General features: G+C 35.4%; 8 protein-coding genes across 10 annotated transcripts in view; 6 read left to right on the top strand and 2 right to left on the bottom strand.

The window, feature by feature from the left end:
• Window positions 1–14,040, top strand: part of LOC137403586 (arylsulfatase B-like) — a 14,603-nt gene extending 563 nt beyond the window's left edge. Inside the window, exons 2-11 of one of the 2 annotated variants that reach the window (XM_068089558.1) lie at window positions 76–298; window positions 886–1,014; window positions 2,504–2,612; window positions 3,522–3,705; window positions 5,495–5,570; window positions 6,403–6,564; window positions 8,162–8,346; window positions 11,420–11,586; window positions 11,698–11,819; window positions 13,237–14,040. In XM_068089558.1, coding sequence (XP_067945659.1) covers window positions 76–298; window positions 886–1,014; window positions 2,504–2,612; window positions 3,522–3,705; window positions 5,495–5,570; window positions 6,403–6,564; window positions 8,162–8,346; window positions 11,420–11,586; window positions 11,698–11,819; window positions 13,237–13,478 — 1,599 coding nt within the window. In that variant the 3' untranslated portion in view covers window positions 13,479–14,040. Of the gene's footprint in view, window positions 1–75; window positions 299–885; window positions 1,015–2,503; window positions 2,613–3,521; window positions 3,706–5,494; window positions 5,571–6,402; window positions 6,565–8,161; window positions 8,347–11,419; window positions 11,820–13,236 lie in introns of both variants that reach the window. The other variant, XM_068089551.1, reaches the window with a different exon arrangement.
• Window positions 14,041–24,244: 10,204 nt separating this feature from the next.
• Window positions 24,245–31,508, top strand: LOC137405300 (GATA-binding factor 3-like). The gene is made up of 6 exons (XM_068091529.1): window positions 24,245–24,379; window positions 25,145–25,344; window positions 25,635–26,000; window positions 27,260–27,405; window positions 28,058–28,183; window positions 30,504–31,508. The coding sequence occupies exons 2-6, from the start codon at window positions 25,149–25,151 to the stop codon at window positions 30,807–30,809; spliced, it is 1,140 nt and encodes a 379-aa protein (XP_067947630.1). The 5' UTR covers window positions 24,245–24,379; window positions 25,145–25,148; the 3' UTR covers window positions 30,810–31,508.
• Window positions 31,509–32,028: 520 nt separating this feature from the next.
• Window positions 32,029–65,675, bottom strand: LOC137387892 (synaptotagmin-1-like). The gene is made up of 9 exons (XM_068074407.1): window positions 65,529–65,675; window positions 58,651–58,848; window positions 53,415–53,678; window positions 51,051–51,224; window positions 48,974–49,050; window positions 42,240–42,366; window positions 41,438–41,566; window positions 33,840–33,923; window positions 32,029–32,485 (listed from the first exon to the last, which is right to left on the bottom strand). Exons 1-8 carry the CDS (start codon window positions 65,673–65,675, stop codon window positions 33,852–33,854), a joined length of 1,188 nt encoding a protein of 395 aa, XP_067930508.1. The 3' UTR covers window positions 32,029–32,485; window positions 33,840–33,851.
• Window positions 65,676–67,575: 1,900 nt separating this feature from the next.
• LOC137408151 (uncharacterized) lies at window positions 67,576–83,003 on the top strand. Of its 2 annotated transcripts, none has more exons than XM_068094556.1 (7): window positions 67,576–67,764; window positions 68,150–68,264; window positions 76,107–76,296; window positions 76,801–76,853; window positions 80,360–80,444; window positions 81,346–81,466; window positions 82,408–83,003. In XM_068094556.1, the coding sequence occupies exons 2-7, from the start codon at window positions 68,198–68,200 to the stop codon at window positions 82,465–82,467; spliced, it is 576 nt and encodes a 191-aa protein (XP_067950657.1). In that variant the 5' UTR covers window positions 67,576–67,764; window positions 68,150–68,197; the 3' UTR covers window positions 82,468–83,003. The 2 variants fall into 2 exon arrangements, with proteins under 2 accessions (XP_067950657.1, XP_067950648.1); XM_068094547.1 differs by having other exon boundaries at window positions 67,576–67,776.
• Window positions 83,004–83,037: 34 nt separating this feature from the next.
• Window positions 83,038–92,814, bottom strand: LOC137409312 (leucine-rich repeat-containing protein 72-like). The gene is made up of 7 exons (XM_068095554.1): window positions 92,736–92,814; window positions 90,928–91,001; window positions 90,718–90,787; window positions 88,767–88,962; window positions 85,099–85,188; window positions 84,765–84,945; window positions 83,038–83,498 (listed from the first exon to the last, which is right to left on the bottom strand). The coding sequence occupies exons 1-7, from the start codon at window positions 92,772–92,774 to the stop codon at window positions 83,333–83,335; spliced, it is 816 nt and encodes a 271-aa protein (XP_067951655.1). The 5' UTR covers window positions 92,775–92,814; the 3' UTR covers window positions 83,038–83,332.
• A 223-nt stretch (window positions 92,815–93,037) lies between these two features.
• LOC137386104 (B-cell CLL/lymphoma 9 protein-like) lies at window positions 93,038–135,291 on the top strand. The gene is made up of 14 exons (XM_068072789.1): window positions 93,038–93,112; window positions 93,882–93,977; window positions 94,692–94,786; window positions 95,224–95,329; window positions 98,243–98,344; window positions 102,962–103,016; window positions 115,013–115,203; window positions 119,461–119,647; window positions 120,924–120,947; window positions 125,055–125,230; window positions 126,081–127,094; window positions 127,628–128,516; window positions 129,943–130,083; window positions 134,096–135,291. Exons 1-14 carry the CDS (start codon window positions 93,041–93,043, stop codon window positions 134,404–134,406), a joined length of 3,459 nt encoding a protein of 1,152 aa, XP_067928890.1. The 5' UTR covers window positions 93,038–93,040; the 3' UTR covers window positions 134,407–135,291.
• Window positions 135,292–135,570: 279 nt separating this feature from the next.
• On the top strand, window positions 135,571–181,262 carry LOC137388568 (vinculin-like). The gene is made up of 22 exons (XM_068075072.1): window positions 135,571–135,695; window positions 136,303–136,410; window positions 137,698–137,869; window positions 139,192–139,337; window positions 154,912–155,003; window positions 161,769–162,000; window positions 163,610–163,682; window positions 164,019–164,167; window positions 164,518–164,710; window positions 165,420–165,568; window positions 165,958–166,050; window positions 166,222–166,291; window positions 166,382–166,533; window positions 167,218–167,395; window positions 167,862–168,059; window positions 168,659–168,750; window positions 171,044–171,170; window positions 172,268–172,413; window positions 172,698–172,813; window positions 175,675–175,798; window positions 175,909–175,999; window positions 180,223–181,262. Exons 1-22 carry the CDS (start codon window positions 135,639–135,641, stop codon window positions 180,387–180,389), a joined length of 2,925 nt encoding a protein of 974 aa, XP_067931173.1. The 5' UTR covers window positions 135,571–135,638; the 3' UTR covers window positions 180,390–181,262.
• A 10,306-nt stretch (window positions 181,263–191,568) lies between these two features.
• On the top strand, window positions 191,569–226,465 carry LOC137387886 (uncharacterized). The gene is made up of 13 exons (XM_068074400.1): window positions 191,569–191,659; window positions 192,801–192,921; window positions 193,614–193,686; window positions 194,008–194,160; window positions 197,316–197,480; window positions 198,818–198,898; window positions 199,494–199,661; window positions 203,991–204,142; window positions 209,153–209,264; window positions 221,741–221,917; window positions 223,633–223,711; window positions 225,691–225,852; window positions 226,138–226,465. Exons 1-13 carry the CDS (start codon window positions 191,569–191,571, stop codon window positions 226,314–226,316), a joined length of 1,713 nt encoding a protein of 570 aa, XP_067930501.1. The 3' UTR covers window positions 226,317–226,465.
• Window positions 226,466–238,128: the final 11,663 nt, after the last annotated feature.

Below are 238,128 nucleotides of genomic sequence, written 5' to 3'. Positions count from 1 at the left end.
TATTTTTTTTGCAATTGTCTTACTTGATGAAAAAATTCGATTTAACTCATTTCAATTATGAATTATGTATTACAGTTTTTAGCAGCTGCCAGTGCCCTCTCCTTATCAACATCATGGGCAGAAACTAGGCCACATATTATTATGATGATGGCAGATGACTTGGGTTGGAATGATGTCGGCTTTAATGGAGGTAAAATCAAGACACCCAACATGGATGCTCTAGCGCGTAACGGCATTATTTTGAATAACTATTATACTGCGCCAAACTGTGGACCATCAAGAGCTCAGTTTCTCACAGGTAAACTATAAATATTTGCCTGCTAAACACCGAACCAGACTTGAACCTCCAGTTAGTATAGATTTTTATAATAATAAGCTGATGATGATAACAATGATGCCATAATTTCTAGAATGCTTGAGAGAACGAACCGAGGTGGTTAGATTAGAGAGAGAAGAGAAAGTGGTGCATGCTTCCAAAAATATACATATGTACTTAGGAACCATTTGCCTTAGCCCTAAAACCTTTTCACAGGTGATTAGTAGTTCCTGCTGACAATACTTTCATCTCTCGAATTAGGAAGTGTGGGTGATAGCATCAAGTTATTATAATACTTTCTATCATTTGAACGCTTGGCTCTCTTGACTGACCCTTCATAATGCTACGCCCAACGTTAACCTTGACTTCTTGTGAACGTAGCGCGGTCAGCCTTGACACCTTGAATCAGTTAACTAATTGTGTTCAAATACCAGTGAATAGGTCTGAGAATCAAGCCCTTTGAAGATTACTATTTGAGCTATTTCTGTTTTGAGAAGATAGCAGCGCAGCCGTGTGAGTGTTTTTACTACGGATGACAGTAGGCCTACTACTGTAGCTCTGTGTTGTAGGAAAATATCTTACACACTTGGGTCTTCAGCATAAGAACCTTCAGCCATGTAGACCTAGTGGCATACCCCTCTCTGTCCCTACCATTGCCGATGAACTTAGGCTTATGGGTTATGGAAATCACCTCATCGGTAAGTTATTGTAGCATAGACAATCATCCCTTGTCTTCTTACACTATATCGCTAGACGGGCGCATATAATTCATTTTGCTTCTACATGGCCCACATTTATGAAAACAATCATGACAGAGCGATTCTCGTGAATAACGGATGGAGAGTCCATAAATAGAGTCGCTGGTGTTGCAATGAATTAACTTAGGGGTAAGCCACCATGTGATGTCTGTAGGATCACCCTTTAAGGCAAAAAGCTTAAAAAAGGACATTACGAAATCAATCAGGGAATAAGCATCAGCCTTGCTAAGCCAAATTATGATAAAAAAGGCAGAAAAGTGTTTTAAACTGAACACCCATGCCTACCAATTCCTATAACCATGCTTCAAATATAAACAATAATCTGTCCTACGTGGTTTTTTGATATATTTAATTTGTACGCAATTTTTGTTTTCATCTGTTTTACAGTATTTTAGAACAATTCAATCATTATTATAAATGTAGGTACTTTCTCTTTATGAGCTATAGATTTAATTTCATGGCATACCTGATGGCAACTAATAGCAAAGTTGCCCCCATAAGCATGAAGTGCTGCCATTGTTTTACTAAACATGTTTTAGCCTTCGCGCTCTTGGCTTAGCCTACAAATTCAAGCAAATTTGTTTAGTCTCTTTGACAGTTAGGTCACACAGATAGATAATTGGGAATTTCTAAACTCATATAGAGGTCTTTGGATGACATGCTCTGCACCGATTAACTTATAAAGGGCTAATAATATTGTTAACAGAGGCAAACATGTTCTGCAGTACTCTGAAGATTTGAAAAGAATGATATTTTACTGAAATATTGTCACAAAAGAGTTTTTTATGTTTCTTTTTTAATTTTTGCTACAATCTTAATTTTTAATTGCGGAGCTGATGTTTTAAGAAATTTTAAACATAATATGTTGTTTTAAGGGGAGAGCACAATATTTGATACAGTTTTACAACGCATTCTGACAATTTTTTAAATTAGGTGATCGTAACGTGAGACTTTCCTGAAAGTAAATAGTTTTTTTGCAAAAAGCTGCAATTTAACTGCAATGGGTATATTTACAAATAAGGGTTCTGCCAGAGTAATGCAAGCAAATAAACTTCAAATAGTTAAAAACCGAAAAAAAGTATTTTGAGGTTGTTTAAAATCTTAAGGCACAAATAATATGTTTATGCTTTACTTTTATAATATTCAAAGGAATAAACAAGACTGTATCATTAAAGGACAACACATAATATTACTTACACACATATAACATGATAAGACAAAACTGATTTAATCTATTTAGTAATATCACAGTCGTATAATAGTTAGCGTCTAAATAAGTAATATACATCTTTTTAAGTTAACTCCTAGCCCGCAGAACTTTTTAAAAATTCTTTTCATATTTGAAATTATTGCTTTGGCACTGGCTTTGGAGCACAGGCTAACTAGTTTTATTCTAGATTTAATTATTATCTTGTAACTTCCTTTACAGGTAAATGGCATGGTGGGTTTCATACTTCAGAATACCTGCCTACGAACCGAGGGTTTCACTCTTTCAGAGGCATGCTCAACGGTGTAGGCGATCATTTCCGGCATACAAAGTAAGTTAATAAAGGAGTCTAACTGCAACTGTGACATAGACCGTGACATAGACCGAGACATAGACCGAGACATAGACCGAGACATAGACCGTGACATAGACCGAGACATAGACCGTGACATAGACTGAGACATAGACTGTGACATAGACCGAGACATAGACCGTGACATAGACCGTGACATAGACCGTGACATAGACCGTGACATAGACCGAGACATAGACCGAGACATAGACCGAGACATAGACCGTGACATAGACTGTGACATAGACCGAGCAAACACATAGCTCTAGCATTATTTCCTTAGCAGCTAGCACCAAATAAAACGAGTCAAGCCAGTTGTTATTCTAAAGCCTATCCATGGTTCCATCTTAATATACATTTTACATATTTTTAAAACCTTAATGGCTTTTTTGGTATTTTCAACCATTTGAAAAAATATTATGCTCTTGGAAACAAATGATACTATCTTTGCATAATGCAGTTACTGTTTTGTCATGGTAACAAAATGAATGCTTCAAAATGAATGCTTCGTCCTGTTAACAAAGTGGCTGCATCATTATAATAACAAAATGATTACATAAAGTGGCCAGCCAACAAACATGCTACTACAACTGATGCATATCTTTTCTGGAGCCACAGAGTTACAACTTGTCATCACACACCCGCAGTCATGTGTCACAATCGTAACTGTCATTGTATAGAGCCACGGAGTTACAACTTGTCATCACACACCCGCAGTCATGTGTCACAATCGTAACTGTCATTGTATAGAGCCACGGAGTTACAACTTGTCATCACACACCCGCAGTCATGTGTCACAATAGTAACTGTTATTGTATGGAGCCATGAAGTTACAACTTGTCATCACACACCCGCAGTCATGTGTCACAATAGTAACTGTCTTTATAGGAAATTTCAAGGTGTGGAGTACCTTGACTTCTACAATGATACGATTCCCTATACAGGAGCTTATGGTGTCTACTCAACAGACTACTTCAAGCGAAGAGCTCTAGAGGTCATTGATGAGCATGACAGGTCTGGTCAGCCCATGTTTATGTTTCTTTCCTTCCAAGCTCCTCACACCCCAAATCAGGTAACCAGATGATGACATAACTTTAGTTGTTGTAATATAGAATAATTGATATTATCGGTTTAGTCTGTGAAGGCCACATAACATGTTTGTAATACATAAGGCGAATGTTATTATTGAATAATAATGTATATAGTAGGAACAACTACGAGCAGAAATTGTCAGCAAAATGATATGACAAGTTAAGAATACATATAAAATAGCAAAAATGGAACATATAAGTAATGTATCCAAAATTAATATGTATGAATAATATATAATTAAAACATGGTAGTTAATATATACAGTATGTCATATGCGCAATATAATAAGGATGCACATATAATAATATCTGCATATAATAATGATTTATATAAAATTGTTTCTTCATCCTGGTTAACCCAGGTGAGTGGTAATGTCTACATTGAGATATCGTCTCAAGATCTTAGCCGTTCCCAATAGCGCATTACTGTGCAACTGACTTGTGTTGATTACTGCCGGTAGTTATGCCAGCCGTATTTAATGTGCAGCTGTTATTACATTCTAGGCTCCGACGACCGCCATAATAACAGTTGTTCTTACATGCCGGCACTCTTCAATCTCCGAGTGGGAGATCTTTTTTCACTTTTTCCATTTCTTTGGTAGCTGTGTTACATTCATTGGGTGCTGCTATTTCTGTATATATAGAATATATAATGGGTTCACTGCTGAGAACTTATCTCCAATTTTTCATTTAGAGTAAAATATTAATAATGTCTAGCATATTATCTGCTAATCTCAGAGTTTGTGCAATCATATACCGCACCTTACAATATTGTTGTAAAATATGTTCTATGGTTGTATCCTGCTAAGGTGGTGGATCAACTGTTTCTTCTGACTAAGCTTCCAAATCGTAAATAGTTATTAATAAATTGTTTTCATAAAGAGCCTTATTTACTTTTAACAACAGTAATAATAATAACAATAAACTTCTTAAGTGAAAATTTGAGGAGATGTTATCAGACTTATTAGATGGCTATTCAAAGCAAGCTGGAGCAAAAAATTTCTTTGGTAAATAAAGATATTCAACTTGGCTGACTGCTTCACTGAGTTGGACTGCAATGGAGAATACAGCCCTATATCCGAAGGAGCAATAGTTGCTCACATAGATGCTTATTCTGACCAGGTCAAATAAGGCAGCGCTCTAAGAGGAAGCCAAGCAATTCTTTTCTGAGTTGGCAATCGCACTCGTCTATGCAATGGTACAAAGCGTACTGCTTGACTAACACAAATATGAGTGCATGGAATTTAAGAATTATGGTTTCTGCACCATTTGGAATATTATAACATAGCTAATTGTCAGAGCTAGCTAGAGACAACTACTAGCAGTCATTTAACCACATCTGTTTTGGAATTCTCCGAAAGATTAACTGAAGTATAGTGAGAGGAAGTCTACCTGTCACATTTACTAGACCACTCATTCCAATCAACTTATTAGCAACCGATATACTCTAGACTCTAGACAAAAATACAAATTTGAGGCGGACATGATCTTACCGCTATTTTAAGGTCACACCTGACACATCACCTATCAGAGAGGTCTTATTTTTATATCTACTGATTGCCTAGGATAAGTCTGTTAATTATTTTGACACGAGTCCGAGTCCGTAGGATTAATTGACATGTGTCAACAAGTTACTGTGACAGTTCCTGATGACTACTGAGTCATATATGTTAAGTAATGCATCTTTTATGTAACAGAGTAGCGCACCTTCATTTTCTTTTACTTTTTTACCTTTTTTCTGTAGATTTTAATGAATTTATGTTTTTACAGGCTCCTCAGGAGTTGCTCGATGAATATCCAGACATTCATGATGAAAGCAGAAAAAAATATGCTGCCATGGTTACTGGTGAGTCTGAGCTGGTTGCCTACGACCTTTGATAAATTTATAAATAGAAAGAGTCATGACCTTGGCCATTAAGAACATATTGGTGTATTACGATATAATATATTGTATTATACCATACTATACTATGCTGTATTATAATTTGTTCCATTATATTACCTTACATTGTCTAGACAACATTTTTCCTTGTTTTACCATAAAACTAGATACTAATAAAACTTCCTCCCTCTTTAAGTAAGTTTGCAGATTAAATCTTTGAAAGATTTCAAACTTATATCTAATGGTCAACAGCTAGTTTCTGATGTTGCATTTCTACGTAATATAGCCTAACCAATAAAAACAGTTGATGCGCCTTAATTTGTGGATGGTATAAAAGCGAAACGCCTCTACTATGTCAAAGCAAAAAACATCAGTATTGGCTATCTAGTTTATGGTACTTCTATAATTTATTGTCTACAAACCTTAAATGTACTACAGTAAATTGTGGTCAATAAACTGTCTTTATTTTTTTTAACTGAGCTTAAAAAATGGTAGACTGATTGGTTCATATTGCTAAAGCTATTTTTACACAGATAACTTGACAGGATGCACAGTCTAACTTGACAGGATGCACAGTCTAACTTGACAGGATGCACAGCCAAACAAATACTTTATTAGTTTGATGAAATTAAATCTAATAATAATCTAATTGGTAATCTTTAAAAGTTACTTCATTTTAGTAAGCAAACATATTTTACTTACAGTATGAACAAAAATGCCCAAAAACGTGAGAAAGCAATAATCCTAAATATTTGTCTCATAAAAATCACTAGACAGACTTCATTATTCTTGTCAGGAATGGATCAAGCCATAGGAGTTATTGTGGCTGACCTCATGCGCAGAAACATGTATAATAACACTGTTATCGTTCTCTCTACGGACAACGGAGGGCAAAGTTTAAGTGGTGGAGCCAGCAACTACCCACTCAGGGGTAACAAGGGAACCTACTATGAAGCTGGTAAGAAGAAGATACATTTATCTCTAGTTCTGCTCAGCATGCCACAAGCTCTCACTATTCTCAAAGATTTTAAATAATGAATAACTTGGCTCCAAAGAGTAAAGTACTAGAGATGGCAAAAAGGCTTTCCGATTTCTAGAAAAATATTTGATAAATTATAGCTTATCTGTGTAAGAGTTTTAAGCATTCTAAATTAGTTTTAAAAATAGATGTACTCATTCAAGAATGAAGCAATATATCAAACGTAACAACGGTTGGTGTAGGAGAGGTCTACAGCATTTGTATCAGATGAGTGAGCTTATTCATCCAACACCCAACTTGACTTTGTGTGCCAAAGGCTAAATATAACCGCACAAAGCTATTTTTGACAATGAATGGTTGCCAGTTATACAAGTTTTCTTTTCAAGTCATCTGATCAGAATGTCAAAAATTTAGGACATCAATTATTGATTTCTGAAGTAGGTCGGCATATGATAAGAAGCGGAATAGCCAACATATGCCTCGCCAGTGAACATGTTCATCTCTATGAATGAACAGTTGAGTATTGCTCTATCTATGGTCTACATCTGATATCAATTCAAACTCTCAGAACAAGCGAAAGTGCGATTATGACTTGTAGAATTGCACTTTGGCAGAGAGGTTGACAGAAAAGAGACACGTAATGCTGCTACTTGAGCGCAATAGCCGATATCAGTAATGAGCGGGACAGACAGCCGCAAAACTAATGACATCATTTGACAAATTTTTTTTCTGAGCGTTTTAACCGCGGTCAAGCTTTGTCAATTTTAATCTTGAAACACCCTGGCCGTCAGGTCACCTCAAGCATTGAAAACAATCGCAGATGATAGAAAAATATTGATACTTTCTAATAAAATCTACTAGGATTTAATAATGTAAGTCCATCTCTGATACTCACTAGTTATACTTGTTGTTAATTAACACTGCAAAGGAGATGCTTATATAACAGGCAGCAGTATCTTACAGCCTGTCTCTACCTAGTCAACATTAGTTGTCTGAATAAATTATATTTTTTATGGAAATTACTAGCAAAACATGATCAACAATAGATTTATGATTGTATACTTGTTACTAACTCAGTAAGAATAGTCTCGGCTATTTCTAGCCAACACAGCATTTGGTTTAAATACAGGCCTAAGGCTAGTTTAGAGTAGTTCAAAATTCCAAATCGTTTGTTTTTATTTAATAAAGCACTGACTTGCATAGTATGTAGTTTGAGGTCAACAACACTATATCAGTTTCGTATAGTGTGAAAGGTAATTAAGTTGATTATCTGATGGAGCTCAGGCAAAGTTTGCTGACACGCTGTTTAACGCACACATGAATTATATTCTAGCCTACGAGGCTGATATACTTTTAGTCCTCATAAAATTCAGAAGATGTCTCACTTGCCAAAAAGGAACTATTGTTTCTAAATTCTGTTCATTCCTTATATTTTAAGATCAATATTTAGTAAATTTTTAAAATAATACTACTTACATGTGATATTAACAGCCAACATTACAGCAGTCTTTACATTTACACATGAAAATCAACCAGAACTTCAACAGTGTATTTTATTTAAGTGTTTACTTTGCAGGTATAAAGGGGGTGGCTGTGGTTTCGAGCCCGCTAGCCAGCTTTGTAGGCAGATCTGAAGCTCTTGTGCATATCACAGACTGGGTGCCAACGTTTATACACCTTGCTGGAGGGAGACCAATAGGACACGATGGAATTAATCAGTGGGAGACGCTGTCAACTGGCAACACAACTGGTGGCAGAACGGTAAGTTGATAGGGTTCACATTTTCAACCAGTTTCACTGATTCAGTGTCAGCTTCCACAAGGGCTTTTGAAGTGTTACCATTAAAAATAAGAAAGTGGAGTCAAGAGAAACAACACAATGTGCTGTCCTGTTGTGATAAAGATACATGCCATATGTAACTTGCGTAGTAGATCAACCTGTTGTTCGCAGGCTCATAGGTTTGTCTCCAAAAAGCCTCCACTATTTGCCTTGTGCTAACGTATTAGGAGTTAAACATAGGTCTGTGTAAAAGTTGTAACCTAGTATGCAAAAAGCCTGCCTTCCCTTTTACTCCCACGCTGAGTAGAAATGTGTAAATTGTATCAGCTACTGTCGTGTAACTGATCATGGGCTCTTTGCGTGTGAAGAGAGTTAAAAGGAAAGCGCTTGAAAATGAGCTACAGTCAATATTACCATTGGTACAAGGCATGATTAAGGCGCTACCAGCTAGCAGACTGTTGGCAGAACTACTAATTAGGAAACTGATAGAAATTATTATTACTATTTTAAGTGAATGACATTTATGAAATAGATCTACTTGTATAGTATAGGTTAATGACTGCAGGTTAGTTTTTTTATCATAATAGTGTGGCATCAATATTTTTACGATGTTTTCAGGCTGCGGAAAATTCAATTTTTGGATTATGACTACAAATAAACATGGCCTTTGGCCATTGGCAACACTTTTTTATAAGCTAAAAACCAATGATGTAGCCCAATTTTTATTTATATCAGGCGTGAGCCAGATGGCGGTTCACTCTAGACAAATCTTTTTCTCATGGAGCCAACGCTTATCTTTATCCTCCAAGTGGGTCGTGTAACAATGATGTTAGTGTCTACTGATAGGAACTGAGCTTATACCATACACACATTTACTAAGTTGCATAAGACCTCATTTGACAAATGGCCATTCAATTTTTAGAATATTCCATCAAATTGGTCTTGACCGCAAGAACTCACTTAATCTAAAAAAATCTGTCGCATTTTCATTCCAAGGACAGTTAAGCATGGCTGGCTCAAATAGACATTAGCTCTAATATATCACATCAATTTCTCGGGTTTTACGATCTAGCTAATCATTTTAATATTCAAAATCTTTTTGAAGTTATTGGTAACACGAGTCGGTGATGTGGTCTGTAGCCAGACTTTCGGTTAATTGAATAAACAGACTTGAGGAAACCCTGTCAGCTGGTATTTGTTTGAAATATTATCTATGATGAATGTCCGTAGTTCCTCATGTTGACAGTTATTGTTGCGGTGAATAACTTTGAACAGGGCCCGGGGATAAAATGTCTCCATGCAATGAAACCAACTTATACACCAGACTTATTAAACTAAAACATTTGGATGTAGCACTGTGTTAGTCTTAAAACATCAAGAAGTCAAGTTGAAAAATTAATATTAATAAAAATACTCGGCGAATTTGTTACACGATTTTTGTCGTAAAATTCATTTGTTCGCTATATTTTTTTTACATAAACCTTTAAAACTAGCTGAATATTTATCCTGTTTATTATTTACACTAACAAATAAGCTATTCAAATATGTCATTTATCTACACAATGCTTCATGGTTGCACAAAATGACACGCTTGAAAAGAAGTGTAATACGTATGAATAAAATAACATTCCCATCTCTGGTATGCATTAATTGTTGCATTTATATCTATTGAGAACTTTGCATTATAGCTCTCAATATATGGCCATAAAATAGTATTTTTGTTACCGTGGTTATTTGTTTTGAATAAGATAAGTATAAGACAAAATACTTAAAACAGTTTGATAAAAACAGCTCTTCACGTGAGCTACCTACATTGTACTTGTAATATAGGAGTTGTAGGAGCTAACAACTCCCCAAATTGTACCTATTGCAGAATTAGCCATCCTTTTACTTTCACATGCATTGTCATGGGAGTTTGAAGAGTAAACAACTCCCATGACAATGCCATTTTAGTAAAAACCATTTTAGTAAAAATCAGTTGTTATTTTTGGATATCTTTGCACTAATCGTCGGCCCTCGGCGTAATGTCGATCTGAGTCAGTCTCGAAAGCCTGTCGAAAGTCTGACTCTAGATCTGAGGTATTTTGTTACGCCTCATCTAGACGTCAAATTGAACAAGATTTACAATTTAATCATTAAATTGGCCTAGCAGTGTTTTGTTAACGACAAAAAATGAATGCACTTATTAAATAATGTTGTTAGTAATTTTTATTATTTTTTTATAAATGAGAAAAACTTCATTAAAAATCTATTTTCATAAAAACTTAAGGATTTCAAATCGCTTAACAATTACCTCAAATCTGAGCGTATTACATTCTGCCTAGATTTGAGGTCTTCCTGTGCAAGATGGACAGTTTTATTTAGATTACGCAGTTGTTTGAGTTATCTCCTCAAACATATGAGTTACCTATTAGTAATATAAGATATATAGGAGCTAACAAATCTCCAAGTTGTACCTATTGCAGGAGTAACCATCCTTTCACATTCATATGCAACATTTATATTGTCATAGGAGTTATCTGCTCTTCAACCAGTTGGTAAAATCTGTTTTTATTTAGGTTACACAGCTATAAGAGTTATCTCCTCAAAGATCTTGCCAATCTATAATATAGAACAGCATTATTTAAAAAGAGCTTTTTTTTCCAACATGCATAATTTTACCATCTTCATTTTTTGCTTCATGGTCTAACTGGCTTTGAACAGTTTTGAACAGTTTTGAACGGTGATAATAGAACTCATATCTATCTAACTCTGTACACTTATATGATATACCAAAAAATAATAATAATGTTGTTAATAATAAAAGTAATAATATTATTACATGTACTTGTATAGTGGAAACAGTGAATTCAGCAGATATACCATGAGAACTACTTTTGGCAAGTTTTAGTGGCTCTAAATTACTGTGCTGTTGTTGTGAGAGTTATCTACTCACAACAGCCATACTGCTGATATAAAAGAAAAGGCCTCCCACAACAACAGTGCCCAAGGTGTTCTAGTCATCTTCACTAATAATTTATGCTGTGATTTTCACACAACATATACACCATTGCAGGAGATAATCTACAACATTGACCCATTGACAGTGGCAAGCCGGTCATCAAGAAGGGCAGCAAGAAGGGAAATGAGAGCGATGCGAAAGTCTCACAGATCTCAAGCTAGAGCGAGACAAAACAACTCTCCAACTTTCAACCGACAGCTGTTCGAGGACTCCGTCGATAGGTTTGCTACATTTTCTCCACCTCCATTTACCTCATCGCTTCCCCCATTAACCACTTCCTTCGCGCCCCCAGGAAGACTGCATTTTCAACGATCAACAACATTTTCACCCAGGGAAGAGACAGAATTTAACACAGACCAGTTGGCAGTCATCCGTTCGGGTGATTGGAAGCTAATGACTGGACCGATAGGATTCAACGGCATCGTTCCAAATCCAGACACTGACCTTGTAGCATGTAAGTAGACTCATTACTTTCTTAAGCCTGGTGATTGGTCATCTATATATACATATAGATAACTAACAAGACCTAGCCAGAGTGTTGATTGAGTTCTTATCAACCAATTTGGTCGACAAGACTGATTTGACTGTTACTAGCACAGTCTCCCTCTTATTGGTAACCTTGCTAATTTAAGCTTATATCACTGATCACACTGTTTTTTTATCATCATCTCATCTTTTAATTCCATTTTACATTTTGAGATCACCTAACCATATTTCAACCATGCACTTGTATATATTTTTAGATCACCTAACCATATTTCAACCATGCACTTGTATATATTTTTTATACTCATATCAGCCCCAACTTTCATCGCTAGCATTTGTTTCAAGACTTTACATCAATCTCTATCTTTTTTAATTGTGTGTTATTATTTACTTGTCACACAATTAAGCAGTTATTCTTCTACCTTTATATTGTATAAAAACTAACACACTCACGGATGGTGCGTCTGTCAGTAGTGTAGTAGTGATCGTCTTTCTTTGATGTACCGTTGATTCACTTTGGCTGCCATTACTGCAAAGCCTTCACCAATACAGCGATTTTCAGTAAGAAAATTTTAACTAATTTTCTAAGCGCTCCATAAATGCTTCTTTGAGAACAAATAGCGAACATATTTTAAATGATTGCGAGTAAACAAAGCTAACTAAATATAGAGTTATCTTCTCTTTTGATCAATACAAACAAAAGAGTGGTCAACTCTTTGTATAACAAAGTTCGCTTCTATAGTAATGAAAACTTGTTAGAAACTTGGAAACTATAGTAAAAAACTTGTTTGAATTAATATTCTAAAGAATATTTAGTCTGAAAATTTGGTGAACGGATCAGGAATTCATTAATGACAAATTAAGATGTGGACTAACAATATTTGATAGCCAAACTTTTTGTCTTCCTTTCCATGGAATAGCTTGTCATGACTTGATCAAGCGAACTGCGGTATCAATGTCTCTCTGTCTACAGAGAATTGTGAGGCTGTGGAAAATGGAAGTTAGCGATTGCTAAGCTGAAGCTTAGCAATCGCTAACTTCCATTTTCCTTTTTTGCATCACTCATTTTATAACTTTACATTACTTAGGCTTACTCACCAATTTGCTCTCAGACCTTTTTGGTGGTCACCAGTACATATAGGAGTTGTTTGCTCTCTATTCTACCTTTTTAAGCCCCAAATGTACCGCTATTGTAAAGTTTTTCTAACCCTGCAAAACATTAAATTTCTTTACTAAACCTAATTCTTGCTTATTATCATTTAAAAGAGCTTACAGTAATTAAATATTTATATTCGGATCTCACCACCTTTTATATATGAAAATAGTTTGCATCTATTCAAATGATGAAATTAAAATAATCTTATACTATTCAAATATGCTTTTAGACATGACTGCAAGAAGCTTTAAAAACTCAAATTCAGCAGTCCGTCTCTTCAACATCAGGAATGACCCAACAGAGGCAAACAACCTGAGGGCAGAAAGGCCAGACATAGTCAGAGAGCTAATAGAAAAATTAGCTAGGCATGAGAGAACTGCCCTTCCAGCCTTTTATCCATCGACTAGCGATGAGTGCCGTCCTCAGCCTTATGGCAACATAAGAGTTTGGGGTCCTTACAGTAGAATATAGCTTCCTTTTCAAAATACTTTTAATCTTTATCTCAGTGGGGTCATAGGTATGGGTTTTTTAGGTTTTAAAAAAAACAATACAAGTTTTTTTACAGAATTATCCTCTAACAAATATTTGCCATTTTTCAATATTATTGGTCTCAGTGCTGCTGTGTAGACACTATTTTGTATGTGCGCTATCTGGCAATGATTAAATGATTATATTTTAGAATTGTCTTCTTTCATCTCAAAATTTTCATTATTTTTATCTGGGAGTTGTCTTTTCTTTCATCTTGGATTAGTCTTTTCCTAAAGATGAGAAAACAAATCAACATCCGCGTTGTGAAGACTGACTGTGTTTTGAGCTTGTTTTTAATGATTTTTATTTGAGTGAAGACAATATTTTAGCTCGACTCTGCTCCCTCCTATATCTTTAACAAAACAAACATTTTTTTAAAAATACACTTTTGTTTTTGTTGTGCTTGTTACCATTGAACAAATTTTAGTTGTTTTAAATAATTAAACTGTTGCATTTTTTTTGTTTTGTTATATTTAAATTAGAAATATACAGCCTTATTTTGCTATTTACTGTGCCTCTCAGTTCATTCTTATTAAAATCTGCAAATTAATACTATACTTTAAACTAGAAATCAAAATCCAAATAAAGAAAACAATCTTATACAAAACAGCTATACTATTATATAGAATTATATACTACTGTATAGAATTATGTACTAGTATTTATGAAGACTTACTATATATCTGTAAATATGAGGCTAACTTTTCGATAGTAAACTAGTTGCAGATTAGCTTTTGAAAGAAGGGAGATTATTCACAGCCTTCAAGCTCGTAAACATCATTCAATATTGTCTGTTTTTAGTTTGTACAAAATATCATTATTATCATTATTATCATTATTATCATTATTATCATTATTATCATTATTATCATTATTATCATTATTATCATTATTATCATTATTATCATTATTATCATTATTATCATTATTATCATTATTATCATTATTATCATTATTATTATTATTATCATTATTATCATTATTATCATTATTATCATTATTATCATCATTATTATCATTTTTATCATTATTATCATTTTTATCATTATTATCATTTTTATCATTATTATCATTTTTATCATTATTATCATTTTTATCATTATTATCATTATTATTCATTATTATCATTATTATCATTATTATCATTATTATCATTATTATCATTATTATCATTATTATCATTATTATCATTATTATTATTATTATCATTATTATCATTATTATCATTATTATCATCATTATTATCATTTTTATCATTATTATCATTTTTATCATTATTATCATTTTTATCATTATTATCATTTTTATCATTATTATCATTTTTATCATTATTATCATTATTATTCATTATTATCATTATTATCATTATTATCATTATTATCATTATTATCATTATTATCATTATTATCATTATTATCATTATTATCATTATCATTATTATCATTATTATCATTATTATCATTATTATCATTATTATCATTATTATCATTATTATCATTATTATCATTATTATCATTATTATCATTATTATCATCATTATTATCATTTTTATCATTATTATCATTTTTATCATTATTATCATTTTTATCATTATTATCATTTTTATCATTATTATCATTTTTATTATTATTATCATTATTATTCATTATTATCATTATTATCATTATTATCATTATTATCATTATTATCATTATTATCATTATTATCATTATTATCATTATTATCATTATTATCATTATTATCATTATTATTATTATTATTATCATTATTATCATTATTATCATTATTATCATTATTATCATCATTATTATCATTTTTATCATTATTATCATTTTTATCATTATTATCATTTTTATCATTATTATCATTTTATCATTATTATCATTTTTATCATTATTATCATTATTATTCATTATTATCATTATTATCATTATTATCATTATTATCATTTTTATCATTTTTATCATTATTATCATTATTATCATTATTATCATTATTATCATTATTATCATTATTATCATTGTTATCATTTTTATCATTATTATCATTTTTATCATTATTATCATTATTATTCATTATTATTCATTATTATCATTATTATCATTATTATCATTTTTATCATTATTATCATTATTATCATTATTATCATTATTATCATTATTATCATTATTATCATTATCATCATTTTTATTATCATTATCATTATTATCATTATTATCATTGTTATCATTGTTATCATTTTTCTTCTCATTCACTTTAAACAGCTCGTCTTTCCGCACTGCCTCTTCCAATTCTTATTTTACCTAAAAATATTTTCTATTGCAACCAAACTACCATTAGCAACTGAAACACCAACCAATAAAATAATCTGAAGTCATTAGTGAAAACTAATCACCGCCTTTACTGGTTTTCACAAAGAAAAGCTAAACAGCTGAATTATTAGACTTGAGCCGTTGCTGTTTAATTTTTGCCAACAAAGACTTAAAGCTCTCACAACAGTTACAGTTCAATTTTCACTACAATAAAAGCCCTGTCTGTTCATTTGTTTGTCCAGGTAAAGGTTGTAATAAACTTTTAACATTTGGCGTAGCAGCTCTAACAACTGAGCTAATTGCTCACCTAGCAGTATATCAGAATAGCTGTGCATATATGTACATGTACCTACTTTCTCTACCTTCTCTGCACGCCTGTAGATCTCTCACAGCACACTGGACTGCTAGGATACTAGCGTATGTAAAAATACAACTGTGAAAGTTAGTAGATGTTACATTAACATGAAAGCTCAAGGAGAAAAGAAGTGAAATAACCTTCTTTGGCAGCCAAAAAGTAATGTTAGCTTATGCTGCCATTGGCTATAAAAAAGGAACTGCATATATACTGGAAGTAGGGACTTTGCCTTATATAGCTAGTAGGCTAATAAGTAACACATGTATATCATCCTAATTGTGCTTCAAACCTTTTTTTGAAATACCGTACATGTAGTTCTTGTTTATCAACGATTTTGATTAAAGATTTGGAGTTGTCTTACTTTGCTGCCAAAACTAAACAACTCCTGCGTAACAATTAGGACCAGTTTATGATAACTAAATCCACATTATTGATAGTATAGTTTACATAGTATAATATCTAGTATACACGTACTTACTAATTTACTAGTAAACAAACTTTCTTTAACAATATTTTGCCGTTTTGATCTATAAAAGCGAACATAACATATTTTCCTGTTTGAACTTTATGGGCATTGGGATATTTAATCAATCATGGAGTTTGACAACTTGTGCAAGTTCAAGTACTGTACATGATTTAGAAAAGAATATTTGAAAATGACGCTACTAATTGCAATGCAACTGGTAAAGCTTGATGAAATTTGTTGGCACCATCTGTATTATTTTAGCTAACGCAAAGTAAACCCATGTAAATGTAATTACACTAATAGTAATGGTTCTCGGGCTCATTAGCTTTCTGGAATGATCTAACTACGCCAAAGACTCTTCACAAAAATATCTTTAAATGTGTGATGATACGACCATGATGGTCGGAGGAATGAGTGCAATCAGTAGATAAAAGGTGTTTGAAGGATCAAATATGCGTTACCCATCATGAACTGTAGAGAGAAGTGTATGAAGATCCTATATTAAGATTTACAAAGTTGTTTGCATAGTTTACACATTCATGTAACAGCGCACAACTCCAAGACTTCAATCCATATTTCTTGCTTAACTTCACAATTGATTTCAACTCACTATACTTGTAACCTGCCAACAATAACTTTGAGTAACACCATATGTGTAACCATATGATTTCGTTTGGTTAGCCTTACCACAATATTTTACCAACCTTCTGGAAACTTTTCGGGAGGCTACACAGATTTTTACAAATCTTTACAGTTTGGTATATTTTAAGTTGACCTTATTTAATTCCGATTCTATTTGATTTGTGTTTTCTTTATTCAACTCTTACTGACATCACCCCATTCTAGCTCGACTTACTCTATTTGACTTAACCCGACTTAACCCTAGTTTATTTTGCTTGACTTAAACTTATTTAGTTCTTACTGATTTCACTTAATTCTAAGTATATTGTCTACTCTCTAACCAGTCTTGATACAATTTCATATGACTTAAATGGGCGTCATGTAGTTTCAATCAATTTTTTAAAACTTAAACCAATTTTATACTACTCCATGCTACTTGGTTTGACTCAAGGGTTCTTGACTCTAGTTTACTCGAAGCAACTCTGCTGATGTACTGCACATATAAATCATACGTCACAACTGATTCAGATTCTGCAAAATGTCTCGCATGGAGTTTTCTAAAAAAGTTTTAAAGAAATCACTATAAACAAAAGCTTAATTAACCAATCACAAACAATCAGACCACATGGTGTTCTATTTTACTAGAGCACACTCTAAATTCATTGAAGATGAGATGAATTGTTTGCACTTCTGAAAAAAATCATCATACTCGTGTTGTGATCAATGCACTCTAATCTTGCCTAGACCAATTCCTAAAAAAAGAGTTTTTAAACTACTTTGTTTGGTTTTATCAAAAAATAGTTCTACTTTGTATATAAAACTAGCATATTAGATTTTTTATAAATGGGAATTTAATTTCCTTCGTTTTTTTAAAAATGCTTTGCAGTAACTTACATTTTTTTAATTTCTTGTTGCCACTTATTTTGAAAACATTTATAAAGTGTTCTTTTAAAAATTACTTAAAAGCTAGTGATAGGTTTAAAATTTGCTTCCACTTTTTACGCTATAAGGTCTGGGAGTGGCCTTTTTCAATGTCCAAATGATTCACTTATTAATTACCTAAAACGGCAATTAGTGATTTATTTATTTTTCGGCAACTGCCAAAAGGATGTTTTGGCAACAATTTGAAGTTTACTATGGAAAAATTTCTGAATAATATATTAGAAACATGGTATGATCTAGCACTATTACAGGTTTGCTTGGAGCTGAGTGATACAGTAACAGCTCTTGCAACATTCAGGAAATGCCTAACATTTGCTTCTAGTTGTTATTAATCAATGATTAATCAAATATGAAAGGGTCCACTTTCGTAAACACAAGCACTTGCACTATCCTCGATCAACAAACAATTTTTTTTGCCAATTATTATTGCGAAACCAATATTGGTTTCAAGTTTTAACCTACACTATAATGCTGAGTTAGCTCAAATTCAACCTACCTTATTTTTTTCATTATTAAGAAAAGTGTGCACAACTCCCCCTATAAGCCACTTCATTATCTAAGAACTTGACTTTATTCAGCGAAAGAGGCAACCTCCCACAGATTCACGCATGTAGATTCAGAACTTACAGTGGTAACATTTTTTTATGTTGCCATTCATTAATAAATTGGAAGTTTTGCCAGCATTTACAAAAATTTTGTTAGATTATACGACCCACCATGTTTTATAGTAGAAAAGGACGTTACTGAAGAATCGAACCAAAAAACTGCTGATCCACTAAAATACCAGAGGTCTTGCAAAGCAAAATCTTACAGATTGCTACATCACTCTGGTGATAACAACCTACATATACATATTCACTCCTTCAAATGGAAAGATTTACTAAGTTCATTTGGACTCTGTTTAAAAAGGTTGACAAGATGATAACATGTTTACAATTGTGAAAGTCTGTAATCCGAGGACTGTAATCATATACAGCGTGATATAATCGTAGGCGCGTATATGTTTATAGCAGTCTATTGAAGGCATCAAATGAAGTTTGTTAAAAACACCTGACACTAGAGTTTTTGGACCTCTGGCTGCAACATCAACATTTTTACAATTTATAGAGTTAACTACCGTAATTCTTTACTGTTCTAACAAAACCACGCAGAAACATGCCGTACATAGACAACTCTTTTACGTTACACCAAATAATATTAAAGATAGTTGGTGAAATTTATTATAGTTGGCCAATTATTTCACAAAAACACCACACTCCAAGAGGAGGGGTGATGTTCGCTATCAAGTGTGTTTGTCTCATTGATATATCTGTATTAGAACTTTACAGTTTTTTTAAATAAAGCAACACTTTGGATGGTCATCACACACGTGGGGATAAGAAGATGAAGTAAAAAATGAATGCAATAATGGATAATAGTGGTTATTTGTCATGGCAGCATTCTTTGAATTATGACTATGATGACTATGGCAATGATATTAATAATAATAATAATAATAGGCACGGTACCTAGTGAAACAGAAAAGAAAATATTCTGAATATGGATAAAGACTACTAGAGGATAGTAGAACTATAAAATGGAACGAGCTATGGCACATTACTGGATGAGCAATCTCTCGAAGATCGACTATGATGTCTGATTAACTTACTGCAAGCAGAGACTGTGTGTGTTTTTAAGAACATTCTAGTACAAGCAATAGTTCTGTGATATTCGCCGGACATGTGTGCGTCTAATGGCAAGGGAACCTCAACGACTGGAGACACGCATGGTGGCCGAGAGCAGTTCAAGGTTGGATGTCGTTCCACATTCAGTCAGTCGCCTTTTTGGGAATTGAATGCAAACTTGTTGTTTGGAGGTCAGGCTATCTAGACCGCTGGGCAACAGATGCTCGCTACATGTTACAACAGCAAACTAGGAACTGAAGCTGTTGCCAGTAAACATTGGTGACAAAGCTTGAATCATCCAACCTTGAGTATAGGTTATACCAAATGGTAACAATAAGGGACACACTAGCCTTGACATTGCCTTACCACATGTGCAAACTACAAAGAACCTATCTCAGTATGACGACTTAGAGGTAGTGATACAGTACATGCAGAGAATGCCTACACAAACCATCTCTATTATAACGATTGCGCTAGGAAATGTTCCGAAAACGTTCTGTCACCATGCAGCGCTTCTACTGATAGACCTAAAAACGGCAAAAGTTAACTCTACCTGCGGTCCACAAGCTGGGAAGAGTCTTTCTAACACTTTAAGATCATCGATGAACATTTCAGGAGCTCAGAACGTGGATGAGCAAAATAATAACACTGACATTATGAAGAATAATATGAATACTTAAATTATAAAAAATAATAATCATTGTTAATGCAGAGTTTTGTTATGTAAATCGTATTGTAAGATATCATAGTTGTTGTCAGACTTACAGCAAATATAAATCAATTTTATCACCTATTATTTTAACAGATTTTAATTATTTAGATAGAACAGATATGTAACTTAAAAACTTGTACAAGAAGTACAAGATGTTCAACATGGGAAGCGTGTATACCAATGTTGGCCCTGCTGTCAAATAAAAAAATGGAGGAAGGCTCTTCAGTTAGTCCAATCACATCAATGCTCTTTTCTACCTGGAATATGATGCCCCCCCAACCATTCTAAACGAACACAGGGTCTTTATGAATGAAAAGCGCGGGCGCGTGGCACAATTGTAGCTTTCCCTACAGATGAAAGGTTATGTTATCACTAAATCTTTCCAAAATATTGACAGAATTTTTCTACTGTTGAATTTCGCTATAGAGTAGTCATATTAATTCTTCAGTTAAAGATTTGCATCTCGTGTGAGGCTCGTGCCAGTAATTACAAGGCAGATGTTTTTTGAAGAATAGAAAAGCAGACGAGCCAAACTTAATCTCTGCGAACAATAGAAGGCAGCGATTTATATGCGGGCATCTGGTTTAGGGAGTATACAGGTGGACCGATGGCCGAGCATTGTTGTGTTGAGGAGAATTAGCTTCGTTGTTGTATTGTACTCTCTTGCGAGGCCTCCTATTGGACAGAGTAATCAAATGTGTCAGTGAATAGAAGGTTCAACTCCCCGCAGGCTTTTAGTTTACAATTTAGAGTTATTCTTGGCAATTAATGACTTATTCAAGCTCGTCCCCATGAGACCTGATGTCAAATTTTTGTAATACCTTGACTATTTCTAAATAACCTGAAGTTGAAAAATAGATATTTAATTATAATTCACTCGTTACTAAAGATGTTTGCGCCTGATTTGCCTCCTACTGGTGCAAACCTTCCTTTTAAGCTTAAGACTAACTATGTAGCTATAACATTTAGATTTTTAAAAAATTGCGCTAGAGTGTAACAGAGTCCAATAAAATAACACATAATTACTTTTGCCGAGTTGTTCCATTTTGGAACTGATGGGCTAACATACAGGTATTTTTGATAAATATGTTTGAACATTTGTAATGTATTTTACTCAAAAAATTGAATTGTGTTTATAGTTACTTAAAATGCAATTGTTTCATGTAAAACGCGGCAAAATCTGCTTAAATAAGATCGAGATATTAATGCTAACATACAGAATAGCGTCTCTGTAGAGTCGATGAGCTAATACCACAATACACTGTATCCAGGACCTGTTTAGTTCTAACAAAGCGTTTAATCATCTTTTTGTTCACCTCAAGGAGGTGTTCTTTTTCACTGCACAAAACCCTACACAATTTTAAGCCGTGAATATTCATTTTTTTGTCATCTATTTAATCTATTGTTGATAAAATTGCATTCAGCCCAGTCGACTCATCGTCCCGGCTCGTAATGGAGATATCAGAGAATTGTGCCTGACCCTCTTGCCGAACTCTTAAAATAGATATCTCCTAGAACACATGATAAGGCCATTATACGCAGTAGAGTAAGCATAGCTAGCATTATACAATTGAAGCCGGTACAATTTTTGACCTAGGAAAAGACACGAGAAAAATGTGCGAATATATCCACTTATATAACAAGATACAATACATAAAACTTTGAATGGAATTATGAGATGTCCAATGTGACAGCGTTATGTCTCACGAGGAAGCAATAAACTATCATAATATGAGTATTTTATTTAAGTTAATCATTTAAATTAAAATTCTTAGAGAACTTTGTGTACAATATTGATGACATCTTCTCTGTGTTTCAAGCCTGTTTAGATTGCACGAGTATGATATGCAGGAAATATTAGAAGCCCAAAATATTCTCAATAGCTGTAAAGCATTCTTACACCAGCAAAAGAGCTGATTATAGTATTACGTAGTTTGCATCAGACTTTAGACTGAGTTCCCTGTATTATTGTTGCCTGCCTTTAGGGCTGAGAAATACGAGCTCTTGCTAGTATTTCTAAGTCCTACAGGCAGGCAAGACTGTAGGCTGACTGGTTGGCTGACACTAACAGAGGGATGCTAAATCGAGATAGTTTATGCCTACATTGTTTACCATATTTAGTTTTCTCAAGAGAAATTTCATTTTTTAAACAAGATGTTATACTCCAAGCTAGATAATAATTTTTTGAGCAAAGCGTATTAGTTTTACATAAACCATAGAATGAGTACATAAACTGTAATCTGCCTATGAGTATGATTGGATAACGGTTATAGCTAGACAACTTTCATTGGCTGATCTGTAATTTGTCACATATGATAATCAGTGCAGTAAGTTTACGATTTTGTCCTGATTACAGGCAAAGATTGTAAGATACGAGTAATCTCTCGCCTTCCATAGTTTATACTCAACCATTCAAATAGAATAGTTGTAAATATTGGTATGTACAAAATGTTTTTCGTGAGAGTAGATTAACCGTTTTGGGTTGAAAAGTAGATGGTTAAAAGTTCTATGATGAATAGAGCTAGTCAGAACGGTGACAATACAATTTTAGCAGTATCTTTCAAATTAGCTGACTAGCTGCCCTATCAAAGGTCGCATCCTTGACATTAAATATCAACCCCCCACACTCTCGCTGCTCGGTAAAGCACTTATATCCTTGTTTGATCACCTGAGTTTTTGCTGCTACAAATTCGTATGGGGCAGTATTAGTGAATAGATTGCAAAAATTTCAAAAGATGGGAAGGGCTAAAAATAACTCAGCAAACAATATATATATATATATATATATATATATATATATATATATATATATATATATATATATATATATATATATCTAATATATTAGTATTTATGTATGATAATTAGAAATAGAGGGTTACTCTTTAACTCCCAGCTTCAAAATGCCTTAGCAACTGATAACCAACTACTCTGAAAGTTACTTTTCTGTTAAAAATACCATAAAAGCAACATTGCACTTTTTCACTTTATTATAGAAAGATTATCATTCTACGATGAATTTATAAATAAAAACACCTTTGTTACTAATTGCAAGTATTTGTGTACATTTCTCCTAGCTAACTCCACAGATGTAAGAAAAAGGACTTACTAGCAATATTTGGAATAAACATGTCATGAAATTGAATCATCCATCAATCGAAATTCAATCAAAGCACCTGCAACAACTGGCAAAGGTCATGGAGGTTCATTTGCCTATTGTGGCCAATGTTTATTGTCACACTACGGCGATGAGTTCACATCAGAACGTATTGTTTTCTCCCTGTCACTCTGATATGCTCTGCCTGCATGACGACTACACAATGTACACAAATTTCCCAAGACAATCTAATTTGATTATCTCTACTCAAAAGATTCCCCCAAACTGTCTCATACTCGTCTCTCCTCTTCAATCCTCACAATGAAAAGCGTTTCCTATATTTTAATCTTGGAGTCAAAGTCGTATAAAGCGTAATCAGATGGCCAGGCGTAGGCTCCACCCATGCTCAATTTTTATTGGCTAGCGGGAGATGGAGGTTTCTGGTAGAAATAACATTGGTAATTACTCAAAGGTAGGCTTATAGAATAGTCTGCCTTTATTTATATGCTTTGGACCCTCTGATCTTCTCATTTGTCAAAGGAAACGTCTTGCTGGCTGTTTTATATCTGCCCGGCGTTTTATTTTAGCCTAGCATAACTTTTTAAACACCAAGTGTTTTATACGATTTGCATTTCAAATTGGATACAATATCTCTGACAAGAAGATCGTGAACATGTAAGTCATAAATATTTTTTGTTATAATTTCGTATTATTTCTCAGTGTTGCATTGTTTGTGTTGTAGCGCAGTGTGACTTTTCTTAAACGAGGCTAATACATGAGATGCTATCAGTGATAAGTTTAGTGATTAAAACGCAAGCCTTTGATGTCTCTCGGCTTATGGGTTTATAATGACTAGAGATATTCAATAGGTCTATTCAACACACAGGACATCGAGTAAGATCTTAACACTGATAAATAAAGTTTTTTTCTTCAAAGCTGGTTAATTTGAATCATGTGACTGAGAGAGCTTCAATGAAGAAATGAACACTTGAAATGGCCAAATCATTTCATTATCGTTATCGTATTTGGTTATCTCAAAGATGGGAATGGCTGCCGAGAAGCATCCAGCTATCTTACACTCATCCTGCAAACAACTGTTTCTTTGACTAGTGCACTTTAGGTTGGTTCAGAGTATCGAATCATGTCTTCTCTCGGTGACAAAGGCTTTGAGGACAGAAACTAAAGTTTTTGTCATAATGGCCTCATCAAAAATTCATTTCATGCTCAGTCAAATAGCAATTGCTAAATCTTCCTATGCGTTAGTATAGATTTCCTCAAAATGTACAAGACAGTTTTCCCTATTTATTGTATAAATAATGTTTGAAACTCTTATGATATCTCATGTTAGTATTCAAAACTAATGTTTGCCACAAGAAATTTAAACAGTAAACTATAAAAAGCTATGTTATGAGTTGTTTGACACAAAGTTATTGTCAGCAGAGAAATGGATGTAATACCAGAGCAGCAGAACAGCATGATGCCATGCTGGTACCCGACATCCATACCCCATCCTGTCACAGACACACGCTATCCTGTCAACCATACACTGATGACACACCATAGAAATCTAGACACTCAGAGTTCACCAATAAATGGCTCAGTAGAAGGAGACTTTACCTGTGGCGCCGCACAGAATTATGGTTGGTAGTAGAACCTCAACCGACTTTTACAAAAAATGAATTTGCTCCACAGAATTCCTACACCTGCTCTATTATAACAAGTAACAATAATGGTTACTGTTATTATTATTGCTTTATTATTCCTAACTTATTATTATATTCCCTCTGATTAGTAGTAGCCCATTTAAATGCAACTAAAATATTTAATACAATAGTAGCTACATAAAATATACAAACTAATATGCATAAAATATTCTTTTGCACTTTAATTAAATTTTAGCTATTTGTAGTGATGAAAATATTTTTTTCAGCATCTCCAGCAATGTACAAACCACAATGGCACCCGACTATGATGTCAAGCCAAAGTCCACTATACCACCAAGTATCGAAGCCACTTTTTGTGCAACCACCGACAGCACCTCCAGCCCTTACTTATCCATCACACCAGACACAACAACTCTCTCCGCAATCTTCTCATCCGTCGACACCCCCTAAAGAAGAGACCCGATCAGGAGAGACAGACGGAGTAAACTTCCCTATTACAAGCAACCCCAATTTTCTATACTCGGACTACCACACAACCGACACCTTCAAAGGCAGCAGCGCTGGTAGTCAAACGAGTGGCAGCACTTCTATAGTCAAATCGAATAAACCTAGCAAGCCAAAAAATGGACAAGGTAACTAAATAAATTTAATGATATTTAAAATGATATATTGAACTCGTTGCAGGCCAGAGTATCGCTACTGTGAATAGAGTGAGGGTGGGCCAGAGTATCGCTACTGTGAATAGAGTGAGGGTGGTTGGGGAATCGGAGTGAGCTTTGGAATGCCACCTTTATTCCCCTCCGCCGAGTTGCACTGCATTTCTGTACTGTGTCCTTTGACTATATTGCAATATGACTATGTAAAAAGGCATGGCTTAGTTAAACAAAACATGGGCTCTAATTAAAACATACAATTCGTTAGAATCTTTTATGGGGGTTATTAATATTTGTAACGCGAGCCACGACGTGAATGCCCACATAGTTGAAGTGAGTCTTGTATTGTACCCCATGTACAATCATCCTTTCTCACCCCTCAGGAATTCTTATATATTTTAAAGCAAAGGTTTGATGCAAAATAACCATAGCTCTAGAAATCGGGCACTTATTCTAGCTGTTCTATTGCATAATATAATATGTGTCAAGTGGCAGCCCGTAATGTGATTATCTTATTGGCGAGGCTCTACCCTCAACTCCGTAAACCTAACTACATAACACTGATCCCTTTCTTGTCTTTCACCCGTACCTCCCATCGTTTGTTCAGAGTCTTGCTGTGAGCTCAGCTATAATAGCCCTGTGTCAAAATTACATATTAATGATGATTTACATAAAATTTTAATTGCTGTTGCAGGCTTGTTCGCATGGGTGTGTGGTGGTCAGGCAGGGTATGCCAGTTGCACTATTAATAGGTAACAAGCTAATAACAAGCCTCTGCAACTTTATCTAATATCTTTGTGAACAAAAGACTTTCAGCGGTGGAATGCTGTATTATTGGAAGAATGATCATTTCTCTCTTCTCTACCAACCGAATTCGCTAGTTTATGCCCCAACGCTACGTAATACTTGCATTAAATAACACGCGTGGCATGCCGTCTCAGTTTCCTATACTTACACAGTATCATTCTATACCTTAAATTTGCTTGACACGAGATGAAATGGATCCGTCTGGATTCCACGAGCCTCGATTACAACATAGTTTCATATCTCCCATTTACTGTCTGCTAAATAATTCATACCGTTGACCAATTTCCATCGCAAACAGAATATGAATTATATAAAAACACTTATTATTATGTCAAAACTGGCTGGGAAAAACCGTTTATCAGTGAACTCACGCTGTTATAATGAGCCCCTTTGGTTTCATTCATCAGCTTAAGATGCCTGTCTGGTTATAGAAGGACGAGAATGTGTAAATTGTGGTGCTACCCAAACACCGCTGTGGAGGAGGGACGGCACAGGGCATTACCTCTGCAATGCGTGTGGACTATACCACAAGATGAATGGGGCAAGCAGACCTCTTGTCAAGCCGAAGCGGCGGCTGGTAAGCTGTCTTTTTATAAGATATAAAAATTCTTTGAGGATTCTTTAATGTACCAAGGAACTCGAGGCAGAATGTAAACAATGTGGCCCGGCTGTCAGATTCATTTGGGATCAACATTTTGGATCAAAACATTCTATTATTACTTCTTAAACTTGCAAGAAGATCAACAAGAATGACAATAAAATTTACTCATTAGTTTGTATTTTCTACTTGAAACGAAATAATGGCGAAACTTGAGCTCCTGGTCTTGCGTAAGCCGGAGTCGTGCTATTTCTGTAGACACCTTGAGTGCTTAGCAGGAGTCAGAATAGTTCTGTAAGCTAATGTTTTCGTTTGCAATTTGGTTGCCTTTCCTCCCACCTTTTTGGTAACTCACCAACTCTCTCTCTGGTCCAATTCTTGGTGCAATTGTTGCATGAATAAGCAGACAATTTTTAATTCATCATTTGTTCGAGCGTGAATGATAAATGGGGCACCAGAGGCTCCTTAATGACAAGACTTGTTCTGTTCTGATTCATTTACTCTTATTTTAATATATTACGCACAATCAGAAATATAATATCTATTAAACATTACATATTGAACATATTTGGTAGAAAACTAAAGAAATTTGTTATGCTGTATATTATTACATTATTATGTCATTTTGCAGTCAGCAACTCGGAGAGCTGGTACCAGCTGCGCTAACTGCCGAACATCGATCACGACGCTGTGGAGGAGAAATGGAAGCGGTGACCCGGTGTGTAACGCCTGTGGTCTTTACTATAAGCTACATAACGTAAGTAGATTTAGAACCTCGGGCTATCATTCTTAAACCTCTCTGGCTATTTTTTTTAAACTTCTGGCTGTTTTTCTTAAACCTCTCTGGCTATTAGATGATAGTTTAAAACAATTCTAAAGAGTCGTCTTCTGCCTTAATCTCTTTCTTAAATAGTAACAGCAAATGATTCGGTGACAATAGCTAAAAGATTGGCAAAGTATACAATTATTTACGATCCTGCCCCGTCTTTGATGTAACGCCTAAGAGAGTCCTCGTTTAATGAGATCAAAAGCAGTAAAACATCATCAGATGTCATCGCCAGTCGATGGAGCAGAAAGCATAGGCTCGTTATGTCGATTATTCTGAGACAGTATGGCGGAGATTAGCTTGGACCCAAAGTCTTTTGCTCAGAAGGGGATTAAGCGAGTTTAAAATCATAGAGCTAGTTATGAGCTGGTCTATGAATAAGAAACAGTCGTTATAGGCATGCAGTGAAAGGGCCTCATAATGGAATTAGTTGAGCGGATTAATAAACCAAATGACGTATTGTTACAAATGTTTAGATATCCAAAAAGCGTGCCTTAAAGAAACATATATTCTCCACACCTAAATTATATGAGTTATAAGAGCACGACAGAGAAAACAAACTATGGAGATTTTTGCCAGCATTGTTTTACCATTTTCATTCATGCTCACTGAACCCTCAAAGCGATGTAAAACAACGCCATAGAAAAGTAACGCAAGCTATTTTCTTAGTCATTGCAGAGCGGAAAGAAACTATTGAGGAAAATTTTGATATTGAGAATAGCCAGTTGAAGGAGGAAATTTTTAAAATTACTAAGATTTCACGAAAGTGCCTGTCATTCTGATACGATGACACGCAGACATACCCGTCACTATCATACGTAAAGAAAGATTGAAAACAAAACATTTCTTATTTCAATTTTATTATTTTGCTGGCAGTGTATTGAGCAAAGGCATGACTAGAGACACTGAGGAGACACTGCCAGCCAATTTTATGAATACTCGATTAAACTTGAATAGGAGGTAAAGAAATTGCAGTTTCACTGCACACTGAACAACACAAAGAGTGAGAGCTCAGCCTCCATATTCAGCCTCACAATAGAGTTCTCAGCGAGCATCTTTGCACAACTCTGATTTGATACTCATATTTCAAACGTCTCTTTCATGGGAGCAGGAGTCATCGTATTCACCTGAAAGATAGGTGGTACATGTGAGCCATCAAAGATATATGGTACATGTGAACCTTCAATGATAGGTAGTACATATGAATCTTCAAAAACAGGTGATACATGTGAACCTTCAATGATAGGTAGTATGTAAGAATCTTCAAAAACAGGTGATACATGTGAACCTTCAATGATAAGTGGTGCATGTGAACTGCTTTGCCACTTTTATAACTTCCTTTCAGCATATCGCTCTCGGTTCTTTTCGCTCTCTCTATATTTTGCTCTCTGTTTTTCTCTCTCTCCGCATTTTGCTCTCTGTCCTTCTCATACTCTCTCTGCATTAAGCCACCTGTTCTTTTTACCCTCTCTCTTTCTACATTGTGTTCTCTTTTTTTCCCTGTCATTCTTACAGCGGACTGCTCTTGTTCTTTCTGCACTCTCGTTATTTTGCTCTCTGCTTTTTTCACTCCCCTTTTTACCCTCTCTGCAGATTGCGCCCTGTTCCTCTTGCATTTTTTCCGTAATGTCCTTTTTCTTTTTGCTCTCTGTTCGTATTGTTCTCTACGCATTTCACCCTCTATTCATATCACTGCTTTTTTACACTCTTGGCTGATCACTCTCTGTTCCTCTCAATCTTTGGCATGTCGCCGTTTATTCCCTTTGCCTTCTTTCTACATCTCTTTACGTTTCTCTGACTCGTTTTGAATTTTGCTTTTTCCTCATCTCGCTCTCCGCTCATCTCGCTCGTCTCGTTCTCAGCTTGTCTTGCGCTCCATTCGTTCTTCTTGTCGTACTCTCCTATTCTCCGCTATCTTTCCAAATTGTATTCTCTCATTCTGCTTCATCTTTATTTTTTCATACTTCTATCAACTAGTTTTCAAGGCAGCCCTTACAGAAAAGAGAAAAACTCTAGCAAGCTGGCCAACTATTAACGATAAAATTGGCTAACGCTCTGACACCAAAATTTAGTCTCTTGAGACATTTCTCTATCTAGTCCTTCTGTCAAACGCAGCGCCTTGTAAACAGCCATTTTTAAGTGAACCCATTAATTAACTCTTGTTTACAACAAGTCGGTAATCTGTAAGGATTACCATCTGATGTACTCATAGAGCTGCAAATAATCCTCATACATTCCATTTCTCTTGCAGGTACATCGGCCATTAACTATGAAAAAAGATAACATACAGACGAGAAATCGTAAGATGACAACAAAGTCGAAAAAAGGACGAAAATTTTCGCACGAAGCAGACTTTAATAAACCTATTATGGGCATGGATATGAAATATGGAAACTTTGGCTCTCAGCACATGGCTGGTGTCGCACCTCTAATGGCTTCAAACCATGCTTACCAAGGCTACCCTAGCAGCACATTTCACGCGAACTTCTCTCAAAGTCATAATCTAGGCCCTTACTCATCCTGGCCTACAGCCCAACACGCCTTTCCCTTAGCCTAGCTCACATCCAGGCAGCCGAGTCTCATGATAAAGTAGACTGTGATCAGCGAGTCCATAGACTTATTCACACTAATTGAAGTCTATGAGTGAAACAAGCCAACTCAGCAATGATCTCAAACAAAGTCCACCAATCGTTGTCTTCGCTACACAAGAAAACTAGTAATATTTTTATCTTGATATTATTTTTATGATTTGGTTTGTGATATTGTACAAAGTTGTTTTATAAATTTTTATGCAATTAGAACATATTTTCAATGCTTAGTTATATTTATCGATGTTCAAAATCAGTTCAGAAGAGCAGCAGAGTTGAAAAAATAGCTCAGTAAACGCAACTCGCTGTCGACACGGCTTTCATTAATCGTTATACCCCATGACTGTCTCTCTACCATAAACACATAGACCTATATTCTCTTATTGATGTGTTATTTATTTTCTAATTATTGTACTTGTATTGGAACTCAGCTGACTGCTGGTGCAATGACATAGCGTAAATTGCGGTCAGCATTTATGGCATTTTTCTCTCTCAGCTATAAGATTTTAGATAACTAAAGCGTGTCTCATTAAAGCTCTTTGTGACAATCATGTATGCCCTAGGGGAAATGCACAGCCTTACAAAAGTTTTTTTTATATAAATGTATAAAAGAGATAAAAATGGCTGAAATACACTGTTTTATAATTCTATTAAGAAACTGTGACTGGAGTGATTTCCTTCTATGTAATATTCCATACAATAACAACTCATCAGGCGGATTAGCCTGCTGGCTTTGTGATTTCTGACTATAATGAACCTCTGGCATGCACGCCACTTGCGTTCACCATTCATCACCGATGTCAAACGACCACAATTTCTTTTGTGTTTCTAAGATGCATATCCAGCAGTTGTCAACAATACCGGTGATAAGATAACTGTCCGATGTGAGATTGGAAAGACGTGCATAGGTATAGATTAAATGTATAGCAGCACCTGATCACAGTGATTTAGCCATCCTAATTTGACAGTAATTTACCATTGAAGCTAGCACAAAAGTATTGTATCTTTTGCAAACAAATTATTGATATGTTTGTTTGTTTTGCGCAAACTAGAGACATGGTTTTAAAAATACTGAGTGCTTTTTTACCAATGATTTGAATTCAAAATGTTCATTCATCGAGCTTATTTTATTCCTTCAAAACTCTAGTAAATAAATAATATTATATTATCAACTCGTTTATTCTAAATTAGACAATAATTATTTTAGAAAATAAAATATAAAACAAACTTTGGTGTAAATTAATTACACTGACAACAAAAAATAGATATTATGACAACGATTATAAAATAAATACGTTTTCTATTTTTATCTCGCATAAAGGAGGAAGTACCATGTTAAAGATGGTTGAAGAGTTGAGCCCTGGAGTTAGAGAAACAGTAAAAATGTGATGATGCAAGAGATAATACAAAAGATATTGGAAGCAAATAATAATAACAAACCACTAGAGATAACATGAGTCAACATCCTAAATATAGAGAAAAAGGTGTACAGAAATTATATATCTTTAATTAATAATAAAAAGCCACCAAATCTCACTAAACGAATATTTAAAATCCAAGAAACAAAAAACACACTTGTTTAATTTTATTTTCTGTCAAATTTTGCTATTGATTCTTGCACAGTCAGCAACCACTCCTACACCGCCTACAACAGATCATTTGAAATGCAGAGCATCCCTGTTAACGAACATAATTGTTACAAAAATAAAGCTAGCACTTTTGTCTAGAAGGGAGGAAGTCACGCTAGTTAGATTGTGACTCGCTCACCTAATGATTTCTCTGAATGTCAGTTATCTTTTTTAAATTTATGTGGCCAACGCATCATTACATTTACAATGGGTGAGAAATGCAAAGCAACATAAAGCTAAATCAGTTTGCCTGAAACCTGGAAGAACGACGCCAACTCCAGACGGCGTGACAAGTGGGTTTCACTCGGTGAGACCATTTGCTGCACGATCTAAACCGACCTCTAAATATTTTTACGCGGTCGCTCCTTGAGAAGGTTGTAATATTTTCACATAGCTTTAGCTTCCGGAGATTTTTTTACTGACGTGGGAAAAAGTAAACAGTCCGATCGCACGCGTTAATCTAAAAACAAAAGACTTTAGAATAGGGGTAGTCTAGCTGCCTGGCAGTCTATCATATTTGATTCCTAGAGGGAGCGAAGAGGCTTAGCCATAGACAAAACTCAGATGAATAACAATACAATCCCAGCTGCCTTTAGCTCGAACATAATGAAGGAGACGAGCGATCATCCATCAATTAAAATAGAGAAATCTTTTGAAAAAGCTTATGAGATTAAAATCATGAGCGCGTGCGGCGGCTCTCTTTTGTTTTAAAATTAACTGTTGAAAGACTCGCAGTACAGCGGAGAATCCAATCTTTACTCGAAACAAGTTTTGTTAAAACGAACAGCCTGGATGTTTTGGCCTAAAGATAGTGATGATGAAATCGGAGTGTGAGTCGTGTCGGATGTCAGTGAGAAATGGCAGTGATAGCATCTTAACCGGCTATCAAATTGAAGTTGATGATCGGGTTACAACTTTACGAAGCCATAGAATGTACCAATTTCAGTCAAAATCTATTCAAACAAGAATGTAAACGTATAATTCCAGTTTTGACAAGCAGAGCCAAGATTCTTAACTGATATGAATTCACACCGAATGCATAACTGAAATCTTTCACATTTTAATCAAACGCGAATTGTTTAGAATTTAAACAAAAAAAGTAAAGTTTAAGTCAAAAAGCTGCCTATCATCTGAAGATATTGTAAAAAAAAGAACTAACCAACAAGGTGCCATAAAACATATGTGTGAGGCTTGCAATGCATGGACTTTGCAAAGAGCAATTACCCTGGAGAAAGATTTAATCATTCTGTTGATGTAACTTTCGCAGATGACACGATAATGCGCAGGTCAGAAGCTGAGTTGAACTATTACATAACACAATAAAAATATTTCATTTTTATTGCAAATAAAAAACTAATTATAAATATTTACCTGCAAAACATATCAGACTGGAATCCCATTATTCATCCTCAGTTTAGCTTTTGCTCCTCCAGCCGGACAAGATAAACGGATTACCTAAAAGAGCATATGACATTTTTCTAACGAAACTGTTTTATTCATGATAGAAATGCACAGATTGGCAATGTAAATCAAAGTAATTTATTAATTTTATTTCCTATAAAGCTGATGAAGAGAATAGAAGGTTGTTACTTCCTTTCCCTCCGTTACATATGATGATGGCAGCCGAGAAGACATCATGTATATTAGCCTGAGATCTCTTGTATTATCACTCAGTGGAATATAAACGCGGAGGGCACCGGAGGGCACGTTGTTAATGTTATCTACACTCTTTATAAACTATGGAACAGGCAGACCATAAAAACCACTGAAAGTTGTCAGCAAATGAGAAAATTTGAAAACAAGTGTGTTATTTTATCGGCACACAGTAATAAAATGTTATTACACCTAATTGAACAGCTGGGGGATTATGGGACATGCATCATTACTAGCTATTTTAGATATCACAGAGGTTCCTTTATCATTTATCTGAACAATACCGAAGTTTATTATCTTCTACACCCAAGCACATCTTTTCTTTCTGGCCCTGTTTAAACCATAGTTGATTAGTGGGCCCCGGACAACGGTATGAAATGCATTAGTCAGAGGATGGTGATTTCAATAGTTTTAGAAATTTCAATCTCCTGTAATTAATTAAGACAAAAATGTATGTTTCATGAAATGTTTAAATGATGAACGAAGGACGGAAGAAGGCAGGCGCTACGTCTGCATAATGTGACGCCTCGGTTAAATAATCAGAGGTGCTTCATTTCTGTGAATGTTTTCATTCGCCTTGATCACTATAGCGTGAATTTCAAATGCGATTATACGCTTGTGACTATGGCGTGAGGAGAGCATTGCCACACGTTGTCAACTGGTTGTTAGCGTACATAATTGTTTTAGAGTAGACAGACTGCATTAACAAAGGTTACGACTCTTTATCAAATCTGATAGAAGCAGTCAAGTGATCTGATAGGAGGCAGTCAAGTGATCGGTGTGAAAATCATTCCCAGGTAAAAAAAGGATATAATTTTAAGCACCAAAGAAATTTAAAATTTTTAAACTAATCTAATTTAGCTCAGAAAAAAATAAAATGACACACGAAACATAATCATATAGGCCTATATATATATATACATATATATATATATATATAACATATATATACTCATGCTACAGTCAGTACTGTTTTGGCTATTAAAGCCCCATCAGTGCAGATCAGATCCGATAAGGTTCTGATACACATATATGACAAGACATTATATATATTTATATAAATTAAATATCATATTTAATATATATAAACATATATAGAGGCCTTGTCATATGTATATCAGAACCATACAAGCTCTGAGCTGCACAAGGATATATATATTTTTTTGTTGTTCATACAAAATATGAACAATAAAGATTGTGTTTTTGATAACCAGTCAAAACCTTCCAAACCCTTCATGGGATATTCCTACAAGGCAGCATCCTGTTTTTACTGACAGAAGGCAGTGAACCAGACAGCATCTGCTGCCGGCTTTATTGTATTCAGAAAATATTGATACTAATGATGATATGAAACGGTGGTAAGAAGGTCGGTGGGTATTACGCCGTGGAGCTCGTGCTAACAATACAAGACAGCGGCAGCAGAAACACTGATCTGATGAAGATTAGATTGCCCTGCACTAATGAGTTCGTATTTTATCTGGCAGCGGATGTTCAGCGCATTGCTGCCAAGTTCTTACCAGATTGCACCAGAATAGACAGCGAGCGAGCAGAGCAGCATGACATTCACAGTAAACATTTTATGTACTGTTAATGAGACATTATCACTTGATGTGTTAATATTTAGTCACAAAGCCGGAACAGGTAACTTCCAGCAGATTTAAAATTGTACCAACATGTGTAGGGAGCCAACCAATCTTATCGCAAGGATTTTGGGAAACCATCAGACATGTTTCTATTATGTATAGTAATATAATATATGAAGGTAGTGTCTTACATAGCTCGGCCAAATATGTAGCGATGAGTATTGGGGAACAAACACAAAGAATGAATATGGGATGATCTATAAACCTCACAAATACTTACAAGGTTGTTCACATTTTATAGCAATATCAAGATATCGATGCTCAGGTCTAAAGAGTATACTGCTTAGCATGAACTCAAAGACAAGCGAAGTTGAGAGGTTGAATGGGGTATTCCACATGAGACCTGCATCTGACCTATATGTGTGATATGCATTGGCATGATATTTAAATAACAATCATAATAGATTTTGGAAATGGTTTATGTATGGCAGCACATGACTTGTGTATAGGCTATAGGAACCATCTGAGATTTATGTAAAACTCGTATATGACACATATTGATCTCATATAAAACTCATATATGACAAATATTGGTCTTATATAGAGCTCATATATGACACATAGTTATCTCACATAGAACTCATATATAACACATATTTGTCTCACATAAAACTCGTATATGACACATAATGGTCTCATATTAAACTCGTATATGACACATAATGGTCTCACATAGAACTCATATATGACACATAGTGGTCTCATATAAAACTTGTATATGACACATATTGGTCTCATATAGAACTCATATATGACACATATTGGTCTTATATATAAATGCATTGATCATAAATTGGCGAACAAACCCTTTCCAAAGCTAGCCAACGTGGACGAGCCATGTTTTAAAAAGGTACATTAGATAGAACAGAGACCATATATTATCCGAGACATAACCAGCCAAGAAACTAATTTTCATTTTGTCACTATCACTTTTATGAACACCTAAAATGAAATATGTTTGTTCCTATCATGTCAGTTTCTATGCTTTATTGCCCTTCATCTGAGCCGCAATATTAGCTGTTTCACCGCTTTATGATTTCTATCTCATTTAAATCTATTGAGGGGAGCATTAGAGCAGTGAGGGTATGACTACATTAGTTGTGAGCCCTTGAGATAAAACGGATGCATTTAGCGCAAGACAGCCTTTATAACAGTACCAACATTCTGGTTCATTCAGTAAAAGTATTGGTTAAATACACTTTAACAGTACCTGTTTTCACTTTCTCAAAATATATTTGGTATGTACATTTAAATGTAAATTTATGCTTGCCATCTTGATATACATGTCTTAAGCATATACACCATATAATATATATCATATATGAGTAATATGAGCATACACATGCCTACATAATATGAGCACATACACTGTATAATATATATCATATATGAGTAATATGAGCATACACATGCCTACATAATATGAGCACATACACTGTATAATATATATCATATATGAGTAATATGAGCATACACATGCCTACATAATATGAGCACATACACCATATAATATATATCATATATGAGTAATATGAGCATACATATGCCTACATAATATGAGCACATACACCATATAATATATATCATATATGAGTAATATGAGCATACATATGCCTACATAATATGAGCACATACAATGTATAATATTTATCATATATGAGTAATATGAGCATACACATGCCTACATAATATGAGCACATACACCATATAATATATATCATATATGAGTAATATGAGCATACACATGCCTACATAATATGAGCACATACACCATATAATATATATCATATATGAGTAATATGAGCATACATATGCCTACATAATATGAGCACATACAATGTATAATATTTATCATATATGAGTAATATGAGCATACACATGCCTACATAATATGAGCACATACACCATATAATATATATCATATATGAGTAATATGAGCATACATATGCCTACATAATATGAGCACATACAATGTATAATATTTATCATATATGAGTAATATGAGCATACACATGCCTAAATAATATGAGCATAAAACGGAATGATTGAGATTGTCTTGACTGAATAACTGTGAACCAAGTCATTGTTACTCAGCGTTACGATAGGGCCCTGCTTTTCAAAGTATTTTATAGAGTTATAGGCTAGATGTGACTTGGCCTCCTGGGCCATCGCTATAGACTTTACGTAGAGCTCCCTATTTTGCAATTAGCTAAACTATTGCATAATAATATGTAATAACTTATTAATTGACATTCTGTCAACAAAAATGAATGTAATATCTTGGCTCATCTCCACCTCTCTAGTAGCTAAAACGCATCAGGGAACCAGCATGCTATGAACACAACATTCCCCCATAAAAGACTAAAATAAAGGCTGTGCATGTACAAACCAGAAAAACTCTATTAAAACGTTTGGGAAGCCAACAAATTTGCCAAAAGTTACACAACTTAAGAAAAAAATTCGCATTTTTTATTTCCTGAAAGAATTTGACCAATTCTGACTCATGCCTTATTCGATATGTGAAATGGAGCGACATGAGACAGCGGGTGAGTCAAGTAGGTGATGTCATAATAGTGGGAAGCACCTGAGAAAGCCTAATGAAAGGTGAAGCATCCAAAAACAACAGAACGACCACCCCATGGATGTAGACATTTCCTGTCCTAATTAATTCCCCATCAAACCCTCAGCTCTGGCCTCCAGACTCATTTTGGTAAGGACAATAGCCTTCCTACTGCTGCTGGTGGACGAGTGTTGGAGGATGTCGTCTAATGTTTCTCTATTTTCAAATATATAATCTTAAACTAAATTTACAGAAAGCCAATTAACTACCTTGGCCCAAAATTCAAAAATGAAAGCGCAACACATATGTTAACATGAACAGTCAGAAATGAATGGTGTTGAGTAGAGTTGATGCATTAGTCACAGATGCTGTACACTGTAATTCCACATGTAGAAATCGATGTGAATGACAAGAGGGTTAATACGAATTATGTTATGGACGTCTATGTAAAGCATTATGTATTAAACTTGAGTGTTCTACTACACTGTAGATGTCTATGTTGCACATACACAAAGACTTGGGTTCTTTATCCACTATAATAGATGTCTATGTTACAAAGGCACTAAGAGTTGGGTGCTTTATTCCCTATAAATGTCTACATATATGCTACACATACAATATTAGACTCGGCGGCACACTATTACATTATAATAGATGTCTATGTTACACATACAATATTAGACTCGGTCACACTATTACATTATAGACGTCTATGTTACGCATACAATATTAGACTCGGTCACACTATTACACTATAGATATCTATGTTAAGCATACAGTACAAGACCTCAGGATTCTATTCAACGTAAGATGTCTATGTTACACCAACAGTCCAACACTACACCTAAGCTCACTATAATAGTGCAGATGTCTATATATGTAATATGGATCCTCATGTCTTTTCTTAGGGTCTTTTAGAATAACTAAATAAACAGGGAACAGCTAAAGTTCTGCTGGTAGCATGACAACCGCCGTAGCACCTGGACAATCATTAATAATGAATTATCATGACTCAACCACTTCAAGGTCAGCCTAAGGCCAGTGTAGCACCAATGTACATTATCAATAGATATATTTGTTATAAACCTTATGAATACAAGTTCAGGAACTGAAGTGAGATTCCAAAGTTGAGAAAAGAATATTCTAGAATGAATGTTTTCTGATTCCCATGCAAAACTGTTTCGTGAAACACACCTACCAATTCCAAGTATTAATGCTGATACAGTTTTCAAATACTCTATATAACATAAATTTTGTGTGACACAATACAAAAAAGTATTAAACTATTCATTTATTCGGGCAGCACTGCCAACATCCTCTGTCAGCGCAGATTGAAAACACCTTGAAGGGTTAAACTCGGTTGAAGGGTCACTATCGTCAAATTAAAAATTTTTTTATCAGAAAGTATGGATATTTTTCTATAATTTGAGATTACGTTTGTTGTTTTAGGTTATTTGACTGCCAGGAAGTTGCAAGATCAAAATCGACAAAGTTTAAACACTGTTAAAACTCTTGGAATACAAATACATGCTTGACTTTTCCACAAATGATGTCAGTAATTATGTACATTGTATATAAATGATAAATATACGATCTCATCAGCATCAGCCACTATGTTTACACAGCATTTAGAGAAAAGCACTCATACAATTTCTCACCTACCTATCTTCAAATCATAATATGAAACATCTATAGCAGTATATCTGAAACTATGTTTGCAGTTTTATTATAGCCATGAGCAAATACTAAATAGAATATGTTTGTTTGTTTATTTTTATCTATAATATAACTACAAACAATAATATGAAGAGTGTTTCTTACAGTATAAAAGAACAAGAAAAATAGAAAAAAAAGTCACTCCAGGGAAGGTGATGATGAGGTCCCTGTGCGCAATAGCAAGGCCAATCAAGGCGCGGAACCTGAAAGTAGAGTCAGCAGAAGTCTGTCTAGTTAGTTTAATCTAGTCTGGTTGTCTGAGGTAGCGCTTATGTATCAATAGAGTGCTTGAGAGAAGTAGTAGGAGATCTCTTTTACCAGTTCCAACTGGTCTCTGAGGGTGGAATCGAGATTCTTCTTGTTGAACTCGTTACGAAGAGCTAAGCTTGAGTGATTCCATCAAGCGAGATCAAATTTATATTACGGATATCATTGTTTTACTACAACTTTCCCCCTTTTCCATGTAACACTGTTAGCTAAGTAATCACATGGTTAATAACACATTCAAAACCTCTCAAAAATAAATTAGCAAACTGCATTCTACAAACCAAAGAAAATTGACCAGTAGAGTGAAAACGGGATTCCATACGAGCCCCGGAGGTTTCAGGTCTATTTTTATCCAGTTCATCAAACAAAATAGCAACTTTTATACTACCCGCTGCTCTCTCACTTTCTCAACCAGTTTCGCTCAATATCATCCAATAAGCATATTTTGAATTTTGATAATGAAAATTAAAACACCACAAAAAAATGTTTTACTTTTCCAGATGTAACTAGCAACCAGAGAAATATAATATAACCATCGCAAACATAGTGGCATCAACCAAATCTTGTAAAGAAAATGGACACCGAAGCTAGCGGTGACAGAAAAGTCTACTAAAAATCTTAATTCTACACAGTTTAAGTTTAACAGCTTTTACAATTCAGACAACTGGGCAAGAGCGCCTGAAGAGGCAACTCCCAATCAATATGGCCGCTCTTTGCAAAGGACTCGGGTAAGTGAAGACTCAAAAGGTGCTAATTATAGTTTGTTATTTCTAATAATGGACAGAGGGTACCTTCCCATGCTTAGCCACTGCACCTCCTACCAATTATAACTCCTCGGGCTGACAAGTGTCCAAAACACAAACAATGATCCAATACAATTATTGATGGAAGATAAACATGACAAGTTGACAGTTTTCAACTTATAACGTGTTACATGTAATGCATTTGTACACTCAGACCAGACCAGCAATATTACCTATTTGAATAATATGATCATTATTTTGATAAGCTGCGGTAGAGATCGTAGTGATCGCGTGTTCATTAGCAACAGATTGATAGTACAGCCAGTTACACAGAGCACTGAGGACAATTTCATACATACGAACTTTGGTGATATTAGTGAGTTCTACCTTTTTTCCAGTGTGCTGTTGAAAGAGGAAACTGGGGTACTGGAAGTAAGAATGTGCCCATAATGCTTCGCGAAATTCCTGCACCTGGGTTGTCTCAAACCATTTGCTTCGCAGACGATCGCTGGAGCTCTAGCCAATAAAAAACAAATTTTTAGACCTATTGATTCCGAGGGCAACTGATGGCGGATTAAAATAAAATGTAGTAAAGAGTTAGACCAGATAGGCCTGGGAACAGATGGGTTGAACACAAAAAAATTGTGTTATAAAATGGCATGAAAAAAGTAACCATTTTATAGCAACTGTTCTTTAAAATACACAACTTAGAAAGTGAAGGTGATACAAAATGAAAACATTAATCATATTCTATTTATTTGTCTTTAGTCAGCAGGGGATACATTTGTTGGGTGCAATCAACATACACAGGCGCACACTGTTGATTAACTTCGCAGTTGAAGTGTGAAAATCTGGTACATTTACAAAGTCCTAAACTAAAACCATGGTACAAAGGCTAAATTAGCGAATGCAGTCAACATTTTGGCCAGTCATCAAGGAGGAGCTGCACTTAAAAACTTTTGTTCATCATTACGTCTCTAAATGACACATTCTGGCAGTCAAGCGCAGAATAAAATAATTGAAAAGTAACATTCATTCGAGACAACAAGTCAAAAACAAAGTTTTTTCCTTTGAAATACTGCCAACTGCATATTCTAGGGTACACGCTACATCGCTTTTGACAATATTTGCTATTTTTACACAGAGAATTTATGTTGATTTGAGAGCGCTGAACCAGCGTATCATCTACCATGTCAGAGAGTGAAAAAGGTCCATGGTATCCGTGCTCCGTGTCAAGGTTGTCTAGGTCTATGACGACGTGCCCAAGGAGCGAACCTGTCTCTGTGCTTTGATCCAAAACAGTAAATACAACATACCTGTAGATAGACAAAGGTTTATACTGTTTATACACAAGTAGTGGTAGACAACTACTGAAAGAACCAACATTTATTGTTCTTTTTTTAATGTAATGAAAACCAAATAATAAAAAACACTCACTGATTAATAGAACAAATATTTAAATAAAAAATTTCATCTCGATGATTAAGCAGACAACTCCTTGAGGTACCATTAATTGGGTCAAACAGTGTTCGGATAAGCTAGGCCAGCCATAAACAAATGATTTCATCACAGCAGGCTAATACTGACACGCTGGAACAAAAAATACAATTAAAATGAAAATAAAGTAGAAAATAACAAAGAATAAAATGATTTGAATATTTATACCATTTTTAGAAGTTTAGTTAAGTTTACAGTTTAAGAATACAGTACAGATGCTATTCTCCGTTACCATACTTCTCTGTACCATACTTCTCTGTACCATACAGCCCTAGTTGTACACGTACTGTCAGCCAGAGTGTCAAACCTGGTGTTAAATGCTGTCGATTTATGTTTTTATTAATCATTGGTCGGCGTGAACTTCAACAGATATTAATAGCTGATAGCTTATCTTAACGAATATAAGATAAAGGCGTGATAGCAACCACACATGATCAGAGTTCTGATACCAGAAAGAGTTGGCCATTAAAGTTATTGAATGGCGCAGCGCAGAGTTGATGTAGGCTTCCTGTCTAACTGACAGAATATTTCATCAAATTACGGTGCGTTGACAGAAAGATCCATGCAATAGTTCACACAAGTCTACATGAAGTCTAATTGTGACTTACTAAATAGAGTATTTTTGTAATCCTAATTCGGTTGCCTCTAATAAATTTACAATCAAATCAAACTATTGTGATAATATATAATTTAACGAAAAGACATATTGAAAGGTAAAATGCAAATGGCTTACAGGAGCAAAACAAACTTTTGTGATGAATTCAAATGAATTGAATTCAAATTTACCTTTAGACAGTCTACATCAACTTTGACCCCACACTAACCAATGAAATAGCAAACAAATTCTACAAAATATGAAATTTAATGAAACGTATCCAGTTGCCCCAGCTTTAGGAATAATTGAAGAGAGATTCACTGTATTGTTGAAAACACATAAAAGCAGTAATTGACTGACTTTTGTTTATATGTACAAAAACAAGCAGTCGAGTAATGACATACATCACAGTGTTGTTACTCTGTGCCAATGCAGGATACAGTCTTCCAAGCTGATGAGATCCTATTATTTGTTGGCATACAAACGCAACTTTCGATAAATTGCTAAGTTTGCACACTTTTTTTATAAATCAAAACTTCAGTTTTAGACTTGGTTACATGAAGATGTTATTCTTATCATTAATTCTCATGAGCTTTCCTACTATGATATGAACGAATCCGATAAGCTTTGGGCATCCGGCCAAATTTCAGAATATGAATTTTTACTTTTATGTTTTGCCTATTAAAAGAACAATAATATTTAGTAACCGTTTCAAGGCTAGAGAAGTTTGTGTTAAGACGTAGCAATGATATGAAAGCGAAATTTAGTTAATAGCCAAAACGAATGAACTAAAATCAAAATCAGATGACAGCTGGTCTACAAACAAGAATCAACAAATCCTATGATGATTTTTTCAGATCTACAGTGGCAACTTATTTTATGTATTTTCAAAATAGATCGGCGAACGCTAGCTTCAATATTACCAAAACTTTTAAGAAGTACGAAAATTCTATTGTTTTGCTATGTTGTTACTATTATCTCTGGTACTAATCTTATCATAGTTACTATAATCTCTGGTACTAATCTTATCATAGTTACTATTATCTCTGGTACTAATCTTATCATAGTTACTGTTATCTCTGGTACTAATCTTATCATAGTTACTATTATCTCTGGTACTACTCTTATCATAGTTACTATTATCTCTGGTACTAATCTTATCATAGTTACTATTATCTCCGGTACTACTCTTATCATAGTTACTATTATCTCTGGTACTGCTCTTATCATAGTTACTGTTATCTCTGGTACTACTCTTATCATAGTTACTGTTATCTCTGGTACTACTCTTATCATAGTTACTATTATCTCTGGTACTAATCTTATCATAGTTACTGTTATCTCTGGTACTACTCTTATCATAGTTACTGTTATCTCTGGTACTACTCTTATCATAGTTACTGTTATCTCTGGTACTACTCTTATCATAGTTACTATTATCTCTGGTACTAATCTTATCATAGTTACTGTTATCTCTGGTACTACTCTTATCATAGTTACTGTTATCTCTGGTACTACTCTTATCATAGTTACTGTTATCTCTGGTACTACTCTTATCATAGTTACTATTATCTCTGGTACTAATCTTATCATAGTTACTGTTATCTCTGGTACTACTCTTATCATAGTTACTGTTATCTCTGGTACTACTCTTATCATAGTTACTGTTATCTCTGGTACTACTCTTATCATAGTTACTATTATCTCTGGTACTACTCTTATCATAGTTACTATTATCTCTGGTACTACTCTTATCATAGTTACTATTATCTCCGGTACTACTCTTATCATAGTTACTATTATCTCTGGTACTACTCTTATCATAGTTACCATTATCTCTGGCACTACTCTTATCATAGTTACTATTATCTCTGGTACTACTTTTATCATAGTTACTATTATCTCTGGCACTACTCTTATCTTGCTGTTATTGCTTTAGTTGTTATTATTGTCACTGTTATTGGAACAGATAGAGAATACAAATGAAATGATAGAAAACATACGAAAGTTAACGCCTATCACCAGATTTCCTATTCATTTGGGTGATGACAGATTTTCATGATAGATCGCAGTTTGATCGACATAATAATCCGTTCCTAATTACTATCTCAAAAGATTCAAGAGCCACTCTTTCATGTTGACCATGAACTTAATATACTTTTATTGCTGGTCATATAATTTGCTCATTGAAGGTAATGATCTAAAATCTAGCTTATTGCTATCATAAATCTCCTATCTAACCAAGAGGCCTGAATCCGCTACATTTATATTCCTCACCGATCATTTAAGAATGTTAGAGCATTTGAAATACACTCTACTCGTATATAATAGTCGGTATAATAGTACAGATTGTGTGTTATTGAGTATTGCAATGATTGATGATGGAGTCAAATAATTCGCAGGTAGATGCCTCTTATTGGCTCGCATATGGCTCCAGAAGTCTGTCGCTATAGCTAGACCAGTCATGGGAACTCATCTAATAACAGGCTGCCTTCTTGTTATTAAATGCTACCTTTTCTCTAGCCTCCTTAACATCAGCCCAAGTTTCCCCTAGCCGTACGCTTGTTCAACAATTCCTCTTTGAACAGCTATGGACAATGGTGTAATAAATTTAGGCTACAAACTTTCAAAATGATACGCGAGAAAGACGTGTGATAAATATGGGTGTAAGCTATAATCTGAGCCGCCAGGTGGAAAGGAGTCAACACGAAAGAGCTTTACACTGGCTAACCAAAACCATTACCAACTTTCTAGAGTCTAATTGACCGGATGAGCCTCCAAGTCGTATAGCGGGACCCTTAACTTTTACAATATTTTTAACCCATACTAATCAATTTAATTACTTTAAAAATCGACCATTCCAAAGTAGGTAAGCAACAGTAATCGGTCGTCAATGATTTTAATAATTATAACTTTATTTTTTCATAAAATAAGAGTTTTAAGAGAGAGACAAGAGTCTACAAGAGATTCAGATGCGTGCTAATCTTTGACAAACGTTGAGCTGAGTTTAATTAGCAGACGTGTGGAAATGAGAATGAACTCGTGTGTATAAAAGACGTATGAGTGCATCTTATAGTCATTGTCGGTCTCACTTTATTCTCACAATAGAGGTGAATTGCTGACCGCATGCGCTGTGAAACATGAGCAGACGCACCAATGAATGACATGATACCCTCCGTGCGCACGCTATATTACGTTATTTGATCCTTAATTTAATGCAGCCCAAAACTCTGCCTCAGGCTGCAAATTACCTTTCTCCTCCGTCTCAGGTAGCGGAATGACCAGAGATGAGCGAATAGCGAGAGATTCTCTACCCTCGCCAAATAAGAACGAGTTAGAATGTTAGTCGGTCAGAAAGCCAGCATTAAGTTTGCCTTAGGTGTGTCAACCGTCGCTGTCGTGCCATGTTAGCGGTGTCCGATGCTTGAACACTGTTAGTTATAATGTATCTTCAGAAAATATTATATACTAGCAGTCAGCCTGCCATTGCTCGAGATTTATTTAATCTTCAATGCAAGTTGCTACACCGTTTTCACAACAACAATCTATGACTGCACATATCGAGGGCTCTTGTCCTTAAAGCACGCGACATTTTGGAGTTTCTTATCAGTGAAGCATTTATATAGAAAACAAAAGTTCTACGATTGCCAGTTGAGCCCGGCATCGCTTGGAGTGGGCCCCTTTTCACATTAAATAACTCGTAGATGTGGCTGACATAGAACTTTAGAGGTGTTTGCTGCTTGAACACTGTTAGTTATAATATATTTTCAAAAAATATTATATATTGAATGAATTATATATTGATTACTGATAACATTGTTTATGCTGACCTCACCGAAGGTATACATAAAATTTATGCCAGTTCACTAACTAATGGCAGTTGCTGCCACACAAAGCACTCAGGCATCCTATACTGGTGTGAACATTTTTGGCAAAAATTCAATTTGTATGTATTAACAAACCAATTCACAGTTTTAAAATTATGTTGACAAAATTGAGTTTTTGACAAAAATGTTGATACATACAACATTTTCATAATTATATATTTGTTAATACATACAACTATTTGTCCTCAAAGGCGTCAAAGATAACTATGAATGTCAAATTTCAAATACTTATAAATGAAACCAACACTGTATGAACCTTGTAATGGAATAAACAGAAAAGGGCATCGAGCAACAAACAAGCAACAAATGTACATTTGAACTCCTGAACCCAGAAAGGATGTTAATACTTTGTGGTGCTTGACATGTTTAAGATGTTCAATGTTAAATTTGAAACAGTGATTGATTTCATATTTAATAAATATACTGATGAGAAGTTCAAAAAAACTAATTTTGATATGAATCCCCGAGCCACCAATTTTTAAATTTTTGATGCAAGCAGGAAATGAACAAGTGTTCCTAAAGAATGATAAACAAATTTGATTTACTTTAAACAAAACTTTCTTGGCTTATTAGAGAGAAGGCAAGAAGGTATTTCATAGGCCTGACAATATGAATCTATTGAACAGCCTCCAAATCATCAAGCAATGGTAGTATAACGAATAGATAAATAATTACATAATTGCATAACTACGAGTCATACTAAATGATATAATTAAAGCAAATTGTTAGAGCTGCCAGCAAATAGGAGTCCATCTGATAAGTGACACGCAGAGTTTACATCTAACAACAACTACTGCCACCCTTCACGCTGCCGTTGCATCAGCCTACCTCAAACGCGATAAAAATCTGCCAGCTTCCTCCCTAACGCAAGTGCTTTCGGTCTGCAGCAGACGGCAAAGAATTTTATACAGAGAAACTGGGAGATGTTTAGATTCTTTATTTCTGGCTTGGAAAAAGTTGAAGTTCGATGAAATAGAACAAAATTATGATGTAGATTTGAAGATATGTTAAAAAGGTGATGAATAAAGCTTGAGTACAAAGCTCTAGAGAGGAGATCAAAGAGTCTAGCATGCTCATCTGTGAGTGACAATATTTATGACAAAACAAAGCCGTGCTCACACGAAACTAAACATAATTACAAAAACTTAAATGAAAAGCAGTAAAATGTGAGAGCGGTTTCAATGCCATTTCGAGTAGCCAAGCAGGCTATTCCGGCAGAAATGCGTCGCCAAGCGGTAGCAGGCGTATCGTGTTCATTCGTGCATAGAGCTTTATGTCTTCCGAGTTGAAAAGTTATGTGAACGTAAAAATTAGAATGAAACTTTTGAAACTATTTAAAGTTCTGATAAGAACAGATGATAATCGTAATTAGTCTCTGCTAAAACAAAGGAACTGGGATGTGAGTGATTGCTGCCTACATCCTAAAAAGGAACCACATGCTGCCATAATCTCAGTGACCCACACTATTTATTCCCACCATTTCAATTGTGCTACTGCTTCAAATACTGCACCATCAAATAGCTTTCATGAATTTTAGATTATTTCATCGCTAAGATATATTTATCACTTGAAGAACAAACTTACGGCATTTTTAAAATGCACCGTTTCACTTTTTACCGCTTTTATTTACACTAAAATATTAAACTCACCAATCTTTTTACAAACACTCTTGCCATTAATTAAATAGTTTTAATGTTCGACATCATACTAATTTTTTAATGAAATGAGCATAAAATATAAGCTCTCTGGTACAAAAGTCCTCATATGATGGATGCACACAGATAAAATATAAATAAATGGTAGTTTTACTACTCGCTTGAAATAATATGTTTAACAGGTATTCTTTAAAGAGCTTTTTGATAATGAGGAACCAAAGTCAAGGGCAGAGTTTTTTCATATTTTATATATTACAGAGGACTAACAAGCTGATAGCAACAGGCTTACCTTATAGCCAGTTCCTCTTTGGAAATATCAAATGTAAACGTCTCATCCCAATGTGGGTTTATTTCATTAGGTACGACCTACAGAGTATAAATAGGGATGGTCCTGTATATTGCACTCATATCAAGACAGCTTAAAATGGCTGATACTATTAGCACAAAAGAATGACTCTTAAATAAAATTCACAACAAATCATTTTGTCATTTCAAAAAAGCAGAAAAAATTATGAAAATAGCCCGAGCAGATTACAACACTTTATAGGAGAGTGAGGTCGGTGTTGAAATTCGTTGTAAGAACAAGCATTATTTTAAAGAATTAAGCTAAATCTTCATTTTCAATAACATCGTTACAACTCTATTTCTTAATGTTTATAAAAGTTTGCCAGTTCCAGCTTTGGATTAGATGATCACAGAACCATCACATTTACTGACATCTTATCTCTACGATAGGCAACTCCTCCCTAATCTCTATTGTCCATGGATCAGGCAGCCAAGAATAGCTGAAGATCCGTGTCTCTAGAAAAAAATTAAACTGGGAGGACGAAGGATAGGCAATGATGCGAGAATCGAATGACCATTGGATGAGAAGAGTGAGAGAAATAGAGAGGCAATTAAAGGGAAAGCGTGAATAAAGGCTGGAAGGCCTGTATTTAAAAAGACAAAATATCTCGTTCAAGAGACTAGGTGTCTCGAGATAATTAACCATAACATAGTATTAACATCAATAAAAAGCGATCAAGCATTCAAGTCGAGCGATGGAAAAATATTTCTATCCATAGTTGTCGTTGTGTTACCATGGCGACGGCATTTGATTTTCTCAAACACATAATAATCGTTGAAGATTATATTCGGTGCGCTTTAAAACAATCACCTATTGATCTTTCATGCATAGAATTATTAGAGAAGAGGGAATGTGTGACAGGAGAAAATAGTGACAAAGCACTCTTGGCGAATCTATTTTATATTTGTATAAAAGTGAGATGCGTGTGATAAAGCTATTTTATAGATGCTGTGTGGTTGAAACAGAATATGGATGTAGTTTGTTGAGTATTCTAAACTGTAAAAATAATCACCTGCGATTGAAGAAGGAAAATCAAATTTTTTAAAAATTGTGATTCATTCATCAAACAATGACTAATCTAATCTACGTGAGAAAGGTCCATACCAACCATGTCATGGCAGTTAATAACAAAAAACTTAGAATATTTATTCGAAGTACTTAATCCTACGTGGATAACACAATTTTAAATAGGCAAAATGCAATATACACAAAAACTAAGTGACAAACTTGTTCTGTAACCAACAGAGTGGTGAAATCAATGAAACGATAAAACCAGTAACCATTTTGTTTGTCAAACAATCATAAAATATTGCTTTAAGACTTGTCTTACCTATGTAAAGAAGCAACAACGAGAAGACAACTTACAAATGATCTAATTGTGCACCATCTAACAATTTAAGTGATTTATTACGTGTACATTTCACTAGGAAAGTGAAAAAACCATTAAACATGATGTTTTTCATAACATACCATAAACAATTAATGCTCAACAATGCCAGAAGCTTACCTTATTTAGCAGTTGATGAAATGTTGCACCAAAACATGTTTACGTCGCTACAGCATGTGCCTTATATAAATAACTCACTGCGGAATGAGAAAAAATAAATTTTGCGTTTGAAGTAGTTTTGATCAGACATTGATTCTTAAAGCGGTAACCCTGGTAAGGTCAGTGTCGGCAAGGTGCTGTATAAAAAAGAGTTATGAACGAGATAAATGACATTCAGCATGGGAAGATAGTAAGTGGACAGGAAAAGAGAAAGAGGTAAGAAGAGCTTCCATTGACTCACAAGTAGCAACTTTTAGCTTGTATTAGACACATCACTTTACTAGTAGATGTTATCACAATCCCTTTCAGAATTTAACAATTTATTATATAATTGTTAAGCATAATAAAATATATCTAGACAATTATTTCTCCTAACAAGTTTATTTTGAACAAATGCATTAGCTTTGATCTTTTTAAGCTACAATAGTTGTTAGCAGCATAGGCTGAGCTTAACTACCAGTTTACTTTATTTACCTGCGTGGCTTCACTTTGCTCTATGCCAGGAATTCCGACTTTGACGAGGGCGCTGGGAGGTTTTCTCTCCCTTGTAAGTTTAAGCCTAGACGCCTGATGGACAGTGATAGAAAGTGTCTGTGGAAGAGTGTAGTTGAGTGAGATCTCCAACTCCCCACTAATGGTGATATCCGTCTAAAAATGTTAGGAATTAATAAATTAAAAATAAAAACTTTGTATACTTCTTGTGATTGAATCAGACCAAACCTATAAAGCAAAAACCTCATATACAATAGAACCTTTACTTATGAATGACTCTAAATACGACATGTTTAAGTTATGAGACATCTTTTGGTAGAAATTTTGCATCGACTTAAAGGTTGACTTGCAACAAAATTCACATTACCGTTATTTGATATGAAAAAATTCACCATGTCTTACTCTGTTGTGCTGTAGGTGCAAAATATGTGGAAAGGTGATTACAAGCTCTTAAATGCTCAAAAACGAACAGAAAATCGCAGCCACATGAGACCGCCGTAGTTTGGATTCCCTTTCCAAAACGGCTCAAATGTGATGTAGTTGTGAGAGATGGTTTCTGTTTACACTTTCTTGCAATCTTATTCGCCAAAATATTTTCACAAATATACTTCACGCATTCAATAAAACTATGTCTATTGTTCTTACGCGTCTGTTTTATCGTCATCGTATTGCTGTCACTTTTAGCACTGATATCTTATAACTTACTGTAAAAAATCGTTAAACTTTTTAACTTTAGCTCGAAGGAATACATATCATTGTCTGATAATCATGATGAGCCTGTTGGTCACTTGTGATAATCGAAAAGTGCTGCAGAAATTATTTGCGAAGTATTGGGTCACATGATCAGATTACGACTTGACGATTGAATAATGCCGAAACAAAACTGTAAAGTAGCGAGCATCTATATTTGATACGGGATCTTCGGTAAAACCCGAAGTGTTTGTCATAAACTAGTACTACGATAAGTTTTATATTGAGCTTTTTATTGGCCTTTCAATTCACGTGAGAACATACGTGACAAGACGATAACCAAATTTCGAGAAATCGAAATAAAGAGATTCCAATCTACGGAGGCTTTTCGTTTTTGAGCTTTTAAGAGCTTGTAATCTCATTTCCACGTATTTGGCACTTACAACACAACAGAGTAAGACATGGTGAATCTTTTGATACCAAATAACTGTAATGTGAATTTTGTTGCAAGACAACCTTTAAGAAAAATGTTTCTAGATACAAAAGGCCATTTATATTTGGGCCTGTTTGTCTGGTTCGTATTTTGGCTCTTGTGCTTCCATGGGTATGACTGACATACAAGGCCTTCCATTCAGTTTCATTTGCTAATAAAAATCAATTGACAACAAGAACGGTATGTTTTCAAATGTTGTACAATTTGGAGTTATCAAATATCACATAAAGAGTAAGACAACTTTAGTCTCTAGCAAGTCCTGTTCTTTGTTTTTGTATGATGGCATACAGTTTTTCAGTTTGTGCTGATATAAATAGATCTACTTACAATCTTAAAAAAATTATTCTGAGCAAAACAACAAGACAATAATACAACTCCCACCTCCTCTGACAGCCGTCCTTCTACTTCCCTTGTGTTCACTAGCCTCGTCTAAATTGCACACCAAAAAGGTAAACATATCACTTCTACTTTTTATCACTATTCTTCTTCTTTCTATGTGTACTTTTTCTAATTATTATGTAGCAATATAACTCTAACATGTCTTTTTACAGGTTTTAATCATTATATGTATTTATAATTTAAATAAATGTTATGTCAGGGGTTTGTTGCGGTTTGGAACAAATTAGGGTATTCATATTATGAAATGCGTTTTTACTTACAAAATTTTCTACTTGTGAAACGGCTGTTAATTTTTTAAGTAGAGGTTACACTGCACTTCTGAATTAAAAGAAGATACTTCAGCACATATCAACGATGATCTGAGGAATGTTAGACATGATGGCTTATGTAGAGTGCCGCACCATGTAAAGTGCATACCATAGGCTTAAGATGCTTTCAGATGGACTGGCCAGTCAACCCTTCCATTCAGGTTGTTCATGTGAATCAGTTCAAGTTTATATGCGTGATAGATTTTGAAGACCGCGTATGATGTCAGCTTAGCTTAAAATTATGAGCTTGGCAGATCCATGATGCAATAAGATATCTTGCAATATAAGGTTGTTAGATAGAAAACGGTGATTATTAGAAACACATTAAAATATTTCATACTGCATGAAGAGACAACTCCGAACATAAAATAACTATTTGAAGGTTATTATTTGATTTTAATGTAAGCTATGGCGTCCATTTTGATGTAAGTAACCAAGCCTCGGAAGCATTCTTACCTCTGGTCTAAGAGTATACCAGGCAGTGTGAACAGGCGTCTCCATAAAGTTTACATCTGTCATCGAAATGATGACCTCTCCAAGGAACTCCATGTCATCATTCACCTCATCATGGTCCATCACTTTGAGTACAAGCCGAGAATCAGCTAGTGAAACCTCTTCCAACGTGAAGGAAAACTTTTCATTGAAAGCCGGATGTTGGGAATTGGCTGACATCGATGTAGACTTAGTACCAATGTCTTCCGGATCAGGAAATAGGAAGAGCTAAAGAAACATCTAATGAATCAGCAATAGCTCTTTCCAGTCTAGAGCAAATGTAAGGTCATTTACAACTTATGTCATCTTGACACTCCTTCTGTGAGGCTATGAGTAAAAAACACATATAAACGGTAGATTATTCATCTGCTTTAGTTCTACCTTAAAGCTAACAAGTTAAGCAGACTCGGTGTATGTTAGAGTTATCTTATCATTATCAATTACATTTATAAGGAAAATGAGGTGACAACTAACAATTATTGTAGATATTCAATCGTGAGGTCAAACAGATTTTTTATTTGTACAACTATTCCCACGACCAAACACGAGCGAAGCGATTGTTTGGGAGCTTTATGATAAATGCATATGCGCACACAACTCCTGAAAAATTATCCGTCAACGGCCGTTACCAAACCCTTGTACCGAAATCCCATCAAAAAATGTAACCATTTTTGTGTAGAGTCGTTTAAGTACCGGTATAATAATGATGCAAAACACATATAAACCAAATCTTTGAAAAAATGACACAACATTCTAAAACTAACTCATCTGATTGGATTATACATAAATAGACAGATTAATTTGACCTAAAATCGCCATTAAAACTTGACAAGCCTTTTTTAATCAAAATTAGGACCGGCCAACGAAACGTCAATAAGGCCGTGTGACAGAGAGTAGAACCATTAAGTCGTGCGCATTTCACGAGAAAAATGTGCACATTTCACCAGTCTATGGCATTGTCCAATTGCCGAAGGTTACTGTAATTAATGTAGAAGTACTGAAATGTAATGGTTTCTTTTTTGCCGATTCTGCGGTACTCTGACATTTTGGACATTTATAATGAGTACTTTGGTATTCTAACTGATGTCCAAAACAGTGAAAGTAAAGGAAATGACGATGATATTTTTCTAGCGATTCTTATAAGATTATTGCAATATTTAATTGTAATAATTATTTTATTTTATAAGATTATTATAAGATTTAATTATAAAAATAATCATTCGAATTTACAAGATCAAAGTATATAGTGACCGATGGTGTGCAATATGTTACTGTTATTATTTTCTAAAGATTTTGTTGATGGTACTACGGCTGTACCCAATATCGCGGTACTGCCAAGCCGTTTTTAATATCTGCAATATTAAGTAATGGCCTGCGTTTTCTTATAGATATACATCTATTTCTATGACAACCAGCTAAAATCTGTTTAGATTTTTAAATTCAGCATAATTTTTTAGATATAAATACAGAAATCTAGATAAATATCACAACTTCTTGATATTGGTTGCTATGACCAATGATATACAGCCCCCCAGCCTGTGTATATTACACAGCAGCTTGCCATTTTACTTCTAATATTGCATTTCTCCTATTGCAGGGAGAGATATAAACATATAATATTTTCCTTTCATTATTGCTGTTTGTTGTACATAACAACACCCACACCCAGTACATTGCAGCTACCATTGCAGTTCTCCTATTGCACTGCAGTGCCATTTGACTGCTAATATTGCATTTCTCAACCAGCAGTACCCTTTCTTTTTCCATTATCACTTTGGTCATGGGCTGTATGACAGGGGAATTTCTAGTAATAAATTAACATCTTAAAACCACCTTATCGGTCAGTACAAATTACATTAAAATAGTACGGAAAATAAGGCAAGGCGTAGAAAATATTTGATGCCATAGCTACCCTTATTAAATGCAAACAATACAATGCAAATTCATTATTGAGCAATCAGTGGAACCTCTGTGACACTGTTAGATCTTATGTTAAAGTATTTCTAAGGATGGGTGTTGTTACGTTGCATCAAATCAGCATATATAAACAAGCTTCGATTAATTCAAACGTGTTGCTAAACATTATCTTGCCTTAGGAATAACAGAAACATGCAAACGCTATGTGCTCATAGGGAAGCTTTGCTCTCATCTTTACTATAAATCACAGTTGCAGACTGTGAAAAAAGATTGCATGATTTAAGATTTGAACTCATGACATTCGGGTTACCAGCCAGGCCCACTACTATCTGTGCTCATTGTTCGCATTCCACTATCTTTGAATAGTTGTGCGCATACTTATTCTCTGCGCTTTATTGGTAAACTTGAGGATTTCTTGAGCACACCATATTTACTATAGTAAAATCCGTGTCCATCGCCGAGCTGAGAGCTTTAGAAAAAATATTACACCGCCCAGGAATTGAACCCGGATATTCCAATTCTCAGCCAAGTATTGCATATTACAACCTGCATCACTCGACCACCTTTCCACATACAAGAATAATTGTGTGCATTGTTATTACACATGACTATCTCTCACAGGCACTAGACTGCCAATGTACTAGCAAATACAATAAGAATGGCTGTTCAGTACTCTATCTTACAATTAAATCTTTGAGCCCTAAGTGATATAATGGATGCTTTCTATAGGCTATGAAGGAGAACATATAATGCTTCATATCATTAAATTTTTCAGGTCATGACCTTTCTTGCAAACAAAGACAAGTCCCTGATTTCTTAAAGCAAACTTGAACTTGAGTAGCTTTGTTCAAAGGAATCTATACATACAAATCTGTTTTTGGTCTGTCATTCATGTGTCCAGTTAGAGCGATAAAGAACGAAAAATATACTACGCACTGGAATTGAACTCAGAACCTCCAGTTCTGCAGACAGGTGAGCTAATTACTAAGGCACATGGCCTACTTGCAATACAGTGAATTAATTGTGTACATACTTGTTACACCTGCCAACCTTTAAAGGCGATTGGTTAACCAGCACACTTCAAGCTTTAGCTAGCGCCTTAAACTAATTTACTAAAAGAAAAAGTTTACTAGAAGAAAATACGTGCTCCGACTTTCCAAAAATACCATAAATATATGTACCTACATTGTATATACAGTATACTCCGGGTTACGATGTCCCTGCTATACGGTTTTTTCATCTGACGATGCGGAAAACAATGTTTTTTCATCCCCGCCATACCACATCTTTTTCACCATACAATATCAAAAAAATGTCTCTCGAAATTCAAATTTGGCAATCGGTGTGCTGAATACGTCGAAACAACGAAGATGCCAATATGCTATTCGCTGAAATCCCTCCCACAACTAATGAAAGATATACGATGCTTGATGATGATCTAGTATCTGTGAGATTTGTCGTTCTTTTTTACAAATACAATTGTGAGAATGTAGATTATTACATGTATGCAACCGTGGCAACAGAAATAAGTGGGCTTTAGTTTCCATAACTAATTTTTACAAATGTTGAACCAGCCAGATGGCACACTTTCTCACACTCCTTTAAATTTCTGACATACATTGTACATAGATAGTGCCTTATTGTACAGAAGTACTGTAGTCACATCTATGTCTATGGCATACATAGTGCCCTAGTGGATAATAGTAGTATAGTGAAATCTATGTCTATGGCATACATCGTGCCCTAGTGGATAATAGTAGTATAGTGAAATCTATGTCTATGGCATACATAGCGCCCTAGTGGATAATAGTAGTATAGTCAAATCTATGTCTATGGCATACATAGTGCCCTAGTGGATAATAGTAGTATAGTCAAATCTATGTCTATTGAGTATGCTTGTTTTTAAACTTTAATGCTTATTTCTAGACCAACCTTATGATGGGCACCAGAAAATTGCACAAATGAAAACTCCTGTCTGACTACATTTTCTCTTGTCAATGATTGCTGAGGACAGATTATATAATTATTAAATATTATTAATGATAACATAGCCATAACATTCCATCAAGTTTTGCAGACAACTCCTAGGTATGGATGAACAAATAACGAGTTCAAAGGCATACAGATTTTGCATGGCAGTAAAAAAGTGGTTCCTTGTCATATTGAATCCAACTTGGTATAATTGATCATTCTCATATCAAAAGGTACGACTACAGAGAAAGAGAGAGACATGGTAGCAGCACTACCTGTGTTCCCATATTTCACTTGTTTGCATCATGCAGCAACTGCAAACCAATTGCAAACAATTTGCAGCAACTACATGTATATAGTCAATGCGAACAATTACAAACTATGTTGATTTTTGGCAAAATCTTCAGGTTTGCAGTCATCTAAACTGAGCAAACGGCACCCGAAGGTAGTGCGTGACGAGTAGGTAGAGTACCATTTGAAGTAATCATACAAGCAATGTAGAAGAGATGACAATAAAAAATATTGCAGACTTTGAGAAAGCATTGTCTGGTATTTGACAGTTCAGTTAGAAAATAAATGCCTTATAAAACATTTCATTATGATACACGTCTACCCGTGAGAGATGTAATAACCAACCACACAATTATTCCTAAATATGCAGAGGTTGTCGGTTGGCATGCAGAGGTGGCCAATTGGTGCTGCACGGAGATGAAGGTTGCGAGTTCAAATCCTGTTGAATGCAATATCTTGTTCCTAGCATCTGAGCGCAGCTTTGGAGAACAGACAGATCTTATAGTAAAGAAGGCAATAAGAAAAAGCTGGGACAAAGCTCAGAGCAAACATTACGGTATTAGTAATACTGTAATTACTATTAATTAAAGTAATTAGTATTTATTTATTACAAAATAAAGTAATAGTTGTATATAATATACTTTAATAATATATATAATAATACTTTATTTTGCTAAGCTGTGCTCAGCTATGTGAAACAGTCATGTAAAATATAGCCATAACCTATGAGTATATAAAGTAGGTTTTTAGGTCAACAGTTGATGTCAGTTGAGAGTAAATAAACTACATCTATTATACTTACTGTATATTGCTCATACAAAAACATAATACAGTATTTTCATTTTTTAAATAATTAGCAATTCAGTGTAAATATAGGAGCCGTTTTTCCTGTGTTTAATAAAACAATGTTGCTTGGGCTATTTACAAGGAAAAACTCATAATTGTCAGAGAAATTATAAATGCCAGAGGAATATAGAGTTAAGAGTAAGTCATAACGCTAAATAAACTGCATGTTACTTACCGAAACAAATGGCTCCGCAGTCTTTCCAGCAATACTGTTGACAGCAAGATCTCTACACTTGATAACATTAACGAGTAGCTTGGAGTTTTCAAAGTCGTACTTTAGAGATATTTGTATTTCACCCTGGATGTCCGTCTTCACCTCTGACACTGATGGATCCAGCCTTTTGAACAGTTTTTTTAAAAGTTGTTGGTTCTCCTACAGAACAAAATATGGCGAAACATAAAGGCATCGTCAGCCCAACGGTCAACTGGCGGTCCTTTGGAATGACACGCTTAAGAAAACCTTTGTGTATGACAAAGTATGTATGTTAAGTAATTGGCCAATAGTAACACTTGTTGTTATCTTGTTAACAAGTTAACAGGGTTAACACTCGCTGTATTAAAACTGCAACAGAGCCGTATAGTTTCACAGAGTCCCGCGACAAAAACCGGAAACAAAAACGCTTGATTTCTTATAATGGAGAGGCCGCAACATTAATAAACAAAAACTACTCCCATTAGCAGTCACTTTAAAATTGATTGTTGCATCATACACCATTTGAAAGAAGACAAAATTTCCTACAAAAAGCTACTAATAATGTTTTTGTAAAAACGGAAAGTAAATGCAAAAAGTGAGATGTTGAGAGCGAGGTATGAATATTCCATAAGAGATCAGTATGTCAATCGGGTTTGTTTAGAATCAAGAGCTTTTGTTTCCGTGTTTTGTCGCGGGACTCTGTGCAACTATACGACACTGAACTGCAGCACTTGTTGCAGGGTCATGGGTCAATAGCAAGACGTTTTGCCGGGTATGGGCCAATAGCAAGACTTGTTGCAGGGTCATGTGTCAATAGCAAGACTTGTTGCAGGGTCATGGGCCAATAGCAGAACTGGTTGCACGGTTACCATGAGTGCAAGAGATGAATAATAGGTCAAGGATGGTAAAATGTCACTAAAAATTGCTCTTTAGCAAGTAGCTGGTAAGGTAGCAATCAGCCCCTTACAACTAAATGTTGTTACTGTTGCACGTTCAGAGTAACCGCCATCTCAGATCAGTTGACATAGATCCTATAATTCCTGCATTTACACGCAGCTATTCTACGTTATTTGGTTACTATGACAACTTAGAGGAGGAACTTCTATTGCACAACTAGCAGTAACCTAACTTGTCAGGGAAAAACAGCATCTCGAATGTTTCTAAATATTTGGCAGGTCTTATTTCCTCATAAGTTGTTTCTGAGAAAAAGAAAAAACAAGTTCCTGATGCCATGTAACCGTACAAGTGGGAGTGGAGATGACATAGCAAGCAGTGTGTCATGCAGGAAGAAATGTGTATTGAAAGCAATCGATATATAGGCATGCCTTGGAGAACAGGTAAAGAAAAGATATGAAATGATGCTCATGCTATGAAGAGAGAAATGATGCTAATAATTTCCATAGTTAATATCGGCTATTGCGTTCAAGTTGCAGCATTGTGTCTCTAATCTGTCGGTCTCTTTACAATTATAGATGACATAATCGCACTTTCGCTTGGTCTGAGCGTTTTAATGACAATCAAGTTTTGTCGATTTTAATTTTGAAACATCATGGCAGTCGGATCACCTCAAACATCAAAAACAAATGATAGAAAAATACTGATACTTTCTGTTAAAATCTACTACAATTTTGTGCAAGTTTATCTTTATATGTTCTAATTAAAAAGATCATGGAAAAAACTTGAAGCAAACATGTCACAACGCTGTAATCAAACTGCATAATGAAGTCAGCATGTCGGAACATTTCGGCAGTTATCTAGTTATTGACCTAAAGTGACGAACTACTACAATTCAGGGATTAAAGCTTCGTAATGTATAATTAACTATTCACAGCTACCATGGTATGAGCTATATCTCACATCCTGAAGACTCAACGAAACTTAAAACATGAACTTCATTGCTATAAAACTCGTCACTAACGTGAAACAAGGTCCTTTTACGTCAGGCACATCAGATTTTGGGAGAATTCTACTAGATGTTACATAACATTTTTAACCTACTCAAGTTTTATTTTTATCCTCTCCATACTGTTAAAATGAACTTTATCTACCTAACCTGAAGTCCTAAAAAAAATATTTTTATAAATTTAGAATTTTAGAAAATTTACTTTTAGCCAACATATACAAAATTTACCATTCTAACTTTTAAATGAAGGTGTTTGTTTATTTCTGTGAACTGTGTTTATTTCTGTGTATTTTATACAGTACCAGCTGCAGTGCCTACTACAGATCTATACTGATTTCAAGTCTTGTTGGCTATATGAGTTTACACATTTTTCTTTCGGCCAACAAAACCATGTGCCCTTGTGTAAATGGTAAATGACTTACTGCGAATGAGAAAATTCTATGTCATAGTTTGAAGTAGTTTTGATTAGACATTGACTCTTGAAGTAATAACCCTAAAAAGGTCTGTGTTTGCAAGGTATTGTAATGGAGAGCCATGGATGAGATAATTACATACAGCATGAGAAGATAGTAATTTGTTAGGAGAAAGAGAAAGAAGGAGAAAGAGGTAAGAAGGAAGAGGGTGTCAAAATAAATGACAACAAAAACAGAAGTTGAGCTCTCGAGTGGGAAAGACCGAAATCTCAAAGCAATTTTGGATGGCTTCCTCTCCTCATCACCGATATTTGTCACGATTAGCTCCATGCTACTGAAAGTGCTATAACAGGCGTTGCAGCGAGACTGAATAACCAGTGAAAATATAAATCGTAGAAAAATAACATTAATGACTGAGCAAAAAATGTTTAAGAATGGAATAAAACAGCATACAGGTATTTACATGAAAAATAAAAACCTAGTACACATGCGAGATGTGGTCTGATCTCTAAGGTATTAGCTTAGACAACATTGATATTAATAAATTCCACTTTCAACAACTGGCAAACAACAACAATAAACGTATTAAACTTTTGCGACAATTTTAAAATTCAAACAGGAGAACACAACTCTTACCACTTTAATATTATCATTAATTATACCACATTAAAAATAATATACCAATTTATACATTTATTAATTATATCATTGGGTACACAAAATTATATTTCAATTTACATGAATTATAACTAAAAATATCTACAACGCTTTTTAAGCAACTATTATCATTTTTATATTTAATTTTTTGAAATATCAAAACAGTTGATTATAGTTTATCCACGAAGTTCTAACGCCTTGTGACTTTCAAAGTATTTTAGCACGTCATGGGTCGCTAATTTACAACTTGGAAATTCCCATTATAAATCATATCACATGGACAATGACTGCAAACATCTCGTGATTTCGTTACAATCTGCCGTCATGCCCTGCAGTTTTCACGATTGACATATGTCAAAGCAATTGCATTTGACTAAACAAGGAACAGAAGTTAATCACAAAGCCGGCTAACTTCCTCAATAAATTTCTAAAGTCTTACAGAGTAGCAGCAATAGATGATCTGTAAACAATGAAGTGAGTCAGCACGATTATAATCTACATTTCCTACTTTCCAATCATGGCAGCTGCTTCATTTTAGTCAAATGAATTTATTCAAGCACCTTCGACACACATGACAGAATAGCTGCCATGACTGAAAAGACAATATTTTATTTGCAATCACCAGGGTTTGAACCAGCAGTCTCCAGTATGAGACCTGCACATTTTATCTAGTAGTACACATAGAACTACCTCAAACTGTTCTCATTTTGTATCAGTAAAAGCTGTATCTTCCTCCCACCAGCATCAACCTTAACATTTTTAATAAGTTACGATATTACTAGATAGCAAACATTTTGTTTTATAATGTTAGAAACAAGCTCATTTCCGATGAATGATGATATAACTAATACCATAAAATATTTACTCAAAGAATGTCTTGATCTCACTGCTTTAATATTTTACGAAAGCTCTAAATATGCCGCCTTGACAGAATTAACAACATAACAAGTTGCATAATAACGCAAATGAATGGGATGAGATGTATATTTTTTCATTACATCAATACTAGCTAAGGCTTGACGAATACCTTAATTTGAGATCTAATGCTAACATATTGTCTCTTTTAAGGATGTAATAGGTAGGGAAAATATCCCCACATTGTAGAAGATTAAAGTTAGATATTTTTAATATGAGATATTAATAATTATCTCGTGTTGTTACAAGTTTAAGTAAGTGCTGAAACATGTGCGAATACATGTGAACCCACAGTGGGCCCATGAGAGCCAACAGTAGGGCCATGAGAGCCCACAGTAGGCCCATGTGAGCCCAAAGTAGGCCCATGTGAGCCCACAGTAGGCCCATGTGAGCCCACAGTAGGCCCATGTGAGCCCACAGTAGGCCCATGTGAGCCCACAGTAGGCCAATGTGAGCCAACAGTAGACCCATGTGAGCCCACAGTAGGCCCATGTGAGCCCACAGTAGGCCCACAATAGGCCCATGTGAGCCCACAGTAGGCCCATGTGAGCCAACAGTAGGCCCATGTGAGCCCACAGTAGGCCCATGTGAGCCAACAGTAGGCCCATGAGAGCCCACAGTAGGCCCATGTGAGCCAACAGTAGATTCATGAAAGCCCACAGTAGGCCCATGTGATCCCACAGTAGGTCCATGTAAGCCCAAAGTAGGCCCATGTGAGCCAGCAGTAGACCCATGTGAGCCCACAGTAGACCCATGTGAGCCCACAGTAGGCCAATGTGAGCCCGCAGTTAGCCCATGTGAGCCCACAGTAGGCCTATGTGAGCCCACAGTAGACCCATGTGAGCCCACAGTAGACCCATGTGAGCCCACAGTAGGCCCATGTGAGCTCACAGTAGGCCCATGAGAGCCCACAGTAGGCCCATGTGAGTCAACAGTAGATTCATGAAAGCCCACAGTAGGCCTATGTGATCCCACAGTAGGTCCATGTAAGCCTAAAGTAGGCCCATGAGAGCCCACAGTAGGCCCATGTGAGCCCACAGTAGGCCCATGTGAGCCCACGGTAGGCCCATGTGAGCCCACAGTAGACCCATGTGAGCCCACAGTAGACCCATGTGAGCCCACAGTAGGCCCATGAGAGCCCACAGTAGGCCCATGTGAGCCCACAATAGGCCCATGTGAGCCCACAGTAGGCCCATGTGAGCCCACAGTAGGCCCATGTGAGCCCACAGTAGGCCCACAATAGGCCCATGTGAGCCCACCATAGGCCCATGTGAGCCCACAGTAGGCCCACAATAGGCCCATGTGAGCCCACAATAGGCCCATGTGAGCCCACAGTAGGCCCATGAGAGCAAACATGTCGGTCAGTTTTCTATGAAGATACAAAAAAGACCTACTTAAAACATATTGCAAGCAGAGGCGGTCCATATTTCTTTAAGAAGAGCTTCCACAAAATTTTAGTAGACTTCATCAGAAAGTATCGGTAGTTTCCTATCATTTGCGATTGTTTTTGATGTTTGAGTTTATCTGATGGCCAGGATGTTACAATATTAAAGTCAATAAAACTTGATCACGATTAAAACGCTCAAATCAAGTGACAGTTACGAAGTTTATTAAGTTACAAAATCCCAACAGCATAGAGACGTGTAACGCCGCAACTTAAATCCAATAGACAATATCAACTATAGCAAAGATAGTAACTAGTGACGTCATTTCCTATGTTTTTTCTTCTGAGCATTTTAACCGCAATCAAGTTTTGTTGATTTTAATATTGAAACATCCTCGCAATCAGATCACCTCAAACATCAAAAACAATTGCAAATGATAGAAAAATATCGACACTCTAGAATAGAATCTACTAAAATTTTGTGTAATTTCATCTTTAAAAGCATTAGGGCCCAAAAATGGCTCTGTGATCTTATTTGGACATGTCCAAGTCCAATGGCAAAAGAACAACGATTGGAGACATGGCTAGTTGCAGAAAGCAATTCAAGGTTGGATGTCATTCCTGTCACCACGAGTGACCTTATTGGGAACTGAACTCCAACCTGTTGTTTGCAAGTCAGGAGTTCTAGACCACTTGGCCACAGTTTCTCTCTCTAGTCATATACAACCTCTGGAAAGGTCAGAAAGCCATCAATAAGTTGAAACTAGGAATGGACTAGTTCAGGGGCCAGCAAGCTTTTCCACTCAAAGAGCCATTTGAGCACATTTTTTGCAGAAAAAACGCAGTGGGAGCCACTACCCCCTTTGATATTTTCAAGCTAAAAAAAATAAATATTACATGTAACATTTTTGTTTAGCTTTTAATGCTTTTATACCATGTTTACACCATGAAATGTAAAGATGGGGCATGTATAACGATTTAACTGCTGAGAAAACAAAATTACGCTTTTGCAAAGAACAATAAAATAATTTTGGCGGTTTTATTGGCACATAAATTGTTATGAGGTGTACTAACTGTATTATTGTTGTTGTTGGTTAGTGGTGTTGTTGACGATATTGCGGACATAAGTCATATGATGATCATGTGATAAGGTACTAATAATAATATAATGTAAATAATGACGCATAATGAGCGACAATGTTTGATTTATCACCATAATTACAATTTTTTAAATTATATTACAAAATTTAGTGATAAAACTTCTATTTTTATGAATTACTTGGCATAGAGTAAAAGAAAAATTCCAAAGTCAGAGGGAGCTGCAGTGAGGGGATGAAAGAGCCGCATGCGGCGCCAGAGCCATGGCTTGCCGACCTCTGGACTAGTTTAAACCATAAAAATATCGTCGCCCCAGTTTAACTGTCAGTTACAGCTAAAATATAACCTCCACATACTGCATTATCAAGGAACAGAATAGTCAAAAGCTGTCATAAGCATTAACTTATTCTAAACTGTATAAAGTGTTAGCTCTACGAAATCATCATGGCTGCTTATGATAACAAAATAATCCAATCAAGCCATAGCCTACCTTGTTATTATCGTGAACGTTAGCAGCTATGGCTTCCTTTCGAGCATCTTCTGCTCGTTTCACTTTGGCAAGGTGCTTCAACTCTTCCTTTGAAGATACAGCTGCTTCATCACTAGTAGGCTGTGATGTAGAGAGGTAATTGCCCATTTTTTCACACCGTCATGTATGAAAAATGGAAACAGCTTGCACAATCTCTGTCAATGATGAAAAGGATATGTGAACTTACCGACAGACCTCCAATAAACATTTAGACTGGCGGTGACACAATGCCTAGCTCTTCATAAATAACAATAGATGTTAATTAAAAATAGTTAACCTTTAAACAACCTTGTGGCTAACTAGATATTCATTGTTACATTTTTTACATTTAAACCTTGTTTTCAAAAATTCATCTCCAGCAAAATTTGCATTGAATACCATATGTTAGAGCACATATTTATATAAGAATACGTTGTATTTCACTTAACTTGTTTTGAAGCCCCAAAACCTAATGATACCTATTTCAGATGAATACATACAGCATTACAACAAATGAGTTATTTAAAACAATTTAAAAGATCAAATTTACAAAAGTGTCTTATATGTACAAACTAAGTAAAGCAATAATTTGTAAAATGTTGCTTTTATTGTCACATTGCCTTTACATTAAAAACAGACCAATTGAAAAGCAGGCTTGGTGATACAGATAATAGACAGAGAGTAAGAAGTGGTTATAAAAAATTGTTTAGCTAGCACCCCGCTGGCACTCAAACACCAATACATGTATTATTTATACATGCATATTGAAGCAATAAAATAGAAATGATAACTCATGCCAATAATTCAGGGTGGTTTAGACAAAACAGCATTGCTTAAATATACTCACTATCATTGGTAATTTCACAAGAGCTTAGAAATTAAAAAACTACATATCATTAAAGATTTTCCATAAAAACACTGTTCATGGTTTTTAATCAGACTGAAAATAATACCATGAAGACCATAAAAAGCAAATAAGCTAATTATACAACAGAAACAGGGCATATTCTGACAGACAAGCCGTACGAACTTTTAAACTAAAAAAGCAAACAGCCGTACAGGTGCTTGTTTCTGTAAGACGTGGACACTTCCAACAGAGCTGTCATCAGCCACCTAAAAGTTCATTCTTTAATGCAATATTTTTAAAAGTTTGGAACCTCACTCTGAAAAATATAGCAAAGAGCATAAAGTGTTCTGCTATTTTACTGTTGTTTTTAAATTTTAAACCTACTGATTCAGTACAGCGGAATACCGAGATAACTGACACAAGTGCCAATTTTTAGTAGGGTCAAGAATCAGGAAACTGAGAGCTAAAGATAAGAGAAATTTTAATATACACGAGCTTTAACTTTTTTGTAAACTTATGACTGATTCTAATTAGAATCAATCTCATTACACCTGCGAAAAATAAAATATTTTTACACTCGCTTTTGTTTCGCAGTCACGTTCAAGCATCCCATCATGTGTGCGGTCTCACGCTAATTCTTATCGAACTTTTTGTCAACTATGATATCTGTATTCAATTTTTTCCTGCAAACTGTAATGATGGGGTTATAGACTTTCAAAATGATAAACGATGTTTCACCAATAATCAGCTTGCATAAGCAACAGTTAACTATAGATACTAGTTTGTGTAATCTTGCCAATCTAACGTGTGTGTTTTCACAAGGAAGATTTGAGAACAAAAGTATAAGCATTACAAACTGTAAAAAGCACGATTGCAGTTTTATTCTATCTTTGATCACTTTACAATTTTCCAATCGTCATGCTGTTGTGAAAAAGCGTGCAGCCATTATGAGCATCAACACGATTCAGACGAAAAAGGTGTTTATCCGTCGCTACGATGATGCATGGACTAGGCGCAAACTCGTAAAGAGAATTACCAACACGGATGCGTTTGGTCCACAGTCAACGTGATCTAACTAAGACTCAAAGGCTAACATGATATCTACGCTCAAACGCCTACTTTTACAGCTTTACTGTTCGGGTAATTTATGTAAAATTACAAAAGCGATCATTAAGACTAGCACATCCCATTCATAAAGGGTGGAGTTTCTCTTTATATAAGAGTCATCAGCGTTGATATAGAACCATTTCTTTGCGGGAAAATTGGTTGTAGAATTGAATAAACGCTAGATTGACATCTTATCTATCAAATCAACAATTGCAAGACTATCACCAAGCTGGATTAGGATTGACCGATTTCTACTCACATAAGGTTTATAGATAGGTAACAAGTTACAACATATCAGCTGATATATTCACGAGTAGACACAAATAGTAAACACACGTTACACTTAGCATTGTCGATTACAACATTGTCATTGTGGATGTACACTTAACATTGCTGTTACGCGTACATTGCTGATTGCTGTTGCAGATTTTACTTCATAACATACGGTATGTCGCATTTACTACAATGCTTACGTTTAGGGTTATTTCGATTACAAACAAGAAGTAACAAGTGATCAAATCTAGCCTTATTTATAGTGACGTTGTTTAATGTTTGTTTGTGGTAGGGCTTTCACTAACATATTGTCATTTAATTCTGCACTCACTAACAAGCCCAGACATTTTTAAAGATTTTTGCATCTGTTTTTTAGGGGAAGTGGCATATTCTATTGCTAATGTGACTCTCTAAACCAGAGCGGATGGCCAGGCTCTTATTATTGTGCACAGTCATTTACTTGTCTGTCAATTTTTTTGAATACCATACAGGTAAGCTAGAGTTAAACTATTTTACTTGCATAAAAGTTAGAAGAAATAATGTGACATAACAAAACAGTTGCATACATAGATGTTTTTTATCAGTTGGTATAGCTCTGTTTGTCTCGTGCCATTGTAATGTTCGTTAACTAGTTGTGATGGTAGGGTAAATGAATTGTTGTATTAAGATGTAAGCCAGCAGTTTAGAACTTATGCAAAAGGGATTAGAAATATATAGCAGACGACTTCACAGTCTTCCCGCCTTCATATAATCTAATGAACATTAGGCATTCCGGTAGGTTCTATAACATGTACGGGAATGTCTAAAAGTTGTGTGAACGTTCGACAAGATCGCACGTTTTTATAACTGCCTGGACTACTTGTAAATATGTGATTTCAGCTTTACAAGCTGTGTGTACTAGCCTTATTTCTAGGTTGGCAAGTCTGCTTTTATCAGCAGTAGGAGCCGATAATTCCAACTAATAACTAAAGCCTGGTTCATATTGGTCATCATTCGTGTTTAAAGGCAGTGTGGTATAAATAAATACATGTATGTTTAATTTGATCAGGCATTGCTGTACATGTCATATGCATTGCTGTGCATGTCATTCTGCATTGCTGTACATGTCATACGCATTGCTGTACATGTCATACACATTGCTGTACATGTCATACGCATTGCTGTACATGTCATACACATTGTTCTATATGTCATACGCATTGCTGTACATGTCATACGGTTGTTACTCGAGAATGATGATAAATGTAAACCAGGCTTGAGGTTTACTCTGAATAACTAACACCCATTATGAAAAAGATAGTCAGCCTCCTATTTGGGATTGGGGGAGGAGAGAGGAATTTTGCATGCCACAGTAGTCTGCTGCAGAGCTGGCCTACAAGAGTTTGTAGGAGTTTAAGAAGCTTGATTACCTTAGCTGACTCTGCCAATCAAGATAGATCGAGAGATAGATAGATCGAGAGATAGATAGATAGATGAGGTGAGGAGAAGATAGAGAAGTGAGGAGGTCTAGTGAAAGTGAAAGTTTGTGTGAGTTAAGATATAGTTGTTCTCTGCGTCGCCCTTGAAATCTTATCAATACAAAGTGCGCGCTTCATCCATATTTCCTGGACATAAATTTCTAGCATTCGCAAGGTAGTAGCAGATGTGCCTGGTGCACATCTTTGCTCAGTCAGTAACAAAAGATGTCCTCACTATCTCCTCTCGTTTGTTTAATCTCAACACGGTAAAACTACTTAAAAGTAGCTTGTAATATATCTCTACTATAATTTTTTGCAAAACTATATCCAGGCCGAATGTAATAGTTTTGTCTTTGCGTTTTTGACTGCTTTATGCCTGGCTAGTTTTGACTGGTTGAAAGTTACTTTTTATATTGCGAGTTTGGGTTTATGTCACAACAAGATTTTGCTCTCAATGTATGCGAGGCTATCACGGATGTCATAGTCAATTACCATAGTTTCATAGTCCATAGCCATAGTTCTGAAGTCATTACAAACCTAAAGCATCTCCCCCTGTAGCTATTAAGGCTTCAGTCTGCATTCATAGAATCTATAGAAGGAAATACATGGAATAAACCATCCTTGTTCAAGCCATGAATATTGTTTACAAATGAGAAGCAAGTGGATAGCCCTCATTGCATTCAACAAGGAAGTTTTGCTGATACAATGTAATGACAATCTTTTGCATACGATTGAAATAAACAGAATGGAAATGAGCTAAACTTGAGATTTGGCTAGACTCACTCCATACCCTGAAGTAAGAAAATCATGTTCGGCAAACTTTCACCTTTTCCTAAAATTCTATTTACTAATCTTGTTCAGGGACACAAACATGCTGAAGTTGAGTTGCTCTAGCGTACTTTAATGCTATTCTACAGCTAGTCTATGGGAATAGCTGATCATCATAGCTGGCCCCCATACTGGCTGGTCATCATAGCTGGCCCCCATACTGGCTGATCATCATAGCTGGCCCCCATACTGGCTGGTCATCATAGCTGGCCCCATACTGGCTGGTCATCATAGCTGGCCCCCATACTGGCTGATCATCATAGCTGGCCCCCATACTGGCTGGTCATCATAGCTGGCCCCCATACTGGCTGATCATCATAGCTGGCCCCCATACTGGCTGGTAATCATAGCTGACCCCCATACTGGCTGGTCATCATAGCTGGCCCCCATACTGGCTGATCATCATAGCTGGCCCCCATACTGGCTGGTAATCATAGCTGGCCCAATACTGGTTGGTCATCATAGCTGGCCCCCATACTGGCTGGTCATCATAGCTGGCCCCCATACTGGCTGATCATCATAGCTGGCCCCCATACTGGCTGATCATCATAGCTGGCCCCCATACTGGCTGATCATCATAGCTGGCCCCCCCCTCCCCCGTACTGGCTGATCATCATAGCTGGCCCCCATACTGACTGGTCATCGTAGAAGGCCTGACATGTGACAGTTTGGAGCAATCAGGTTAAACACTTACATTCACTGCATTTTCATGATTCCAAGAATGGTCTTTCATCCTCCATGCGTGGAAATGCGTAGAACTGAAGGTTTGACGTGTCGATGAAAATTTGTATTATAACGTGAGTTTTCTGAAGAATGGGTATTATGAAACATCTTTTGATTGATAGTAAAAGGGACCAACGTATATAAATGCTGTATTTAAAATCCCTATAGTAGTCATTCATATCAATTTACTGTAATTTATTTCACTGTAATAAATTAAAACCTCAATTAAGGTTGTAATTTAAAACAGAAGCCATAGAAATCTGATTACTGCCCTTATGAATGTTTAGAATCTCAAAAATAGACTTTAATGTTGTAAATCAGTAAATTAACACTGTATAAAATGTACTCGGTTAGTTAGCTCGTGATCCTACTTCGGTTTAGAAGCAGCAATAAACTAGAGTTTATGGAATTTAGTTACATATGATTTACGGAAACCTGCTTGCAATTTGTATTAATCATGACTTTCCATAGGTTAACAAAAGCCTAGATGTATCCAATAAATGTATTGACTTGGGTGCCATATACAATTTGTTAACGCATAGATTTGGCATCACTCATTTTGTACCACATAGTCTAACAAGCAATTTTGTATTTTATAAACTTTGTATATTTTTTTGCTTTTCTGTTCTTTATTTTTGTTTCATCGTCTAATTTGCTTTGACAGGTGATAATAAAGTTCATATATATTTATTCTAAAGTTATTTGTACCAGCTGAGGCGATGAAACACGTTCAGGTCCTCTTACTAAGCTATTTTACCAAACCAGTAGCCACCAGAGAGTAAACAATAGAGGGATGTAGTCTATCATTAAGTATTAATTAAATTAAGTTTTCACTGTTTACGACAGTCTAAGCAGTTGTTTCCAGTTATCTTATATAAACAATCCTTGGTCTGTTTATCTATTGCTCCAAAATGGCCCCTGTTAGCATACAAGATTGAGTGCGTTGCACAATTCGGACCTGCCAGGCCTGTCAAATGACTATTACCTATGTTGCCTCTCCCTCTGGCCACTGCAGCTAGCAGACCTCTCGGTGTACCGCTAATTAGGATAGATTGTATTTTGGTACATGCCAAATACCATTTAGCATGTACCAAATAATGCTGGAACTATTGTTAATGAGCTGTGTGATTGACATAGAGGTCTTCTTATAGCAAATGTTAAGGATTGCGGGTGGATAACCTTTAACTTGCTTTTTGTCGTTCTAATGTGGCCCTGTTATTGTATTCAGTTGTTCTGTCACTGTAACTTTGGTTATTGATCTTGATTGATTTATACTGACAAGGGTATACAGTCATTGATAAACTGTTTTATAAACATAAGAGCAAGAAGGCGAACCTTTTTTTCTCCATAGAGTGCATCAGGTGCTAGTCAACCACCTCACTTCAGGAGCATTCCAGATAATTCTTTTCATGCCAGTCAGGCTCCCCTTTGTGTGGGCAAGCGGCAATATATATTTTATATTCATGGTAGCAGAAGATATCTGCCTGCACATGGTGCAGCGGCAATGGCCAGGTGATAGATAGCTGTCTGATTCGAGCTTTGACTGTACCATCAGACCAGGGCTTCAACTGTACTGCTATACCTCCTGATAAATATTTTTGGTTCGAGCTTTGACTGCACCTTCAGACTAGGGCTTTTACTGTACTGCCATACCTCCTGATCGATATTTTTGTTTCGAGCTTTTACTGTACCTTTAGACCAGAGCATTCACCATACTGCCATGCATCTTGATCGATATATGTTTGATTTGAGCATTGACTGCACCATCAGAGTAGGGCTTTGACTGTTTTGCCATACCTTCTGATAGATAATTGTTTGACTTGAGCTTTTATTGTACCATCGGATCTGGCCTTTGACTGTATCGCCATACATATCTCAGTTTTAACTGGACTAATGCCATGGAATCCTGATTCCTTTTGTGAGAACATCTCTCAGCCGTAGCGTTCTTTCTTTACTGACCAACTTAGGCTAATATCACAAGTATGCAAATACAATAGTGATTTCGTTATGTATATTGTGGATTTGTTTAAGGATAAAAAATGGTGAAGACATATTTAGATAACTCGCTGATATATTTCTATGAAGGCTGTTGATTTGAGCTACGAGTGGAGTAACATAACAGTTTATTTAAGTTAATACAGGAAGTAGACCTACTTTGCCACCGTCCATGACCACAACTTGACCCATCCAAAAGATCGAGTAGGGTCAATCTTTTTAAACTGTGAAGTTTGGGTATTTGTCAGTTGTCAAGATCAATCTTATCTAATCCATGATGTTTCATTCTGTGTTTTACTGAACGTCGAAGCAATTATCTTAGTTTATCTCGATAACAACATATGTGACTCATCCTCATGTGTCTGCGAATTGTTAGCCATATTGATTTGCAATGTTACAGCTACTTTGGTATACAAGTGTACTGTACAGCTTGTACAGTACACTTGTACACATTTACTGTACAGGTTTACAAGTGTATTGATTGTTCAGGGCTAACTTTATTCCATTAGCAGTATTTTTGATAGGTTTGATCTTTCATGAGATACCGATCTAATTTCTGTCGATCGATTCAGCATATGGCTGTGTTTTCTCGATCTTCCAAAGTATTGACCATTTTTTGACCAAAATGGTGCCGATGACAATGGTTGACTGTCACTTAGACAATTTACATGTGTTATCCTGAACTGGCTCGTTTATGAATTTGTGTTACTGGTTTCAAAATCCTGTGTAAATTGTGCCCAAATTATTTGTATTTATTCCCCCACATATGATGAACATTGTTTTCTATTTCGTGGTACCATACAGTACATGTGTTACATGCACCTGTCATGTTTCAGTTTATATATTTTCTGTTACTAATGTACAACCCACAATTCACTATCCACAATGCTATTAGATTACCAACTTTTAAAACACTTTTGTTCAACTCACTCGATAGTTGCCGGTTTTCTGTCTTCTCATTTTTGTTTTGACATGTAATAAAAACATCATTTTGTTGATGACTATGAATGCCCATAAAAAGTTATACATACGATTATATATGTGCACCTAGTCAAGTGAGAATGTAATTTTGCTCATAATGCAAATCAGAAAACAAACAGTCCTCTTTTTGGGCTAATTATCCCAATGTATTAAAGTTATGCCTGTTTGACGATCAGGGCATTGCTAGAAAGTCTAACACAATTTTTCCATTGCGCGTATTATTTGGAGTTGTGCGCACATTGAGTTATCGTAAGACAAGTGTTTGGATGGACATTCAGATGTTGGGATTAATGTGAAGACATTGTTAAAAAAGATAATGATTTCCACATCAGATATCATAGCGACAGATTCGTAACTGCTAAAATCGAAATAGGAACGGCTGAAGTGTGGAAAATGTTCAAAATGTAATACCTTGGCTTTTTCTTGCTTATCATTCACAAGTGCTCTCTCCAACTTTCGCAACAATCAAACATTCAGTAAAAATTTGTGAGTAACAAAAATTGCTTTACTCTGTGATTTCCATCTTGTGGGTGATGCAAACTTTGTTTTCATGACAGGGTTAATCTACAGTGTATATCATGACAGGGTTAATCTACAGTGTATATCATGTGAAACTTACAAACCTTTCAGATTATGTTTGACTTGGTTGTCAATACATCAATCCGCTAGCAGCCACTAGACTTGAGACTGCTATTACAACTAGCCCACTGCGGTCACCCCGAATTGGGCTCATTTGTTGGAACAAATAAACAAAGCTAGCGATATACAGATACTAGCTATGACACGGCAGCCGTTTAAGGAAACATGAAATGTCTACACGGGACCATCTAGCTAGTACTAGTACTACTAGTGATATAATGTTCATTCATTCCCAGTTATACAGCTAGTTAGAGTAAGATAAGAGACATGCTGTGAGGGATTCTTCAAGATATGGATAGACTGACTGGCCAAGTATCCATCTAAGACGTCCGCGCTTGCACTTTCTTTCACGCCCCTCATTTCTATCTGGTGGCAACTGGATATGTGAATGACGAATAATGCTTCGATAGATGCCAGTTTCACCACTCATTCAATAATGTCCATTAGCAAACAGGAACTAATCCAAGCAACTGCCAATACATTTCCAGCATCGATTGTTTATATTGCATTTTATATTAATATACATGCAAAGGTGTGCTGAAGGAATTGAATGCGCTCTTCTCACAAACGACTCACTATTCATGCTTGTCTTACATGAGACAATCACGAGTGTTGTAAGCAATGATCCACTTATGAGAGCTCAAGAGCTATGTCCGTCCATTATTGTCATAGCATAATGCATAATGTCACACTTGCAGTCCTATCCCCTTCTATGCCACAACCTGTTCAATGAATGGGCAAACCGAATGATTATTATAATATCAGTTCAAACAATTGGTCCACAAGTTAAAAAATTTTTGGTAGAAGTGTGGCATGAGTTATGAAGCATGAAATTAGGAGTTATGCTCTTATATTTTGATAATTGAAAATTTGTCATGGTTTACTTAATTCCCTAAAGGCTGGTTCACACTCTATCTCTGCATCTCGGCGTTGTTTCCACAATACTTTGGTGATCGTCGATGATAACAATGTTCACACCATCACAAACCCCTCCGCGTTTGCTTCAACAAATACTCTGTGACAAGGTGTTCTCAGTTTTCTTTTTAAGTTTTCACGAAGAAACATCTTTGTTTTTGCCTGCTTGAATCAAATACTAGTCTTGCAGTAACTATTGTAAACAGAAATAAATAAATCACACTATCTGCGATCGCGAATTACTATCGCCAAAATCCCTCCCATTGAAAAGGCGGTCATCGATGCTCGGCGAAATATTGGGAAAGTTTGACAGCTGCAAAATTCCCGACGTATTCGCATTGCTTCGTCGATGCCATAGGTTTACGGTTCACATAATAGGGTATATAATAAATATGGAAATAAATAGATCACAGTATCAGCGAATTGCGATCTCTGAAATGGTTCACATTGTATACAGGCGGTCATTGATGCTCGGTGAAATATCGGGGAAGTTTGACATCTGCAAACTTTCCCAACGTATCTGCGTTGCTTCGTCGATGCTATTGCCATCCGTGTACGATTCACATAATCGACGATAAATGCCGAAAGGAAAACGCTGACATACGACGATATATAGTGTGAACCAGCCTTAAAATTAGGCATGAAACTATACAGTACGAATTCTAATAATCATTTGTTCTCAGTGTTTGTTGGGTTTTATCTTTCCATAAGACCATTTTCATTAACAATTAAACTCAGTACAATGTTTTCACTTGTGCTATGGTTCATCTATCATGTATGCTAATGGTATTCTAGCGGCTTGTATGAAAAAAGAAGCTCCGCAACCACAGACGACTACCGCTACTCTAGAAACGACAACCCTTAGAGTGGATGTATATGCATCAAACTGCTCATCAAATGATACATTCTATAGACGATGTCTAAATGGTGGCTACTGTGTAGTGGATATAAATGTTGTGGAGGGTTGGCGAATCTCCCGTTGCCAGTGAGTTTTACTACATTTATCTGTAGTAGCATTAGTTTTGATATTGTAGCATCACAGCTTGGTTAACAAAATAGACGTAAGTACTATAGATGCAACTACTTCAGACACAACTACTACAGATCCGACTGTTGCGGACACGACTCGAAGACACGTCTGCTACTGACACGTCTGCTGTACGACCCTACCACTTTCAAAATCTACTTTAACTTGTGTTTATGATTGGCTCCTGTATGAAATGCTAGATGTCTGACCTTCCAATTTTATTGTAAGTTTTAGCAAGCATCAACCACATAGCATTTTTGTAATTGTCATTGTCAAACTGTGGCCAGATTTTGATTCTGCGACAATAATTTTATTTTCTAAATATTCTTCCATAAAACTTCATACAATGACTATAGTATTGATATGGTGCTAGTATTTACTATAATTAAAAGTATTTACATAACATTTTAAATTGCCTTGGATTATCATATATCTATTTATTTATGCTATTATTTCTCCTAGGTGTGATAGTACGCACGAAGGAAGCCGGTGTCAAAATGTCATCCGAGTTGGCAGTAAGTACTAACATAAACTTTAAGAAACGTTACCATGCAGACTTTTGACTAATGTCTCAACTCTGTTTTGCTGATACAGTCAAACCTTTACATACAGTAAAACCTCTAAAAACAGTCAAACCTCTACATACAGTCAAACCTCTACATACAGTCAAACCTCTACATACAGTCAAACCTCTACATACAGTCAAACCTCTACATACAGTCAAACCTCTACATACAGTCAAACCTCTACATACAGTCAAACCTCTACATACAGTCAAACCTCTACATACAGTCAAACCTCTACATACAATCAAACCTCTACATACAGTCAAACCTCTACATACAGTCAAATTTCTAGTCAAATTAATTCATTTTTAAACTTACTTTGTGTTGTTAAAATTTTGGTGTGTTGAAGGAAATATTCCTTTAAAAGTACATTGTAAACTGTCCGGTTGTTGCACAGCCCAAAAGCCTATGGTAACTCGTTAATAGATAGCCTACTTCAGGCACGTGTAAACACTTCCAGGCAGTTTATTCATTAATTATATAATTATAAATTATATTAAACTATGTAAAAAAACTAAACATGAAAACTAAGTTAATAATCAGCAAAAAGGTTTTTATTGTTACTTTGCCTCAGAGCCACCCGAGCAAAAGTGTAGCCTCACAAATACATAGGTTTGGAAGTAGGGGTGGTAGTTGAGAAACGAAGCTTAGCTTTTAATTTGACTAGGTCAAGTTTAAATTAATTTAGCTCATGTATTTTTCACTGTTTTTATGTTTTCACATTTTATGGTCAATTTTCAACACCTCTTCACTTTCTCTTACAAAGCTGAAATGTTTCAAAAAGCTCCGAACATTGTATCTTGGAAGTTACTTCAAGTGTAGAATTGAATATTTGCTCAATTTTCACATCGCTTGTTGGAAAATTAATGTGTGTATAGGTGATGGTGAGTAAAGGTATGATTGCATATGCTGACTTGCTGACCAGCACTGAGACTGAGGTATTTAGCTGAAGTTTAATAATAACAATAGTAACTATATTAAGGTTAGAATTTATAAGCTTTATGTAAAACTTCAAGTTGGTATGACAGCGCCTTCAACATTTCACCTAACTCGATTTTTTTCGTCATAGCATAACTAACTTTTGCATTTTCCTTGGTTTTACCAAAAAGATAAAAAACATCCAAACCATAGTTCATATGGCCTAAATTTCCTAAAGTTGGTATATTGAAGTAACAATAAGACCTCTTATTGTTGTTATTCCATTATTATTAGTTCACTTTGTTTACATAAAATTAGGTTTTTACATTATTATATCTTTCAGCAATGTAAAATATGGTTGCATAATGCGCAAGCTGCAACAGTAAACACTTGCAAGTTTAGGCCATTTGAAACTATGGTTGGGGTGTTTTCATCTTTTTGGTAAAACCGATGAAAATGCAAAAGTTTGTGAGTTTTCCCATGACAAAAAATTCAGTTAGGTGAAATGTTGAAGGCGCTGTCATACCAACTTGAAGTTTTACATAAATTCTAACCTTAATATAGTTACTATTGTTATTATTAAACTTCAGCTAAATACCTCAGTCTCAGTACTGGTCAGCAAGTCAGCGTATGCAATCATACCTTTACTCGCCATCACCTATACACACATTAATTTTCCAACCAGCGATTTGAAAATTGAGCAAATACTTAATTGAATTGAAATGATTTGAACTTCAATTAAAGTAATTTCCCATATACAATGTTCAGAATTTCCCGAAACATTCCAGATGCGTAAGAGAAAGTGAAGATCATCATTGGTATTTATTTTCTTACTCTTCTTCTTTAATGAATATTTGTTGTCATTTTTATGGCATATTTTGGTGCATTTGATAAATTGATTGGTTGATTGATTGATAAATTTGTTGGTTTAAACAATTTCTATCTACGACACAACGCTATCTATGCCATTAAACATAGAAGCAAGTTTTAAATTCTTTGATCCTGGTCAGTAAAACATAAAATAAAGTTGCCATTTTTCTTATTAAATATTAATAATATTGTTAGATCTTAAAACTTCCCATTATTTGTCTATTGTGGTTACAGGTGCCAAAGGTGTGCATAGTTGCACTAGCTCTAGTGTAAATACTGTCAGTAGACGCAGTTTTGAAAGCATGACAGTTGTCAGTAGGAATGGAGTACGTAGTTGTCACATCAGCTCTCATCTACATGAGTAGTATTACTTGTGTATGTAAAATTACTGGTGATTACAATAGTAGTTGTAAGGTATAGCACCTCTATTGTTTCTGATTGTGATTGTAGCCAGGGGCAGAGGTTTGTCTTTACTTTTCATAGTATTAGTATTTGGTATGCTACTAACATTCAGTAGGAGTTCCAATTATTCACTATGCATGTAGTACAGGTATTAGTATTTGGTATGCTACTAACATTCAGTAGTAGTTCCAATTATTCATTATACATGTAGTACAGGTATTAGTATTGGGTGTGCTACTAACATTCAGTAGGAGTTTCAATTATTCATTATACATGTAGTACAGGTATTAGTATTTGGTATGCTACTAACATTCAGTAGTAGTTCCAATTATCCATTATACATGTAGTACAGGTATTAGTATTTGGTATGCTACTAACATTCAGTAGTGGTTCCAATTATTCACTATAAATGTAGTACAGGTATTAGTATTTGGTATGCTACTAACATTCAGTAGTAGTTCCAATTACTCACTATACATGTAGTACTGGTATTAGTATTTGGTATAGTACAAGTACTGGATATACAACTAGCATTTGATATAGAATTAGTATTTGGTATAGTATTAGTACTAGATATAGTGCAAATATTTAATATACCATTAGTATTTGATATAGTGCTGGTATCTGGTATACAAGTGTTTGGTATAGTACTATTATGCAATACAACGCCACTGAGCATGGCATGCGTTCTGATTTACCTGTTGTTGAGAGTGTGTTGCAGTGTTTTTACACATTTTCCCTTCCTTTCTGACCACCGAGGTTATTTCTTAGTTTTTTCTCTTGTTGTGCATTATCCACGAAGTTTGTCGTAGTATTATCTTTTTGTCTATAAAGATTGCATTCTAAGAATGTCAAATATTGACTTGCAGTTGCATTAATCTGCACAATTTGTTGCCACCGTAGGCCTTTAGAGTGCATTAAAATTATAGACGTAAGCATTGACTAATATAAATGTCATCTGTTAGGTGTTCAATCAATCGGTTACCATACTAAACTTTTAAAGCTTTATCTTTCGCTGCCTCTCCCTCTGAAGCCAACGTTTAGGCTCGGCAGCATGATAGGACAATTTTTAGTTGAGGGTTATTTATGAATTCGCTAATTATTTTTATTACAGTGCTTCTCAGTGAACGTGAGTCAGAGTTTGCCGCAGTTTTCGGGGCTGTTTTGGCAGCTCTAGCGGTCATTGGTGGCCTTGCCGCCATCTTCAAGTATGTAAAGCCGCTTGATTTTATTCGCTTAATTTAATGCTTGATCTTTATTTACAGCTAGAACAGGATCTGTGTACGCAGTAGTCGGAGTGGCCATGCTAGTCTTTATAGTCATTGTAGTTGCTATAGCAATCATTGTTCAGTAAGTATTAGCAGCTGTCTGCTTTCTCTCTCTTTTCATACGCTTACTTCTACCTTTTTTCACCCGACGCAATGCTTTCTGCCGTTTTAATCAAAAAGGTTGGCATAGAGCTAGCAGACTAATGTACTGTTTGATATACAGTGCACCAACAGGATACAATTTTGATCCATTCCAGGGTTGACATCGTATGATAAAAAATTCGTATGTAGGGGTATAGAAATCATAGTAATTATATAATGCAAACATTCCCTGGTAAAAATCGTCAAAGTTTTATATAAGCGCTGTACATGTTAAAAGCTAGTAACAAAATAGTATGTTAACCTTAGTAACTATAGTTACCTACAGTAACTTGTATTGTATTTAGTGTATTTAGTGGTTATGACATGCAATAAAATTTAATACTATAATGTACTGTAGGGAGTTCTTGCTTTCAAGACCGGCGTGCGTTTAACATAAACCTTGAATTCACCTCAATCAAGTTTAACCTACTGAACACGCACTTAAGGCTAAGCTTTAGTATGTATTTTCAACTATTTTACTGAATTAGTGTATTAAAACTAGCTAAAATTGTCAGGAGTCATATTCCCACAAGCTTGAAAAAAACTTGGAAAGAAAATTACTGGTTTGTTGAGATATTACTTAACATGCATCCGGTAAGCCATTGGGAGCAATTTTATGACAATCTGGCATGATTTTAGCCATCACCCAGCGTCACCCAATTTTTCACGCATCACGCGTTTTACTAAACCCAACTTAGCAAAGATTTCAAGCCTGCTCCCAACACCTGTGATGGAGAAATGCTAGCGATGCATTACAGTGGATGTGCCTAATAACTTCTTAATTTTGTAACATAAAATGATACAGTTTCATCTGCATAACCTTATTGGTTTTATTGTCTTAGCATAAGACACAAAAGATCTACAGAACGTCGCCAAGATAGCACAAGCTCTTCTGGGTCACGGAATGGTGTGTCACACGCTCAGCCAGCTGCTCAGCTACTATTGAATAGCGCTACGCCTCAGGTACTCTCATTGTATATCGTGTTGTTGAAGTCTCTTTAATATATACTAAATGGAATTGTAAGAAAAGATGAAATTACTAGCATTGCATAATGGAAAAAGTGCTGCGTAGGTAATCACCACATGCGAGTTCCGCATCTTGTAGGATATGAAGCATCTCATAGTCATGTTAAGGCAAACTTAATGTTACAGTATTGAGGTGGGCAAGAGTTCAAGTGAGTTTATGTACCAAGTAAAAGTGCAACATATTTTTTAAAGGCGATTTGAATTCCTACATAACTTCTGCTTTGGAACTAAGTCATGCTTTTCTCCGATCAGCAAGTAGCCAAGTAACTGGATCCGTCAATATTTTCCTAAATAATTCTGCAGCTTCCGATTTTTCCTACTTATCCACCATTTCTTGTAGTATCAAAGCAAATATACTTAGTTTATATCATTTAGATATAAATAATTAATTCCGATATTAAATTAACGGTATTTGTATTCACATGTGAGAAATGTAACTGATAAATCCAGTCAAGAGCTGCATATGTGTCATATATCCCATTTAGAGGGATGGTAATGGCTGCAGTTGATTACGGGCTAACATTTCTATTAACTAACATTAAGAAATTTAATTAAGTTATTCAAATAAATTACTTTAATACAAACAAGTACATACCTATATATTATATATATTTTCTGTAATATGATAAACACTCAACTATTCAATACAAAATATCTGGGAGGTTAATTTTAGTCGATCAGTGTGTAAGTAAGTGTGTAGGTAAGTGCAATTGAATTGGGGCATCTCTACGAGTTATGTACAGGGTCAATTCACGATCCATTCACAAGCTATATATATATATTTGCATACTGAGCATTCTCTGAACCAAAGCATGTTATGTTACACTTTTACGTTTTCTTTGAGTTTAAAACCTTTATGTTGTATCTACATTTTACAGACGACAGAAACTGAGCCGCCTGGAAAGGAATTTGTCATGGAGGTGGAAGGCTCTGTTTAAACCCATGAAATTATTGTCACATTCTAGGCACTATCTTTGGGAAAAATTTACACAGAATATCTCTTACATGGTTTGATAGCCAATGGAATACAGTACCTTTTCCATTATATGTAATTATGAGCATCAAGTAGTGGCCAGGGGCCATTTAGCAAAACAGATGTGTCAATATCAGGTGTATTTTCTGGTTGTGTCTACCATCTCAGTATAAATTCATTTTGCCTTTCTGTATATTTTTGATTTGCTATCTAAATGTTTCTATTGTTGATATTTGGTATAAAAGGTGTATCACAATATAATCAGTTTTTAATATTGTGCTTCCATATTTCTGGTCATTCTATATTATATTTTCTACCAGTTATTTTTATTTGTGTGCTGTAGACTTTTTTTCTATTTTAGTTTTATTCGCAGAGAAGATTGCTGCTTTTTAGATTTTACATGAGTTCTAGTTTATGGCTAAGAAAATAGATACTACATATAATTGTAATTATTTAATCTTTGTAAATTTTAATCAACTAAAGTCAATGAATAAATTTATATTTAATATCATAAACAAGATTTATTGATAGGTTTACAAATACTGATTGTGCAGTTAACAAAGTATTATTTTATGAACTAAAATAGATATAATATAAAAAATGGTTAACATCTGTTAGCGTATGAACACTATAAAACTAAATAAACAAAAATATTCTTATAGCACGAAGATCTTTGAAGCACTTGAAAAAACAAACTCAGAGGAACATTAAAAAGAATATAAGAGAAAATAATCATCTTACAATAGTTAATACATTTATGTTAATTGAACTACTACTGTGTTAGACTATGTCCAAGGAACATCATCACATCAGACTAGGCCCTGTTAGCTTCACTTGAATCCAGCTGATAGTATTTCTGGTTCAATAGTCACATTTCTATTGGTCCTTCGCTCATGAGGAGATGGTATTTTTTGCCAATTGAAGTAATTGTATGTCCACATGGCTTTTGTCTTGACTCGATTTTCGAATGCTTCATCTAGTTCTGCCGTAGATGGCCTTGTTAAAAAAAATAAAAGCATAACCATCCTTGGTAACAACCCCTGAGAATTATGTTAATGTCGACAAAACAACCTCTGAGGTTATAGTAACAGAACAGTCATAGGTAAGAATGGTGGTATCATCTAGATACCTAGCAATAAGTAGGAGGAAATAAAAAGGTCACGGATGGACTCTCTATACTTGTGTATTTTACTAGTGGTAACTGCTTTAGTTCAACTTAGAGGGAACTGGCAATCTTGCTAAGCAACAAGTTATAATTACATGAACATAATGGAGAATTGCCAAAATTGTCAACAAAATTTTCTTGGCAAATCTAGGGCTATTGTTTGTGTAATTCGTAGTTTCTAACTTCCTGCGAGCTCTTTTTTTCTATATCAGTTTTTCATTAAGGAAATTTGTTCTTTGTTCACTAAATAATGTCTCTTAGCTCGACGAACAACAATGAAATACTATTGAGTGATACAAAAAGTTGTCTGCGCTTTATGCTATGACAAAGACAAAAGAAAGGACAACTCTTGATTTTGCACATCTTTGCCAATAATGTGCACTAAACTGCTGCTTAAATTGCCAAAAAATGTAGAATTGTTTGTAATATATACATGAGCTGTACATTGAACTGCTGTACTATAATACATGAGCTGTACATTGAACTGCTGTACTATAATACATGAGCTGTACATAGAACTGCTGCACTATAATACATGAGCTGTACATTGAACTGCTGTACTATAATACATGAGCTGTACATTGAACTGCTGTACTATAATACATGAGCTGTACATAGAACTGCTGCACTATAATACATGAGCTGTACATTGAACTGCTGCACTATAATACATGAGCTGTACATAGAACTGCTGCACTATAATACATGAGCTGTACATTGAACTGCTGTACTATAATACATGAGCTGTACATTGAACCGCTGTACAAATTGGCTAAGAACCAGTTCTTCAAGCGTTCAATGAAGAGGTTGCAGATTTTTATGCTGATGCAGACAAGAATAGATTCAAATCAAATTCAAAATGATTATCGAAAATATCAACACCAAATTTACAAAAATAAAAACCCTACACATGGCTACATGGACATGGAGTAGTAACACCCTAAACATAGCTACCTGCACATGGAATAGTAACACCCTACACATGGTTACCTGCACATGGAGTAGTAACACTCTAGACATGGCTACCTGCACATGGAATAGTAAACCTTAGACATGGCTACCTGCACATGAAATAGTAACACCCTACACATGGTTACCTGCACATGGAGTAATGTTCTCTCAGAGCAATGGGTGTGGTCAGCCTCATTTGTGGATTCTGTTTATAATAGAGGTCAGGAGGTCCTTGGGAACGTCGCAAAAAGGCTATTGTCTCCCTCACCATCTCATTCCTTTGGTCATAACCCTTCCTTGCCATCTCTCTTTCTTTGCTTTGTACCTCTGCAATGACCAAGCATTGTTCCCATATGACTGCGTCGGGTATCACCATAAAAACTTTGCATAAATATCTTCAATTTTTGGGAAAAAAATCAATTCGCAAGCAAACATGTGATAAAGATATAACAAGTTAGCATACTGAAGCTTAGCCTTTACCTTTTCGATCAAGAATAGTGACACTAGGTAGGCAGAATATGGTGTAATGTCGATAGTCTGTTTCCTGAGCAAGAGGATTGTCAAACATGTCTGCAAACACACAATTGCTATGCTAGTTTTTAGTTAAAGGTCTTACCGACTAGTTCAGTTAGATAGTCTAACATGTCTTCTCCACCTTTGCAGAAGAGACTCTAGGAAATCGAAACAATTTTCAACTAAATATTTTACTGCTCAAAGTTTCAAGTATTCGTGCTCCCTTTTCTTGTGAACACGATTCGGTCAATGTATACAGATAAACCAGATCTGCATTGTATCTACACAAAATACATAACTAACGATCTTTATTATGACAATGCTAAGTGCACTTGACCTTGAACTCTGGAAAACAGATTATGGGGTGATCATTAATAAATACAAATTGTCAGCAAACTACTAATTGTATATACATGTATGTCTGTTAAAATGCAATCTGTTATTTGAATTCAACAGATTACCTAGTGTGTGCCACTAACCGACAGGTTGCTTGGTATTTGACAATAAAGAACAGGTTACCTAGTGCTTGACCTTTTACCCATCAGTGATTGTACCAAACATAGATATATAAACCTAGATTGGCCAATAGGGAAAAGGCCTGCTAGACTTAAATAGCACGACGTAACGTCATTGTATTGTACCTCATGCTTGACTGCACTGTTGTTAACAATGGAGCTAATGGGGAGAAGGTGACAAAATCACATTTATTTTCACATAAAAACCTTCTTGTATACATAATCCAGTAAACTAAAGCAATTCTGTGATAATATCTGATAACCACCATAGATTAAAAGTATAAACCTATGAAATGTTGCACACAAATCATGAGCCATCAGGGCTTTATTTGCCACCCTCTCCTATCCCCCATTCTCTCTTTTCCCCTTCTCCAAAAAAGAAGTGAGAAAGGGAAAAGAGAGAAGGGGGAAAGGACAGGGGGGGGGCAAATAGCCCACCCACCCAAAGAGCCAGACCCTGGCTAGGTAAAAGACTAATATCATGTTGAACTAAACATGACTAAATATGATGAGCCTGTGAAGTTTTGATCTGATCAGGGAAATTGAATCAATGGCTTTCTTAGCTAGAGCTGGAACGAGACCAAGGAATGAAGAGTCGGACCAGACTCAGGGTCAGCAATGAGGGCCAAGATCGGGTCGGACCGGGTCAGCACGCGCGATTTTTTTATTCATTTAAGGTTAAGAGATAGTTCTATTACAGCCTAATGTTGTGACCTCAATAAACCAAGATAAAAGAAACCATTATCACACCAATCATTATATTTTATGGCTTAGTTTATAGATGCAATCTACAATTTATGGCTAGACATTGGTGGATCAATGCTATTCAATGGGTGATAGATTAATAGCCTGATTTGGCTAGTGTTTTTATTAGTAGATTTTATATTCAACTGCTATTAAAATCAACGAGAGATTAGTTAAGAAATACTTTACAAATATAGAAATAGATAACCTAGCATAAGTGGAAAGCAAAAATCCATCACTTCCCTAAAACTTCTGGTAGTGAAAGAAACTAAAAATAAAATAAATTTGCTGAATTGATGGTTCTTAGACGCGCTTCTAAGTTTCTCAGGATGCCCTCAGTGTAAATGCCTCAATAGTATTGAGGTGGACCCTTCTTTGTAGCTTAAAGGTTGACTTGCAACAAAATTCACATTACAGTTATTTGGTATCAAAATATTCACCATGTCTTACCCTGTTGTGTTGTAGGTGCCAAATACGTGGAAATGTGATTACAAACTCTTAAAAGCTCAAAAATGAAAAGCCGCAGTAGATTGGAATCTGTTTATTTCTCTGACGTAGTCATTACAGTTTTGTTATCGTCTTGTCACGTGATGTTCTCACGTGAATTGAAAAGCCAATAAAAGGCTCAATATAAAATTTATCGTAGCACTAGTTTATGACAAACACTTCGGGTTTTACCGAATACCCCGTATCAAATATAGATGCTCGCTACTTTACAGTTTTGTTTCGGCATTATTCAATCGTCAAGTCGTAATCTGATCACGTGACCTAATACTTCGAAAATAATTTTTGCAGCACTTTTCGATTATCACAGGGGACCAACAGGCTCGTCATGATTATCAGACAATGATATGTATTCCTTCGAGCTAAAGTTAAAAAGTTTAACGATTTTTTACAGTAAGTTATAAGATATCAGTGCTAAAAGTGACAGCATTACAATGACGATAACACAGACGCGTAAGAACAATAGACATGGTTTTATTGAATGCGTGAAGTATATTTGTGAAAATATTTCGACGAATGAGGTTGCATGAAAGTGTAAACAGAAACCATCCTGTAACAACTACGTCCCATTTGAGACGTTTTGGAAAGCGAATCCACACTACGGCGGTCTCGTGTGGCTGCGTTTAACGGTTCGTTTTTGAGCTTTTAAGAGCTTGTATGCGCATTTCCACATATTTGGCACCTACAAAACAACAGAGTAAGACACTTTGAATCTTTTGATACCAAATAACTGTAATGTGAATTTTGTTGCTAGTCAACCTTTAAAGTTTAAACAATAGCATAATGTTGAACCTCAGCAACTTCTCCATGGTGGCAATTAGTGCTCGCCTGGGAAAGTTTTTCACCAATCCAGCACTACTAAGCAACACTCTCATCGCTTCCTTACTGTGGTTGCAAGCCTCGATCACCACAGGCGAAGACAAAGTCAAGCCACCACGAATATTAACTGTGATTCGGGAATTCGTTGCTTGGTTTACACCATAGTTGGTAACATCCATGATGATAGTGGTACAATCATTACACTTCAGCTTTGGTGACCTAGCCAGCTACATAGCCAGCTGTAAAATAATCATTCTGTCTCATTTTTGACTTGAGACATACTTGCATACTCAACATATTTAGTCGTGTTTAGTTCAGCATGATATTAGTCTATTTACCTAGCCAGGGTCTGGCTCTTTGAGTGAGTGGGCTATTTGCCCCCCCCCCCCCCTTCTCCTTTCCCCCTTCTCTCTTTTCCCTTTCTCACTTCTTCTTTGGAGAAGGGAAAAAGAGAGAATGGGGATAGGAGAGGGTGGCAAATAAAGCCCTGATGGCTCATGATTTGTGTGCAACAATTCATAGATTTTATAGTTTTAATCTATGTTGGTTATCAGATATTATCACAGAATTGCTTTAGTTAACCGGATTATGTATCCAAGAAGGTTTTTATGTGAAAATAAATGTGATTTTGTCACCTTCTCCCCATTAGCTCCATTGTAAACAACAGTGCAGTCAAGCATGAGGTACAATGCAATGACGTTACGTCATGCTATTTAAGTCTGACAAGGCAACCAATGGGAATAGCTATTATTGGCCAATCTAGGTTTATATATCTATGGTACCAAATCACTGGACTGAAAGAAGTGATTTTAATTTTTGATGCATTAAAGGAGTTGTTTATCCATGGCGTACTACGATAGATGCCTGAGCAGAAAACTCTTTTTGATGGATAACATTTTAACTACGATGAATAGCTTTTTTGCAATATTAATCAAATAGAACTCTGCTATCAAATAGCGAACATATAATAGGTGAATTAGCAAAGGACACTAAGAAACTAGGCAATTTGGTCACCACAGGAGGCACAGAGCAAGCCTCAACTATATAACCTACTGAGGATCTCCAAACTTTGCATCTTTCGGAATTCTTTGATGACCTTCTCTAAGTCAGCAAGTTGATTGCCTTGCAGCATGAGCACTCGTAGCTGAGTAAGGTGAGAGAGTGACCCACTTATGTCCTTTAGAAGGTTATACTGTAGATGCAGCTCTGTTACCCTATAGTTGTGTGTGAGACACTGTATCCTCCGTAGCTACAACCGACAGCATACTCTTGAAACATCAATATTACTAGTGACATCAGTATGACTAGCGACATCAGTATGACTAGCGACGTCACTATGACTAGCGACATCATTATGACTAGTGACATCGATTTGGCTAGTGACATCGCTATGGCTAGTGACATCGCTATGGCTAGTGACATCGTTATGACTAGCGACATCAGTATGACTAGCGACATCACTATGACTAGCGACATCACTATGACTAGCGACGTCACTATGACTAGCGACATCATTATGACTAGTGACATCGATTTGGCTAGTGACATCGCTATGGCTAGTGACATCGCTATGGCTAGTGACATCAGTATGACTAGCGACATCACTATGACTAGCGACATCACTATGACTAGGGACATCACTATGACTAGCGACATCACTATGACTGGCGACATCGTTATGACTAGTGACATCGCTATGGCTAGTGACAGTGCTATGGTTAGTGACATCGCTATGGCTAGTGACATCGCTATGGCTAGTGACATCGCTATAGCTAGTGACATCGCTATGGCTAGTGACATCGCTATGGCTAGTGACATCGCTATGACTAGTGACATCGCTATGGCTAGTGACATCGCTATGGCTAGTGACATCGCTATGGCTAGTGACATCGCTATGGCTAGTGACATCGCTATGGCTAGTGACATCGCTATGGCTAGTGACATCGCTATGGCTAGTGACATCGCTATGGCTAGTGACATCGCTATGGCTAGTGACATCGCTATGGCTAGTAACATCACTATGGCTAGTGAAATCACTATGACTAGTGACATCGCTTTAACACACTTCTAATAAATCCTTGCAATCAACACATTTAAACAATAAAATGGATTATTCTATAATGAATGCTAGAAAGTTAGAGAAAGAATGAAAATTTATATAAAATATGTATGATATTTTAATAAACAGAGACAATATGACTCATGAATATTTATTTATCATGACTCATATTCATTACTGAATCCTTCTTGAGTGGAACTAAACTGAAAAACATTCACACTCTGCTTATTCTGATTTTTTTTTGCAAATGAATTTCTCGCTCAAAGTTTCCAAAATAATATCTTAGCAAAATATAGTAGCACTAAACAGTTAGCAATAGAAAAAAGCATTACTATACCAGCATAAATGAATTCACTACTCGTAAGAACGTATCTATTAACAAAGGGCAAACAGAACAAATTGTGTAATGGCAAATATGTACTATCAATAACTTAAATTATTCATTACAAGGACTTCAATATCATATTATTACTATTAGATTAACGGTTAAAGATCCATGTTTGGTTTGACATATTTATTCTCTAGCGGTTAGAAAATACTATTCGCCATTCTTACCAATAAAAACAGAATTATAAAAGACAGCTGTAGAGAAAGGGAATAAAGCTACAGCTAACCCAGAAAGCTGGCAGAGCCTACACCGATAGCCTGCCTGGTAACATCAGCTAGGGAAACTAACCGACATCAAGAAAGGTAAACCAATGCACAATCAACAAAATGTATGACACTTTCACTCATTGTCTATTTATATTATTTTTATACATAAAGGGACGTGTTAGCAATCATGGCTTGATGAATGTATGTATAACCAGGGACCTGCATTTTATACTGAAAACTGATATTAATTGACATTGTAAAAGGAGATAAGGTCTCAATGCTATTTCACTCTTCTAAACTTAGCTTACGAGCGTGTACCAGCGAAGAATGAATCTATACAGCTTTACTCACTCGGTTGTTTGAGAGCCATAAAAACTGCAAATTGAGATAATTCTTTAAATCACAGACTCCTTCCAACTTCCTGCAACCAATAAAACAATATCTACCTTTCTTGTCACTTTGTTGGTATCCAAATCTATTCTGCGCGTGTCTTCAAATATGTAAATACAGATGAAACAGATTGAATGACAATAGCTTTTGAAAGAAGATTAATTTCATTACCTTTCGTGTAAGCATATCTCTGTGACATCATGGTCTCTTTTAATACCCCTACTCTTTTTCTGTTGTTTAATAGCCTGCAACAGATGTCAAACAGATAGTTGGGTGGTTGACAAGTTCTTTTTACAAATCTTCTATGCATTGGGTTAAATCTATCATTTTCAAATTGGCACAATGAAGTAGCCTCTGTTCCCCTGAATAAATATTATTGTAAATAATGTACATATTAGCATGTAACGTGGAAAGTAAATTATGCATCTTCATAATCTTCAGCGGGCTATCAGAATTGCTGTGGAGTGTTGATTCTCTTGGTAGGTGAATATGGTATTTAAATTATTTAGTTGCAATAAGCATTAACGCATAAATTATAATCCTAATAAGCGTAATAAGGAAATCATGCACACACCATATTGCGTAAAAATTGAAAATTGTCGTATAGTAGGGAAGCCTCAAAATCCGAATTAAAAATCTTTTTAGAATATATTACTAGCGATTACCATAAGCATTTTTTCCACAATACGTATATTAACTACAAAAGCTTACTAAAAACTTGTCTCAACATTCTTCTTAATTACGTTGTTAACATTAATATTTTCCTAACTTATGCTCAATAGATTTTCATAGAACGACAAAAAAATTGTAGGTTAGATCAAGCTCACTAAATAGATAATTGATCATTGATTATAAAGTTATGAAGTTACTAGTGCATTTCACAATGTGTGCAATAAAATTTCTGTATGGCAATAACTTTTGAAACACTGCTTTATCTCAACGTTAATAAAAATATCAGTCTAAAACTTACAAAGAAAAATGTTAAAGGCATTGGCTTAATCTGCTTAGTAACTATAGTTAGTTAATAAAATTAAGGCTATAAAACAATGAAGTTTCAAATAAACTATGTGAGAAGAAATTTGCAACAAGACCTAGCAATCCAATGAAAAAGAAAATATTAACAGGGTAAAATTGGAGTAGGGCAGTCACAGATTGGTGAAATTATAAAAACTTGAAGCAAGCTACAGAATGTGAAAAATGAAATCACATAAAGCTTTGTTAAAAAACCAATGGAATATACTGACCAGCAATCAAGGAGCAGTACATCTATGCATCTAGGTGAATGAACCTCCATTCTATCACAAAAGCAGGCACAGAAAAGAGATATTAGTATAAAACTTATATTAGTAGAAGAACCTCGGACAGTTAATGTCTAAAAGAGCATTAGAGTACTCTAAGTCAAGCATAATTGGAAAAGATTGTAAGGTACGTTCTCAATTTGAAATAACACTTCACGTGTGAGTACCCTTTTACATTGTTGCAGCCACTTTTGAGATTTAATGTTTTAGTTGTAAAACATCTACACGTCCAAAAAGAAGTAATGACGTAAAATCATTGCTTCAATTCTTATTCACTATTTATTCACTTCCCTTTTCATATATATGCTTTATGCATCGTTAACAGAATCTTTTACACGAAGCGTGATAACAGCGTGCTATAATTCTTAGTAAAGTATATTTTAAATTTTTTCTATACTCGCAAGCAAAATTATTGGATCAAACAGTACCTTCCTAACTATTTTTTAGCTTTTACAAATATCCAAAACGCATCTCTGTTACGGAGCGTATCATTTATGAATTTTCTCATTGATAGAGTCAAGATGATTTTTTTGTAAATTTTCTTTGTCAGCAGAGAAAATTTTTAATTGGATGTATAGCCAATAATTATTATAAAATAGTAAACTTAATATTAACTCCAGAATATACAACGTACAATTTATTAAAACAAAGGTTCCTAGCAGACAAATAATGAATTATTACCTTCTCGCAGATCCTAGACCAATCACATATGTCCGCCATGACAGGTGGTTACTATAGTAAAATATATGAAAATGGTAATCGGCATGAGTTTGTTGTCGACTACTCACTGAAATTTTATTTGACAAACAGCAGGTACAAAATTTAATTAAAACAACTAAAAAAAATTTGATGCACTGTTTTGTTTTGCATAAATTTTGTGAAAACTGCATCTGCAGCATTTTAGTTCTTCAAATGAAAACCCAAAATAAACCAATAGCTCTGTGAGCAACAGACCACGTGACATAGTGAAGGCCGCTAACCTGAGGATGTCTACTGACAAGGAGACGTCTAATGATGGAGGCGAGTTACCTAGTTCACCGCTGACGTGCGCTGCCAAAGTCAGTATTATTCATTGCACATAGTGAAACAAACCGTATTTTCCGCTACTGTAATAATAACAATACACTAGATATGTTATGCGTAATTAGGCACCAACTAAATTACATCTTTAATAGAAGAATCTCTGATTACCATAGATTGGTAATTAGCTGTATCGCAGCTGTAATATACTCATAAAATTAAGTCATTCATACATATTTTATATTATCATTATATTTAGGACTCTTACCATTGTTTCTCAAAATACAATTAATGCGTTACTAACAACTATTAAAATCTTTGGAGGCTCACAGAAAATTCATAAATGATACGCTCTGTAACAGAGATGCGAATCCAGAAATGGCAAAGCTATTTCCCTAAAATCCTGTTAATCTGTGCCATTATTGGTAAATAGGGAGCCAAATTTTATTTGCAAAATTTTATCCATCGGGACAAGAAGAAAAGGTTTTCTGCCATTATGTTGGCGGTGATTATTTTTACAAAGCTTCTGAATATTCCGATTTTGACATTAGCTGATGTTTAGCGATGTTGTTAAGTCTATTCACTCAATATCAATAAATAATCAGCATGTTATCTTTTATTTTGTTGTAAGTTGATTTCACTGGTCGGATCGAGCGGTGCGTATATAAAGTTCTCTGGTGTTGTAAATATGGTATTGCTGCATAAGTTTATGTCAAAGTAAACAATAAACTGACTGAACATTATTGGCGAAACCAATCATCTGTAAGACACTGCTTGTTTATTGTTAAATAGGTTAGTTGGTTTTAGATGGAAGAGTTGCGCAGCAGGTATGAGCTTCCTTATGTCTCACATTTTATAAACACCAAGAAGGAAAAGTTCAAGTTTAACAGCATAAATATCAGGGTATGTTGAGATCTAGTTCTTTTATGTCCCCTTTATGTAGTAAATGGCTTTGCTCATGAGTATCTTAGTAAATTGAAGGTGGCTGCTCAACATGAATAACAAATCTTAGTGCATTGGCTGAGGATGACAGCTGGCTGCATAATGTGATCTTATAGTTTACAAATGATGTAGGTCGAATTTATGTGCAGCAACAATAAGTAGTTTGTATTATTTAAAAAAAACCGATTTAAAAAACATTTACCGGGTATTGCAACAGTGTTCGTTTTGATATTAGCATGCTTATATCTCCATATAAGTAGGCAGAACAACTCCAATATTCAAATTATGGTACTACACGTATATGCGTGTAACGCGGATTAGAATATTGGAGAAGTATTTTGTACTCCTACCGTCAACTTTCACTAGATGTGCTCATTTTTACTCGCTAGCAAAAACCAGACGATCACAAAAAATTTCATCTCTTCTTTTACTAAGAATATTTTAATCATACCTTTCAATTTTTTCGTTTAGAAATCTTTCAAAGTGTTTTTTGAACTAACCCTGCCATCGGCGTGTGTTTTTATGAGATTTGTTTAGTTGTTCTATGCAGTAGTCATTTACTCATGTTATTTCAGCCTGCTGTCAGTCTTTTAAATATTAAACCATTCAAGTTCTGCAATACTTATTTTGTGTAAACAAAATGTGCCATTATCAAGCACTCTTTTTTTGTTTTAGACATTGGAAGCGAGCATCTTGGATTGTGAGTCAAAAGTATTTGATGATATAGTCTGTCATATATTACGACAGCTGTCTAAAAGTCAAAGCATAAGGTAAGTTTTGATAATTAGTATTCTCAAGTTACACCAATGTGATGTGTGTGGGAGTTGTCTTCTAAAAGGGGAAATGACTCATGAATATGCAAACAATTAGATCTGACTGTTCAGGCATGATGATTTTATGCCAGCATATAGGAGCATAGTTGTGCCTAGTCTTTGTCATGTGCATATGCTATATGCTGTCATATAGCATATAGCTCCAAACTGTTTCTGCCTAGCATGAGGTAAAATATTAAAGTTTTAACTGCATTCTTGTTCCTTGCAACGTGCTAGCTTTACTAACCATCTCGATTTGAGATTGTATAGTTCTAGACAGTTTGGAGTGTAATTGGAGTGTAACAGTAGACTGATAAAGCACTTTGGTTTCTGAATATGTTGGTCTTATAATTTTGTTGTTTATAATATACTGTATCGCATTGTTATCGCTGTAGAATTGCTTCGTGTGAAGAGCACCTTAAGGCATTCGCAGACGAACACAAATCTGAATTTGGTGATCTGGTCCAGGATGAGATCAAATCCATTTCTCCAGTTGACAAGGTTTGAGCAAGACAAGTCGGTTTAATTTGGTAGAAGTATTAGCTGTGCTACCCGGCGTTGCCCGAGTAATAAAAAAGTCTGGACAGAAAATGGATTTGTATTTAACATGTAACAACATTTGCCATTCTAACTTTGAAACTACAAATCATGAGAGAAGTGTTTTTGTAGTTGAAATAAATTGAAATAAAAAATAAAAACAACTGTAAAGGTTTTCAAACTCTGTTAAACAACTAACTTTCAAACATATCATGAGGAAAATGTTTTGTGCAGGGCAACTAAATTAAAAATAAATAAAACAGCTGTAAAGGTTTTCAAACCACTGTAAATTTAAAATTTCATAACTTTCAGCGACTATATCTTTTAATAACTTACAGTAAAACCTCAGTTCTTGAACATAATCCATTCCAAATGGTTGTTCGAAAACCGAGTTGTTCGAGATGTGAAACAATTTTTCCCATTAGAATAAATGAATGTACATTTTAATCCATTCCAAGGCGAGAAAACAACTTCAGTAAAGTATTTTACACCATAAACTGTAATGTATACTGCATACTATAAATAAAAACGAGTAGATATAGATCGTGTTTAATTTTAATAAAAAATTTTCTATTTATGATGATGGAAAAAGAAAACAAACGTAAACATTTCGTATGTTTTGCTCTTAAAACATCAAAAACATTAAAAGTTAAGATACAATGACAAAACTTTCAGAAATGGATAATGAAACAGCAAAAAAATGCAACAGATTAGTTACATCAAAAATCGTAGGAAAAAATATAAACAGCAATGGCATGTTTACTTCACTTTGAAGGAAGAGTCCTCCTCCAAAACAATTTATGGTAACTCGACTGGAGGTGTTATCTTCCTAGCAAATCTCGTCAGTAAAGGAGACGTCATCCCAGATGGTTCCTCCGTTTTAGTAAATAATTTAAGAAGCGTAGGTTGTTTCTCTGTTTGTTAACGGACGTTTCCATGCTGTTTATGGAGCTGTTCCAATTCCAATGCGCATGCTCCGGTTTTGTCAAGAACCGAATTTATGTTCGAGATCCGAGACGAACAAATCTCGAAATCTTTGGTCGAAAACCGAGTTGGTCGAGAAGACGAGAACTGAAGTGTCCAAGAACCGAGGCTCCACTGTGTATAATCAGTACACAAATCACCAAATTTCAAGTTTGAGATAAACTATTGTCAATATCGTGGGGCAGAATAAATTAGCCCTAACAAAAAAAACGAAGAGGCATCGTATTGCATAAACTTAGGTACGAAAATAGTTATTAACAGAGGCGTTGTAACTAGGGATGGCATTTGTCGTTTGAAAAATTGTTATTGACTATCGTTGGAGTTGTCCCAGCGATAGTATCGAATTATCAATGAGCAGACAGAGTTCATCGATAATTATCGAGTGGCTAGGCAGCTGGTAAAACTATCGAATTATTGTGCCTGAAAAGATCGAGGATTGTGGGAAGGAATAGGAAAAGGTGTTCGAGTTACCAGAGCGTTCAAGTTATCAGAGCACTGTCACAAGTCCTTGTATTTATTAGTAGATAAATGTACATATACAAACTATATATAGATCAAACGCATAGATGGCTTGTTGCAAATTAAAAGGCTTCTAGTGTAAAGTTAAAAAAAATTTCATCAGAAAGTATATCTAGAGACTTTTCTATCACTTGAGATTGGTTTGTTGTTTGAAGTGACTTGATTGCCAGGACGTTTTCAGATTAAAATTAGCCAAACTTGATCGCTGTTGAAATGCTCAGAAGAAAAGACATCTTTTTTTTAGCGTTTCAACCAATGATATACAGCCCCCAGGAATGATATTCAGGGGGCTGTATATCATTGTTTTAACCAAGATCAAGTTTGCCGATTTTTCTTTAAGTTTATTCCAAGGTTAGCTCACTTTTCTCAGCTTTCGGAGGGTCATCGCTAAGTGGATGATTGGCAAAATTTGATTTTTGCAAACCTTTTGAAAAGTCATTGACGAAAATATTTTGCCGAATAATAACGACGTCTATGAACTACTAAAAGTTCAGGTTGGTCTCTATGGCTTGGAATTAAGTGATATTCTAAAGTGATAACAACCGTCGTAGTAGCCGTTGGGCAAAAAACTGTTCGAGTTAACCAAGTTGAGGTCGAGTTATCTAAAGCAATTTATTATTGCGTGGGAACGGACCAAACAAATCCGTTCGAGTTAACCATGTGTTCGAGCTATCCGAGGGCGATAACTATCGAGTTATATTATTTTTTATTATTCGATAACAATATATTTGTTTCGGATCTTTCTATAGGCTAAAAATAAGCAACATATTCATATCGAGAAAGACAACTGTCGAGTTATCATGCAACTATCGTGCAAGCTATCCCTAGTTGTAACACGTGCTTGCAATGCTAAAATAATTAGCATGCGCATGGGGTATGCGGTATATAATGACATAGCTGATCAATATGCCATTCTAGCTCAGTGGTAGAGCGTCCGGATAAAAACTTGTTGATGCACTCATCGTGAGTTCAAATCCATCAGCACCCGAAATTTTAATATCAAGATTTTATTAGCTATAGCCATAATGACATAGGACATGCTTTGAGAAATATATATATAATAATAATAGATATAAATACGTTGTGGGAATAAACGATACTTGTATGTAAAAAATTAGCATAGTTGCGAAGATTAGAAGTGAGATGCATGGTTAAGGTTCAATGCGATATTAGTGTTTATTGCGCACATTTGTTTGTTTGTAGGAGTTATCTTTGACTCGTAGTATTCACTGAACATTTTAATAGCATAACTTTGTTTGTCTGTATTCTTTGTAATAACACGCTATACAAGTATGGTTAAAATATGTGTGCAATTGTCAACTGCAACTTATTAGCTCTATTTATTGCATAGAGAGTAGTGTTACAATGTTATAGCTACGCATACTCAAGTTGCTCATGGAAAAGACGAAGGGGAAGAAGGACAAGCTGGATGAGATGCTCAATGAGGAGTTTATAGCAGACGGACAGCAGGACCCAGTGAGTATCAGTCTGTATAGATGGTATAGTTAAATTTAGGTTTATGTCAGTGGTTTCAGTGAATTTCTCCTGTAGGCGGGTAACATACCAATAATCAAGAGAGTTGAAGTTCTTGCAAATTTCGAAAAGTTTTTCACTTTGTTTGAAATGTTGATACGTTACAGTTACAGAGGGAAATATTTTTTATTAAAGTTCATAATAAGAAGCTATCCGAGAAGCATTATTGCTTCTTTATTCTTCATTATTGCTTGCATTAGTGCTTATTTTAGTAGTTGTCCTTTTGTTGAATGAATTTCCTGCGTAAACTTGGAATCGTTACCTCATCATGGAAAAGCAAAACTTTCCTGTTTCTATTGAATGAATTAAAGATGAAGTATATGCTTTGTAGCATTGTACAAATGACTCTGACTCTTCATTATATTGGATTCTTCCCACTTGCAAATTTGTATCACTTCATCACGAACCGCAGTACATTGATCCTAGTCGCATTCAATCATTCATTCTGTAGATGATTGTCACCATGTCTTTTAGCATTTACAAACGCGTCAAAGCCCTGTACAAATTTGTTTCATGTCAATTTGGGTTATGTCAAATCAGAATGCGTCAGACATTGCCGTATTCCCAGTAGCCGCCATCTTGTTTCTGTAAGCACTATTAGTCAGATGTCTGATGAATAGACTCGTACAGATTTTTAATACTATGAAACTTTTAGTTACAGTCAACATACAAATCTTCCAACACGCCGGGTTTTACTGTCTCAAACTGGTTAAATTGTGGTGGTTTTTGTTGTCTTTATTTGTTATCATTATTATTATAGGTACGCATTCATTGTCAATAGATCTGGTTATGTGACATATGATGCTAATGTATTATTATAGGTAGTACGCATTCATTGTCAATAGATCTGGTTATGTGACATATGATGCTAATGTATTATTTTAGGTAGTACGCATTCATTGTCAATAGATCTGGTTATGTGACATATGATGCTAATGTATTATTTTAGGTAGTACGCATTCATTGTCAATAGATCTGGTTATGTGACATATGATGCTAATGTATTATTTTAGGTAGTACGCATTCATTGTCAATAGATCTGGTTATGTGACATATGATGCTAATGTATTATTATAGGTAGTACGCATTCATTGTCAATAGATCTGGTTATGTGACATATGATGCTAATGTATTATTATAGGTAGTACGCATTCATTGTCAATAGATCTGGTTATGTGACATATGATGCTAATGTATTATTATAGGTAGTACGCATTCATTGTCAATAGATCTGGTTATGTGACATATGATGCTAATGTATTATTTTAGGTAGTACGCATTCATTGTCAATAGATCTGGTTATGTGACATATGATGCTAATGTATTATTTTAGGTAGTACGCATTCATTGTCAATAGATCTGGTTATGTGACATATGATGCTAATGTATTATTTTAGGTAGTACGCATTCATTGTCAATAGATCTGGTTATGTGACATATGATGCTAATGTATTATTTTAGGTAGTACGCATTCATTGTCAATAGATCTGGTTATGTGACATATGATGCTAATGTATTATTTTAGGTAGTACGCATTCATTGTCAATAGATCTGGTTATGTGACATATGATGCTAATGTATTATTATAGGTAGTACGCATTCATTGTCAATAGATCTGGTTATGTGACATATGATGCTAATGTATTATTATAGGTAGTACGCATTCATTGTCAATAGATCTGGTTATGTGACATATGATGCTAATGTATTATTATAGGTAGTACGCATTCATTGTCAATAGATCTGGTTATGTGACATATGATGCTAATGTATTATTTTAGGTAGTACGCATTCATTGTCAATAGATCTGGTTATGTGACATATGATGCTAATGTATTATTATAGGTAGTACGCATTCATTGTCAATAGATCTGGTTATGTGACATATGATGCTAATGTATTATTTTAGGTAGTACGCATTCATTGTCAATAGATCTGGTTATGTGACATATGATGCTAATGTATTATTATAGGTAGTACGCATTCATTGTCAATAGATCTGGTTATGTGACATATGATGCTAATGTATTATTTTAGGTAGTACGCATTCATTGTCAATAGATCTGGTTATGTGACATATGATGCTAATGTATTATTTTAGGTAGTACGCATTCATTGTCAATAGATCTGGTTATGTGACATATGATGCTAATGTATTATTTTACCCAAACTTTATTAACTGCATTCGTGTGTGAAATATTACTCGCATTAAAAATACAGTGTGTATAGTATAATATTAGATTTTCTGACAGCGATGAAGACTACATCTAGGTGGTACGCTTCATTTCTCACAACAGCACTTGTTACGTTATGGAATGCTGTCGGGGGTTCTTTGTTTCATTTTCTGAAATTTTGCTGCGTTCTAGTGTATGCTTCTCTTGTGCTATATAAAACCATATTTTCATACATTTGTTCTGTACCAATTCTAACCCTTTCACTGCTGTATGTGCATTTATGCGAAATCTATGGGTCGACTGCCGTATACGCATTTTTGCAAATTTTTCAGCGATTGCATAATAACTTAATTTTATTATTCGCTGACAACATAACCAACAATCTTTAGTACTTTTATGGTATTGACAGAGTTGTCCAAAGATTTATCTATAAAATAAGCCAAAATTCGTGAAACAGTTTTAAATCTTTATTTGGGAATTTTCAACTCAAAAACGCACATATTTTCTTTCTGGCGTTCGAACTATTTAGTGTTATTATGGCTTCCGCAAGCACCTCTTGTGTTAGAAACCGAAGAGCTTTTCTTGATGAAATTATAGCCTATTCAGATTTAATTAAATACTCAGACAATAAAAGTGACAGCGCTGACTCTGATGGTGGTGAAGGTAAATTTTGTAAGAGTAAGGAATATAGTAGAGGATCATTATACCTTCATAGTGATCGTATCTTCACATAGCTTTAGCAATGCACATAGTATAGGTACATTGAATTGTTTGCATAGCTTTGTTTGTTAACGTTTGCAACATAAAATATATCGCGAACATGTTTTAGATAGGGTTTGAAATTGAATAACATTGTATACATATCATGCAGCCAAATCAACAATTTTTAGTAAAATGGCCGGCAGCAGATCAAAAGCTAAATTTGTACATGGATGGCAGTGAAAGGGTTAAAATCAATTTTGTTTTTGTTGCGTTATGTTAACTATGGAGTTGTCAGCTCATTGTTTTTGCATGAATAACCTTAGCCATCGTGAGAGGTTAACTAACAGCATCTTAAGATTACACTTATATATAACAATATAATCATGCTATCTCATTTTCCAACATTTTTTATGTTAGCAGATCAAAAATCCAGTTTTTAAGACAAAACACTTGTGAGACAAGCTTTGGGTTGTGGTTAAAGGGGAACTTTTTTTTGGCAAATATTTATGTATTACTAATATCAATGCTGCAGACTAGCCAAGGCTTGAGCGTGACACAAATGAGTGTATTTTGGCCTATATTTTACCATTATTATAATGCATTGCAAGGTTTTATTTGTAAGTCTATATATTGACTAAGTAAACGAAAATTAATTGTGAACCCATAAGTTTAGCACTAGCAATATTACCAATCACAATTATAAGCTATTAGGGTGTAGTTGAAAGGCCGGTGGGTAGCTTGTAACATCAATCTTGCACTTGCGGGATGAGGTTGGAACAGATTGCGCTAGGACCGAGAGAATGTCATGGTCGTATTTATACGTGTAGGTCTCAACATTGGTTTACGAGTGGTGCCTGAGAACTAAACCTATTACTCTGTGTGTCTTCTCACGTAGATATCGCTCATAATAACTTCCTCCTCTATGCCATCTTAATTATTCTCGAAAAACATCTTTTAAAAGCCAATCGATGCGAGCTCTGTTTTTTATGAACAACAATTTTATATGAATAATTTTCAGATAATTTAGTTTAAAACAGCGATTTTAATATTATCATATACTACCACTGCTGTTTCCTGTCTGCATTTAGCAAATATCGCAAATTTTGCTGTTAATTTTCGCAATTTGAAAGTGTTGATAGAACCTAGTATTCAGTCAAAATTATAGTATTTTCATCCAAGCATTCAGCAGTTATCCACGTATAGTCCGTAGTTACTGAAGCCTTAGTTTGCGTGTGACTCTTTTCAATATAATCATTCTTAACCATGTCAGCCAACTGAGCTTGGTTTGATGATTGGTTTTTGTGGTGATGTCAAGAGAATTTCTCTAATACAATGGCTTAGCAGGATGTTTTCAGAGTGTTGTACTTTAGTTAATTGCGGTACATTTAATGCACTAGCAGTTTATCTTCAATAGCCTAATGCTGTAACCTTTGACCTGTAGACATTTTGTGGTACTCTGCATGCATTCGCTATTAAATCTTCAAAACTTCTCTAGGCTGTGTGAGCTAATCTACTGATGAACATGTGAACCTTTGAACTGTTGTAACCCGCAGATGGGCTGTTTGTATATGACCTCACTTACCTCACAAAACATTTAATAGCCATTAAGGTCTCTAGCTAAATATTCAGTTCACCTTCGCTAGCGTCAGTGTCTGCTCTTGTGTAGTCGTGTCCTCTCTTGTAGACCATAATCAACGTGGGCCAAGACTCGGAGAACAGAACTTATTGGTACTTTGATGGTGAGTAAGCTGGAAGGGTTCTCTTTGTCAGCTCTAAACATGTAAAAGACAATCATGGATTTGCTATAAACATGCTGGAGTTGAGAAACAATGCAGTAAAATATGAATTGTTGCTCTAATCTCTTCCTTGATATATAGAAATCTGGATACAAAAGTTAGCTAAAGTGATGGATTTTTCCCGATGCTAAACTGTACAAATTAAACATGAGTTGATCCATGGAAATAGGGAATAGCTACTCATTAATGTGGCACTCGCTTTAAGATCCTGTGTCGCCGCATTCGTTGATTTCAGCAGATAATTGTGTTTGCAATGCAAAGTTTTTGGCAAACATATCCAATAACAAATGCTAAACGTTTGATAAAACGCCTACCAAATTTATGGTTACTCAAGAACTTTTTTATTTAGCTTTTATACCCTGGTTAAGGATTAAATTCATTGGTTGGCCCGCCATAGTATACCGCTCTCGTTATGTAGTCATGCAGGCTATTTATTATTTTAACAACTTTTTTATTTTCTGTGGGTTGCCATGGTTACACAGCTTGTGATTCATTGAACATGGTTTGCTATGAACAAATTATGTTTACTCGTGAAGTCATTGTAAATGCTTATCCTTTCCCTATTCGAATGTGTTGCCAACACAGAAATGCTCTTTTAGTTTGGTGCTTGATAAACTGCTGCTGGCTTTAACATGGTCTATGTAGTAGCGTATCTAGGTTTGAGAAATCTGGTGTCCATAAACGGTTCAGGGAGTTCATTTGATAAGAGAACTAACTAGTTTTCTTAGTTTTGTGGGTTTTTATTAGATATACATTAGATATACATATATATGTATTAAAGTTAATTATGTAACAAGCTGATTAGTTGAGACTAGAAGTGAATTCAACTTTAACAATCAGCAATACTCCATGAGTACTGCCTAGCATGAGTAGTATTAGTCGTAAATACATTAGGAGCTGTAAAATATATCTTTGAGATATTTCAATCAGCTTGTATTTTATTCTCATGATGACTCATCATGATACTCAGAGACTTGAGATCATAAATAGATTTATTTTATTTCAATCAGTGGTGTGCGATTTAAAGATGGTCATTGTGCTTGGTCTATAGCTTATTTTGAGTTATAGACATGTCTGTGGAATCTAACCGACCGCTTGATTCCGGCTTACGGGTTTATTTTTTTCTATTTCAACATTCTTAAAGATTTCACCAATTTGGAAAATGAAAATTCTATGAAGTCAGCAGTCTGGATTGTAGATAAACAGACCGAGTTTACAACCTCGGCTACTGAACTGGTCGGCTGTTGCTGTTTACTATTCAATGTGCCAAAACATAGCCTAGCCATCAACTGACTGGTTTCACATCCTGTTTTAGTATTTAGTTGGTGATGATTGATTAGACTCATATACAAATAGGTCATTCCATAAATAAAGTATATTTTAAATAGATATTAATTTTACTTACACCGGTCAAGGTCGTTTAGAGCAACTTAGACCATGGGACAGGAATAGAAAGCAGTGAAATAAATTATGTGTATTGGAAGAAAAGATGTTTTTGTTTAACGTTGTTCTATGTTGCACAATATAATCTCGCAATTTTAATAATGTTTTACTTGATTTTTTAAAGTGAATTATTTTTATTAATATGCCTGTGATACTGCTGGAAAGTCTCTAGTAACAGTAATAGGATATCATCAGTTGAGTGTTTAAGTGCTGTTCAGTTACCTGATTGGTCGAACTGCTGAAAGAGTAGAGCCGCTTGAATTTGAGTTCTTGTCTACTTCCTGACACAGCTCAAATTCAGTTTTTTCTCCGTGAACCATTGTCTTACATTATCTGGTAGATGTGGTTAGTACATGACGATATTAGCATAGTCAATGCCAGCAGCTGGCAATGTACATATCCAGTTCAGCTTGCTAGTTCTGGCCATTAATTAATCATCCTCCCCAGGACAAACACTTAGCTCTCTAGGGCTGCATTCCAGAACGTGACTATTCTCTATAACTTGTACACTTGTTGTTTGACGCACCTGCATAGATAGAGCAGTTTGTTTTGGGAAGAGGGACAACTGTTTCAAGCCGATGGAGTGTGTAGGTGTTTACGCTTGAAGATTTTGGGATCAATTTTGATAGTTCATAACCTCTGAGCAAAAGAGCTTACATAAACAGTAAATTGGCACCTACTGCATCTGCCATAATTGTTATCAGTTTTTATGCCTTGGGCTGGGACGGTTCGTTGTAGGCAATCGGCCAGTAACAGATTTTGATGGTTTTTTAGTAATTATATGATCATGCCACTTTTTTGAGGGTATTTTGTTCATAGGAACTGAGTATGCCAAACAAGTATCATTATAGACTGCTCTGTAAAGATTTTTATTAACCAAAAGTAATTGTTCCAGATCACATGTTGCTCATATGAATTGATGTAAATCTGCATGCTCTAATTTATACTAAACCCGAATTTAGATCCGCCATTCCTGAACTACTCACTCAATGGTTGTCAACAACACATTTTTCCTTTTCCCTGCCTAAAACTTCAGTTTGATATTAAAGCACGCATGATCATATTGTTAGGAAGATTTGTATTCTTTACTAGTATGAGGTTCCTTTTAAACAAGGTTCTAGAGAAAGTTTTGACATCAAAAAGTAACTCAGTAATACAATGGACATTCGCCATACGATTTTAATTGGTGTTTTTAACCAGTGTTGGCGCGTAAGGCGAAAATTTCATATAGAGGGGTATAGAAATCCATAGTAAATATCTAATGCAAACACCTCTGGTAAAAATCATCAGAATTTTATTTATGCACTGTACATATGGAAAATTAGTAACAAAATAATGTTAACCTTGGTAACTATTGTTACTTGCAGTAAGTTTAATGTATTTAGTGGTTATGATCTACAATAAAATGTAAGGTTACAATGTACTATGTGCAGTACATACTGTAGGGAGTTTGAGGCAGACCTTAGTATCTTACATTAGAGGCATACGTATAAAAAATCGTTGAACTTGACCTAAATGAATTTAGCCTACTAAACATTTACCTAAAGCTAAGTTGTAGGTAAGAATTTTAGTTTGTAGTTTTTTTCTAAATTTTAGTTATGTATTTTTAACTATTTTACTGAGCTTCAACTCTTTCATCGCTAAAATTTTATCACCTATTTGTTTTCGTTTTCACAATAACGAATAATGCCAAACTGAGCGAAATCGAGCATCGTATCTCTTTTATTCATTGTTAGAGGGAACTCAGCGAATAACATACCGACATATTTCTTATTCCGATGTAATCAGCACACCGACTGCTAAGTTTGAATTTCGAGAGAAATTCTTGTTGATTGCGTATGGCGAAAAATAGTTCTTATGGAGAGGGCTAAAAAGCAGCGTATTCTACGTCGCAAGGCGAAAAAATCTTGGAACAGGGTCGTCGTAACCTGAGGGTGCACTGGTCTAGATTGCCGGGTACAGAAAATTCTAAGCGTGCCTCGTTCATAACAGACTATGTAACAATAATGTGCATTTGTCTTTCACCTGTGCTACTGCTCGTGCACAAAACATGCGAAACGATTCATCTTGTTTTACATACAAGCCATGTTGGATTAAAATGTTGTCAGTGCTGTAACCATTTCTGCGGAGTGTGTTGATTACTCTTGCGTCACACATGTTTGCAATGCAGAATGATTGGACACACGCTTCATTAGGTGAGTAAATATTTATATTGTATGAAGACAAGAGACTGACTATGTGGAATGATAGAATTATCACCTGCCCTTCCCCTTCATCTTTATTTGCCAATAAAAGCATGGTTAAATCAGTAGCCTACACACAGGATGTTACAAGTACGATACTTCAATACTTCTTATGATACTTGTTCTTCCTCGGCATGTCTTGACTTCAAATTTAATCCTGGCAGTTTGTGTTGCAGATGTTTTCTTACTAGCATTTTAGCTTTCGACTGATTTTTTTCAAGTGGCGACCGCTTTAGCCGAAGTTCTATGCCATGAAAACACTCAGTTTCGGCGCAACTGTTGACTAGAGATCTGATCCGCTACACCATTCCAACATTCTCCTTATCAGTATATTGTGTGACCTGCAAGCTCGTGAAGTTTATAAATCTTGCTAACTAATCTGGAGCTTGTTGTATGCTTGCCATCTTTGATGTTCTTATGAGAGGATTGGCAGCCTCACTTTCTTTTTTCTTAAGAATGTCTGCCTCAACTAGACTATTACTACCAGTCAACTACTTAAAAACCTTGGTCTGTCATCATTGTACACTAACCACATAATCACCTTGTGTGGGATGTCAATTTAGCTTGACATTTGGTTGACATTGTTGTAATATGTGCAGCCATCAATGTACAATGCTTCACCTGAGCTGTTATACAAGTTGTCCTCGCTTAATGACAGGGTTACGTTCTGAACCCGTCGTCAAACGATTCCATCGTTAAATTAACCCCCAATATGAGCCTCCACTGTTTATGTATAGGCTATTTACACCTTATTGCGTTTCTTCACTTTATTGTTTGTAAATTTTCTATTGATTTTCTAATAGGTGTAAAAAATAGTTCAACGAGTAAGTTAAACTACCTTTTTTTATTTAGCTATTGTGCATGCATGAGCATGTAAACAAACATTCGGCTACCGTAAAGTACATTGCGTTTGTATGTACCATAGTTCTTTTTTTATCGTGCTTCAACTACACAGATATTAGCTTAACACCCATGCACATAAAAACCCGATACCACATGCGCATAAAAACGATGTCATGGCTAGCCAACATGTATAATATCTATACATTCACGGTTTAATAGTTTGAAGAAATTTTTCTTTGTTTTTTTATTGACATTTGGATTCTTTTAACATATTTTTAACACGCTGTTATAACTCTGAGTCGTTGTTAAGTGATGACCACTTGTATAATTTTTACAGTAGGCTAATGTGGGTATTTGATTGTTCTTACATTTTGATGTTTGCATCAGTGTTTTTCTATTTTGTGTCAAGGTCAGGAATGTTGAATGCACCTGCTTCATAGTGCTTGTTTTGAATTTTTGTTCATTTCATAATTCTGTAAGTCATTTTTGCATTACGTCGTTTCGTAGTACGGCATTTCAAGTCTTCCTAGCAATTTGCCTTTTCATTGTGAGACGATTGCGCATTGGTTATAAATCTCAGCACGATTAGACAAAAGTGCAACCCAACGCTTGTGTACCTAAAGTGATGATGTTGAAACCAATTGTCAGAAATATGCTATTTCATGAACGATGCTTTTCTTAGCAAGGAAATCTAATAGTCTTGTGCAAAAAGGTAGGCAAGTCACCATAAAAATTATATCTGAGAGATAGAATAGGTTGATATAAACTTATAAAGCTGATCTGTTCACCAGGATTCACATTTGTAATGGCAATATTTTGACCTGTGATCATCTATAATTTTTCCTCCAGGTAGGAAAAAGACAAGTAGTTTTTAATTAGGGTGATTATATAGAGACTGTTGTTATAGCAAGGCTGATTTTTGTTGACCTCATTTCACAAATTTATGCATTGGTGAACCACACATTTATTCTTACCTCTAGGATGGAATAATAATTTGGTCTATAGCTGATGTTAACATATATTTTAGTGTACTTCTAGAATTCCATAGGCAGAGGATGTGTGCTGTAAAACTTGTTTCTCCTGATACATGTATAAATTTTAAATGTCAAACAGTTGGTGTGGGTAATAGAATCAGTATATTTGATAAAAAGAACACCTCGTAATCCTATCATTTGTAAAAATATATTACAATATCTACTGAAAGCAATGCAGCTTAAGGCTTGAATTTTTAGCTTTAAAATCATGTGGATCTACGAAGAATAGTGGTAGTAGTAGTGATAAAAGGAAAAAGGCATTTTTATTTAGAAAAATGCTTTTTCTTTAGAATTATAAGGAACAAAAATATAAACACCTGAGCAAACAGTACTGGATCAATTATTTAAAAAATCTTTCAAGATTGAGTAGTTGGAAGGAAAAATAAAAGTAATGAGAAAAAAAGAAAGCATGACATTAGTCCAAGTGGAGTTGGCCAACATAATTTCTAATAGAATTTCAAAACTCCAAATATATATATGAGTGTATTATAAAAATATAAATTGTATATAAGTAATGTGTGTTTAAAGTTTCTACAGTAAAAGTTAAACTGTCTGTGTATCTCTATTACCACCACCTCTATTTACAGACCATTCCTTTTATTCTATTGTCAAGGCTAGGTCTTCATTCACCTGTCTTTACAGTAAAGGCAAAGTCATAATTAAAATTCCTTTTATTAATTGTTGCTTTTAGTTTCTTAAAATTATGTTTTTACACAAAAAAGTTTTGTTTTGAATCCCAAACAAAAGTTTGAAACAAAAAACTTTTTGAGGTAAACCATAGAGCCCCGACAACAGACACTTTCTCGTTATCCTTAATATTCAACCATTGCATGTACACGTGTTAGTTGTTGTTACAAAATATGACTATAGTTTGTGCTTTACACTGTGTATTAGTGTATAATGTTTTCATCAGAATGAAACACTATGCCATTTCTATACAAGAATCCTGAGGAACCAAGGTTGAGGTGTATCGTTGCTACAAATGATCAGCCTAGCTTTTCCTCTTAGTAAACTATATATGAGAAATTCCTTGTAGATTATGCTTTTTCTGCCCTTTGAGTGCCATTTTTGCATTTCGGCACAAATGCTTTTGTGGCTAGAGTGCCAGCTTTGCATTTCCGCGAATTTGTGATGGCTCAGAATCGATGAAAATTAACGGCCGGCGAATGAGCATAATATGTTGACAAAGTATCTACAAACCTGATATATTCATAGTAAAAATATATTTAGACTAGCTGTGCTTTTCGGCGTTGCCTGGGTATTAAAATCAGCTTATAAACAATGAGAAGTAATGAGAGTTGCCTGCTACTTGCTATTAGCCTGGCACATTGCCAATGGAAAATTTGAGTAAGCTTATTAATGAGTGCTATTCATCTCCGTGACATTACGGAATTGCTCTGCCTAGTACGCAAAGCCGTTGGGTATTTGCTCCCATATAGCGGCATATATCGACCGGTGAAAAAATCAATCTCTTTGACCTAATTGGTACGGCGGCGACCGGCAAGCCGGAGGGTCCGAGATCAAATCTTCTTCGGTACAAAATCTTTATTCCAAGATTTTATTAGCTATAGCTGAAGGACACACACACCGACCCTGAGAAATATATATATATATTGTCAATGAAGCAGTTTTAAACAGTTGGGATGAGTATTTAATTAACAGTGGTAAAAGAATGGCAAAAAGAACAACAACATAACACCCATATAATCGCGATGTTGCAAACACTTTAAATATTAATAGCACTTTCAAAACTCTGAGACAGCCCGCTTAACCCGAGTTCCAACACTGTATAAACCTTTATACATCTATTAAATATCAAAAGAAAACGCTATATTACTTGGTTATTGCTCTTTATAAATCGAAAAAACAATGTTTTGCAAAAGTCGATTATAAAAAAACCGTTCGTTTCTATAAAAAGACTTACGTTTTTGTATGGTGTTTTTTATCTAGCAATGTTACAATGTGTTTTAGTTTATAATTGAAACCTTTCTTTATGGGTGCACTCATTGTTTTTAATTTTGGGAAGTTTCTGCTATCGATAATCATATTTTGAAGGATACAAATTCATTTGTTAGTCGATCTGATGGTTTTTGCAGATTCAATTCCGGTTGGCAATATATTCATATCACGTTATACTGGAAATTCCCCTGTCATACAGCCCACTACCAAAGTGATATTGGAAAAAAGGAAGGGTACTGATGGTTGAGAAATGCAATATTAGCAGTCAAATGGCACTGCAGTGCAATAGGATAACTGCAATGGTAGCTGTAATGTACTGGGTGTGGGTGTTATTATATACAACAAACAGCAATAAAGAAAGGAAAAGATTAAATGTTTATATCTCTCCCCTGCAATAGGAGAAATGCAATATTGGCCAATATTAGAAGTAAAATGCACTGATATTATTAGAATAACCAATATTATTAATATAGTAATAATAGAAAACTAATGCACAATTTTGTTTACAATTCCAAACGTCATAGCTAACAATATCAAGAAGTTGTGATATTTATATAGATTTTTAGAAAATCTATTTTAAAAAGTGTTTGGTCATGACAAACAGCAATAATGAAAGGAAAAGATTATATGTTTATATCTCTCCCCCTGCAATAGGAGAAATGCAATATTAGAAGTAAAATGCACTGATAATATTAGAATAACCAATATTATTAATATAGTAATACAGTAATAATAGAAAACCAATGCACAATTTTGTTTACATTTCAAAATGTCATAGCTAACAATATCAAGAAGTTGTGATATTTATATAGATTTTTAGAAAATCTATTTAACAAAACTATTTAGAAAAAATAATAACAGTAGCATACCATCATAGATGTTGTTAGTGTGACTATAAGACTTCAATAGTCATCCAAACTTATAATTAAATATTGTAATAATCTCATAAGAATCGTTAGTAAAGAATATCATCGTCATTTCCTTTACTTTCACTGCTTTGGACATCAGTTAGAATACCAAAGTACTCAAAAGTTTCCAAAATGTCAGTTACTTTGCAATCGGCAAAAAAAAACGATTTCTTTACTTCTACGTTAATTACAGAAAGCTTCGGGAATTCGACAATGCTATAGACTGGTGAAATGTGCACGTTATTTTTTCGTGATATGCGCACGACATAATGGTTCCATTCTCTGTCGCTCGTTGTTTCGTTTGTCGGTCTTTATTTTGATAAAAGTAAGGCTTCGTCAGTTTTAATAAAGATTTTTGGCCGCATTAACCTGTCTATTCATGTACAATCCGATCAGATGGGTTAGTTTTAAGATATTGCGGTAACCTTTCAAAGACTTGGTTACATATTTAAATAGGTTTATATGCGTTTTGTATCGTTATTATACTTTAACGACTCTACTAAAAAATGGTTAAATTTGTTGATGAGATTGCGATGCAAGAGTTTGCGACGTTGTTGATGAATAATTTTCGTAAGTTGTGTGTACATGCATTTATCATAAAACTCTCAAACTTCGCTCCGCTTGTTTGGTCGTGGGATAACTCTGCATTAATTTATTTTTAATTTATCTGGACCAAACTGCTTTCACATTATCTTAACATTTCTAGCAGCAAAATAAAGGAGTTAGCATTTATGAAATATGAAATAGAGTCTAGACAGGTGTTTTTTTTATTTCAAAAAACAAGCTTTTTTGTATTCGGCATTATCTGGTTTGCTCTAAGATTACCCGAGACAAATACTATTTGTCATATTCTGTTGTAAGATTTAATGATTGAATGCAACGGTTGTAATGATGTATTGTTAATTTGGGCTAGATAGACCTAGTAATAACAGAGCACGAGCCATAACAAAGTGCCATGTTAAGTGAAAACATGTGACACCGTAGCATTCGGTACTACGAATAATGCGACACTCAAAGACTTAACAAACAGTTTATGGTATAAAATAATGTAAAAACGTTTAAAAAGTTTTCTAGTCTTGGAATGAAGAAAAATTTTTAAAATTGCTTGTTATTAGGAGTTGCTTTGGATTTTGAAAGAGATTTTAACACTTTGAGATTGTTTGAAAGTGATTTTAACAAATAACTTTCAAACAGCCATGTGGAACAGGTTGTCTCTGAAACTGAGGTCAATCGTGCTGTAAATTTCGTTTACTCTACTAGATTATATATAGTGTTTTTGCTTTAATGCTGTATTTAATTGTTTAAGATATTTATTGAGTTTTTGAACTGTGGAACGAATTAAACAAAACACCACGCATTCTTACAAGCATTTTGAAGCAAACATCCTAACAGATTAACTTGATATGCTAGCCTGGATGCATTTTACCCTAGTCATTTACAATAGGAATTGCTAATGCAAAGGAGAAAAGTAGAGGGTAACTTGGTTTTTGCCATTTTTTGTGGACAATAATAGCTGAAAAAATTTGGTTTACAGCTGTCAACAGAACTTCCCAAATAAAAATGTACTTTATTTCAATGGAAAACGAGCCTAGATATACCGACTCCCTGCCTTCAGTGCTTCCAATAAAAGTACCTCTCTCATTGTTTCGTCATAAGTGACTCACTTACGATGCGTTAGATTTCTATAATTAGTAGCTTAAGCAGAGACAGCTAACTAGCACATGCCATGGCGTTTATATGTATCAGCGGTAAATGATCTCTTTTAAACAGCTTAGCATGGTCGTACTGACTGCTGCTATTTGGCACTTGCGCGCATGGTATATAAAGACCACACAATGTGTCAAATGCCATCAAAACCTTGGGCGCTATTAATATATTGCCTGGTTCCCTTGAGTTCACTCTATTTCTGACAACAGACACCATTACTGTTCTCATCCAGACACCGTACTGACAACATAGTTCCTACAATGTACGTGAAACTTTTATCATTGTATGCAACAGTCTATATATTCTTACTAGATAATCTGAATAATAACATTTATATTTGAATAACCTGCATCTGACTAAACTCTAGTTGCCATGGCTCTTTAGCCGCAGTCCATTACAAACTGAGGCCTCTGTTCATCGTATGCTTGTTTGACCATAGTTTTTTTTATTGGCTCGTTGCTACCAATGACTGTTAGTTTTACTGAACCAGTGGTTGCCTAACGTGATTTGTAATACATAAAGTGGACATGCATCGCTATGCAAATCTGTAATGACTCTGTAATCAATGTTTTCCAAATTGGATTCTGTAGTTTTGCAAGCATATGCGGTAAAAGTGACTATTGATAAATCGATGGTCTCGTTATCTACGCAACAAACCTGTCTTCAGCGAATACCCGCCGTAATCGATGTCAGTTAGTTGTGGAAATATTATGGCAGCAGCCAAGATCTTGGCATAAAAACTAAAGCTCTAAGGTTTGTGGTAGGAAACGTTACAGTCAAGAAAAAAAGAAAAGGTCAAGAAAAGGTTAGGCAAACAATAATTAAATTCCTTATGATTTTAATTGGGAGCTCATGATCTGTTTGATGAACCGCTAATCTGAACAACTTACAATAATCTTTTGCACAAGTGTTCATGTGATAGAATACAGCTCTGTAATACGACGGAGTTGTTTGCTCTTTGCCTCTTTATGGGTTCCAACTGAAGTGAAGAAAATTTTTACTTTTATATTCTAAGAATGCTAAAAAATCTTCATCGCTGGATGTTTACAAACCATTCTGTGAGCGTCTACCGAAGTTTTCAAAACAAGCGTTGTGTAAGTTTTTTGTGAACAGGAAGTTCACTTATGATTTAAATAGTTACGAATTTGGAGTAACAATCCTTAGCTAGAGCTCCTTTTCTAGCCTAAGCTATTATAATAGTTCTTTGATAACTTGTGCCGAGAATGGTTCGCCAAACCTGATTTCCCTGGGAGCTGTGGCTTCCAGCCAGCTTGTGTAGTTGTTATGGAGGTATTAGCTGTTATTTGGAATACCTTGGGGATGGTGCTCAGTGGAATGCCATCAAATGATGATGGATGGTCCCACACTTATGACAGCTCCAACCACTCAACCACACGCCTTCTCTATTGCAGGCTTATCGGGGTTCTATCACTTGGCTCCCTTCCTCTTACAATCATAGTCGCTCATTCGGGTGGTTCATTATGCCACCCGCAATAGTTGTCTAATCAGGTAACACATGAGTGAACACCAGTTCAATCTCCCTCTCAAACAATTACTCTTTAGCTTTCAGTTAAACAGCTTGGTTGATTTGCTATCGCTCTCTACTTTCCTAAGGTAAACTGTCTCTCCTTTCTTCATAGTGTTCTTTCAGAGTTATGCCTCTCATCATTCTACTTCCTGTTCCTTGTCACTGCATGTTTTCTCTCACCTCGGCCAGTCATTTCCTAACTTTCTCTAAAGTTGCGACTGCTGTATATTCTGTGTTGCTGTATTTCTACAGATAATGCTTTTCTTTTCAATAGACTTGCGCTTGTATCGTCAGAAGAAGAGTGGACAATCGAAGACTAACAGTGACTGGCAGTGTCTCGCTACCAACTGTCAAGGTTGGGAGGAGGTCATCCGACGCCTCAGTCAATCGAGTGATGATCAGGAGCAAGACTTGCATACTTACCTCAACAAAGAGATCTACCCTGCTATCAAACCCCTTCTGCAGGTATTACATCCCATAACTACCCATCTAGTTCATTCCGCCCCAAGTGGCCGTCACCACTGGAGATGATAGCCTTGGATTAAAGTTAGAAGCAGGAGGACATATCCTGTTTATTAAATTATGATTGTCAACACCCAACTTCATCGTGATCTAGTAAAATAATTTAAAAATCTCTCTTCTCTTCTGAAAATGTTAATTGGGTAATGCCTGCTGCCTAGTCGCGCAATCAGAGGGCCTGTGCTATGAAGTTATCCTGATGTTGATAGCGACCATCTGATCTAGCTATTTGTGACAGTAACATGGCTGCTCACGAGGTTTCTATACATGCTCATGCAACTAGCAGCGTTTTAAAAAAAGAATTTAAAGATCAAAATGGGCTAGCAGTGCATTGTGTATGTGGCAGTGCATTTTGGATGTGTTAACCAACTCTTTGTGTGATGGTTACAAAATTACGCTATTCCCTATACATGGCTCTTTTTAAAACCGACTAAAAAGTTTTTGAATATTTTTGTTAAGAATGTTCAGAATCCTAATCAGTATTGTTTTAGTTTTAGGAGTTGTAGCTCTAGTCCGTATCCTCGGGTCCCTGCTTTCTACTGTAACATTGACAAAGCGTAATATCAATTTTGTATTTAGCCGGTATGCTGGCAGCTGACCGCTAACATAAACCGCTGTGCTTGTACAGCTTACATCAATGATTTTCTGGGTTCTTGTGTTGCTAGATGTTGTGGTGATATCACGCTTAACTATGAACAAAAAATCAACACTATTTACTTTTATAAAAAGTAAAAATAAAATTGAATTATTTAATGTACATGCAAGTTTTAAGAATGTTCAAACATACCTAGTCTTATTAACCCTTTGATTGAAAAAACATCTATTCAAGGGCACTTTCGTTGCAAATAATTTTAAAGGAGAAAGCTGCCATTTGTACACATGTTTATAAAGTAGCTGTCAGACCTCTCATTCGCTAGTTTTAGTTGGAATAGTTTGTTTGTTTGTTGCTTTATTTCATCATTAATATATGAATATATGCAAAAGAAATGAAAACTAGACAACAAGCATCCAGAGAAAGGTAATGACGAGGCCATGTGCGCAATAGCATACGCTAATATTTGGCCCCGATCTAGGTAGCAGATTACAGGCTAAAATTAATTAAACATAGTTTTTAAAAAAATTATCTCAATAGCCAAGCCCTTAAGCTCCTCTTAAAACCTAACATGTTTTGTATACTGCGAGTAGAAATAGACAGAGTGTTCCATAAAACAGCTTCTTGATAAATCGTTCTTTTGTCACCAGCAGCAGAAGATGATCTAGGTAGGGATAAGTTGAATTTAGAACTTCGAGTGAAATAGTGCTGTGAGAGAGGAGAATATGATGAGTAAAAAGATATATGAGCTCTAAGCAAAGTCCGAAATTTAAACAACTGACTAACATTCAAAATAGCGTCTATAGCACTTTAATTTATCGTTTTTCATAAAATAAAGCATTAAATATCTTTGCTCGTGACTTCACACTAGTGTTGGGGCGGTAAGGAGTTATCCGCTTTTACCGACACCGGTATCCGGAAAACCAATCATTTTCGGTGACAGCTAGTTATCCGCGGCCGGTTTGATATGATCGGTATTTATCCGTGAAAGCCTATCGGTAATTGGTTATCCGGAAAGATATTTGTATTGGACAGGCTACAGCATTACCAGCGACGTGTTCGCGGAAGAATCTCCTGCACAATGAGCTCATTTGAGCTCATTGTGCAGGAGATTCATTTGACTCGAGAGCTCATTTGACGTCTCGCCCACAATCGCAATGTAATGGAATGAGAAGAATGAAAGTGAAAAATCGCGCGTCAATTGATGCTCAAAGATGCAAACACGCATCATTGAGGAACACACACGCTAATCAAAAAGAGTCGCTCGGAGCACATTGGCAATCACAACTTTTTTCTCAAACATTCTGAAAACACAACACACGCGAATTATATTATAACTCTTTCTTCAACGAACATTACACTCTTACATATAGGTATCTAGTATTATATTACGTCTTACATTGATAAAATGTAAAACGTAATATACGTTTTATATTTTATCAAATATAAAACGTATATTACGTTTTATATTTGATAAAACCCCCGTTTGATATTTGATACGTTTGATATATTTATACATTTTATATTTGATTTATCCCCCACCTGCGTTATGTAAAAATGGGCAGTAGGTAAGCTGAAGTTGAACACACACTGAAAACCATTTACCGAACTACAATACCGACAATTCTGAACTTTCTTAGTTGGCAAAGGATACCGAAGATGTTAAATACCGAGGATACCAACACCGGGAAAACCGATAAAAAAGTGCACGGATATCCTATCCGGCACTAAATTATATACCGGCCCAACACTACTTCACATACACGCTGCTGGTGAAGCCAAAACTTCATTTTTCATACTTTGCTCCTGCTCGAGTCAGCCATTGCATTATTGGTCAAAATTGCATTGGTGTAGAATAATTGCCATAGGTTCAGGAAGCGATGTCACTTTATTAGTATTGCATAATACCTTTCATAATCTTATTCTTGAGCAGTTACACCCATTTAGAGCATTATTGAATCAGTTCTAACCAAAAGTGAATGCAATCACAAAAAATAGTCAAAAGTCTTCTCCTGATTCGTTAAACGTTATTGTATTAATGGTGAGCAGCCGTCTTTCTGCCAGCAGATTATATAGAGCTTTTACTAGCTAGATTGACTACAATAAAGAATAGTAGCAATAATCAAGCAATCTTGGCTTAGAATATTTCATCAACATGTTTTTTTAAAATTAGGTTGGTTGCTGCTAACAAATAGAGACATCAAGTGAGAAGGAAGAGTCTTTGACTGGAATCCTTAGAATGTGGCTTGGATTCACTTAATTGTGGCATTGCAATTGATAACATGAAAATTAATGCCGTGACAATGCCACTAGTTGTGTTCATCGTATCAGATGTACCTTTAGAAGTTTCATCCCTTATGAGGGCAGTTGCCCAGTTTCCTACATTTCTCCCAAGGGATCTGTTCTAGCACATTAGACTTGACGACCATTGCTCACGGAATGGTTGTATGTAATTAGATAATACGCCTTTGCTACTGTCACAGATGAACATTGTTGTATAGCAAGGATATTCTTGAGACCAGACTAATCATATGTCTCAGTCATCTCAGTTGCAAGCTCCTTTTTAATAGTAGACTAATCAATTTTGTTCTGTTCATTCTGTTGGTGTTGGCCTTGAATTTATTGATCAAGGACTAAGCCGCAAGGCGTTGGACGAAGAGTTTTGGTGAAAGGGAGATAATTCTGCAGGTGTAGCGAGAATGTTAGTATGACAGACCAGTCTGATAAGTTGACCAAACTGTCAGATTCATTGTTCATGTAGTATTGAATTTCAGTATAGGCCCTATTTGGCCAGACTTTAAACATGAACTTACACAAAACTTTAGCAGATTTTATCAGAATGTCTTAGTATTTTTTCTATCAGTTTTTTATCATTTGAGATTTTGATCATTTATGATTGTTTTTTATGTTTGAGGTGATCAGACTGCCAGGATGTTTCAAGATTGAAATCGACAAAATTTGCTCGCGACTAAAGCACTCAGGTGAAGCGACAGTTCAATTATGATGTATATACTTGTAAAGAAACTGACAGAGTAGAGACACCCAACGCTGCAACTTGAACGCAATAGCCGATATTAACTATCGCAATGGTAGTAGCTAGTGACATCATTTCGCACATATTTATCTTCTAAACGTTTTGAGCCGTGATCAAGTTTTGTCGATTTTAATCCTAAAACATCCTGGCAGTCAGATCACCTCATACATAAAAAACAATCGTGAATGATAAAAAATGTCGATACATTCTGATAAAACCTGCCAAAGTTTTGTGTAAGTTCGTGTTTAAAGTCTGGCCAAATAGGGCCTATACTGAAATTCAATACTACATGAACAATGAATCTGACAGTTTGGTCAACTTGTCAGCCTGGTCTGTCATACCAAATCTATTAAAAAGTTTGTCCTTAACAGAAGCAATTTGTTTGCAACTTTTAAGAAATTTTATCATGTAATACTGACATGCTATAAATTTTATCTCTTACTATTGCTTTGTCTCTAAAAATACAAACTACTAAAATGTGTTATATAATATGAAATCCAAAATGGAACTTCAGTCCTGGTGTGTTAATTGAAAGTTTGCAAGCTGGTGATAAGGAGCATTGTTACTCTTGTTGCAGACAGAAACTAGCGAACCAAAAAGCATCAGTAATGACGAGTTGCTATTAGCCGAAGGGAAGGAAATATCTTGCGTAGAAATGGTAGCTAAAGAAAAGCCAACGAGTCCTTCTAAAATAGACCAATCAGAGTTGATCCGCAATGAGAACCCTGAGCTGAGCAAGGTGCTGAGTGAGGAGCCGTCTACAGGTTAGTCGAAGTTTCTCTTGCCTAGTTTCCCTCCAACACAGCTAAGTACTATATAGTGAATACGTAAAGTATGATTTGCCATCCCTTATTCCTTGGCCTGTAGTTGCTGGCACTACTGTCCAACTCTCCAAAAGCCTGCATCTAGCCTTCCATTCAAGTTTTGTTTTATTGGTTGAGCAGGCTGTTTGGAGTTTCTTTTTAGCACCCTACAGCTGTGCTAACAACGTTAACTCACACCTGGTTGTTTCTGATGTTTATTTTACAATTACTAATTTTTCTTCATTCGCTGCGCTGGTTTGATTTAGTGCCGACATTCAGACAGTACTTTCTTTTAATTGTTCTTAAGTTTTGATTAAATATGAGTAACTAATTTAAATATATATTTGCTTTCAAAACCATACATTGTTGATGCGCAACTCTACCATAATGATTAACAAGCCTTTTGGCCAAACGATTCAAATACATTTTTGTGATATTTCAATATGCATCCTTGAAAATTAAAACTTAAAAACAACAAATTCATTTAGTTCAAGTAATGTAATTTCAAGTCAAAGTCAAGTGATTTCAAGTAATCGAAGTAAATTTCATCACAGTGATAGAAAAAACATTTATTACCAGTGATTTTGGTCCATCTTAGCCTTCATTAGTCTTTCAAACAAATGGATGAAATGCCTAAAACGTATATGTACAAATAGTAAAGTCATTTGTAGTATCGTGGAACACTTCCTTGGTTACAAGTGGATCTCTCTCTCCTGTCCCTGTCCCATCTATTGCAGTCTTCCATGAAAAGTCTAACGCTGTCCCATCTATTGCAGTCTTCCATGAAAAGTCTAACGCTATCCCATCTATTGCAGTTTTCCATGAAAAGTCTAACGCTCAGTTTCTGTAACATTTGTGGCTGAGCTAGATGGAAGATCGTTATGTTATCGTTACGTTATCACGGTTGACATTGAAATGTCTAATGATACAACAAGTTTGATGGCATATAGCTAGCTGAGTATTGGATTTTGTTGAAAACCAAAATAGACTTATTAGGTATACGTTTTATACTGCTTTCCCAACAATGGCAGTGCTTCTGATAATAAAATGGGGAAAATTTAATGATAAGCGAAAGTGACACTGCAGCACATAGTAGAAGTGTGATAATGTCTCATTTCCTGAACGAATGAGTTTGCTTTGTCAAGTATGTAACGCAAGATAACTTTGCCTTTCAATTTACAATTAATAAGATTCTTCAATTCCATGCTGTGCTAAGTTCATCATCTTTTATTTTTAGGAAAGTCTTCCAGCCAAGCAAATGGTGAGTAAAGTTATGTTAGTGTACACATAATAAATTGCCCAATAAATGGTGTATACCCATTAGGCCCTCGATTACTATTTGACCAATGAAATATAGTCAGAGTTGGCCTGGTGGCGCTACCTATTTGCAATACTAATGAGCATGTATATCTCATATAACCACCCTAAACATGTTCAGTTGTCACGCAAAGTTGCATAAATTGTCTATCCCATGTTCATATAGTTGCTGCAATACCAAGTTTGAAAGCCACTTGCGAAGATGAAAACTCATTGATTGTTAAGTGGTCAACGGGACAAGTGGCCCACGCAACTAGTAGTGGCCTACAAAACAAGTAGCCCACACAATAATGGGAAAGTCACTTTCAAATGAACTTTCCTCAAAATAATTTTCACAAGTTGAAAACTAAACTTTAATGAGTAACATAACAATAGTCATTATTAATTCAGAAAAGTATTTTTATGCTAGCTGTTATAATTTCAAGAGAGAAACACATTCACATTGCTTGAATAAAGCTGTCAGTAAAACATTTTATACTATGCAAAATATATAAATATTTTGATCAAGTCGTAAACTCTGCCACTAAACAAAGAATGTTCATTACGGCTAAGTATAGATTGTCTCACAACGATTCAACTTTTAGCACGCTGTTATTCGATACACAAGCTGTTTTATACATCATGCTCATACTGGCTGTATAATGATCATAGTAGTTTGATGTTTAAAGTTACATGATAATCCTTCTTGATTTTCACTATCTGTAAACATAATTAGCATAAGGATAGTCTCTTGCTTTTGGTAACTTTTTGAAAAGTATAAAATGCGCTTGGTGCTAGCATTATTAGCCAATGAAATATGAGTCTAGAGGAGTATTTGGCAGAAGATTTCTTATCACTCTCCCAGTTGAATCCCATGTAAAATTGAATTCATGAAGTGATCAAATTTGTATAATTCGGTTTGGATTGGTCAGACGTCGAATCTGTTGGCAGCACCTCTAATATCTTTGGTCTCATGCTTTTGATTAATTATTGTAAGCCCATTGCTGGTGCCAAGCCTATCTGCTGCTTTTTATCCATTAGCTCAAGGTCGTTATCAATGATACTTTCCCTAGCAAACATGCACTTGCCAAAATACAAAAAATGTTTGACTCGTTACTCAGTAACCGACCGACCGGCTATGCTGTATAAGTTGGAGTAAGGTCACACAATGCTCCTCGCTGCCACTAGGATTTCCTCCTGTGATCAGTGTTAGGATTGTCTAATTGTCACCTGTACTCCGGAGTTCAAGCATTCAACCTTCTGCTTGCTTACTTGTCCATTTATCCAATTTAGCTTGTGCTCTTATTTTTGAACTTGTCAATATAGGCAGAGTCATTTCAAGCAATCAAGCTGTTAACTTGTTATTGTTTTGCTTCTAGAAACTATATGACCTCATTAGATAGTTTGCAGCTTCATTGCAGTTTTTTATGAGAATCTAATGTTTTGCGGTTTCATAATCTTGCAAGGCGGTCTTATGGAAGCAAAGACCCAGTTATCTTAATCAATCATGAAGCTATGGTTCATGATTAATTTGATGGGGCTTCTAAATAATTTGTCCTGGTAAAATGTTTACTTTGTAATTTGTCAGCTTGTCGATATTTATGAATTTAATTTTGTGTATTGATCAATGCCAATGTAATAGCTATAGCGAATAAGTTGACTAGCAACAATATATGGCTGTCTCTCGTGTTCACAAAATGTCGGCCATATTTATTGCTTTTCTACGTAATTGCTTCTTTAAGGTTGACTTTTTCTATGAACAATATTTCCTTGACATGATTAGGTAGTCTTTCAAATTGTGTCGAGCTAATTTCTGTTGATCTTTTGCTGACGCCGTGTCAGTCCATTTCTATAGTTTTGTTGATCTTTCAATAGGTATATCAATTTTTTTATCGATCAAATGTGTGTTGCGTAAAGTTATGACGCTAAATTTGCTTATGGTAAAGAGAACTAACACTCATCTGAGTTGTCTCATACCATTTGCAGTCAATTCACCGCCTATGGGCTATGTAATATATTTTTGAAGCATCAATATTGGAGTATAACTTATTGTGCCACAGACTGTCTCACCTAATTACATAGATCACTGACCTGTCACACTATGCCTCAATTAACTGTTGCATTTCAAGGTTTATGCATTTAGTTTTCAATCGGGGTAATTTTTGAAGTAGTCTTCCAACTTGTCCTAACAACCTCTAGTCACCGACACTCACTGACACTTGGCCTGACCTTATTATTGCCCTTATCGTCCTGTCTTATCATCCAGTCTTATCAGTAATTATTTGCTTGCACAAAATGCCCATTTCATTCGCGTTTAGTTCTTGTTTCACACTTTGTATCAATAGTTCAATAATGAGTCTACACAGATTCTTGATCTCGTGGCAGTTTCTCAACATGAGCATGAATCTACTCAACTAAAACTGTGTTGGTGTATTACCATGTGGAAGCAACTGGTTGAAGTTACTAATTATGAGATCTGACAAAGTTTTATTTGGGGTTTGGCTACTAAATTACGTGTATCTTCTCCCTTTAAAACAGCAAACACTGTTCTTTCGCACCGAATACGCTACCTCTGTACCACACTGGTTGTCTCGATTTTTTCAATAGTACTTAATAATAACAATTCTATGAAGTGGTCTCTAGTCTTATCTTCAAGGGTGCCGTTATATCAGTTTGACCTTATGCTGGAGAGATAATTCTGTAACTGATTCTTTATCACCGTTGGCTGTATCTTCAATAACGATCCTTCATGTCTTAGAGTGATTGCTCCGTTGTAGCGCGTACCTCTGAGTCATCTGTCTTGTGCGTTTGGCGGTTGGGTGCATTGTCATTAATTTAACGCTCGTCAATTGTGTGTCGAGAGGGAGGAGTACGCGTATGTAGTGTACGAGCTGAATATCTAGGATCAAGTCAGTTTGATCGATTGTCGCACATGTCCATTAGCTAGGTTAGTCATTGTCTCGCATTGGTATAGGGATCTAACTAGGACTTGCGGCTGAACGGTCCTGTAGTAATTGGTGAACTTTTAAGCTAAACTAATTGCTTGATTTGTCAATTGATCACTGGGAATACTTACTGTTGTTATTATTGCTCCACATCAACAATCATATGGTAGCCAGTGTACCCATGTTGTTGCCATTTAAAACAAACAAACCTCTGATTGAAGGTCTAAATTGAAAAATAAAAGAGCATAAAATGCAATTTTCTACTACGCAAGACTAAACTATTAAATCAATTACCATAGACACCATAATTATGTAAGTTCATGACACTTCCTAGCGAGTGTTTAGTAGCAGATTGGTGAGTGAGTCCCGGATATATTCACGCGTGTCTGTTACTATTTACAAAATTTAGAATCCTTTTTAACTAAAGTCAGAAAAAGAGTAGATATGGTTTTACTACCAACTTAACTAATATTCTAAAAGAAACTAAAGTTTGTAAGCTTAATGAGCTATTGCTAGCGGGTCACCAACTTCCTTACTGTTACTAATGCAGCTGTGAATAGACGTGTGTAACTATCTGCTACGCGCTTACAAAGATCAAGCACTTTGTCTTGAAAAAGTCCTTCCACAAATGTGTCTATAAGAACTACTGCATTAGCGTAGACATAATGAACCATTCAACTGGATAATGTTGTGCTGCAACTTGTGATTTCAAATAGAACAAGTTGAAGCAGGCAAGTAAAGTCAGTCAAATAGTATTAGCTTAGGTCAGCTTATTTTTAGCGTGTAAACTATAGTGAGCCTTTTTGTTACTTTTGTACCGTAAAGCCAGATATAACAACACTAATTTCCTAGTTGGAATTTTTATCCAAAAGTAATTTAGGTAATCATGTATGGTGGCAATTTATTATTAGCAGCAAGAGAAGATGATCACCAACTGGGCTAGGAGTCTAGAATCGACTTTGCATGCTTACGGTTGCGTTATACCAGTCATTTTGTTCCCTTTAGTTACAAATGTCTCAGTCTTTTGGGTTTCACTCTGATGGTTTACAAATGCCATTCTTAGCTCAACCTACGCTGTTATCTGTTTACCTGCCAAGTAGAAAGTTACACCTGTGTCTATTTTACAGGAGATGTCAAAAAATCGGCCACTCACAAAGGAGCCAACTTCAATCAGCCACACAACCAGGTTTTTGTCTTTTCAACGCAGATGGCTAACAGAGCTGCTGATGGTGTCATGTCTGGTAGCACTGGCTCAATTCTTCAGTGTCACTTGGAGGACAACGATACTAAAAACTTCTTACGAGTATGTACATATTTGTCCGCTGTCATCGGCACTGCCCCAGCCGATGTCACTCTTGTTGTTAGTGTCTCATCTCCGTGTTGCTCACGTTTTAGGAGATATTCTGACATGGCTGTAGTATATATATATATATATATATATATATATATATATATATATATAACAAACCCTGTAATGCCCAGATTTGTTTCATTGTCAATCAAATAGCCTCATATGCTGGTTCTCAGGAACCAAGTTTTCAAACCGAACATTGCTAGTGATCTGGTGAAAAGCACTCAGCATATATGTGTGAAATCTGTATGAAATCGGCCAAAAGATGTCCAAAAGCATATCCTTTACGCAGACTAACAGACAGACACTCAGTGACAACTAAACTTTAATGATTACTATAGCAATAGTCATTATTAATGCAGGAAAGTATTTTATGCTAGCTATTATAATTTTAAGAGAGAAACGATTTAGTAATATAGATGCATGTACTATAATAAGTTGACTGCGATTACTTTGTCCTTTGGGGGGTTTTGTGATAGGTTGAAGTTTTAAAGGTGAGCGTTTACTAGTTCTGTTTGATCTAATTTTCTAAAAACTGGAATAATTTTATGCCAAGCAAAGATATGCAAGATTATCAAAAATAATTCAAAACGTTTTATTCAATTTCTGGACAGTTCTACCACAGTAACCAATCTCAAATCAATTTGATTTCATTATGAAAAGATTCATGTTAATATATGTTGGCCACTAACAGTTTTAGCGTTGATATTTGTGGAGAAGTTTATCGTAACCCAACTATTTAAGGATTGATGTAGATTCTACACGACTGGACATATGCGGTAATCATTTTAATTGTTTTCAGGTGAACCCGATGACGGTTGCGCTTCCCACTGCTACGTCAAGGTTACCCATGACACTGCAAAGACCTACTCATCCGTTCCGACACCCAAGGAGCTCAGCTGGATTCGGTGTCCGTACATCTGCACCATGGCCTGGCGCAGTTCCCCAAAATATTCCTCCCACAGGCTACAGTCAACCCATGATGTCACGCTCTCCTCATTTTCCTGCCACTGGCCACAGCCAAATGACCAGTGATATAAAGGGCCATGTCGGGCAGTCCATTATGACCAGCCAGGGGATTAATGACATGAAGGGCCCAATGGGACAACCTGATATAGCCAATCAGTATGTGCCAAATGAGAATCTCACTCCTGACCAGAGACAGCACAGAGAGCATAGCTTAGCCAACTTGCTTAAGATTCACCAGATGCTCCTCGCTGATGACAGCGGCAACAGTGTGACTGACTTCAAACATATAAACATGGCCCAGGATAGGCAGGGTCCTTATGCGCCCCACTGCTGTCCCTCTCCAAATAACCTAAACAGCTTTGGAATGAACCCAGCAATGGCTCCTCCTGGCCCAGGCTATGGCTCTGGTGCACCTCTCAGTCCTGTGTGCGCACCTGCTACTCCGAACGCTATGGAATCTAAACCTCCTCCACCTTATCGAATGCCAGCGAGTTCCACTACAGCCCCCGCACCAAAGAAGGCTAGTAAGAAGAGAAAGGCAAGCGCTGCTCGGTCTCCTGCTTCTCCGATTGACCCTCCTATCAAGAGTGAAAAGCAATGTATTCCGCCTTCTCCGCTTGCCGCCCCATCTCCAAGCTCTGGCCCTGTACCGCTGCACCACACACAACTCCCTAAGGCTCCTCAGCATGCGATGATGTCAGAGGATATGGTTGGGGGTATACCTAAGGGTATGATGCAGCCACTCTCACGACAACACAGCATGCCTAACCTTCTACCGGGTCATGGTGCTCCAAATCCGGCTGCACCATATCGCATAATGCAGGCTGGCCAGCCAACACCCTATCAGGTTAGCTCATTCTCTTCTAGTCATCCAATTAGAGTTCACCTATACTTGTTGACCAGTGTCGTTGTTGACTTGTTTTTTTTCAGCGGTATGTTGCAATATTTGCAAATTACGGCTTTCAAAGCTTGGAAAACCGATCTATTGTATGAAAATCACTTTCAAAGCCTGCTTTGAGATTATTTATGTTGCCTTGTTCTTGTATTAATGCCATCTGGTCTACTCACATAGTTTACTCACATAGTAGTTGAAAATTTAATTTTTGGTAAAACATTAAAAACTATGTAATGCCGAAATGAAGACTCTTTTCCAAGACTTGTCCCCTCTTCTTTAGTTTCAGCGACTACTGATACTTGACATGCAGCATTTCCATAGGAAACCAGTAGTTTTACAAGATAACTAATTGCTTCAGAGTTAAATGATGCCTAGCTTACAGTAAACAAGCCTACAGAGGACCCATTGGTTGTATCTCACTTACAAACACATCGTGTGACCATATAATGTTAGCTGGGATAGAAGCCTCAAATCTCTTTTTACAGAAGCCTCCTGGACAAGATGCGCCACCCAGTTATACCAACTCATTGCGTAGAGGGATGAGTGTGGAGAGCATGACTGCTCCACCTACTCAACAACAGCAATATCTCCAACCTGAGAACCAAGAAAGGATAATAGAAAGACAGTTGAATATGGGGCACCAGTCTAAACACCCGCTGCAACCTTGCACGGAACAGCCTTACGGCGCTCACTCTTCCGCTCCAGACACTAATCTCACCAATAACATAACATCAACATCGCTAGCCAACCTCGCAAAGGACATGGAGCAAAACATCTCAGAGCTGTCCCAGAAGATGACTCAAGGTGGACCGTATGGCGGCATGCAACCTGAAGTTGGCACTGAGGCTACGTCTGATCAGCCTTGCAACATGCCCTTACCTATGTCTACTTCTTCCTCCAATCCTCAGCAGCCTAGCGTGAATAACACATTTGTGAATGCCCACATGTCTATTGGCCAAGTCAATATTCAGAATGTGACAGCGAATCAGTCGTACCAAGGACCTGGTATGCCTGGGCATATGCAGCAAAATGTTGATGTGTCTATGAATAACTTTGCCGGGGGTGTGCCGGCTGGCCCGCAACCAGATTCAATGTTTAAGCCAGCACAGCCAGCCGCTCCAGCAGTAAGTATTCAAAACAAGGGAAGAAATACAATTCAGTATCTGCCCGTCTCGCAGCCCTCAATCGCTCCCACACATGAACCATCTCTTCCACACAAGCATGTTTTTGATATGATGACGCCTGAGAGGTTTCCTTCCCAAGCCCCCAACTTTGCATCAGCAGATGCTATGCAAATGCCCATGCCAGGCCTGCCTACAGGGCAAACACGACACTCATCTACCATGTATGGACCTGGAATGGGGGCTCCATCAGGTAAGTGTTGTGCACCATTTAGCAAACCTGTATGACTAGCTAAAATACCCAGTTAATCTTTTACCTGCAGAGTTGCTTATTCCGAGATCTGCATTATATGTTAAAACTTGCTACGTGTGTTGGAGCATGTGTTCCTATAAGAATACACAGTATTTCGCCTTATTCCTTCCACAACCCCAAAATCTCACGTTGATATATGCTTCATTATTACGCATCTTATTGAACAAATGTATTATATTATACGAGTCTATGAAAGAAGAACTAGAAAACGAATTATAATTATATAACAATAAATATAAGTTTTTATCGATATTTTACCATAAAGACATGCAAGCAGAGACGTAAGCGTGGCAATGCACAGGTTCAGCAAAGGAGATGGTAATAGACATATGCTGCGTTGCATAACTTATTCTAATTTATATTAAGTAAAGTTTAAACCAACTTGGTTTTTTCCACGATTAAAATGCTTTTAGATTTTGTTCTTAATTATTGCCGACTTCTTCTTTACCTTCCTTTTTGAAACTGCAATGTTTTGAAAAACTTTGAACCTCTTATGTTGACAATTCCTTCCGATAGACAGTCAAATATTTCTTCAAGTTTATGAATGTACTTTCGTACTACAACATGACAACTTTTGGGAAAAATCACTGAGGACGTGTTAGTAAAATTGCCAAGATACCAATTAGTAGCAAATTATAGTCTTTTATATTTTCCTAATGTATTATTTGAATGCAAATAAATTGGATGGTTAGCTAGGTAACTGCTACTATCGGTGATAGATGAATTTTGTTGGTGTTCACATGACGGCCATTTATAAAAATGTATGACATCAATTGAAACTGCTAACACATACCTGTTGAGGGCTGTATGTATATTGTATGGCCAACCTTCTTATATGACAAGCATTGGTTTTATAAATTCTTGTTCAAGAATTGTTTTTTTTTAATAAAAACAAGCCATGAAAATGCCATATATCATTAGAGCTAAACCATTTAGATGTGTTTTTTAATTTTGGGCGATTTGGTCACAAAAAACTATTTGAAAATTGTTTTAGCAAAAAAATATTAAAATGTTCTTTACATTCTGCACATCGTTTAATGGAATCACTATGTAACACTTGCGTGACCTTCATAGACCACAGGCACAAGCCTAATGAATACAAACTGCTAGCCAAAATGTAACACCACACACTGCGCTGTCCGGATATCGACGAGCAGTTCATGGAGGCTTTTATTCTAGCATATGCATACCTTTATTACACCAAACATGTCCCCAATAACTATATGCACATTTCTGGTTTGAGTTTATCTTTTTCTTGGGGAAGGTTTATTTAGATGTTTATGTCCACGGGACCTTCACATTTAAGATTGAGAAAACGAGCAGCCTTTCCTCTATTTTCAACATGTCCAATGCTTTGTAATTTTAGCTCCCGCAATGGCACCCTCCTCACCCATGCACATGTCAGAAGGCATGCGAGCTGGTCCTGCGTCACGTTACATGATGTCAGCGCAGCAGTCTAGTATGAGTATGGCCTATAACCCTCCGCCAGCAGCCCCAGGCCATGCCGGTTAGTCTCTTGATAATCTGTTAGTTTGAGCAAATGGAATTACTTAAATCACATCTTTTTATAAGTTGAAGTGTGCAAAGATTCTATTTATGTCAAGACACAAGCAATGAATAGCTTTGTCTTGAAAAAGATTTAGGTGTTAATATAAGATATTACATAGGTGTTAGGTAACACTAAACGTTGAAGATACAGTCAAACATGGATAACTCAAACTTCAAGTCATTGAGCGAAAGTGTTTGGAGTTATCAGAACGTTAAAGCTATCTGAGCACTGTCATGAGTGCCATGTATTTACTGGTAGATAAAATTATATCCACAAACTATATAAAAATTCAAAAACCAAGTGTTTGTAACAAATTAAAACCAATGCAACAAATATTGAATAATATTGATGCCGAAGAAGTACTAAAAGTAAATGTTCACATCTTGTGATCCTCTGAAATGATAATTGCACTCTCAATAGGCATTGAGCTTCTCCTCGTCGACTCAAACTCTTTTCTTTTTCCTATCTGCAAGCGTCTCTATTTGAAAATAATGGACCAAAAACTGTTGGAGTTAAAGAGTGTTAGGTTCAAGTTATTTAAAGCAATTTGGGAGGCATGTTTGACTGTATAACATAGGTGTTAGGTAATCATTGTGGATATAAACTAGGTGTTAGGTAATAGAGAATCTAATAGGTGTTAGGTAATAATCCATTATGTAACGGTGATATTATGTTACAGTGATGTGTTGTAATTAAAAAACCTGGTGTAGAGCGGTGATCATAATAATGGTAATTTCATAATAATCTTTCATTTACCCTAGGACACTTATATTTCGCTAGTATTTAGTTTCGTGAGTAGCACACAGAGTAAAATTTCGCTGCAACTTAATTTCGCAGCTCTGATGAGTGCGAAAATATAGTGATGTGAAAATAAATACAGTGGAACAAACAAATTAGATTCCTCAGGTCCGGTCCTCTAGTAAAAAAAGTTGTTATATTTGCGACCAGTTTGTATTTGTAACCCGCAGGTATAAATGTATGGCAGAAATCGATAATTCAACGTGATCGCTTGCTGCCATTTGTTTCTTGGACTATCAATGACGTCTCGGTCCTTTCCGTCGTGACCGATATGGTACCAATATTAGATCTCAAGTATTTATAGCAAGCGATGGCCATGGCACGTTTTGAGTTCACAATATTTCAAATTTAAAAAAAATCAAATACAGTACATGTCTCATAAAAAAAGAAAATAGATAACAACCAACATCACAACCAGAACTGTATAACATGGTTGGACCTGGTGAGGGTTGTTATCGTTTTTGGTTGGCAGTAAAATTCATCACTACAATAAGTATTATTTAATTGTATGACTTCACCTACCAGACTTTCATCCTCATCAGTTACAAATTCGGTGACTAAACTGATATCATCATCTTCTTCGTTTGTCTTGGCTTTTCCAAAAAAACTTGTTATCTTAATTTGCTTTGCCATGCTGCTCATTCGGTGTATTAACGAATTTACTAGAAATTTCCCAATGAGCTCAATCACACACAAAATTATCTGCATTTCTAATATCACGATTTTGTTGTGGATATCAATGAACTACAGGGCCGTATTCCCTTGGACAGCTGGCCGGCTAAGACGCCCCAACTTTTTAGGAATTTCATAGTCCAACGGCTATAGAAAGGTTTTTATCGCTGTAGAATATCACTTTATTCGAAGCCATAGATACAAACATCAACTTTTAGTAGTTCTTAGGCGTCATTATTATCTTCATCAGCGGCAAAATATTCTTGTTAACGACTTTTATAAAGGTTTGCAAAATATCAAGTTTTAGCAAACATCTGCTTGCCCATATCCTACTTAATGAACTTGAAATAAAATCGGCAAAAATGATCTTTGTTAAAACGCTTAAAAAAAGATGTCTTCTTTCTGAGCTTTTTAACTGCATACAAGTTTTGCTTGTTTTAATTTTAAAACGTTTTGTCAGCCACATCAGCTAAAACAAAGCAAATCTCAAAAAAATAGAAAAATGTTGATACTTGCCAATAAATTTTTTTAAAACTTCACGTGAGAGGCCCGGCTGAGGCCCTACATAAGAGAAACCTGTTGGGAGCTTACAGCAACCCCCCCCCCTTCTCCTCATCCCAGATGTTCATAACTAGTCGTCTAACATTGGCCCCCCAACTTGCAACCAGTGAATACAGGCCTGCGTAGAACATAGCTATTTAATTTCGAATTTTCGCTAGTTCGTTATGATAGTTTAGTTTCGCGCATGAATTTTTCGCGTGATGATGACTCCGCGAAAACGCGAAAGTTAGATGCCGCGAATACTTAAGTGTCCTAGGGTATGGCATAAACTTCTTATCCCTCTAATCTCAGACCATACATATTATACTTATTTGGGAAGCAAATTTTCTAGACATTCTGTCTACCACCAAAGGTGCACTCTGGTAATAAAATCTCTTTGATGCGCACCCATTATTTTCTATCAGGTCAGTGTAGGCTTATGATGTCATACCAAATACTAGGATGCTAGAAATACTCTAAAGGAACTTAAAAACACCACCAATTAACTTTTATAGAGCTATGTTCTAAAATTATGTCAAATTAAGTTGCGTTTTCACAAATTCAAACATAATTTGTTTTGGATTTTTGTACCGCTTTATGCCGAAAATGGCATATTGTACCAAAATCAAACTAATAAAGCAAATATCAGTTAGTTTTACATAATATTCTTATCCAGTACATTCTGAGCTTTCCATTGATGTGCATATTGTCATAATTCTCATGAGACCGACAGAACAATATATGAATTAACAACAAAAAATGTGTTTATTTTAAGTGATCCCATAAATAGGATCACCATTGTAGATGTTAGGTAATAATTAATAGAATATACACAAGTATGTGGTAGCAGTAAATTACGGTATACAACATATATGATGAGTATATTTAACCATAAACAACCATTTAAACCATAACTGTCACGAACAACTTTTATCGTATTTTTTAGGTAAATCAGACATGCTGATTCCGATTTTGTACTCAAAATAAAGATTAGTCCACTAACCTTCAAAGTCATTTAGGCTTTTTTAAAGCGTTTTAATATCCGTTTCAAAAACAACACAATCGGCATTACAAGCTCCGCCCATAAATATGTGACGAAACCTAGCTTTTTCAGAAACGGAAGTTGGGAATGTTTAGTCCGATTTAGAATAATAGAGATGGGTGTCTTAAAACCCATTATTATCTAAATCCAGCCTGTAAAATAGTTTCAGCTTTTTATGAAAGGGATATAAACTATTTAAAATTGCTCGCAGCTTGTTACATGACGTTTAAATGGGCTGGACGCCGAGAAAAATGAGCTCAAAAAGCGCGGTTTTATCACGAGCTAGCGTTGTTATTGCGCTTTTTAAATATGCAATGCTAAATAGCTTATCTACCTTTCAGAAAAGACTGATATTATTTTTAAGGCTGAATTTAGATATTAATGGATTTTAAAACACCCATCTCTATTATTCTAAATCGGTCTAAACATCCCTACGTAACTTCTGTTCCTAAAAAGCTAGGTTACGTCAAGTATTTATGGGCGGAGCTCGTTATGCCGATCGTGTTGTTTTCGAGACCGATATTAAAACGCTATAAAAAGTTCTTCATTACTCTGAAAGTTAGTGGCCTAATCTTTATTTTGATTACAAAATCGGAATCAGCATGTCTGATTTACCTAGTAAATATGATAAAAGTTGTTCGTGGCAGTTATGGTTTAACAACCATTTAACAACTGGACTATGAGTGAACATTTAAGTAAACTATAAAAGCTTTGTAATTATTATGGCAAGGTATCTTTCTCTTGTAGTTGTGCTTTTGTTTCTTGTTGGATTTTTTGGTAGCAATACCGCTTTCTTTCAATTCACAAATGAAACATGTTTCACAGGTCTTAAAACCTTTTTTTAAAATGCTGGTTTACCTGTCCTCGTGGACATATTGTTTGCCAAATACTTGACCCTGAGCTTTTGGCGTATTTTAGGTATGATGGAATCACAAGTGCATATGAGAAGTCAACACATGATCATGCCGGGCGCAGGACATCCCCCTACACATCCTTCTGGCCACTTCGCTGCTGGACATCCTGCGATGCATCCTAACCCCCATCCTGGCGCCTACGCTCCTGGAACTCCGACTGCCATGTCATATGCTCCCACTAATGAGTTTATGACTCCTGGTCCTGGGCACCACGTAGCTCCACGAAATCTCACTGCTGGACAGCAACCGCTTATGATGTCTAACCAGGCTGGCACATACATGGGCAATCCTCCTGCCGGTCACCCATACATGTAGAGTGACATGCAATGGGTATCCTAAGAGTCATCTCCACATGTAATGAGTGGATGGATGATGAGTTGCAATAGATCTTGTATCACTCACCTCTACTTAGTACTTGTAGTCATGATATGCAATGGATCCCATGTTGGTCATCCCTACTGGTTGTCATGATAGGCAGTGGATCTCATGTTGGTTATCCCTACTGGTTGGCATGATATGCAATGGCGGTCATGGTGCTACTTCTGCTGATTGCTCTCCCTAAAGAGATTTTTTGTTCAATTTTGTACCTTCATCTTAAATAATGTATATAGTACAGTTTATCTAAGTTTAGTGAGTTTTAATCAGCACTTGCACAATGTATTGCTGTGTTTACGCTCGTGCCTACGCTCGTGCCTCTCAGATCTCACTTGAGTTGCCCAAAGAAATATCTACTTAATCCTTCATAGCATTTTTTGTCTTTTTTTCTTCCACTTGCGTATTGCTGTGACAATTTGTCACCTTATATAGTGAGTTTTAGTATTATGAGATTTCTTATGAACATTTATATTTAAGCTACTTTTTATGCTGAGCTACCAGCCTGTGTTTTTATCTTCTGTAGATACATAGTTTTAAAATTTTTATAGCATGGTTTATGAAAATGTGACTTTATACTGTTGCTCCTCCAACAATTTCTGCTGATTTCAGTAATTGTTGTGTACAATTCATGTATTTAAGGCTTGTGTATATATTCTGAACTATTGATATAGTCATTATTTTATGCATCATGTTTAAGTATGTGGAGGTTATTCTAAGTCCGCTCATTGCTAATCATTGATCTTTGAATATATGCTTTTATTTATATGCAATCTTGTTTGCATTGTTTAAAAAAAAACAATATATATATATACCATGCATAGCGTCTATTATCGGCTATCGGTTTATTATCTGTAAAAAGTTTCCCTGTAAAACTCCAGCTAATTGATTGACCAATAGCTTCTAGTCTGTTGGCTATTGCTCTTTTGTAGGATTTGTCGTTTCGCTTTTCAAGGTAGCAGGTGTGGATAACTTCTGGCGCCCTGTTAAAAAGGCTAGCTAGAGAGTGGCATCGCAGATTAAACGTAGCGGTGAATGGAAACTTGATAGTTTATTCAGTGCAAAAGCAGAGCCAAAGGCTAACCCGTTTGTATTACCGCAGCTCTGCTTCTACCGAAATGTTACAGATATATTTCAGCTGTTCTACATAATTTGTATATTTTATTTAATGAAATATGCCGGTTTTTCACACAAAGACGATAGAAAGCATATTAGAGCCGGTTGCACAACAGGTAAGGTATTGTTATGTATATCAAGGAGAGAGAGAGCAATAATGAGAATATTATTAAGGCTTTTTCAACGTGTGAAGGATTTTGTATGAACGGCATCTAGCAATGCTGGATTATCACATTACCTTATTATTTTATTGGCTGCTGTTTTGTTAAGATTTCCTAATTATTGTGCAACGTTTACAATCTTTTTATTTAGTTGTTAGCGAGTCTACATAGACTTGTCTCTATCATAGCATATATTGAGACAACACGGTATGGATTGTTGTGAAAAAACTGCAATTTTACTTAGTTTTAAATATCACAAACCAAATTATACCTATAAAACTTTGATCACTACTAATGACGTGATTATCATTTGGGATTCCGTTAAAGATAGGTCTCTACTATACAAAATGTCGGTCGCTTTTTGATGACTGCGATGTTACAATAAGTTTGTGAATACTAAATTATTATGTTTAAAAATCTCGCTTTAAACCATTAGTTGGAACATTTCACAGCCTACTGTTTTAGGTCTTAATGGACCGTCTTAACTTCTAGCATATTAGTCTCTTTACATCCAAGATTATATAGGTATATCATCAAGTTATGCATGCCGTTATTATCGTAGGTGTCTCGTCTTGTAATATTGCACGAAGAGGCTGAAGATGGAAACGCAATGCCTGATTTGTTGCGGCCAGTGGAAACCGTGAAGGCAGCTGTTGATAACTTGGTACAGGTGCGGTAATATGTTCAATTTTGTCAGCTGAATGATTTCAAACTTTTTGGGAATATATGTATTCATCTGTGACACTCCTACAATAGCAGATTGAGTATTAGCTGGGTAGAGTGAAGAGGGAGGTAGGAATACATTGCACGGTTATCAATAGGTGGTAGTTGGTGGAATGCATAGCTCGTAATCTGAAGAAGAAAAGTTTGTGTACTCGCCTGTAGTAATTTTGGACATGAAGCTTCTGATTTTGGTTTCAGGAGGTGCGTTTAAAACTAGTAGAGGTGTAAAGTTTCAGCTTTCATTCAGCATCACTACTGCTGCTAGTAAGATGTTAGTTATATATTTAATATTTTAGATTCCTTTATCCAATAGAGCCAATCTTACTTCTTTATATCAAGCAAAGATATATTATCAGCTCTTTAACCATTGTCAAAACTACAACTTTAAATCTTCTCACAAAATACCGATATCGTTGGAAGTCTTTGCTAGCTAAAGGTCATTAACGTTAATGTCTGCACAGTAAAGCACTATTAAGTAGGATTTATCCACCAGATTTTCTTTCAATATGATTTTGAATTGTTTAGCAAAATGGTTGAATTTGTCATGCAAGCTACAGCGGTACTAATTTTTGCTGCATTCTTCCACTCTCTAAATTTGTAGAATTGGTAAACTACAGGTTCAGCAACACTTTTGTGAACATAAATTGGCGCTCTACTATCTCAGTTCTAGTGTTGGTCTCCATAGCAACTGCAAGCTTAAAGTAGTAATCCATTTGGTTTGCTGTTAAGTTTTATGATATGCATTGATGAATATCTCTATAGAAATGGCATACCATTGAGTGGCAATGTGAGATCGCCTATCATTGACTAGTACTGCTCAAGCATGTATACATAAACTGCTTGTGGTTATTTGATAAACTTTGCTGGCATATCTGGCGCAAATACGTGTCATAGCTCACGCCGCTTTTAATATTGGCTACAAGCTTGATATATATGATCATAAACAAGTAAAGAATGTATAGGCTTAGACAGAATAAGAGTTGATCACATTTTTGAGACAATATTTGTATGCACGACCTATTTTTTTCCAAGCATATTCAATTGTAGAATAAAGCTTTGCTAGTAAACATGTCAATTTGATTGCACTGGAGGATGTTTCTGGGAGACCAAACTAATGGGAAAAAGTTGGCCGGCTAGTACAAGGTTTTTTTCTATCTGCCTGTATGGACTACCATTACAATTTCTGTTCTAAGCCACTGTGCATGATTAGAATCACTCTGATCTGTTCTCTCAGGTGGGATATGAAACGGTGAATACAAGTGATGATGTAATCCTTAAACAGGTGATGCCTCCGGCACTCACAAGGGTTGAAGAGGCAGCCGCCGCTCTTCTCGAGGCTTCCATGTTACTCAGAGAAGATACATACTCTTCTCCTGCTCGAAAAAAGCTCATAAATGGTTCAAGAGGTGCTGTATAAAGAACCTTGTCGAATAATAGCTGTAAAAATAATGTTGTCATAAAACTGTCAGAATGTAAAAATTAGTTACGTAGCACGTACTAGCAATGAGCCAGTTCGGTTAGCTGTTGTTGGGTTGTAGAAATCATTATAGGTGGCCTTATTGCCACCAGTCCAGAGCTTCGTAAATGTTCCCATTTCAACATGGCAACAGCAGTTGGCAATGAATGTACACATGACTCCAAATTGAAGAGCATTTTTACGGAATAAACAGCAAAGGATAAAAAAATAGTAGACATCCCATTCACTAACAGTCAATAATTTAATGTGACTAAATTAACTTGCAATCCCATTCTCGAACATCAAATCGTTCAATCAAACACAGCTTCACTTGTGCCTATCTGAACCAATAGCGCGTGGTTGGAGCTGTTCAGGTTCAAGCTTGTCAGCTTTAACTGCTTTTCCCAATAAATGCTGCTGATTTGGTTCAGTTATTGGCTGGGTCAGGTCTAATGTATAGATACTTTCACGTATCTGTGCATTTGTTTTATCTCGATTACTATGTTATAATATGAAATATTATTACTATTGCCTTGCATGTGTTTATGTAATTTTGCTTGAGACATTTCATTCTGTTATCGTTATACATAATTTATGAGATTTGATCAATAGCTACTTGGTTGGCTTCTTTGCGTAGCATCACTCGACACATCTGTTTCTACCTAGCTTTTTGCCTGCTATTTTTTCTCCTTCTAATAACAGTATTTATGTATATTCCCCCACTAATCAACTGTTTTTATAACCTAACTTTCCAGAATATAATTAAAAGAAAGAGCACCCGCGTATATTTGTAATTGCCACTCAAGTTTGGATTAATGTAATCTTGCGCTGAATGTGTAAATTTAAGCATTTGGATTTAATGATAGAGCTTCCTAAAGCAGTCCAAACTGATTTGAATTTTGTAGTTTATCTCTATCATTTATCTCTTTTCCTTGGAACAACATAGTATCAGACAAAAAGATGACAAGTTGTATATACTAGTATTTTGAGTAGCTTATACATTCTAGTACTGTTTAACCTTATTCCCTATTCTACGCAGTACAGTAGCTAAGTGTATGCACTACTTTGTCTGTATACCATAAAGCTGTGTGCAATAGTGATACAAACTATCAATTTGTACATTCAGGATAAAAACAGACTATACACAGCTGCTCCATATTTTAATCATCATTGTGACGTGAAGTCTGAATCAAGACCATGTATATAAATGTTCTTTTAGTGCAACAGTTGTGATTACGGTCATAAATAGACTGTATGCTGTGACGTTGGCAGGTATACTCCAGGGAACCTCCGCCCTGCTTCTAGCTTTCGACGAATCAGAGGTACGGAAGATAATAAGACAGTGCCGAGGAGTTCTAGATTATGTGGCCATAACAGAAGTCATTGAGTCCATGGAGGATCTCATCACATTTGTTAAAGTATGCGACTTTTCAATAACTTATTTCTGTTTATCTTGTCAAAAAATACTAATCTCCACTGAATACTTTGTATCTATATCTCTGCGTTGTTAATTCAGCAAAGTTTGTTTCTCATTTAATGACCATCTAGTGAACCATTTAGTGGATAATCTTTGAAATGTAAGCTTGAAGTGCTATGCCGTTCACTTACGAATAAAAGTTTCACTTGGTGTTAAAGATGGTCATCAAATATTTAGGTATTTTTGAATTTTTATATTGAAACAAAACATAGCTGGTTCATTGGAATTAAATGCATAGATTTTTGTCTCTTTTTAAGCTAAATGTGTTATTTGTCAGTGCTATGATTCACACTCTGTGTAACCTGCGATATTTATTTACTCTCTCTAGTTGATACTTATTTACTCTCTATAGTTGATACCTATTTACTCTCTTTAGTTGATACTTATTTATTCTCTCTAGTTGATACTTATTTACTGTCTCTAGTTGATACTTATTTACTCTCTCTAGTTGATACTTATTTATTCTCTCTAGTTGATACTTATTTACTCTCTCTAGTTGATACTTATTTACTCTCTCTAGTTGATACTTATTTACTCTCTCTAGTTGATACTTATTTACTCTCTCTAGTTGATACTTATTTACTCTCTCTAGTTGATACTTATTTACTCTCTTTAGTTGATACTTATTTACTCTCTTTAGTTGATACTTATTTACACTCTCTAGTTGATACTTATTTACTCTCTCTAGTTGATACTTATTTACTCTCTATAGTTGATACCTATTTACTCTCTTTAGTTGATACTTATTTATTCTCTCTAGTTGATACTTATTTACTCTCTCTAGTTGATACCTATTTACTCTCTCTAGTTGATACTTATTTACTCTCTCTAGTTGATACTTATTTACTCTCTTTAGTTGATACTTATTTACACTCTCTAGTTGATACTTATTTACTCTCTCTAGTTGATACTTATTTACTCTCTCTAGTTGATACTTATTTACTCTCTCTAGTTGATACTTATTTACTCTCTCTAGTTGATACTTATTTACTCTCTCTAGTTGATACTTATTTACTCTCTCTAGTTGATACTTATTTACTCTCTCTAGTTGATACTTATTTACTCTCTCTAGTTGATACCTATTTACTCTCTCTAGTTGATACTTATTTACTCTCTATAGTTGATACCTATTTACTCTCTCTAGTTGATACTTATTTACTCTCTCTAGTTGATACTTATTTACTCTCTCTAGTTGATACTTATTTACTCTCTCTAGTTGATACTTATTTACTCTCTCTAGTTGATACTTATTTACTCTCTCTAGTTGATACTTATTTACTGTCTCTAGTTGATACTTATTTACTGTCTCTAGTTGATACTTATTTACTCTCTCTAGTTGATACTTATTTACTCTCTCTAGTTGATACTTATTTACTCTCTATAGTTGATACCTATTTACACTCTCTAGTTGATACTTATTTACTCTCTCTAGTTGATACTTATTTACACTCTCTAGTTGATACTTATTTACTCTCTATAGTTGATACCTATTTACTCTCTCTAGTTGATACTTATTTACTCTCTCTAGTTGATACTTATTTACTCTCTCTAGTTGATACTTATTTACTCTCTCTAGTTGATACTTATTTACTCTCTCTAGTTGATACTTATTTACTGTCTCTAGTTGATACTTATTTACTCTCTATAGTTGATACCTATTTACTCTCTCTAGTTGATACTTATTTACTCTCTCTAGTTGATACTTATTTACTCTCTTTAGTTGATACTTATTTACTCTCTTTAGTTGATACTTATTTACACTCTCTAGTTGATACTTATTTACTCTCTCTAGTTGATACTTATTTACTCTCTTTAGTTGATACTTATTTACTCTCTATAGTTGATACCTATTTACTCTCTCTAGTTGATACTTATTTACTCTCTATAGTTGATACCTATTTACTCTCTCTAGTTGATACTTATTTACTCTCTATAGTTGATACCTATTTACTCTCTCTAGTTGATACTTATTTACTCTCTCTAGTTGATACTTATTTACTCTCTTTAGTTGATACTTATTTACTCTCTTTAGTTGATACTTATTTACACTCTCTAGTTGATACTTATTTACTCTCTCTAGTTGATACTTATTTACTCTCTTTAGTTGATACTTATTTACACTCTCTAGTTGATACTTATTTACTCTCTCTAGTTGATACTTATTTACTCTCTCTAGTTGATACTTATTTACTCTCTCTAGTTGATACTTATTTACTGTCTCTAGTTGATACTTATTTACTGTCTCTAGTTGATACTTATTTACTCTCTCTAGTTGATACTTATTTACTCTCTCTAGTTGATACTTATTTACTCTCTCTAGTTGATACTTATTTACTCTCTTTAGTTGATACTTATTTACTCTCTCTAGTTGATACTTATTTACTGTCTCTAGTTGATACTTATTTACTCTCTCTAGTTGATACTTATTTACTCTCTCTAGTTGATACTTATTTACTCTCTCTAGTTGATACTTATTTACTCTCTCTAGTTGATACTTATTTACTCTCTCTAGTTGATACTTATTTACTCTCTCTAGTTGATACTTATTTACTCTCTCTAGTTGATACTTATTTACTCTCTTTAGTTGATACTTATTTACTCTCTCTAGTTGATACTTATTTACTCTCTCTAGTTGATACTTATTTACTCTCTCTAGTTGATACTTATTTACTCTCTCTAGTTGATACTTATTTACTCTCTTTAGTTGATACTTATTTACTCTCTTTAGTTGATACTTATTTACTCTCTCTAGTTGATACTTATTTACTCTCTCTAGTTGATACTTATTTACTCTCTCTAGTTGATACTTATTTACTGTCTCTAGTTGATACTTATTTACTCTCTCTAGTTGATACTTATTTACTGTCTCTAGTTGATACTTATTTACTCTCTCTAGTTGATACTTATTTACTCTCTCTAGTTGATACTTATTTACTCTCTCTAGTTGATACTTATTTACTGTCTCTAGTTGATACTTATTTACTCTCTATAGTTGATACCTATTTACTCTCTCTAGTTGATACTTATTTACTCTCTATAGTTGATACCTATTTACTCTCTCTAGTTGATACTTATTTACTCTCTTTAGTTGATACTTATTTACTCTCTCTAGTTGATACTTATTTACTCTCTCTAGTTGATACTTATTTACTCTCTCTAGTTGATACTTATTTACTGTCTCTAGTTGATACTTATTTACTCTCTCTAGTTGATACTTATTTACTGTCTCTAGTTGATACTTATTTACTCTCTCTAGTTGATACTTATTTACTCTCTCTAGTTGATACTTATTTACTCTCTCTAGTTGATACTTATTTACTGTCTCTAGTTGATACTTATTTACTCTCTATAGTTGATACCTATTTACTCTCTCTAGTTGATACTTATTTACTCTCTCTAGTTGATACTTATTTACTCTCTCTAGTTGATACTTATTTACTGTCTCTAGTTGATACTTATTTACTGTCTCTAGTTGATACTTATTTACTCTCTCTAGTTGATACTTATTTACTGTTTCTAGTTGATACTTATTTACTCTCTTTAGTTGATACTTATTTACTCTCTCTAGTTGATACTTATTTACTCTCTCTAGTTGATACTTATTTACTCTCTCTAGTTGATACTTATTTACTCTCTCTAGTTGATACTTATTTACTGTTTCTAGTTGATACTTATTTACTCTCTTTAGTTGATACTTATTTACACTCTCTAGTTGATACTTATTTACTCTCTCTAGTTGATACTTATTTACTCTCTTTAGTTGATACTTATTTACACTCTCTAGTTGATACTTATTTACTCTCTCTAGTTGATACTTATTTACTCTCTCTAGTTGATACTTATTTACTCTCTCTAGTTGATACTTATTTACTGTCTCTAGTTGATACTTATTTACTGTCTCTAGTTGATACTTATTTACTCTCTCTAGTTGATACTTATTTACTCTCTCTAGTTGATACTTATTTACTCTCTCTAGTTGATACTTATTTACTCTCTAGTTGATACTTATTTACTCTCTTTAGTTGATACTTATTTATTCTCTCTAGTTGATACTTATTTACTCTCTCTAGTTGATACTTATTTACTCTCTCTAGTTGATACTTATTTACTCTCTCTAGTTGATACTTATTTACTCTCTTTAGTTAATACTTATTTATTCTCTCTAGTTGATACTTATTTACTCTCTCTAGTTGATACTTATTTACTGTCTCTAGTTGATACCTATTTACTCTCTTTAGTTGATACTTATTTACTCTCTCTAGTTGATACTTATTTACTGTTTCTAGTTGATACTTATTTACTGTCTCTAGTTGATACCTATTTACTCTCTTTAGTTGATACTTATTTACTCTCTTTAGTTGATACTTATTTACTCTCTCTAGTTGATACTTATTTATTCTCTCTAGTTGATACTTATTTACTCTCTCTAGTTGATACTTATTTACTCTCTCTAGTTGATACTTATTTACTCTCTTTAGTTGATACTTATTTACTCTCTTTAGTTAATACTTATTTATTCTCTCTAGTTGATACTTATTTACTCTCTCTAGTTGATACTTATTTACTGTCTCTAGTTGATACCTATTTACTCTCTTTAGTTGATACTTATTTACTCTCTCTAGTTGATACTTATTTACTCTCTCTAGTTGATACTTATTTACTGTCTCTAGTTGATACTTATTTACTCTCTCTAGTTGATACTTATTTACTCTCTTTAGTTGATACTTATTTACTCTCTCTAGTTGATACTTATTTACTCTCTCTAGTTGATACTTATTTACTGTCTCTAGTTGATACTTATTTACTCTCTCTAGTTGATACTTATTTACTGTCTCTAGTTGATACTTATTTACTGTCTCTAGTTGATACTTATTTACTCTCTCTAGTTGATACTTATTTACTCTCTTTAGTTGATACTTATTTACTGTCTCTAGTTGATACTTATTTACTCTCTCTAGTTGATACTTATTTACTCTCTCTAGTTGATACTTATTTACTCTCTCTAGTTGATACTTATTTACTCTCTCTAGTTGATACTTATTTACTGTCTCTAGTTGATACTTATTTACTCTCTCTAATTGATACTTATTTACTCTCTCTAGTTGATACTTATTTACTCTCTTTAGTTAATACTTATTTACTCTCTCTAATTGATACTTATTTACTCTCTCTAGTTGATACTTATTTACTGTCTCTAGTTGATACCTATTTACTCTCTTTAATTGATACTTATTTACTCTCTCTAGTTGATACTTATTTACTCTCTCTAGTTGATACTTATTTACTGTCTCTAGTTGATACTTATTTACTCTCTCTAGTTGATACTTATTTACTCTCTTTAGTTGATACTTATTTACTCTCTCTAGTTGATACTTATTTACTCTCTCTAGTTGATACTTATTTACTGTCTCTAGTTGATACTTATTTACTCTCTCTAGTTGATACTTATTTACTGTCTCTAGTTGATACTTATTTACTGTCTCTAGTTGATACTTATTTACTCTCTCTAGTTGATACTTATTTACTCTCTTTAGTTGATACTTATTTACTGTCTCTAGTTGATACTTATTTACTCTCTCTAGTTGATACTTATTTACTCTCTAGTTGATACTTATTTACTGTTTCTAGTTGATACTTATTTACTCTCTCTAGTTGATACTTATTTACTCTCTCTAGTTGATACTTATTTACTCTCTCTAGTTGATACCTATTTACTCTCTTTAGTTGATACTTATTTACTCTCTTTAGTTGATACTTATTTATTCTCTCTAGTTGATACTTACTTACTCTCTCTAGTTGATACTTATTTACTCTCTCTAGTTGATACTTATTTACTCTCTCTAGTTGATACCTATTTACTCTCTTTAGTTGATACTTATTTACTCTCTTTAGTTGATACTTATTTATTCTCTCTAGTTGATACTTATCTACTCTCTCTAGTTGATACTTATTTACTCTCTCTAGTTGATACTTATTTACTCTCTCTAGTTGATACTTATTTACTCTCTCTAGTTGATACTTATTTACTCTCTCTAGTTGATACTTATTTACTCTCTCTAGTTGATACTTATTTACTGTTTCTAGTTGATACTTATTTACTCTCTAGTTGATACTTATTTACTCTCTCTAGTTGATACTTATTTACTGTCTCTAGTTGATACTTATTTACTCTCTAGTTGATACTTATTTACTCTCTCTAGTTGATACTTATTTACTCTCTCTAGTTGATACTTATTTACTCTCTCTAGTTGATACCTATTTACTCTCTTTAGTTGATACTTATTTACTCTCTTTAGTTGATACTTATTTATTCTCTCTAGTTGATACTTATTTACTCTCTCTAGTTGATACTTATTTACTCTCTCTAGTTGATACTTATTTACTCTCTCTAGTTGATACTTATTTACTCTCTCTAGTTGATACTTATTTACTCTCTCTAGTTGATACTTATTTACTCTCTTTAGTTGATACTTATTTACTCTCTTTAGTTGATACTTATTTACTCTCTCTAGTTGATACTTATTTACTCTCTCTAGTTGATACTTATTTACTCTCTCTAGTTGATACTTATTTACTCTCTTTAGTTGATACTTATTTACTCTCTCTAGTTGATACTTATTTACTCTCTCTAGTTGATACTTATTTACTCTCTTTAGTTGATACTTATTTATTCTCTCTAGTTGATACTTATTTACTCTCTCTAGTTGATACTTATTTACTCTCTCTAGTTGATACTTATTTACTCTCTCTAGTTGATACTTATTTACTCTCTCTAGTTGATACTTATTTACTCTCTCTAGTTGATACTTATTTACTCTCTCTAGTTGATACTTATTTACTCTCTCTAGTTGATACTTATTTACTCTCTCTAGTTGATACTTATTTACTCTCTCTAGTTGATACTTATTTACTCTCTCTAGTTGATACTTATTTACTCTCTCTAGTTGATACTTATTTACTCTCTCTAGTTGATACTTATTTACTCTCTTTAGTTGATACTTATTTACTCTCTAGTTGATACTTATTTACTCTCTCTAGTTGATACTTATTTACTCTCTAGTTGATACTTATTTACTCTCTCTAGTTGATACTTATTTACTGTTTCTAGTTGATACTTATTTACTCTCTCTAGTTGATACTTATTTACACTCTATAGTTGATACTTATCTACTCTCTCTAGTTGATACTTATTTACTCTCTCTAGTTGATACTTATTTACTCTCTCTAGTTGATACTTATTTACTCTCTTTAGTTGATACTTATTTACTCTCTCTAGTTGATACTTATTTACACTCTATAGTTGATACTTATCTACTCTCTCTAGTTGATACTTATTTACTCTCTCTAGTTGATACTTATTTACTCTCTCTAGTTGATACTTATTTACTCTCTTTAGTTGATACTTATTTACTCTCTCTAGTTGATACTTATTTACTCTCTCTAGTTGATACTTATTTACTCTCTCTAGTTGATACTTATTTACTCTCTCTAGTTGATACTTATTTACTCTCTCTAGTTGATACTTATTTACTCTCTCTAGTTGATACTTATTTACTCTCTCTAGTTGATACTTATTTACACTCTATAGTTGATACTTATTTACTCTCTCTAGTTGATACTTATTTACTCTCTCTAGTTGATACTTATTTACTCTCTTTAGTTGATACTTATTTACTCTCTCTAGTTGATATTTATTTACTCTCTCTAGTTGATACTTATTTACTCTCTTTAGTTGATACTTATTTACTCTCTCTAGTTGATACTTATTTACTCTCTAGTTGATACTTATTTACTCTCTCTAGTTGATACTTATTTACTCTCTCTAGTTGATACTTATTTACTCTCTCTAGTTGATACTTATTTACTCTCTCTAGTTGATACCTATTTACTCTCTTTAGTTGATACTTATTTACTCTCTTTAGTTGATACTTATTTATTCTCTCTAGTTGATACTTATTTACTCTCTCTAGTTGATACTTATTTACTCTCTCTAGTTGATACTTATTTACTCTCTCTAGTTGATACTTATTTACTCTCTCTAGTTGATACTTATTTACTCTCTCTAGTTGATACTTATTTACTCTCTCTAGTTGATACTTATTTACTCTCTCTAGTTGATACCTATTTACTCTCTTTAGTTGATACTTATTTACTCTCTTTAGTTGATACTTATTTATTCTCTCTAGTTGATACTTATTTACTCTCTCTAGTTGATACTTATTTACTCTCTCTAGTTGATACTTATTTACTCTCTAGTTGATACTTATTTACACTCTCTAGTTGATACCTATTTACTCTCTAGTTGATATTTATTTACTCTCTCTAGTTGATACTTATTTACTCTCTCTAGTTGATATTTATTTACTCTCTCTAGTTGATACTTATTTACTCTCTCTAGTTGATACTTATTTACTCTCTCTAGTTGATACTTATTTACTCTCTCTAGTTGATACTTATTTACTCTCTCTAGTTGATACTTATTTACTCTCTTTAGTTGATACTTATTTACTCTCTAGTTGATACTTATTTACTCTCTCTAGTTGATACTTATTTACACTCTCTAGTTGATACTTATTTACTCTCTATAGTTGATACTTATTTACTCTCTCTAGTTTATACTTATTTACTCTCTCTAGTTGATACTTATTTACTCTCTCTAGTTGATACTTATTTACACTCTCTAGTTGATACCTATTTACTCTCTAGTTGATACTTATCTACTCTCTCTAGTTGATACTTATTTACTCTCTAGTTGATACTTATTTACTCTCTAGTTGATACTTATTTACTCTCTCTAGTTGATACTTATTTACTCTCTAGTTGATACTTATTTACTCTCTCTAGTTGATACTTATTTACACTCTCTAGTTGATACTTATTTACTCTCCATAGTTGATACTTATTTACTCTCTCTAGTTGATACTTATTTACTCTCTCTAGTTGATACTTATTTACTCTCTCTAGTTGATACTTATTTACACTCTCTAGTTGATACCTATTTACTCTCTAGTTGATACTTATCTACTCTCTCTAGTTGATACTTATTTACTCTCTCTAGTTGATACTTATTTACTCTCTTTAGTTGATACTTATTTATTCTCTCTAGTTGATACTTATTTACTCTCTAGTTGATACTTATTTACTCTTTAGTTGATACTTATTCACTCTCTAGTTGATACTTATTTACTCTCTCTAGTTGATACTTATTTACTCTCTCTAGTTGATACTTATTTACTCTCTATAGTTGATACCTATTTACTCTCTTTAGTTGATACTTATTTATTCTCTCTAGTTGATACTTATTTACTCTCTTTAGTTGATACTTATTTACTCTCTCTAGTTGATACTTATTTACTCTCTCTAGTTGATACTTATTTACTCTCTTTAGTTGATACTTATTTATTCTCTCTAGTTGATACTTATTTACTCTCTCTAGTTGATACTTATTTACTCTCTCTAGTTGATACTTATTTACTCTCTCTAGTTGATACTTATTTACTCTCTAGTTGATACTTATTTACTCTCTTTAGTTGATACTTATTTATTCTCTCTAGTTGATACTTATTTACTCTCTCTAGTTGATACTTATTTACTCTCTCTAGTTGATACTTATTTACTCTCTCTAGTTGATACTTATTTACTCTCTAGTTGATACTTATTTACTCTCTTTAGTTGATACTTATTTATTCTCTCTAGTTGATACTTATTTACTGTTTCTAGTTGATACTTATTTACTCTCTCTAGTTGATACTTATTTACTCTCTTTAGTTGATACTTATTTACTCTCTCTAGTTGATACTTATTTACTCTCTTTAGTTGATACTTATTTACTCTCTAGTTGATACTTATTTACTCTCTTTAGTTGATACTTATTTATTCTCTCTAGTTGATACTTATTTACTGTTTCTAGTTGATACTTATTTACTCTCTCTAGTTGATACTTATTTACTCTCTTTAGTTGATACTTATTTACTCTCTCTAGTTGATACTTATTTACTTTCTCTTGTTGATACTTATTTACTCTCTTTAGTTGATACTTATTTACTCTCTAGTTGATACTTATTTACTCTCTTTAGTTGATACTTATTTATTCTCTCTAGTTGATACTTATTTACTGTTTCTAGTTGATACTTATTTACTCTCTCTAGTTGATACTTATTTACTCTCTAGTTGATACTTATTTACTCTCTTTAGTTGATACTTATTTACTCTCTTTAGTTGATACTTATTTACTCTCTTTAGTTGATACTTATTTACTCTCTCTAGTTGATACTTATTTACTCTCTTTAGTTGATACTTATTTACTCTCTCTAGTTGATACTTATTTACTCTCTTTAGTTGATACTTATTTACTCTCTAGTTGATACTTATTTACTCTCTTTAGTTGATACTTATTTATTCTCTCTAGTTGATACTTATTTACTGTTTCTAGTTGATACTTATTTACTCTCTCTAGTTGATACTTATTTACTCTCTTTAGTTGATACTTATTTACTCTCTCTAGTTGATACTTATTTACTTTCTCTAGTTGATACTTATTTACTCTCTTTAGTTGATACTTATTTACTTTCTCTAGTTGATACTTATTTATTCTCTCTAGTTGATACTTATTTACTGTCTCTAGTTGATACTTATTTATTCTCTCTAGTTGATACTTATTTACTCTCTAGTTGATACTTATTTACTCTCTTTAGTTGATACTTATTTACTCTCTCTAGTTGATACTTATTTACTGTTTCTAGTTGATACTTATTTACTCTCTCTAGTTGATACTTATTTACTTTCTCTAGTTGATACTTATTTACTCTTTCTAGTTGATACTTATTTACTCTCTCTAGTTGATACTTATTTACTCTCTCTAGTTGATACTTATTTACTCTCTCTAGTTGATACTTATTTACTCTCTCTAGTTGATACTTATTTACTGTCTCTAGTTGATACCTATTTACTCTCTCTAGTTGATACTTATTTACTCTCTCTAGTTGATACTTATTTACTCTCTCTAGTTGATACTTATTTACTGTCTCTAGTTGATACTTATTTACTCTCTTTAGTTGATACTTCTTTACTTTCTCTAGTTGATACTTATTTATTCTCTCTAGTTGATACTTATTTACTGTCTCTAGTTGATACTTATTTATTCTCTCTAGTTGATACTTATTTACTCTCTAGTTGATACTTATTTACTCTCTTTAGTTGATACTTATTTACTCTCTCTAGTTGATACTTATTTACTGTTTCTAGTTGATACTTATTTACTCTCTCTAGTTGATACTTATTTACTTTCTCTAGTTGATACTTATTTACTCTCTCTAGTTGATACTTATTTACTCTCTCTAGTTGATACTTATTTACTCTCTAGTTGATACTTATTTATTCTCTCTAGTTGATACTTATTTACTCTCTAGTTGATACCTATTTACTCTCTTTAGTTGATACTTATTTACTCTCTCTAGTTGATACTTATTTACTCTCTCTAGTTGATACTTATTTACTCTCTCTAGTTGATACTTATTTACTCTCTCTAGTTGATACTTATTTACTCTCTCTAGTTGATACTTATTTACTGTCTCTAGTTGATACCTATTTACTCTCTCTAGTTGATACTTATTTACTCTCTCTAGTTGATACTTATTTACTGTTTCTAGTTGATACTTATTTACTGTCTCTAGTTGATACTTATTTACTCTCTTTAGTTGATACTTATTTACACTCTCTAGTTGATACTTATTTACTCTCTCTAGTTGATACTTATTTACTCTCTTTAGTTGATACTTATTTACACTCTCTAGTTGATACTTATTTACTCTCTCTAGTTGATACTTATTTACTGTCTCTAGTTGATACTTATTTACTGTCTCTAGTTGATACTTATTTACTGTCTCTAGTTGATACTTATTTACTCTCTCTAGTTGATACTTATTTACTCTCTAGTTGATACTTATTTACTCTCTATAGTTGATACTTATTTACTCTCTTTAGTTGATACTTATTTACTCTCTCTAGTTGATACTTATTTACTCTCTCTAGTTGATACTTATTTACTCTCTCTAGTTGATACTTATTTACTCTCTCTAGTTGATACTTATTTACTCTCTCTAGTTGATACATATTTACTCTCTTTAGTTGATACTTATTTACTCTCTTTAGTTGATACTTATTTACTCTCTCTAGTTGATACTTATTTACTCTCTCTAGTTGATACTTATTTACTCTCTCTAGTTGATACTTATTTACTCTCTCTAGTTGATACTTATTTACTCTCTCTAGTTGATACTTATTTACTCTCTCTAGTTGATACTTATTTACTCTCTCTAGTTGATACTTATTTACTCTCTCTAGTTGATACTTATTTACTGTCTCTAGTTGATACTTATTTACTCTCTTTAGTTGATACTTATTTACTCTCTCTAGTTGATACTTATTTACTCTCTCTAGTTGATACTTATTTACACTCTATAGTTGATACTTATTTACTCTCTCTAGTTGATACTTATTTACTCTCTCTAGTTGATACCCATTTACTCTCTTTAGTTGATACTTATTTATTCTCTCTAGTTGATACTTATTTACTCTCTCTAGTTGATACTTATTTACTCTCTCTAGTTGATACTTATTTACTCTCTCTAGTTGATACTTATTTACTCTCTCTAGTTGATACTTATTTACTCTCTCTAGTTGATACTTATTTACTCTCTCTAGTTGATACTTATTTACTCTCTCTAGTTGATACTTATTTACTGTCTCTAGTTGATACTTATTTACTCTCTCTAGTTGATACTTATTTACTCTCTCTAGTTGATACTTATTTACTGTCTCTAGTTGATACTTATTTACTCTCTTTAGTTGATACTTATTTACTCTCTCTAGTTGATACTTATTTACTCTCTCTAGTTGATACTTATTTACACTCTATAGTTGATACTTATTTACTCTCTCTAGTTGATACTTATTTACTCTCTCTAGTTGATACCCATTTACTCTCTTTAGTTGATACTTATTTATTCTCTCTAGTTGATACTTATTTACTCTCTCTAGTTGATACTTATTTACTCTCTCTAGTTGATACCCATTTACTCTCTTTAGTTGATACTTATTTATTCTCTCTAGTTGATACTTATTTACTCTCTCTAGTTGATACTTATTTACTCTCTCTAGTTGATACTTATTTACTCTCTTTAGTTGATACTTATTTACTCTCTCTAGTTGATACTTATTTACTCTCTAGTTGATACTTATTTACTCTCTCTAGTTGATACTTATTTACACTCTATAGTTGATACTTATTTACTCTCTCTAGTTGATACTTATTTACTCTCTCTAGTTGATACTTATTTACTCTCTCTAGTTGATACTTATTTACTCTCTCTAGTTGATACTTATTTACTCTCTCTAGTTGATACTTATTTACTCTCTCTAGTTGATACTTATTTACTCTCTCTAGTTGATACTTATTTACTCTCTCTAGTTGATACTTATTTACTCTCTCTAGTTGATACCTATTTACTCTCTCTAGTTGATACTTATTTACTCTCTCTAGTTGATACTTATTTACTGTCTCTAGTTGATACTTATTTACTCTCTCTAGTTGATACTTATTTACTCTCTCTAGTTGATACTTATTTACTCTCTCTAGTTGATACTTATTTACTGTCTCTAGTTGATACTTATTTACTCTCTTTAGTTGATACTTATTTACTCTCTCTAGTTGATACTTATTTACTCTCTCTAGTTGATACTTATTTACACTCTATAGTTGATACTTATTTACTCTCTCTAGTTGATACTTATTTACTCTCTCTAGTTGATACCCATTTACTCTCTTTAGTTGATACTTATTTATTCTCTCTAGTTGATACTTATTTACTCTCTCTAGTTGATACTTATTTACTCTCTCTAGTTGATACTTATTTACTCTCTCTAGTTGATACTTATTTACTCTCTCTAGTTGATACTTATTTACTCTCTCTAGTTGATACTTATTTACTCTCTCTAGTTGATACTTATTTACTGTCTCTAGTTGATACTTATTTACTCTCTCTAGTTGATACTTATTTACTCTCTCTAGTTGATACTTATTTACTCTCTCTAGTTGATACTTATTTACTCTGTCTAGTTGATACTTATTTACTCTCTCTAGTTGATACTTATTTACTCTCTCTAGTTGATACTTATTTACTCTCTCTAGTTGATACTTATTTACTCTCTCTAGTTGATACTTATTTACTCTCTCTAGTTGATACTTATTTACTCTCTCTAGTTGATACTTATTTACTCTCTCTAGTTGATACTTATTTACTCTCTCTAGTTGATACTTATTTACTCTCTCTAGTTGATACTTATTTACTCTCTCTAGTTGATACTTATTTACTCTCTCTAGTTGATACTTATTTACTCTCTCTAGTTGATACTTATTTACTCTCTCTAGTTGATACTTATTTACTGTCTCTAGTTGATACTTATTTACTGTCTCTAGTTGATACTTATTTACTGTCTCTAGTTGATACTTATTTACTCTCTCTAGTTGATACTTATTTACTCTCTCTAGTTGATACTTATTTACTGTCTCTAGTTGATACTTATTTACTCTCTCTAGTTGATACTTATTTACTCTCTCTAGTTGATACTTATTTACTCTCTCTAGTTGATACTTATTTACTCTCTATAGTTGATACTTATTTACTCTCTCTAGTTGATAATTATTTACTCTCTCTAGTTGATACTTATTTACTCTCTAGTTGATACTTATTTACTCTCTCTAGTTGATACTTATTTACTGTCTCTAGTTGATACTTATTTACTCTCTCTAGTTGATACTTATTTACTCTCTCTAGTTGATACTTATTTACTCTCTTTAGTTGATACTTATTTACTCTCTTTAGTTGATACTTATTAATTCTAATTGGTTCACGTATGATACTGATTGGCCTGTAGTATGGGTTCACCTTATGATTGGGTAATGATTCATCTTCATACTTTCTGATTAGTCAATTAGTTATTTACTTATTCCTCAATAACCAGTCTGTGATACTAATTAAAACCTGACATTCTGGCATACCAAGGATCCATTACTTGTGTCCCGTGCGCTTTCGTTTCCTCGCTGATAATGTGTCATTTTTATCTTTTTGTTCATGCGGTTTGTGATATGAGTAAATCTATGGGCCTCCCGATGGGCTACAGAAAGCTAATACATAGAGTTATAGTGGTCTCGATTAATTGCCAAAAACTCACTGATTTGTAGCGTATCTGTTAAAATTGAGGCTATATTTTTCAAGGGAGACTTGAGAGTTTTGTCATACATAAAAGATAAATTGTCTGGTAGTTTGAGACTGCATTCAAGCATGCACACTGAGGGTATCTCTGGCTAAAACTCAATATTTTTCCTCCTTCTGAACTAAACGTTGTTTTACTTCATAGGATAAGGTGCACTCAAGGTGATTGAGTATTCAAATTCAAGGATTTCTTTGTTTATTCAATGAGTCTCTGGTCTACGCATACATTACTGTGTTATTCAGAATATCAGCCCCGGGATGACAAAAATGACAAAGCAAGTAGATGACCGAGAGAAAGAGCTGACCCATCAAGCGCACAAGGACATTCTTTCCAGGTGACTGGCCAATAACATGATATAGAACACCGCTTTTATATTGTCTGCATGTTTGACATCATTGGCAGGTTTGACACGCTTGCGTGATGACAAGCCTTGTTATGCTAATAGAAGAGACCTGAGCATACATTAGTTATGTAAATAGATAGGATGTAACGATCTCCTTCAGGATCTCCTTCACTCGTTAAGCTTATCTGTCTCGTGGTATTTCCCTATTGGCCTAGAGTGTTATCCCTAAGCTTTCTAGGCTATCAGTCGGAGTAGGTGCTTGAATTCTCTTGCCTCTCATCTGAAATATGCGCATCCACTTCGTCTATTAACTATAGATAGCCATATTCTTGACATCTTCAATGAATTCACAAGAATGTCTAAGTCAATAGATTGCTTATCATCTTTCTTGTACATTCAACTACAGTCAAGCCTTTGCAACTTTGTTCCTGCATCTAAAATGAAGTAAACAAGATTATTTTAAAATCATAAACTAAAAACGATTCAGTTTTAAATTTTAAACAAGATTTATTGCTAGATGAGAATGAAATACACAAAATTCAATATAAGCTTATAGAAATATTTGCTATAACCTACAAAGCAGTAGGTTAGAGCAAATATTCATATAAATGACAAACATTGTGCCTTAGATAATACTGCTTTAAAACTCTGGTGCAACATAAAGCTATGCATAAAATTAAATATAACGAAACAAATTATATGTGAAAACTAAATTAGTGAAGGAATTACCAATACTTAAAGGTTCATTTGATATAACATGCATTCGTGTATAACACGCATTCATGTATAACACTTATTCGTGTATAGCATGCACTCCTGTAAAACAAACGCCCATAATTCTTAAATGAAAATTTGTATAAATATCTTCTTTTAACTTGGCTCAGCCCTAGGGTAGAAATTAACAATTACTATTGAAGACATGCCCCTATGACCAAAGTTTATTGGCAACGTACAGTATATTGGTAGAGCATCGTTTTTCAGCAAGGTTGCAAAGGCACACTTGCAAAAACAAGTGCATGTGGAATGGCAGTTGCGCAAATGTCTATTCATTTATTCAAAGCAACTAATGGTATTACCCATAAATGGAGTTGTTACGGAAACTGTTTTAGTACATCCTGTTTTGAAAATGATTGCATTACGCGCTTTAGCCGCCATTAAGATTTATCGAGCAACAGTGCGCTATGCAACCTCTTGTTTTTTTTAGTTTGTAATGTGTGCACTCAATTTGTGGCTCTAAATCAGTATAAAATCTAACATATTATACTTGAATACTGTGGTACTTAGTGCATCTTCATTTTCATTACAAAACTTTGATACATTGTAGAGCTTTGAACAGCATTTGTTGAAAATTTCTTGGGGTAAGGGGTCAAATATTTGCTGGAATTTGATGTTATATCTCGAAAAATTCATGTTATGTCAATCATAAGTGGAGTATTAATATGGATCCTAGAGCTAATATGCATATTTATTTTCTGCTAGATTCCGGAGGTAACAAGTCTTTAGTTCTGGATGCTCTATATACGATGATTCGATAGGTTTAACGTCTTTGTCACCTATCAATCGAAACCTTTTCATTCTTTAAAGCTTCATAGATGTTTCGATGCTTTTAATCATATCATGGCTGAAAAATGAAGAATATAGTTGTATCTAAAAAGCATTGGTTAAGTAGATTCAATAAGTTTATCTTCAGCAAATACAGCTTTGCACATGTAGTATCCTATTGTACCTGTATCGTGCACCTTGGTAGACTTCTTCTCTGACTCGCCTTCTACTCTGAGTATGTCTCTTTCCTTGATATGCCACTCCTCACAGCCTTGCACATGTAGTATCCCATTGTACCTGTATCGTGCACCTTGGTAGACTTCTTCTCTGACTCGCCTTCTACTCTGAGTATGTCTCTTTCCTTGATATGCCACTCCTCACAGCCTTGCACATGTAGTATCCTATTGTACCTGTATCGTGCACCTTGGTAGACTTCTTCTCTGACTCGCCTTCTACTCTGAGTATGTCTCTTTCCTTGATATGCCACTCCTCACAGCCTTGCACATGTAGTATCCTATTGTACCTGTACCGTGCACCTCGGTAGACCTCTTCTCTGACTCGCCTTCTACTCTGAGTATGTCTCTTTCCTTGATATGCCACTCCTCACAGCCTTGCACATGTAGTATCCTATTGTACCTGTATCGTGCACCTTGGTAGACTTCTTCTCTGACTCGCCTTCTACTCTGAGTATGTCTCTTTCCTTGATATGCCACTCCTCACAGCCTTGCACATGTAGTATCCTATTGTACCTGTATCGTGCACCTTGGTAGACCTCTTCTCTGACTCGCCTCCTACTCTGAGTATGCCTCTTTCCTTGATATGCCACTCCTCACAGCCTTGCACATGTAGTATCCTATTGTACCTGTATCGTGCACCTTGGTAGACTTCTTCTCTGATTCGCCTTCTACTCTGAGTATGTCTCTTTCCTTGATATGCCACTCCTCACAGCCTTGCACATGTAGTATCCTATTGTACCTGTATCGTGCACCTTGGTAGACTTCTTCTCTGACTCGCCTTCTACTCTGAGTATGTCTCTTTCCTTGATATGCCACTCCTCACAGCCTTGCACATGTAGTATCCTATTGTACCTGTATCGTGCACCTTGGTAGACTTCTTCTCTGACTCGCCTTCTACTCTGAGTATGTCTCTTTCCTTGATATGCCACTCCTCACAGCCTTGCACATGTAGTATCCTATTGTACCTGTACCGTGCACTTCGGTAGACCTCTTCTCTGACTCGCCTCCTACTCTGAGTATGCCTCTTTCCTTGATATGCCATTCCTCACAGCCTTGCACATGTAGTATCCTATTGTACCTGTACCGTGCACCTCGGTAGACCTCTTCTCTGACTCGCCTTCTACTCTGAGTATGCCTCTTTCCTTGATATGCCACTCCTCACAGCCTTGCACATGTAGTATCCTATTGTACCTGTACCGTGCACTTCGGTAGACCTCTTCTCTGACTCGCCTCCTACTCTGAGTATGCCTCTTTCCTTGATATGCCACTCCTCACAGCCTTGTACATGTAGTATCCTATTGTACCTGTACCGTGCACTTCGGTAGACCTCTTCTCTGACTCGCCTCCTACTCTGAGTATGCCTCTTTCCTTGATATGCCACTCCTCACAGCCTTGTACATGTAGTATCCTATTGTACCTGTACCGTGCACTTCGGTAGACCTCTTCTCTGACTCGCCTTCTACTCTGAGTATGTCTCTTTCCTTGATATGCCACTCCTCACAGCCTTGCACATGTAGTATCCTATTGTACCTGTACCGTGCACTTCGGTAGACCTCTTCTCTGACTCGCCTCCTACTCTGAGTATGCCTCTTTCCTTGATATGCCACTCCTCACAGCCTTGCACATGTAGTATCCTATTGTACCTGTACCGTGCACCTCGGTAGACCTCTTCTCTGACTCGCCTTCTACTCTGAGTATGCCTCTTTCCTTGATATGCCACTCCTCACAGCCTTGCACATGTAGTATCCTATTGTACCTGTACCGTGCACCTCGGTAGACCTCTTCTCTGACTCGCCTTCTACTCTGAGTATGCCTCTTTCCTTGATATGCCACTCCTCACAGCCTTGCACATGTAGTATCCTATTGTACCTGTATCGTGCACCTTGGTAGACTTCTTCTCTGACTCGCCTTCTACTCTGAGTATGTCTCTTTCCTTGATATGCCACTCCTCACAGCCTTGCACATGTAGTATCCCATTGTACCTGTATCGTGCACCTTGGTAGACTTCTTCTCTGACTCGCCTTCTACTCTGAGTATGTCTCTTTCCTTGATATGCCACTCCTCACAGCCTTGCACATGTAGTATCCTATTGTACCTGTATCGTGCACCTTGGTAGACTTCTTCTCTGACTCGCCTTCTACTCTGAGTATGTCTCTTTCCTTGATATGCCACTCCTCACAGCCTTGCACATGTAGTATCCTATTGTACCTGTACCGTGCACCTCGGTAGACCTCTTCTCTGACTCGCCTTCTACTCTGAGTATGTCTCTTTCCTTGATATGCCACTCCTCACAGCCTTGCACATGTAGTATCCTATTGTACCTGTATCGTGCACCTTGGTAGACTTCTTCTCTGACTCGCCTTCTACTCTGAGTATGTCTCTTTCCTTGATATGCCACTCCTCACAGCCTTGCACATGTAGTATCCTATTGTACCTGTATCGTGCACCTTGGTAGACCTCTTCTCTGACTCGCCTCCTACTCTGAGTATGCCTCTTTCCTTGATATGCCACTCCTCACAGCCTTGCACATGTAGTATCCTATTGTACCTGTATCGTGCACCTTGGTAGACTTCTTCTCTGATTCGCCTTCTACTCTGAGTATGTCTCTTTCCTTGATATGCCACTCCTCACAGCCTTGCACATGTAGTATCCTATTGTACCTGTATCGTGCACCTTGGTAGACTTCTTCTCTGACTCGCCTTCTACTCTGAGTATGTCTCTTTCCTTGATATGCCACTCCTCACAGCCTTGCACATGTAGTATCCTATTGTACCTGTATCGTGCACCTTGGTAGACTTCTTCTCTGACTCGCCTTCTACTCTGAGTATGTCTCTTTCCTTGATATGCCACTCCTCACAGCCTTGCACATGTAGTATCCTATTGTACCTGTACCGTGCACTTCGGTAGACCTCTTCTCTGACTCGCCTCCTACTCTGAGTATGCCTCTTTCCTTGATATGCCATTCCTCACAGCCTTGCACATGTAGTATCCTATTGTACCTGTACCGTGCACCTCGGTAGACCTCTTCTCTGACTCGCCTTCTACTCTGAGTATGCCTCTTTCCTTGATATGCCACTCCTCACAGCCTTGCACATGTAGTATCCTATTGTACCTGTACCGTGCACTTCGGTAGACCTCTTCTCTGACTCGCCTCCTACTCTGAGTATGCCTCTTTCCTTGATATGCCACTCCTCACAGCCTTGTACATGTAGTATCCTATTGTACCTGTACCGTGCACTTCGGTAGACCTCTTCTCTGACTCGCCTCCTACTCTGAGTATGCCTCTTTCCTTGATATGCCACTCCTCACAGCCTTGTACATGTAGTATCCTATTGTACCTGTACCGTGCACTTCGGTAGACCTCTTCTCTGACTCGCCTTCTACTCTGAGTATGTCTCTTTCCTTGATATGCCACTCCTCACAGCCTTGCACATGTAGTATCCTATTGTACCTGTACCGTGCACTTCGGTAGACCTCTTCTCTGACTCGCCTCCTACTCTGAGTATGCCTCTTTCCTTGATATGCCACTCCTCACAGCCTTGCACATGTAGTATCCTATTGTACCTGTACCGTGCACCTCGGTAGACCTCTTCTCTGACTCGCCTTCTACTCTGAGTATGCCTCTTTCCTTGATATGCCACTCCTCACAGCCTTGCACATGTAGTATCCTATTGTACCTGTACCGTGCACTTCGGTAGACCTCTTCTCTGACTCGCCTCCTACTCTGAGTATGCCTCTTTCCTTGATATGCCACTCCTCACAGCCTTGTACATGTAGTATCCTATTGTACCTGTACCGTGCACTTCGGTAGACCTCTTCTCTGACTCGCCTCCTACTCTGAGTATGCCTCTTTCCTTGATATGCCACTCCTCACAGCCTTGTACATGTAGTATCCTATTGTACCTGTACCGTGCACTTCGGTAGACCTCTTCTCTGACTCGCCTTCTACTCTGAGTATGTCTCTTTCTTTGATATGCCACTCCTCACAGCCTTGCACATGTAGTATCCTATTGTACCTGTACCGTGCACCTCGGTAGACCTCTTCTCTGACTCGCCTTCTACTCTGAGTATGTCTCTTTCCTTGATATGCCACTCCTCACAGCCTTGCACATGTAGTATCCTATTGTACCTGTATCGTGCACCTTGGTAGACTTCTTCTCTGACTCGCCTCCTACTCTGAGTATGCCTCTTTCCTTGATATGCCTCTCCTCACAGCCTTGTACATGTAGTATCCTATTGTACCTGTATCGTGCACCTCGGTAGACCTCTTCTCTGACTCGCCTCCTACTCTGAGTATGCCTCTTTCCTTGATATGCCTCTCCTCACAGCCTTGCACATGTAGTATCCTATTGTACCTGTACCGTGCACCTCGGTAGACCTCTTCTCTGACTCGCCTTCTACTCTGAGTATGCCTCTTTCCTTGATATGCCACTCCTCAGTACACATCTCTCATCAGTATGCCACTCTCTTGACTATTTCTTTCTCCTTGGGAAACCTCTCCTAGGTAACCCTCTTATCTCTGAATGTCTCTATCTCTTTAATACGCATCTTTCCCAGTGACCCTATCTCCTGTGGAAGTGTCTTCCCTTACTACGCTTCTTTCCTTTAAAGATCCATTTTTCCTTTCTGTAACTCTTTCCTCTCCTTTTATAAACCTCTCGCAACTTAGTATTCCTTTCTACTTAGTATGCCATTCTCCAAGTCTTATCTTTTTTCTCAGTTTGCTTTTTAATGTAGGTATGCGTTTTTCTATAGTATACATTTCTTTAACTATACCTCCCTTTATTACACACGCTCTCTGATATAAAATAAGCCTGTTTCTTAAGCACATGCACCACATTTTTCTACTATTGCTCATCTAGGAGTATAAGTAGGAGTATATTTTGTATAAATCTTGTAGTCTCGCTCTTTGCATTTATAAGGTTGTAGAATATATAATGCAAATAGGTTAGATTTACAGCTGACAGGTTGGTTGCAGGTGCTTGGAGAGGATTAAGTCATTAACTCCAGTGTTTATAAGCAGCATTAAGGTTTACATAAACATGCTGCTGAAAGAAAGTCCCTCTTGCGCTGACGCGAGGAGCAGTCGCGACGACACGCGCAAAGCTCTGTGCGCTGAAATAGACGAGATCATAAGAGTTCTTCAGCTCACCAGCGCTGATGAAGAGGAGTTTGAAGGTGATGATGCCTCTGCGATTAGAAGAGCATTGGTTAGTACAATACTAGACGTACGGGTGTTACCGCACTAATGGTGATGGGGAAGAATCTGTTAACATTATGTAATGCAGCTGAGCTTTTTACTTACTAATAATCATTAAATTGCAGAACATTTGCCATTAGTTTCACATTGTTGATCTGAGGTGGTGGGAAAAATAACGGGCTAGAATTTTGTCTAACTTCTGTAAATATGTTGTCATAGTTGCTAGCCAATGCTTTGAAGTCACACCTATTATATATCTAAGTGAAGCTCAGAGACTCCTCTATTCAAATGTGTTATTAAAACACATTTGAATTTCAATTAGTTAACTGCTCAAAATTCAGACTTGTGTTGCTTGCTAGTACAAAAACTAAAAACCAGAGATCTTTCAATAAATAACATATTAAGTTTATTACGGTTTTACTATATTAAGTTTGCTATAGTTAGCTGTGAACAAAATTGGCATAAGTTTGTGGCCTTGAAAAGGGTCGCTGCACTTGGTTTAAGATCCCGTTAGACTGAACATGTCATTAGCAACTTATTTTTACATTACACTCCAAAGAACTGACATTTCTTAAGATTGTTTTTAATAACATATTTTAACATCGCTATACAAGATTAGCATGCCGTCAATTCATTGGTCAGTCGCCATAAACAATGACATTTGGAAGTACAATGAACCGTCATTTAACATGGGAGTTACATTCCAAAAATGATCCGTGATAGATGAATCTGTGAAGAAGTTGACTTTGTTTTGCTATTATTTAGTCTTGCAAAATTGATGCGAAATGCTACAATGCAAAATTGTACTATAAATTGAACCGCGAAATCAAAACCCGTTCAAGCCCCAGATTGTTTAATAAATACAATTATAGTAGTATAAATTTTTTCTTACAAACAATTATGACTTAAAAGATGTATTGTATAAGTAGAACTTTAAGACGTACAGTAGTGTTTAAAAATGACTAATATATTTATATACCTTTGTGTAAGGGTGTCGCTACTTTACACATTTTTACCTACATAGGGAGTTCTGGTCCTCATTGACTGCAATAAATGAGGGAACGCTGTTATGAATACAAGGCTGGAACATCATGGCTCACACATTTTTGCAAGCAGGAGTCAAATAATCTTTCTTGTCATCAAATCCTGATGCCTTTGCCTCCTCTTGTATGATAGAAGTATGAGAGGGCATTTTTTCTGAAATAAGCCTGCCTCTTCCATATTAAAATCTTATTCAGCTTGTATCCTCCTTCCTCAATAAATGCACTTAATTTATCATTCACGTTCTTTTCTGCTTTAGCTTTATCTGCAGAAGTAGCTTCGTGCAGTAAAACTACAAAGCATTTCATGTATTTCTAACATTGCTAGCAGCCAACTTGAGGCAGTGTGAACAACACTCTTTGATAACCCAATTCTCTTTCTCCTCACCTTTATTGTCATCAAGGTTATCACTGTTAGCAAATATTTCAAAAGGTTTTATAACTTTTACATGGATAACATTACCTTCCTGCAATTATTATTTATCCTCAAAGTTAAAGCAGACTCCATCCTTGCAATGGCCTCATTGTTGCGCTGTCACAATGATCTGTTGCGTTATCGACGCTCTTTCTCTTCTTTAGGGAGACATGGAACATAGGCACCAGCAAGCTCATGATTGGCTTAAAGATACCCAATCGCAACCCGGCGGTCTAGGTATGTAAGCTTCCTTGGCGTCTCATGATTTAATGCAAGGTTTTTGGTGGCTGTTGGTGCTCATTTTTCAGATGCTTGTGCATTTTTAGGTGCGCCGAGCCAGGTGTTTGAGGTAAGACGGCACCTCTGACTCAGCTCTGTTCACCATTGGTTATATTAGTGTGATATCATAAACTAGTTAGTTGTTATAGTCTGAGTTCTTATGCCTCTTCTATCACTTGTCTGTTAACCCGCAGCTCTTACCCGTGTTCAAGTTGGCAGGTTTTGTGGCAACTAGCAAGGCTATTTATGTTACATTTCTTGTATCCGCATTTCATATCTTAAAATCACTGACAGGGGAGCGCGCTGTGCGACAGCTGCTGGATAGTGCTCTCAGTGCTGCTGACAGATGCGCTGACCCAGAGGACGGCGACACTATTCGCAAAATAGTTGGGGATGTGAAGTCAATGGTTGATGCTTTGAATGAGCTGAAGCAGAGTGGCCAGGTGGGCACAATTTCAACCCTTATTCTGCTTAGTCGGCTTACATTACATGTCTATCATTATTGATAGCTGGATTAGACACAGTCATATGACAAACAGCTGCACCAGCTCAACTTTCTGGCATGTTCGTAGCTCTTTAGTCCGGTATAAAAATATTTCAGTCAACTAAAAATTGTAAAACTCACTTCATTGTCAATAAAGATCCATACCAAACTCGATGATTGCAATTGTATGCTTTTATGTATAACATAGACACGTGTATATGTACGTGATTTATGTATAACATAGACACAGAAAGCTTTTTTAATTATATAATTAATATACCAAACTTCATTTTGTTCATTGACTGTCAGGGTGACAGCGTTCAAGCACAGGCATTGGCTGCTGCTATAGAAGAAAAGCTAGGAGATCTCAAGTCATTGGTAGCCCGAGCTCTTACAAAGGCTGAGCGGGTTGGGAATCAATCTGCACCATCTTTGCTCACTGATTGTGTAGACCATGCTCATCACTGGCTTCGTAATCCTCAGGCCATGGACAATGGCATGGGTAATTTTAATTTTTTTCTCATGTTACAAAAAATCTTGATTTCACGAAGTTTTTCCTGTCGGTTTATTTATTTAGGCATCACACAGTTTCTGTAGTTGTATTTAACCATGTTTTTTTTTATAAATTGATAGGTTGAAATTGAGAAACTATGTGCATGTGTGTTTTTCTCTTTGAACTTGACATAAGGTCTAAATGTCGCTAGCATGACATTCATTTAAGTTGGTTGTTTTCAAGTTAAGTATGCTTATTAATAAACAGGGTCAGTTCGCAGAGAAGTTGCTCTCAAAATCTCCCAAGCTTGCGATATTGCTGCATTGTATTTTAGAGGGCAGATAGAAAGTAGTAAGTTAATGATACAATCGATTGAATTCCTTTCACTAGTAATTGTCTTGGCTCAAACATATTTGCTATGCAACTCTCAGGATTTTTATTGCGCATATCCAAATGTATTGTGTAATTAAACATGGCAGCAATTCTTAGATTAAACGTGGCAGCAATTCTTAGACTAAACATAGCAGTAATTCGTAGATTATGTTGTTTGAGGGGCCAAAAATATTTGGTTCGGTGGTCATGTATATGACTAACATTTTTTTGTAATTTTTGGCTTAATATATAACGTCAACGAAACTAATCATATGCAGAATTTGGTTCAGATGCAAGAGGTTTGAGTATTATGGATTGACCTTGAACGAATTGTTTGTTGTTGAAGGTGAGCGGGCCGTCCGTTCTGTAATAGCGGATGGGAGAGCCCTGGCCTCTTCTTTACCACCATCAGCCACAAAGGAAGAGTTGCTAAAACTGTGTGACGAGACTGATGCTTATGTCAACCAGCTTTCAGATCTCTGCCATAAGGGCATGGTAAGTACTTTCACTATCTTGAATATATGTTATAAGGGCATGGTAAGTACTTTTACTATCTTGAATATATGTCATAAGGGCATGGAAGTACTTCTAATACCTTGAATATGTGTTATATGAACATGCTAAGCACTTCTACTACCTTGAATATATGATTATACTCAGTATCCACTCAAAGCCATGTCTATACTTGTCTATTGAATATCCTTCACCCTTGGTTTTGGTGTGTCCTGAACTATTGTCATGCATGTTTCCGCTACCAGCTACGCACCCTAGACTACTTTTAGTCGAGAGTCTCTTGGGCTACTAAATGTTTTTGCCCATGTGTTAGCCTCTTGTCTACCGTCTGTCCATCACTTCTAGTGGATCAGGCCCCGATGTGTTTGCAGGGTGGCACCCCTCATGCTAAGGCTGTTGCAAGAGCTCTGGGTGATAAACTGAATGAACTTGTAAAGAGTCTGTCATCAGCCGCCGCTGAAAAGGTTTGCTTTTGCTTGTTTTATCATGTGGAAAACCTTTATAGGGTTTATGGAATTGTAGAACTGTTCTATATACTGTTTGCAATTCTTCTATGTTATTTTTATGTGTACGCTCGGTGTACGCTCTGGGTTGCTGTTTAGTTGAATTCGTACAGAACATCACGTTTTCTTTAGGTGGTGGATGACTTTCTAGATGTGGGCGGACCATTAAAAGCTCTGACAGATGCTGCTCTCGCTCCACCTGGTAAGCATGCTGATACAAGTGTTTGATGCTGACCTAAGTTATGGGTCTTTTGCTGTCTTGCTTTTGCTTATCTCTTTGTTACGTCTGAAGAGACACCTGGAAGAGAAGGCAATTTCACTTCAAGAGCCGATGCGTTTGAGAATCATTCCAACAAGCTGGCGAAGACAGCAAACCTGGCATTACAGACCTGTGGCATGCAGAGCAAGCGAGCTCAGGAAGTCATCAACTCTCTTTCAAAACAGGTTTTGTTTTTCCCCTTCATACAAAAGTCACAGCTGTCTGTGGTAGGATATTGCAGCTATAAATGTGTGCCTGCGTTCTGGCAAGTGTATACATTGTTAAGGTTTGTTTACATATGGTTTAGGCATGTGTACGCTTGTTGAAGGTATGTTTACGCATAACTAGGTAGTGTGTGTTTGCATCTGTAAGTGTTATTATGGTGTGTTTATGCAAGTTTAAGTCATGTGCCCTCGTGGTTACAGTGTGTGCACATTTGGTTTAGTCACGTGCGCACATGACCAAGGCGTGTGCACATAGCTAAAGTGCGTCTACAACTTGTCAAGTTGTGTGTAGGTGTCGCTAAAGGTTGTGTGCTCATAGTTGTGTGCTCATAGTTGGAGCATGCGACTATGAGCACACAACTTCGTAGCTGATAGCTTGGTAACTTCGTAGTAATGTTTCATATGATTCATCATATTTTCACACTTTCGCTGTCTTTGTAAGGCTTTGACCACAAATATTTGCCATTATAAGCACAGTTTATTTAGGCATAGAAAGGGTCAGCCATGCATTTTTAGTTTAAACCGTGGCAACTGCAAGAAGGTGTGCGTTTACCACTCATGTTTGACTCAAGAATGTTTTGGATAAGTTTTAGTTGAATAGAATATATACATTCTTAAGTTGATTGATCAAATCTCTGACCCCAGGTGGTGACTCTGACGCCGCAAGTGGTGAGGGCAGCACGGCTAGTTCTTGACAACTCTGGAGATGAGGCAGCTATTAGTTTCATGAATCTGGTGAAGCAGCAGTGGCTGGAGAAGACTGAGAAGATGAGGTCTCTTGTGGATGAAAGTCTAGACACGCAATCATTCATGCAGGCTTCAGGTTAGATGTCAGACGACTCCTTTCTTATTCATTTCTTCAAAGCATCGTCATGTTTGGTAGTGTGTTGGGTTGTATATCATATATTGGAGTATGTTCTGTCTTCCATCGCAAAGTGCTCTGGTTGTATTACAACAATTGTGAATGGAGCATTTCATTATACTCTGCGTTAATTCTACTATGTTTTAAATTTCTTGTCTTGTAATCATCAAACCGTCACATCGAAGAAAAGATATAGGTGATAATTAAAGTGTTTTATAAAAGGTTGTTTTATGCGGGATTCGATCTCGTCCACTATATAATTCAGTAAGGAAGGTCGCATCTGGTTTTCTGTCGTTTTAACACGCGATTTACATTACATGTACATCATTTTCTTATTCTAGGATAGAGTGTTCACATTCTGTTTTAATGCAAAAAAACTTTCTCACATCTCAGCTTTACATAAGTCAAGAATTACATCTGCTGGTAGAGACAGCTATTTTGAAAGACACAGCTGGCATCGAAGGAGCAATAGTCACGGCTGATAGACAAGCAATTGTTGACAATGCGGCAAGCATAGCCCGCAGATCCAATAGAATACTCCAAGTAGCCCAACAAGAAGTAGACAACTCTGAGGATCCAGTCTTTCAGCAGGATGTAACTAGTGCTAGCAACAGGCTGAAGTCTGGTATGTACCTGTAGAAGTTCTCTGTCTGACAACTACTTACACGATTTGTTATTAACAACAAGCAGACTGTATGGTTTCTTTAGAAATGACTTTGATGATGTAAATATCAGACAACATATTATGTTTCCCACAGATTACTGGCTAATAAGAATTACAATTGGACAGCTTAAAATATTTGCTTATCCAATTTGCTATTCCTACAGGCATTTCATGTTTCTGAAAATAGAAGTTTTATTGTATCACCAGACATGGACTGTTTTAAAGTCAAGCCTTGATTCGGTGACGAGTTTTGTTGAAATGATTTGGTTGCACTTGGAGCTCCAACCGTTCTTTTAAAAGTAAAAGCATTGTGCTTGGAGATACAATGTCCAGCTAAGCCATCATAACCAGTACAATTGCTCAGTTTCCTGGGTGTGACCTATATATGAACACCCAAAGGTTAACATCTTGCCTGGTTGACACGTCAAGAGGCCTGTATATGGCACTAGACTGCGGGTGCTTAGAGAGATGGCAGTGCAGACAAGGTGCTAGCATGGAGAGGATTAGAGTTAGACTGTGGAATCTGGACTTGAGACTGAGGAATATGATTATTGTTGTAGTTATACCGGAGATGGTGGGGAATGCTAAGACCCTTACCCTTGATCCGAGGAGCTCCAAAGCTCAGCAAGAATGGAGAGGAGCGAATGATGCTGTGAGTTGCAGAGACATATTGTTTTTAAAGAATTATTTGTGCTTAAATGCTGCACTGACTACAGAGAAGGCAATTTCTGTCTTCTCCTTTATCACAGTAATCTCTGAAAGAAGAATTGGTTAATGCTAATATTAGATGCTATTACGGCATATCATTTTTAATTACTACTGTTGAATTGAGTGCTCACATAACTGGCTAGAAGGTTAAAATTCATATGCAGTCGAATGGCATTGGAAGAACACAAGGTAATAAAGAAATTTAAGTGATCCGGTGCATGTAGAAATATTGATCGATGCCAAAGAAGGCTGGTCTGTTAAAATGAAGTGTCAACAGATCATCAGGGGCTCCTTTGCCTCACACCACAAATTGTTCTCAAGTTGACAAGGCTACTTTACAAAGTTTTTATGCGCTCAACTCATAAATATTTACTCTTCCTAAAGCTGAAATTGATGTGTTATATATGTCAAGCCCATAACTGTTAAAGTAACCGATTGGTTAATCAAACCAAATGTGTGTTTATGAGTTTCTTGGCTCATACATTTTTACTCTAAAACTTTGAACCATAGCTATAGTAAAATCAGGCTAGAACATTCATTGCAACCAGATGTTCTCTTAGTGTAGCTTCTGCTTATGCTTCCGTAATACTAGTGTAACTACTGATACACATCAATCTCTAATTAGTACTAGTTACACTTCCCTTGTTACTAGTATAACTACTGATACACATCAATCTCTAGTTAGTACTAGTTACACTTCCCTTGTTACTAGTATAACTACTGATACACATCAATCTCTAGTTAGTACTAGTTACACTTCCCTTGTTACTAGTATAACTACTGATACACATCAATCTCTAGTTAGTACTAGTTACACTTCTCTTGTTACTAGTATAACTACTGATACATATCGGTCTCTAATTATTACTAGTATACCATCTATTCTTTGAGCATGTAGGATACGATATGGATATTGTTGCAATACAGTATATCAAAGGTCCTCACTTAATATTCTCAAATGAGTTACAGATTTTTAGTTCATTGACAGTTTAAAGCAGTTATACAGTGGGTGACATCATATTTGACTATTTTCTACCTTTAGTGTCAGCTTTCTGATCAAAGATATAAAGTCCTGGGGTATGAGAGGAAATGACATCTAGCAGTAATGGTGTAATATGTTCACCATATCACAAATAATAGCACGAGTAATATTAATAGTTTACATGACAAAGTCCAACTCCTATTTGTAATGTTCCTTTGGTAAAGTTATTTCCTTCTCAGCATGTATTAATATAAAGAACAATGATACTGTTTGCCACAAGTTTCCAAAGGCTAAAGGTTGGCTTGCAACAAAAATTACATTACAGTTATTTGGAATCAAAAGATTCACCATGTCTTACACTGCTGTGTTATAGGTGCAAAATATGTAGAAATGTGATTACAAGCTCTTAAAAGCTCAAAAACGAACAAGTAATCGCAGCCACCACGCCAAACGCCGTAGGTTAGAATCTCTTTATTTTTAAGACGTACTCAACTTGCCTTGGTTATTGTTTTGACACGTGATGTTATCACGTGAAATAAATGGCTCATAAAAGGCTCAATATAAAAGGTCTCGTTGTACTAGTTTATGACAAACACTTCAGGTTCTACCAAAAAGCCCGTATCAAATATAGATGCTCGCTACTTTACAGTTTCATTTTATCTTGTCCAATCATCTAGTTGTAATCTGATCATATGACCGACACTTCCTGCCAAATGGCACGAACAATTTTTACAGCATTTTTTGACCATCACAGGTGACCAACAGGCTCCTCATGTTTATCAGTGGATGATATGCACTCCTTCAAGTAAGGTTAAAAAATTAAACGACTTTTTGCGGTAGGTTTTGAGATATCGGTGCTCAACGTGACAGCATTACAGTGATGATGAAATAAAAGCGTAATGGCAATGGACATGGTTTTATTGAATGCATGAAGTATATTTGTGAAAATATTTCACCGAATGAGGTTGCGTGAAAGTGTAAACAGAAGCCATTGTGTTCAATTAATGTACATCCCATTTGAGCCATTTGGGAAACGGATTCCGACCTACGGCCGTTTTCGTGATGGCTGCGACTATTTGTTCGTTTTTTAGCTTTCAAGAGTTTGTAATTGAATTACAATCAACGTATTTGCACAAAAATCTTCGATCTAACAACTGACGATCTTGACATGCGAAGCAAATATCATTATGAATGAACTTCATATATCAAGGTTTCACTTGGTACTATTGTAGCAATATTCTTTGCTCCATTACAGTTAATAGATTCTGTGAGAGACATTAGATCTGTAGTAGCACCGCAGCTGGAGCCATTCCCTCCACCCCTCAGCCCGTACGCTCAGGATCTCAGTTCGTACGCTCAGGGTATGGGCAGACTTAGCCTCGGTAAGCCTTACCTCTTGCCCTATTTAGTGTTTTTTATTTTCGCTTACTAAATGCATCAACTGCAGCTTTTAATTTATGTTATTTTTTGTTTTAAATTTGTTCAAGTTTAGCATAAGAGTATCTGTCCCAGAGAGTTGTGATCTAATAGCAGTGGTTCATTAGTGTCTCTTTAGGTTTTACTATCAGAACAATGGCACATGTATTGATGACTGAAAATAAGTTATCATTTTTTTTAAGTGTTCAAAATTATTTTGTGCATGTTCAATTTATTTTGTTGTTTTCAAACCTGTTACAGTTTATAGGAAATTATGAAAGGTTGATAGCATCAATAATTTATATTGCATCATCTCAGCCTTGACCATCCACCTCTCACATGTATCATCTACCTCTTACACATATCATCTACCTCTCACACATATCATCTTCCTCTCACACGTATCATTTACCTCTCACACGTATCATCTACTTCTCACACGTATCATCTACCTCTCACATGTATCATCTACCGCTCACACGTATCATCTACCTCTCACATGTATCATCTACCGCTCACACGTATCATCTACTTCTCACACGTATCATCTACCTCTCACACGTATCATCTACCTCTCGCACATATCATCTACCTCTCACATGTGTCATTTACCTCTCACACATATCATTTACCTCTCACACGTATCATCTACCTCTCACACGTATCATCTACCTTTCACACGTATCATCTACCTCTCACACGTATCATCTACCTCTCACACGTGTCATCTACCTCTCACACGTATCATCTACCTTTCACACGTATCATCTACCTCTCACACGTGTCATCTACCTCTCACACGTATCATCTACCTTTCACACGTATCATCTACCTCTCACACGTGTCATCTACCTCTCACACGTATCATCTACCTCTTACACGTATCATCTACCTCTTACACGTATCATCGGCTTCTTATTATTCACTGATTTTTCATATAACTTGACATCGCTTTATTATTCAATTCTACTTTCCAAATTTACAAATGAAAGGGGCTGTTGTAAATCATTTTTAAATTATTGTATGATCGTCGGTTAAGAGTTTATTGTCATCTGGATTACAGAAGATGAGGCGCCGCCTCGACCTCCTCTGCCTGATGAACACTCAGAGCTGTCCGCTCCTCCGAGACCCCCGCTTCCCGCAGTTGATCCTGATGCAGAGATGGAAAGAGTTTTCCAGCACCAGCCTGAAGAGAATCAACCGATTATGGTATTCCTGATTGGTCTTTGCTCATGATATTAAGCTTAGTCAAAGTTCTAAGGATGGTTTTTAAATGGCTTTATAGGTTAGATCGTTTGTACTATGATCAAAACAGAACCTTTTTGAGCATAGTAAAAATGCTCAAAAGTTCTGTTTTGAGCATTTTTATGCAAACTTCACAAAGAAAACTATTTATGAAGTTCGCATATTTTTTAATGTCAGTGTAGTTAGGGTATGCATCTGCTACATGTGCTTATCAAGAGAAAGAGATGGCCTATTGTTGGTTGTTGTAGGTGGCAGCGCATAACCTTCATGAGGAGGTCAAACACTGGGAAAGTGCTGACAATGAACTCATCACAGCTGCCAAACAGATGGCACTGCTTATGGCTAAATTGAGTGCCTTGGTTAGGTGAGGGTCGTGTTATACTTGGTTCCTTGGTCAGGTGAGGGTCGTGTTATACTTGATTCCTTGGTCAGGTGAGGACCGTGTTATACAGTGCACCCTCGAGATACGATTACCCTGATATACGATTTTTTCACCTTACGAAGTCAAACATTGTGATATCTTCACCTCGCTATACGAATTTTATTTCACTATACGAATTTGAGAAAAGTTTCGCCCGAGTTAAAATTTGGCCGTCGATGTGCTCATAACACACATCGAAATAAAAAAGACTGAAATATAGTTTTCCAAAAACATTCTTAGAACGTTTAGAAGAGACATGATGATCAACTTCTCTCATATCCGCGTGGAAAATTTCGTGTAAAATGCACAAGCGAGAGCAAATATTCATTTGTAGCGTTATTATAGCTTTTACTATAAACTTTTAAGTCAGCATACGTATATAACTACAAGTATCTACATTTAATTCGTTATCTATGGAATCTGAGACCGATACAAACGTTCCAAAACGAAGGAAAATTGATTTCTATGTCAACAAAGTTGGATGTCGTAAATAAAAAGAAGGGACCCGTATTATCAACATTGTCAAGGAATATGATCGCAACCAATCAGCATTTGCAATTATTGTTAAAACAAGAACTCCATTAAAGCAAGCACAAGAAAGAGCTTCCGACTGAAGATTTGAATGAGCTAGGTCATGCACGCAATCAGCATTCAAAAGGAGCAACCATTTAGTAAAGGCGAAGATGTAGAAGATACAGAAAACCCCACATTCGCAGAAATATTTTAAGTGTTTAATTTATTGATGTGGACTGGTACATTAAAACAATGCATGTATAATATATATTATTTATCTCTTGTGTGGCATGTTTTTCATAGTTTATTCATTTTATTTGTTTCCATTTGATTTTGTTTTATTCTCTTGTTTAACCATGTCTTTGCATATGGGCTTGATATCTTCTACGTGAATACAATTCATCGTATGTATGTATGTAACTCATATAACTAGCTACTCAGGATAGTTGACGCATCCACATTACTTTCTGGAACTTGCTAAAGCCCTGTCCCCCCGAAGGTATAAATACGTACAAAGTTTGTATGTATGGTTACATTGATTCTTGTGCACATTTCATACAAGACAAACTACTGTTCCATATTCTCTGGATCCTTTTACAAGCGCTAGCTAGCAATTTTCTGCATTGCACCATCAATTTTTTCGTAGAAAAGGTAAAAGAATTGGACAGGAATGGACAACTTCTTTTAGCCTGCTAAAAAATTCCAATTCATTACGTTTTAAATTTATTTTCAAGTGTACAGCACCATAATTAGCATTGATACGCTTTTGCCTCATCTCTGCTTTACTCGCTACATGTACCAGCTAAAGCCACGTTACTCCAAAGGTATGTACGCCCTGTATAGAAAATAAAATTTTATTTTTCTTTTCGGTAGCCATTAAATAGTCAAGTGTGCGAGGGGCCGCTTTCTATAACTGCATCGCTCGGCCTTATTGATTTAGATTAAAAAAGGTTTCCAACAGATAGGCTAAAGTTTATAGTGAAAGTGAAGATAGGAACTGCTGATGGATAAAATTTCGTGATAAAAAGTTGATACATACTAAAACTTAGTTTTAAGTGTAGGTTTAGCAAGCTAAACTTACTTGAAGTGAATTCAAAGTTTATGTTATGCGTACCTTTTGAAGGCAAGAACTCCTTACCGTACGTACTGCATTTGGCACACATTATAATTTTGCGTTTTATTGCAGATCATAACCATTAAAATACACTAAATACAATACAGTTACTGTAGGTAACTATAATTACTAAAGTTAACATACTATTTTGTTGCTAATTGTCAATATGTACACATTTTTATAAAAAAATTGACAATTTTTACCAGGGGGTGTCTGCATTGTTTAATTACAATGGTCTGTATACCCCGATATACAAACTTTTCGCCATACGATGCCAACCCTGGAACGAATTAACATCGTATCTCGAGGGTGCACTGTACTTGGTTCCTTGGTTAGGTGAGGGCTGCGTTATAACTGCTTCCTTGGTTAGGCCAGGGCTGTGTTATACAGAGCACCCCAAGTTATGATGTCCCTGTTTTGCGGTTCTTTCGCCTTGCAATGGGAACATGTTTTTTTCAACCCCGAGTTACAGAACTTTTCTCGCCATACGATATCAATAAAAATGTTTCTGGAAATTCAAGTTTGTCAGTCGGGTACTAATTACATTGGAATCACGAATATGCCGATATGCTATTCACCAACATTTCTCTCTCAACGCCTGAAAGAGGTACGATGTTTGCTCTCTCTCAGCTCAGCATTCTTCATGTTTTGTAAATGCTTGATACTGTGTGAATAAAATGAAAATTAGTGAGAGGAAACATTTATTGTACATTTTAGGGTTTGATATAATATTTACTGTAAACTTTAATTCGTTATATGCACTTAACTTTCTAACTAAGTGTATAACATTAGTTCGTTAGCCATTGGTTCTGATAATGGTTGATTATTGATATTGAGATCGATAATGGTGTTGAAGGAAGACGGTTAGAAAATGATTTTATTGCAATAAAAATTTTATTGCAGATGATAACCACTAAATACACTAATTACTGTAGGTAATGTGCTATACTTGGTTAATTGGTTAGGTGAGGGCCATGTTAAACTTTACTGGCAAAGCGTAGAGCACATGGCTGCTTTCACAGCTCAATATAATGCTGAAGAATTGACGGCTCTGGAAGTGTACTTAACAACAAGAGTGTCTTAAGGTTTTTTCGGATATTTTAGTGAGTGATGTTAGATATTGGTTCTGTTTTATCAGTCATTGTGGATGCTCTTAATACTAGCTATAATCCTGTAGAGGTGAGAGTGGCTCCAAGAAGGAGCTCATTGACACGGCTCGAGCTATAGCAGAGCACTCAGCAGTTGTGACAAAGCTAGCTAAGGGACTTGCTGCTGAATGCACAGACAAGCGCATGAGGACGGTGAGTGCCCTGCTGACAAGCAGATAGCCATTTGCTGGCTGCATGTCTGAATATTTAGTGACACCGGAGTATGTCTGTTGCACAATTAACTAGCTAATTGTCATTTGCAGAGTTTATTGCAATTCTGCGAGAGAATTCCAACTATTGGCACTCAGCTCAAAATCTTGTCTACTGTCAAGGCCACGATGCTTGGGTCACAAGGTCAGTCGATATTAATGCTCTACTGTATAGTTGAGCTAGAGCTCTGCCTGTATATTTGTGTATAACAGCCTAATTCTTTATCAAAGGTTCACAGGTCGAACTACACAGCTGCATGAACTTTGAGTTGAATTTCAGTTGGATTTGGCTAAAAAATTCAATCATCTGGAAAATTCTAGTTTTTTTTGCAAGTGATTTACTGGCAAAGACTGGAATATGTGTTCAATTTCCATCCACAGACCAGTAGTACAGACTGTAAAAAGCTCTCAGAAATAAGATACTTGATGAAAAAGGCATACAATACTAGCACTAGTCACCCTTGTGAGTGTAGCTGACTACTCCAGTATCATCAGTACTAGTATTAACTAACTAGCTAGCTATAACTAATTATAATGGAAATTTCTTCGCGTGCAAGATGTTTCAATTTTCTTGCCAATATTCACAAACCCAAGAAGAATATGTCACCTGGTTTACAACCTCATTCTGCCAGGTGAGAGGAGAAATTCTTAAACACAAAAATTATATTCTACAAATTCTTTGAGTTGTATCTTTCATATGATTATGCCTCGAAATCTCGACTGTGGATTGAATTTTTTGTAAATTTTACTAGCGCACCAAGTTTGGATACACATGGTAGAAAGACAGGCTGTTAAAGTCATCGATTAAATGCAATTAATACTTGGATATATACAGCTTAAATAATTATATGGCCGTAATCAATACTTCATGTTGTGTTCTACGGCCTGTAGATGCATAGCACAAATAATTAAGTTCAATTGATTCTTTTTTATTAATACGTTTTAAAGCAATTCTAGCAAATCCCTCACTTCAATGAAATTAAGGAAACAAGGGTGGGACATTACATTAGGCAAGGGAAAATAAGTCAATGTTTAAAGAAATTATGATAATGATCTGGGTGCAGTTAAATTAGAATCATCATCTCGTAATTTCACAAAAGATTTTTGCAGATCATCCATTGCTGAATGTATACAAGGACATTTCAAGGTCATATTGGTGTACCAGCTCAGTTTGGTAACAGTTACTAGTAGCTCGAGTTGGTTATATGAAAATGTGTAGTGTCATAGGGTTCGTCTTTACATCAAATATTATTATTTCAAATAGCTTTCAACAAACAGTGGAAACAGGTTTGACAGCTTAGCTGCAATATTGCTTGAAAGCATTTGATGCAAATAGCTATACGCTGATCTTTATATGTGACTTTCATTGGTGTGACAGTTGACTTCATCAGTATAACAATAGTTTGTAACCTGAAGTCTTGAGCTAAACTCTTTACAGCTGTGCCCCTCGTCATCAGGTCTTATTAGGTTCTGTTAGAGTTTGTTATTTCTCATATACTCTTTTCTCTATTACTTTTAGAGTCGAGTAAGTATGCTCATGTTGTGTTTTGTACCTCACTCGGTATTAGCTCTGTAAATCTCTTCACCTGACTGTCAGTGATAGTCAAGTGACAGCTGTCAGTGATAATGCAGTGACATATGTCAGTGATAGTGCAGTGTCAGCTATCAGTGATAGCTGTCAGTGATAGTGCTGTGTCAGCTGTCAGTGATGCTGCAGTGACAGCTGTCAGTGATAGTCCAGTGTCAGCTGTCAGTAATGTTGCAGTGTCAGCTGTCAGTAATACTGCAGTGTCAGCTGTCAGTGATACTGCAGTGTCAGCTGTCAGTGATGCTGCTGTGACAGACAGGGCTTAGAGCTTTTCCAGTTTGTTGAATAGCTTATGCCTAACACCCTCACTACACGTTTCTTTTCTAACCATGATGGTGGAAGAACCTTTCATTATGAATTCGTATGTTTTTTTTCGGATCACGTTCTATAACGATGAGATTGTGATGTTGAAGCTGTGAAGCATTTTCTGCAGCACATAGGCTTGAAGACAGGTGTGGTGTTTCACAAAGGTTAGGGAAACCACAGATTAACTTTGTGTGAAGCTTTCTAACAGAAGGGTTGAATATTGTGTTTGCCGTGGTGTGTAGATAAGGATAAGTTTGGAGATAAAGAACAGAGGCTAGTTCACATCTACCCTCTACTCCTTACCTCTAGCTTGTCTCAAACTTCACAACTTTATTCTCTTTTAACATGAATATCATAGCGCTTCCCTGGTCTGCCATGCCAACTCTTCCTAATAACCGTACATTGTTAAATGTCTCCTTATTAGTTCAGTCTGCTTGTATCATTTCCTTTGTCCGGCCTGCTTGCGTGTGAATGTTTTCAGTTAACTGTTATAGTTCATTCTACAGTTCAGACATTTAGCTGTACAACATGTTTTCGTTTCAATATCTTTCTGAAGGTGTTTTAAGGATGGGCAAGGTCCATACTCGAGCCATTCAACCTCAAAAAGAGGTGTGACTGCACCAGAGTGTACGCATTTAACAAATGTGTATGGTACACACAGTGTACTTGAATACGTTGTAACTTATTTGTGGAATAACTTTCAATCATTCGATACGGTTGCACCCAAACAGAATCGCAGCTCTATCATAATCACAAACCGTATTCACTGTACATGTAGCTCCACGTATGTAACCACATTTTAACCCATCAAACTAAAAAATCTACATTGTTGACGGTGCACATGGCAGAGCTGGTTGTTTATAAACATAAAAACATATATAAACATAAAAATAACATAATATTCATCACAAAGACAAAATTATACCACTAATATGTAATTATCATTGTGTGGTTAATGACTTTAGACTTTACAAGTAAGTATTGCTAAAGGATTGAAGTCAATCTCATGTCATTACCTACCATTTCGAGCCACATTACATGTGTATCTTAATCTAAACATTTCTAAAGTCACCCAAGTGTATTGCTTCGAAAATTTCAATTTTATCAAATTTCAAACGTTAAAATAACATACTCAAAGCCTCCTGGTTTTAGTTGCATCAGAAATATCAAAACCACCGAATATTTCGCTACGCCCCCCCCCCCTCCCCATATAGAGTATTGCCCAAGTATCTATTAAGGTTGGTAGTCAGTAGTGTTTGAATGTATCATTCCGGAACAGCAGACCAAGGGAGGCAAATCTAAATATAGTTTTAATATAAAACCCCACTATGAACTTCATTACTTGATGAAGTTGGGAAATTCCTGTGTCACATCTCCTTCAATAGAAGCATTCATTTTATTTGCCAGCTTCAGAATAGTATCTTATGTGTTCTAGTGTACCAACCATTAATATCTTATGTGTTCCGCTGTAGCAACCAATAATAATTTATGTGTTTCAGTGTAGCAGCCAATGGAATTTAATTGTGTTCCAGTGTAGCAACCTACACTGGACATACTGACTATATTACTATATAACACTAGTACTGACAATATTGCTATATAACACTAGTACTGACTATATTACTATATAACACTAGTACTGACTATATTACTATATAACACTAGTACTGACTATATTACTATATAACACTAGTACTGACTATATTACTATACCGTAAGTCCTTATGCTCAATCCGCGCGGCTTGTCGTTGGGCGCGGCTTCTGGTTCAAGGTCATAGGCCGCGGCTAAAGTCAAGTTTTTAAAACTTACGTGAGGCTTAGGGGGGCTTCTCGATAAATGTGGTCTCAGCTCAGTTCCGCACTATAACCATAGACCCGCAGTCATGGTACACTTTTATGTACGGGATTTTGGCGACCTACTCGTTTATTTTCAAGGTCATATTTATGTAATACTTTAGACTAAAGAAGAATTTATCGCTAATGTTTAACTCACCACAGTCATAGGTTATTAAAACCGTTTCATTATTGACCGGCATCTTTCCATCAACGTGAAGTCCTCTAACAGCGCAATAAAATTCTAGCTGAAACATGGCAAGCAAGTTTTTGATGCAAGGGTTTAGGAATATTAATTCGAACTTGGAAGTAAAAAAAAATTCTTTGCATTTACTGATGTAGCCTGTTTTCTTCTTCATGAGGACGGGGTATATCGAAACCCTTCTCAACACTTTCGCTCCTGAAGGGGTCAAGGACGACAAAACCTCAGTCATTAGCCGCGGTCTGTGGGCATACGCGGCTTGTTGGAGGATTATTTTTTCTTTCGTGAGTCATCTGGTTTTGAGCACAAGCCACGCGGCTTGAGCATGAAGACTTACGGTATATCACTAGTACTGACTATATTACTATATAACATTAGTCTGAATATATTACATGTACTATGTAACACTAGCACCATTGCTGTATAACAATTACTGCAGGCTCGCAAGAGGATGACGAGGCTACTGAAATGCTCGTTGGAAATGCCCAGAACCTCATGCAGTCAGTGAGGGAGACTGTACGCGCTGCCGAGGGCGCAACCATAAAGATGCGTGTGCAATCAGGTTACTCTATTAGATGGGTTCGACGCCGACCATGGTTTACTTAGGCCTTCCAAGCGCTATTCTCGCTTCAGGTGCTGCATGGTGTCTCTGTAAGATTGCATATTGACAGAAACATTCAACATATTCAGAGATCTACACGGTAGAAAGAATGTATATGTATATATACATTATATGCATATATGTATATGAGATCCTTGGCATGTATATATATATATCTTGATATAGAGATATATGTTCATACATATGCTTGTGTACACGCAGGTTACATACCCAAGGTTATTTTTGGACTAAGTCAACTGTATGACAATCTATAATATATTAATATTATTGTTTACAAGTTTGATATCAACATCATAAATTCATCTGTTTACTCAAAATGTACTCACTGCGTCTGTTTTACACAGATCATAGTCTGTAGGTAGACCCATTTTTTTATTCTATTCATTTTGCTTCAGTTATATTTTTATCAATTTACTTATATTTGGTCAAGTCGTATTGCTGCTTTTGTAAGACGATCCTCTTGTGAAGGTGTTGCTGTCAGCACAAGCTATAACAAACCTAGTGATGTCATTCTCTTTTTCATAGAGATATTCAAATGTTATCATTTGAAAACAAGTTTAGTAGAAAATATAGAGTCGTCTCGTTTATGTAATAGGTAGGCTCTAAACTGTTTAACCTTTCTTACAGCCATTTCACAAGTACGTTTTGGTGCTCCTGTAGTTTGTAGTCATTCTACTGTTGCTTTAGCTGTAGGCCCACCTGACTAGCTTTTCATCTATTTAGATTTAGCATTTATTATAAATGCTCATTAATATGTTAGACATTTAGGTAACACATAAATTTGCCAATTGTTAAGTATCACATGTGTATTTAAATTATTTTGATTCTGGCAACAATATATTACTAATTCTTCAGAAGTCTTGCTCTTCTTGCATGCATGTATAATAACAGTACGTGCACTTTGGGTGCTCTCTCTCTCAGCAAATGTTACAATGGTTTCTAGACAAGGCTAATTGACAAGGCTAATAATTCATTCTACATCTAAGAATGTAGGTGAAAATCTACTGATGTTTTTAACAGCAGTTCAGTAAATCTCATTCAACTTTTTGTCTTTTTTGCATTATCTTAACTTCTGAAACCAACTTGAAGTGGCCGCTGAGTTGAGATTACTTATATAGAGGTTTCACAAATTACATCAACATCGTCGCACTATACCTCATATAGGTCATAGTTAAAGCTTGCATGTATTTTAGAAGCACAAGCAATAAATAAAAATTATTTTATAGCCTTTCATCCAAGAATTGAAATAAGAAATCATCTACTCAAAATAATCTACTTATTTAGGCTAATAAAACTCTAAAGGTTTTTCAGCTTGTACTCGAGGTGTCTCTTAGGTGAGCGAAGGCCTGAAATAACTCTCATGAGAAACCTGACTAACAGGAATTTATTGCAGTCTCAAATGCTAATCATTACATCATGGCTTCCTTAATGGAGCTCTAGAATGGCGTTATTAAAGTTGTATACTTTTACTAGCTGTGTGTGCTTGCACATGTGTACGCGTACACGTGTGTATGTGTGCACATGTGTGTGCGCGCATGTGTGTGCAGGTGTGTGTGCGCATAAGTGTTCTTACTGCTAATGTTTGTCTACGTTTACACTGCTGATATGTGTCTACGAGTGTGAGACCTTGTGTGGTTAAATGTAGGTGTGAGAAGGCAATACTGTGTTTATTTATGCTCATGGATTGGTATTGTTAAAGCCACCATATATATGTCTGACATTCTGTAAACTGCCTATCATTTGTCAAAAGTATGTATTTGAATCATTTTAGTGCAAACGCGGCCTTCAAAAACAGTTGATACAGAGTGGTTGCAGCTTAGTTGTTTCCTTTTAAAGCATTTTACCTTAAAAAGTCATATTTTGCAGGTTAATTCTTAAAAATAAATTTCAGCTATGCCTAATCGGTTCCTTTATTTTGCTGTCGTAACAAGTCAGATATTTAAAATGTGGTATTTTTGTGTAACTTATTTTGCTTCTGATTTTAATACAGTGGTTCTTAATATTGTTAGACATACTGAACCCCGCCAATTTCATATACGCCTTCACCGGTTAAAAAGTAAAATATGATTTTTTTCACATTCTGGACAGGTATATGTTTTACTGGTGCACAAAATGAACTGGATTAACATCACTGTGTTCAAAACAGAAAACCAATTTGTTGCATGAACACAACAAATTACATATCTTGCACACCTTGCAAATTAGTATGATTTCTGCTGTTGCCTTTGAGAGACTTCTCATGTGTCTTGACCTCCAGCGAACCCTTGAGGCTAACTCACCGAGCCCTTAGGTTGAGCCCAAGTTCAGAACTACTGTTTCAGTAGCAATAAAATAATTGTAGTAGAAGATATGGCAAAATGTATTCATCACTTTACAGACATCTATATAGTGATGAGTAGATCTATCCATATTACGGTATCTCACGATGATTATAAGTATGCAGGAAACTTCAGGTATATTTAACAATATCCAGTTTTACCACCTGTATGTATAGAGTAAGGAAGACTGATGCATGCACTTTGACACTATCAATGTTTTTATGCTGTTTTGCTTGTCAGAATCCATTTGCATAGATGAAAACATGAAGCCGCTACCTTGAGTTAGCTGAAATAACATGGTTTTTGAAAGGCCACAAACCTCTCTAATGCTAGAAACAAATAGAACAGGGATGGCCAAATGACTTTGGCCATGATCCGTTACAGACCAGTCTGGCAAATGAAAGATCCACAACAAGCTGAAGATGTGTATTTTTCTTTTTTATCATACGTAAACATGCAAGTAGTTATGTACATGCATTTTGCTTGTATACATAATGGCTACAAATCAGTGAATATATGTGCTGCAGTAAATATGTCTGATATCAGTGAGAAAAATGAGGAGTGGGCTTTGACTTCACATTACTATCAAAACGCAGTTTTTTGCTACATACAGCGACTCTTAAATTTTACGAAGATGAATACTTTACTTTTTATGAATTAATTACTTGTTACAAAATTCATTGCTGAAAACAAGGAATTCACAAAAATTCTGATATGAGTTTACAAAAATCATTTTTAAAACAAAATAAAAATACTTCAAAAAACTTTTCCGACAGCTAACTTGAAAGATCCACAAAAAAACTGCAAAGATCTGGATCTAGATCCGTCATTTGGCCATAGCTGAGATAGAACATTTGACCTTGTGAGTGCTCAGTCAGCAGATACTTGATAGGATCTCAGTCGGTTCATAAAGTAGAGTCTATTGATTTTACGACGCTGGTGAAGTAAAATGTGGAATATTAAACGCCAACTTCAGGATTTTGGGCTTTTTGTAGTCACTTGGTTACTTTTAAAATCACTGTGAGAGTGGAGCATAGACCATTGACTTTGGTACTTATGTCCACGCACTTATCAATGAAGTCATTATGCAGAAACATAATTGAAAGAATGCACATGTGCAAGTGTTCGGCTCCAACAAACTTTTTTATACAAGTTTTATTAGAACATTTGTACTGGTGTGATCTTGGCATTGGTCACAAGTAAAACATTGCAAATGTTCCCTCTGAGAGATGTCACTAAACTGCACCAGATACAGTGAATGCAGCGAACTCTGCTAGTAATATGTTTATAGTGAGAATTCAATCCGTGGTGTAGTTAAGTTTACCACAAATCTGGTTACCAATTAATTACAACCGATGAGCTGTTAGGATGCCGGTGAGCAAGGAGATGGAGATGACGTGGAATAAAAAAGGGGATGTTCTTGGCAGTTGCTCTTGCAAACATTGCTGGTTTGGTTGTTTATAAGATTATATAGAGATGGCCAGATGATACTCGTCCAAAAATTTAATCGCTATGCCTATAGTAAGTAGCAGTGGATTTGGAAAGTTTTTGACACTTTCAACAGGTGCTCTCCGGTATCAGGAACTAGGCTTAGATTGAATCTTTACTATAATAAGAATCATGTAATTCAAAGCCATGTATAATCTGAAGCCAGGAGGTAGGCAAGAAAAGATTGCATTATACAGAATTTGAACTCACAGTTTTTGGCATGGTAGACCAACACTCCAGCAACTGCGCCAGTCAACCACCAATTACATTTCTGGAATAATTGTACACATAATTATTACACATGACAATCTCTCACAGCACACGGGACTGCCAGGGTACAAGTACATCTTTATAAATAGTGCATAAATCTATTTTTTGTTTTTCAATCGGCAGCAAATATACCCTAAATCAAAACCTCACACACTCTGTGTAGACACGAAAATTTATAGTCAGTCCACTAGGTAGTCAACAAATCAGGTATTGCAGAACCTACAAGTAGGTCTATATTGAACCGCGGCAGCATTGAGTCTCATCTTTTAAGTATCACACAACTCTAAAATAACAAGCGCTTTTCCTTGATCACCTTTTAATGCTCTCTTGCAGTTTCATCTTATTCCTACTCTATTTGAATATTTATTGATTGTAAGAGAATCCCTATTCAATGGTTTATCAGCTCTACAACTTCTGAACCAGTCAAACTCGCGTCTCACGCCGTGTATACACAAAGAGTCGGATAAATATTTCATGCCATTCACTAGATTCATACATCATGCTATTAGAAGTCTGTACGCTATAGTCTGCCAGCACGTCTTCACATTGCTGCATGGTGAGCTTACTTTGTTTGTATTATATGTTGCTAGGATGGGCTTTAAAAGGCTTTTATTAGCTAATTTCTTTTGATTCTTGTGTTTCATTATAAGGCATTGTTAGAACAACTTAAATTTGTATTTTGGGCAATTGACGAATTGAAAAATTGGCTAATTCATAAAAGTTATAATTTTAGTATTTCTGCTAAAGAGACAAACCTTAAATGCTATAAAGTGCTGAAAGTTCTCACAAGCTGATAATCAGCATTTTGAGTGTCATCAACTTATGTGTACATGTGTTATAGAGTTTCAAGGGTTGTTTCTAGACACGGAATAGGAAGAAAGTTCACAACAAAACACAATCCTAAAATTAATCCGTCATAAAGTGGTCTTTGGGCTATGCAGAAAGTAAAGAAAGATTTCACACGGTAACACTGCCAAAAATAATAGTTTGCAAAGCCTTGCACAAATATATTGACATTTCGCAATCTAAAGAGAGTGCTATGCCTACATTGACAATAGTTTATTATTTCTCTAAAGAAAAAAACACTTGTCAGGAAAAGTTTTTCTACAAAAAGAAAACTAGACTAATTTTTGGTATTTATTTATTTTTAGTGCAATTGAAGTTAAATCTTTTTGCAATGCTCTTTATAAAGTCTCAATTGCTTGACCTTTGAGCGTGATATACTAGCCAATGAAATTGTTCACTCGAGGTTATTTTTCTGATCATTTTTTATCTGCATTAAATGGTAACAAAGCAATTAGAAAAATGTCTGAACTACCTTCAGAAACTTTGCAAAATCAACATAATCAAGCTTTAAACACCGAGCACGCTTTTTGGCTTTTCAATCAGAAGTCCGTGTGCCATAGTCAGTTAGCACAAGCTGCCACTGGTGGGTTGATAACTTTACTTTCTTTGTATCATACGCTGACATATTTGGCTCTAAAAATCGTTTACGAGTCAATTCATTTTTCCATCTTATGTTCCTTTATACAACACGTTTAGCTCGATTTAACTTTAAATTTTTGGGGCAATTAATGGTGACAAGTGAGTGGTGCAAAAAATTTTTTGACAAACACCACAATATCAAAGAAGAAAAACAAACACTTAACCGAAAAGAGAAATAATAGTCTAAAATAATTTTAAAATCAAATCATTTGTTTACACTAAGTAAATTTCATAAAAATGACTTCAATGTTTAAACGGTTTTATTCGATTAACCCTGACTTTGGCTTCGAACAGACGGATGGGTGGACAAACACGTCTCTTATTATAGTAAAAGTCATAAAAAATTTAGTTCCAATATTAATATGATATAAGTACTTACCACAGTCTTCCCTAAATGGAAGAAGAAAAAGCAGGCTGATCCATACGCTGCTGTATATATATATATATAAATATATATATAAATATATATATATAAATATATATATATAAATATATATATATAAATATATATATATATATATTATGTCTTGGGGTGTCTAAATCCGTGCAGGCATCGGGCTCCTATAAGTCCTATACTCGAGGCTTGACCTTCTAACGCCGATCTGGTTTTTTTAATTCAAGTTACTAACCAACGTACGCATATATAACAGTTGCGATGTTCACAAATGTTGAATTAAAATACGGTAGCCTACCAGATCATATTATAATAGTTCTAAAGTGCCTAATCAACCAAATAATGGAGTTAAATTATGAGATTTTGTAAAGGCTTACATAACTATTTATAATACGTATTATTATTATAATCAGCAATGTTACTACTAACAAAAGGTAAAAGTCAGTGATCAACCACTTAGATTTTGAGATGGCATAAAACTATAAAAAGCATATACATGTAGATGTATATTATTCATAAACTCAATGTATCTTCACTATAAATGTTTAACAACGGCTAAATGTTGCTAGTTTTGTTTATCTGGAATTGTCCTCTCAGGAAGCTTCCAACAATTTGAAGGTGTCAGTGATTGGACAAAGGTTTCTCTTTAGTGCTTAGCATTGTTTTGATAGGTATAACTCGCTATTACAATTATGCGGTGAATTCATTCACCAATCGGAAGACTGACAGGGAATGTTGGGTTCCGGGCATTATTGATTTTAGGTTCACAAGACTTCATGGTTACTGCAAATAATCAATTTATCTGACTGTAGAAGCAGTAGAAGCTCAAAACTATTAGTGGTTTAAAACTGATATCCAACTGCTAATCCATTACGTATCATGTACAAGTAACGATAGTTTTACTGTAATTATTAATTTTCCCTCAACAACAGCAGTCAATCCATCCTATTGGCTAACATTATTTTAGGTACCGCATTTATAAATTTTTGAATGTCCATGAAGTCTATGTTGTTATAAAATCTTCTTCACTTTGTTTCTTTTTGGCACTTTATCATATTTGACTTCCACTTAGTGGATCTGTCAGCAAAACTTCTCTCGATTAAGAGAGTTTCAACACAAAGATCAGAAGCAAACCTGTTCAGTCTGTCACCTGTGTGTGCTGACTGACACTTAAGAGAACTCGCTTTCAAGGTGGACGACTGTATTCAGACAAAACTACTCACCAAAGCAGCACCAATACTCTTTGTTTGTTTCTCTTCCATCTAGGTATCACTTTTTTCTGCCTCCTATATACCCAGTGTTAGGAGGCAGTTTGTTTTGTTTTGTTTGATGAAAACAAAACAAAAATTTAAACAGTGTCAAACTTTGTTAACTTTTGAGCATTAGCAATATAATATTGCGAGTACCAATAGACATTGAGCTGCAAAAGAACTGACATTCCTTAGTAATGTGTGTCCAACAAAGCTAGATGAAATAACAATGCACCAATAATTTGATTAGTGATAAGGCCTGTTTTCTTGAAAAATATTAGACTTTCTCAAAGTTCTTCAAAAACATCATGCAACAGAAGATGACGCGGTAGTAATGCATTGTCCAGAGCTTTAGCTTGCTAAGTAGATATTTAGCTTCACCACTATGAAGACAAGACTGTGTTAGTTACTGTCCGGTGAATTTCTGTCGACTAAATTAAAGTTGTCTGTTCGGTAACAATTTTTCTTAAGTGGTTAGACATTGCTCTAGTCATACGCCCTTAATGAGTGTTTTGTGTGTTTGGCTAGTCTAGATTTAATGGTTTGTTTCACGACCAGACACGAGTGAAGCGATTGTTTGGGTGCTTTATGATAAATGCATATGCGCACACAACTCCCGAAAAATTATCCGTCAACGGCCGTTACCAAACCCTTGTACCAAAATCCCATTAAAAGAATTTAACCATTTTTGTGTAGAGTCGTTTAAGTATAATAATGTTACAAAACACATATAAACCTATTTAAATATATTGCCAAGTCTTTGAAAAGTTGATGCAATATCCTAAAACTAACCTATCTGATAGGATTATACATAAATAGACAGATTAATTTGGCCTAAAATCGCCATTAAAACTCGACAAACCTTTTTTAATCAAAATTAAGACCAGCCAACGAAACGCCGATAAGGCCGTGCGACAGAGAGTAGAACCATTAAGTCATGCGCATTTCACGAGTCTATGGCATTGTCCAATTGCCGAAAGTTTCAGTCATTAACATAGAAGTACTGAAAAGTAATCATTTCTTTTTTGCCGATTCTACCGGACTCTGATATTTTGGACACTTAAAATGAGTACTTTGATATTCCAACTGATGTCCAAAGCAGTGAAAGTAAAGGAAATGACGATGATATTTTTCTAACGATTCTTATAAGATTATTACAATATTTAATTGTAGGAATAATTATTTGATTTTATAAGATTATTATAAGATTTAGTTATAAGAATAATCATTCGAATTTACAAGATCGAAGTATATAGTGACCGATGGTGTGCAATATGTTACCGCTATTATTTTTCTAAAGATTTTGTTGATGATACTGCGGCTGTGCCCAATATCGCGGTACTGCCAAGCCGTTTTTAATATCTGCAAAATTAAATAATAGGCTTACGTTTTCCTTTATATATACATCTATTTTTATGACAATCAGTTAAAATATGTTTAGATTTTTAAATTCAGCATAATCTTTTAGATATAAATACAGAAATCTAGATAAATACCACAACTTCTTGATATTGGTTGCTATGACCAATGATATACAGCCCCCCCCCCACCCCCGGTCTGTGTATATTACACAGCAGCTTGCCATTTTACTTCTAATATTGCATTTCTCAACTGGCAGTACCCTTTCTTTTTCCATTATCACTTTGGCCATGGGCTGTATGACAGGGGAATTTCTAGTCTTAAGGAATCTATGGTAAATGGAGTTATCCGCTCAATAAGCGATAGCATCTGAACTCATTATAAAGTTAGAACCTATTCGTTAATCATAGAAAATCCCCGGCACAGCAATATAAACTTTATACAGCATCTACATGTACGAGACAAAAGGACAAGTCCCAGCCAACAAAGCTAAGTAACAATCTATCAAATCAGCTACACACAAAGATAAAAAATACAGCATGCATACAATAAACAATAATATCTTACTTCCTGTACAGTGCAAATGAGTTGAAATTTTGTATGATACAATCAGTTTTTAATCATCAGCTGGTCTGTCTGTGTGTCCACAGCTTTGGACACACAGACAGACCGCCTCGGCTCTTACTTTAGTTAAGATTATAATCAATATTGTTATCGAAGCCTATTTTTGTTTTGATATCTCCAAGCAATATCTGTATCGGTATTATATCACTTTATTTCTTCTTAAGAATGTACTAGGTCAATATATGTTTTTTTCCTAAGAAAATTTTTCGTAATTTTCTTTTGAAAAAAGCTTTTTGTGACTTTGGAGTCGATTTGTTTCCAATTAAGGTTAGAGAAGCTGGGTGCTCTACTAGTTTTCTAGACATTTACTAGACATACCTTATTATCAGATAACTAACCAGACTGAGAGTAAACCCATTCTTGTAGGCTTAGACAGTTACCTACCTTAACATAGACCAAACTCTAGGCAGTAGGGACAAAGGCTATGTAAGTGCCCAGCATGAGACAACTCCTACAACAGATATGCCATACTAGCTGAAAAGCAGAATTACATAGCATTAATAATATAGCTGCTGTATGGGAAAAAGTAAACCTTAGTTAAAATTATCAGATCGGTTCTATATCTGTCTATACACTTAAATAGAAAGGAATACTTTGATATGTGCAGACACAGTTTTTCCTATATTTACAAGGAAGTGACATTTTTATATGTAATACACTATCCGAGTCAACTAGTGTGTGAGCATATTTGTAGGCATATGATTTTTTGATTTGTTACTTAGATTGTTTTTAATTTAAAACTAAAAAGACTTAATTTAATAGTTAAATATTGAACTTCCCAAAACTTTGTTGATATTTTTAATTTAGCCAGTATGACCTCTACTACTCAATCTATCTTATAGGCTGCTAATTTTTTAATGGTTGTATGACCACTGTACAAAAATATTATATTGTAGGTGTTACAATAAAATCAATTAAACATATAATAAACCCAATTATGGGACTTGAACGAGAGGGTATTAAGCATACATTACGAGGGCGTAATGTACTGTTGGTGTAAAGGGTCAACAAACTGTCATCTTCTATTTCAAAGCATGAGGTGCTCAACGCTAGTCATTTTCCATTATGTGTTCACACTGGTCATATAGTTCTACTCTGTGTAATATAATGCTAGTGCAACATCATTGTGTATGTCTATGGGCATGCGAGCGATACGGAGATGGGCTATCGAACATTGCCCATGGTTATGAGCATAGAGTTCATTGCTCTGCCCACTGGTTGAGGCAAAATGCCAGTTTTGCTCTTTCAACTCTTTAACCTGCAGAATAACATTACAACTAGAAAGGTTGCGTTCTACCAGTTGTTTGCCTTTATTGAGCATTTAGTAGCAGGCAATTTTACTATTGTAGTTCCCTGATTGCAAAGAGGCATACAAGCTCGTGCAGGTAGGTGTCTCTTCAACGCAAGAGAAGGTTGTCGAAAGTCAATCCACTTCTGATCAAGAACTTTTCATAAACAAGCTGTGCTGTCGAATGCAGAGGAACTTGGCATGTAGCAAACTGTGATATACCAAAGTCTGTCAACTACACAGGTTGGTTCTTTTTAAAATCACTAAAATTTTAACCTCTGTAGGAATAACCCATCCTCTAACTTAACAATAGCCAGACATATCAATGTTTCTATGCTTTGTAGCCTGCGGTATACTTGCAATGAAATTGCTATGAATATCACCCAAGGGCTGTGACCATAAACTGGTAATAGATAACCGCCATTGATTATCAATCGGCATTTAGCCATATATAGTTGGTATCCTTGTCTAATAGATGCGCTCTATCTCTAACGTAAAATATTGTAATGAGAGAAGCCTTGGGAGCTGTTATCTGAGTGTCAATATAATGAAATACAAGTGTACGTACCCACGGGACGGCTTCAGGCCTTTCCCCCTCCTGTAGCAGCTACAGCAGGTGCTTGCAAGTATTCTGCTGCAATGGCTGTTTTCTTCAGAAAGATAAGTGGTCTTGAGTTGCTAGAGAAGATGCAGTATTCGTATAAAGACCTTCACCAGATGTGCCAGATGGAGGCTATAACTGGACACATAAATGGCACCATACGGCTCGCTCAGCTCGGTAGGTTTTTATAACTCAACAGATCTATGGCTAATTGCTCTTTGTGATCGCTTTTTTAAACATAGAAACTATAAACATTGACAAGCTAAATTTATCAGCAACAATTTAAACATTGAAACATGAATGCATCACCTAAGTATATATGGTACGTGTAAATAAATGTCATCACGAATTTATTACCTGGATGCGTATTTGAAAACATACGTATGTCATATAACATTCATGACTCTAAGGGACACATATGAATACCTATATGTATTAATAAGTCCTACTTTGTCATTGGTGTCTGTCTGTTTGTCCGCGTAAAGGATATGCTTTTCGACATCTTTTAGCCGATTTCATACAAATTTCACACATATATGCCGCATGCTTTTCACCAGATCACTAACAATATTCGGTTTGAAAACTTGGTTCCTGAGAACCACCACCTAACAACTATCTGACTGACAATGAAAAAAATCATGGGCAGCACTAGCTTCATGCTAGCATATTATATAAAATCCTTTATTTTAATTTGCTCATATAATATTGTAAATGTGCAAGTCATATATTATAATTCTTTATCTGAATATGAATGTGAACATGTAAACGTTTGCAGAATACTTTACCAGAACACTATAATATAATCTGCAATTTTTATTTGCCGCATTTGTGGGTTCCCTTTAATCGACTTTGTGTTTTTAGTCTAATGATAAAACAAGGTCGTTTGGGACGTCTGATACTCTATAGTTTAAATGTGAGCTAGTCTAATCTAGCATTGAAAGACAGCATTATATTTTAACAACCTGAAAATTCTCTTCAAATGGCGAATGGCTATATATACTCACTCACCTTATATCATAAAACCCAGTATGCACCCAGTTTATTTTGTGCACAATTGCCAGGTGGAGTGATAAACTATTTGGGTGGAAGAACTTACTTTAAGCTGTTTCTAAGGTAGACTTTATTCAGAAGGTAATATGTCTCTCAATCATCATGTGTTATTTGACAAGTCTCTCTATTCATATGGCGAGGTTTGACTAGAAGCTACAAAGCTAAAAAGCCAGCATACTTAATGACTAACGGAGTTCCACTATTCCCTCGGGAGACTCAGCCATATGTTGTCTTATCGTTTGTTCAACAACCAGCCTTGTTTTTGCAGCCGCAAATTTTACTACAGTGCTTTCTGGGATCTATGAAAAATTCGGAAAGGAACTAAAAGCCCTCAGCCTTACCTTTCAGGAGAAAACAGGAAATGAACTTCTTTCTAGACCTAAAGACAGGTAAACGTATGATAGTAGCAAAAAATGCTTTTTACATGAATCTACTCAAGCAGGTGTTACGCATGCAAGTGATACGCGAATTTTAATATTTCTTTTCAGAGTTGACTTTATGATATATGTTTATCACTTTTTTCACCATAAATGACAGAGCCTCCACCACTTTTAGCATTTCATCTAACACCAACACTACCACCACAACTATCAACCGCCACCACCACTACCACCACTACCACCACTACCACCACTACCACCACTACCACCACTACCACCACTACCACCACTACCACCACTACCACCACTACCACCACTACCACCACTACCACCACTACCACCACTACCACCACTACCACCGCAACTATCAACTACCACCACTACCACCGCAACTATCAACCACCACCAACCACTATTACCACCACAACTATCAACACAGCTACCAACCACTACCCCCTCAACTGCTGTTACTAGCATCGAAACTACCAAACATCAACCCCATCTCACCATTTGTACCACCACTACTCTATTTTCCTTTACCACCACAATCACACTGTTACCACCATCGCATTATCATCACAATACCTTTTCTGCCGAGCCGCAACCTCTTAAAATTCCTTACATTACACACGCTGGTTCGTTAATTGTAACTAGATTTTATCAAAGTGGTCTTCTTTGACTTTACTAAAACATTCTTACAGGACTATGTTTGAAAAGAGTTCTTTACTTGTTTGTTGGGAGAAGTTTCTAGAAGAGATTGCCTGGGATGGCAAGGTATGCACTTCATGGTTACTATTGACATACATTTAGATTTAAGCACTGCACAATTGTATGGATACTGTGACCTGATATGATTTACCTTATGCATTTGACCTATATAGCTTTGTATATAACTTTCAACTATTGTATGTCACTACACTGGAGAGCTGATAAATCCTACACTGTTATTGCTAACTTTAACGTTTAAAAGATCATTTCATATACAATGCAATTGAAATTATAGCTTAATTACTTCTACAGAAGTCATTTTAGCGGAAGGCATGCCTTACACCCCCTTCTTACATTCACAATTTATTTCATTTCTTATTGGTGCAGGGCTATCAACAGTTAGCTTCTCAAATGAAGGAGCAGTCTGCTTTTAAGTTGGCATCTTGTGTCGAATATAAAAAAAGACAAGTGTTAGAGATGTGCTCCTTTCGAGAAAACTTGGAAGAAATGATTGACAGCAGCGCTGCCACTCTCCACAAGGTCAGCTCTCAATCCCTCTACAGCACACGTTCAACATTAACTATTACACTATTTTAGTATATAAGAAGTAAAATATGCTTGGTATGGCCTCTCGTCTAGCCCTGGGAACCCAAACAGTTTTACGTTTTCTTTTATTGTGTAGCCGTAAATACCTCTCGGTAAAAGGAAGTGTAAGAAATGATTTATACGAGCTGCACTTGTCGGTATGCTATTGATTGGCTAGCTCATATCTTGACAGCGATGCCTACTTTAACCAAAAAACGCATCTCAAAGTGAAAACCCAAACATATAATATCGACTTGTTGCTGTATCGTTGCTAAGAAAATTCCATTGAATTATATTGTTGTTATTGTTTTTCTCGCATGTAAAGGCCTGGATGTAAATGTTTTATTTGTTGGTTGTTGCAGTCTCGAGTAGAGCTAAGAACACTTAGTCTGGTAAGTATGCACTCATTCTGTGATTATCTTTCATTCACTCTATGATTATCATCCATTCACTCTATGAGACTGCGATATTAACACTATGAGATATGTCGTATTAGTACTCTATGAAACCTGTTCACTCATTTGATGAGGTGTTTCTTGGTTACTTCATGACCTACCTTCTATCAACCTCATAGAATGTCATTTATTCACTGGTTTGTTCATTTATTCATTCGTTCATTCATTTATCCATTCATTTATTTATTTACTTATTCATTCATTTGTTCATTCATACATCCATCTTATGAAGTGTCTTCTATTCATTGTATAAAATACATATACCTTCTATTTACAATATAAGAAAAATTTCATTCTCTCAATGAAATTTTCTTCATTTTCTGTATATGAAAAGATGGTTTTCATATTTTCTGCGGAATGCCTTCCACTAACTCAGTGATATATCTCCTTCAGTCACTCCACGAAAAACCATTTATCCGCCTTATTAAAGTTTATTTATTGCTTCTAACATATGTGTTGCTTTAACTCTATAACATATTTTATTCTCTCCAAATAGTCGATGAACTGGTATATGTATACATGGTAAGTGTATCGCTAGGTAGATGTATACATTTGTGAGCAAATGTCACAGCTAGAAATCCTTCAGATCTATGAGGTGTTATGCGTTTAAGAGGCGCGCTATCTTACATCAGAAATATCAAAGTTCAAACGAAAATAACCCTGTACTAGGAAAAACAAATGCTGCCTACACAAATAGAAACTGGTCTCTGAGAGGATTCTATAAAGTAGGCCCTTGGGGCAGCACTACTAATAAAACAGTACATCGTCTATGTCCAAGATAGCACTATCTAACCACATCTTTCTTAACACAAACCGAACCCATTTTTAGCAAATTTTGTGTTGACATCAGAAACAATTCAACCTCGTTTTTAATATCTCAGATCTCGAACAATTCAGAGTTTGAAAAAAAGTTCCAGGATTTTGGCTTAGAATACTGAAAAACGTAAAACTCAAACATCTCTCATTTTCAGATAAGAAAAGGAAACTTGACAAGAATCAGTTGCTACACGTAACTTTCTCTCAATTACTCTTTCAGTTGGTTGTTTCGACAATCACTGACTTCCATGCAGCTCTCTAACATCTAACTCATGCTCTTTTATTCTCTCTCAAAATGATGATTGTAATTTGTGTTTTCTGTGATATATTAGTGTATTCTTTTTCTTCTATCGCTTATTGGAGTAAACCATACAAGATATTTTACACTTATATATTTTACACCAAAATTCATTTTGAACTCACCTTACAATGGTTAAAGCAACATTACCATGTCTATAATGTCACTAGATCTATAGCTTGATGCCTGTGTTGCTTTATAGCTTGATGGAGTTTGTTCCAAGGTTGAGCAGTTTAACTATCAGATGAACCTTTGAACAGCCAGTTTTATTACGGTTATTTTCTTATAAGTTTACTAAAATATTCTTAGTCTTGTGGGGCTAGTAATATGCAGCTTGACATGATCGTCTGCGCCTGTATATGCTTAGTTCACAGAAGAAAGTTAAAGGCTCACTCAGAGAGATTTTCGACCATAGAATAGTCTTACTCTGGTTAGTACGTGACTCTGTAAAAGTACTGAGATTTTTAATCTGCGGTTAATAACAGTTTGTCTGTAGAATCATAGTTTTGTAAAAATAAAAATTAAATGATTTATTATTTGCCCCACATTTGCCATTATTTTAATGTGAGTACAGCTATTACTACTGAGGTGAGAAAATGATTTTATGTATTATATATGCGAGCCATAGAGGTACACCTAGGGTGTTATCATAGTGAGATTCATTTTACCTTGATGCTAGCTAACATTGTAAGTGGTGCAAGAGGTCTTTGGATTGCTTTTCAACCACTGCGATTATTTTGTCGCATTCTATATTCACTGGCAGCAGCTTGAACGGTATGAATTTTTCTTATGTTTTATTATATTTTATACTCTCCATACAATAATCTAAGAGATAAGTTCTATATTAGAACATATCTCTTAGATATGTTCTAATATAGAACTGTGTGAACTTATCCTATATTAGAACTATGTTCTAATATAGGATAAGGGCATAATTATATTAGATGAACAAGACCGCCTAGCAGCAGGGCTAAAAACTGCTTCAAGTTGTAGGTACTCAGACTGATATTTGGCACTGATGGTGTCAGTAAATGCTTACAATAACATCAGCCCTTGGTCCAGTGAGTTGGTGATTGTGCAGTAGGCCTATGCTAATTATGAAGTATGTCGCTTCCGTCTTATTGGCTAGCTATGTTGTGCACTTTATACTTTTTACACTTTTACAAGTTATCCAAAACTCCTCATTACAATAATTTTGCAAATCAAATAAAATAATGACAAAGCCTTTTTTGAATGTACTTTCATTGCCAATATATTGTTAGCTTGAGTATTGTTGAAAATATCAAGGGAAGACAACAGCGACATACATGTACATTCTTGATTATGTGTGTCAACACATTGCCTCTTGTCTAGTGTACCCTAAAACAATGGCGTGTGTTGCGACAACTTTATACAGAATGACATGTCCACTTTTTCATACCTATGAAAGGCATCCAGAGGCAAGCTTACCAGATATTGTAGCTGTCTGGGTAATGATCAAGCAGTAGATAACCACGCTGTGGAAAGATTTGACAGTAAACTTGCAGCACCTGGTTTTGTAGAGATATGAGCATTACAGGGACTATTATTCTGATGCAAAGAGGAGGGAGAAAGATAAAGTCTACCAGCGGTGTGTAAGCGCTCACAACGAGTATATCGTACAGCTGACTTCCTATAACAAACTTCACAAGGAACACCACAGTAAATCAGTCCCACAAGCTTTGCAGGTATTTCCGCTTCATAGATTTATCATCCAAAATTAGCATCAAAACCTACAAGCGTTTTATCTCTAGTCATAAAATATGAGTTTATGAGGCATAGACCATAGACCTTGACGTAATTAAAAAATCAAGGCGACTGGTAAAATGTGGTTAAGTACACATGCAGGTGAGATGTGCACTCGAGGCTTTCTAAGGTGTTCTTCAGTTTACGCTAAGCTTGGATCTTTATTTGCAATTATGCATTATAAACGGGAAGTAGGTGGGGTGGGAGGTCTTAAAAAAGACATTCGACATTCAAACTTTACCAATCTGCCATGTTGTAACCTTGCTTGAAAATGTCACACTGAAGCAACAATATAAACAGTGCTTAAAGCACTCCATAATTGATTGCTTTGTACTGGTTTTGATCACAAGACATGCACTTTGGTAGACTGACACTCTACCAGTTTAACACTGAGCTGCATTACAAAGCGGTAGAATAATCTATAGCATTATAAAAGTGATATTCCGGGATATTCCGTGATGTTCCGTGATGTTCCGTGATGCTCCGTGATGTTCCGTGAAGTTCCGTGATGTTCCGTGATGTTCCGTGATGCTCCGTGATGTTCCGTGATGTTCCGTGATATTCCACGATGTTAACAAACTCTCCCATGAGAGAAGAGTTATAAGAACAGACTCACTACAGATTATTTCTGTACAAAAGCAAGTCCATTTCATGCAATGCAGGGTTCAGATGGCAATCTTACAACTTTCATTTCCATATAAATGTGCCACAATCTATGTGATTAGAAACTCAAAGAACCATTTTCACAAGCCTTAAGGATAATTGTCCTCAATGACCTTGTTCAAGCATTTTGTTTTGGAAATCGTTTTATCTTTGTTTGCGTTAAAAATGAAACAAGTCCTTAGCATTGCTGGGCTTACTGCGAGTTTACTATAAAAACCAATTGTTACAGTTAATCTTGACAGCAAAAGATATGAGTACCTCAAAGATGTTGGTAGTACACCACTTAGTAAGTTTGATACAAGTACGTCTAATATGTTATCAGTACTTAGTAAGTTTGATATGAGTACTTCTAAGATGTTATTAGTACTTAGTAAGTTTGATATGAGTATTTCAAAGTTGTTAGCAGTAGTATTTTGTTGTCCTACATCTATACAGACGTAACTAATACCTACATGATGCTTAGACTAGAGCAATCGAATCTGCAGATCAACATAAAAGTAAAACAATAAATTTAAAACAGCAAAACATTTTAAATTTTGCAGTATACCAAAGGAGGAACAAATATTTAATCTTTTTCTGTTTATTCGCTTTAACATTTGTTTATTTTTACACACAGGAACTCGAGTCGATAGAGATAGAGGCCATGATTGCTTTAGCTGACTGTCTTCAGGCAGTAGCCATATTGTGCTCAGATAAGGTTGGTTATAATCGGTGAAGCTCTCTCAGTCTCTATACAGAAACCAGACAGGTATTGTCTGCTACCTAGTTATACATAGGCTATTTCTGTCTTTATGGACACTGCTGGACCTGTACTAATTTCAATCATGCTACTACGATGTGGTAGTCAAATACCTATAGTTTATAAATAACCCATATGATATTCGTATATTGGTACTCATGCAACAGTGCTATAATGTTAATATATCAATCATATATTAGTCACATATTAGTCATATATTAGTCATATATTGGTCATATATTGGTCACATAATAGTCATGTATTAGTAATATTAGTCATATATCGGTCATAATTATAGCAGTTATATATTAGTAATACAGCAATTATATCTATATCCGGTATTAGCCATGTAGTAGTCACATATCAGTCATGTAATCATATATGTGTGTCCTAAAACTATATGGTGATTCTGTAATCATACAGTATAGTCATATAGGTTTAGCATATTAGTCACATTATGAACAGTAGAGATCAAATGTCTTGCAAGGATTGTCATCAGTATCATCAAGCCTTTTTGTTATATCGCAACACTCAAAGTTACCTTCTGCTCTAGAGCCAATCACGTGGTGAAAGATATGACAGCGTTACAAGTGTATGCAAGACAGTTAGTCCAAGTTCAGATGTCTCCAGATATGTTAAATCTCTTTCTCCTTCAGAAAATAACTACCTCAACAGTTTGCATTCCTTTACACCCGCGTTGGACCACCCACAGACACCAGAAGTAAGTTCCATCTACCCTTTTGCTCTTTAAAGGAAGATGTAAGTTAGATAACTTTTGAGAAATGTGACACCTAAAATTACCTTCCGCCAAACCACTTGTCAATACGTTTTATATTTGTGTCGTGCACTTTGTGTATTTTTTCTAGTAGTCGTCTGCTCTGGGTTGAAGGTATTTGCAGAAGTCATATGGCCAATAGTAAAGCACATATGGCCAATAGCAAAGCACATTCGACCAATAGCAAAGTACATACGGCCATTGGCAAAGTACATACGGCCAATAGCAGAGCACATACAACCAATAGCAAAGCACATACGGCCAATAGCAGAGCGCATACAGCCAATAGCAAAACACATACGACCAATAGCAAAGCACATACAGCCAATAGCAGAGCACATACGGCCCATAGCAGAGCACATGCGACCAATAGCAGAGCACATACGACCAATAGCAAAACACATACGACCAATAGCAAAGCACATAAGGCCAATAGTAGAGCACATTTGGCCAATAGCAGAGCACTTACGACCAATAGCAGAGCACATATGACCAATAGCAAAGCACATAAGGCCAATAGTAGAGCACATTTGGCCAATAGCAGAGCACATACAACCAATAGCAGAGCACATACGACCAATAGCAAAGCAAATACGGCCAATAGCCAAGCACTCTAGTTTAACTATGATTAGTCATTTATCATACTCGTTGTTTGATTATGTCCAATTGGGAGTTGCCGGCTCATTTATCTATAGTTGCTTTTAATTAGCAAAACAATTCTCAAAAAGCTTGTTTACCATCAACTGTTTTGTTTTAAATTGTATATGACTATGTCAAAGTAAAGTAATGCAATCTATATATATATTTCTCAAAGTCCGTGTGTCGTGTGTTCGTCGGAAATCCGGCTATAGTTATTATTAGAACAGCTGAGCTGGACAACAATACAGACTCAAAGTCATGGCTTACCGTCATTGGAAGCCTAACCTTATTAATTAGCTTAGTGGAGTTTTCCATTGACAATATGCCAGGCCACTAGCTTGAAAGGTACAGTTGTTTGAAAAAGTTTTAAAACCTTTACAGTTGTTTTTATTTTTCTCTTAATTTATTTCAACTACACGACACACTTCTCTCATGATATGTAATTTGAAAGTTATAATGACAAATGTTGTTATATGTTAAATACAAATCAATTTTCCGTCCAAAGATTCTTCTATTACACGGGCAACGCCAGGTGGCACAGCTAGTTGTATACTAAAGGAGCAGCCATATGGCAAACAATTCAACACTTTAAAGTGAAGTTTGTTAAGGAAGCCGTACAGGCCGCACCTTTCAATTATTTTCTGCACCTTCGTCATGTGAATTTTTTTATTGCTTTCTGGATCACAATTGAATCAATCATTTGCGAAGAAATAAAGTGAATATTAACCTTGCCGCACTTATAATATGCTGTCCAATCAAACACGAGCTTCAGTTGTGTCTGGCCAGACTAAGTTCAGTGAGGTCAAGGTCATTTGGTTGCAATCTTTTGCTCTTCGGTTACTTCAGCTGCTACTTTCAGCAAAGCTTTTGATCTCTGAACTTTGGTTTAAATGTGTTGTGGCCAGCTTTAAGAATAGTTTGTAGCTTGTCTGAACATAGTGTTGGCTATATCTATGCCTATGGGTATGGCTATGGCTATGCATGTTGAATCTGTAGATCTTACGTTATCAGTGGATTCAGACTCTCTCTACATATCCTAGAGGAGTAGACGTGACGCATAAAAATCTCTATTATGGAGTTGCTTGCACAATAAAAATTCGCTAGTTTTACAAGGATCCATAAACTTGGAGTTATCTACTTCATGCTATTTTCACATGCAAATGCTATGTGATTGACAGAACAATTACTCTATTGACGGCCTGTGAAAAAATCTAAAAGATTTTTAGCATACACCAAATGTGTTGGCGTATGCTAAAAATTATGCAAAGAGTTCAGAAATATGCAGAGTTCAGTTATCGTAGCCTATAAACACTCAAATCTTTATAAAGATCTCAGGCTAAAGGTTTTAATGATGCATCATCATGGATGAGCTTACTTTCTGTAAACGAGGGCCCTACCTGACACAGTTATCGTATACCATTCTATACCCCATTTAAAACAAGACCTACCATTGTTTTCCTCAAGTTGTGAGGGTATACGATTAAAATCGAAACCCTAAACATGTGCCTCGATCGCATGCCCTCTGCTCGTAAGGAGTCCAAAACATGTGCCTCGATTGCATGCCTTCTGCTCGTAAGGAGTCCAAAACATGTGCCTCGATCGCATGCCCTCTGCTCGTAAGGAGTCCAAAACATGTGCCTCGATCGCATGCTCTCTGCTCGTAAGGAGTCCAAAACATGTGCCTCGATCGCATGCCCTCTGCTCGTAAGGAGTCCAAAACATGTGCCTCGATTGCATGCCCTCTGTTCGTAAGGAGTCCAAAACATGTGCCTCGATCGCATGCCCTCTGTTCGTAAGGAGTCCAAAACATGTTCCATTAAGCTGTTTCGATGCAAATGTGGTGATGTTTAAATAATCGTGTTAAAATTCTGATATTAACCTACATGTACATATAGATATTCACATCCAGGTACATATACATATTCACATGCTTGTACATGTACATATACATGTATATGTATATGTACATGTATGTGAATATGTATATGTATATGTACATATACTTGTTCACATACATATGCATATTCACATACATGTACATACACATATTCACATACATGTACATATACCAGGTTGGGGCTTAATTCTCAGGAAGGCCACTGCTAATGGTTGAAAAGGCACCTGATCTCAAATTTTCTACTCTTTTAGCAGATGCAGTTGAGACCATTCAAGAAACTTGCATTGGTCACTAAATTAGTGACACTAATTCTTGTGTGGCAGCCCCTTCATTGTTACTCTCTCAGATGCAATGATGCTGCCTTTGCTTTCAGAAAGAGCTTCATTGAGAGAAGCAATTGATCAGTGTAAGAACTGACCATGAGTCTTCATCTATTGATAAATATTAGAATTAATATTTTATGCTTCGCGTGTCCTGACAAATATTTGCCTCAATTAATTAAATTACAAAAAATTGATTACTAAGAAGTGGGCTACATTTTAATAGAATACAGGCCATTTTATTAATAGACCTTAAACTTTAATAGTCATGTTATTAAACATGTGACACGATGTAAAATTATGATGTGACACTTAAACAGCATTCAATGCACACACGCTTTCGCGCACAAATTTTGGTAGAGCAGACAACTCCATTTTCTTCAGTGCTCCAAACAGCTTCATCTTTTTAATAGAGCAGACAACTCCATTTTATAAAAACTTTTAGGTATTTAAATCATAAAAATTATATAGAAATGCTACAGAATATTAAATATGCAAACTTTTGCTCTGATTTCATACTGCCATATGAAGAGAATGGTTTCTAGGTTTGTTTCTTGTTTGTTTGCTGCCCAAGTTTTTTAATATGCAATGAAAGCTAATCTACCGATAAAATAATTAAGTTACTATTTGTAATGCTGATGCTTGAACTGCTTTATGATTTCTATTGAATTAAAAAAATAAAAAGCAATTAGCAGTACTAATTTTAATTCTCTCTAGTTATTTTGTATGTTCAATTTAAAAATTATGACACTTCATAACTATATTAAAGCCAAAAGTGTATCTATTACCAGTATTGTTATCTAGCTTTCTATTACTAAACTATTTCTCACTGCGTTTGATATTACATTTACTATACAACTACTGTACTATTACACAATCCATTTGCAATTAGTGCGTAATGCCTATTGCAAATGTCATAATGCTTGGTCTATAGTGCGTAGTGTCATATGGAATGGTGCTTATTAAATAGTCTTTAGTGTCAAATGATATAATATTTAGTACATAGTGCTTAGAGTCAAATGGTATAATACTTAGTGCAAATTGCTTAGTGTCAATTGGCATAATGCTTAGTGCATACTGCTATTAAATAACCTAATGTTTAGTGTATAGTGCTTAGTGTCAAATGGAACAATGTTTAGTGCATAGCGCTTAGTATCTAATGACGTAATACTTAATGCATATTGCTTAATGCAAAATGTCATAAGGTTTAGTGCATAGTGCTTAGTATCAAAGAGTGTGTTTAGTGAATAGTGCAAAATGATATGCTCAGTGCTCGAGGCCAAGTGTCAAATGGAACAAGGTTTAGGGAATAGTACTTAGATTAAAATGGTATAATGCTTATTGCATAATGCTTAGCATTTCGTTCATCGTGTTTTGTTGTTGATGCATCATGTCAAGATTTGGAAAATCTTGTTTTAGGGTTTGTTAAGATGTCGCGTGATAGAAGAAGCGCATAACAAGGTCGATCTGAACCAGAGGAGACAAGCTCTAAATCAACTAATAAGTGAAAATGAGGCGACGCTTGCTCACAAAGAACTCCAACTAAAGGGCTTGGCTCACACAGAAGCTAGGTAAGATTGTTGTCTTCTTTTAGTATAAAATTAATAGCGGCTACTCACAGTAGTTGTTTTCTCTTTGTTTGTGAACGCCCAATTTTGATATGTCCGAGTTGACATTTCCTTTATCATTTATGTTTGGTCATTTATGACCAAATGTTCAGTGCAATATGAAAAGGAAATATCACTTCTGAATTGTCCGTCCCCAACAACTCCCATTTAATTTACGTATGCCTGAAACTGTAACAGGTTAGTAAGATTACAGTTTATTTTTGTTTGTGAGCAAATATCATGCCTGATTCCTTGGCAGCTGCAATCTATGTCTATTGAATCAGCAGAAGCCAACTTTTTGCTAAAAAAGAGTTGGCTTTTCGATGACTGTTAGCCTCGCGTTGCCAAAGGCTTAACTTCTTTCCTGCGCCGATTATTTTACCCTGTTGTAGAAGTCTGTACATGAAGTTAGCAACTTGCCTATTAGAGCTTTTCAAAAATTAATTTTTCAAAAAAGATATAGATTTGATTTGCTGTTTCAGTTCTCTTTTCGATCCAATCACTTTGCTGTCTTCAGCATGTTTTAAGTTTACATCTACATGTACCACTAATCGTATTGTTATGCATTAATACTCTTATTACAATCAAGCACAGTCCTTGCATCATCAGCTTACTGTTTTTAACAGCATGAGCAGTGTTTAAAATAACTTCAGAGATGTGCCAGTAGAGGAGTATATGTGCTGCCACTAGAGGAGTATATGTGCTGCCATTAGAGGAGTATATGTGCTGCCACTAGAGGAGTATATGTGCTGCCAGTAGAAGAGTACATGTGCTGCCATTAGAGGAGTATATGTGCTGCCATTAGAAGAGTATATGTGCTGCCACTAGAGGAGTGTATGTGCTGCCATTAGAGGAGTATATGTGCTGTTATTAGAGGAGTATATGTGCTGCCATTAGAGAAGTATATGTGCTGTCATTAGAGGAGTATATGTGCTGCCAGTAGAGGAGTATATGTGCTGCCATTAGAGGAGTATATGTGCTGTCATTAGAGGAGTATATGTGCTGCCACTAAAGGAGTATATGTGCTGCCATTAGAGGAGTATATGTGCTGCCACTAGAGGAGTATATGTGCTGCCAGAAGAGGAGTATATGTGCTGCCGGTAGGAAAGGTGTAAATACTGCCTAAAATATGACTAATGTGCAGTTGTGTTTAAACAACTAATAGCATCTAGGACAACATAATTCAAGATATAGTAGCTTTATGGTATCGGCCTTGTCGCCAAAATCTCATAGCCGGAGAACTCTATTGTAATGTATGTTTCACCTTGACTGCAACTTGATTAGGTACATTAAGTTTATCAGTTACATTTCTAACATTTATGATGTCATTGCCTGTAACTTACAACAAAGACAACCAGATATGTCAGTACTTTATTTATAAATGTTTTTATTTTGTTCACCAATCGCATTCCAATCATCGTAACTTTAAATAGATTCATTGATTTTACAGATTATTTTAAATTAATACGTGAGCTGATGATTTCTCATTCAATCCAATCTGAAATTACTGATTATGGTATTTTTATAAAAGAAAAAAGTTAGTACTCAAGTAACGCAATGTAATTATCATAATGCGTTAATCTGATACTACTGTGCACTTATAATCGACTAAAACGGCAGCTAAAATATCGTCTGTATAAGTGCTTGAACAATGAACAACTAGTGTTGAATAACTTAATCAATCCCAAGGTTGCCAAAGATGGCCTCCGGCAAGTATCTCATTACAGACGAGTCAGTCATTTAATTAAGCAAATTCTAAAGCACTTATCTATTTATATGTTCAGCGCATAACAGAATAAATATAATTATCATTGATAGCTGCCGAAAGTTCTAGCGAGGGATATGTTTGTTTCCTTGGATTTATTAGAGACAAGCCCGAACACTTATGGTGCCCTTTTGTTAAATAAGGGCAATTGCACACAATAGCTATAGAAATTAAGGACCACAAAGGGGAAGATCATCATCGGGTCATCGGAAGGTCTCTAACTGAAATATGCGTGATATATTCAAGCTAGTTCTTATTTTTAATTCATCAACCCAACAGAATGCACCACATTGTATGATTATCAACCTGCAATTGTAGCAGTATGCACCACATTGTATGATTATCAACCTGCAATTGTAGCTGTATGCACCACATTGTATGATTATCTACCTGCAATTGTAGCAGTATGCACCACATTGTATGATTATCAACCTGCAATTGTAGCAGTATGCACTACATTGTATGATTATCTACCTGCAATTGTAGCAGTATGCACTACATTGTATAAATATCTACCTGCAATTGTAGCAGTATGCACCACATTGTATGAATATCTACCTGCAATTGTAGCAGTATGCACTACATTATATGATTATCAACCTGCAATTGTAGCAGTATGCACCACATTGTATGATTATCTACCTGCAATTGTAGCAGTATGCACTACATTGTATGATTATCTACCTGCAATTGTAGCAGTATGCACTACATTATATGATTATCAACCTGCAATTGTAGCAGTATGCACCACATTGTATGATTATCTACCTGCAATTGTAGCAGTATGCACTACATTGTATGAATATCTACCTGCAATTGTAGCAGTATGCACTACATTGTATGATTATCTACCTGCAATTATAGCAGTATGCACCCCATTGTATGATTATCTACCTGCAATTGTAGCAGTATGCACTACATTGTATGATTATCAACCTGCAATTGTAGCAGTATGCACTACATTATATGATTATCTACCTGCAATTGTAGCAGTATGCACCACATTATATGATTATCTACCTGCAATTGTAGCAGTATGCACCACATTGTATGATTATCTACCTGCAATTGTAGCAGTATGCACCACATTGTATGATTATCTACCTGCAATTGTAGCAGTATGCACTACATTGTATGGTTATCAACCTGCAATTGTAGCAGTATGCACCACATTGTATGATTATCTACCTGCAATTGTAGCAGTATGCACTACATTATATGATTATCTACCTGCAATTGTAGCAGTATGCACCACATTATATGATTATCAACCTGCAATTGTAGCAGTATGCACCCCATTGTATGATTATCTACCTGCAATTGTAGCAGTATGCACCACATTGTATGATTATCTACCTGCAATTGTAACAGTATGCATTATATTGTATAGTTGCAAATATATATATACACTAACAAAAGTCTGTTAAAAATGATGTGCTTGTGTTTGTCTAACAATCCATTGACAATTATGTGTACATAAATATACAACAGTCCATAAAAGTAATATGTATATAAATGTATAGCAGTTTATTAAAATAGTGTGGACACATATATATACATGAAAATATTAACAATTGTGTATATATAATTATAAACAGTAAATTAAAATGATTTATATATAAATGTATCTCAGCCCATAAAAAATATTACGTATAAGCATACATATATACAGCATATCGATAAAAGGATATGTATACACACAAACACAAGTTTGTTACCCATAGTGTGTATGTTACAAAAATGTACATTAACATAAAAATGATGCATACATAAGTGTACGATGGTCCATTATATTAAGTGGTATGTACATGTATATACATATACAAGAGTTCATCAACCATGTGTGCTCATAAATTTAAGAGGTTTGTCCAAACGTTTGTGTACATACTGTAAATATACATTTTATTTCTCGTGTTGAGCACCTAAGTGTATGAGATTCCATTAAACTATGTTAAGCTAGTAGTAAGCATATCTAGGCAAGATCAAATTTGTAAAGAAATGAGATGTATAGTGCCAGCAGAAATATATACTTCACAGAAGCCTGTGAACCCTGCCTAATGAAAAAACTGGTTGCTATTTGTAACCCCCTAACATGTACATACTAACAGTTGCTTCAAGGAGGCTATTGATGAGTGTGTATGTGTTCCCCTTCTTACCAACATGATACCAACTGAAATCTAAAAACAAAAACATTGACAAATGTATGATAAAAAACTATTTAAAACTAAAACATTTAATACATTCTCTGTAATCTAATATTGGTGTATTTAATATAGTTTAATATATTATATACATGTAATTGCAGCAGTATGCAGTACATTGTATGATTATCTAGTGTATATTTAATATTAAATCCAAAAGTATAAAACACAAATAAAATATATGAGTGTGGTTACTGGTTATAGGTTTTAGTTATGGTCTAGTGAGAGATTCTACTTGTATATTCACATATATGCTTACGTACGTACACGCTTACGTACGTACAGACTTATGTAAGCAAATAAAAAGACAAAGTGTGAATGATATTATTATTATGTTTGCAGCTTCGCCATAAAATCATTGTTTGACTATAAGCTAAAACACGCGCTCTAGTCATTTGTCTTTAGTAAATATTTGTGTTCACAAAGCATCAGGTGGATTCGGATAAAGTATTTTGCATATTTGAGCTCGTTTGAGAAATAACAATACCGCAGCTTTCCAAATTTGTCTTTTGGCTTATAAAACTAGGAGAATTCAAGTTTAAATTTTGCCCTACAGAATGAATTTAAAATGAACGAATGGCAGGATGCAAACGTATTATTTTACCACTAACCAAGTTCTGAAAGTTTCCTTTATCATATAGGATAGCAATATATTCTCTTGTAATGTACCTTCTAGGGAGAAAATGCTCAAACCATTCGCTAATTGCGCTAATATTGGTCTTTTATCATCCATTCGTACCTTAATAATCAGTCTTAGAAGCTAAGGCAGCTAACTGATCCACTCGCTGACTTCCTACTAAGTTAATTATATACTCATAGCAAAAGACGTATAACACTCGTGTTACCTGCGAGCAATATTTATTTTGTGCCTGAGAAGACTGCAATACCAGAAGCTTCTCGTGTCTCATAAGATCTGGAGCATGGATCGAAGAAAAAACAGGTCAAAATTATTACGAAAGCAAGCTGCAGTGGATACGGTTAGTAAAATATTGGTTGCTACTTTTACAGGCTGCAGGTGTCTAGCCACTCTACAAAGCTTTATGAACTGCAGCTAGAAGCGTGTAGAAGGAGGAATGAACTTAACATGCTGTGGCTAAAGAACGCTATAAATAAATGTCAGGTTGGTTTAGCTTTAGCTTTTACAAAAAGGTTGGAAAGGAGGTTGTAGGATATGAGAGATATATATACAAAAAACCGATCTTTTATCAAGATTTCTTTTGTGATATAAATTATCAGCGGCAGCAAAAGCTATTCATTTACATAAAGATAAAGAGCTTCTAAAGGAAATGTATAGTTCTCATCAGCGGCAGCAAGAGAGATGCGTGAATCCGTCAGCTGTGCTGCTGCAAGCATCTTATTAGACAATGTCAGCTGCTTCCTTCCCTTTCTTGTCAATAAAACCTTTTTATTCGGAGTGTTGCCATATCTTAATTGATCGCTCTCTGCTGCTGCATCTAAGATTGATACGCAATCGGCAGCAGCTAGGGTGCTGCCTCTTCAACATTGTCAAGGTATTGAGTCTTGTTTATTCATTATCTCTCTTGCAATTACCATAGAATGCTTTAAATTATATAGAAATACACGAAGTAGTGTATTAGAAAACTGTAGGATAGCCAATGATGTAATAGATTGTACCAGTGTTGTGTGTCTGACTGTAGTAGAGTTAACAGCATGACTATAAACTTAATTAAGTGTTGGTACAACTTTTTCATAGGTTGATAAAAACTTGCATGTTTGACATCCTTTAGTTTGTTGAAACGAAAGCTTTTCCATAGCTAATATTTTAAAAATATGGTTTTGCTTTCAGGATAAATGCAAGTGCGAACAGAAAGATTTTTTGGTTTAGTAAAAGGTCTGTTGAAAATTTACTACTGCAACACTTTAGGACGTTAGCTTCAACACGCTCATTTATACGTACAATAGTATGAAGCCCTCAATACTATTTACTGTAAAATTAGGCTCCCATGCTATCTACTCCTGTGAATGTTATAGCCTACTAGGTTTCTTGTTTTGGTTTATTCATGGCTTAAACTTATTCAATAGTTGCTTCAATAAGCAACAACAACAAAAATTTTTGCTTCAATAAAATTTTTTAATTTTAACTCAGAGGTTTTATTGTTTGTTCTATTTTATTGTGTTTCTTTAATAATATTATTTAATACTGACCATTGAATAACACAATTTGCTTAGGGAGCCGTTGTGCGCTTGTGCCTCAATCAAAGCTAACTTTATTATATAAGATATGTTGATGTTAATTTATATTAGCCTGGATTTGTGGGCCTGTCTGTTCAGTACCAATCGTCTGTAGATTGCAAATTAGAAAAGTAAGTAAGTGGCATAGACCTCCGACTTTTTAAAAATACGAAGTTAATGTGGTTGAATTGCAAAAGATGCTGAACACTTGGGCTGCTTCTCCATCTCTTATGCTGAACACTTGGGCTGCTTCTCCATCTCTTATGCTGAACACTTGGGCTGCTTCTCCATCTCTTATGCTGAACACTTGGGCTGCTTCTCCATCTCTTATGCTGAACACTTGGGCTGCTTCTCCATCTCTTATGCTGAACACTTGGGCTGCTTCTCCATCTCTTATGCTGAACACTTGGGCTGCTTCTCTATCTCTTATGCTGAACACTTGGGCTGCTTCTCTATCTCTTATGCTGAACACTTGGGCTGCTTCTCTATCTCTTATGCTGAACACTTGGGCTGCTTCTCTATCTCTTATGCTGAACACTTGGGCTGCTTCTCCATCTCTTATGCTGAACACTTGGGCTGCTTCTCTATCTCTTATGCTGAACACTTGGGCTGCTTCTCCATCTCTTATGCTGAACACTTGGGCTGCTTCTCCATCTCTTATGCTGAACACTTGGGCTGCTTCTCCATCTCTTATGCTGAACACTTGGGCTGCTTCTCTATCTCTTATGCTGAACACTTGGGCTGCTTCTCCATCTCTTATGCCCCAATAGTACTTAATACAGCTCTATATGTTAGCAGACAAAGAAGCTAGTGAGTGAAAATATAACATTGCTTGTTGAGGCAACTCAACTATCACTAGTGCGCAGGCATACAATCAGTTTTTACGAAACACCTAAGGACCATTGGTAGTATTAGGAAGGGTGTCTGACCGCAATTGCTCCTGTGTCAAATCTCATGAATGAATAGTCATAATATATTTTGTACCAGGATGTACCGTTTGCGGTGGTGACCCTTAAATGGGAAAAGTCAAATGAAATTCAAATGGGCCGAAAGACGAAGAAGAATAACACTATTTGCTTCCTTTTTTTAAATTATTTCAAGTGCTGATAAAGCTAGCTCTACAGCGTAAAGGATTTCTTTGGTGAACTTTATTTGAAGTTAACTTACGGCCTAAAAGTTTTTGAGGCCAAAACAACTTTTTTTGCACATTTTCTCAAGCCGAGTTGTTGAGTATCTCAAAATATGACAGACATGAGGATTGATCATGTGACCCACTTGGTAGCACATGAATTGGGTATATTATTTCTTTTTACGTAAATGTGACGTGTTTGCTCAAATGTTATGGTAAACATGCTAATACCATGAGAAGTAACTTTCAGCTAACTTGTAAGACTACAATATATATAATATACAGATCTACGCTACTAACTTGTAAGACTACAATATATATAATATACAGATCTATGCTACTAACTTGTAAGACTACAATATATATAATATACAGATCTACGCTACTAACTTGTAAGACTACAATATATATAATATACAGATCTACGCTACTAACTTGTAAGACTACAATATATATAATATACAGATCTACGTTACTAACTTGTAAGACTACAATATATATAATATACAGATCTACGCTACTAACTTGTAAGACTACAATATATATAATATACAGATCTATGCTACTAACTTGTAAGACTACAATATATATAATATACAGATCTATGCTACTAACTTGTACGACTACAATATATATAATATACAGATCTATGCTACTAACTTGTAAGACTACAATATATATAATATACAGATCTACGCTACTAACTTGTAAGACTACAATATATATAATATACAGATCTACGCTACTAACTTGTAAGACTACAATATATATAATATACAGATCTACGCTACTAACTTGTAAGACTACAATATATATAATATACAAATCTACGCTACTAACTTGTAAGACTACAATATATATAATATACAGATCTACGCTACTAACTTGTAAGACTACAATATATATAATATACAGATCTATGCTACTAACTTGTACGACTACAATATATATAATATACAGTTCTATGCTACTAACTTGTACGACTACAATATATATAATATACAGATCTATGCTACTAACTTGTAAGACTACAATATATATAATATACAGATCTACGCTACTAACTTGTACGACTACAATATATATAATATACAGATCTACGCTGCTAACTTGTACGACTACAATATATATAATATACAGATCTATGCTACTAACTTGTAAGACTACAATATATATAATATACAGATCTACGCTACTAACTTGTAAGACTACAATATATATAATATACAGATCTACGCTACTAACTTGTAAGACTACAATATATATAATATACAGATCTACGCTACTAACTTGTAAGACTACAATATATATAATATACAGATCTATGCTACTAACTTGTAAGACTACAATATATATAATATACAGATCTATGCTACTAACTTGTAAGACTACAATATATATAATATACAGATCTACGCTACTAACTTGTAAGACTACAATATATATAATATACAGATCTACGCTACTAACTTGTAAGACTACAATATATATAATATACAGATCTATGCTACTAACTTGTACGACTACAATATATATAATATACAGTTCTATGCTACTAACTTGTACGACTACAATATATATAATATACAGATCTATGCTACTAACTTGTAAGACTACAATATATATAATATACAGATCTACGCTACTAACTTGTACGACTACAATATATATAATATACAGATCTACGCTGCTAACTTGTACGACTACAATATATATAATATACAGATCTATGCTACTAACTTGTAAGACTACAATATATATAATATACAGATCTATGCTACTAACTTGTACGACTACAATATATATAATATACAGATCTACGCTGCTAACTTGTACGACTACAATATATATAATATACAGATCTATGCTACTAACTTGGTTAATTTGGTTAGGATTTAAAAATAATCCTTGCACTATAATTTCATGTCTAGTCAGTTGATTGCACGATTTAATTATAACGTCTGCGATATTTCAACACTACTCTATAGAACTAGTTAATGACTCCATCGTGCTATTCGTCTCTGAAGTTTTAGCAATTTAATGTAATATTGTAAAATGGCTCTTCATTCTAATTACCTCTTTCGTGTGCTAGCTAAGAGTCACTGTAGAAATTCTCACCTTGTTAGAATTGACTTTAAGATCATTACATGGTTTCATTCAACTTAATTATACATTCCGTTCACAGCGCTGATTTCCATTGCCAGCTCTACTTGTCTTAGTAGGAGAATAATACATAATTAATTTTATTTTCTCCGTTTTTATTCGATATTCACAAACATCCTGTTTAATCTAGACAGTGGAAATTCTTCTTCTTTGCTCACATCCCTTTGCATAACTGGCTACACAGCAACTAAATCGAAACTTTCAAAGGGTGCATATCTCAACCAACGCTGCCAAAGTTTACAATGGACAGCGTCACTGGTCAGATTTAAGCCAACTATTCCTTGTTTTATGGCCAAGCGATTCCAATTTTTGTGTACTTTGAGTCTCGGTTGAACCAATCATCTGAAAAAATGAAATAAACAATGCAGAAGTTAATAAAAAATCGTCCAATCAGATGTGAGCTGCAGTTGTGACTGGCCAAAGTGAGTCGTTCGATTGTAAGTTCTTACGCTTAACTTGTATCAGCTATTTATTCCAGCTAAAGCTTCCGACCTTGAAAGCTTCGGTTCCGCTGCCATGTGATTACTCCTCCAGTCATAAAAGAATTTGCCCTGTGCAGTATTCATATAGTGATAGCCTCTCATTTTCTCTAAATCAGTTTCTTATGGGTCAAGGACTTCTAAGGTCAGCAACATGTACTGTAGTTGTATTGAGCGCTGAAGAGGTCATTCTTATGTAATCTCTGACACAAACTACTCTGGCAGCCTCCAAAAAACTATTATCATAATAGATTTACATATAATTGTGTTCTATAATTTCTTATTTTAGAACAAAAAACTTGAAATGTATTTCACAAAAATGTTTAAAAATAAATTTGTAATAGTTTAAAATGTGGCTTAATATAGTATTATTATGATATTTAAACAAAGTATTTAAACCTGCACAATCCAAGATAAATTTATTATATAAGATATGCTTATGTTACTTTATATTAGCCTGGATTTGTGGGACTGTCTGTTCAGTACCAATCGCCTGTAGATAGCAAATTAGAAAAGTAAGTAAGTGGCATAGACCTCCGACTTTTTAAAAATACGAAGTTAATGTGGTTTAGTTGCAAAGGATGCTGAACACTTGGGCTGCTTCTCCATCTCTTATGCTGAACACTTGGGCTGCTTCTCCATCTCTTATGCTGAACACTTGGGCTGCTTCTCCATCTCTTATGCTGAACACTTGGGCTGCTTCTCCATCTCTTATGCTGAACACTTGGGCTGCTTCTCTATCTCTTATGCCCCAATAGTGCTTAATACAGCTCTATATGCTAGCAGCCAAAGCAGCTAGTGAGTGAAAAAAATAACATCACTTGTTGGGGCAACCCGACTATCACTGGGTTCCCATGCTTCAAATGGTTTCGGAGTTGTCCACTGCCGATGAATTTGTTCCCTGCCGTTTTAACGATTTAGAGTTGCTCTATAGCACTCTCACAATGAATGTTTTGCACAAACCTAGCAAAGCGAATGTGTTCAGATTTTACAGTTTCTATGATTTGATGAGGAAGCAACTCCGAACCCATTTAAAGCATGGAAACACAGCGTATGTGTATCAGGATTGCCCATTCATCTCATTTGATGCTTTTGTGTTCAGTAAATTGTTAATTATCTAAGTTACAACAGGAGAAGCACTTTGTAATTTTTATCATAACGGAAGTTGTTATAGACGTTCCTCATAGTCTAAAGTATTTAGACGAATGAGCGAAATCCAGCGTGTGGTTTTGTTACATAGGCTATCTTTCGAATCATATTATAGTGTGTTGATTGTATAATCACTCATTCAGCACAAACTTACTTTTGAAAATCAGCAAATGCAAGCGATTTTGATCTAAAATAATCACAACACTTCCACAGTAACTCAAGACTAAAGTGTTGGCTGTAGTTATGAAAAATTGACCTCTCAGTCGATTACCCATAAATGTGCAGAAACAAACTCTAGTCTAATTATCTGTTATAAGTTAGAGCTTACCATCAATAAGAAACACAGTGACTCTAGGATCATCTTAATGAATTCTAGCGAAGCTGTGCAGCAACAAGGCAGCAAAGCAGCATGACAACAAGGCAGCAAAACAGCATGACAACAAGTCTTGAAAAATGTATGATAAATGGTTTTTACTATCTTTTGGTTATTTTGCCTTTTATAGCCTGGTTCAATCTAGCACTGAATTGTTATTTGTCTCCCTTGTTTTTTATTTGCATAATGACCTATATAAGCACTTCAACTATGCATAAACTGCACAGCAGTGTATGTTTATATTTTCTGACAAACTATACGCTTCTTGTTCATGTAACATTTATACACGCTTTATTAGAAACAATTAAAACATAGTTGTCATGAGATTAGCTGAGTTTACGTAAAAGCGCTGTACCAGCAGCAGAAACGTATATATAAACATATAAATTAGGCTTGTCTTCTTTAACAGTACAGCTAAAAAAGTTAGCTTCGTAACAAATTACTGCTAATTAGATCAGCAACAAAAGTTAATTTCTTCGCTACAGTTTAGTAATTACAGGTAAAAGTACTTGGAAGATAGCTGATATGTTGAACATTGCATCAACTCTGAGCAATTGGCTGCCTAGCTAAGCAATTATTCCAAAGATTACAACGCTCCAAATTGATATGAAGCTGTCTGGCCACAAACACATCTGTAAAAGTGTATAACATAAAAAACATTTTGTGTTGGTTGCCAAAATACTTCTATTTGCATCTAAGCGGAGCGAAAACTTTTAGATTAAAATTGCTGATGGCTTGACACAAAAAATTTATCCTAGCTCTGTGCAAATAGATACAATTAGACATTGAATGAGTGCTTCATAGCGCTTATAAAGATTATGTGGTTCTTGCACTCAAACATGCTACGCCATCAAACATTGCCATCAAAGAAAAATATTGAAGGGTGGCAACAAGTGGCAGCAAGCTAGTAAGGGATAAAGCAGCCGGATCATTCATTATTTGGCAAAAAAGTTTCTCTTGTAATAAATGGCTGCTAGAGAAGGTTAATTGTTGGCGGATATGATGAGTTGCGGTGCCGATGTTCCTATTTGACACAGTCTAGCCCATAGATCTGTTCTATTTATAGAGTAATATAAAGGTAACAGCGAGTATATTATTATGCAGCTTCTATAAAAAAAGCAAGCGATTTACGTAGATACCTGCATGCTATAAAAGAACACACAGGTTCAATGAACCAAGTATCCTTATCTATTATATGCTCGTGTATTTACTCTGCGGAGAATATATTTGGTAGCCACTCATCCTCGGGCAACCGTGCTGTGTTGTGAGACAAAAAGCGCTGATCTAGCCATAGCGGAAGGCTATTTGTGCTGCCGAAGTCAATAACTAGCATTAGCTAGTCAGCAGGTCTAACGTGGAGTCTGTGGTATTATTAGAATACTTAGTACCTAGATAGTTAGTTAATCGGGTAAAGGTTGAGCTGTGAGCTAGGGGTTGTGTGCTCAGACCGCTGCGAGCATTGAGCGCGAGCAACTAGATTACACGAGAGATCAACCAGAGCTTAGAGGCTGTCTTGTGACTAATGGCATGCTGGGGTAAGGATTATTGTTAGAATTATATCCCAATCAATAGGATTACCCTCATTCTTGCAAAACAGAACTGTGTGCTTTAATTTATGGAATAATTTATTTTTATCTACAAACCTCGATAAGGCTAACCATGACTTGCTCACTAAACTCAAGGATTGTTCCTATAGCAACATTTTGGCATGTAAATTATTTATGTACTGGATTGTGCAATCGTGTTTTTTCGACTGTTCATCTGAAGACTATATTTTAAACATTGTTTAGTTCCAAAGTTTAAAACACAGCTTGCTATATAACCTTCTTATCATCAAATTACTGGTTGTTACTGATAACGCGTTACTGATGCAATTACTATATTTTATTTATACTGTATATCCTCGCGCATAAGCCGAGCCTAGAAAAACAGCATGCAGGGACATCAGGTTAACTATAAAAATTTGAATATAAGCTGTCCCTATAAATCGTAAAATGCCGCACATATCTATCAGAGTGGAAGGCTGCGGAAATAGAGCGGCTTTTGCAAGCTTAATACAAAATGTTTCTGATAGGTGAGTAAGTGTATGATTAGCCTATTGTGTCTCCGCTTAATCGAAAGGAAACAATCATCGGTTTGCGTTGAGCCAGTGAAAAACAAGTTTGCACCTCATATTGATCTCAGATTTGCTTTTTCAAGAGCATATATTTATAGCTATTTGTTCTTCATGATGATCAGACGCGTTACAGCTACGTAGGTTTCACGAATTGTAGATCTATAGACTCCTGATAATTATCTATTGGGCAATAATAGTAGTGACACTGAGTATTTATTTTAACAGTAATAATAATGCCGTAAGCTATAGTAATAGTGGTAACTCGTCTGACTCGGAACATGCTCAACTTGTCAACCACGATGGTATGATGAGGACAAACAAGTGTCTGAACTGATTCTGCAATACCTTTGTGGCCTTTTTATGGCATCATATAATGTATAAGTTTACGCTAATTAATTTGGTGAAATGTTTTGAAAACTTATATGCCCTAATGTCAAATATTTGGTTTACCGAGTATTTGTCTTCATACAAATTTATTTGATAGTGACAGAGTTAATTATAGTGGAACCACTATTGTTGTTTTAATTTTATTATTAAAGTTAAAGTAACAAAGATTTGAATTATAGTTGATAAAATTAAATTGTTAAAATTTTTGTTGCTAAAATTAAAATAGCATAATGTCATTTCATTTGCTTTCAATCAGAGTTACACGCGTATAAACCGAAACCCTAAGTTTAAAAAATAATTTGCGGTTTAGAATCTGCTTATATGCGGGGAAACAGGGTAATACCCTTTTGAGCTCCAGTCTTCTAAGCTGCATGTCAAATGTTAATTAAACCTCATGCGTTAAGAATATATAACCTCAATCTTTGCGATTTACAGCTTTCAAGCTGAGCCAACATGCGGAAAGTGTAGTTATTTTATTACGAGATCCAAATAAAAATTATATTCAAGTTACTATTATTTTAATAAAACTTGTAATTGATTCTACTTTTTATCAGCATAAATAAAAAGACCTTTGTTATCCAGATAATGCTGATTGATAGAAACATGATGATTAGCTACTAATCAGTGTTGCCGAAAATTTTGCATAAAATGCTTACTATGATTTTGAGGTTTCATTGGCTTTTTTTCGTGCCTCCACATGTGGCAAAATTCATGCCTGATGAGTACAACCAAATTTAAAAATTATTGCAGTCCACCTCCTTGACCTTTCCCTAAACTCAAATCTTTTTATTTTACATGGTCGCTTTTTGAAATAAGTTTATCCATGAAAAGGTTCAAGTCTTTTTGGTTGGTAGATTACCAAAAAATTCCAATTAATTTTTTGTTGCTCAACAAATCAAATTGTTGGCAACATTTTTTATAATCAGATATAAAATTGTTGTGGTGGCTGAATCTATATTTTCAAGCAACTGAAAATACGAAAGGCAAATAATTGTCATTTGTAGATTGCTAGTTGTATATAGCTAGTTTGCTATATGCCAGTTGGTAGTTGCTGGTTATCATGCGCCAATCTTTATTTAAACTCACAATAATTGTTATGTTATTTGACTGTTAAAGCTACTATAAATACTGTCAGCTTGAAATTCTTAGTTATACATTGCCAGTTGTCAGTTGCTAGATGCTAGATGCTAGTTGCCAGCTGCTAGTTGCCAGTTGCTAGATGCTAGTTGCCAGTTGATAATTGCCAGTTGCTAGATGCTAGTTGTCAGTTGCTAGATGCTAGTTGCCAGTTGCTAGATGCTAGTTGCCAGTTGATAGTTGCTAGATGCTAGTTGCCAGTGGTCAATTTCTTGTTGTGGTGGCTGAATCTATATTTATACTCACAGTATTCATTTTGTTATTTGAAGAAGCTGCTGTACACACTACATTCATGCTGCAAGTATGTAGGAATGCAGTATGTCTATCGTAGTTATTGCATTATGATCATATTTTGTGTAATTGGCTAATACAGATTCATCCAAGTGCAAATTGTACAATTACAGACGCTGAATATTAAATCAACCAGCGGAAAACATACCAAGTTATTATCCACTATCTGTAGTACAAATAGCTTCAATAACTAGCATGCTAAGGTCTTCTAGAAAAGGAGACACCGTCTTATTTACGCTAAATCTCAGACTTTAGTAGTATGCAAACTCTTTGAACTATGTAGGTCTATGTTTAAACACATGTCTATGCTGAGCACTTTCTACACATGTGCAACATCTCAACTGCTGTTATTTTATGTGTTATGTTTTGGTCCGCCATTACATAACTAGTGTTAAAATAATATGCTATGTTCGGAAATGATAGAAAACATAACATATATGTGGTATGTATACGGTATATATGATGTATACATGATATATATATATATATACATATATACATATATATATATATATATATATATATATATATATATATATATATATGGTATATACGGTATATACATGTACATATAGTATATATATACTGTATATATACATCTAAACAGTATATATATATGGTACATATATACAATATATATACTGTATATATACATCTATACAGTATATATATATGGTACATATATACAATATATATACTGTATATATGTATATATACAGTATATATACTGTAGGGCCTATATATATATTATTGTATATATACATGTATACACCGTATATATATATATATATATATATGACACTTATGAATTAGCAAAATCTAATTGTTATATTATTTTGTTGGCTAACCAACGTATTTTACAAAAGAGAACAGTTCTATGAGTAGCAAAGTTGTATAAGAAGGAGTCATCGTTTGACTTCATTCGGCACACTGGCACGGCAGGTGTCGCTAACAACCATTTGGATGGGTTTGGTGGACTGATTCGTATGATAAATAAATTAGTATGATTTGGCTCAGGACAATTATGTCTACGCCCTATTTATACCGCTACCCCAACCTTATGTCTCTCTCATGATCCCTTGGGTAGGGCATAAACAATTAGCTGCTTGGCATCCTGTGATCACGAGAGTTGTGCTTCTACACAAATGCCTGCCATCTTCTTAGGCAGCGGTGTAACTAGTTGATATGAAAGGAATTTATTATTAATTTTTTGTTCCTGAATTAACATTTCTACGTTTGTTTAAAACTTTATTAAAACTATTTAAATTATTAACTTATTGTTGATTAATCAAATATCTAACATAATTATTCAATGGTATTATTATATTTCTCTTGTACAATTAGGCCAATTATTTTTCACATGTGCCAAGGTTATATTGCATGCTAACAACTAACCAGTAATTGTTAACTGTTAACTTCTAATTATTAACAGTTAACCGCTAACTGGTAACAGTTAACACATAACTGTTAATTTTTAACTGTTAATTTCTAGATTTTAATTGCTAACTAGTAACTTTTAACTGCTGTCAGCAGTAAACTTTTTAACTTTTAACTGTTGACTGTCAACTTCTAATTGTTAGCTGTTAACTGTTAAATGCAAACTATTAACTGTGAACTGCTAATTGTTAACAGCTAACACTTAGCTCTTAACTCTTAGCTGTTAATTGCTTACTATTGACTGCTAGCTGATAACTGTTAACTGCTCAGTTTGGAAGATAAACAAAGATATCTTAAACCAATTTTGCGCTGACATCACAATATAAAGATAAAAATAGCAAAGTCAACATACGGCAGCACCAGTGACTGATGCTGGTATCAAAATTTTTTTAGTTCTTCCCACTTTCTCAACTTCTGCATGATAAAAAGTACCATGACATTTATCTTATGCAATCCTTGGTTGCTTCTTGCTAGGGTACCTGACGGCTGAGAACACAATGCTGTCAGGCCACATGAATCAAATTACCTCATCACTAAAATCATCACAGTATATTATAATGCAATCTGTAGACTATATTACTTTTATATCCAGCAACACTTTTATTACATCGCTTAATATGCAGACATATTGATATTGCTCTATATAATAAATATTTAGCATGGGCGGGTATTACACTATTGCATCATGCGTATACACATAGAGGTGCATTATATAAATGTATGCTATACAAATATGTTGTAGATGAGCGCTTTGTCTTACACGAGTGATGATAAAGGAGCTGAAATCTCAGAAGAATCTGAAACTAAATCTCGGGACAGACCTAATGCGGGAGGCAGGTCTATTAAGGCTATGTGGAAAAGATTTGCTTTCAAAGCATCAAAAGTCAAATCAGGAGATAGCAGTTTACCTGCTTCGTCGGTGAGTACAAGCAGCTTACTATTTCTAACCCATCCTGGAGACTTACACCGCTTTAGAACCAAGGCTAAGCAATTTTATTATTATGAAGTTGTTTTAAGAATGTAGTGAATTCATAAACTAAGCATAAAAGTGAGACAGTCAACGGTTTGTGATCTCGTTTGACTCAGAATAACCCTGGCTACAATATCAGCCTCGGTTAGAAATTTTTTTTTATCGTAAGATCAAAGCCGTTCAAGCTAATAGCAATGTAACAAGTAAGAACACAGACTATCTAAAATCTACAATCTATAAATGAATGATTAGGTCTTTTGATTAATAAAACCATATTTTCTGCTGGTACATCACCACAAACTCCACTGATTTCCATCTTTTGACAAAAAAATTAGCCACACGCAAACTGTCCATTTTGCTCATGTGGTCTTCCTAAAATAAGTTTCATCTACAAATGCAAGTAAATGTGAATATCTTCAATTAGCCTGGTACTTTTGATATATAAATCTTTATTTGCATTAGAAATCATCAACAAACTGATGTTTTTTATTACGTGTCAAAACAAAAATGAAAAGACAGAAATCAGGAATTATTGAGTGAGTTGAACATAAGTGTTTTAAAAGTTGGTAATCTAATAGTATTGTTGAGGGGTTGGGATGGTTACTTGTAGATTAGAGTGACAGAAAGTTGATAAACTGAAACATACAATTATAGATGTAGTATGCTGTTGTCACGGAACAATCAATAATGTTTGTCATGTCGAATTTTAAAACCTGTAACACAAATGCAGAAACAGAACATACATTTGATACTGTTGAAGCTCCATACAGAAAGATTCGCTAAAATTATTTGCCAAATGATCAAAAGTTTCGAAAAGCTGCAATTTGTCATTTAAAAACTATGAGTCCTCGACCTTGATCTGAGAGATAATAAACATTCAAATGCAAAGTACAAAACTCATGAGACTCAGATGAGTCAAATTATTAGCATGATCTTCTGTTGTGCACAACTCCTTTATGAACAGACAACTCCAAGTTGCTAATGATCTCTATGCAAGGCATTTACTGGTTATGTCATTAAACTGCTAAACATATACGGCCGCACTAAATACTATTATAGTAGAGCTACAATATGCTATAAATATTGTACTATATTGTATTATAATATATTCAGCAATGTTATACTAATTCAATCTATGTTATAACGTATACATATTTGTATCATCTATCGTATAATACTATATCATGTACTATATGATATGAAACATAGATCATACTATAGACTGTTGCATGATATAACAACTCAAGCAAGTGTATATACTGTGGTTGTTATACCATAAAACAAACTGATAAAAAACAGCGGAATTAAAAAATATATACATTTGTCATATGAATGCACTTGTTATATTACACGATGTTATGTTACTTTATTGCATAGTATTATCATGTTATGCTAATTATCACCTCACAGAAAATAATATTTTGTTAGCTTTAATATGTTTTACGGTATTGTGTTGCAGCGCAATAAATCACGTTGCATGACATCATTACATTTCCCTATATCAACCCGTATTGCATATGCCATAGTATATTATACCTACTAATGTTATATTACACAAAGTCATTGAAGGCTATATTATGCCTTTCATGTAATAATGCACTGAATCATAGGTATGATGTTCACAGGGCGTCACAACCCATTGCAAATGTTACATCATGTTTTAGGATTACTCTACACAAAATACAAGCAGTGAAAGTCAACAGCATGACGCACTGTGTACAGATACAGCAGAGCGGCGCAACTGTAAGTCCTACTTGCCTGTCTTATAGTGCTGCTACGCCTTGACATATGAACTTAATCTCTTTGGATGTTTGCTTTGTATGTTGAAAGCGTTGTATGTTGAGTTAGATATTTTTGTAACAATACATTGTGTTTTCTTTAATCTGTTCAAAAGTTCAGAAACTTGACGATAAATGTTTCTAATGTTTACATGAAGCCTTGAAACAAATACCTTATGTAACTCTATCTAGAATGTTAAATTATGTTTATGAAAACAAATAGATAATGTAATAATAAATAAAAAGAGGGTTGTATTGTCAGAGGAATTGAAATGTAGCCTTGCTTTTACAGGAAACAGGTGATGCGTAGGTAAAGTTCATGGTAAAGATAGGAAGCTAGACTAAATTAGTTTGTGTGAACTATAAATTAACAAAGGATATTTGTGTGTATTTTATTAATATTTTAAACTTAATTATCACATCTCTATGCTTATTTTTTGCGTCATTTTTTCTTTCTTCCTCGCGACAACTACCAGACCGCTTCAGATGATTTTCGAAAAATTGTTCCAAAGATATTTCCTCATTTTTTTATTACTTCTTTCAATTCTGAGGAAAGCCATATTCCTTTTCACACTACTACTACAAGTATCAGTCTTCTTAGCATCCATAACTGTCAAACTAAACAAGGTGTATGAATCGCTATTTAGTATTATTTGAATGCTCTAGAGCTAAAATATATGAACAAAAACTGCCAACCTATTTACTAATCTACAAAACTGCAATTTTTTAATAAAATTTGGTTTTCGTAAATTAGTTAGATTTAATGTGTGCTTATGCTACATCATGTAAAAGATTATTCAGATATTGAGATGATTGTAAGTCATGGTTTGACTGTATAGTTTGAAATATCTCATATTATTTTCTGTACCATCCTTGATAATTGTTCTACAAAGTTTAAAATTTGAACTTTGTTTGCTTTATTTTGCGTAAACATCAGGTGACAAAACAATATTCAGATACACTCTGCCCGATTTAATTAGACGATTTAAACTAATGGTTCCCTGTTCGTTTTCATTGCTGCTCCCCCTACGACTGACGACTGACGACTGACGACTGACGACTGACGACTGACGACTGACGACTGACGACTGACGACTGACGACTGACGACTGACGACTGACGACTGACGACTGACGACTGACGACTGATGACTGTCAACTGACGACTGACGACTGTCGACTGATGACTGACCTCTTTGCTTTGAATGAAACAAAAATTCTCAAAACAATGAAAAACAGACATAACCGCAATATATGATAATAATATGTTATTGGAAGGTCATTCTAGGAGTCTAATGTTTTCACTCAGCAGACTATATAAAACAATTCACTTTATGATCTTTGATTTTTTCTTGCCTCTTCTTTACTATTATTTAATTAAAATGTGGTTCCTTGTGGGTAAGTGAAATATGCAGATCATTTTCAGCATTGATGGAGATGTTTATTTTTGATTTATACATGTGATGAAAATCCAAATTCACATAGCCAAGTTGTTGGCTGTTAAACAAGAGTTTTCAATGTTTTTCTGAGAGAGTTGGATAACCAGTCTTTGATTGATTCTTGTTCTCCTACAACAAAAGCTTGCACTCCTTAAGGGTGCAAGCACCTTTAAGAAAGGCGAGCACCCTTAAGGAGTGCGAGCACCCCTAGTCAGAAAGCCCTGATTTAAACCCTTTGTGTCTTTCCTCAGACTATTAAATGCAATGACTGTCCTAAGGCCTATCAGTGATTGGCTGATAGCAAAACTTTGTATTTTTTCTTTGCGTGATATTCAGTGAGTTTCAGTAAAACAATTCACCAAGCACAAAATCTTGTTGGTTATACAAAAATTTGTATAGGAGATAACCTATTATTAACGCTAGCGGACACTTGATAATTGTTGGGAGTGAATATATGTATATGTTACTCTGTCTATTAGAGAGGTAATTTATATCATGGTTTACAGCATCGGAGCCTGACCCTGTCTATGCTCTGTTACGCTGCGCTGCCGCTATCAGAAAAAACAGCAGCATGGAGGAAGGCTCTGCTGCAGGCAACACAAAACATCGACAGAACCATATCAACAGCTTTGTTAGCAATAGCTCAGATTCTTCTAGTCCTCTAACCGGTTTGTTCAGTCTTCGTAACCCATCAGTTTGACACAATTTTGGTTCTCAGTCTAAGCCACTTCTTAGTTTTATCTAAGCTTGCCTCATTTTCTGTACCATAACTTTTTATGCTCTATTAAGCCCCGCCTTGTATGCATGTCGCTATCACATAAATACCACCATGCACAACCTGCACACTTGTTACGCAATAGCTCGCATTTCCCTACTTTACCACCTAGCAAAAGAAAATTTTCTTGCTTTCAGATATATGTACCAGTAATCTCATAGCTGCATCTTATTTGTAGAGTTATCTCCCCCTTGTGTGTATCAATACGCTACACTGCCAACAAACCAGGCAGCCCTAATAACCAATCCATGCTTAGTCACTTCCTGCCCATGCAAACATCCCGATGTTCTTCAGGACTACTGTAAACAACATCTTATTAGTTTTAAAAATAGAAAGCGAAGAAACAAAAACAAATAATGTTGTCATTCATTGTAAACTTCATGTTGCTCTCACTTATATGTTCTATTCTGTACTTTTATTGTTTCCCATCTAAACCTGCATGTAATATAGTTTGCTTTTTTTAATGTAATCTATATGTTATAAATATTTGTTTTATTCACGTTTCTTCTGGCTATTCATGCATGGCTTGGATATATTTTATATTCATTTTTGTTGTACAAATTATATTGTTATCTTTTAAACAGCATTATTTAAGGTCTGTTTGCGTTGCTTCCTTTTTAACATATTATTATTTTCAAATCATAATTATTTTTGTAGATCAGCTTCTTTATGGACAATGCAAGCCACTAAATATACAACTTTATCACCTCGAAATAAAAACTATTAACTTTATATGACAGATTTGATCAGCATGTGCTTCCTATTCTTGACTTCTAGCTCTAGCCTTTCACATCTCTGTTTTGATTTGATTTGATTTGCAGAGCAACAAACTCTTGTAAACAATCATCTCTAGATAAAATATCTAGGAACAAGTGCATCTTTCATTATTATTTTAGTTATAGCTAGGTAGCTCTATGTAATGTATAGAGTTATCTACCATTATGTATATATTTAGAGGTCTTGGGCAGCGTAATGACAAAGGGAGACAACTCTTAATAATATACTTCACGAGTATTGAAACTAAGCTTAGTGACTATTGATTAGCTGACCTATATTGGGTCCTTAGTAGGGTCAGCTGATCAGCTCTCTCTATTTTTTGGGTGATGCCAGGTACCAGCTGTTGTAGTTAGGTTGTTAATTCATTCAGTTTAACCCCCCCCCTCGCCCGAATAATCTTATAGCTCGTCTCTATAATTACAGAGCTCCTACCTATAATACTAGAGCTTTTGCCTATAATACCAGAGCTTCTATCTAGAATACTAGAACCTCTACCTATAATACTAGAGCTCCTTCCTATAATACCAAGGCTTATACCTATAATACTAAAACTTTTACCTATAAGATTGGAGCTCCTACCTATAATACTAGAGCTCATACCTGTAATACTAGAGCTCCTACCTAAAAAATTAAAGTTCCTACTGATTATATTAGAGTTCCTACTTGTAATACTAAAGCTCTTACCTATAATACTAGAGTTGTACCTATAATACTAAAGCTCATACCTACAATACTAAAGCTCATACCTACAATACTAAAGCTCGTACCTATAATACTAAAGCTCTTACCTATAATACTAAAGCTCGTACCTATAATACTAAAGCTCTTACCTATAATACTAAAGCTCATACCTATAATACTAAAGCTCATACCTATAATACTAAAGCTCATACCTACAATACTAAAGCTCATACCTATAATACTAAAGTTCATACCTATAATACTAAAGCTCGTACCTATAATACTAAAGCTCTTACCTATAATACAGTACTAGAGTTCCTACTAATAATGCTAGAGCCTATACTGATTATACCAAAGCTTCTACCTATCATATGAGGCTTCCAGTTTTCTCTCCTAAATATGTAGAAGAGCCACAGACTCTCTACCTCTTGTCAATCACACCCTTCTACATTGACACTTTGATATGTACGTGCTTAGGCACAATCTTATGTGTCAATTAATCTGTATGAAACGTAAAATATAGCCTTTGGTACTAGTTGCTATCCATTGTATAGCCTGGCATAGACTGAAGTCATATTAATTACGTCTTTTTATATTTTGGCTGAGCACAGAGTTATCTTCCTCAACTTGAATAAGAATAAAATAATCCTGATTGTAGTTTATTTTGTATAATACCATGAAATAGGTAAGTAGTTAAGATAATATCACCTATATATGTATAACTTAAGTGTTCAAAATTTTACCACTACAAGACAAAACAGAATCTGGTTATAATATAATGGCATCTCTTGATATGTCACTTGTAAATATCTGCTTTCTATCGAGTCGGCTATATTCTATTGTCTACTATTATAGGCTATTTGTAAAATCTGTATATGTTTTAAACTTGAATTACAGGGAAAATTTCTTTTTTTTCATTACTATCTCACATAATGAGTTCTGTTGACATCATGTAGTAATTGGTGGAGATGCTTGTAATGATATATTTCTGATTCAACAAATGTTTAGTACGATTCATTCAACTCTCAGTTCACATATTTCCTCATCTCTGAGCCAACTTTTTACTATATCATTTTCCACTGTTTTGCTTTTTACAGCAGTATGGCAACTTTGTTTCCTATCTACTAGCAGTGTGACCATCTTATTTCCTCTCTACTAGTAGTGTAACCATCTTGTTTTCTCTCTACTAGTAGTGTAACCATCTTGTTTTCTCTCTACTAGTAGTGTGACCATCTTATTTTCTCTCTACTAGTAGTGTGACCATCTTATTTTCTCTCCACTAGTAGTGTAACCATCTTGTTTCCTCTCTACTAGTAGTGTAACCATCTTATTTCCTCTCTACTAGTAGTGTAACCATCTTGTTTTCTCTCTACTAGCAGTGTGACCATCTTATTTCCTCTCTACTAGCAGTGTGACCATCTTATTTCCTCTCTACTAGTAGCGTAACCATCTTATTTCCTCTCTACTAGTAGTGTAACCATCTTATTTCCTCTCTACTAGTAGTGTGACCATCTTATTTCCTCTCTACTAGTAGTGTAACCATCTTATTTCCTCTCTACTAGTAGTGTAATCATCTTGTTTCCTCTCTACTAGTAGTGTGACCATCTTGTTTCCTCTTTACTAGTAGTGTAACCATCTTATTTCCTCTCTACTAGTAGTGTAACCATCTTATTTCCTCTCTACTAGTAGTGTAACCATCTTATTTCCTCTCTACTAGTAGTGTAACCATCTTATTTCCTCTCTACTAGTAGTGTAACCATCTTATTTCCTCTCTACTAGTAGTGTAACCATCTTATTTCCCCTCTACTAGTAGTGTAACCATCTTATTTCCTCTCTACTAGTAGTGTAACCATCTTATTTCCTCTCTACTAGTAGTGTAACCATCTTATTTCCTCTCTACTAGTAGTGTAACCATCTTATTTCCTCTCTACTAGTAGTGTAACCATCTTATTTCCTCTCTACTAGTAGTGTAACCATCTTGTTTCCTCTCTACTAGTAGTGTAACCATCTTATTTCCTCTCTACTAGTAGTGTAACCATCTTGTTTCCTCTCTACTAGTAGTGTGACCATCTTGTTTCCTCTTTACTAGTAGTGTAACCATCTTATTTCCTCTCTACTAGTAGTGTAACCATCTTATTTCCTATCTACTAACAGTGTGACCATCTTATTTCCTCTCTACTAGTAGTGTAACCATCTTATTTCCTCTCTACTAGTAGTGTAACCATCTTATTTCCTCTCTACTAGTAGTGTAACCATCTTATTTCCTCTCTACTAGTAGTGTAACCATCTTATTTCCTCTCTACTAGTAGTGTAACCATCTTGTTTCCTCTTTACTAGTAGTGTAACCATCTTATTTCCTCTTTACTAGTAGTGTAACCATCTTATTTCCTCTCTACTAGTAGTGTAACAATCTTGTTTCCTCTCTACTAGTAGTGTAACCATCTTGTTTTCTCTCTACTAGTAGTGTGACCATCTTGTTTCTTCTCTATTCTCAGCTCTTTGATATTGTCTTTTTCATTTTTATCTTTCAATCCTATGATACTGTCATGTTTCTTGTATTTATAATTCATTCCTTATAAACTTCTCAATTTTCAAGTTATAGCTAGTGCGTGTTTACTTTTTCTCTTGCTGTGATGTTAGGTAGTTTTGACTTGGCTTCACAAGGGTGCTTGCAGTTCTCTACTACCATTATACATGTAATTATAAATGTCACCTCTATTGTAACAGCTAAAGGCGTTGCAGACTTGCCCTGCAAGGTTATCAAATGTTGACTGAATGACCATTTTTTTGAAATAATCAGGTGCTCCTGATTAAGTATCCATTTTCTGTCTCATCAGAGCTGTCAACTAGCTTACACTCCTAAATCTACTGCAGTCAGCTACTAGAGCGCTTACTTTTATTATAAAGTACGGTACCTTGGTAGCCAACCAGACGGTCCGCTTTAGAAATAAAATTGGCCAACATGATCTTAATAGCTTTTTTTTTAATGACTTTTTCAAATTTGCCAGCTTTAGCAGAGTTTTTCTCAATTTCTCATTTTGCCAATTTTCTTTAAAGCTAAGCCTTTTCCTTGTTTATAGTTAGTTTAGCTTGTATCAATAATAAGTATTGCAGTCACACTCATATTTGTAGTTGCCTTCTTTCCTTGCCAAAGCAATGAATAATAGTGACAAAGCTGAAAATGCAAGTTGATAAGATTGCCCCACCTGCTGATGAAACATAGCAAAGACAGCGGCTAGAATATGTCCGTTAATTCACTTGCATCTTTGTAAACAAAACTTGACAGATAAAGCTATGATCAAGACTGCAGAAGCTAGAAAAATTGAAGTACAGTGCGTATGACAAACGACTGAACAAAATTTTCATACATAGATATAGAAAACTTAACTCGTTAAGATCAGGTGCTGGTGCTGGCGCCGGTGCCGGCACTGGCGCTGGTGCTGGTGCTGATTAGGTACTAAAATACTACCTGCATTTATAGAGTGAAGACAAGCTGTTGATAATTTCTAAACATAATCAAGGCAAAGCTGATCAGTAGATAACTTTATTTTAAAATTTTATCTCAGTGATTACTCTTAGGCTAATATGCATGTTACAAACTATTCATGAAAACTTTATTAAATTTATCGCTCTATGATAAGAGTTGTTTCCTCACGGTAAATTTTACTGCAAGTAATGAGCATATAACTCCTGTTTATAGTTACTTTAGGTTACAATGTTGCATGTCCACGTAAGCCATGCCTGGCATATATGTACTTATGCTTCTCATAAAAAACCACCACCATCATTAGGTTCAAAATCATCACTGATGTCAATAGCGATGTATCTAGAGGCTGACAAGAAGAACCTGTTGGTTCAGATTATCAGACCTCACTGTAGACATGTACGAGAGCCTAATAGAAAAAATGAACAAATAATATATTTGGGTGATGAACAACAATATCAACCTATTAAGTAACTAGGTGAGTCAAACAGAATAATATATAAGAACATTTCAAGTAGAAATGAAGTCATAATATGGGTTATCACAATCTTTACGAACCTCAATTCTGCATTTAATGTCTTATTGGGTTTATTTAATTGTTCATGTTTTAGTGTTTCTTTATACCAGAAAACAATAATTAAAAACTACTTTGAAAATAATACATGAATCTTCCTTATGATCAGCTATTTGTTGAAATGCTTGTTACAGCTTTTTTCTATAAGAATCTCTTTTTCAGTTTTGATGTCGTTCCTCACCGGTTTTGTACAAAAACATGACCTCTCACACAACCTCTCATTTCACCTATCTCATGACCACTCGCTTGACCTTTCAGACGACCTTCCACACAGCCTTTGACAAAATCTCTTACCTGACCTTTCATTTGACCTCTCAGCTGACCTTTCACTTGACCACTAAGAAATAAGAAATCACCATTATTTTCATGATCAATAATTATCATTATAGTTCATTTTTATTTTCAGAACTTGAGGTTTTACCTGAATGATGAGAAATCACATGAGTTTATTGTCTTCATTTCAAATACATCATCAACACTTTCTCTTTCAGTCTCCACAACTGGTACCCTGCTCAATTTCTCATGGTTCAACATTTTCTCTACGATATTATAATTAGCCAGAGCAGTGTTCAAGGTCATCTTCTTTCTTTTTATTCAGTAAAGACTTTTTTGCTTATCATGGCATTCAACCAAAATATATAAATACACTACTGAATGCCCGGCGGCACACAAGTAATGAAAAATTTTTTGCATTGAAAATTTATTTTTAATTGACCTATACAACATTTACTATTTTAACTTATAAATGAAAGTGTTTGTCTATTTCTGTGTGTGTCCAGCCAATTCATAATTTAAATAATCAAAAGTTTGAGGAATAGCTAAAACAGATTGTTAAAAAACATTTCTTACTTCTTATGCTACAAATTCACTTAAGATTTAAAATAGCTTATAGACAGTGGTAGGTGATGTAGTTGCCATTAATCAAGTCTCTTTACTCAATGAATTTTAGTAACTTAAATTAGTAACTTGAGCTAATATTTTAATCTTTATTATAATAAGGGCTGTGTTTGTTCAAAGCCAGCTAATAGTGTTTTGAAAAAAGGTTGCTCCTCACAGGAATCAAACCTGTACATTAAACTATGCATGAATGTGAAGAAAAGCAGACTATTACTAAACCATGCAGCCATATCATCACACTGCAGAATAATTGCACATATTATCATTACACATGATACCCTCTCTACAAGCGTGCAAATGTGAAAGCATGCGTATTTTAACCAATTGCTATTACCTGGACATACGAATGACGACAGACAGACAAACACTTGATTTTATATATATAGATATAAGATATATATATTGATAGTTTTGGTTGATTAAGTAACATTGATTTGCTCTTTTCATTGTGAAGTAAGACACTTTAGTTTCTTCTATTTGGCTTTCACTGTGGACGCTAAGAGCATTTTTGTATTCTAAATCTTTCCTGCAGGCAATACCTAACAGTTTATAAAACTTGTTGATGAATGTTTGGTATTTTACACAAAAACTTTATATGATGTTAAAAAGTTAGAAGTTAACATTGAAACTTTTGGTAAACAGCTACTATAGGAGATTAATTAATAGCTTTTTACCGTCACATCTCATACTTATCTCTGTCAACTGCCTGTAAGATATTTAAATAAAAACCATGCCATGTAGTTATATTGCTGTCCGTGTTAACCATTTATATTTTACATAAAACCATCATTGAGGAGGAAAAATGTTTCTATATTGTTTTATTCCTTATTCCTTCATGAAATTTACCAGACTCAAGTAACCGCTTTCTCCTGTTCAATTTTCTATTTTAATTATGAAATAATGATTATTATCATTACTGCTGTTAGTATTATTATTTTTATTGTGTTTACTACTATTATTACTATTATTATCATAATAAGTAGTATTACTGTAACGGCCATAGTTATTAGTATTGCTATTTTTATTGTAATAAGAGTTATTATTATCATGGTTATTAGTATTGCTATTTTTATTCAAACTATTAAGTATCGAGTCGTTTTTGTTGGTGATTCATAGTTAAAATTTTTAACTTTTCACAGGGTCTGCTGCTGTTGAAAATGACAGGAACAGAATGAAGTACAACATAGAAACTGATACTTCACAACTCAAGCCTTCAAGATTTCCAAAGCCTGCTCCAAGGAGTCTACCTCATGCGACAAGCTCTTCCAGAATACCGACCCCCTCTAGCCTTGCAGTCCCTGAAAGTGCCTCAACGTTTACCAGTTCTTCTGACACAGAGAGTACGGCGGAGAAGCGGACTGGCTTAACGCGTGCCAAACAGCGAATTAAATCACGGAGAGCAGCAACTAATGTTGACCTCAGTAGCTGGGCGTCAAGCGACTTTGAACAACAAGGTTTTAGCTCTCCATCTCATTCCGATGTGAGAAGTAAGCAGGAAGAATATAGAAACCTTCGAAGAACTGCCTCAAAAGGTTTGCCTGCATTCGCTGCTAGTGTGCCTTTTTGCTTGCTAGTGATTTATAGCTAAAATTTGTTGTTTTAGAATTATAACTTGAAATTGTTTGGTAGTTTGAGTTAGTTTGCTATGACTCTTTATGTTCTATGATGCAATTAAATACATAAATATTGTTTTTATGCTTGTTTTTATGCTTCATGCACTATTTTGTTGGCAGCATTCCTAAAGTTGTGTTTGACAAGACTTTCTCTGTAGCTTCAACAGAGGACCTCAGGGAACGGCAGCACTCAAGACAGCTGCTGTTGGGCCGCGTGAAAAGTAGCTCACTAGATGATTCTCACGCGTCCCATCCTCATCCACCTTGTAAATATAAGAGCGCCTCGTACTCTGATACGAAAACTATGCAGTGGCCAGGTAATTCACAGGCTATACTATCAACCGATGTGGGCGTGTCTTCTGAATCTACAGTGGGCGTGTCTGCTGAACCCACTGTGACCTCTGATTCAATGGCTCTTCTATGCGGCCTATAATATCCATTGTACATACTGTAACAGAGCAAGTCTGCATCTTTTGCATGGGAAGAGGCCAAGTAGTGGTCGGGTAACTCCAACTTATATGCTGTGCACTGCTTGGCTACTCTATAAGCACTTGTGAATTTGTTGAGATTGCTTTAGCATGTATGCTGCATGTAGCTAGAAAGCTGATAGTTTACCGTTATATTCGCAAGCGTATGGCTAATTACAATGCAGAGAATGCTATGCTCAGCAGTGAATCAAAATTTTTAGCAAAACTTTTTTTAAATTCTAATTGTATGCTTCCTCAAATAGTGAGTTTTACAGATAGATATGCATATAAATGTAGCTCCCACTGCGTCCCTCCTCCCACCTCAGTTGGGTGCGCCTGTTCTATGCCAACTCCTGCATCTTTGTGGAGTACTTGCTTATCGTTACGGGTCCTATCCTTATCATTAAGCTGTGTTTGCTCCAAGTCCATCGTCTATATCATTGTGGAGTATTCGTTCTACGCTCCCTCCCAAATCATTGAAGAGTACTTACTCAATGTCCTCTCTAACATTTGGCCTGCACCTGTTCTGCATCTCCTCTCGGGTCATTGTGATGCACCTGCTCTATGCCCCTACTGACCTTGTTCTTATTTCTTGGTTGCCCTTAACCTGTCACTTCAATTGTAACAAGATTTCTTTTGTGAATATGCAATCTTACCTTTTTAAGAGGGTTATTATTTTTTAAATATTGCTACATGGTCTTGTTAGTTTTATACCCCAGTCCTCCCGGTACTTGCAGGTGGAATGAATGGTGAAAGTGCTAGACGTCGATATTTCCTACAGCAAAATCGAGGCTGGCAAGCTGGTAGCGATGAACACATAGACAATGTATGTATGTCACATAAGTAGGTTAAAGTTATAGGTTACATATTTAGGTCAGCCAAACTTGATGGTCCAGTATGCAGTTTCAACATAGTTTCACAAATAAGTCTCCAGCTGGAGTTGGTGTGTGCAATAGACTCTCTCCAGCTGGAGTTGGTGTGTGCAATAGACTCTCTCCAGCTGGAGTTGGTGTGTGCAATAGACTCTCTCCAGCTGGAGTTGGTGTGTGCAATAGACTCTCTCCAGCTGGAGTTGGTGTGTGCAATAGACTCTCTCCAGCTGGAGTTGGTGTGTGCAATAGACTCTCTCCAGCTGGAGTTGGTGTGTGCAATAGACTCTCTCCAGCTGGAGTTGGTGTGTGCAATAGACTCTCTCCAGCTGGAGTTGGTGTGTGCAATAGACTCTCTCCAGCTGGAGTTGGTGTGTGCAATAGACTCTCTCCAGCTGTCATATGCCAGGCAATGTACATGCAATTTTATAACTACTTATAGCTCACAGCTATCCCAATAATATATGATTGTCTTCGCTACCGCCAATTGTGACTGCTAACGAGACGTCGGCATAGATGCGTAATTCAGTAGAATTCTTGCAAATTATCTAAATTTAGAAAAATATTTTGATTGCACCATTTGAAAGTTCTGAACAATAGAGAAACTCGAAACATAAAAGGAAGATTACGAGGAGATTGGTGTGTTGATGATTAGCGCTGACATCGGACAATCAAAATGTCGGTTTGTATTGCAGGCTCGAGTGAATAGTGACCACGTGATATTATACGACTTCCATAAAAGAGAGCCCGGCGATCTAGCCCTCAGGTAGTCATAATCAATGCATGCAAATCTTTGTGTCGACCTTAACTGCAGTACCTTTATTGGCTTCAAATCTGAGTGACCTTCGTATGTCTTCACTATTCTCTTTAAAGATACGATTTGCTTTCCTGTACATTTGTGTGTCAATTTTCTGCGTAACATCAACTTGCAGACAGAAATTTTCCATACATCTACTTTTATAATTTGCTTAATATACAAAATTTTTTTAGAGGTTTGTTAAAACAAAACTGTTTATTTCTAAGTTGAGCTGATTTGTTGCATGTAAGCTGCCTTCTTCAAAAATTATGTTCTTAAAGGTTGACTCGCAACAAAATTCACATTGCAGTTTTTTGGTACCAAAAGATTCACCGGGTCTTTCTCTGCTGTGTTGTTAGTGCAAAATATGTGAAAATGTGATTACAAGCTCTTAACAGCTCAAAAACGAACAGTTAATCGCAGCCATCACAAAAATGCCGTAGTTTGGAATCTCTTTATGTTGATGACGTTCTCAAACATTTTGGTTATTGTTATATGTTATATATATATATTTTATTGTTAGATGTTATCACGTGAATTGAAAGGCCAATAAAATGTTCAATATAAAACGTCTTGTAGCACTAGTTTATGACAAACACTTTCGGTTCTACCGGAAAACCCGTATCAAATATAGATGCTCGATACTTTACAGTTTCATTTCAGCCCCGGTCTAATCATTTATTCGTAATTTGATCATGTGACCCATACTTCCTGCCAGTGTGAATAATTTCTGCAGCATTTTTTCACTATCACAGGTGACCAACAAGCTCATCATGTTTATATGGGGATGATATGTACTCCTTGGAGCTATGTTTAAAAAATTGAACGAATTTTCATGGTAGGTCTTGAGATATCAGTGCTCAAGGTGACAGCATTACAATGATGAAGAAATAGATGCGTAAGGACAACAGACATAGTTTTATTGAATGTGTGAAGTATATTTGTGAAAATATTTCGACGAATGAGGTTGCATGAAATTGTGAACGGAAACCACCATGTTCAACTGGGTCCCATTTGAGCCGCTTTGGAGAGGGATTCCGGATCTACGGCAGTTTTGGGATGGCTGCGATTAAATGTTCGTTTTTGAGCTTGTAATCACATTTCCACATATTTTGCACTTGCAACACAACAGAGTAAGACACAACAAGACATGGTGAATCTTTCGGTACCAAATAATTGTAATGTGAATTTTGTGTCAAGTCAAATTTTAAACTTAAACTGGAATTGGGATGGTGGCCATTTTAGGGCTGGCGAAAGAGTGTGTATACTAGAGAAGAACACACCTGATTGGTGGCTAGCTATGTGTGGAGATGAGGTAGGCTACATTCCAGCAAGATACGCGCTGCCGGTAGACCTAGAGCAGCGGGTTTATCAAGTAGTCCGAGCATTTTATAGTCCTTTCAATACAGAAGGTCGTCGAGTCCATCTGCTAAAACATCAGGTATTTTATAACTTCAATAACCATGGCTTGTGTAACAAAATACAACTATTTTATTATAACCATTGACATCTGTGATTAATTTTTCAGCAACTTAGTTCTGCTAATTCTTGTGTATGTGAGAGTTCAGGACATTAAATTTAAGGCTTAAGCGGTAAGCATATTATATATTCGACAAATTACCAAATTTATAATCAAAAAAGTTTTTGAATAAGTTACATACATAAGCATGTGAAAACAAATAAGAAATCTTTTTAAAGATTAGTATAATAAACAAAAGATGAGCATACCAGCCAGCTAAATAGACGAGCTTTTCTAAGAAAATTATAATGACAATAATTATAACGATAATAATAATGACAGTTGTTGAATTGAAAAGAGATAAAAAGAATAAAAATATTTTTCCGGAAGCAAAGTGCTACTACATCTAAGTTCATGAACGGAACTCAAACAGATTTATTGACATAATTTCCTGCAGCATGGCACGCTTACAAATATTGCTGTTTGCGTTGTGCCATTCCCTGCTTTATCTCCCAATATGATAGCCAGACAGCCTCAGTCATGCTTCTGTCA

This window comes from Watersipora subatra, chromosome 1, assembly GCF_963576615.1.
Source record: "Watersipora subatra chromosome 1, tzWatSuba1.1, whole genome shotgun sequence".
Lineage (NCBI taxonomy): Eukaryota > Metazoa > Bryozoa > Gymnolaemata > Cheilostomatida > Watersiporidae > Watersipora > Watersipora subatra.
Note: the sequence above shows the minus strand (reverse complement) of the source record. Positions and strands in the feature narration are given on the sequence as shown.

Bases quoted from the DNA above. Each gene is read 5' to 3' on its own strand.
- LOC137409312 (XM_068095554.1), bottom strand. From the start codon at position 92,774: ATGGCGGACATATGTGATTGGTCTAGGATCTGCGAGAAG. The intron at 90,788-90,927 runs GTAATGAAATTA...TATTGGTTGCAG, and splicing joins GAGATATGCTTACACGAAAG to GAAGTTGGAAGGAGTCTGTG. The intron at 84,946-85,098 runs GTAAAGGCTAAG...TGGTCATTGCAG, and splicing joins CACTATTCTTGATCGAAAAG to AGGTACAAAGCAAAGAAAGA.
- LOC137408151 (XM_068094556.1), top strand. From the start codon at position 68,198: ATGGCCAGGCTCTTATTATTGTGCACAGTCATTTACTTGTCTGTCAAT. The intron at 80,445-81,345 runs GTAAGTATTAGC...TTATTGTCTTAG, and splicing joins GCTATAGCAATCATTGTTCA to CATAAGACACAAAAGATCTA. The intron at 81,467-82,407 runs GTACTCTCATTG...TACATTTTACAG, and splicing joins TGAATAGCGCTACGCCTCAG to ACGACAGAAACTGAGCCGCC.
- LOC137388568 (XM_068075072.1), top strand. From the start codon at position 135,639: ATGCCGGTTTTTCACACAAAGACGATAGAAAGCATATTAGAGCCGGTT. The intron at 162,001-163,609 runs GTTAGTACAATA...TCTCTTCTTTAG, and splicing joins CTGCGATTAGAAGAGCATTG to GGAGACATGGAACATAGGCA. The intron at 166,051-166,221 runs GTTTGCTTTTGC...CGTTTTCTTTAG, and splicing joins CATCAGCCGCCGCTGAAAAG to GTGGTGGATGACTTTCTAGA.
- LOC137386104 (XM_068072789.1), top strand. From the start codon at position 93,041: ATGTCTACTGACAAGGAGACGTCTAATGATGGAGGCGAGTTACCTAGT. The intron at 94,787-95,223 runs GTAAGTTTTGAT...TTATCGCTGTAG, and splicing joins TCTAAAAGTCAAAGCATAAG to AATTGCTTCGTGTGAAGAGC. The intron at 130,084-134,095 runs GTTAGTCTCTTG...GGCGTATTTTAG, and splicing joins AGCAGCCCCAGGCCATGCCG to GTATGATGGAATCACAAGTG.
- LOC137387892 (XM_068074407.1), bottom strand. From the start codon at position 65,675: ATGGGCAATTACCTCTCTACATCACAGCCTACTAGTGATGAAGCAGCT. The intron at 53,679-58,650 runs GTAAGTAACATG...ATGTTTCTTTAG, and splicing joins CTGCGGAGCCATTTGTTTCG to CTCTTCCTATTTCCTGATCC. The intron at 51,225-53,414 runs GTAAGAATGCTT...TAACATTTTTAG, and splicing joins GGTATACTCTTAGACCAGAG to ACGGATATCACCATTAGTGG.
- LOC137387886 (XM_068074400.1), top strand. From the start codon at position 191,569: ATGCAGTATTCGTATAAAGACCTTCACCAGATGTGCCAGATGGAGGCT. The intron at 198,899-199,493 runs GTTGGTTATAAT...CTTCTGCTCTAG, and splicing joins CCATATTGTGCTCAGATAAG to AGCCAATCACGTGGTGAAAG. The intron at 225,853-226,137 runs GTTTGTTCAGTC...TCTTATTTGTAG, and splicing joins TTCTTCTAGTCCTCTAACCG to AGTTATCTCCCCCTTGTGTG.
- LOC137405300 (XM_068091529.1), top strand. From the start codon at position 25,149: ATGGATGTAATACCAGAGCAGCAGAACAGCATGATGCCATGCTGGTAC. The intron at 25,345-25,634 runs GTTGGTAGTAGA...TATTTTTTTCAG, and splicing joins TGGCGCCGCACAGAATTATG to CATCTCCAGCAATGTACAAA. The intron at 28,184-30,503 runs GTAAGTAGATTT...TTTCTCTTGCAG, and splicing joins TTTACTATAAGCTACATAAC to GTACATCGGCCATTAACTAT.